The 241,176-nt window shown below is 38.1% G+C and overlaps 9 protein-coding genes and 3 non-coding genes across 21 annotated transcripts; 7 read left to right on the top strand and 5 right to left on the bottom strand.

Annotated features, from left to right (window-relative positions):
• Positions 1-4,563: 4,563 nt before the first annotated feature.
• Mis12 (MIS12 kinetochore complex component) lies at positions 4,564-9,936 on the bottom strand. 3 transcript variants are annotated; one of them, XM_047545520.1, is made up of 2 exons: positions 9,655-9,936; positions 4,564-6,200 (listed from the first exon to the last, which is right to left on the bottom strand). In XM_047545520.1, the coding sequence occupies exon 2, from the start codon at positions 6,163-6,165 to the stop codon at positions 5,545-5,547; it is 621 nt and encodes a 206-aa protein (XP_047401476.1). In that variant the 5' UTR covers positions 6,166-6,200; positions 9,655-9,936; the 3' UTR covers positions 4,564-5,544. The 3 variants fall into 3 exon arrangements, with proteins under 3 accessions (XP_047401476.1, XP_047401475.1, XP_047401477.1); XM_047545519.1 differs by having other exon boundaries at positions 9,664-9,935; XM_047545521.1 differs by lacking the exon at positions 9,655-9,936 and adding an exon at positions 9,258-9,563.
• Positions 8,718-8,846, bottom strand: LOC124981547 (small nucleolar RNA SNORA30/SNORA37 family). Its single transcript, XR_007108057.1, has one exon. It is a non-coding gene; the product is annotated as a small nucleolar RNA SNORA30/SNORA37 family (small nucleolar RNA).
• A 194-nt stretch (positions 9,937-10,130) lies between the features above and the next one.
• Positions 10,131-22,342, top strand: Derl2 (derlin 2). Of its 3 annotated transcripts, none has more exons than XM_047547025.1 (7): positions 10,131-10,263; positions 11,095-11,160; positions 13,615-13,688; positions 14,780-14,873; positions 15,624-15,819; positions 16,074-16,164; positions 21,839-22,342. In XM_047547025.1, the coding sequence occupies exons 1-7, from the start codon at positions 10,171-10,173 to the stop codon at positions 21,942-21,944; spliced, it is 720 nt and encodes a 239-aa protein (XP_047402981.1). In that variant the 5' UTR covers positions 10,131-10,170; the 3' UTR covers positions 21,945-22,342. The 3 variants fall into 3 exon arrangements, with proteins under 3 accessions (XP_047402981.1, XP_047402983.1, XP_047402982.1); XM_047547026.1 differs by lacking the exon at positions 10,131-10,263 and adding an exon at positions 10,388-10,468; XM_047547027.1 differs by lacking the exons at positions 13,615-13,688; positions 14,780-14,873; positions 15,624-15,819.
• A 5,477-nt stretch (positions 22,343-27,819) lies between these two features.
• On the top strand, positions 27,820-49,577 carry Dhx33 (DEAH-box helicase 33). Of its 2 annotated transcripts, XM_047547299.1 has the most exons (12): positions 27,823-28,314; positions 30,746-30,906; positions 31,791-32,018; positions 32,208-32,378; positions 35,966-36,151; positions 36,857-36,968; positions 38,686-38,845; positions 39,016-39,104; positions 41,046-41,173; positions 41,567-41,770; positions 44,160-44,246; positions 46,125-49,577. In XM_047547299.1, the coding sequence occupies exons 1-12, from the start codon at positions 28,011-28,013 to the stop codon at positions 46,431-46,433; spliced, it is 2,139 nt and encodes a 712-aa protein (XP_047403255.1). In that variant the 5' UTR covers positions 27,823-28,010; the 3' UTR covers positions 46,434-49,577. The 2 variants fall into 2 exon arrangements, with proteins under 2 accessions (XP_047403256.1, XP_047403255.1); XM_047547300.1 differs by lacking the exon at positions 44,160-44,246 and having other exon boundaries at positions 27,820-28,314.
• A 2,580-nt stretch (positions 49,578-52,157) lies between these two features.
• C1qbp (complement C1q binding protein) lies at positions 52,158-57,739 on the top strand. The gene is made up of 6 exons (XM_047544087.1): positions 52,158-52,491; positions 53,286-53,436; positions 55,530-55,623; positions 56,746-56,841; positions 57,076-57,198; positions 57,338-57,739. The coding sequence occupies exons 1-6, from the start codon at positions 52,266-52,268 to the stop codon at positions 57,485-57,487; spliced, it is 840 nt and encodes a 279-aa protein (XP_047400043.1). The 5' UTR covers positions 52,158-52,265; the 3' UTR covers positions 57,488-57,739.
• On the bottom strand, positions 57,564-66,434 carry Rpain (RPA interacting protein). Of its 5 annotated transcripts, XR_007107655.1 has the most exons (8): positions 66,052-66,408; positions 64,803-64,973; positions 63,426-63,486; positions 61,360-61,471; positions 61,135-61,198; positions 59,924-60,064; positions 57,865-57,945; positions 57,564-57,771 (listed from the first exon to the last, which is right to left on the bottom strand). XR_007107655.1 is itself a non-coding variant. In XM_047544088.1 (7 exons), the coding sequence occupies exons 1-7, from the start codon at positions 66,130-66,132 to the stop codon at positions 57,916-57,918; spliced, it is 660 nt and encodes a 219-aa protein (XP_047400044.1). In that variant the 5' UTR covers positions 66,133-66,409; the 3' UTR covers positions 57,793-57,915. The 5 variants fall into 5 exon arrangements, 2 of the variants coding, with proteins under 2 accessions (XP_047400044.1, XP_047400045.1); XM_047544088.1 differs by lacking the exon at positions 57,564-57,771 and having other exon boundaries at positions 57,793-57,945; positions 66,052-66,409; XR_007107656.1 differs by lacking the exons at positions 57,564-57,771; positions 57,865-57,945 and having other exon boundaries at positions 59,988-60,064; positions 61,307-61,471; positions 66,052-66,421.
• Nup88 (nucleoporin 88) lies at positions 66,336-96,963 on the top strand. The gene is given in 19 exon segments (XM_047544086.1): positions 66,336-67,024; positions 69,614-69,783; positions 70,487-70,612; positions 74,927-74,943; positions 74,946-75,012; positions 78,342-78,518; positions 81,899-81,938; positions 81,940-82,086; positions 82,558-82,705; positions 84,472-84,570; positions 90,551-90,641; positions 92,578-92,679; positions 94,475-94,633; positions 95,037-95,162; positions 95,269-95,334; positions 95,466-95,546; positions 95,812-95,938; positions 96,097-96,215; positions 96,731-96,963. Coding segments are annotated over 19 exon segments (2,229 nt in total). The 5' UTR covers positions 66,336-66,721; the 3' UTR covers positions 96,795-96,963.
• A 186-nt stretch (positions 96,964-97,149) lies between these two features.
• Rabep1 (rabaptin, RAB GTPase binding effector protein 1) lies at positions 97,150-229,374 on the bottom strand. The gene is made up of 18 exons (XM_047544085.1): positions 229,144-229,374; positions 190,506-190,634; positions 155,328-155,531; positions 152,909-153,069; positions 149,508-149,627; positions 141,842-141,977; positions 136,405-136,583; positions 132,729-132,860; positions 126,166-126,633; positions 124,812-124,916; positions 122,577-122,693; positions 115,542-115,640; positions 108,090-108,230; positions 105,369-105,558; positions 104,529-104,584; positions 101,594-101,692; positions 100,512-100,628; positions 97,150-99,801 (listed from the first exon to the last, which is right to left on the bottom strand). Exons 1-18 carry the CDS (start codon positions 229,175-229,177, stop codon positions 99,700-99,702), a joined length of 2,589 nt encoding a protein of 862 aa, XP_047400041.1. The 5' UTR covers positions 229,178-229,374; the 3' UTR covers positions 97,150-99,699.
• LOC124979627 (low molecular weight phosphotyrosine protein phosphatase-like) lies at positions 109,539-110,077 on the top strand. The gene has a single exon (XM_047544091.1). It carries the CDS (start codon positions 109,539-109,541, stop codon positions 110,013-110,015), a length of 477 nt encoding a protein of 158 aa, XP_047400047.1. The 3' UTR covers positions 110,016-110,077.
• Positions 113,185-113,457, top strand: LOC124979628 (non-histone chromosomal protein HMG-17-like). The gene has a single exon (XM_047544092.1). It carries the CDS (start codon positions 113,185-113,187, stop codon positions 113,455-113,457), a length of 273 nt encoding a protein of 90 aa, XP_047400048.1.
• LOC124981472 (U6 spliceosomal RNA) lies at positions 164,078-164,185 on the top strand. Its single transcript, XR_007107996.1, has one exon. It is a non-coding gene; the product is annotated as a U6 spliceosomal RNA (small nuclear RNA).
• Positions 229,375-231,302: 1,928 nt separating the features above from the next.
• Positions 231,303-231,492, bottom strand: LOC124981590 (U2 spliceosomal RNA). Its single transcript, XR_007108092.1, has one exon. It is a non-coding gene; the product is annotated as a U2 spliceosomal RNA (small nuclear RNA).
• Positions 231,493-241,176: the final 9,684 nt, after the last annotated feature.

Here is a 241,176-nt window from a genome sequence, read left to right as displayed (position 1 = left end):
GGGCGGGGCGGGGGTGGGGTAGTTTTCCCAGCTAGCTACTTGCGCCTCCTCCCCCGCTTGTCGCCTGTCTGGTTGCCAGGGAGACAAAATCAGGCTTCGCAGAAACTTGGGAGCCTCAGGCCCCGGGGCTGGAACTGGGAGAGCCAACCTCTGCAACAGGCTGGGGGCGGAAGGAGGAGTCTGGGGAAGAGGCGCCTCTTCTGAGAGGCCCTGCATACCCTGCAGAGGCCCCCAGCCCCGCTGGCTCCGCCCCTTGTGCCCCCCCCCTCCGGGTAGTAGGAATACTGCTGCAGTCCCAGCCACCGCCCACTGCATTCGACCGGGTTCGGACTTGACTATCGGGTTGGGATTTGATTGCCTGGATCCAGCAGACCCCCCACCTGCCGGCTCCTAGTGCCAATGGCTGACGGTCTCTTTCAGCGCAAACCCTGGGGCACCGAACAGATGCGCACCGACTCCGACCCTGAATCCGAAGGCCTGTTTGATAAGCCTCCCCCAGAAGAACCTTCAGCTGCCCGCGCGCCCAAGTCGGCATCTGCCTGGGGCAAGAAGTCTGGTCGGCGGGCGGGCGGGAAGGCGCAGGGGACCCGCGCCGGGCAGCCCCCAAAGGCCTCAGCTCGCCCCCAGCCCAAGGAGGAGGCGCCGCCACTGGATGAAGGCTGCTATCTCGATCATTTCCCGCACCTCTCCATCTTTATTTACGCGGCTATCGCTTTCTCCATCACCTCCTGCATCTTTACCTATATCCATTTACAGCTTGCCTAAGTGGCCGGGGTGGGACGGGGTGGGCACAGAGCCGAAGGGTGGGGGGCGGGGAGAAGGGCTCAGTAATTCGTTGTGGAGGCTAACTGCACTCCCTTCTTCTGGCTTTCGATGCGTGTTTCTTTTCTTCTCTGTTGTCTCTCTCTTTGTCTAACTGTCCATCAGTAGAAAGGTCCAAAGTAGCCATTGGCAATGAAATAGAGGTGCCATTTGCACCCGCAGACAGGGGGTAGGGGCACAGCCCGCCCCTAATGTTTAGAATGCTGGGGTGCAATTGAACCCCATTTACAATTAGGACAAAGTTGCTGTAACGTACCACTTTGTGTCGTGGGGGCATGCGCAGCGAGCCCAGTATTTTGTTTGGTGAGCGCAGAGCGAGCCCAACCTTCTGTTCTTCAAGAAATGAACCAGACCCGCGTCTCGTGGGAAGGATTGGCGCCCTGACCCGGACTGGGCCGGAGCCCTGTGATCCTGCCTCGCCCCCAGAAGGAGCCAGCTGTGCCTTGGAGCTGGCGCAGTCAGTACTCAGAGCACGGCGAGTTGGCGGACCTGGCTGAGCAGCGGGCACAGCTGGAACCCTGGACAAGGTGAGGGGCATTTGTCCAGGTATGGTGTCACACCCCCGGGGGTTCCGACTGACTCGGACTGTGCGCTTTTCCTGCCTTAGGCTTTGTTGTCGCTACCAGGCGGAGCCAAGACCTGTAGCCAGAGAGCTGTCCTACCAGAAAGCCACGCTTAGGACGTATCCGGAACTGCGTGGGACTGCGGCTGCACACTTCCCAGGACGCAGGCCGATTTCGCGCGCTCCACTGTATGAGACTCTGGAGGCCCTAGCTGGAGTTCACCAGAGATCTGTACTCGGGGACTCTGGGGTGGCTTCACTCTATTCAGTAACCATTCCAGAACCGCGGGACCCAAGATGAAGGGGTTGAGGGATGTTCATAAGAAGAAATCCTGCGGAGGGTTTGTCATCTCAGACCCAAAAGCCTAATACAGAACTCACCTTGGCAGGTTATTCACCCACTTGCTTTCTTTGTTTGCTTATGAATGTCAAATATCCAAACGCAGCACTCTAACACTGCCTATATATATGTCTCATAGAATTATCTGTAATTGTGGCACCTCTGATGGAATAAATGTTTTTCAGTCTTGTCTTTATTTAGTTCTCCATTAATTTCCAACTGCCAGACTTCCTAGTTTTCTCCAACATGCCAGGATCCAATCCTGCTATCTCCTAACAGCAGGTCTACTACTCCTCAGGATTTGGTCCCCACTTGCTTCCATATCAAGACACTTCTGGTCCTTTAGTCCCCCAACTAAGTTCTGGAATTTGTCCCAGATCATCCAGTATTAGGACCTTGTCATTGCCCAATTATGATTTCCCCTAATCCCATACCACTGCATACCTTAGTATCTTACCCCTTTACATCTTATTTCAGTGCCACAAGTGACATCCTCTGTTCCCCAACATCAGCCTGTACTTTATTGCCACAGTTTACAATAATTTCCTCCCAAAATCAGTGACACCACTCCCTCAAGTCACATCTTTCAGGTACTACAATATGTACGTTTCCAGTTTTTAATCTTGGATATTGGATCTTCTATTATCCCTTAGTATTGATCCACTAAATCCCAAGATATGGCTTAATGCTTTTCAAACATTTGATTGTATTTTTTCTCATTCACACAACCCCTATTATCTTTCATTTTACTATCCTTCAGTGACTTCAGGATATGAACCCCAAATATCCTTTGGTCACCTAATCACCTGATAGCAGACTCCTTTCCCATCCCAAAACCAAAGTTCTCTGTTCCTCAACCTTTGTTATTGTACCACAATATCATGACCCCTTCTGTGCCAACAAATCTGGGCCTCCATTTTCTACCCCAAATTCAAATACGTTTGCTTTGCTGATACTGATTAGATGGTATTGCCTCTACAATCTTAAAATGTCTTCAATATTCTCCTAAATATCCAGTCCCCATTGAATCTCCTTATTTCAGAATGCACTGCATTCTTCCCCACTCAGTTGGCCTAAAACTGCACTCTGATCTTCCTCTTATCTGCTGTCCTCAAATTAAGCTTATCCCCAGCCCCAAGATTCAATCATTCTGTTCTCATAGCCCCATATTCTCTTCTAGTTGTCCACTACTTTTCTCCATGACTGTTTACTCTCCTCAAAATTTCTGGTTCCATTGAACTCCTACATTTGGCACATATATGTATATATACATATATTTTTCACATATATAGATAACATATTTGGGGGGATATTGGGGATTGAACCCACTTTACCACTGAGGTACATTCCTAGCTCTTTTTTGACATTTGAGACAGGATCTCATTAAATTACCTGCTGAGGCTGGCCTTGAACTTGCAATCCTCCTGCCTCAGCCTTACAAGTTATTGAGATTATAGGTGTGTGCCACTATGCCCAGCTGTATTTTCATACCAATATTAAATTTCCACTACTTTCATGCCATCTACATTTGCCTTTAGCATCATATCTAACCTGGCCAATTTTCCTCTTACATAGTTTAAGTATCCCAGGATATTTGGTCACATATCCCACCCCACACCATTGCCCACCTATTTCATGGTGACTGCTTCCCCATATTGAATTTTCTCAACCATCCCTCAATTTCTGGGCTTCCAGTAAGAGGTTCCTTTACTCAAAATATCAAGCCTTTTTCTATTAATAGTCTTTTTGGAATTTGACCATAAAAATGATTCTACCCATTTTTTGGGTAGAATCCTTGTGCTATGTTGCTCAAGAAATCAAATTCTAGGGGGTCCAGGGGTGTAACTCAGTAGTATGGTAAAAGTCTACCATGTGCAAGGTTTAGATTTAATCCCAGCACCAGGGGCGGGGGGAAATTCTAGGTAACATACCTTTTGGTCAAAAGGAAGACAAGGCACCTTAAGAGGCAATCCCATGAAAATGGTGCGTAATAGGAAAGAAATCCTTTCCCGAAGAAAACTCAAGTGCCATGGATGTTAGGCAGGTAAAAATAACAGACTTCCAGCAGATCACAAATGATGCAGAACTTATTGTTTGGGAAAAGTGGTCTATTGTGTATTTTCAAGAGAGCAGAGATATATATACACATAGTAAATTGAGCAGTGGTTTCCAAATAGTATGGGATATTAAATTTAAATTGAGGCAGATAGTTGGAATATATTTGGGACACTATACATAACGAGGCTAATAAGGTCTCAGCTGTTGTTTCCTTAATAAACATTCTATGGCCTTATGAATATCTTAATATTCTGACTTCATTAGGCCTCTAGTTGCTTAAACAAATTTGGTGATTTAAAACACCAGAAATGCAGTCACAATTGTGGAAGTCAGAAATCTAAAATAAGGTCAGCAGGGCCACATCCCTTCTGCAGGTTCTAAGGGAGAATCTGTTCTTTGCCTCTTCCAGTTTGCGGTGGCTAGTGGCATTCCTGACTTGTACCTGCATTACTCCAAAGTGCATTTGTGTCTCCTACTCTTTTGTTTTAAAGTCCCCCTCTCCCTATCTTATCATTTTTCACTGGATTCAAGGCCCATATTTCAAGAAAATCTCATTATCTCTAGATCCTTAAGTCAATTGTATCTGCAAAGACCCTTTTTCTAAATAAGGCGACATTCAAAGGTTCCAGGAATTAGAACATGGTCTTATATTTTAAGGGATTACCATTCAACCTACTATACTAGGTGATTTTGAATAAGCTACAAATGTGAAACGTAAGTTTTTGTTTGAGTAAAAAGAGAAAAAAAAATAGATCATGAAATGGACAACAGAAAATCAAAACCCAAAGTTTTTAGAACATATATATTTAATGTACAGGATTAGAAATAAGACTTCTAGATAATAAGCACAAATATTCCAAATCTATGAATATTTAGTTGCAAATATTAACACTCTAACTCCTTCTATAAAGGAAAAACTCCAAATCCTGTTCTTTAGGAAGACATGAAGAGCAAATAACACATTAAGGTCAATCGTTAACATTTCTCCCTTCCCGTGGGTGAGAACATTTGATGCTTAGTTCCCTCAGTGTGAATAAATAGGCTAATTAAATATTAGTTATAAGGCAGATTCCAAAACTAACTTTATTATATAAAAATACTGGTATAAAACCTTAGTCAATAAATACAAATTTCATTACTGGATATACCCCATGCTTCCTTTTCTATTCCAGTGGGTTCCACTTCTTTTTTGTACAAAGTTATCTTCTGCAGGACTCCAAGATACTAAATTGCTAACATCGCTGGGCCTCGCATATAAAAAAGGTTTATTTTAGAAATGAAAACAAATTTCTTCTTTAGTAAAGATCAAAGATGTCTTTTTTGTTTTTTCTTTTTTGCTGCTTGCTTCTTTCAACCAGTTATAAACCACAAAGGAAAGTTACTGGGCAAGAGAAGCATTCTATATTAGCTATCCTGTAGTATAATGGCTAGTTAATAAAGAAGCTATCTGTTTAACCCTTTTCTCACCTGGTATTTTCCAAAGAATAAGCCAAAAGTTTCAGGATCACAAAGGACTCATAACCAAGGTAAACTCTATAAATATTTTTGGCTGTAGTTTTATTTCTTCAATCATGACCCCAAATGAGTCATTATTGTATCAAGAATCCGTTCCCACTTATTAGAGGACTCTAATGAACAGATACTTCAAAGACTAGTTCAGGGTAGTTGAGAAGAGTGGACCAAAAAAGATGGGGAAACACAAGAAAGGGTGAATAAAGAAAACCTACTTTTTTACAGGTTCTTTGTTTTTACTACTGAGAAATTAAGATATTTTCAGTCTTTTGCTTTCCTTTTCTACTTTGTCTCTAATGTTCTGGAGTTTCCGAGAGTTCTGGACCAGGGATACCAAACTCTCCCTAAAATCACTAGTGCCATGATCTCTGCCAGCATTTTCAAGCTCATCAAACAAAGTCAAAGTCTGTTTGAGTTTGGCTTGAACAATTTTTTGCTCTTCTAATTCTGCAAGAAGGGCCTGCTTAGTACATAATTCAGTCTTATACTTTTCCCGTAACTCTTCAATTTCTTTTTGGAGAAGCTGGAATTCTTTTTCACTGTAAGGATGTGTCTCCTGACATTTATCTTCAGGAAGCAAGATGTTTGGGGGAATACGCAAAATCAACTGCAAAAACAGCTGCTCCATTTTGCCAAAAAGGTTATCAAAACGTCCTTTCAGGAAGCAAAGAAACTTCTCTGTACATTTACGAATCTGAACTGGGCTAATCTCACAGTCTGGGAGTCCCTCCAGCTTCTTCAGAATAACCTGTTCAACAGCCTGCATCACTTCAAATAAGTAGTCTTGAAATGCAATGTAGATCCTAAGCATGCAAGTTTGTGGTGTGAAGCCAAAGAACTGTGCCTCATAGGTCATTGGATCCACTGACATCTTGGTTTACTTTGCTATCTTCAATTATGAAAAATCTAAAAAAGAAAATAAAAATTCATTTGGATAAAAAAAAAAATTTGAAGAAAGTAAAAAAATCACATTAAAGATAGTAAATAAACAAGGACCCAAAGGAAAAATGTTTTTGTTCCTTAAAATATCTGATGTTATTTCTACCCTTGACTGTCCATAAAAGGATACAAACCTTGCCTCTCTGAGCCTCTTTCCTCAGTCCCCTCTCCTCATTGTTCATTTCCCCCCAGCTCTCATTTGCAGACTTTGGCATACACCTCAATCTTCTGAATTCTGTTATCATCCTGGATAATTTTAAAATTTATGTAGATGACCTATGAGATTGCCCTAGAGACATGAATTTCAATATCTACATCTCCATTCTTTCAGCCACCTGGCTCTTGATATTTATAACTTCTCTCAATAGCTCCTACTTTTTGATCACAACCTTCTATGTTATTCTTCCAACTATCATTCACACTCTCTAATTGTACTTTAATCTAATGACCTTCTCTCTCTTGCTCTTAGTTTCTTCCACTTCAGTTCCTTCCCCAGTCCTTTTGGGTCTCATGATCTATAAATACCCTATTGCAAATGTTCTTAATTCCAACCAGGTGTCCTTAATTCCAACCCAGTCATCTGAAAAAAACCCCTATCAGAAGATGAGCAAGCCTCTTGTTGGCTTTACAACACTGACTTGTTTTTTCAGGGTGTCTGTATGGAGGGGATCATTCCTTTCAAATACATGTATCTAGGAAAATATCACATATCTCCCTGTCACAATGTAGGAGCTCAACCAAGGTACCATTGCCCTAGTTGTAACCACATGCTTGTCATAGAAATAAGAGAAGTTTTGTTACTCCTTTAGATAAAAGTACATAGGCAATATTAAACTACCATTTCAACTGCCCAGTTAATTTAGTATGGACTTCATGATAATGTGCAGGAAATGGTGCAGTCAAATCTTATGGAAGACAGATACCACTAATCTTGAAAATTTTTGCATATAATGGTTTACAGTAGTTGTAACTACGTGACTGTATAAACAAGTTAGAATTTCTTTGTTCAGAGATTATCTACAAAGTATTCTAATCTGGATGTTAATTCAATAACAAAACTGCTTTCTTTTCTTTTTTGTGGAGGATTCTCTGAATTTTTATTTTCTCAATACTTCCCTATGCCTCCAGGATCAATTCAAACCCTTTCAATGCGGTTTACAACGGCCTTCATCATCTGACTCTTATTAACCACACTCTAAGTGTCCCATATGTGTATAATTTGAATTAAAACTTCTATTTTTGTCCTCTATTACTTATTTTTCTACTCTTCACCTCCCATCCTTAGTAGGAATCTAATTATAGTGTTTGTAATGTGTGTCTTTTCAATTCATCTTTACCTGTGGATAGATATTTTATATATATATATATATACATATATATGTATATATATTTCTTTAAATGTTTTGTACATGTATGTTTACATTTTTATGTTTTTGATCACTTCGTATTATTAGTTAAGTTTACTTCATTGGTTCTGACTAAAGTATTACATCAACTCTATCACATGCATATACCATATTTAATGAGATGTGACAAACATCTCATTTGTTCCTAGCATCTTGCTCCCAGAAATGTAATGAACATTTTCCTATGATGTCTCCCTAGGGACTTGCCACGTTTTTCATAGGCAAGTCATTGCTGGGTCACAGTTTACTCATACATAACATCACCAAATATTGCCAAAATGTTTCCATAACATCTGGGCTGATTTACACTCACACTTGTACTAGATGAGAATTTCTTCCTCATATCTTTGCCAACACTTAATACTCTTCCTTCTACCAATTTAGTAGATGAAAAACTGTTTCACGCTGTTGTTTTTAGAAACCAAACCACATACCCTCACACACTAACTGAACACTGAGAAGTGAAACTATCTATACCCCGCCACCTCATGTTCACATTAGCATGACTTTACTATTCTACAAGACTAGAATATTTCCATTGTTCAAGTGACTTGGTTGTTCCTTACAAACTCCGAAAAAGATGGGTCAACTCTTAGTGGAAAGTACCAACAACTTGCACACTATCATTCTCTAAAATTTTGTCTCAAAGTTTCCACTAATCTTGGGTTGTTATATTGGGATATGTAGCACATTGTAATCAAGCCCCATACACTGGGAAATGTACTTCAAACCAAACTTAAGATTCTCACAAAATTCCAATCTTGCCCTTCTCCCCTAAGAGACACTATCAATGCTCTACTGCGGTGGTGGTCTCACAGTAATAAACCAGTATTGTTTTAATCAACAGGCTGTGAAGATTTCTCTTTTTGTGAATTACCCATTCATATCCCTTTTTGTTGTAGTATTTGTTTTGCAAGGGGATCTAGACAAGTTGCCTAGGCTAACCTCCAACTCTAGGGCTAAAGTGATCCTCCTGCCTCAGTCTCCCTAGCAGCTGGGACTACAAATCAGTGCCACTGCACCCGGTCTTTTTGTTGCTGTTGAACCACTTTCTCCAACCTTTTGGTTTTTTTTTCTTCTCTGTTCCATTGAGTGACAGTTGCCACTGTTATACAGTCAGGGCAAGGATGCAATCAAGGGTTTTCTCTCAGCACCAGCTACCAAATCCTGACCCCACTGCCTAGGGGAGGACCTGTGAAAGTGCTAGTCAACCTTTTTTTTTTTTTTTTTTTTTTTCCATCCTTACATACTGCACCAGACTTAATGCTCCTTTCCTAGTTTCGAAAAAAAATTTTTTTTCCTTTTGGTACCAGGGATTGAAGCCAGCGGTGCTTAACCACTGAACCAAATTCCCAGTCCTTTTTGAGACAGGTGTCGCTAAGTTGCTGAGGCTGGCCTTGAACGTGGGATCCTCCTACTTCATTGTTCAGGAGGTCTTTAGCGTTTTCTAACTTTATTCGTAGCCCACAGAGTAAAGTATGATGTTCTTAACCTCTCCTGCTATGATTAGGCAAGTCTTTGCTGCAACAAAAACGAGCTATTTTCTTTCCCTCAAGAGGCATGCCTTGAGTAAATATCCTTTAACGGCCAGTTCAAGCACACTTCCCTGATGACCCACCAGACGTTCCTCTGAATTCCCACCAGTTGCTCTCTTTGGCATTGACTGATCTAGTTCTACGGTCTCGTCTTCTCTGCTAGACTTTGAGTTCCTGAGAGGAAGATGAGACTCAGTGCCGGAGGTGCCCAGGCCATCTCGGCGGGTTTAGTTGCTTTAAGAGCCCGCGAACACCCTGGACGAGACCCAGAAGCCACAGAGCTGGAGCAGCTTCCGGGCAGCTCCCAGCTCCCATCCGGCCCTGCGACCCCGCTGCATGCCGGGACCTTGAGGTCGGCACCCACGGAGGGGCGGCGAAGTCCACCTAAGAGGCCGCTCCAGTCCCCCCAAGAGAATGCCTAATCCAGTTCCCGCCTCTTCCCGTTTCTCCTCAGCGAAAACGCAACCCCGCAGCATTTACCGCAGTTACCATAGAGGTGATGAAGTCGACCACGCACAGTCTTCCCGCTACCTCCTTTAAGCCACCACAAACTGCCAAATATGGGCGGCACTGCTAGGTCCTCAAAATTCCGACTAATACGTGCCTCCACGAACGAAAGCAAAGGCGGGATGCTATCGCCCTCCCGATTGGCTGACTGTCGGGTCAGAGTGGGCACTTCGATTGGTGACGGAAAGGGGCCAGAAGGGAATGCTAGCTGTGGCCGGCGGGGATTGGCGGAAGGAATCGGTCTTTTTCTCTTCTTTCCTACGTTGGTGGGAGGAGAAGCTGGGCTGGGGCGCCACGGAGACGCAACTCGTGATTGGTGGGTCAGCGATTCTTAACGCTCTAGTGATTGGTGGCTGGTCGATTGTGCGGCGCTGATTGGACAGTAGCGGGTAAGCTAAAGGCAGGGGCTCTCTGAGTCCGCCCTGCCGCTTGGGCATACTGGCGGAAGGGGAAGTTGGGGGGTGGGGTGGGCAGGCGGCGGTGGGAAAGATGGCGTACCAGAGCCTCCGGCTGGAGTACCTGCAAATCCCACCGGTTAGCCGCGCCTACACCACCGCCTGCGTCCTCACCACCGCCGCTGTGGTGAGCAGCTGCAGCGCCTCCTTCTCATTTTCCGGGCTGGATATGACTGGTTCTTCAGGAAACTGGGGTTGGGCCTCGAGGAAGCCCAAAGGGTCTGGTCCCAGGGGTGGGTAGAGGCATACAGGGCACACTCCAGGGTTTGGGGTGGTCCCAGGAGTGCTAATTCAATGACCTGAGAAGGGAGTGCTGCTCCATGTGGGATCAGGTCAGTCTCTGAGAGATGAAACCGGACCTATAGGTAGTGAGGGCTGCGGGAGCCGCCCACCCAAAATGTGTCTGAGAGCTATAGTGATTTCTAGGTGATAACGTAGTGATTTGTGGGAGGAAGGTCCTTTATATGAAGAGACATAGGTGTTGAGGATAGAAAGCTGTCGAGAGGGAAACATCCTAAGGGTCTGTAGCCGTAGGGGGCTGACTGGTAGCACCCAGTCCTAATGATGGTAGGGTCTCCAGTCTCAGTTATTTCAAGTAAGTTGTATTTACCACCCAGCTGTTTTCGGTGGTGCCCACGTGATGGGCAGATTAATAATAGCTGCTCTTAGACTATATCTAAAATACCATCACCTGCCTGCCTCCCCTGCCTTCATGTGGACCCTCTAGTATTGTAACATAATTTTTAAAAATGTTGTGTTTTTGAGGATTCAAAGAATTGTGCCAATTCAAAACAGTTCTTTACCAACTACTTTCTCTGACCTAAGAAAGGCTTAAAGTAATTCATCCTAAGTGAATTGAGAATTGGAACTTGCTAGACCTATTAATCCTTTGATGTAAGTGATGAAAGTTTGGTTTTGTGATTGATTTGTTATAAGAAACGCTTTTTTTCTATTTCAGCAGCTGGAATTGATCACACCTTTTCAGCTGTACTTCAATCCTGAATTAATTTTTAAACATTTTCAAGTAAGTGGCCCATCAAAACCATAGTTAATGTTTCTGTTTATTCTGTTTTGTGCTGTTAAGTAGCAAATTCTGCCATATGGCATCTTTAAAAAAGGATCCACTGGGGACCTCTGATTATAAGTCATATTGTTGAGGTGTAAACCAGTGATTCTGCAGGCTGGTTGGGCTTCAGAGTCACTTAGGAAACTTTTAGGAGATTCAAAAGCTTTTCTTCATATACTAAATGAAAATGACCAAGGTTAGGAATTAACATTTTGTATGTTAATTTTAAGGTTCCTTGCATGGTTTTCATGTGTTCAATTCCTCTATTGGGTGTCACTGGCTTATGGTTTATTGTAGTTTTAAGAGGAGACTGACCAGCAAGGTGCCCAGGAAGTTTCATAAGATGGCCTTATTTTGTCCATTCACCACCTGGTCACACCACTTCATTGTTATCATCATGGTTCAGTTCATAAGTTCAATTCTTTTTTTTTTTTTTTTTTTCTATTTAAGTCTGTAGATATACCTGATAGAGTGTATTTTGACAAACATGGAGTATAACATTCTAATTAGGATCCCATTCTTGTGGTTGTATATGATTGGAGTTTCACTGGGCATGTATTCCTATATGAACAGGAAAGTTATGATCGATTCATTCTACTGTTTTTCATAAATTCAATTCTGATAGCACTTTTAAGTCAGTTCATCTTGCCCTGTGCAGTGGCTCGTGCCTGTTATCCCGAAGCCTCCAGAGGATCACAAGTTTGAGGCCAGCCAGATTAGGTAGAACTTGCCTCAAAAGTAAGAAAGGAAAAAGGGTTGGGAATATAGCTCAATGGTAGAGCACCCCTGAGTTTGAGCCCCAATACCAAAATAACTAAATATATCTTCCAGGGATCAGTCCATAGTAACAACTCTAAAAACCAATATCTAAAATGGTATTCTGGTTTATTAGATTGCAAGGAGATGGTCTTTCTCCAGCAATCAGAATACTAAGATGCCTTTTTCTGCTCCAGGATGATTATACAGATTATCATTGGAGAGGAGGAAAAACCCAAAAGCCAGTAATTCTGCCCCAAACATAGTATTCTTTCTGTCTCAAATATGTTTCATTTATACTGGGCATGGTGGCGCATGCCAGTATTCCCAGTGACTCCAGATTCTGAGGCAGGAGGATTGCAAGTTTTAAAAAAAGTTAACCAAGATGACAATATTACATAGGTGATAGCACTCTTCTGCTATGTGAATTAACCTGTTTTTTTGTTTTGTTTTGTTTTTTTCCTAGTGGTACTGGGGTTTGGTGAGCAGGAGACAAGCTCCACCAGTAAACTACATCCCCTGCCCCTTTATATTTATTTATTTTTGAGAGAAAGGAAAAGGAAAGTTTATTACTTTGCTAGCAAAGGGGAAACACAGGGAACTCTTGTCCCAAAGGCTGTAATTCTGCCTTTCAGCAGGAACAGGGGGCTTTTAAAGAGATGATTCAAAGGCTACATTCCATGTGTTCTCTGTTGGAGTTGTAATTCCCTTGTTAATTTGGGAGATAACCATTTCTGAGATCTTCTGGAACCATCCCCAAAGTACTTCGTTTCTATGGTGGGTGTGTACTTAGGGACAAATAAATCTACCTAGGGTGGGGAAGAAAGATAGTCCAGTTTCCCCTCAGATTAGGGAGAGGGAGAGAGGAAGAGAAAGAAACATGTCCATTTAAAAAATAAGTTGCAGGGGCTGGGGATGTGGTTCAGTGGTAGATCACTCACCTGGCATGTGTGAGGCCCTGCATTCCATTCTCAGTGCTGCGGATAGATAGATAGATAGATAGATGCAGATAGATAAATAAATAAATAAAAATTTTTTAAAGAAAGTTGCAGGCTGGAGTTGTGACTCAGTGGTAGAGCACTTGCGTAGCATACATGAGGCACTGGGTTCACATATAAATAAATAAAATGTCCATTGACAACTATAAAAATACTTTTAACATTTTTTTAAAAATAGAAATAAAAAATAAGTTGCAGTGGACCCTACCCCTTTTTAAACTTTAATTTTATTTTGAGATAGGGTCTCTATAAGTTGCTTGGGATTCCCCCAAACTTGGAATCCTGCCTCAGCCTCCCAAGTTGCTGGGATTACAGGCATGTGCCACTGTGCCTGGCTTAACCTAGTCTTAACTTTAAACTTTTTCCATAATTTACCTGATATCATATATGTGGCTTGTTTTAAGGACAATCACAATTTCAAATATTTTGCTTTCTTAGCTTTATAAATTTTACCATCCATACAGCATCTTTCAGACTTTAAAATAGAAGCAGCACAAACATTGTCAGATTGTGTCCCAAATTTTGGGTCCATAATAAAATATCATCCTTTTCAACCATTGTAATCATGAGACCTCTTTTTTGTCATAGTATGGAAATGTTTCCTGCTAATAAGTTTTACCTAATCTTTCGGTTTGTTTGTTTTTTTCTTCTTCTACAGATATGGAGGTTAATCACCAATTTCTTATTTTTTGGGCCAGTTGGATTCAATTTTTTATTTAACATGATTTTTCTGTATCCTTTATTAAGTGAAGTCAGCATCAAAACTTTAGGTTTATTTAGGAAATATAGTAAATTAAGACTTAATTCTGATACTCTCTTAGCTATGAATTGAGTCAATTGTATCTAGAGTAGATGTCAGCAACATTTTGAAGGAGTTGTAGCTCACTCTTTTACATCAGGTTCTAATCATGAGAGATCATTGCTTAAGTTGTTTACAAATCTAATCAAGGGTGAGATATGATTTAATTGAGGCATACTTGTAAAATGACATCAGTGGTACAAGTAATACATAATCTGAATATAGTCAATATAAGTAGCTAGAGTTTGCCATGGGTTCATGAGAAATGGGGAACTTGAGAGCTTGGGTCTTTATTGCTGGTTCTCCTAGCAAAAAGTACAGGTACCATAATGTCTGCTGAGTTTGCCATGTTCCAGTTTGTTAAAAGACAGGGAAAGCCATGCTCTGGTCAAATGGTAATTGGCATCTCTAAGCAGGGCATTCCACCTCCTACCTCCACTTCTGGATTAAGAGGGTAGTTACAACTCAGTTCATCAGCAGTGGACAAGAGGGCCTTATAGGGGTGACAAGATTCTTGTCCTAGGATGAATTCCTGTGTCTTCTATGTAGTACTTTATTCTGGTAAGTTTTTGATAGTTTTTTCATCATAATGCATCTTTATTGACTAAGGTAAACAGAAATGCTTTACCTGCCTGACCTGGAAAAGCACTTTATCATAGAAGTTTTCTTTATGGAGATTTCTTCATGGAAAAGTAAGAATGGTGCAGATCAAGGTTAGGTTGAGCATGGGAAAGATAATACTATAAGTTTCAAAAGGTATAAAGGTGACTGGAAGCATATTTCTGTAGCATCTGGATTAGTTCCCCAGCCAGGGACATTCTTAGTAAAATATGGTGCTAGCCTTGACCTTGTTTAAAATGCCTGATTAAAAAAAATTGTAACCACGTTACCATTCAAACATTCTTATAAAAATGAAACCTGAGTGCTTACATATAATGTGGAGTCCAGGTGTACTTAAGTGATTCATTAAACTTTACTTTCTTCCTATTAGTATGATTGACATTTTCTTAACTTGAAACTTAAGATATCGTTACTGTCGAATGCTAGAAGAAGGCTCTTTCCGAGGTCGGACAGCAGACTTTGTATTTATGTTCCTTTTTGGTGGATTCTTAATGACTGTATCCTTCAAAAACAATAGAACAAATATAGGAAAATATTAAAGAATAGCCTGTCTCTTCCTAAAACATGTCATCTATCTCCCATGATTCATTAAATATTCTGAACAGATTAAAGTAGACTTCCAGATTTTAGCTTTAGGGTATGACCATTTATTTTACAGCACACTCTCTGTAACAGCTTTCCAAGCATAGAGGTTGGACATGATGCTTTTCTACTGTGAGCAAGGCAGAGGAACTTTTAACCCAGGTGGGTTATTATGAAACATCTCAAGTTATACAATTGACAAGTGTATTTTATTTTTAAACTAAGTTGGTGAGACATGCATTTAGTCACCATCAAAAATGATGCATTTGGGGAAAAAAAAAAGAATTTTGTTCTGTATAACAGACTTGGATGTAGTACTGTCTGAAGAGATGGTTTTGTTCCTGCTGATATTCATCGGTAAAGGTGCTTATGGTGAGTGAGCTTTATTGTAACCATTAACTGAGGAATTAATAATTTCTGAAGAGGCAAGAACTTTACAGAAGTAGAATATTAATTTGACGTAGCTATAATCCAGAAGATTTCACCTAAGTCAGTTTTGTTCTGATTGCTCTGGGTAATTGTTTTCAGACTTTTTTCCTTCTTTTCTAAAGATGTAACTTCTCAACTTCATTCATTCAAGCTTTCTTTACAACACAATCTTTAATTCTCCTAGTCATCCTTGTTATGCTTTTAATGTTGATATTTTCCTTAATGCCATCTGGTAGCTTTTCGGTTTGTTTGTGAGCTTAGTTTTCTTGGGACAGGCCTTTACAATAATGCTCGTCTATGTATGGAGCCGAAGGAACCCATATGTCCGCATGAACTTCTTTGGCCTTCTCAACTTCCAGGCCCCTTTTCTGCCCTGGGTGCTCATGGGGTTTTCCTTGTTGTTGGGGAACTCAATCATTGTGGACCTCTTGGGTAAGAGTCTTAGCACTACTTTTTCTACCATTTTAACCTGTAAGTTTATTTTTGTCACTGTTTTTAATATTTATTCTGTCTGGCTTTCATGTATAGGTATTACAGAATTATTTGATAGGTACATCTCAAAGAGTATAATATTAGTTCATTAAGTTTTACTTGTTATTCTAAAAATAAGCAATTTATGTTGGTAATTCTACCTGCAGTTGAAATTTTAATACTCTTCCTCATCTTTTATTTCTGGTTGACTCTAGGTATTGCAGTTGGACACATATATTTTTTCTTGGAAGATGTATTTCCCAATCAGCCTGGAGGAATAAGAATTCTGAAAACACCATCTATTTTGTGAGTATTTAACCCTGTGTTTTGTGTCCTTGCAGACAAACCAGCACACGACCCATGTTCTGGATTTTTTTTGGGCTCCTAGAGCTCCTAGTACACATAGTTCAGGTCAGTGTCAGTAAATATTTGTAGGTTGAGGAATCTAGCTACAGTTTAGGAGCAGTTGGATTGGGTGGTAACCGGCAGTGCCAGGGGTTGTGGCAAGAGTAAGATTAACAGGCTCAGGATGTCATGGGATGACATGGTAATTATTGTTTCAGGTGACCCCTAAAACTTCCTGTCCCAGGGAGGAGTCTGCTGGTTTTATGAGGCTGCAGTTCAGTTTAGAGAGATGAGGTAGCAAAATGGGCAATAATGTTTCTAATGATAGGATTTCTGACCTACACAGCAGGTGGGAGAGATAAGCCCTGTGGTAGAAATAGCTCTGGACCAGAAACCAGTTGTAGTTGTTCTATTGAGCAGTGATGATTTTAAGCAAATAAGACCTCTTCCACTCCAGAATTTTGTGTCTTTGGGAAATACTTATTAAAAAGGACTCAGTTGAAGGAAAATTTTTGAGTTTTTGTTGTAAAATGTTTGCTGTAGACAGTTAAGTAAAAAGAAAATAAAATCATCCATAATCTCACCTTGGACATAACATTGGCTAACATTGTTAACTTTTTTATAAATATTCTTTAGTTTTTTTACTCTGTATATTCTCCCCCCTCCCCCTTATACAAGGGCCTTATACAAGTGCTGTCCACTGAGCTACATTTCCAAGTTTTTTGTTTTTTGTTTTTTGTTTTTTTTTTTTGAGACAGGATCTTGCTAAATTGCCCAGGCTGACCTTGAGCTTGTGATCCTCTTGCCTCAGCCTCCTAAGTGACTGAAATTACAAGTGTGTGCCACTGTTTCTGGCTTGTTTGTATACTTTTTAAAAATGCTATTTTATAGCTTTTTAACTTAATATGTCATGATCATTTATCCATCATAACTGTCCTAAAAATTGTAAGTTACATGATATTCCATGATATGGATTTAGCATAAATATTAATCTTATATTGATGTACATTGATGTTAGCTTTTGCTTTTCCCTTCTCTAATTGGGATGGTGATAAATCTCTGAATATATCCACGATTGTTTTCAAAGGAAAAGTCCATAGAGGTGGAATTGCTGCATTTTTTTAATTGCCAAACCTTTCCAGGGTGGGTGTTCAAGTTTACATTTCTACCAGTAATGTATGTTATTTATTTCCCTACAAAACTCATCAAACACCCTTTTTTACCCTTTTCTACTTAATAGCTATAAGATGATGTCTCATTTTCTATAATTTAAAAAGTTTTAAAATTCATTTCAGAATTATAGAAGATAACAAATACAGTACGAAAGACATTTTCCTTTAGTATTTTAAAGTAAATTGTCAATTTAATGCCCTGTCATCCCCTTTCGTGTCTATTTTCTATAAACAAGAATTTGTACATCATAAGAATTAGGAAATAAACATTAAATCTCAGACCCAGTTCCAGTTTGGGTATTTCTCCTAATATTCTAAGGAACATTACATAATATAAACATAATTTTGATATAAATAGCAAAGAATCCAGCTCAGATTTAGATGTGTATTTAATTGTCATGTTTCTTTAGTGTCCTTACATTTGGAACAGCTCCTCAGTCTCTCTTTGGCTTTCATGACATGAATTTGTTTGAATATTTGGACCCATTGTATAGAATGTCTCTCAGTTTGGGTTCGTCTGATGTTCCTCATATTTTTTGATTCAAGTTTTTCACCTCTGGCAGGAATATCAGAGAAGTGACACTGTTCTGATTGCAGCCTGTTAGCACAGGATTTTGACTTGTATTTGTCAAGGTGGTGATAATCACTATGGTTGCTTTAGTTGTTTATCTTTTCCACTGTAAAATTACTGTTTTCCTTTTGTAGTTTCATTTTTTGTTTTTATTTTGTTTTGTTTTGTTTTGGGGGGTACTAGGGATTGAACTTGGGGGCACACGACCACTGAGCCACATCCCCAGACCTTTTTTGTATTGCGTAGTGCCTCACTTTTGCTGAGCCTGGCTTTGAACTCTTGATCCTCCTGCCTCAGCGTCCCAAGCCACTGGGATTACAGGCGTGCACCACCATGCTCAGCTATAGTTCAGGGTTTTGTGGGAAAGTACTTACTTTGAGACTCTAAATATCAGTTCATTTATTCATATCTGCGTGGATTCATGATTCCATATTTTAGTCATGGATTATAACCCCTTATTATCTGTGTTTATTTTCATGGTCATGTTGTCTCAGATTTGGCCAATGGGACCTCCTTCAGACTGTCTTTAAGTCTTTTCAGCCTACCCCCATCATCTTCTTTATCACCATTTTAAGTAACTCACTACTTTTTGGCCCAGTAAGATAGACCAGGCTCTTCTTGGCCCAGTTCCAGCATCAGCTGTTTCTTTAGGAGCTGGTTTCTTTTTAGTGAAGAGTGGTGTTTAGAAACCAAAATCAGGAGCTGAAGAATTAGCTCCTTTTAGCGCTCGCCTAGCATGCGCAAGAACCACGGTTCGAATCCCCAGCCTCTCCCTGGGGCGGGGGCGTGGAGGGGGAAGCAATAGAAACCAAGATCTGTATCCTAGGTGTGCTTATTGCTATTAAAGTGTTGCTATTCCTAGATTCTCTCAGTGAACAGCACAGTGGAATTATATGTATGTGTAGAAGTGTATATACATCTCTATTTTTGGATCTATGTACTTATACTGATAGTCCTTGTTCTAGTATGGCCTCTTATTTTTCATGCTAGTTTTTATCCTTTCTATAATTTTCCTTCAATATTTTATTATAAAAATTTCCACTTAGAGAAAATTTTTAAAAATTGCACAATATCAATTTACCCACTACATAGATTCTATAATTACTCTTTGACTATTCTTTTTGTATTTCTGTCTATCCAGCTTTCCAATACAGTATGCTTATTTCCCTGAATATTTTAGGATGCTTATCATTAACTGGAGTTCAATATTCATATACAACAAAATATACAAACCTTAACAGTGAGGGGTTTGTTTGTTTTGTTTTTGGATGAGTTTGTTTGTTTGGTACCGGGAGTTGAACCCAGGGACACTTTACCACTGAGCTATATCCCCAGCCATTTTTATTTTGAGACAGAGTCTTGCTAAGTTGCTCAGGGCCTCACTTATTTGCTGAGGGTGGCCTCAAACTTGTGATCCTCCTGCCTCAACCTTCCAAGTCACTGGAATTACAGGTAGGGACCACTGTGCCTTACCAGCAAGTTTTCTTATTTAAACAGTGAGTTTTCATAAATGGACACACCTGTGTAACCCAAACTATAAAGACAAAATTACCACCAGACAGAAAGTTCCTTATGTTCGCTCAATCACTGCCTCTGCCCCACAAGAAACTATCAATATTCTGTTTTTGTTCCGTCATAGATTAGTTTTGCATGTTCTACAAGTTTGTGAGAAGTATTAGGCAGTGTGCATGTAAACTTGTGTGAGTCTTTTACTCAGCATGTGTTTGAAATTCATCTATATTGTATGTATAATTTGATCCTTTTTATTGCTGAGTAGTGTTCCATTGTATGAATATACTACCCCTTTTCCATATATTCTCACTGACAGCAAGAAATCTGATTTCCTGTTATCATTAATATATTTATTTAATTACCCCTATATGTTACCAATCTTTGTCTCTGCTCTCCTCCAAGAAGATGCCTGTTCATCTCATTGGTTCATAGATTCCCCAGACTAGCCCTTTTTCATTCTTTCTTTTTTTTTTTTTTTTTTTTTTTTGGTACCAGGGATTGAACCCAGGGGCACTTAACCACTGAGCCCCATCCCCAGTCCAGGGTCTAAGTTTCCAAGGCTGACTTTGAACTTGGAACTATCTTGCTTCAGCTTCCCAAAACACTGGGCCTAGGCATATAGGAAGTATGCCACCACTCCTAACTCCAGGCTGTATTCTTATGGGTTTTCCCTCTTCATCCTATCAGGCCACCTTCATGTGGGCATAACCCAGTTGGGCTCTTGACCCCTTATATTAACACACATTCCCCACCACCATCCTAGGTCTGGACAACTGATTCCACTGCCTTACATGGCCACCTACTTTGTTCTGTCCCACCTAATGTTTGGGCAGTAGAAGGGATCTTAGTTATTAATATGCTTTCTTTTGATTATTGTGAGAGCAGACATTTTCACGTTCAATAACAATTTGGATTTTTTTTTTTATTCCCTGTTCAGCCCTTTTCCCATTTTCCTATTGGTGTGCTCATTTTTGTTGTTAATTTTTAAGAATCAAAGCTCCTTTTGAAATGTAAATACTTATTTCTGACTCCAATATAAGATTAAAGTTTTTGAATACATTTATAATTTTACCAACTGATAGCAAGTAGAATTAGAAATATGAGTGCTAATAGAGGATACTGCTTTAATGGTCCATACTTTAATGAAATTTAGAATCATTATATAAGAGTATTTAAAAAGTCTTCTGAAAGCCAGGCATGGTGGTGCACACCTGTAATCCCAGCTCTTTGGAGACTAAGATAGAAGGATCTCAAGTTCAAGGTCAGCCTGGGTAACTTGGCGAGACCCTGTCTGAAAAGAATATAAAGGGCTGAGGATGTAGCTTTGATAAAGTGCCTCTGGGTTCTATCCCCAGTACCACAAAAAAAAAAAAAAAAAAAGAAAGAAACTTGGACATTTATTATCCGTACCTAAGTTCTGCAGTAATTTTTCTTGGGATACCTTGTTAATTAATTTTTAAAATTTAATTTGTAATATCTAACAAAATTTCCCATTTTAATCATTTTTAAATATACAGTTCAGTGGTGTTAAATATATTCACATCATAGTGCTGCCATCACCATTCATAGAATTCTTTTCATCTTGTAGAACTGAAACTCAGTGCCCATTAGAAACTCCCTGTTCTCCCTTCCCTCTAGCCCCTGACAGTCACCATTCTATTTTTCTCTCTCAGAATCTGACTACTTTAGGAACCTCATAGAAGTATATAAGTAGAAATATGCAGTATTTTTGAGTGACTTATTTAACTTAGCATAAAACCCTCAAGGTTTATCCATATTACAGCATATGTCAGAATATCCTTCCTTCTTTATTTTTTTATGTTTTTGTTGTTGTTGCCAGGGATTGAACCCAGGACCTCACACATACTAAGTATGTTCACTACCACAGTGCAATACCCCCAGCCAATTCCTCCCTTTGTAAGGCTAATATTCTACCATATGTATACACCATATATTGTTTATTCATTTAATCTGTTGATCACTTGGCCTTTGTTATGATGAGACATTCTTACCAAGTTAAATGAAAGCCAGGTTAAAAAACAGAGGTGTGATCTACCTTTTTAAAATTACAGTTATTCTAGAAAAATAATTAAGGTGTCAGTGAAATCATCTGGGAACTTAGGATATTTTACTCATGTGCATTTCCTTTTTTTCTTTATAATTAACATGTACTGCTTTTGTAATAAAATTAGTAAGGGAGGTAAAAGTTTATGTAAATGCTAAATAATTATGGAGACTTTAAAATGATAACAGTTTAATTGACAGGCAGACCCAGTGCTTGTTCAATAGTGGAAACCCCTCTGGGAGTGAACTGCCCTTAACAGTACTTCAGATCTAAGATGACTCTGGGACTGAATTATATCTGGCATGTGTCTTTTAGGAGGACTATTTTTGATACACCAGATGAAGATCCAAATTACAATCCACTACCTGAAGAACGGCCAGGAGGCTTTGCCTGGGGTGAGGGCCAGCGTCTCGGAGGTTAAAGCAGCTGTGCCAATAATGAAACCCAGCTGGGAAGGACTCGGTGAAATACCCATTGGGATTCTTTTATCCTTTGTTGCAAAAGTGTGGACACTTTTGACAGCTTGACAGATTTTAACTCCAGAAGCACTTTATGAAATGGTACACTGACTAATCCAGAAGACATTTCCAGCAGTTTGCCAGTGGTTCCTCACTACACTGGTACTGAAAGTGTAATTTCTTGGAGCCAAAAAACTGGAGAAACAGATATCCTGCTGCCTCTAACAAGTACATCAGTACTTGAATTCTATGGCATAAGGCAGGGCTTTTTCTTCCTCTTCTTTGATAGATGAGGCTATGGTGTAAATGAAAGTTTCAGAGAGGACAAAATAAAACTGAGTTCCATCTCTCTTTCACTGTATTAAAGCTTTTGTGTGTGATCTTTTAAATTATGATAGTGTATGGTAGTTTTCCTAAGTAGGTCTGGACTCTGAGCAGTTTACATACCTGCTCTTCCTGTTTCTTCACAGCTTTCAACTGGATTTAATTTCAAGATTGGAAATGTGGCTGTTGTGCTATAGCTGTGTACATCTTACTAATTCAGAGTGCTAGCTTCAGTAGAAAGATTTATTTCTGTCATTCAGATAGCTTTTTTTCCATCTGGGAATTGCAAAACTTCAAGTCATCAGAACACAAGAAAGAGAAGGGAGGGGGTTCATGTAGCAGAAATTCAGCTGTAGAAAAGTTAGCTGAAAGTAAAAGGCTCATGTGGTATCTTATTTCTTCTGCTTACTTTTCTCATTAAGAAATATCCAGGGAAAGACTGGTAGTGGCCACATTTTTTGAAAACTATGGGAAGATGAATGAGTAGCAGCTAGGCATACTTTCCTCTTGGGTCATTGACTGGTTAACGTTTGTCTTTTACTTCATGAAAAGTTGGACCTTTTCAGAGCCACATATATGGTTCACCTTCCCAATTAGGCAGAACCTAGGGTTCACAGAAGCAGGCCTTTTTATCGTGCCTGTAGTTCAATAATTACTTGTCCAAAATAATAAGTTCTCCCTGAATCCCAGCAGGTTTGTGTTCGTACTGCTTAATCAGAACTCAGGAAAGTAAAGAGTGCACCCCCAGGAAAGAGATGATCTCAGTTTTTATAAACAACATTTAGGCACAAGATCCTGTCCCCAAACTGGATTGTCTTCAGTCTTTCTATCTTGGTTAAGGATAGCTTTTCAGAGATTTCCTCAGACTGACCAAGGCTTAGATCAAACAAAAACATCTTAAGTGGGAATTTTCAGATTGTTTTTAAAGTGAAAAGCATTTTAATGTCTTTCTAATTGGAATATGCATAAGTATGGAATTTTGTACACATTTTACATGTTGCTAGTAAGTAACTTTGGATATGATTGTTGCAGTTTTATGGAACTTGGGACTGCTTTTTCTTCAAAGCGGTTTAAAAAGTGTTTTTAAAGTTTAAATGCCATTCTTTGTATAATCCTTATGGGATTCTTAAATTTGATCATAATTTTGTCTTTGTTCAAGAAAGTTTTACCAGTGACTTTTAGTAATTTTTTATTTTTTAATTGTTTTGGGGCTGGAAATGGATTTCTCTAGTTTTATTTGTTCTTGAGTTAATTTTGGGTTATCCAATTAATGGAATTTTTGTGGTAAAATTTTAATCCGAAAACCTATTCCCTGGTTGTTCATTTAATTAGCGAATATCTGTACACATTAATGACTGGGTAAAACAGGAAACCCATTTTGAATGTATAGCCTAAAGGCAGTCATTTATAGGATTTTTGTTTCTCTGATATTGTAGGATATAAATTCCTAGTGGCAGGATGCCCTGCTGTCCTTGGCAGTGGTGATTTTAATCACTGACCTCTTATCAGTTTGACCAGTTCCACTACCACCATCCCCAGTCCTGTGTTGCTTGACAGGATCCCTAGGCTTACCTGAAGCTAAGGAAAAGTCCTTACTTCTTCTCCAGCTTACCTCTTGATCTTGAGTCTTCCAGAACATTTCCTTTTCATAATGCAAGTAAACTGAAAAGTGAGATTTAATATATGGAATTTTGTGACCTATTAACCTTACATTCATATAATTTGAAAGATTCCTGAATTCTACTAGTAATACTGAAAAGCACACACCTGACTAAAACATAGGTTGTTTTGTTATGGAAATACAATATATGTTCATTTAAAAATAAATGGACGTGCAAATTGCATCTCCCTAGGAGATAACATTTTATACACATTTTGGTGTGTTTTTTCACTATGGATTTCTATTCGTTTCTCTCTTTCACTTGTTCTTTTTTTCTGTGTCACTATTGTATGTCCTGATATATTTCATACTTCTTCTGTATTCTCTCAAAGCAAAGCACCCATATCCTGGATCTTGTTAATGAAAGTCTCACATAGTCTCTCCAGATTTCTGAAAATTAGGAAATACTGGAGCTATGCTGTGTTGAGTAACTGGCTTCCTAGAATTGTCATCTCTCCTGCCAGTGTTTTAAGTGGTGGCTGTTTTCCTTTGACAGGTGAGTTTCATCTTTGGTGTTAGCCAATATCCTGTCATCATTTTCAGTGCTTTGCAGGATGACCCTAAAGTACTTACATATTTTATGAGTTTTCATTAAAGCTGTTGAACCTTATATGGCAAGTTACTTACCTGCTCAAAAATCAAGTGACTTCTTATCCCCTATATTAAATGCATACTTTTTGTCTTCTGAACCTTATTCCCACTTCTACCTAATAGGGACCTCAATTTAAGCCTCTTTAGTCCTTCAAGGCCTGGACTTGTTCCTGACACCTCATGAAATCTTGATTCTAAGGCCTATTTCATTGTCTCCTTTGAATCTCTATAAAGCTTCAAATCTGTATGACATTCTTACACCAAATTATATATTGTCTTGTACTGTTCCTAGCTGGTACATGTATATTAGTCTTGTCTCCCTCATGAGAATGTAAGCTCCTTAAGGGCAGGGACCATGTCTTAATTTTTGTATCCACCACAGTGCCTAGCACAGTGCTTGGCACATAGGTGCTGAATAAATACTTTGTTTATTGATCAGCAAACTATTATCTGTTATTTTTAATTACAAAGAGATTAATGTGTATGCATGCAAGCTTGTGCCTAGTTGCTGAGGCTTATGATTGTCTTCTGGAAGTGGGATGGAGCAGAACTGAACATGATCAAGGGCCATGGTTTGGTGGTCAGATGACTTAGCTGTCCATCGCTGTGACCAAAATACCTGACAAGAACAATTCAGATGAGGGAAAGTTTATTTTGGCTTATGGTTTCAGAAGTTTCAGTTCATAGTTAGCCAACTCCTTTGCTCTGGGTCTAAGGTAAGGCAGAACATCATGGCAGAGGGCCTGGTGGAGGAAAGCTGCTCAGAAACTTGGAAGCAGAGGGAGAGGGAGGGAGAAGGCAAAGAAAGCATCAGGGACAAAATACAAACCCCAAAGGCACACACCCCAAGTGACCTACTTCCTCTAGCCATATCCCACCAGCCTAATGTTACCACCCAGTTAGTCCATTCAAATTATTAGTTCATTAAACGGATTAATTCATTAATTGGGTCACAGCCTTCGTAATCTAATCACTTCACCTCTGAACATTCCTAGATTAATAGGAGCTTTTGGGAGACATCTTATATCCAAACCTTAATGACCACCAGTTGGTATGGTCATGGTCAGACCAGATAAGTCCACTATCCCAGACAAGTTAAGAATGAAATGTGTCTGACACATGACCTTTTGGAGGAAGAGCCAGAATATACTTTGCATAGTATTACTAGTATGTCAGCATCTGTAAAAGAAAACTGCTGGGACTGTGGAGGTAGCTCAGTTGGTAGAGTGCTTGCCTTGCAAGCACAAGGCCCTGGGTTCAATCCCCAGCACCGCAAAAAACAAAAAACAAAACAAAAACTGCTGAACCACAAGAGACTTTGCAGGGGCAGCAGATTTCAGACTACTAATGGGGGAAATGTGGGCAACATAACTTCATGCTTGTATAGGATTTAATTTTTCAACTGACCTGAGCTTTGAGGCTGCAGAATAGGGTTAATAGGCCAGAGTTTATGGAAGAATTATGTAAAGAAGTGCTATGTTATTAGCTTGTTTGGTACTGGGGATGGAACCCAGGGGCGCTTTACACACTGAGCTACATTTCCAGTCCTTTTTTATTTTTTCATTTTAAGACAGGGTCTAACTAAATTGCTGGACTGGCCTTGAACTTGGAATATTCCTGCCTTCCCCATAGTTCCCTGGGATTACAAGCATTTACCACCATGCCCAGCTTAAATGTGCCATGGTTTGCATTTCAGAATTTTTTGGAGTCAATATTTTAATGAATAGATGTCACATGAAAATCTTCATTTTTTTTTTCCTGCTTTTCTTGAAAAAATAGGGGGGGAGGGGAATGGCCTGCATGACAGCTGTTTCCTAGAAGTGATGAGTGACTGCTTCTAGAGACAGAGCATGTGCCCTACCAATAAATTATTTTACTCATTCATATTACCTACATGGATTCTTGTAATCATTTGCAACATATAACATTAGGTTAATTTGGAAAGTACATGGGGAAAAGGAATGGGATCTTTTACTTTTTTTGTTCTGTTTTTGTATTTTTTGTGATTTTTATTTACAGTCCGTGACTTAACATTTATTTTCCCTTGTAGATTTAGATCACCTTTCTAAATTAATATTTAAGGATAAAAAAGCAAAAAAGTGTCAATTTATTCTGAAACACGGTATCTGTTGTTGGTTCAACATGTACATTATCAATAACCCCTGATCATTACACTGACAAAAACTAAAGAAAAACGATCTCTTGACCTGGAGGAAAGGGAAAGGAGGATTTTTTTTTTTCACATACTGAATTTTATAGAAATGAACTCCTGATGTCCTTCACCTAAGTTGGAGCTTATACTTTATTCTCTGAAGGTCATATTCCCTGTATACAAAGCAAACAACTTGTCAATCTTCCCAGAGTGAATTAGCAAGTCATATAATAGCTTTTAATTTAGGAGGGAACAGAGGAACTAGTTAGATTTTCTCTCCTGGAATTCTGAATGTTTTCATTGGCTCAAGTATCATGACAGGGCTGGAGAGTTGTGTAAGGAATTTGAGAATCTGGCAGCAATGATGGAGAGAAAGGAAGCTTAAAGACCATTTTAGTTCCATTCAACTCCCTCTTTCTCTTCTTGTATTACTGAAGCGCACCCCATTCATCCGGATGATCACTTTCTGAGAAAAAGATGATTATCAGAGTAATGGGGGTCTTTCTCTTCCGTTAATGAAGATGATCACATTGTCCTTTTCAAAATTAAGATTTTGTGACATCTGAATGATTTCACAAAACTCAATTTCTTCACTTGTAAGTTGAGAATGTCAGGATCTATCACTTAACTTTATAAGGTTAATGTAAATGTTTGTATTATTGATTTTAAAGACGGAATTCCTTTGAAGAGCTACGACTATTGTGGACAGAGATGGGCAAACGCATATGGGAAGGGGTACCGGGGACCAAACTCGGGGGCACTGGAACAGTGAGCCACATCCCCAGCCCTATTTTTTTATTTTATTTAGAGACAGCGTCTCACTGAGTTGCCTAGGGCCTAGCTTTTGCTAAGGCTGGTTTTAAACTCTTGATCTTCCTGCCTCAGCCTCCGGAGCCGCTGGTTTTACAGGCGTGCGCCACCGCACGCGGCAGGAAACGCATTTTTGCTAGAAGTAAACGGTATTACTAAAACTAAACGTCACCGAGAACACAGCTATTCTAGACCAACGTCCCACGGAACCGTTATATCCTATCTTTCTCTGTTGTAGTTCCGGGCTTTTTTGCGGTTGTACATCAGCCTTTACTCTTGCCGCCCCCAAGAACTGAAAGCCTTCCCAAACCCCCAGTGCATTCTGGGAATTGTGGTTTCTTCCTTAAAGACTAGGGCCGGCCGTGAGGTTATCGGTGGTCGCCAGGAACCGGCAGCACATGGCAAGAAAGGGGCGGTGCTTGATTGGTGCCGGCAAGTGAAACGGGCAGGAGCTGCCCGCTCTGGCGCCTCCTGCCGCGGCGCCTTCCCGAAATGCCGGAGGAGGCGGGCTTCCCGCCGGCCAAGAGATTCCGGCCAGGCTCTGGGCCTCCCAGCCGCGCCCGGTCCTACCCTCCCGGGAGGCGAGTGGTGATGCTGCTGACTGCGGGCGGCGGCGGCGGCGGCGGCGGCGGCGATAGAGGTGGAGGAGGCCGGCGGCAGCAGCCGCCCCTGGCCCAGCCCTCCGCCAGTCCCTACCGTGAGGCCCTGGAGTTGCAGCGCCGGAGTCTGCCCATCTTCCAGGCGCGGGGACAGCTGTTGGCCCAGCTCCGAAACCTGGACAGCGCGGTCTTCATTGGTGAGTGGCCGCGCCAGCTGGTTCCTCTTTACTTTGTTCCTGCTTTGCCAAAACAGTTTCTTAGGTGCTTCTCCCTTTCATTTGCTTCTTTAACAAACTCGAACGCCTTTTCTGTGCCAGACCTGGAGAGAGGGACCTCGGAAAAGAGTGGAAGTGACTGACGGTGAAGAGACTCACCTTCGCTGAAAGGGTAGAGGAGCATATCGGGGGCCTTGGAAGCTTAGACGAGTGGATCCGATCTAGTCTGCGAGGAGATAACTGGGGAGATGAACATGGTAGGAGTGCGTTCTATGCAGAAGAGAGCCTGTCTGAGAGACTAGAGACTGGAAACAGTCCGTTGGGACAGGAAGAAGTAATTCTGATGCATGTAAGGAGCTGAGCAGAGTTGTAAGGCAGGGACCGATTTCAAGGGGTTTTGGTCCCCCACATTTAGTAAGAGGAACTCCCGAAAGACCTCAAGATGAGCTACCAAAGAAGGAAAGGAGACCCAGGAGTGCTGATTATCAGAGGAATATAGCTATAAGAAGGCAGTGAGTAGATGGAACTGTGAGCTTCTGTAATACGTTAAACCCTCAAAAAATTGCCCACTGGATTTGATTGGGACGTATTTCAACAGAACCATGGCGGTAAAAGCTAATTTGGCATTGGACTGAGTAGGCAGAAGGTGAAGGAATGAAATTAGAGGGAGCAGTTTTCTGTTTGGAGAAAAAGGAGAGGCTGAGAGGAACTTACAGATGCTCTTAAGTTAAGGGGAAGAACAGAGAGAGAGGCTGAAGACAGAATAGAACTAACAGCAAAGGTCAGGGGTGCACTTGTCAACAAGGACTAGAGGAGAGCTGACCTGGATAGGAGGAAGTCAGTCTCAGAGGAATGGCCCTGGAGAAAGGAGGCAGGAATGGTATGATTGCAGATGGACTTGTAGAGAGAGGTAGAGGGAGATCACATCAGGGAATTGTTTTTTTCTTGAAAGAGTTGTGCTGATAACAGGAGTCTCAGGGCCTCAAGTAGGTCCTTGGGGAGTATAGAGACAGAAGACAGGCTGCAAAAACAGGAGCAAGATCCACATGTCTCTTAGGCCAACATCTGCACCGTTTGGTTATTTTACTTTAGCAATGCTCAGTTGCCCTGATATAGAAACAGGAAGGATGCATTAGGAGACATGGATTCAACTTGTTAGGGTTATGCCTAGTAGATTCAACATGAAGATTGCAAAATAATCAAACTCTTAGTCTGTGATTCTTGGCTGGGTCAGGAAGGATGAGCAGTTAAAGGGGTCTGATGGCTGAGAGAAATGGGACTGTGTAAGGCTTTGAAGTTAGAGAGGATGCCCAGGTTTCCTGAGTTCTCGTTCTATTCTAAACTGTGGAGGAGCTAGGACATGAAACTTGCTTCTATATAAATGTCTTTTGAGCTCCCCCTGAGTTCTTTAACCTAATTAAGCACTGTTAATGGGACCCACAGAGGGTAGAAAATAACACTTATTGGGCGCTTACTGTGTGCAGGGTACTCAAGTCCATGGAGAGTCAGAGACCAACTGTTTTCCAGGACCTTCTGGTGTTGGAAGAGGACAGAAACATTTAAATATTTCTCTACAAACTAGTCTGTTCAGTATTAGAAGAGGGATGAACACAGCACAAAGAAACCACCAATGCAGCCCTAAGGCCCCTAAGGGCCTACTTCATCTTGTAGCTTTCTAGGTAGCAGCATGAGGGCAAGTATCAAATTCTGTAATAGTGTGGGCAAAGGCAGAGGGCATGAAAGAAAATGGCAGGTCAGGGAATGGCCAGGAGTTTGTTATAGTTGCATGTGTGAATGACATCTTTTTATGCTAATACATACCAATCTATATGACAGTTGTATGTTCGTTTTATCTTATAACTCTACCAGCTACCTATTGTTGAACACTTTATATTGTTTCCAATTTTTAAATGTCAAGAACCAAAATTTTTTATTTAATTTTTGTTGATGCATTATAATTAAACATAATAGTAGGATTCATTGTGACATGTTTATACATGCACATAACACGATTTAGTTAATTTCATTCTCTAGTACCTCCCTATTTCCCCCCACTCTCCCTTCCTCTGGTCCCCTTCTTATATGTTACTGATCTCCCTTCTAATTTTTATGAGCCAAGTTGAAGAAGGCAACTTTAATCATTTTCTTAGGGTCAATTCCTGCAAGTGGAATTGTGGGTCAAGTGGCACAAACATTTCAAAGATTTTTTTAAAAAATATAATTTAACTTCCCCAAAAACAATACCAGTGAACACTCTCAGCCGTAAACAAGAGTGCACATTCTTCTGAGACTTTTAACCAACTCAGAGTATTTTCTTATATCTTTTTCTTCTGACTTTAAGCTATTTGTTTGGAGAATTTTGTGTCAATTTACATTTATGTGAGACTCTTTTTGTTGTTTTTTTCATTCCTAGGGGAAACTGGCTCTGGGAAGACAACTCAGATCCCTCAGTACCTCTACGAAGGGGGAATCAGCCGCCAGGGCATCATTGCTGTGACCCAGCCGCGCAGAGTAGCTGCCATCTCTCTTGCTACTAGAGTGTCAGATGAGAAGAGAACAGAACTTGGGAAACTGGTACCTCATTTCCTTGTTTAATATCAGTACTATTTACTGAACAGCGCTCTCGCTGTGCCTCCTGCCTTTTATTTTTCTGAACAAGATTTCTTATACATTGCAAACTTCTTTTTTGCCACCACTGTTTAGGCCAGTCTCAGAGTTCTTTCCCAGTTCTGGAGAGATCAGAGGCTCTAATAGGACAGTTTCATTTGCTTTGCTTTCGAAAGCTGTTGGAGCTGGGCACAATAGTGCAGGCCTGTGACCCAGCAATTCAGGAGGCTGAAGCAGGGGGATCACAAATTTGAAAGCATCCTCAGCAACTTAGTAAGACCCTGTCTCAAAATAAAAAATTAAAAGGACTTGGGATGTGGCTTAGTGGTTAAGTACCCCTGGGTTCAATTCCTAATATCAAAAATAAATAAATAAATAAAAGCTGTTGGAAAGTTACATAAATTGTTTTCCTTGAGCATTTTGAGACTTTAGTAACCTCTGATAAAATATTTTTATATCTTTCTAGGAAAACTGTAAGCATCACTCTAGCATATATGTAGGTATTTAGAATGAGTCTCAGAACTGTATAGAAGACAGATTTATATTTGTGTTTGTATGCATGTATACCAACTTCACTTAAAAACATCTTGGACATCTTCATATCTGTATACAACTTCATGTGAAACTTATTTATTAACTGGTAGGAGATTAGTTTAAAATTCTTTGTAATGCTCAACATAATTGCAGTTAAAGGCACATGTCCACTGTCCCCCTTTGTAGACCATGTGATCCCCAAGGGAGCAGGCCAGGTTAGTGTTGGTCTTGTACACTGTGATAGGTGCTTAGGACAGTGCTGGATACAAAGGGATGCTCAATAAATGTTTCATGCACCAAGTTGTTTCTCCATACAGGTTGGCTATACAGTGCGCTTTGAGGATGTCACCTCAGAAGACACCAGGATCAAGTTCCTAACTGATGGCATGCTACTGCGTGAAGCAATTTCAGACTCCCTACTTCGGAAGTATAGCTGTATCATTTTGGATGAAGCCCATGAACGGACTATCCACACAGATGTGCTCTTTGGAGTGGTGAAAGCTGCTCAGAAAAGGAGAAAGGAACTGGGGAAACTGCCTCTCAAAGTATGTGCAGCCCATATAAGGAACCAGGCCTGTTTCTTCCCCGTGTGTTTTCTTGCTTCAGACCCACAGAAGAAAGATAACCATGATGGGAGTGGCACAGGCCTTGACCATCTGCTTTAGGTCTTGGGAGGGGCTTAGAAAGGCTGCCCAATGCCTACTTGCCATCCTCCTTCTTGTTCTCTTATGAAGGTGATTGTGATGTCAGCTACAATGGATGTGGACCTGTTTTCTCAGTATTTCAATGGAGCCCCTGTCCTCTACCTGGAAGGTCGGCAGCATCCAATACAGATTTTTTACACCAAACAGCCTCAGCATGATTATCTACATGCAGCTCTTGTCTCAGTCTTCCAGATCCACCAGGTATGGCATGGGATGCAAATTCCTGACAAATTGTTTTCTGTACAGTTGGTAGTGAGAGCATTCAGTCCCAGAGAGAAAAGCCACTGCCAGGTACAGTGGCACATGCTTGTAATCCCAACAACTTAGGAGGCTGAGACAGGAGGATGACAACTTCATTGTCAACCTCAGCAACTTAGTGAGGCTCTAAGCAATTAACAAGACCTTGTCTCAAAATAAAAAACAAAAGAGGCTGGGAATGTAGGTCAGTGGTAAAGCACCCCTAGGCTCAATACCCAGTTCCAAAGGGGAAAAGAAAAGAAAAGCCAGTGAATACAACCACTTTGTGAGCATATCATCAAAATAAATATGAAGGATTGGGGGCATAGCTCAGTGGTAGAGCACTTGCCTAACATGTACCACCCCCCCCCCCCATGCCCACACACACACACATAGTCAAATAAGGAGTTCAATTTTCATTTTTACAGTATCTCTTATTTTCTCTGGGGGAAAAAAAAAAAAATTTAACTCTGACCAGCAACTTTCTTCCACTGAGCCAGAAAACCATCATATATTGAAGCACTGGCCTACTTGGCTTCTTTTTTTTTTTTCACTGTCATAACCCCCAGTTAAGAAGTACATTTTATGTTGTAGTAACCCACCTGCTCCATACATACATACAGTTTACTACTTGGGATGTACTCTGATATTTTCTACCTCAATAAAAAAGTCAATATTGACCTAATAAAGAGTTGCAACTAAGAATTGTTTTTTTTTTTAACTCTATTAAAAGAACTATTTCAAAATACCTTCTCATTTTATTAAACATTTACTTTAAAAAAATGAGTTATTAAATCATCTCATTTTTGTTTAATTTGCATAAAATTTTTTTTAATTTTCCCATTAATTTTCTGAGGAAATCTAGAGGCAAAGAATTAATTTTTACTAGGTCTGTGCAACTGTCATATTGACATCCTCTTGCTGCTTTCCCACAGTGATGCCCAGTACTGCTTCCTGTGGCTTCCCAGTCTGGCTGCACTGGGTAGGGGAGGGAACCTGTGAGTTAAACTGAACTGTACTTAAGACTTTGAGTCAAATCCTAGATTTCACTCTCCTGCAACTTAACTCCACCTTGCTTACACAAATCCTGAACCTTTCTGGCTTCTCCAGGGAAATCACCTCATCTTTTGTCACTAGTTCCCTTAGGAAGCACCCAGGTCACAACTTTCCATGCCTAGCCAAATCTTTCAGCCACCCTCCCCATCTGTTTTATCTTTCAAAACTGAGTTGAACCCTCTCATCTCATTGTTTTGTCATTTTGGGACAGTGACCCTGACAGTCAATTTGATAGTATTTGGGGAAGAAAAAAAGTCAGTCTGACTTGTTTAACTGCTAAAGCAATCTTGAAATGATGGATTTTTCATGAATGGTGGTTGCTGGTACATTCAGGATATATGGTGGCTTTGATGAATTCTGCTACTAATGAAGTTTTGACCATTTTACATTTTATCCTGTTTGTATATACCTCTGCACATTTGTCCTGTTGATAGTAGGCTCAAAAAAATACACATAGGAACTGGTCATGGTGGTGCATGCCTATAATCTCAGTGACTCAGAAGGCTGAGGCAGGAGAATGGCAAGTTTGAGGGCTGTGGTAAAGCACCCCTGGGTTTAATCCCTAGTACCCAAAAAATAAAAAAATAAAAAATACACACATGTATAAATATACAAATGTACTTAAATATGCAATCACCCCTCAGCATCCAAAGTGTGGGTTGGTTCCAGGACCATCCTTAGATACCAAAATTTGAGAATGCTCAAGTTCTTACTAAAATGTCATGGCATTTGCATATAATCTACACACATCCTCCTGTATATTTTAAACCATCTCTAGATTACTTACAATACTTAGTACTATGTAAATGCTATGCAAATAATTGTTATATTTTTTAGAGAATAATGACAAGAAAAGAAGTCTCTGTATTCAATACAGACTTAGTTTTTTTTTAATGTTTTTGATCTATAGTTGTTTTTAAATTTTTTTATTTGTTCTGTTTTAGAGACACATGACAGTAGAGAGTATCTTGACATATTATACATACACGGAGTAAAACTTACCACCCTCCCTTCTCTTCATTCCCCTTTTTCTAGCCTGCTGAACTTCTATTCTCCCTGCTACCACCCTTAAGGTGTGTTAACATCCACGTATCAGAGACAACATTTGGCCTTTGTTTTTTTTTTTTTTGGCGGGGTTGGGGACTGACTTATTTCACTTAGTAAGATAGTCTCTGGTTCCATTTTTTTTATCAGCCAATCCCATAATTTCATTCTTCTTTATGGCTGAGTAATATTCCATTTATGTGTATATACCACATATTCTTTTTTTGGCACAGGAGAATGAACACAAGGGTTCTTAACAACTGAGCCACATCCCCAGCCCCCTTTTTAATATTTTATTTAGAAACAAAGTCTCACTGAGTTGCTTAGAGCCTCGCTGAATTGCTGGGGCTGACTTTGAACTCACAACTTCATGCCTCAGCCTCCCAAGCCACTGGGTTTATAGGCATGCACCAGCATACCACATTTTCTTTATCCATTCATCTGTCGAAGGGCACCTAGGTTTGTTCCATAGATTCTATAGAATTGAGCTTCTTTATACATTGATGTGACTGTTTCACTGTAGTATGCTAATTTTACGTCCTTTGGGTATAAACCAAGGAGTGGGATAGCTGGGTCAGATCTATAGTTGTTTGAATCTGTGAATGTGAATCCTGAGGATATGGAGGGCCAACTGTATACACATGCATACACACATAATTATTACTAAACATTTTTCAATTATTTTGCCATCAAGCAGTATATATAATCTGTCCGACTGAACAGATGTCATTCTCTTTGAAGGTGAAGAATCCAGTTAACCTCAGTGTGTCAAGCAGTTATATAGTGTACTTTTCTTTTTTTTCTTTTATTCTGGCACTGGGAATTAGACCCAGGGGTGCTTTGCCATGGTGCTGTATCCCTAGCCCTTTCTTTCAGTGGTGGGGGAGAGGGGGTAGCAGGGATGGGTCTTGCTAAGTTGCTTAGGGTGTAGCTAAGTTGCTTAGGGTGTAGCTAAGTTGCTGGGGCTGCCCTTGAACTTATGATTCTCCTGCCTCAGCCTCCTGAGTCACTGGGCCATGTACCACCATACCCAGCTGTGGTGTACTTTTTGGGTGCATGATGGCATCAGTGACTAAGTTCTCCTTTTCCAGCATGATTGCTTCTGGAGACTTCCATAGATGAGGATTTCCTCAAGTTGCTTTAGGTTTATTTTATCAGTTTCATCTTTCAAGATGCTTGGGAAAGGAAGGAAGCTTTATATAGATTTTATTTCCTTGCCTGATTGTGCTTTCCATGGTATTATCCCTACAAAAAAGCAATCTGGTAATTTTCCTTCAAAATGGCCTTGACTAGTTTCTAAACATAGCTGACTAACTCACACATGTTATGGTTCTGTGCATTGCTGGTAAAAATTTTCTCCCAGGGAGCTATCAACATTTAGGCTTCTTATGTCTCCACACTCTGTGAAACATCATCAATAAACATTTTTTTTTTTTCTACCTTTTTTAAAGGAAGCCCCTTCTTCTCAGGACATCCTAGTGTTTCTCACTGGTCAGGAGGAGATCGAAGCAATGAGCAAGACCTGCCGAGACATTGCAAAACATCTCCCTGATGGCTGCCCTGGGATGCTGGTCCTTCCTCTGTATGCCTCCTTGCCCTATGCACAGCAGCTCCGAGTCTTCCAAGGGGCCCCTAAGGTGAGTTCCCTGCTGCTTCTGTCCAGCTCCATCCCTGGGCACCCAGTCAGATCCACCAGTAGGGTCCATGTGCTTTTGCTGGACTCCAGATAAGGTATGTGGGAGGGGTTGTCCAGGCCTCACTCAGTTAGTTGAGGAAGTGCAGATATATAATACACAACTACAGGTAGAACTGTCCTCTGAGAAGAATAGGGAAACAGTTTTCAGGGGATGAAGGAAAGTACAAAGGTCAAGATGAAAGATAAGTGAGTGACTCTTCTAAGGGCCAGTATAAACCACATTTTGTTCATACTACTATTAATGTGTACCTCTGCTGTGCCAGGCACTGTGCTAATGCTCACATACATTGTCTCTCATAGTTTGGGCTCTTCTAGGGGTACCAAGGCCCCGAGAGGGCAATGTTCAGTGGGCACAGTGAGAAATTGGCAGGGCCAGGATTCCAACTCTCATCTACTTGCTTTTGAATCTTGTGCTTGTCCCACTACATCTCATCACCTCAAATTAATCTTTAGGACTGCCGTGTCATTTTCTCCCTCCCATCCCTCTCCAGTTTATGACCAACTATTAATACTAATGACCACCATTAATAAAAAAGTCATCTTTTCTTGGTCGTGAGTGATGGTGGAAATTAATGGTGAGAATATGTTTTGAACTTCTGAATCATATATGTGTCATGTGGCTTTTTGGTTTTCTTCCTCCTTTTAGGGCTATCGCAAAGTGATCATTTCAACCAACATCGCTGAAACCTCCATAACCATTACAGGAATAAAATATGTAGTTGACACGGGCATGGTAAAAGCAAAGAAGTATAACCCTGGTGAGAATTTGTAGCTCATGAATGTCTCTCCTGTGTATAGTGAGCAACCATTGAAACCAGTCCCACATTGTTCCCCAATTAAGCATTTCATGTTTGTAAGTAACTGATATTGAATGGCAGGGACCATAAGTGAGATAGTCTAGAAATCAAGTCCAAAAAGGAGGCCTAAGGCAGGTATATGAGACAAGAAGTCAAGACAGGAAAGAAGAGCCCAGGTTTAGCAAATTTGAGAACATGGTTAGGGACCTGGCAGAAGATTTGAAAACCCACTGGAAGTTGGGCTAGAATGATCGCTAGAAGGCCACAGACAACCTGGTAGCAATCAGAGGCTCTTATGAGAAATATTTTGTGTGTGCCTGGTTTGTGCTCCCAGGTTTCCGAGAAAGGAGAAGGATCCTTTAGCCTGGGGTAAAGGGCGGCAGATGGAGCACCATCATCTCCTACAAATATGCAGTGGGAGACTTGCTTGAAGTTGTTTTTGCTCATTTCTGTTTTAGACCTTGCTTTATTCTACAGAAGATTTGAAGCAACTGAAATAACCATTCCCCAATATTTAATTAAAGTGCTCTGTAGGCACTGGAGAGGCTGACTTTCACAGGTAGATTTCCTAGAGACAGTGTATATGAAAGGATGTGGGTCTCCATGCCTGGCACGGAGTATACCTTTGCCTAGAACACTGATGTTAGCCAGGCAGCTGGTCCATGCCAGTAATCTGAGCAATAAAAGGGTTAGGAATGTATTTAATGGTAAAGCACCCCTGGGTTCAATCCCTACTATCCAAAAAAAAAAAAAGTCATTTACTCCTAGGAAACCAACTTCATATGACTTGTTTTCTCATAGACCTGGGAGAGAGGATAAAGCACACTAGTGACTTAGAGGCATTCACTCTCTGAGTCATTGATCAATAGTATGACCAACCTTCCTAGCTTGCTAGAAACTGTCTGTTAGCATCAAAATCCTCATATCCACTGGGTACAGTGATGCACACCTGTAATCCCAGCAGCTCAGGAGACTGAGGCAGGAGGATTGCCAAGTTTGAAGCAAGCCTCAGCAATTTAACAAGGCCCTATGCAACTTAGTGAGACCCTGTTTTATAATAAAAAATTGAAAGGGCTGCAGATGTGGCTCAGTGGTGATGCATCCCTGGGTTCAGTCTCCAGTACCAAAAAAAAAAAAAAAGCCTCATATCCTAGAAACCCTCAGTCTCAAGGATACTAGGGTGGTTGACCATCCTATAATCTAAGCCAAGACTTCTGAAACAACTCTTCAGGCCCTTTGCTATGAACATGAGACTTTTCTGATGTTTTGTTTGTTTTTGTTTTTTTGGGTTTTTTTTTTTGTTTTTTGTTTTTTTTTTTTTTAGTTGTCAATGGATCTTTTATTTTATTTATTTATGTGCAGTGCTGAGTATCAAACCCAGGGCCTCACACATGTCAGGCAAGGCCTCTACCACTGAGCCACAACTCCAGCCCCATTTTCCGATATTTTCATAACAGATTCATGTAGGACTCATTGCAAGCCCTTTTTTACTCTGGGACCAAAACACTGTGGAGCAACCTGGTTTTGTGCTTTCACACTTAGCCTTGAGTTTTTCTAGACCCCCTGTATTACAGAAAGACTCACTGGTGTTCTGAAGACTGTTACATTTTGTCATCACTGTAGAAACAGTTTTTTTATGTGATTAGCAAAGCTCTGATGAGTCCCATTCTCCCTCTAGACAGTGGCCTCGAGGTGTTAGCTGTGCAGCGAGTGTCAAAGACCCAGGCCTGGCAGCGCACAGGGAGGGCTGGCAGAGAAGACAGTGGCATCTGTTACCGGCTATACACTGAGGACGAGTTTGAGAAGTTTGAGAAGATGACCATGCCAGAGATCCAAAGGTTGGTTCAAATCATGCTTGCACACTTGCTGTCTGCCCCTGTGTCATTCCTGTTGGCTTGTGTTTTCCCAGGGCTGTGGTTTTTGTTAATGTGCCTCAGTTAACCATTCTGACTCTCTGGGAACGGGTGGTCAGGGATGAATAACAATCCTGGTCTACCACTCTTCACAGGTGTAACCTGGCGAGTGTGATGCTTCAGCTCCTAGCTATGAAAGTCCCAAATGTGCTCACCTTTGACTTCATGTCCAAACCATCTCCAGGTAAGTGGGGTCCTCAGTATGACAGAAGGCAAATGAGTAGATAACAAGTGTACTCTTCCCCAAAAAAAGTATTTGGGAAGAAAAATAAGTATTTCCATCATCTGCTTTTGCTTATTTAACTTGTTGAATAACAACACTATCGTTTAGAGAAGAGTCTCAAAATCATGAAATGACAGACTCTGGGCTGCCAGACCCATCATGCAGGGACTTATAGTCAGGGGACTTGACCTCTGGAACCAGTGAAGGTCATCAAGGGAATTCGTGGGATACTACAGAAATTAATTGTGGGAGTTGAGATTGTGGCTCAGTGGTAGAGTGCTTGCCTAGCACATGTGAGGCACTGGGTTTGATCCTCAGCACCACATATAAAAATAAATAAATGAAATAAAGGTATTGTGTCCATCCATAACTATAAAATATTTTTTAAAAAAGAAATGAATTGTGCTTTCATATGCAAAAGGATAGCAAAGATCAAATTTCTTGACTTTAAATTAGAAATTGATTATTCCCTGCCCTTTATAGGTAATCTCTCCATGGTAGAAGAAAGTAACAACTAGACTCCTAATGATGGTAGCTTGTGGCACCTGACATCACATCAATACTCTGTTGTCCTTTTATTCAGTTTTTATTTTGGTACTTGGGATTGAACCCAAGGCTGCTTTATCACTGAGTTATATCCCCACCCCCTTTTTTTTTTTTTTTTTTTTTGGCGGTGCTGGGGATCGAACTCAGGGCCTTGTGCTTATGAGGCAGGCACTCTACCAACTGAGCTATCTCCCCAGTCCCCCACACCCCTTTTTATTTATTTATTTTTTTTGAGACAGGGCTTCACTAAGTTGCTGAGGCTGACCTGGAACTTGTGATCCTTCTGCTTCTGCCTGCTAGGTCACTGGGATTACTGGTGTATACCACTGTGCCTGTCTTGATTTTGTTTTTTTTAAAGTAAAAAAATGCAGTTGTAGGAAGGAAGGAAGGAGAAGAAAAGTGAACAATTGATGCTTATGCAAGATGGTTATTCACTCTAATCCTTACGTTCTTAGTTTTCCTTTTCTCCAGCAGCTGCTCTGGTCATTTTCTAGTTGTTTTCTACAGAAAATGTATGCATATGCAGGAACGCATAGTCTCTTTAAAAATACCTATATCCCTGCCAGGCAGGGTGGACACACATATAATCCCATCTACTTGGGAGGCTGAGACAAGTTCAAAGCCAGTCTGGGCAACTTATTGAGACCCTGTCTCAAAAATAAAAGGACTAGCTGGGTATAGTGGCATAATGCCTGTAATCCCAGCAGCTCAGGAGGCTGAGGCAGGGGAATCACAAGTTTTAGGCCAGCCTTAGCAACTTAGTGAGGCTCTAAGCAATTCAGGGAAACCCTGTCTCAACATAAAAAGATACAAAGAGCTGGGGATGCAACTCACTGGTTAAGTGCCCCTGGGTTCAATCCCTAGTATCGTAGATAGATAGGCCAAGGATGTAATTCATTGGCACTTGCTTAGTGTGTGAGGTCCTGAGTTCTAACCCCAGCACTATTAAAAAAAAAAAAAAAAAAAAAAAAGCCACAGAAATAAAGACACACATAGCAACACATATCATGTACTATTCTAAATTTGGGTTTTTATTTTTATTGCTAAGTTTCTACAGAGGAATGATATATATAAGGTGTAAGGAATAAGAAATGCCAGTATCTGTGTTGCTCTTACTGGTGCCATTGAACCCCCGGGGACCCTGCTTGGCTGCTCCTGCATCCTTCCCACTGCCTCAGAACAACTTTTATTTGTAATTCTTTGGCTTTTTAGTGGTGTCATTAACAGCTGTGAACAATGTGCTGCGGCATGGTCGGGTATGTTTTGCTCTTATTTGGTGTGAAATTATCAAAAGCTCCCAGAAGTACTGAATTCTTTTTGGAATTTTGGTCCTTTTTTTTGTCTCTGTTTCTTTAGATCACATTCAGGCGGCCATTGCCCAACTGGACCTCTTAGGTGCTCTTGAACATAAGGATGACCAGCTTACACTGACTCCAATTGGAAGAAAGATGGCAGCATTTCCTTTAGAGCCCAGATTTGCCAAAGTAAATGATACCTTCTCCTCAGTCCCTTTTCTGTACGTTACAGGTTAGCTATCCTAAAGTTAACAGCTGAGCTCCGTGCTTCTAGACTTACCTCACTCGATCTCTTACATGGTTATCAACCCCTACTTTTTTATAATGCTGGTTTATTTTGTGTGTGGGATTCAAAGACATAAGTCATGAGCCCTGCCCACAGGGATTTGGAATCAGTCAGGGAAGGCAATCATCCCTTTTACAAAAATGTAAAAGGACATGACTTTGACATATAAAGTCATGGTTTTAGAGACACCTGCCCTTTAATTCCTTTGAACAAAAGCTAGAAAGAGTATACAGAAATACTCAATTCAGAAGCTAGGAAAATACTTGGCTTATACATTTTTAAATTTTGATTTTCAGACCATCCTTCTGTCCCCCAAATTCCACTGTACAGAAGAAATTCTGACCATCGTTTCCCTGCTGTCTGTGGATAGTGTTCTCTACAATCCTCCTGCCCGGCGGGATGAAGTGCAGGGTGTCCGGAAGAAGTTCATATCCAGCGAGGGGGATCACATTACCCTGCTCAATATCTATCGGACCTTCAAAAACATAGGTGGAAATAAGGTGAGCCTGGTTTTGTTCCTTTTCTCAAATACTCCTTTTTTAGGCATGTGTTTTTTGTTTCTTTTTCAGTGCTGGGGATTGAACAGGGCGGGAGGGATGTGGGGGCTCTACCACTGAGCTACACACCTGGCCTTTTATTTTTCATTTTGAGAAAGATCTCACTGAATTACCAAGCATGGCCTCGAACTGCCGATTCCCTTTCTCAGCTTCCCAAGTTACTGGGGTTATAGGCATGCACCACTGCACCCAACTCAGGCATGCACCTTCCCTTTTTGTCTGAATCATCTGAAGAGCCACACAAAGAATGCCAGATGTTATTTCAGAAATGTCTGAGCAGTGGGATATCACCTGGAAAGAAATTTAATTATGGAATTTGTTTTGCTTGTGTTTAATTTGTACTTGATGTGGACAAGTTAGTTAAGTGTTTGGTGTTTTAATTTTGTAGCTACTGTATTAGTTTGTTTTTTGTTACTATAACATAATACCTGAGACAGACTAATTTATTTGTAAAGAAAAGAGTCTTATTTGGGCTCACAGTTCTGAAAGTACAAAATCGATGGGCCTCATCTTGTGATGGTCTTCTTGCAGAACCCTGAGGAGGCACAGAGCATCACATAGAAGAGAGAGGGCAGAGAGAAGGGGCGGGAGAGAAGGGATTCAATGATGAGGGGTTCACTCTAGTGGCTGTGTCTAAACCTAGCCACTTTTCAGAGGCCCCACTTGTAAACATCATGATGGGGATTAAATTTCTTTTTATTTATTTTTGTTTTGATACTAGAGGTTGAACCTATGGGAGCTTTACCACTGAGCTATATTCCCACGCCTTTTACTTTTTATTTTTAAGACAGGATCTTGCTAAGTTGCTTAGGCTGTCCTCCAACTTGTGATGTTCCTGCCTAAGCCTCCTGAGTTGAATGAAGCTTTAGGGAACATTCATACTATATCCAGACCATAGCAACCCCAAAATGTTTTTGTACCTCACCTACCCCTAACTTTCTTCACAATAGTTTTTGCTGGTATGATATTTCAGTTCCTTATACCAAGATAGAAAATGACAATATGTTCTCTTGTATATTAATAAAATCAATAATTGTGCCATAGTGTGTATACTTTTGCTTTAAAAAAATGTCACCCCTCAGCTCTAATATTTGTGTACTTTTTGTCATGTGTACCTTACTTTTATTTATTTTTGTACCAGGGATAAAACCTAGAGATCCTTAACCTCTGAGCTATATCCCCAGCCCTTTTTATTTTTTATTTTGAGACAGGGTTCTTACTAAGTTACTTACAGCCTCACTAAGTTGATGAGGTTACTTGTGATCGTCTGCCTCAAATCTCCTGAGCCACTGCAATTACAGGTGTGCAACCACCACACCTGGCTCCTTGATTTGTTTCTAAAGGAATAAAACATTATTGATCACTGTCCTATAGTTGGTGTACATTTTTTATATGTGCGACTATATTTCATATTCATCCACATTATATACTCTAAACAAATATTTTCTTACACTATCTTTTGGCAGCTTCTTTCTTACAGCACTGCAATGACCATTCAGTTCAGGTGTCCCTGTACACATGAGGGAGAATTTCTCTGGGGTTGACACCTAAGAGTGTATCTCCTGGGCCTTAGGATAGCTGTAGTTCAGTTTTACCAGGCTGGAAGGTGGCTCTCTCAAATTGTCTACTGTCCCTCTTACAGTATAAGAGTTTCCATTTCTACCATCCTTTCCAACTCTAAGTTGAAATAAATTTTAGTCTGGTTGATGGATGCAAAATTGTATCTCAGTTACTCTGAACTGCATTGCCACGATTCCCTAAGAGACTGAACTTTCCTTACATAAGTTTATTGGGCATTTATACTCCTTCTGCGAGTTCTATCAGTTCATATCCTCTGCCCCTTTTCCTCTTGCCTTTTTTTTTTTTTAAATATATTCTGGAGGTACTAATACTTTATTGGTATGTGCAAATATATCAGTCTATAAGCTTTTCTCATGGTGAATTGAAATAAGGAATATTTTAGTTTCTCTTTAAATTATTAATTTTTGTTTGATAGTGGTACTGGGGATTTATCCCAGGGGCACGTTACCTCTGAACTATATCCCCAGCCCTTTTTATTATTTATTTTGAGATAGGGTCTTACTGAGTTGCAAGGCTGGCCTTGAACTTGTGATTGTCCTTGCCTCGGCCTCCCAAGTTGCTGAGATTACAGGCATTTGCCACTGCACCTGGCAAGATATTTTTTGTTACTTCTTTTTGGCATTGGAAATTTTCCCTCTGAATTCAGCTGTGTTCTCAAAGTTTTGTTTACACACACACACACACACACACACACACACATTTTTCAGTGTAGAAACAAGAGAATTGCGATATTTCTTTTTCTCCTATTCAGGACTGGTGCAAAGAGAATTTTGTGAACAGCAAGAATATGATGCTAGTAGCTGAAGTCAGAGCACAGCTGAGGGAAATCTGCCTAAAGGTATTATCTCTTCCTTATGTTCTTTGGGGAACTAAGCTCTCACTCTTTTCTAGGGTAATATTTTAAGTTGCCTGTTGCAAGTGATTATAAAAGGAATTCTCATTGTAAAAAAATTTAAAACTAAGCAAGAAAGTAAAAAGTACCCATAATTCTACCTTTTACTATTTTGGTTTATTTCATAATAGCACTATTTTTTAAATTATTTCATTTTTTACACAGTTACAGTGTGTGTATGTGTGTGTGTGTCATATGTATGTATATATAGTTTATGTTCAGTTTTATAAACTTTTTGTTTTTTGTCATGCTTGGGATGGAACCCAGGGCCTCATGCATGGTAGGCAAGTGTTCTACCATTAAGCTACACCTTGAGTTACATCTTGACAAATGAGATAAAGGCAAGAAATAAGCTGGCCAGCACATACCTGTAATCCCAGCTACTCAGGAGGCCAAGACAGGAGAATTGCAAGTTCAAGGCCAATTTAGTGAGACCCTATTGCAAAATAAAATTTAAAAAATAGGGCTGGAATATAGCTTAGTGGTAGACCACTTACTTAGCATGTTTGAGGCCCTGGGTTTGATCCCAGGACGACAGGAGGGGGGAAAAAAGCAAGGAATAACTGATTGACAAAAATAAAAGTTCTTGAGCCATCATAAGGAAAAATGGGATTTTTCAAAGGATAAAGAGAGCCGGGTGCACTGGCACACACCTATAATCCTAGCGGCTCGGGAGGCTGAGGCAGGAGGGTCATGAGTTCAAAGCCATCCTCAGCAAAAACGAGATGCTAAGCAACTCAGTGAGACCCTGTCCCTAAATAAAATGCAAAACAGGTCTGGGGATGTGGCTCAGTCACTGAGTGCCCCTGAATTCAATCCGTGGTACCCTCCCAAAAAAAGGATAAAGAGGACAAGAAGTAGTCATACCTGACAAGAGATTGGTACAAGCAACTGGAACAAGCAAGCCATCAGGAGTTGCTCAAGGTCCTCTTGTTCTGGCTACTGTCTGCTTACCTCCTTTCCCCTTTTCATTTCTACCTCCACGTGTACACGGTGGCTTTACATGGCCTGTCCACATGGAGTCCTGTGAGCAGGAGTCTGACAGAGATTGATTAGATTTCCTATTTTAGACTTAAATGCCTGGAGGAGAGCAGCTTGCCAGCCTAGGTCTGTGGGCCACAACCAGTGGTGCAAGGTTCCATCATCCACTTAGAAAGGGCATAGAGCAAGGACATTGACTGAGGATGACATCCTCACTGCCCAGATGAGGGCAGCCTTTCCACTAGGAGCAGCATATGCAGAGGCCATGGATCTAGAGAAGAAAAGGCAGTTGATTATGGAGAATGCCTGCAGAAGAGGGGTGGGGGAAAACAGATGGGGTGACCTGGCAGTGGCTCATCCTCAGCTTTATCATAGGAACTTTTCTGTTTTTTTGCCAAGAGCAATAGAGACACCAAGGGTTTTGAGTGAATAAAGAGTGACTGGAATTATGCTTCAGGAAGATTTCTTTGGCAGCAGTACATGAAATAACTTGGAGTGAGGAGTTGATGATGTAGTGAAAATGAAAGGGAAAGTCTTTTCCTTTCAGGGAAATCCTGATGGACCTGCCTGTGGTGTGGTTACATGTATGAATGTTCTCTTTCCTGTCCAAACTCTCCCAGGCAGATGTTTTTGTTTTCAGTTTTCTCTCCTTGGACTGTGCCTTCATCCCCTGCCTGTGCTGATGCCTAAGGCAGTTGAGCTAACCACCTTTGAATGTCAAAATCTACTTTGACACACTTGGCAGTGGGCTGCATTTTAGGTCCAATTGTTCCTGTGCACTAGGTAGTGTTGAGTAGTATTTATGATTGGGGTCTTTCCATCTCTACATATCTCTTGGAACAGATGTCAATGCCAGTCATGTCATCACGAGGAGACATGGAGAGCATCCGCCGCTGCTTGGCTCACAGCCTCTTTATGAGCACTGCTGAACTCCAGCCTGACGGTACCTATGCCACCACGGACACCCACCAGCCAGTAGCCATCCATCCCTCATCTGTCCTCTTCCACTGCAAGCCAGCCTGCGTCGTGTACACAGAGCTGCTCTACACTAACAAGTGCTACATGCGAGACCTCTGCGTCGTGGATGCTGAGTGGCTGTATGAGGCTGCACCTGAGTACTTCAGGAGGAAGCTGAGAACCGCCAGAAACTGAGCTGCCCCAGGATGTGGCACTGTGGCTTTTGCTTGGAGCTTGAACCACAGCTGCCTCCCGGCAGATTCCCAGGTTGGCACCTAGAGAAGCTGTGAGTTTCAGCACAAAATGCGCCCAGTTTCTAGGAGCTTGAAATCATCTTTGCTGAAACTCCTCAGACTGAACTGTGTGGACATGTATATATCATTTCAACCTTCGATACTTCAGAATTATGCTTTTGATCCTTGCTGGGTGACTTTGGGTAACTTGTGAACCTCAATTTCCCATCTGCCAGTTGGAGATAATAATCATACTAACTTATAGGATTAGTGTCATTATGTTGAGAGAAAATGAATGGAAAATTACCTAGAGTTTTGCCTGATGCAAGAGACACATGTACAGTGAATTGTGAGCCATCATGCATAATGTTGCATAATGCATAATATTAATTCACCTGATGTGAATTAAGAACAAGACACCCTGAGTTCTTGAGACTGACAGGTCACAGAGCTTAGATTGTCCTTGATTCTACTTTTAATGTCTATCTGTATGCAGTTTTAAAAAAGAAACATAAGAAATTGACTTCTGTAGAAGTTTCAAGAGGGAGGTGCTGTTGTCTTTTATCCCCTGAGATGGCCATCCCTACTGAGCCTCATGTCTCAGGGTGCAGACCAGTCTTTGTCTATCTCCAACCAAATCAGTGAAGGAGTCTTTTGGCCCTTGGTACATGTTCCCATCAGTAATTTCAGGAGACATGTAGGTTACCTCGGTGAAAGTTGATTTGTACCTTCTGAATCATGTCAAGTGTATACACAGGAAACCAATCTGTTAGTGTAATAGCCCCCCAACATACCCAGTTGTCATTTTTCTCTTTACCTAAGCACCTATGAATGTGTGCACATGAGGGGTAATTCCATGCTCCCTTTCAGCCATTTCTCTGTGGCAGGGCCCCTGATCAGAGCTGCTAGGGGTAAGAGGGAGGGAAGAGGTGCATGGTCAGTGAGAACCCAGAGGGCATCTGCTTCTCCCATTCACCACATCTGGCTGTTACATTCTTGCATCTTGTTGATTTTGTAGGTTTTTGTTTTTTTACCTTCTTTAAAAAAATAAAAAAGGGCTGGGGATGTGGCTCAGTGGTTAAGCACCTGGGTTCAATTTCTGTTGCTAGTACCACACCTGGAGGTATGGGTTAGCGCTTCCTCTAGAAAACTTCAAGTTTTTCCCTTCAAAATGGAATTGAGGCTGGGCACAGTGACGCATCCCTTCCAAGCCGGTGGGATAACAGGTGTACTCTGCTGTGCCTGACTCCATTTTCTCTTGGAAAGTTCTCAGAAACGTTCACATCAAAGGGAAGAAAGACACATTTGACAAGCAATATTCTTTCTGAGCCTAAATGTTAAATACTGGAATTAATACCAGTTTCTCTTGTTCCATTGCCTTTTAAAGTTTACTTTTCATGCATACAAAGATAAACATATATATCCTGGAAAATCTTTCTCCCTCATGATATTTCTCTTCTCTTTTTTTGGTACCAGCGATTGAACCCAGGAGCACTAAACTATTAAACCACATCCTCAGCCCTTTTTTATATTTTATTTAGAGACAGGAGGTCACTAAGTTGCTTAGAGCCTCTCTAAGTTGCTAAGGCTGGCTTTGAACTCTGAGAGATCCTCCTACCTCAGCCTCCTGAGTCACTTGGATTATGCGCGTGTGCCACCATGCCTGGCTCCTCATGATATTTCCAAACACTTCCATAGCACATACACCGTCTGCCTGCCTCTCTCTTTAACCATGGAGTTTTCTACTTTATTCAGGGATTTTGAATTTAATTTTCTGGCTTTCACATACATAGACACAATGCCCAGTGTCCTTGGTGAATATTTTGATGGGAGTACTCTTTGGATAGTCCTTTGCTTTTTTCTAGATTGATATAGGACTGAGAGCCATTTGTCCTTTTGCTCTGGAGGACTAAAAGTGACCACATAGTTCACTGTGGGCCAGCCCAAGACAACAGATGTTACGGAATTGATGCTGCCTTCTTCCGTTTCATCCATACAGCTTGCTGTCCACCTATCAGTTAGTTTTATTTTGTTTTTTACCTTTTAAGTTATTATGATTGATTTTTCACTAAAAGAGATACCACTTCTGCCTCTGCAGGCCCCTTTTGAGTTCTATCCATCTATCAATCAGCACAGTCCTACTGGTATTGGGCTGTTTTTGTAGGACTTATTTGTGATAAAAGATGGATTACTCCTCTTTCTTTCTACTCGTGATTTCATTTTCATAGAATTTATCATGAATTTGCACCACACAGGATTTTGCAATTCCTTTCATTTCTTGTTGAAATCCTCCTTTGTGACTTGTTAGCCTCACTTAATTCCTACCATGAGGGCACATTCCAAATTTCTCTTACTCCTTTGCATTTCGATAACACTTGTTTCCAAACATTTCATGTAACTTATTATATTAAATATTTTCTGTGTCTCCTGAGACATGTAAGCTTCCAGACAGCAGGAATCTTTTGTCCATTTTTGTTCTCTGTTAAATCCAAAGTACCTAAAGAAGTACCTGGGAACTTTCTAGAAAGCAAGCACTTTCTTGCTGGATAATTAAGAAAGGCTTCTGAGAAGCTGTGGCAAAGACTGTCCTCAGACTTCACGGACAAACGGGTTTTCTTCCTGCTGAACATGTTCTCAAGTCAGACCCTTCCTGGCTCCTCCCTGAGTTCCTGGAACTGGCTGCTCTTTAAATCAACTGATGAAAAGATTATAATTGCTCTTTAACTGATTGGTTGTATAAGAATACAACCATGTCTTCCTTTTGACTGTCAGCATCACTGTTGTCAGGTAAGGTTCTATTTTCTGGTTTCCTAGTGTCATTTTTTTGCTTCATCCTTCCTGTATTGATTAGAAGCTTCACGTAATTCTTTTGGGACATTCTTGATACGACATTGAAGTTGACCTCATTCAATGTAAGGCAGGGATTGCCAGAATCAGTTTTATTAGGAAATCTTGTTTAAAGGATCATCTTTAGAACTTCCATCAAGGTTTCAGAGGTTTTAGTGACTGCTCTATTCCTTGGGACTCAAGGTGAGGCTGAACATCATGGCAGAAGAATGTGACATAGGGAAGTAGCTCACTTGATGAACAGGAAGCAGAGAGCAAAAATCTGGTTTTTTGATTTTTGGTTTTTTTTTTTTTTTTTTTTGGTATCAGATATTGAACTCAGGGGCACTTAACTACTGAGCCATATCCTCAGCCCTTTTTTTGTATTTTATTTAGAGACCAGGTTGCCCTGATTTGCTTAGAGCCTCACTAAGTTGGTGAGGCTGGCTTTGAACTCTTGATCCTCCTGCCTAAGCCTCTCAAGCCACCAGGATTATAGGCGTGTGCCACTGCACCCAGCTAAAAATATATTGTATTTTTAAGTAAAACATTCATCAAGCTGGTAATTGATGGGGAGAGGAGCAACAAATTATCTCTATATAGAGGAGTTTTGGGGGTCAAGTAAAACTTGAAGTAGTTTATGTCCAGCTTAAATACCTGAATAGTTTCTGGTGTATTCTCTGAGGGGTAAAGAATGTAAAGAGCTTCTAAGTAGTTTAATGTTTCTGTATAGATATACATTTAGCACTGTAACATTATGGTAGGGTTTTAATACAGTAGCTTTTTTATTGGGCTTTTTTAAAAGCTGATTTTTAACATAGCTGCTCAGGGATTAAATCAGATGGTAAATCCATTCTGACTCCACATATTACTACAAAGAAATAAATGGTTATTTATATTGAGCTGCAGGGGTCAGTGCACTTTAAACTTTCTTAAGAAAGGTGAATGTTTCACAATGATAATGGAGTATAATCTTGAGCTACTCTTTTTCAATTGGTAAAATCTCTGATAGTGTGATGCCTCTTTTCCAACCTGTGCAATCCATATCTGGACAATCACTAGTTCCCATGAGCAGCTTCATGTAAATAGATGCATTCCAAGCAGCTCTGCTTGCCTCAGGTGTTTGTCTTCTATTTCCAGTAATCATGGATTATGAAACACCCAGGTAACACATTCTGTTACAAGGGGAAGGACTGCAAACACAGGTCCTTGGTGAAATTCCAGAGATGCCAAAATGGGAGCAAGTTTTGCACTGTGCATAAAACTAAATATTTACTATGATACATAAATCCAAGTAATCCAGCCACCAGGAACTGCTTAGAACCATGGCCATGCATCTGAGATGCCATTCCTTGAGCATATAAGGAATTTATAAACAAAACAAGAATTTTTATATATTGTCTTTGATTAGATTGTGATAACTTGCAGACAAAGCTAGTGGGGGTGGAAATCAAGTTGATCCCAGCTTATGCTGAATTTTGAGTCTGATCTTGGCCAACACAACTATAGAAACATCAGCTCTTGTATATAATGCTCAATTTGCATTTGACTATCAAATCAATAAAAATGAAACTTGTATATTTTACATGTGGCTTCCTTGTTGGGTTTTCCTTTTCTAGTTTACAGAGCATTGTTTAGGAACTATTAAGTCTTATTGGCACTAATTTGGTAGCAATATGTCTTAGTACAGTATATATCCCATGTATCCTGGGAAGTTAGATCACTGTGATTTTCTCTCTCTCTCTCTCTCTCTCTCTCTCTCTCTCTTTTTTTTTTCCAGTAGTGGAACCCTGTACCACTGAACTACATCCCCAACCTTTTAAAAAAAGTTTTATTTTGAGATAGTGTCATGCTATATTATCCAGCTGGTCTGGAACTTGAGATCCTTCTACCTTAGCCTCCCAAATAGCTGGGATTAAGGTGTGTGCCACCATGCCCAACTTCCACAACTTTTAAAATACTATTATATATATTGCTTCAAAATCTCATTAGGGAATGAACCATTACAAGCATTACAACCATCCTCTACTAGTACTCATATTTCTAATCATACTTGCCCTCATTTGGTAAATTTAAAAATGTATTTGAAAACTATGCGGAATCAGAAAAAGTACATTACAAAAGGAGTTTTTGTGACAGTAGTGAGGACAGAACCCAGAAGTGCTCTACCAGTGAGATACATTCCCAGTCCTTTTTAATAATTTATTTTGAGACAGGGTCTTGTTGAATTGCCCACACTGACCTCCAATTTGTGAGCCTCCTGCATCAGCCTCAACCTAGCTGAGATTACAGACGTGGCCATATGCCCGCTGATCACTGGTTCTTAACCCAAATCTGACTTAAGCCACGGGCTTCTTGCCCCCAGAAAAATGTTCCATTAGAATTAAGATGCAAAGTTGGAGGGTGCGGAGAATGGCGACTGAAATTAATCATGGATCCTGCCCTAACAGGATGTCATACTCTGGGGTGAGGGGGAGCTGTCAGGTGCACCAGTACTGCCAAAAGGATTGTGTTGGAAGGAGAAGCAGCAAAAGTGTTGAGTTAGCAAGTCTGAACAAAAACCTGGTGATAAGGAGAAAGTTCCAGGAAGGCCTCTTAAGGGAGGTGACCTTGGAGACCGGTGTGGTGGAGTTGAAGCGACAAGAGCGTATTCCACGAAGTCAGAAAGTCGGACATGGCTTGAGAAAAGTTCCGTGGAAAGTTGGAGAGTAGGCAGCCTCTGGAGAGAGCATCAGGGACTCAGGACAACTCAGTTGATAGCAACTGCTCCGAAGTGAGGACTCCCCGGGGGCTGCACCGGAGGTCCCCAGCAGAGGGCGCGATCCCGTCCGGTTGCCTGAGGTCTTTACGGAGCAGATGTCGGAAACACTCCCGGTAGAGGGAAGGGCTTCCGGCGGCGCGTTAGGTCACGGTGCGCCTTGGCCGAGCTTGTCCTTTGCATTCGCACGTGTCTCCCGCCTCTTTCGCGATGCTGCCTCTCCTGCGCTGCGTTCCCCGAGGCCTGGGTGCCGCCGTCGCCGGCCTCCGCACTGTCGCGCCCGCCCCTCCGCTCCGGCAACTGCTGCAGCCGGCGCCGCGGCCGTGCGTCCGGCCCTTCGGGCTGCTCTGCGTGCGAGCCGGGTCGGAGCGGCGGCCCGGCCTCTTGCAGCCTCTGGGGCCCTGCGGCTGCGGCTGCGGCGCGCTGCACACGGAAGGTGAGGTTCGCGTACCCGGGCCTGGTCTTGGGGGTCTGGGAGGGAGAGCGTAGGCCAGGAGAGACTGCCCGGAAGATACACGGGGTCCGAAACACTTTCCCATTGATTGACGACCAACGGGTTGAACCGTGGTGATCGTAACTTCCTCCCCCATTCACCAAGGGTCTCGTGGCTTTTGTTTTGAAATGGAAATAACATTAAATACTGGAGGGTGCCTTTACCCTTAGTTTCTCTTAGTCCCTTTTTTTTGGGGGGGGGGGGGCTACAAACCCAGGGGCGCTTTACCACTGTGTTACATCCTCATTACATCCTCGGTTCTTTTCATTTTTTGTTTTGAGACAGGGTCTTGCAGAGTTGCTGAGGCTGATCTCAAATTTGCGGTCCTCCCGCTTCAGCAGCCCCAGTCGCTGGGATACAGGCACATGCCACCCGCCCAGTTATCCCTAAAGTCTCTTGAAAATGGAACTTTGCGAAGGCCCAAAATCGTGGTTGAAAATATAATTATGTCCGTTGGCAAGTGGAAGAGGGTATTCTTTTATAGAGAAAGAGGGTAATGAGTTAGTTATTGCAAATAAGTTCCAGAAGCAAGCTTAGCTTCCCACTAATATATCATGGTACTTTTACAGAGAAGGAAACTCAGGCTTTGTGGTGTGAACTGGAATAAGGTCCAAGAACAACCATAGTAGAAGAGAGATTAGAAACAGTTCAAGTCCACGTTTCTCACTGCAGTTAAGTTGGGTATTTGTTTTAGACTAATTGACTTGTCTTTTGAATCATCTATATTTTCTTTCTAGGAGACAAAGCTTTTGTTGAATTTCTGACGGATGAAATTAAGGAAGAAAAGAAAATCCAGAAGCATAAGTCCCTTCCCAAGATGTCTGGTGGTTGGGAACTGGAAGTGAATGGGACAGAAGCTAAATTAGTGCGGAAAGTTGCTGGGGAAAAGTAAGTACTGGTCCAGGAACTCCAAGTGATCAGATCCATGACCTTGGTGGGCACGGTGGCACATGACTGTAATCCCAGCAACTTGGGAGGCTGAGGCAGGAGGATGAATAGTTCAACACTAGCCTCAGCAACTACCAAGGCCGTAAGCAACTCAGCGAGACCCTGTCTCCAATAAATATAAAAAAGACCTGGGGATGTGACTTGGTGGTTAAGCATCCCAGGGTTCAATCTCTGGTATCCACACCCCCCCCCCCCAAAAAAAAAAAAAAAGTCCATGACCTTGCAGGACCTGTCCGGAACAATCCCCAGGATGGCTTTGGATTAGGCCCAGCACTTTGTTAACATGGTTTTCAAGAGAGAGGACTCATTGGACAACCTCATGAGGTTCAGGTTGCTTATTCACTGAATACAAATTTGCTGTGGGCTAGTTATTAGTGAGGGATGCTGAATGTTGCCTAAATTTATTTTTGGTTTCTGTCCCCCTTTATTTTTGTGGTGCTGGGGGATTAAATATAGGACCTCACATATGCTAAGCACTTGTTCTACCACCAGGACGCCCCACCCCCAAAGTTTTAAATTTTCTTCGTCTTTATTTCCCCTCCAGTAGTGGAAATTGAACTCAGGGCCTTGTGCATGCTGTGCAAGTGTTCTAACACTGAGCTACACCTCCAGCCAAAAAGGGTTTCTTTTCTTTTGTCACTTATAGTATTTGTGGTACCTTTAAAAAATCATTGCCTAACCCAAAGTTGTAGAGACTTATGCTTATGTTTTCTCTTAATTAGTTCTTCTGTTTAGGTCTATAATCCATTTTGCAACTTTTCTGTGTAGTGTGAAGTAGGAATCTGATTCGTTTTTTGCCTATGGTATAGTGTGTTTTTTCTCTACATAAATCAGTTGTATATTCTATAACTTCACCTAATACCCCTCACTCCTGTTTGTTGTTGTTTTGCAGTATTGGAGATTATACCTGGGGCACTCAACCACTGAGCTTCCAGTTCCGAATCTCTTGTCACATCCCTATCCCCAGCCCTTTTTGTTTAAGACGGGGCCTTGCTAAGTTGCTCAAACTTAAGATCCTCCAGCCTCAGCCTCCTGAGTTGGCTGGGATTATAAGTGTGTTCCACTGTGCCTGGTACCTAAGTAATTTTAGTAGGGTTTTCATGACCATTTTGGGGCCATTATAAATAACGCTCTGATGAACATCATAGCATTTCTGTGCCCAGGAACTCAGCTTGATCAGCAGTGTTGCAGATCAGACATTTGTGGCTGAACCTCAAAACTGCCATTCTAATAGGAAAGTGGCTTCATGGTAAGGCAGCCAGTTAGTACAGTTAGTACAGCTCCGACTCAGGGAGCAGCATTTAGTGTATTCTTGTGTGGGGTGGGACCTGCTGGAGTAGCACACTTCTAGTTCCAGCACTTCCAGTTCCGAATCTCTTGTCACAGGAATTTTGACCCAGACTTTGAAACATGATTTGTCAGGTGAGGATTCTTAACCCTTAAAGCTGTTATTAGTTGATGTTTCTGGCCTGTTTTGTGATTGTGAAGAATGAGTCTATACTGCAGCATTTATTGTGATGCCACCTTCTCAGGGGCAGATTTTGTGATGGAGAAAGTTCGTAAAAGGACTTCTATTCCATCCCATCAGCTTCTCAGCTGCTCACCTCCAGTGGAGGATTACCTGGGAAGACAAGGATGGGCAGTATCAGCTGGCTGTAGCATGAGATAGCTAGTGGACATCCCATTGGGCACTGGGATGCTTGCCTGATGGAAGTAGCCCAGGTACGACTGGGTTTGGTTGAGATAACAGGGCCTGTTAATTCCATCACCCAATTCCTGATGTTTGGGACAGAACCCAGGGCTTCATATATAGTAGGCAAGTTTCTACCACTGAGCCACACCCCCAGCCAGGGCCTAGTAATTTAACTTTGAGCTGTTGACACATGTAGGCAACCACCCTGTTCTACAGATATTCAAGATGTACAGCCAGCTAGGGTAGAGACATTGTTTTAACAAACCTCCATACTTACCTGTTACATTACTCAATCAAAAATACACCTTCCTATTTATTGTGTTTTCATCTGCTTTTCTAGGATTACTGTCACTTTCAACATTAATAATAGCATCCCACCAACATTTGATGGTGAGGAGGAGCCTTCACAAGGGCAGAAGGTTGAAGAACAGGAGGTAAGCTTGTGCTGTTAACCAGACTTTCTGTCAGTTCTGATAGGCAAGAGATACTGGTTCTTTTTTCTTTTTAATTTTTCTAACACTTGAAGAAGAGAGAAGACAAGGGGCACATCCTTGGACTTACAGAACAGCTGAATCAGTGTTAGCCCCAGGGCTTGTGACCCCTCCTTTCCCTGGGGTTGAATACATTGCCAGGAGCAAGCTCAGGCTTTATAGTTAGGCCTGAATTCTATTAATGGAAAGAACTGAAACTTTCACTCCTTTCTGTGATGGGGACATGTTTAGAAAGTTTATTACTAGGAATATGTTCAAGATAAGGAATGTTCCTAACATGTCATAAGCTGGTAATAAACACTGCCCATTTAACCGACATAGGAAAGCCAGGGGCCTCAGAGATTTTAACACTTGGCTAGGTGAGATCATTCCTTAGGTTGCTGGCTTTCTTGGTTGGATCTGCATGGTGCTCTGTCTTCAGACATTTTAGGAAGTGGTATGCCTAACCAGGAATCCATCCAGTGAGAGGGCCATGGGGTCCCCAGACTCACTGGGCAGGTATCAGTACTGACTTATTACCTATGAGAGCAGGCTCTCTGGTGTGCTTGTCTTAGCTATCCTGACTGGATTTTCTCTGATCTTGGACTTGATCTGTTCCCAGGGTCACCATCAGAGGAAAAGCTGCTGCCATTACTTACCCAGTAGGATGGCCATTTGACCAGAACCAGTGTGCCAGGCTTTGATCCTGGTCCATAATTAAGGAAAGATTCCTGTAACAACTAAACTGGAAAGAATGTCTTAGAGTTTTGGGCCATGGGTGGAGAAAAAACAGGCCTGGGACAGTTAAGGGACTGATGTGCATCTCAGTTAACTGGTACCATTAACTAGAATTCAAATTTCTTATTAAACTGTGTTCTTTTACAAAGTAGGGTGCTAACAAGTAAAGCTCTTTGTAATACTGTGTTAAAGATTCTGGGCTCCTTATCTGAACACCGTACCATAAGACTATAAAAAATGGTTAGATGTTCTAATAGTGGTGGCTATCACTGAACTACCTGACACCTTTGGTCCAGAGATGGACCCCTTTCAACAATGACTTCTACTGACTTTTTTTTTTTTCCCCAGCCTGAACTGACATCCACTCCCAATTTCGTGGTTGAAGTTACAAAGAGTGATGGAAAGAAGTCCCTTGTATTGGACTGTCACTATCCAGAAGATGAGGTATGTGACAGTCCCTTGGCACCCCCAGGCAAGGAGTGTGTCCTGGGACCTTTCTGGTCCTTTTAGCAGGTACTCGTGAGACTTTCTAGACTAGCAAAGCAGGGAAAGATGTGTGAGTGAGGAGAGAAGGTGGTTAGAACCAGGGGGGTTTCAAGCTGCAAAAAGCCTTTCTTTGCTTGATTCTGGCCTTTCTTGGAGAACCCTTCAGTTTCCCTAAATACTGTTTCTTCTCAGATTGGACAAGAAGAGGAAGCTGAAAGCGACATTTTCTCTATTAAGGAAGTTAGTTTTCAGGCCACTGGCGAGTCTGAATGGAAGGACACTAATTACACACTGAACACAGATTCCCTGGACTGGGTGAGTTCTGGGTAGGATGGCGAGTGATCAGGCCTTGCAGGGGAAGTTCCCAGTTCAAGGACAAGAAGAAGCATCTTAATTAGTAAGTATTACTGATTGTCTTTTACTTTTTTAAACTAGTAAATGTTTTTCTTTATAGGCCTTGTATGACCACCTGATGGACTTCCTTGCAGACCGAGGGGTGGACAACACTTTTGCAGATGAGTTGGTGGAACTCAGCACAGCTCTGGAGCACCAGGAGTACATTACTTTTCTTGAAGATCTCAAAAGTTTTGTCAAGAGCCAGTAGAGCAATCAGAGACACTGAAAGCCTTAATTTTATGGTGAGCTTTGACCAGTGAACAAAAACTACCCAGACACCAGACTGTGTGCTTTGAAATGGTTATAATCCTAACATCATGGGGAAAAAATAAGCAAATTTAAATTATTGCTATTATGCTCTCATTTACTATTCATTTGGAAGGTTTCCTGTACAAATCTATTATTTCTAGATTTTTGTATAACATAATGATGGATAATAAAATTCTTTTATCTCCTCCAAGGAAGGTTGTCTTTTCTATTTCTTCATTCAGCCTGCATCAAAACACCAAAATAGACATGTTTGAAAAGTTTTAATACAAAATAAATTATAAGTAAAATATTTGTATACACAGGGAACTCTCTTACAGGGAGTGAGTTGTTTTCAAAGCAGAAGAATGACATGAGTCCAGCTTGGCTCTAAAGGATCACAGCCCATGTATCACAAACCTTAATTTAAACAGAAAACAACTTAGCATAAATTGAATTTTAGTCACAAAAAGTTACCTTAAGATACGGTTAAAAGTTGTGATCAATACTGACATTTAGTTGATATAATTAAAATTACTATACATTAGATGGTGCTGCCTGAGTTCAGTTACAACTATGAATTAGGTTGATGGAATACTTTATCAAGGAGGGCACTGACAAGCCCAGCTCTTGGGCTTTGTTGGACCTCTGTCCTATAGCCTTCAAAGCCATTAGCAGTAATGTCTTCAAACAAAGATAAAATCTTGGAGATAAACCATAAAATATCCTCACTCTTAAACCAGCAACCAGAGAGATTAAAACTCTTGATAGGTTGGAGCTTGTACATCCCTACACAAATGTAGGACTCCAACACAAGATGGAAAATGGTAAGGGGAGGTAAACATACATGTTCACATGGGCAGAAACAACTTGGAGGTGTACTAATCTCATATGCCTTCCCCTGATATCCTGTAATAGGATCAGTAAACAATCCTTGCTGACTTGGCCCCACCACTATGCTAAGAAATCATGTCTGTCCTTTACCTGACTCTACCTCCAGGGTGATATATTTATTGGCTTTCTCTGAAAGATACCATAACCCTAACAGGTAGCTTAGTACATTCCGTCCCCTGGCCAGTTTCACACTATCATATTTCAAGCAGTTCAAACCCTTGTCATAGATTACCACCTTTTGTACCCACACCTACTTTCTACCCCATCTTCATCTGTGCCAAATGGCCCTACAGCCTGATCTCACTAGATCTACAAATGTAGGGAGAACCACAGGTGTATACTCAGTAATTAGGCAATCTTTTGATGCTGTTTTTTTGTTTTGTTTTGTTTTTTCTTTTTGGAGACAGTCTCAGTAAGTGGCCCAGGTTGGTCTTGAACTCCCAGGCTCAAGTGGTCTTGCCTCAGCCTCCTGAGTAGCTGGGAATCTAGGGACATGCCACTGCTCCTGGCAGCTTCCCCTTTTTAACTATCATTCTCATCCTCTTCAGTACTTGGTCTGAGACTCACACTCAAGGGGCACCCACTACCCTGCTACTAACATCATCTGTACAGGAGACTCACTAGTTCAAAATTCTAAGAAGGCAGAAGCTGAAGCCATGTGACCTGTGCCTCTTCAGCTCTCCTTCCTCTATTTTAAGTTATTTATATAAATACTAAACACCTATTTTGGTGTCAAGGCCTGAGAGTAAAATAATACGATCCTTGCCCTAAAGGTCAAAGATATATCAATAGGTAACTGCAACGGTGTTAAGAGGAGGAGTTATAGTATCAGGTAGAGCAGGAGCCCATAAAAGACTGGTCAGTTTTGTGTGAAGGGTTGGGTTTTACTGAGTATCTGGCATGTTGCAGTGCTCGCTAACACCAATGTTCCCCTTGCCTAGAGCCTAGAGCCTATAATAACATATGTCATAGTGATTCCTACATCATTACTTGGATTACTGTAAGAGATACTAGTTCCCATATCAAGCTTAAGGTTTCTAGATAAGTGGCTCCCATACCTACTGTGCTACTGTCCCTCACACCTGAGTTGCCACTCAACGACCTACAGCCTGACCTGCACCTCTGTGAAGATTCTTGCTGAGAGACAAGCCTGATGTTGCTGTGCTGTGCTTCCTGTCCTGTATCCATTTGCAGAGGTGGTGCCAGGATGACTACCTGGGTCTTACGACCATCACCATCAGGTGATCTGAGGAGTCCAAGACCACTACAGCAGATCTAACAAGAGCAGGCAGTGCAGCTGGACGCCAGATCCTAGGCTGCCTCTTTGCTTTTCAGGGAATAATTGATCTTTTAGGTGAGGTGACTTCACTTTCTATGAAGTAAATGCCTCAAAACATAAACCATTAAACATTTACGTGTCTCTAAGGATTATTTCCACCAAGATGGGAATAAAACAAACTGCTGACCTGCTCTTACTACTGCCTAGGTCCCATGGGAGACTTACCAGACAGCTCATGAGAAGACTGGGCTTTTCTTCTGTTCCATCAGTGACTGAAAACTCAGGGGTATGGGGACAGTGTGTACTGTGGTCATTTACACTATCTTCTAAACAGGCACGAAGCTTCTGTTCTGACAATTCTGGAGACTGAAAAAGTTTAACCGTAACTAAGTTTCTTGATTTTCAACAGGTTGAAAATAATGATTCCTCACGCCAACCAATGTAACTCTAGCTCACTTGCTGTGACTGGCTTGAGTCCTTAGAGCTTTAAAGACAGTCTTAGACCTAAGACTGCCAAGATATCTTAACCAATCTCCCCACATTTAACCACCTCCCCAGTGCCATCTCCTTCAAAACACTGACTGCCATTCAAAGCAGGAGCATTCAGCGCTAGTAGGTTACTTTCTAACCTTTTGCTTCTGCAGCTACTGTCTCAGTGTATCCTTACCATGAATCAGCAGTGTCTGCTCCCAGATATGTTTGTGCTAACTGAACTTGCTACTGTATCTTCAGTGATTTTATTACAGGTTATATAAACCAATGATATTGTATAGGGAAATGAAAATAAAGTTTCATTTTTATGATAACAGAGTTTAGGAAACATTTAAAGGATGAGTTGCTCAAAAAAAAAAAAAGCTTTTAAATTTAAATTTAATTTAAAGCTTTTAAACTAAGTAAAAGAAAAATCCTAAAGTTCCATATCCAGCTTCTTGATCAACTTCAGAGAGATGAAACTGGACAACTCCAGAATGTGCATTACAGGAGTTGTTTTCAAAGCAGTTTGAAACTCACTATAAAATGTGTCATTTTTATAATTTGCCACTTTAACCAACTGCTCAATGAACTGGCAAACTTGCTGTCCCCAGCATTTCAGAAAAGAGGGTTCTTTCTGCATTTTAAGGTTACTGAGGTCTACATTCTGAATACTGGTGTGTCTCTATGTACAGAAACTTTCTATGGAAGATCAGAGTCAAGTGTTTCCAGACCTAAACTGTGATAACTCTATAGATTGGAAGTGGTGGTGGTACTTTGTAATGTTAGCCAATTCCCATGCTGCATATGTTCTTGGCATGACTGATGTGACACTACCAATGTGATGTCACTGAACACAAAATTTGGAAGAGATGTGCACATCAGTTCCAGCCCATGACTGGAGGTTCTTCAAAACAGATATATTTGGGAAGAGGTGACACAAAACCTTTATGTGGAATACTTACGTGAGATGGGATGTGCAGGCCACATTGACACACAACCACACCACTTGTTATTCTCAGGTTGTACCTAGAATCAGAATTAGGATCTTCAATCATCATGGTGCATAGACTTGACTCCCAAAGACCTTTTCACACAAGAATTTTTTTTTTTTTTTTGATGGGGGATCCTACTCACCTTAAAGTGGGGGATGGGAACCAATAATGCCAAAAAGGTTTGAAAACTCTTACTTTGTACAAACAGGACAGATGATAGGCTTCGCTTCCCACTCAGCCAGCATGATGCTGAGATACTGTTCATCAAACTGCAAGCTCTTCTCATATTCCCTGATGATGCACTGTTCTGCAAGGCAAACGGCAGCAGAAGTGCCTCACCATGTTTTCCTGGGGATGCCCTGTACTTAATGCCAAGCTTCACCTTCAAGAGTTTCTTCTACCTAACGTAAAGATTCAGGCAAAACTCAGGCTAATATCTTGTTGAATCTCCCCTGCCCACATCTACCACCTCCTTGTGAGCACAGGAGGTGAAGTAGGCTAAGTGACAAAAAGATGACTTTCACACATCTCTGTAGGCTATAGGAGTAGAGATGTGAAATGTCAGAGTCTCAGGGGCAATTGGAGAAAGATGATACTTATAGAGCATTTATTTCAAACTCTAGGCTCACTGTTGAGCCTCAAGTGATCAGTTCCTCAATGCCTGTGCACTCAGAACATGTGCAGGATTGTGAGCTGAAAGCCAGTATCAGCAATTTAGCAAGGAGCTAAGCAACTCAGTGAGACTCTGTCTCTAAACAAAATACAAAAAAGGGCTGGGGAAGTGGCTCAGTAGTTAAGTGCTCCTAAGTTCAACTCCCGGTACCAAAAAAATAAAAAGAAGCAACCAACTACAGCTGCACTTATTTGTTTACATACTGTCAATAACTGCTTTTCCATCACAACAGTAGAGCATAGTCGGGATATCTAGCCCTTTAAAGAAAGGTTGCTGCTGATCTCTGCTTTAGAAGGTTCCTTCTGGTTGAGTGCATAAATCCTTATCATTTTAGAATTTTTAATTAAATATACTCCCAAATAAAGATTTAGTGGGTTATATGTTTCACTATTTAGACAAGTTTTGTAGGCAGGGGGAAGAGATAATCAATTATAAAAGAAGATGACAACTAGACTTAAGAACTTCACAGTCTAATCGGAGTCAATAGTAACAATTATCATTGGTAGAGCACTTACTATGCTTTAAATGTTGTTTAGATCCTTTATATATATTAGCTTCTTCACTATAATTAACCTTATCTCAAAGATGAAGGAACTGAGACAGAGGAAAATTAACTCTTTGCTCAGTTGCACACAATTTAAAAGTAGTAAAGCTGAGAAATGACTCTTTAAGGTCTGGTTCAAGAATATGTGCTCATGAATTACCAGAATAATAGCTATTGATTACTGAAAGCTTTCTACATGCCAGACACTGCTCTAAGTCTTCTCTACACATATTATTTAAGCCTTATGACAAACTTACAGGGCAGGCCTATCATCTCTATTTTACAGATGACAAAGATGAAACCTAGTCAAGATAAGGCTATAAGGGATAAAAGACAATTATATAAGGTGTTAAATTATGTATTCTATATAGTGCTATGACATCTCAAGGAATGATGCTCACATGATCCTAGAGAATCAATAAAGAATGGATGAGAGAGATGGCACTGAAATTGGGTAAAGCAAGGGATATGACCATGTACCACCCCACTGCATCCTGTAAAGTAATGTGTTTCCTAGTACCCATTTTTTCTTTGTTTTCCTTTGTTTTGTTTTTTAAATGAGAAGTCTCATTTAAAAATTCTGGGTTCTTAAACCAGAATTGCCCAAGCTGGCCTCAAACTCCTGGGTCCAAGCAATCCTCCCATCTCAGCCTTCTGAGTAGCAGGAACCACAGGATCAGGACACTGCACCTGGCTTAACCTGTTAGTAGAGAGCAGGACAGAATAAACATGGAACTGGATTCACAAAATTTTGCTTCCCAGTTCCACCACTTAACTAGTTGTGCAACCTGTGTGAACATCACTTTCTATTCTAATATGGTCTTCTAGGGTAGTCAGAAAGGAAAGCAATATCATGGAAGGAAAAGTTATTGGCACAAAACCTCGCAAAGTCCAGCATCCCAGAGACTCTTATTATTGCAAAGATAGATAGTCAAAAATTCATAGTAAAACCAAAGACTTCCAGACACTTTGACTGAAGATGGTGGTAGAAAAGGTCAGTATTAAGAGTGGCTAAATATAGGAAAGACCACTCCCCAGGGTTACCTTGATCAATCAGCTCCTGTTGGATTTCCTTTAGCACAGCCAAGTCCATTGGCAAGCTCAACTACAAGAGAAAGTGGAATCACCTTACATTTGAATTATTAATCTGCCACTAAGTCCAACAGTGATTCATGCTTATAGGCTAGCTTAAGAACCCATAATTGCTGAGCATGGCAGCACATGTCTACAATCCCAGAAATTCAGAAGGCTGAGGCAGGATGATCACAAGTTCAAGGATAGTCTCAGCAACCTAGAGAAGTCCTAAGCAAGACCTTAACTTAAATTAAATAGACTTAGGATGTAGCTCAGTGGTTAAGTGCCCCTGGTTTCAATCTGCAGTACCCAAAACAAAACAAAACAAAAAACAGATTTACCTGAAAAATCAGTCTAGTCCTCCTACAGACTATGCTAACAATGGGGTAATGTGGTCATGATGAGAAGTCATTGGCAGATGATTAAACTACCCAGTGATAAAATAATGTCATCAAATTTGGGATAGACAGTATAGGGTAAAAATTAAGTATATATTCTTCCAAGGTCCTGTAACCACAGGAAAGTTCTTAGTCTTTGTAAGCCTCAGTTTTGGCCTTTGTAAAATGGGAACAAAACCTACCCAAGAGGATTATCATGAATATTAACTGTGGTGATGTAAGGCAAACACTTAGCATACTGTAGGACACATAGATGTCACTGAACAATGCCTCATCACAGAGTTTTGTCATATAATCCCCACAATATTGACATTATTTTATCCTTTTGTATTTGGTTTCTCTTTTTTTTTTTTTTTTGTGGTGCTGGGGATTGAACCCAGGGCCCTGTGCTTATAAGGCATGCACTCTACCAACTGAGCTATCTCCCCAGCTATTTTATCCTTTTGTAAATGTGAAAGCTAAAACTCAAAGACTGAAGTTAAGAGTCAGTAACAAAACCAGAATTAGGATTCCAGAACTCCCAACCTCCAATCCAGTATTCTTCCTTATACACCATAAATGATTTCCTATTCATATTCAGTTCCCAACTCTGGCTGAGACTGTAATCAGAATGTTCCTAGAAACTTTTATAAAGCCAAATTCCTAGTTCATGCCTAATGAATCAAAATTTCCAGGAGTGGAGACAAAAAGAAATTTCTTCATAGTTTCATAGTGATTATGTTGTAAGTTTATAGCAGTCTAGTATTTAAGAGCCACTGACCTGTAAGAATTTAATGTTAAAGGCAGAAGAGCCTGGATCAAAGGCTGTTAGAATTCAAATTGGGGGGGTTGGAGGTCAGGGGGGTTGGAGGTCAACGGGTTTGGAGGAAATGGATAAACAGGTACAAAGAAGACACTAAAATTTCTTCCTAGTGCAACCCCTCCCTGAAAACACATATCAAAGCCTGACCTGAGTCAAAGCCTCTGGATAGCACTCTCTTGACTGCAAAGACTTCCACTCTTCTTCCATCACCTCTTGCACTAGAAAGGCATTCTGACCTCTCCCTGGCATATTGCTTCCAATCTGGCGGTACTTGTTCAGGAGCCTGTCACGGCTCTTTCTCATTCTCTCCAGGCATCCCTTGGAAAAAGCAGCAAGATGGGGGAAAATCAATTTCATTAAAAACAATTATAACAACAAAACCTCAGATTACTTGATAAAACATTAAAGAAAATTTATAGACACAAAATTTCCGTTATACTCCTATCTAGTTATTTTTGCATATCCTTGTCAAGTCCTTAGTCACATGTAGATAAGTAAAATTATAATTCTTTGTTCACGTATTCCCAGTCTACCATATTTCATATTCTCTTTAATGCCAGCTTCCTTAATGGTTGGGATCATAATATCTTATCCACTATCCTACTAAAGGACATTTATATTGCTTTCAATTTCTTGCTACTTTAGAGATGGCTGTGGTAACAATGTTTCTCAATTCAGGGGGTTTTTGTTTCCCAGGGTACATGTGGCAAGGCCTGGGTGACATTTTTGGTAGTCATAACTCTTGTGGTAAGACCATATTAAAATCTAGTGGGCTAGAAGTCAGGAATATTTTTTGTTGTGGAACACTCCTCCACAACAAAAAATTATCTCCCTCTAAATGTCAATAGCCACGGTTGAGAAACTCTGCCATTATCTTTCTAACTTCAAATAATTTTCCTGGAATATACCCATCTAGAAAGAGGCTGTACCTTACTAGGAACTATACAGATACTGAAAAGGTGAGGTACAATTCAAACTTAGTAACTCAGGCTCTTCTGACAACTCTCCGGAATAAAAACAATTTCTACCTCACGTGACCAAACTATACGAAGTGCTTCTCTTCGTGTCCACTTAACAGTAGAGGGTGGTGTTATTGTAGAGGTGTGGAGAGTATGATCACGACCACACTTCAAGTTTGAAACTAACCCAAATTCAAAAAGTTTACAGAGATTGAGCCCACACAGGGTAATCCCACACCCAGGGGGCCAAAAACCCGGGAGTGGGCAGGGCGGAGATCAAGACTCAGGAGGCGCAGGAGGTTTGGGTTCCGGGTCCACCTCCACTGGCCAGAAGCTCCAGGCACCTGCTTTTTAAAGCAGGGCAGAGATGAAGGCACGGAGGACACGGCCTTTGGGATGAATTAAGGGAGTGACCATGGCCCAAACCCCACACTCACCTGCCTGAAAGCCTCTTTCCATGACGCCGAGCCCACCTGTTTGTACAGCGAGCGGCGCTGAGACCCAGTGGCTTCTGCCATCACTTCTCAGGAGTCGCGGCCAAGAACCCCGCCCCTGGGAGCGCGCATAGACCTCTGGGAGTTATAGTTTCTGGTGAAGATCACAAGTAGCTAGCAAGGAATTCTGGGAAGCGTCTTTCAGGCCAGCCCCACACGGAGACAAATTTGGGCCAACCAAGGGCAGGAGGATGAAGTAGTGACATTTATGAAGTCAACCCAATCTGGACTGAGAGCGCTGCCTTGATGGAAAGTCCTGGATGCCTGGGTTTACCCAGATGGAGGTGTTCAAGAGGCAATTAGATAAGCAGATCTCAGATACCTCAGGTACTAGATTTCAAGCACTAGCAAATCAGTCTCTAAATAGGCACTGTTCTGTTAACCTTGTCCCGCCCACTTTGATTTCTTAATGAATGCCAACCTGGCAATTGGCTTTCCCCTGAAAATGCCCTTGCTTGATAGGCTAGTTCTTCTTAGCCCCTCCCCGAGCGCCGATGTCCTGTTTCTGGGCTTCCTGCTCGATGATTGGCTGCAGCAGTGGATGTCTAGCCGAGGGTAGGCTGCGCTCAGCAGCGGGTCGAGCAACTGGAGCGAGGAAAGCAGTTGGGACAACATGGCGGCTGCCGAGGGGCAAGTGGGCGACGGTGATCTGTGGCAGACCTGGCTTCCTAACCACGTAGTTTTCTTGCGTCTCCGGGAGGGACTGAAAAACCAGAGCTTAGCAGACCCTGAGAAACCGGCTTCTTCATCATCATCCTCATCGCCGGCTTTGCCGTCGCAATTGCTGACGAGAAACCTGATCTTCGGCCTCGGCAGAGAGCTCTTTCTGTGGGACGGAGAAGGCAGCTCCTTCTTAGTGGTTCGCCTTCGAGGCCTCGGCGGCGGTGGTGAGGAGCCTTCGCACTCCCAGTACCAGGTATGGCCTGGCCATCGTGAACGCGACCCTCGTCTGGGATATGAACTTGTTTTTCTGTTTCGTTCTCACTTAATCTTTTTCATCTTCTGGTGGGTGTGCTATTCCGGGAAAACCCACTTCAAGCAGAAAAGCGCTCCAATCCAGCATGTTTACTGACTTCAACCCTGCCCGACGCTTGCAAGCTGTTCAGGTGCTTGTGTTCGGAGGGTCTGGGAGGAAGACGAGAACGGTGGGATACTTACTAAAATGTCGGTGATGGTTAAGTACTCTGAAGAAAACCAGCAGTGTAAAGGGATAGAGAACGTGTGGAGGAGTTGCTGTTTTTAGCGGGTTGGTCCAGAGAAACCTATTTTATGACTTGCCACTCAAATAGGTATAATCATAACTTTGTCTTGGGTTGTTTTGAGCATTGTCATAGAGTAGATTTGAAAGCAAGTTTCAAGCCTGACATTGAGGAACTCATTTTTAATGATTTCTCCCTTTTAGTAAATTAGGTCATCTCCAAAGATGGAAATTTTTGATAAACCAGTAGTATGTGAAAGTGGGTGTGATCAGGAAGTATGCTAGATTTGTAGTGATCAAAAACATTGCTTTGTGTAGATGTTTATTTGTAGAAAATTGATCCTCCTCTTACATTTTAAAAGTAAATGTGGCGACCATTTTAATGAATAACATCTGTTATGTGTCATGGATTAATTCTTTTTGAGAAGTGATTTTAACAAGCTACTACCAATGCTTCTGCAGTTCTCAAACAAGGTCAAGAGTCTATAATGTACTTACTGTAAAATTTCAGTTAAGAATAATTATTAGATGTTCAGCACCCAGTGTTTCCCTTCTTTTTTCTTTTTCTTCTTTTTTAAGAGATAGGGGACTTGGCATGTTGCACAGGCTAGCCCTAAATTCCTGTCTCAAATGATCCTCTCTCAGCTTCCCAAGTAGCTGGGACTATAGGTGCATACCATTGTACCTGATTCCAGCACACAGTATTCTGGTAGCATTCTATATTGCTATGCAGCGTTTTGAACAGTAAACTATTTTAAATTATTTATTTATTGTTTGTCTTCTTTCTAGACTGTAAGCACCAAATTGGGGTGGGGTGCCTTACTCATTTTTGTATGCCCAGCACTTGACAGTACCTGTAATATGTAAGCTCTCAGTAAATACTGGTGACCATCTTCAAAACCTTCAGTCCTCTAGAATCTCAAATACTCAAGAGGTTAGAAAGAAAGCAGCTATCATGCATTATAACATTGAATATTAATAAAAGCATGAGTAGTGACTTTAAAAACAATAACAAAAACCTACATTCTGTGATTGTTACAAATAAACTATTGTGATTGGATATGTAGCAGAAGCAAGGTTTCAGGAGAAGCCTCTGGTTTGAGTTACTGTCAAAATCAAGTAGAAAGGTGGGAGTTGAATATAGGGAATAGAAGGAAAGAACCTCTGATGAGAAAAAAAAAGTCAATATGTTTAGAATCAGCAAAGGCAGCTAAAAGACACAGGCTTACAGACATCCATAACAATTAATAGAAATATCATTGTATTTTGGAACAATCTGATCTAAAAAGATTTTGATGTAGAGTGCTTCTCTATACATAAGGAAGACAACACATTGGTAGTCTCATCATTTATAACTGAAAGTGAAAAGAAAATAAAATGGGGAACTAGAACTTATCAGAACCCCCTTAAAAATATCAGTTTCATATTTTCTATAAAGCAGCATTCTTGAAACCATTTATTGTATTACTTATGATATTTATTAATTCTTCTGAGTTCATTTTTCTATTCATTAAGCATACGTATGTGTGTGTGTGTGTGTGTGTGTGTGTGTGTGTGTATACATACTAGGGGTTGAACCCAGGGGATGCTTAATTACTGAGTCCTATCCTGAGCCCATTTTTTATTTTGAGACATGATCTCATAAGTTGCACTAAGTATATGAGAGTCCGTGATGTACCACATGTTAAGCTAGAAATACAGAGAATCAAGTAATCCACAGTTAGTTATGTGAATTGAGCAAGTAAAAAAGTCAGAATGCAGAATAGTGGAATTATCCAGAATGAACTATGGAACTACAGAGAAGATACATTTATTCCTGCTCACAATATCAGAAATATTTTCTTGCATGGGGAAAAGGTATAGCCCAGTCTCTGAGAATATTTTAAGTCTTGTTATCTGACTAAAAAAGAAAAATGTTGCTGCAGCAAGAGGAATAGCTGTACAAAGACAAAAAGGCATAATCACAAAGACACATCAAGATTTCCCAGAAATGCAGGTTAATCTGATTGGTATAAATAACAAGTAGGGAATGATAGAAATTTGAGATTGGAGTTGTAGGTGTAGGTTGGTTTTGAAAAATTAGGTGTAATGGTCTTTAATTATCAAAGTTGGAAAAGCTGATGCATTTGTATATCATTTCAGTCTAAATGGCTGAAAATATTTCATCAACCCAAGTGTTGGTACTTACCCAGAATGTGTCGTTATCCTGTAATTATAGAAAACTAGAGTATTATGGTGGTTTTAGATATCTACCACATATATCTACATTAAAATTAACTATGTTGACCAGTTTGCTTTAATTTTCAGAGATTGCTTTGCATAAATCCACCTCTGTTTGAAATTTATCAAGTCTTGTTAAGTCCAACTCAACATCATGTAGCACTTATTGGAGTAAAAGGACTTATGGTATTAGAATTACCTAAAAGATGGGGGAAGAATTCTGAATTTGAAGGTGGAAAAGCAACAGTGAATTGTAGGTAAGTTGTATGTCCACTTAGTGTTTTTCTACATAATTTGTAATATGTACAGAAAATTGTCCAAGATCAGGGATTTTTAAAAGTGTGGTTATGGTCTGCAGACTGGCTTTCTATGATATGAATGCCTTTAGTATATGTGTGGGTATACTTTCATTCTGCTTGAATTATCACATTGTTGTCTTATTCAAAGTTCGGCTACTCTTTGAATTTGTTAGAAATAAGATTTTTAAAAAGCAGATTTTTGTCTAGGAGCCAGAAGTTTGCTCAGATGTTTAGGTTTTATTAACATTTTTTTTCAGAAAATTCAGAAAAGTGAGAATCTGAATGATCTACTGAAAAGAATATAAGGTAGAAACCTATTATTAGCTCTACAAAATATAAGGGAAATCCATTTGAACTGTATATTTTCAAAATCTGTTTCCTAAATTTCAAAATAATGATAGTATCTGTCCTTGCAGTTTCCTTACAAGTTTTAGTAAAAAGATCAGGTACTGTGTTGAAAAATGTAAAGCACTGATAAAATATGCTATAACTGAGAAAATATTTTCATTTAAATTCTGCGATATTGATTGAATAAGTACTTTGAATGCTCTCTGCAAGATTTAACAAAAATTTGAAGAAAAGAAAAGCAGTGAATGTTAAAATAGATTTTTGTTTCATCCAAGTTCTATGAAATTTTTTGGAAAATTGTTCTTTATTTTAGTACCACTCCAATTGCTGAGAGATTTTTCACCAGTTCTACCTCTCTGACTCTAAAGCATGCTGCCTGGTATCCAAGTGAAATGCTGGATCCCCACATAGTGCTGTTAACATCAGACAATTTAATAAGGTAAATTTTCTTTTTACCTCTCTTGTCTTTGCAAATGTGAAGGCTCTGTTCCACTTTGCTCCTTCACAGCTCAGGTTCACACCAAACGAGTCATTGGATGTTGGAATGCTTTTATTTGATGGCTGTTGTGACCCATTCTCTTTCATAAGATTTGCCAAACTGCCTACCCTGAGTTACATGCTTTAATTTTTGCTGTTCCTTCTCAACTAGTCTTTCTGCCTCCAGTATGTCTTTTCCTAGTCCCTCCTATTAGTACTGTTCCCCAAACTTTTCATTATGTCACTCTATGGTGATAATGTAGCATAGGGGAAAAAGAATATAAGTAGAGATGAGAAATTTGAATCCTTCCTCCACAGTCACTTCTGTCATCTGTCATCTGAGATCTTGAATTTCTTTGGGGGGCAAAGGGGCTTAGTTTCTAATTTGTAAAAAGAGCAGATTTGATAATTTCTAAAGCCCTTTCCAAACTTTACATTCTGTGATTAAATGCTCTGTCCCCACTCAGTTAACTTTCTGGATCTGCCTTTTGTAAAAAGTTTATCAGGAGCACTCAACTAACCAGAGGTATTATTTTTTCCTAATCACTGCTTTTACCTGTGCTCTACCAAATCTTGCTTCCCTGCTGAATGGTTGATCCCCTTAATAGCATTTTATACAGATTCCTTAGCCTTCTGGTTACTTATAATTATTAAAACTTAGTATGTCCCATTTAAAGCTCTGCTGTCAAGTCAGTTTTCAAAACCATCATCCTGGCCCTTTATAGGTCAGGCCTATATCTTGAGGGACCTCAAAAGAATGGATAGGATGTGTGCTCCTCTTTTCATAATTTCTTTTGATCCCAGCACTTTGTGCTACATAGTGAAGTGTAGGGATTGAGGCTGCCTCCTCTTTCTTCTGACTCTTAACTTCTTCAGAGTATGGATAGAGAGGGTGAATAGGTGAGACAGAGATCTTACCTAACTGTTTGCCTGTCAGGGAAGGGGAGGTATTCTGATCTTGGTTTAATCTATTACATCTGCTGCTTATTAGCTCTGTTGATGTGGTAATCTCTGCACAGATGGTGTGTGCGTGTGTTTGTGTGTGTTTGGGACCCAGTGTTTAAGTGTTAGCTCCTTCCATTACTGAGGAACTCTTTCTCCCGTTGACTCCTGTCAGCTATTCATGCCCTAAACCCTCTCTAAAGATGGAGAGAGGAGATGGAGTGTTTGCAAACTTGATGTCTCCTGTGCCTTTTTACTTGTGTGATCTTTCATATGGAGCCAAGTTCTCTTCTCTGCCTTCCAAGAGCTGCAGAAAACTGGATGCACTATACCATTGTCCTTTCTTAGGCTATTCTAACATATCTTCTTTAGAAATTTCCAGATAAGGGGTTGGGGTTGTGACTCAGTGGTCAAGACTTGCCTAGCACTGAGTTCGATTCCCAGCACCACATATAAAAATGAAGGTTCTTCAACAATTTAAAAAAATATTAAAAAAAAAGAAATTTCCAGATAAATAGATACTTAAAGTATATGCATACTTTTAGACCCTTGGGTATGACAAGATTCATCCAAGAATTTCCTTGGTGGCTTAAAGATTTCTGCAACACACCTTGCATTCAGGTAGGAATAGAGGTACCATTCTCCCTTATTACAGGTACCTCCAAATCTGCCTGGTTCTTCTCCAAGAGTCTTCCCTGCTCACCCATTTGGCTTTGGAGTTGAGTAAAGAAAGAGGGGAAGGTAAACTGCCCTATTACAGCATCATTCTGTATCCCAAGGACTCTTAGACACCCTCTCCTCTTAATCTTCTTTTTGTATGCTGGAAAAACAAATGGTAGTGAGATAGTATAGGTCAAGTCCTTACTTCCTCATGTTAAGCTCTGAAAGAGGTACCTGGTCACATTTCTTTTTCTTTTTTAGATACTAGGGAATTGAACCCAGCCAAAGGTGCTTTACACTGAGCTACATCCCCATCCCTTTTATTTTTGACTTTTTTTTTTTTTTCTGTGGTGCTGGGGTTCGAACCCAGGGCTTTGTGCTTGCACGGCAAGCACTCTACCGACTGAGCTATCTCCCCAGCCCTCCCTTTTTATTTTTTAAGTCAGGGTCTCAGTCAGGGTCAACTTGCTTAGTTGCTGAGGCCGACTTTGAACTTATGATCCTCCTGCCTCAGCCTCCCAGCATTACAGGCCTGTACCACCACACCCAGTCCTATATATATTTTTTTTTTCTTTCTTTCTTTCTTTCTTTCTTCTTTTCTTTCTCTTTCTTTTTTTTTTTTTTTTTTTTCCCCCAGGGATGCTTTACCACATCCACAGCCCTTTTTATTTTTAGAACGAGGACCTTGTTAAGTTGTTGCAGTTAATCTTGAACTTGGAATCCTCTTCCCTCAGCCTCCGGAGTGTCTGGGACTACCCAACCTGGTTGGCCCTAAATATTGAAGATTCTTTTTAAAATATGGGTTATTTAGTAGTTCTCATTCCCTAAACTTTGGACAGAAAAAACTTTGAGGACAAAAGGAAATTCCCACTCATTGCTCATGAGAAACAACAAGTATTGCTGTCTAGTATTACTATGTCTTTTGAAGTCAGTGATGCCTGTAGGAATCTAGGAAGACCATAGTGAATGTGCATTCATTTAGATCAATTTGTCATTACAGGTATTAAGTACTTATGACATTTATTGATAATGGAGGTAAACCAAGTTTAAAAATTCTTGGTGGAAAAAGATAAGTGACCAATTTGGTGCAGACTTTATGGGGACTTTTTAAAAATAGTTTCCCCTTTAACAATAGCCATATATGCTGTGAAGTATGTTACCTATTTTTATTTGGTTGGTTTTTGTACTGGGGATTTAATCCAGGGGCACCGCTGAGTTATACCCCAGCACTTTTTTATTTTTATTTCAAGATAGGGTCTCACTAAGTTGCTGAGATTGACCTTGAACTTGCTATCCTCCTGCCTTATCCTCCTGAGTTGCTGGAGTTACAGGCATGTGCCACCCCACTGGTTAAATTACTTTCATTAAAATGATTTTGGGGGAAAATTTTTTTTTTACTTTTTTATACTTTTCCTTTGAGAAAATAGGGATGACATGATATGGTGCCTTCATATAACAAAACACATATAGATTACAGGCTAAATGTTATTCACTTTGCTGGGCATTTGGGATGTAAGAAGAGTAAGATATATTTCCTTTAGGTATCTAATAGAGACAGATAATTATAACTGAAGAGAAGCTAGTAGGCTTAGGGGAAATAATGAGATGATTAAGCAAAGAGTACAGCTGCGGGCTTAGGATAGAAAACATGAAGTACAATGGTATAGGCTTCTAAAGAATTTTGACTCAGCCTGGACACTTGTAATCTAACTGACTTGGGAGGCTAAGGCAGGAGAATTGCAAGTTTGAGGCCAGCCTGGGCAACTTAGCAAGACCCTGTCTCAAAAAAATAAAAGGGCTGGGAATATAGCTTAGTGGTAGATACCACTGAGTTCAATCCCCATTGCCAGGAAAAAACTTTTTTTTTTTTTTGGATAAGGGAGCAGGGGACACAGCTCATGGTGGAGCATTTGCTTAGCATCATACTCAAGGTACCAGCACTGAAAATAAAAAAGAAGAAATTTTGATACAAATAGAGAACATTACTTCAGATCCTAAGGCAACTTCCCTCTCATATAAAGAACAAAGGAAGCAGGGTTCTTTGGCAAAGAAATGGTTAACCAATGATGTCCCATCATCCTATATATAGAACACCCATAAAACTTAAAGCAAAAAATATACCACTTATGGTTACCTTGAAATACTATGTTTTTGGAGTTCTATTCTTTTGAGAAAAGTAATAGGGGAATAATTAGAATATTTGAAAATACATGTATTTCACACATATAAGAAAAATATATTCCTTACATATATGAAAAAATATATAAAGGATATATGAGCTCTGGATCATGATTTCCAACCCATTTTAATGCACTTTTGTCAATTTCACTGAACTATTTGGAGAACTGAAAACTTGGGATTTATGGGTTTTAATAATTGGTAGGAAAATTCTCAAGTAAAAACGGATTGGTGGAGAGGAAAATACAATTTTAGGAAATGAATTTGGGGGGGTACTTGGGAGTGACCTCAGGGTCACTCAACCACTGAGCCATGTCCCCAACCCTATTTTATTTAGAGACAGGGTCTCACTGAGTTGCTTATTGCTGAGGCTGGCTTTGAACTCGAGGTCCTCCCGCATCAGCCTCCCAAACTGCTGGAATTACAGGTGTGCACTACGACGCCTGGCAGAAATGAAGAATTTTAAGTGCTTGTTTTCTTCTCTTTTGATTGTTAGAATTTATTCTCTACGTGAGCACAGACACCTATTAAGGTGATTATACTTTCAGAAGCAGAAGAGGAGAGTCTAATACTCAATAAAGGGTATGTTTTTATTTGTGTCATGAAATGTTTGTTCAGTTGTTTACTGAGATTATAAATGCAGTTTTAAGAAATTTCAAGATTTTCCAGATGTGACTTTGCATGCTTTTGATAATGTGAGAAGTAATCAAAGGTAGGCAATGTAAATAGGTAACAAGAAGTTGTCTGGAAGCGGGCGATTAGCTCGGCCGATAGAGCGCTTGCCGAGCATGTGCGTGGGCCCAGGTTCGAATCCCCAGCACCTCGAAGAAAGCAAAAAATGAAAAGAAGTTGCCAATCTGAATGTCATTGTAACATTATTTTCTTTTTAATAAACTTCCAAATGAGTGCAGAAACATATTTTCCTGTTGCAAATTGAAAAGAGAATACATTATAAAATAATGACTAAATTATGAAAAGTGAGTAGGCTGGAGACATACTTAAAACTCTTTGATTCTTCCATGATCTTGGCTTCTTTTCATGTTTTCTTACCAACTACTGAATCAAGTTCCTTTCTACTTTGACCACTTACAGAATGACTGAACTCATAAACCTCTGGCCTCCTGATCATTTTTCTGTGATCACCATACATGATCACACAATAGCAATATTTCTGAAATTCCATGTCTCTGTGATGGTCATATCTAATAGTTTTATTTTGTTTTTGTTATTCTTTTATTCCTTGAACATTCTATATATAGTTACTGTATATTTGACAGTTTTGGTATCTGAAGTCCTTGTTGGGTAGAGGAAATACTGTAATCTGTTCTTTCCTCAATTGCAGTCATGTTGCTTTTCTTATTGCCTATCACTGTGAACTTATATATACTTGGTTCTAATATTTGGGAATATTGAGAGTCTAAATTGGGGATATGTTCCTCCCAAAAAGATTTACAACTGTTTCTGCTAGGAGCCAGGGGTTGCTACTAACCTGAGACCATTTTTAATTCTCTTTGATGGTCTCAGAACTGAAAATTTCAGTTACATGATTGAATGTTTTATAGTACTAGCTTAAATTCCAGTGCATCCATCTCCACATTGGCAAATACCTGCTTCTGGGGTTGATTCTGTTCCTGTATCAGGACATTGTCTTCTGCAACATGCTTCCATGCTGACCAACTTTCTTTTGGGAGACACATGATCTAGATAAAAAGCAGTAGAGTACATGCAATGTTGTCAAGAGATTTGGCCCTGGTATCAACCCACCAACCCTCACCAGCTGTGACTTCTGGGCAAGTATTCCAATTGCCTCAAGCCTCATTTTCATGACTATATTCCATGAGTATAAAAAATATTACTGGTGGTTTTTTAGGTTATTGTACAGAATAAATGAGATGCATAAAGAATTGCTTAGCTCCTGGGTATGTACCTGAAGGAAATAAAGTCAGCATATGAAAGAGATACCTACATACTTATCTTTATTCATCATTATTCACAATATCAAAGCTATGGAATCAGCCTAGGTGCTTGTCAGCAGATGAATGGGTAAAGAAAATACGATATGTGCACATATATGCACAATAAAATATTATTTTGCCACAAAGGAGGAGAAATCCTGTCATTTGTAGAAAAACAGTTGGAACTGAGGTCATTGTGTTAAGCAAAATAAGCCAGACACAGAAAGATAAGTATTGCATGTTTCCTCTCATATATGGAAACAAACAAAAAATGATCTCCTTAATATAGAAGAGAAACCATTAGGCAAAGGGTAAGGAAGAAAGAAGAGAGCTGGCATCATGGAGCACACCAATAATCCCAGTGACTTGGGAGGCTGAGACTGATTATGAGTTTAAAGCCAGCCTCAGCAATGGCAAGGCGGTAAGCAGCTCAGTGAGACCCTGTCTCTAAATAAAATACAAAATAAGGCTGGAGATGTGACTCAGTAGTTGAGTGCCCCTGAGTTCAAACACTGGTACCAAAAAAAGAGAGACAGAAGGGAGAGTTACTGAGGGAAAAAGGGAGGATGGCTACAATGAAAGCACAATATTGTGTAAGTGGGGAAGTGTCACCATGAAACCCATGAATTTGTATAATTAATATGAGTTAATACTTATAATAAAAAAATACTTGGCATGGGGCTTGCACAGACTACTCATTCATTGGTACCTATATCATTAGATATATTACAGTATTTATTAAGCATCAATTAAGTTTCAATGGCTTGGGATTCATTTGAGTATCATTAAATTAACTTCTCTGTTTGTTCCCATTCCTTATCTTGATTTTTTAGTTTAACTCTGCTTTTATTCTATGTTTTGGAGAGATGTTACTTATAATACCTTCCAATGATGTTGATTCTCTAAACTTTGTGAAATTGTGATTTTTATTTTAACCATATTTATTAACTTTTTATAGATTTATAATCTTTGCATAACTATTCTACTATACTATAAAATATAAAAGCAGCATAATTTTTGTCCTTCCAGATTATACAGGTAACACATCTATTGTAGAAAATTGGGGAAAACAGAGAAAAGTATTAGGAAGAAAATGGAAATCTTTGTAATCTCCTATTGCCTACCTTCATATAGCTGCCAAAATGATGGTTTTGCTTTAATACAGTTACTTCACTTCCTTGCTCTCCACACCTCATTGATTTCCCAGAATCTACCAAGACTTGTAAGCCTGTCACCTGACTCCCTCTTCAGCTTCATTCCTCCCACTGTGCCCTAGCTTTCAGAGCTCCAGCCACCTTGTCCTCCTTGACATTCCTCAGATACCAGCACCTTCCACCTAAGACCTTTGGCATTTATTCTTCCTCCACCTTAATTGTTCCTTCTCCAGATAACCACAGATCCTTCAGATCTTTGCTCAAATATCACCTTATCAGAGTCCTTCCCACTACCTAGCCTAATGTTGCACCTCCATCAGTATCCCTTTTGCCCTACTTTATTTTCATTCATAACATTTTCTGAATTTATATTATGTTTATTTCTTTCCTGTTTATTATACATCTCTCACCAGATGGCAGGACCTTAATTTTGCTGGTGTATTCCCGAACCTAGAACAGTGTCTGGCACAGAGCAGGTGGTTAGTAAGCATTTGTGGAATTAATAAATCCTGCTTCTTGGAGACAGTTATCCATGTTTTTATGTGTATTTGTACATGTGTGTATGAGTACGTTTTGTTATTCATATATCTGTATTTAAACCATCTAAATTAAAGCAGCACCAAATACTTTACGACCTTTTTTCACTTAATTTTATGAAAATTTTCCAGTGTTAATAACATTCTTCATAATCATAATTTTTGTGTTTTTACTCCATTAAGTCTAAATTCCATACATACCTACCTCCTGTTAGTGAAATTTTTGTTTTTGTTTTCAACAAGTTGGCTTTCAAATTTCTTTGCAGAAGGGCATATACCGCATCTCTAGGTGAAACAGCAGTTGCATTTGACTTTGGACCACTGGCAGCAGTTCCAAAGAATATAGTTGGACAAAAAGGCAAAGATGAAGTAGTGGCATACCCACTGTACATCTTATATGAGAATGGGGAGACTTTCCTTACATATGTCAGTCTGTTACATGGGTAAGTTGGGGTGGTAACCCACATGAAATGAAAACTCAAACTTGATTGTCATGATTAGACCTGGGAATCCACATTTCTGAGTTTGTGGAAGTGAACTGCTTTTAGATGCTTGCTTTGCACTTTTTGGAGAAAGAGTTGGTACAGATCATTTGACCTTTCATTTCCTCATTATTTGAATAAGCTCTGTAGTTTAAGATAGGACACAATTTGCTTGTGTTTCAAAGGCTATTTAACTGAAAAGATATTATGGTTTATTTTATATGAACAAGGCACTATGGAAATGATTAGATATAATCTGGTGTCTTTTTTGCCTTTCGTGGAGAAAAAGATATACATATACATGAAGAGGTAATTACCCATACCACATTACTGGGACACAGTAAGAACCCAGAGCAAGGAGAGATCATTCTGACTGGAGAAATTAAGAAATTTTTCATAGAGAAAGACTGATGTCATGTGGGACTTTGTCTCATGCAGAATTAAATGAAGCATCAAGGAAGAGTAAAACTATTTCCATCATAAGGGCAGTATAAAGTAGAATGTGAAAACAAGTTACATGTTTCATTCAAGGGTCAATGATTAGACATCTTGGTCTAGAGCAAAAGATTCATAGAAAGAATGAAACTGTTGCAAAATTGAGTTTGTGTTCTAGGAAAAAAGAGTTTGAACTATGGTGGTGGTAGAGTAAAGGGTGATATGGAGCATAGTAGATACTACAGAGGAATGATCAATAAGTATTAGTTACTGTTTGGATAAGGAAACGAGCCATTAACAGAAATACTGAGGTCAGGAAAGGCAACTATTTTCAGGGGAAGATCTCTTATTATAAATGTGAGATAGCATTGAATTAATAAAGTGAAAATATTCTATACAGCATTGAATTAATAAAGTGAAATATTCTATGTGTTTTCTAAACACAGGATGTTGATAGACAATTGAGAGGATGTGAAAATCATCTGTCAGGTTGAGAGAGTAATGGGATAAGATTTGGGGAATGTTTGTAACCAGAGGCAAATGGGCAAGGGCTGACCATTTATTTATCAGTCAACTTGACATATTTATCAGGGTGCACCTTATGGCAGAAGATGGAAATACAAGTTTGAAGGCAAGGTCCCTGCTGTATGATTCCTTGTCAACAAAAGGGCATTCAATTAAACCAATAACTGTAGTACAGTGTAATGTGCTTAGGTCATCATGGGTTGTTACAAGCATCTAATGAAGTAATACTAAGGCCTATTATTTTAGGCCTATTACTTTAGGAAATAGTAATACAAAAGCTTGAACTTGGAGGATTTAATTGACAGAAATGGAAGCTGAAGTAATTCCAGGAGAGAGAAGAGGGAGTACCAAATGATTAGAAAGACAAGAGTTTGATGTTGCAGAATGGTGGAGATTTACTCTGGAGTACAATCCCTTGGCAGAAATGTTCTCTACCTTTCACATGTTTTACTTGGGAGGGTTTTTGTGGTGTTTTTGTTTTTTTGCAGAGTCTTATGCGTGCTAGGCAAGCACTCTACCACTAAGCTACACCTCCACCCCATCTTGGGAGGATTTTGTGGTAACACCATCATCCTTACCCTTTCCTCCCCTTACTGTTTGGCCCTCATTTGTCCCCATCATGATCTACCTAGTAGTATTAGTCCCAAACTGATGGCCGTCTACATCCTCTTGCATCTAATTGTCCCAAAGTTTTATTGATTTTATAGAAGTTTCTGAAATGTGTACATCCTTATCACCATTCTTTTGTTCCTGCTCCAGATGTTCACCTTCTGCCTAGATCATTTTCTCTTAAATAGTTTCCTTTAATCCAATTTTGAACCCTTTTTGTCCTCCTCAGTGCTACAGATGATCTTTATAAAATGAAGCTCTGTCACTCCTGACTTACACCTCTGGTGATACACTCACCTAGGAGATAAACTCTGAATAATTTAACATGGCATGCTTGTTAAATCATACTCTCTGCTTCATAAACCAATTCTGGATATCTGTCTAGCTACTTTTTCTGTTGCTTTAGACCTTGTACGTTCCTTCCTATCATAGTAAGCTAAGGTTCCTTCCTATTAGTTCCTTGTCTTTTGTGCTTCCAGAACTTTGTATAAACTGCTCCCCAGCTTGGAACCCCCACCCCCCAAAATAATTTGCTTCCCATTTTTTATACCTTTTTTTTACCTGCCTCATGTCTTTATATCTTTTGTTATTCTGTTGTACCCAATATATCCTTTTTTTGTTACAATTATTACATGGTGAAGTAATTGTGGTTAATTGTCTGCTTTCCCCAACTCAATTATCAGTTCATTGGGTGTATCATCTAGGACTCTAATTAAATAAAACATGTGCATCCAAAGCCCTGAAGAGAAGCTGCATCTCAGAAGAAAAGATGTGAAGTCATTAGAATACAGGGGTAGTTAAAATAATATGCTACCATGTAAATGTGTATTTTGAAAATAGACCACTGGAGTGCACCAATATTAAGAGACAGAAATTAAAAAGGACATTAGAGAGCCAGGAATGTAGCTTTTTGGTAGAGAGCTTACCTAGCATGCACAAGGCCCTGCAAAAAAAAACCAAACCAAACAAAACAAAACAAAAAAACAAGAAGAAATTGTTAGAGGGTCTTAAGATATCAAGCAGCAATACTTGTTAACCAAAATTAATGTAGCAGAACATCACATTAAGCCTTTTGGATTAGAGAATCCAAAAGGATGAGAATCATATGGATGATCTTTGCCAGAGTAGTTCAATGGACTAGTAAAAGGGTACCATAGAAATTCAGGGCAAAACCTTTCAACCTCTGCATTATTGGCATTTTGTTCTGAATAATTCTTGGTTGTGGGATATGGGTGGTGAACAGCAATAATTCCAACTACTTAGAAGGCTGAACAGGACAGCAAGTTTGACCTAGCCTGGACAACTTAGCAAGTACCAGTCTCAAAAAAAAGAAAAAGAAAAAGAAAAAAAAAAAGGCCTGGAGATGTAGCTCTGGTAGAATGCCCCCTGGGTTCAATTCCAAGTACCAAGGGAAAAGAAAAAAGTGAATAGTCCTTTTTTTGGGGGGTGGGGGGAGGCAGGCTTTCCTGTCTAGCACCATCTCTGGCTTCTACCTACTAGATACTAGTTTCACACACACAGACAGACCCCTGTTGTGACAACCCAGAATGCTTTCAGATATTAACAGTGTCCCCTCAAGGGCAAAATCAGCTGTGGTTGAAAACCACCACCAAAATGTTGGAAGGAAAGTGAAAAAGTGGAGACATTAGGAATACATTATATTGGTAATGAGAGTTAATACCTAGAGGAAGACTAAGTCAAGAATGCTTTAGGGTATGGACATGGCTATCTTGTGTCAAAATTTCATAAATATGTTTTTATTCTTTCTTTAGCCCTGGGAATATTGGAAAGCTGTTGGGTCCACTGCCCATAGCATCCTGCAGCTGAAGATAACTATGGTTATGATGCTTGTGCTATACTTTGCTTACCCTGTGTGCCCAACATCTTAGTGATTGCTACTGAATCAGGAATGCTATATCACTGTGTTGTGCTAGAGGGGGAAGAAGAAGATGACCAAACAGTAAGTGCAGGCTAGTATTGGTCTGTTTCAGATTTTTAACATCAGGTATAGTTCTTGGTCCAATATGAATATTTAATGAAGAATTTTAGCTTATATCTGATATTTCTGGCACTTTGGAAATTAAACACAAGTAATTGAAGCACACTGAAAAATCTAGATGGCTAGAAGTTAGGTTGCACCAAGTTGATCCACCAGTTTGCCTATTTCTTTTTCTGACCTCTGTATTGTAGCCCCTGGTAGCAAATAAAGGAACCTTTCAATCACTCAACTGGCTTTTCTATAGACTTATTAACATAATCTTCCTAAGGAGGAAACTTCTTTCACTCAAGAACAACAACACACTGTTAAGATAGGGGATGGAATTAAGAAGAATTTGAAAGCATTGTTTGATCTAGCTTTTTCCTCCTGTTTTTAATTGTGTGTATTTTCAAATGAACATACAGTTTCAAAATTATAATACTTCTTTTACAGTCGGAAAAGTCCTGGGATTCCAGGGCTGACTTCATTCCTTCTCTATATGTGTTTGAATGTGTTGAACTGGAACTTGCCCTAAAACTGGCATCTGGAGAGGATGATCCCTTTGATTCTGACTTTTCATGTCCAATTAAACTTCACAGAGGTAAGTTATTCATTAAATGTAGCTCTTTTATTCCATTTTTTTTATACTAAAACAGTCACTGGCTGTTACCATATAATTTGTTTGTGGTTCCAGTCTTTAACAAAGTTAACTGGGTTCTTTTTTACCTTTTAGTTACTACATAGTACACTTTCTGTCTAGTGATATCAAACAAATTTCTCAAGTTTTAAGATAGTGGTCTTCAAGCTGGATTCACTCGGATGTATAATAGTGACTTTTTCCTACACCTATAAAAAGTAGATTTCATGGTCAATGTAGGATGCAGGGGAATGATACTGGCCATATAACATTGTTAGAGTGTGTGCATGTACAAATATGTAACAACAATCCCATCCTTATGCACAAACTATAATGCACCAATTAAAAAAATGTGGAAAAAAAAATGTGGAAAGAGAAAAAAAAGTGTTACGCAGAACTCCAGTATATAAACAAAAACAATGTAACATTACTGTAATTCAACATTAAGGAAGTAAAGCTATTAATAGGAAATTTTAATTTAGAATGCTTATGGATTATTGTTGCCATCTCATCAAATTACTATGTACATTATTTGTATATTTTGTTTTATTTCATATTTTAAAATTCTTAACCATAGAGATAAATAGCTATAAATGATAACATATTCAGGAGCTCATCTTTTAGTCTCAGGATTGTCTTTTTTTTAGTATTATTTAGTTGTAGATGGACACAATACCTTTATTTTTTATTTATTTATCTTATCTGGTGCTGAGGATCCACCCTAGGGCCTCACACTCTAGGCAAGTGCTCTACCACTGACCTACAATCCAGCCCTCAGGATTGTCTTAACTGATATCTAGGCTCAAAGCAAGTTCAGAAATTTTTGTTTCAAAGCCAGTTAATTATAAAATTATGTAACGGGGCTGGGGATATAGCTCAGTTGGTAGAGTGCTTGCCCTGCATGCATAAGGCCCTGGGTTCAATCGCCAGCACCGCCAAAAAAAAAAGAAAGAAAATTATGTAACAACTGCTCTCATTTCGTAGTGTAATATAAATAATTATCAAAAAGAATCCAAAACTGAAAATAAACTTTGGACTTATCTATAAATCAACATGATAATCAACATTATGAAGATACATAAAACTTGGCTTCTTGTTTGTTGCCTAACTTACTACATGACAGAACGACTATTCACCTGAGTGTTATGCTGAAGTCTTTTCAGTATCTGTGCTGTAGGAGAGCACTTACTTCAGGTTCATGTAAGTAGGTGGTGTGCAAGCATAAGTTTTCTACTTATGCTACCATTCTTAATCACCATTTTATCTTGAAGAACTTGAAATAAATGTATAAGTAACCAAAACATAAATGAGTTATCTGACAACAACTGTTTCATGCTTTGGTGAATTCCATTTTGTTATTTTCTAAAAATAACATTTGGATTTTATTATAATTTTTACTTAAAATATATTTGAAAATTAAATTTAAAAATTTTAGGGGCTGTGGTTGTGACTCAGTGATAGAGCACTTGCCTGGCATGTGTGAGGCACTGGGTTCAATTCTCAGCACCACATAGTAATAAATAAATAAAAATAAAGGTTCATCCACAACCCCCCTCCCCCAAAAAATATATATATATAGATATAAAGTTAAATTTCAAAATTCCTTGATATAGTTCCACAGTATGAAATTCATATAGACTTCCATCAACAAATGTATTTGTAGAATACTAGGGTAAATTATTTCAGTTTTCTAATGGCTACCTTTATGTCATTAATGAGTCTATTTACAGACCCCAAGTGTCCGTCAAGATATCACTGTACTCATGAAGCTGGTGTACACAGTGTTGGGTTAACCTGGATTCATAAACTCCATAAGTTTCTTGGATCAGGTAAGTTTACCAACTTTCTGTGTTTTTCAGTAGGTTTCAGATATTCTGTCAAACAAGTGGTTTGGTATAAGAAAACAATAGAGGAAATTGGTAAAAAAAAATTTGTTCTCTGGAAAGTTCCAGAGAAATTGACAGACTTTGCTGGGCATGGTAATACATACCTGTAACCTGGCATCTCTGGAAGCTGAGGCAGGAGGATCACAAGTTTAAAGCCAGCCTCAGCAATTTAGCGAGGCCCTACACAACTTAGTGAGACCCTGTCTCAAAAAATAAAAGGGCTGGGGATGTGCCTCAATGGTTAAGCACCCCTGGGTTCAATCCCCAATACCAAAAAAAAAAAAAAAAAAAAAGACCTTTAGTTAGAGTACCAAAAACTAGAACAGAAAACTCAAAATTATAACAATCGGGTACAAAAAAGGGAATATTACTTCCAACCTTACAGAAATCAAAGAGAATAAAGGGAGGGGCTACTATAAAAAACTGTACACCAGGGCTGGGGAGATAGCTCAGCTGGTAGAGTGCTTGCCTTGCAAGCACAAGGCCCTGAGTTCGGTACCGCAAAAAAAACAAACAACAAACAAAAAAACTGTACACCAGTTAGATAACCTAGGTGGAATGGACACATGTCAATAAAAAAAGAAACGACCAAAACTGACTTGAGACAAAATAAAAAAATTGAATCTATCTATCAAGTAAGAAATTGATGAGGGGAGAAATTAAGAAACAAAAAACACTACCCAAAAAGAAAGCCCAGGACCAGGTGGCTTCAAATTTAAAGAAATCTTTGAAAGCTTCTCCAAAAAAGTAGATGAGAAGGGAACACTTCTTAACTCGTTCTGTGAGGTCAGTATGACATTTGTAACTAAAACCAAACAAATACATCCAAGGAACAAACTATAGACAGGTATCTTATGAATGCAGATGCAAAAAAATCGTCAGCAAAATACTAGCAAACCAAAATCCAGCAACATGAAAAAAGGATTATGTGCCCCAACCAAGAGGGATTTATCCCTGATTTTCAGGTTAACATCTGAAAATCATTTAATGTACATATGAATAGAATAAGGGTCAAAAACCATATCATCATCTCTATAGACACAGAAAAAACATTTAAGAAAATCCAACAGCTTTCATGTTAAAAAAGTCCACAAACTAGTAATAGAAAGGAATTTAGACTGATAAAGAGCATCTCTGAAGAACCCAGAGTTGACACCATGCTAATGAAGACAGAATAAATGCTTTCTATATAGCTTTCTATTGCTTTTGTAATAACTCACACAAACTTATTGATTTACACACCACAAGTTTATTACAGTTGTATAGGTAAGAAGTTCTGCATGAGTTTACAGGGCTCAAATTGGCAGAACAATTTTCCTTGGAGCTTAGTAGAAAATCTATTTCCTACCCTTTTCTAGATTATACCATATTCCTTGGTTAGTAGCCCCCTTCCTCTGTCTTTATATAAGCAATATATCCTCCATCTTCAGAGCCAGCATTAGTGGAATGGGTTGAGTTATTACATTGTATCACTCTGACCTTTTCTGATTCTTTCACTTTCAAAGAAACTTGTGATAACATTGGGTCCACCCAGATAATCCAGGATCATTTTCCTAATTTAGTCATCTGATGAACACTTTTAATGAATTGTTTGTGACCTTAATTCCCCTTTACTATGTAGGCTAACATTTTCAGTTTCTAGTGGGATGTGGGCACCTTTGAGAATCCATTATTCTGCCTACTGTAGTCCACTCCTTGTCTACCCCCACCTCCGCAAAATTCACATCTGACCCAAATGCAAATACATCCACCTTATCTTAATATTCTCAAAAATCTCAAACCACATAGCAGCAACACTAGTTCAACATCTCATCCAAATCTCATGAGCTCAAAAATATCCCATATCTCATCATTTAAATCAAATATGGGTAAATTTTTTCTGTTTATGGACCTATGAAACAAAACAAAATACTAGTTCCCAGAACACAGTGTCAGGACAGGCATAGGATACCATTTATAGACATTTCAATTCAAAAGTGGAGAAAATGAAATTGTTACAGGACCAAGTAGTTTCCTGATCGCAATACCCATAGATTTGAAGGCCTGGGAATAATTCTCAAGTTGACTTGTCCTGCATTTTTAGGGATGGTAGCATTTGTTTTAGTCCTGTATTTTCATCAACTTGTTTTTACATGTAGAATTTCTGACCTTTTTAGTCCAAACCAACACTGTTCCAGCTGTTATAAAATTTTCGAGAAACTTTTGGGTTTCCTGTGTATATCATAGATTCATTTCAGTAGGTAAGTGGTTTATCCACCACAGGTCCTTGCTAGATAATCCTAACTCTACTTTTGAATTTCTGTTGGGAGGGCTAAATGAGTCACACTTAAAATCTCTTTATTCTGTGTCACTAAATATTCTGACTTTAATGAGGTATTAACAGAAATTAGGATAAAGTTAATCAGAAGGGATAAAGAAGGACATTTCATACTGCTTAAGGGAACCATAAATCAGGAAGACATAACGATAGAAAATATTTATGCTCCAAACAATGGTGCATCCCTGTACATCACACAAATCCTTCTCAATTTCAGGAATCAAATAGACCACAACACAATAATTCTGGGTGACTTTAACGCACTACTGTCACCACTAGATAGATCTTTCTAACAAAAACCAACCAAAGAAACCATAGAACTCAATAACACAATCAATAACCTAGACTTAATAGACATATATAGAATATTCCATCCATCAACGAGCAGATTCACTTTCTTCTCAGCAGCACATGGAACCTTCTCCAAAATAGACCGTATGTTATGCCACAAAGCAGCCCTTCGTAAATGCAAAAAAATAGAGATACTGCCTTGTGTTCTGTCAGATCATAATGGACTGAGAGTAGAAATCAATGACAAAAAACAGAAATTACTCCAACACCTGGAGACTAAATATGCTATTGAATGAAACATGGATAACAGAAAACATCAGGGAGGAGATAAAAAATTCTTAGAGGTCAGTAAGAACGACGATCAAAATCTCTGGGATACTATGAAAGTAGTACTAAGAGGAAAATTCATTGCATGGAGCTCATTCCAGAAAAGAATGAAAAGTCAACAACGAAATGACCTAACATTATAGCTCAGAGCCCTAGAAAAAGAAGAACAGAATAACAGCAAAAGTAGTAGAAGAAAGGAAATAATTAAAACAGAAATTAGTATAGCCACGTTCATGGCCTTTTCTCTATAGCATGTTTTTTCTGACTGAATCTCTTTATCATCTTCTGCCATCCAGATAGACTGAGAATTTCTCAAGTCATCAGGTCCTTGTTTGTTTTTGTTAATAGTTCTTCCCTCAATTTTATCTTTCCTTGTATTATACTATAGTTAGCAAGAAGAAACCACCAGCCTAAATGTACTTCAAGGCTTTGCTAGGTAATCACCTCAAGTCAGTGTCCAACTTAATTGTACACGTTCTCCTTTCCCCTTAAGGAACAAAACAAAGCTATCTCTTCATGCTACTTGAGCATTGTAATGGGGGTCTTAGGAAGTTAGCCAAGAAAAGGAAATAAAAGATATCCAGATTGGAAAGAAGTTAAACTCTCTTCTTAGATGACATGACCTTTTATATAGAAAAATCCTAGGGTACCTGCCAAAAACTACTTGAACTAGTAAATATATTCAAGTTTATAGGATGTAAGATCAATATGTAAATAGCAGTTTCATTTCTGTGTACTATCAATGAACAAAATGAATAAAATATGAATTTAACAAAGAAGTGAATATACACTTTTTCCCCCTCCTTTTTGGTGCTGGGGAATGAACCCAGGGATTTTTTACATTTTTTATTTTGAGATAGGGTCTTGTTAACTTGCTTAGGGCCTTACTAAGTTGCTGAGGCTGGCTTCGAACTTTTGATCCTCCTGCTTCAGCCTCCCAAGCCGCTGGATTACAGGTGTGCATCACTGTGCCTGACGCAGGATATACTCTTACTACCACCAGACAATGAAAGAAAATAAAACCTAAATGAATGAAAAACATCCCATATTCATGGATCAGAGAATTTAATGTTGTTAAATGGTAGTACTCCCTAAGTTGATCTAATGATTCAGTGCAGTTCTTACCAAAGTTGAAATTGACTTCTTTGCAGATGTTGACAAGATTACCCTAAAATTCATATGGAAATTACAGCAAACTAGAAATGCAAAACAGTCTTGAAAAACAAAAAGAGGGAGAACCCACACTTTGCAATTTCAAAACTTCACACAGAACCATAGTAATGAAAACAATGTGATGTTGGCATAAGGATACAAATACAGATCAATGAAGTAGAAATTGGGAGTGTAGGACTAAACCTTACGTAGTCATTTGGTTTCATCAGTGGTGCCAAAACAATTCAGTGGAGGAAGAATAATCTTTTCAACAAATGATCCTGGCACAAATGAGTACCTATATACAAAAAAAATGACCTTGGACTCCTGTTTTACACCAGTTACGGAAATGAACTCAAATTGGATCAGATCCAAATGAAAGACTTAAAACTATAAAATTTTTAGAAGAGGCATGAATCTTTGTCAACTTGACTTAGTTTCTTAGGTATATTATCAAAAGCACAATAAGTAAGAGTAAAAAATAGATAACTTGGTTATCATCAAAATTAAAAACTTTTATTCTTAAAGGACACTGTCACAAAAGTGAAAATCCACAGAAGGGGAAAAAATATTTGTAAATCTTGTATCTGGTAATGAACTTATATTTAGAACAAAAAACTCTTAGAATTCAATAATAATAAAATAAATTGCCCAACCTAATAATGGGCAAAGTAGAGCTGGGCATGTAGCTCAGTGGTAGAGTGTTTAGTGTGCATGAGATCCCAGGTTCCATCTCCAGAACCACAAAAGGATGAAGGAGGGTGGGGAGGGCAGAAGATTTGCATAGACATTGTTCCATCATTGATACATAAATAACACAAAATTTTTTTCAACATCCTTAGTCATTATAGAAATGAAATATTACAAAACCAAAATGAAATATCATTTAGTATCTACTGAGATGGCCAAAAGGAAAGAATGGACAATTACAAGTATTGATGAGGATGTGGACCCTCATAGATTGCTTACTAGAATGTAAAATGGTATAGTGGTTGAAAAACAGCTTGGCAGTTCTGTAAAAGATTAAACATAATTACAATATATCTAGCAGTTCCTCTGTGTATATACTCAAGAGAAATGAAAACATGTCCATACAAATACTTACATACAAGTGGTCATAGCAACATTGTTCATAGTTGCTCAAAAACCAAATAAGTATGCATCAACTTATGAATAGATTATTTAAAAAGGGGTCAATCTGTCCATAAAATGAAATATTATTCAAACATAAGAAGGAATGAAGTACTAATAAAATGTTTCAATATTGATGAACCTGAAAACATGCTAAGTGAAAGAAGTCAGTTAAACTACATATTTTATGATTCCATTTATATGAAAAATCCAGAATAGACCAATCCAGAAGCAGAAAGTAGATGAGTGGTTGCCTTGCTCTGAGAAGGTTGGTAGAAGCTGGAGAGTGACCATTAATAGGCCTGGGGGTTTCTTTTTGAGAAATGAAAATATTATAAGCTCTTTGTGGTGATAGCTATCCAGTTCTATTAATACACTAAAACCCACTGAATTGTACACTTCAGAATGGGAGAGTTTGGTGGCCCAAAAGTATTATTATTAAAAAGAAAAAAAATCAGTGTTGGTAAGGAAGACAGTAGAAGGGAATTATTTGAGATTATTCTCAGTGAAACGTTTCTACATTTAAAACCTGATCAAGGAAAACCTTACTTTCCTTTCCAAAGCAGAAATCTAGACCCCTGAGGTAAGGATATTTCTGTCTGAAGGGCATAACCCTTGGGAAGCAATGGTTTGAGTACTTAGTTGCAATTTAATTTGGAGCCTTGTCTACGCATCAGTTAATTTATATAATGCCTTCCTTTATAGATGAAGAAGATAAGGATAGTTTACAAGAACTTGCTACAGAACAGAAATGCTTTGTAGAACATATCCTTTGTACAAAGCCATTGCCATGCAGGTAAGGTGCAACTCTCCCACGTATACAAAGATAGTAGTAGTTTATTTCAGTAATTCAAGTACATACAGATATAATAATACTTAACCCAAGAGTACCATGTTCATCAGAAGTTCATCAAAACCTTTCTCCTGCTTTGGAGTCATGCCACATGTTATTTCCTCTATCCCAGTCCTGATCCCAGCTTACTGTCCTCTTGATTAACTCTTAAATCTTGTTTTTGAGACAGGATCTTGCTATATCGTAGGACTGGCCTCAAATGCCTGGGCTCAAATGAGCCTCTCACGTTAGCCTCCCAAGTTCCTGGGACTAAAGGTTGTACCACCACACCTGACTCCTACTCTCCTTTCTGATCCCAGTCATTTCTTCAGAATGGACTATCTTGATTCCTCAATCTAATTTAGGGTGTTCCTGTTCTTTTTATCATATATTATTTTATATTTTATATATTTTATCATATATTATTTTAACTTGTGTTTTGTGTTTCTTTAATGTCTGCAATCACTTCTGCAATCTGTGTTTCAAGAATGCAGTTTTTTATTCTTAGTATATACTGTTGATCTTTTTTCTGTCTATTCAGTGTCTAACAGAGTGCCTTTTGGATACTCAGTGAATATCTGATGAATAGGAAAAAAGGAGGCGCCTAGAATGACTCCAGGGTTTCTTCTTAGGATAAAGGGTAGATGTGATACCTTTCAGACAAATGGGGACATAATGAGTGGATTTGGGAAGATAAGAGATGAATTAATGTAGACTGGAGTTTTATGTTCTCTATAGGAAATCCAAGTGGAGGAAGCCTACTAGCAGTTAGATGTATAGATCTGAAGATTGGAGAGATCTTGGATAGGACTCTAGGGACATGGGAATTGTCAGCATTGGAGTGATGATTCTGGCTCCATTGTAAGGTTACACAGTAAAGGGCTTGGGACAAGTAGAGGAGAGCTGAGAAGAGAAGTGAGCTTAAAGTATGAACAGTGAGTAGAGACAGAAGCCCAGCCCCGGAAGGCAATAAGAGCTACCAGAGACACTGAGGGAGAACCTGGAGGGAAGGATGTCAAGGATACCAACGAGGAACTGTTTCTAAGAGAAAGCAGCAAGCAACATCACATAAGCACAGCAAGATACTGGTGAGCAGTGGAGCCTAGACTTAGCAATACAAAGAACCATAGGACTGAGGCTGCTGCAGCATTCTAATTTTTGACCTGGGTACAGGTTACATACTATATATGTACTCTCTCAGTGTGTGCTTCACACTGATAGTAAAATTCTAGAACTTCCCAGATTCCCTCCCTTTCAAACAGAGGAAGGGAAATAAGTGTTGTTTACTACTGTCTACAGACTATTCTAAAGCAGAATTGGTTAAAGGGAGCAATTTTCAGATGTGAGAGGATGTGGAGTCACTGTTCAGGGACAAAAATGTGCTATGGGATTTCATGGGGGTGGGGCAGTTCTCATTCGAGAGCCAGAGTTTGCAGTTTCTTCAGGTGAAGTAGGAAGGAAACTGGAGATGTATGCTAGGCACACTAAATGAAGTCCTAAGACAGATATTGGGCTTCATTGAATGTGTGAGATACATTCTAAAGTTTACTGAAGTTTCTGAACGCTGAATCTCTTAGGCACTAGATGAGACATATATAGCTGGTGTTTACATGTGAGTTGAGAAGATGCATAGAGTGAACTTGCAAGGACTGTTATCACCAAGATTATTATAAGCCCCATGAGCCTGTAGGTTCCTGAGTGATTTGGTAAATGACCTCTAGACTGACAAATGGCATCTTGGTTCAAACCAATCAGAGGTTTATTACAGGTTTCCACATCTGATAGCATATCCCAGGTAACTGTCAGGCCTGAAAAGGCCACAGACTGGTTACATCTTTGTTCTTGGTATCATTGTCATATCTGCTGCTTTATAACTTAACTGTAACTTTTTTTCCTCCAGGCAGCCTGCTCCAATTCGGGGATTCTGGATAGTCCCTGATATTCTTGGGCCCATAATGATCTGCATCACCAGTACCTACGAGTGCCTCACAAGGCCTTTACTGTATGTCCTATTTTATATTCTCTACATAGTATCTGATTCAAACCTACACATACATGGTTTTTTATTTTTGGCACTAGGAATTGAACCCAGAGATACTTTTTACCACTAAGTCACATCCCCAGCCCTTTTTTAATTTTTGAGACAAGATCTTAGTAAGTTGCTTAGGGCCTCACTGAGTTGCTGAGGCTGGCCTTGAATTTGCAATCCTCCTGCCTCAGCCTCCCAAGTTACAGGAGTTCGCCAAACTAAATTTATTAGTTTGTTTTGGTTTCTGGCTTGAGGGTTAAAAAGGAGATGACCATTGTCCCTGCCATGTCTGGAAGTTTTCATTTTTAGGCATGGTTTCTAGTATCTCCATCAAATAGCTGAAAAGTGAGAGCTTTTCCTTAAAGTATGGGGAAAAAAATACTAAAATCTATATTGAATTCCATTATTAATTTCAGTTAGATTTAATGATTATCAAGCTATATGTGCCAGGCTCAGAAGGTAAGCCATGTTCCTGCATTACCTCCTGCAATTATCAGATCAACCTTCAAAGAGAACACTGTTTCCCTGTCTTACAGAGAAGGAAACAGAAGCGTGAGAGTTTAAGCAAATGCAGAAGTCACAAGTAAAAGACATCTAGGATTCAGGTCTGACTGATTCCAAAGTCCAATTATTCACACTCTTAATTTCTTCCTCTCTGCTAGCCTCAGAGGAACATCAGGGAGTGTTTGTAAACTCTAGAAGAAAGACAGTATAAAGCCAAACTCACAGTCCTTGTTCCTTTTAAGAAACTCAGATATTAAGCTATAATCACCATTTTCCTTTTCCAACAGCCTTGGAAGGTCATTCTGAATTTTATAAATGCAGGAATAGGAGTATCAAAACCAAAATTTGGTTCTGCATGTCAAACGCTGGACCCCCTAGTCTTTTGGTGTCAGTGTGGACCATGCGCTTCTATATACTGATTTATGTGGAAAATACAGGCATTCATTTACTGTCTTTAAAAGGTCTTCCATGGTTTTTAAAAATTAATACTAATACTACTTGGGTGGGGAAAAAAAGATTCAAATATAAATTTTGTGTTGCTTCTACTGAGACTGAAAACTAGCAAGCTTAACAAAATAAAATCACTGGAAAATATTTGCTCTTTGCCTCAGCATATTTTTCAAAAGCCCACACTACCCTTAGTAAAATAAAACCTAGTCATACTAGTTTGAGAATAAAGATATGAATCCCAAATGGTGGAAAAACTGAATTATCTGGATACCTTCAAATCAGAGTATCTATGTTACTGTTTAACAAATTTGAATTGCTACTTTCAAAGTAAGCTACTTACCATGCTGCCAAAGTTTATAGTCTTTCAAGTACTTTCTGAATTTGCCTTTGCAAATATTTATGGTTGAGTTGATGTAATTTTTAGGAATCGAGTTCTCTACAACCAAATATGGCATATAGTAGTTACCTTAAAACTATTGTTGATTAAGTCTATACCTAAGAAAGGAGTGACTTGTTTGTGGCTCTAGCTTATAAAGCAGGTTCTTTGCAGAAAGGATCTGTGATGAATTCATATTTTTGTGCTGCCTTCAAATTTCAAAAAATTTGGCATAAGAGTCCAAAATGTTTTCACAAGTGGCAGCATAAGGGGACAGCTTCCCAAGGTGTCTCTTCAAGGCAGAAAACGTACGTTCTTGTGCTTCTGAGTAACAACTTTTTGTTTATGTTCTCAAAATTCTGAATAAATGTGGTTTTTGCTTTCATTTAATAGAGTAAATAAACTCCATTGGTAGATGTTGATTTATTTGTTTTGTAGAAGTACCGTCCATCCAGCTTCTCCTCCCCTGCTGTGTACCCGAGATGATGTTGAAGTGACAGAGTCTCCTCTCCGTATTCTGGCTGAGACCCCAGACTCCTTTGAAAAGCATATAAGAAGCATTTTGCAACGTAGTGTTGCCAATCCAGCATTTCTCAAGTATGTGATCTTGGGCATGTAGATTTTAAGAAGGGGTTCTCTTCTCTGCAAAATTACTATTCATCCTTTCTGTCCTCAGCTGTTTCATACCTGCTTTATTGTGGTGGAGTTAGAAGAGGCACAGGGCATATCTCATCAGCTAGTGAGTAGAGAGAAAAAAGTGACACCTGAAAGTGATAAAGCACTGAAAAGGAAGCTGGGCATGGTGGTGCATGCCTGTAATCCCAGTGACTTGGGAAGCTAAGGCAGGAGGATCACAAGTTTGAGGCCAGCCTCAGCTACTTATTAGCAAGACCCTGTTTTAAAATAAAAAATAAATGCTAAAAAGGAAAAAGCAGCTATGACTCAAGTCTGTTTCAAGTATCTTACTTGGCTAAGGAAAATGATAAAAACTTGTTTTAAGATCATCTGAAAAGGATTTAGCACCTCCTCCTGAGGAATGTCTTCAGCTCATCAGCAGAGCCACGCAGGTGTTCAGAGAACAGTACATTCTTAAGCAGGACCTGGCAAAGGAGGAGATTCAACGGAGGTAGGATGTCCTGTGTTCACAACCATTAGTCCCTGGCTGGTAGCTGGTGCTGTATTAATAGCCCAGACCTGGCTTCTGGCTAAACTTTTTATTTTTCTTCTTGAAGGGTTAAATTATTATGTGACCAAAAAAAGAAACAGCTGGAAGATCTCAATTATTGTCGAGAGGAGAGGTAAGTGTCAAAACTAGGGAGAAAAAAACAATAAGGGTAGGGGACTGATCTCACCTCAAGATGCTGTGCACATCAGCTGGCTTCAACAGCCAAGGGAAACAAACCCAAGAGTATTGTTTCTTATGCCATAGGAAGAGTCTACGGGAAATGGCTGAGCGCTTAGCTGACAAATATGAGGAAGCCAAGGAGAAACAAGAAGATATCATGAACAGGTCAGTGGGTGTAATATTCAGTACTAATAGTGTTATGAAGAAAACAGACTTCATACTTAGGTGCTCACATACCTAGAGAATTGAATGGATCCCCTATTTCTTCTCTAAAGTATATGTTAGGAAAGACATGACATTTTCTCCTAATCTATCCTGTGGAGACCTCCTTCCCAGATATCAGAGTCATGAATTACAAGCTTTATTATGACTATATTTCTCCTGATTAGCAGAAATCTTAAGCTGAGATGTTTGCTTACCTTATCTAAAGGATGAAAAAAGTACTTCACAGTTTTCACTCTCAGCTCCCAGTTCTCTCTGATAGTGAGAGAGACATGAAGAAAGAATTACAGCTGATACCGGATCAACTTCGACATTTGGGCAATGCCATCAAACAGGTAGGAATGGATGCAAGGTGGCTAAATTCAGTCTTTTTTTTTTTGAAGCATTATTCTATAGAAAATAATTTCATAAAATGTAATAAGAACAGATTAAAACATGTGAAAACATGTGGCAAAGCATACCAAAATATCTACATTCTGTTTGACTACTTAAGGTTACTATGAAGAAAGACTATCAACAGCGAAAGATGGAAAAGGTGCCAAGTCCTCAAAAACCGAGCATCACCCTCAGTGCCTACCAGCGGAAGTGCATCCAGTCCATTTTGAAGGAGGAGTAAGTAAATACTTACAAATCAGCTATTATTGTGAAAATAGTTTTTTCTTTGAAGTGTGCCTAAATCAACCTCTCTTCTCTCTGCCTAGGTAAAGACTCCCAAGTCTTAGTTTCTGCACATCAGTAATTACTAGGATCAGTAATTACTCATTAAAAAATGAGTATGGTGGGAGGGTGGAAAATGATGACTTTTCTGTAATGTGATTTTTGTTGTGTGGTCAAAGTATTTCCCAGAGACTATGTTAAAAAATATTTCCTGGGGGTGGAGGTATATAGCTCAGTCGTAGAGCAATCAAGTAGCATATCCCCAGTACCTTGCCACAAAAAATAAATTCCAGTAGTTGAACCAGTTTGCTGCCTTAAATGAGTAAATATCTGCTATCCATCTGAAACCTTAAGTTGTTAATTTAAGCAAAAAAGTTCTTAGATAATTCAGCATTACTAGTTTCAGTTCTTAAGATTCTGTTCTAATGACTTATTCTTCTCCAAAAGTGATTGACTTTATGATTTTACAGGGGTGAACACATAAGGGAAATGGTGAAGCAAATCAATGATATCCGAAATCATGTAAACTTCTGACACCAGGAACACATTCACAACTGAAGTTAACAAAACTGAAGGCTCAAACCCATATTGTAAAACAAACAGCACTAATTTATAAAGAAGCATTTTTGGATGAATTTAGTGTGGTTTATCATTTTTAATATTTGTTTTATAATTACTGAATAAATATATTTAAAAATTGAAATGTGCTTTATTACTGAAGTCGATTGTATGCAACAAGGGCCAAGTATCATTTTAAAAAACAAAGCAACCCCAAGACACAGGCTTTCAGCTGCACACTACCAGATCTCATTGACCCTATTGAGCTTTCTCCATATTGAAGCAAGAATAAGAGCTCTATTTGAAAGTAGCAACACCAGAAATGTGACTCTGAAGCGGGTCAGAACCCTAAAATTCAAAGGAAAAGGCCACACAGTCTACTGGGCAGCAGCTTTTTTTTTTAATTCGAACACTTTCTTCTTAAGGACACGCCTTCAGTACAGTTAGCAAACAGTTACACCTGCAATCTGCTCAGAGCAGAGCTAAAGATCCACAATTGCCAAGACCACCTCTGCTCACTTCTTGCAGGCACTATTACCTTTCAGAGCTGAGTTTGGCTGTGCTGTGTGTCTACTGAGTAGGTGCAAGTGTTAGCACCTTAAAGGGAGGAAGAAAGAAATAGCTTGGTAGGCAGTATATAGTTTTGTCTCAGTTTTACATCTTTTTATACCTGCCAATAGGAGTTCTGAAAGGTAATACCATGCCTGCCTAGAAATGGCCAAGTAACTGCCAATTATAAACCACATGGTAAGGTACATTACAAGTAAGAAGTAAATCGGGTTAGACATGCGAGAGAACAGGTGTACACAGACTGAATACAAGCACAGGAACAACTGTGAAACCCAACTGATCTTTTCTCTAGAAGGGATAAGTTCCACCTTCTAAATCAGATCTCATCTTATGTAGAAAACCCCATTTAAAGAATTGTTTCCTACCTGGATACAAGCAGTTTGTTTCATACCAGAAATAGACTGTTAAAATGTAGTCTTGGTTTGGGTTTTTCTAGGATATTTTTCTTAATTGAGTGGATTACAACAGTTGGCATCTGCCACAATTCCCTAATCACAATTTTATTGCTCCAGTACCCATCTTCTGGAGAAAAAAATCTATAAGGTGCTTCAGCAGTTAACTGGGAACAATGGTTCAGAAAGGTAACAAAATTACCCCTCATGATTTATAGTGCTAATTTTAATAATATGGATCAAATTGGCTTGGGGTCTATGAAAGGAACTAGTCTTAAACATGTAAATCATATTCTGTAACTAATAATATTCCCTGTAACTCAAAGAGGACATGTTTCCTTTAAACCAAGTAGCACTTTATACAAAAGACTTTTAACCAATTAAAATGTTTCATGCATGACAAGCCTCTAGCACTACTTCATAATTAGTATGTACTTTTAAATTCATAATCATGAATGCAAGACCACAAAAATAATCCATGGGATGATGTAATGTAGTCCTTATTTATCCTGTGGAAGAAAGATCTTTAGAACAAGTCCATACTGACTTCATTTATAACATAGTTCACTACTTCCTATAAGGTTCCTTCAGGTATCCCACTGCTATTCAACACCAATCATAAAAAAGTACTTAAAACATTTTTACTTTTGAATGTTATACAGAGTGAATTAAACAGTAGAGCCTTTCACTAGCTGCTCTTGGGGCAGTACTACAGCAGGTGAACAGTGAGCATGACACAAATCTACTGTTTTTGCAACACTTCATGAAGCTATGGCAAAGACAACCTGTTCCACTGAGGCTTTCTTCACACAAGAATCTCACCTCTTGGAAAATGACAAAGCAAATTTCCAAACTGATCGATATACTAACTGGCTTTCCCCCCAACTTCACTGTGAGCATTGTCACTTATGCTCTAGGTCAGAATTATAAAAGAAAATACAAAGTAAATATCTGCTAAACCTCATTACTTTTTTGTATTTAATGCTTTTAAAACAAACAGTATTCAAGCCCACTGATTCAAGTTGAAAATAAGTAGCTTTATAAATATATAGTAGATGATGTCAGATATAGCTTGTTTATTATTTTTTCACTGATCCAATAACTAGACTAAAACACTTCAAAAGAGTAGATGGTGCCAGTTCAGTTTTACCCTGGTACCGGTGGGGCCCATGAAGATCTTCCAGATATGCAGAAAAAGTGCTTCCAAACAGTTTCTTGTGCTTTTCCTTTAAATTCAACTTCCAATAATACATATATATATTTATAGCCTTATCCAAGTTTTCAAATCCTAATTCTGTACTTGAATTGGTTTGGTTTGCCACAGTCTTAACAGTTCTTAGGCAAGTTTCAGTAGCATTTAAAGTCCTCCAGTATAAGATAAAATGGTAAAAAGAAAATGCACTGAGCAAGGGAAATACAGTCAGTAGCCAATGGCCTGCTCTCAAACTTCATATTTTAATATAAAATATTCATACAGCATACTACACCTCTGTCTGCTATCTGAATACTGTTACTGATGAGCTGTAGACAACAGAAAAAGAAATTCTCCCACTATGAACAGAAAATGTAATTCCAAACACTACTGGGAAGTTGCTTTAGGGTAAGGAAATGTGTTTGAAAATGTTGGAGAAATCAGGCAAAGAAACAGCACTTTTTCTATCACCAAATCTGATTCCACACCTGTTGGAATCAAGCCCGGAGTCTGGTTAGTGTTCATTGGAAAGGTCTGTTGGCTGCAAATCACCCTGGCTGCTGGCTGTCCCTGTGCTGCAGTCTTCTCTCACAGAAATAAGCATTTCTCCAATCTTCCTTTTGTTGTGACTTCTGCTTCTTCAGTTAAGAGTTAAATAATAATTAATGTTGCTCTAAAGATGAGTTAAAAACCCCAAAGTGCAGGCTGGAATCCTGCTGTCAGGGTGTCATGTCTCAGGGAGCTGGTTAATGTCTGTCAGTTTGGTATCATTCAGAATTGCCCGGATTCTCTCCAAGGAGTCTGCTTGTCGGATCCTCTCTAACTGCACCTGGAGAAACAATGGTGAGATAAGTGCAGGTGGTCCCTTGCCTAGATTTTCTTAGCCTTTGATTTAGCTGAGATGTAGCAGATTAACTCACCAGAGTAGTCACTTCAAAGAATGGAGGAAGCAAGAACAATTAATTGTTAAAATTCCCCAAAGCTACTAGGTAACACTCTGGAATTAAATGTAAATGCTGGGATTATGGAGACTTGACTCTTAATCCCCAAGAAGCCACAGTTCAGCTGGAAAGAAAACAAGCTGACAATCTACTAAATGTCACAAGACATTGACAGAGTACCAAGGGAGCATGGTGGAGGAAGGAGGCACTTCAGACCCAGCTCAGGGACCTAGAAGTTTCCACTGAGAGGACAAACATAAGCTGGGCCTTCAAGAAAAGGAGTCAGGGGGAGAAAAGGAAGTTTACCAGAGGGAACACCAGGCTCTGGGCAGGAAACTATAAGTAGGTTTTTTTTTTTTTTTTTTTTTTTTTTAAGTTTGGACATAAAATACAAGTTTATACTCTTAAGGTGGTAGAATTATCAAGGTATAGAGGAAAGGGATCAAGTCTGCAGATTCTGGCTTGACTGTCTAGGTGGATATTTGGGGTAGACATAAAAGCAGCTGCAATTACTACATTGCTAGCTACTCCAGTACTCAAGTGAGGGATAGCAAGATTCTCTCCACAGAGTGTCACAGTGGTTCCCCAAATGCCTCACCTGAAGGGTTTGAGAAAGCTTTACAAAATCTCTCTGGACTTGTTCACTGACATCTAATTCTGTCTGTAATCTCTGAGCTTTGTTCTTCTCTTCAAACATTAGTTGCTCAACAGCAGCCTAAAAAATAAAAGTTCTGAATGTTAATGCCAAAGAGGGAGAGGTAAGAAGTATTTAAAAACTTAAACTTGTTACCTACTACTGGGGCAGAAATCTCCCACATACCAATAATCTCTCTTTATCTACAGGGCAAGGGTAGAGCTACTTGCTCTAAGTTCTAAAATGAACTGGATACAAAAGCCAGAATAAAAAAAATGGATTAAAGTACTGCACCAGCTACCACCAGCAACTGGTAACAGTGATTAACATAAAAACAGGTAATTAAGACCAGTAGCTGTCACAGCAACAGGGACAGAAACCTCAGGAATTTCCTCTGACAATCACAACAAACATCCACCAGGAAAATTCTCAGAAAATATGTCCCAGAGAGCCCCTGCTACCTCCAGTCTTCCTTACACCACAAAACTTCAGCAGGATGTGAAGTGTTGCCTTTCTAAAGACAAGTGGCTATTGAACAACACCAACAGAGCATTTCTGCACTTAAATGTCTGACCACACAGCTCACTAAGATGGTTTCTAGGCAACTTCCCCCACAATTAGTCACATGCCCTTCTAACTGGACCAATCAAAATTCAGGCAGTAAATATGGAATGAGACAGACATCATTAACCTGTGCACACATGAATGGTATGAATCTACATTGTGTACAACCACAGAAACGAAAAGTTGTATCCCATTTGTGTACAATGAATCAAAATGCAGTTTTTAAAAATAAAAAATAAAAAAATAGCCCTGATGGCCAGTATGGCCTACTAAAGCTTATGACAAGAACTCCAGTGCCTGTGGAGTGAAGATTTACTCCAACTCTAACCAATTTAATTCATTTTCTTTTTGCAAGTGGTAAGTCTTCCCTACTTTTAGAAGGTGACATTCCATAGAGGCAATATTGGTTTGGTTTGGTTTTGTAAACAAGATGTGATCCTATATTCTTAGATTTTTAAGTTAAATGACCACAAAAATATCACCTTAGCAGCAGTCTCTTTCTTTAACTGGTCTTCCAAATTGATCTTTATCTCTTGAAGACTCTCAAGCTGTTGTGACTTCTCTCTGAATGTGGACTCCAACTGTAAAATTAAAAAGGAAAAAGCTGAACCTCACAAACTCCGTGTAGGCCACAGCATGCTGCCTAGAGAAGCCTGCAGGCTATGTTTGGAATGTACTTCTCACCTTTTAATGTCTAGATTCTGTTTTAATTCCAGTACTATTCTTTCTTTAACTATTTATTGGGTACCTACCATATTCTAAGGCTTAGAGATGGAGAAATTAGGAGACACAGACATGTATATAATTGTGGCATGTGAACACAGAAGGAAGAAGTATTTAATTCTGCCACAAAACTTGAGAAGTGTTTCCTAGAAGAAAAGCTGCTTCACTCTTAAAAAATGAAAATTTTTATAGGGCGGAGAAGAAAGAAAGATATACTCAAAAAAAGGGCAACGGGTGGCATTCATAAAAATGCCTTCAGGAATGGTGGTGGGTTCTTAACCACAGCAGTGTTGGGGATGTGGAGGCTGAGGCTGGAGAAGCATGTGAGGCAAGAAGAGATCTCTGGCTGGCTAAGGAATACCAACTTGGTCCTGTGGATAAAGGGAGCCACTGGAGGGTTTTCAACCAGAGAAGTCATAGTCAAGTTTGTAATTTTTTGAAGATCACCTGGTTTTTAATATAGAGATGAACTTCAAGATGCTAAATTTTGGAGACAGGAAACGAGCTCTTTTTCTTTTTTTTTTTTGGTACTGAGGATTGAACCCAGGGGCACTTAACCACTGAGCCACATCCCCAGCCCCACTCCCCCTTTTTGTATTTTATTTAGAGACAGGGTCTCACTGAGTTGCTTAGGGCCTCCCTAAGTTGCTGAGGCTTGCTTTGAACTTGCAATCCTCCTGTCCAGCTTTCCAGGCCCCTGGAATTACAGGCATGTGTTACCACGCCCAGCTAGGAAACAAGCTCTTAAAATAGGTAAGATAAGGGCTGGGGAGATAGCTCAGTAGGTAGAGTGCTTGCCTTGCAAGCACAAGGCCCTGGGTTCCATCCCCAGCACGGCCAAAAAAAAAAAAGGTAAGAAGTGAGTGAACCCACACAGGTGACAGTGGAGTAAAATGATGAGGTGATAGGACTGTTCATTTCCCCCTCCTACCCCTTCCTACTCCCAACCCCTGTTCCCTGGCACTAGGGACTGAGCCCAGGGCTTCACACACACTACCAGCCCTGAAAGCCGGTCATCTCTATAGTGCAGTCATAGTAGCCAAGGGGAGGTGGAGGTAGAGGCAGAGGCAGGCTGCATGCAACAGGTAAGGACTGCCTATGAGGTCCCTCATCAAGAACATCAGCAAGCCAGGAACAGTGGCACACACTTATAATTCCAGCAAGGTAGGAGGATCACAAGTTCAAGGCCAATCTGGGCAACTTAGTGAGACCCTGCCTTAAAAAAAAATAAAAAAATAATAAGAAGGGCTGGAGGTATAGCTCAGTGGTGGAGTACTTGCCTAGCACGTGTGAGGCCCTAGGTTCAATTCCCAATACCTTTAAAAAAAAAAAAAAAAAGATGTTGCACAAAAGCCAGGTAAGCATATAGTCCCAGCTACTTGTAAGGCTGAGGCAGGACAGTTTAAGATCCAGAGTTCAAGGTCAGCCTGGGCAACTGAGTGGATCCTGCCTCAAAATAAAATTAAACAAGGGCTGGGGATATAGCTCAGTGGTTGCCTAGCATATGTGAGGACGAGGATGCAATCCCAAGCATTAAAAAGAAAAATTGTGGCAGTCAAGAGAAGAAAGGTAGCTTGAGAGACTGCAATCCAAAGATAAACTTTTTCCCTTTTAATGGGAGACATCTGAACATGTTTGTGAGTAATAGGAAAGATTAATAAAAAGCCCAAGACTGGAAAACATGAGAGGGATTCAATCAAAGCACCTATGCAGTGACATACTATGGTGAGAAACAGGTCATCATTTTCTCAAGAAACAAGAAGGCTGGGAATCAGAGTAGAAGAATAAGTGACTGAGGAGCCTAAAGATGGCCCCGCCTTATGACTGGGGAGTAAGCTCAGCCTCTGCTGAGCATGAAGGATTTGAGGTGATGAAGACCGAAATAGCCCCCACAGGTAATGGAAGAGGCACACCTTAGGACAAATGAAAGGTTGACGGGGAGCACCACAGACCCATCTAACAGCATGAGTAGAATTGATGGCATCAATAGCCAGGGACACCAGGTCTAAGCCAGAGTTGGTCAGTAGTTAAACGAAGGCAGCAGAAGGACAAGGAGAATGGAGAGTGTGCATGGGAGACTAGCTGAAGAGGTAAGTTGTTTAAGTTGCAGCTTGAAAGGAAAGAAAGCAAAGCCATGAAGGAGTTACTTAATCCAAGAGAAAGGAAAAGTTAAAAGTTAAGGGAAGTGAAGGGCAGGAGGAAGTAAGCAGCAGGGCCTGCAGGAGTAAGACTAGGAAGATGAGAACTGGCTAAGCAGGACAGAGTGGAGGTCAATAAAGAAATAAAGGAGTAAAGCAATGAGAAAGCCAGGAATTGAATGGGGTCATCTGACATAGGTGTTGCTGCTGTCTAGAATAGGACTCTAAGCCAGCTAGAAAGTATGCCCTATTTAGAAAAGTTTTCTACATTCCTACTGTAGCTTTACGCACACATCATGTCAGGACCACCATGTCAGCCTGTTTCCCATGACACTGGAAACTCCAGGCTACAGTCAAGTCTTCCTCTCCCCGATACCTCCTCCAGTCAACACAGCCTGACACACAAGAGGCTCTCAATGAATGTTCTTTATGATCGTCCCAATGTAGTCCACCTTAAAGGCAAGTACTGTGCTCAACTATTTTTTATTCCTTGGCTCTAAGACAGATTAAATAACAACTGGTTGTTGACAGAATTAATTTTAAACTTATGACTCACCTGTCCTTTTTCTACTTTTATTCTTTCTAATTCAGCTTTTAGACTAGAAATGGAAGCTGTAGGGGAAAAGGGGAGAAATATTAGCAATCATCTATTATTGTGCATTAATTTTTTTTCTTAAACTACACCAAAGGACTCAAATATAAACTAAACATGGGGAGGAAGTTCCTTTCTCAAAATTATCCCCAACAAAGCAGCCTCATAATCAAGCTCAGGTAAAAGCAGAGGCCACATGAAAGGGCACTGTTATAAACTACCTCTCCATCAAGTATCCACATGTAACTGTCAGGGGGAAAAGATACTCCTAGCAGTTAACACATCAAAGTTCTGCATAGAAATACCACCCATCTAATCACATTCCCAGTGGTGTGGGTTCCAGTGTTGTTTGCTGTTAGTAACTGACAAAGGAAGGTCATTAGAGTTCCTAAAAAACACAAGTTGTTTTTTTTAAATTTTATTTTCTTTGTTTTCAGTTTTTTAGTTGCCATTACTAAATATATCAGAACATCTGGAAAAATGGGTTGAGTCCTTACTTTTTTCCTATACTTTCCTATTTTCTACATTCCATACTTCTCACAATCAGAAAAGTTTTATTTAATCCCAGTGACTCAGGAGGCTAGGGCATGAAGATCCCAAGTTCTAGGCCAGCCTCAGCAACTTAGTGAGACCCTATCTCAAAATAAAAATAATGAAGGGCTGGGTGGGGAATAGCTCAGTGGTAGAGCACCCCTGGGTTAAATCTCCAGTACCACTACCCCCAACAAAAAAAAAAAAAAAGGAAAAAGAAAGGAAAAGTTATATTTAGTAACCAATTCTACACATCATTGCTTTAATCTTCACCTATTTCCTCCTTGCAGTTTTCTATTTCTAGTTGCAGAGTTTCTTCAAGGTTTTCTTTTAAACACTGTTCTGCTTGAATCTGCTCTTTTAGAAAAAGTATTTCAGCCTTCAGCTTTTCTTCCATGTGGTCTGCTGCTGTCCGCACATGAATGATGTTCTCACGGTATTTTAATACCAATTCCCGGAGTACCTGGATTCAAGAAACAAGTGGTTACTGGATTTGTTAGAGAGTGAAAGGAAATAAAGAAAAGAAACAAAAGATCTTCTAAAACCAGAATTTCAGATATTGTTTTACATGATTTAAAAATTAAAGCTTGATCTTTAACCCACATAGGGCTTCAAAGGCACATGTCATGTTAACATGCAATATGTTTCAGAAGTAAGACAATTCCAGTCAAAAATGTGTTGTGAAGTACATGTTTCCCTCAATCTATTTCATAAGTAAAATAATTAAAATGTTAAGTGACTTACAATATGAGGTTCACTAGAAATAATAGCTTAAGTGAAGGGGAAAAAAAAAACCCTCAGGAGTAAGTGCGAACTCTAAGAGAATAAAATTTACTTACTTACCTATTTATTCATTTAAAATGAACATCTACCATAGGCAAAATACTACATCAGGTCAGAGCTAAGTAGCAAAGGACGCTTTCTAAGGTGATCAGTTGTTTTTCTATAATAAATTCAGTTTAAATCTTATTTTCCCCTAAATTTTAGTTCTGTCTTCTTCTAGAAATATTTCCAATTATATCCTAAAGTAACTGTAAAGTAAAAAATGGTATTCTTACTTTCTAAACCTAGGAATAAAAAGTTTCTAGAGAACAGAGAAATCTTTCCTGACAAAAGAGAAAAGTGTAACAACAGAGGCAGAAGGTGATAGTACAGTGATTTTAAGCCGAGAGCAAAGCAGTTTCCCAATATCTTCTTCTGATGAGCAGTGCCCAGTTGAGCAAGGAGGAAGGCTCTGAACTAAAGAACAAGCTGGGGGAAGGGGCTGCATGGGGTTAAAGGCAACATAAACAACTGAATCTTTATAAACCATCAAATAAAAGTAAAAAATAACAATAATGTTAACATGAACATAAGAAAAAAGAATGAGATCCAAACTATAGAGGTTGAATCTACAGAGCAGGATTAAGGGAAACTTACCCAAACCATAAATTTATATACTGTTTAATTTTAAAATACTTTTTAACAATTATAATTTAAGAAACAAAAGAAAAAAATTACAAACAACATTTTTCTATTTCATTTTGAAAACTGCTCTAAGAAATCTCATCTTTGCCTGTATTGCTTATAGGGTTTAATAGGTTTAGTCCAAGAAGATATTTTTTATGTGTTCAAATATCTAGAAATAAAAGTAAAAATAAATAAAGAAAAGGGTATAAAAGTAGGATCAAGTTAAAGGGACAAATTTCTGAAGGACACTGGTTTTGTAACCCATATTCATCCAACCACAGAAGAATATAAGTGACCCAAAGACTCTTCCTTATAAACAGAAAGATGGTGATGTATTATGACGTATTAAGAACTAGACAAAAAAACAAATATAAGGAGCCTACAAACATTTAATTTCTGGCATTCTCTCCATCTGGTTCTGAATAACTACACAGATCTTGAATTTGGCAAAGCATTCTTACATGACACCAAAAGCACAAGGAACAGTAGAAAATAACAGATCAAATGAACTTTATTAAAATTAAAATCTTTTGTGCTTCAAAGGATACCACCAAAAAAGTGAAAAAAGACAACCCCCCAAATGGAAGAAAATATTTGCAAATTATATCTCATACAGGACATATAGCTATATAATATAAATAATTCTTATGACTCAGTAAGAAAAAAGACAATCTAATTTTAAAATTAGCAAAGGACCTAAATAAACATTTCTCTAGGGAAGATATACAAATGGCTAATAAGAACATGAAGTGATGTTTAATACCACTGGTCATTAGGGAAATGCAAATGAAAACCACAATGAGTTACCATCTCAAACTCAACAGGATGTTATAATCAAAAAGTGAAATAACAAGTTCTGGCAAGGATGTGGAGAAATCAAAACCCTTACACACTGCTGATGGGAAGACAAGATGGATCTGTATCACTGCTTTAGAAAACAGTTCAATGATTCCAATGACTTGAACAGAGTTTCCACATAACCCAGAAATTCCACTACAAGGTATATGCCCCAGAAAGATGAAAACGTGTCCATACTAAAATCTGTATGTGGATGTTATACAGCATTGATTTCCTCCCAATGAAAACAACCCAAATGTCCATCAACAGATAAACAAAACATCTATACAATGGAGTATTATTCAGTCATTAAAGAAAGTGCTGCCCAGTGAAAGAAATCAGACTCAAAATACTATGGAATATGGTATGATTGCATTCACATGAAAGGCCAGAATAGGGAAATCTATAGAGATAAAAGGTAGATTAGTAGTTGGTTAATGGGAGGGAGGGGGAAGAGGAGTGATAGCTGAAGGGTAAGGGTTTTTTTTTTTTTTTTTTTTTTTTAAGGTGATGAAAATGTTCTAAAAGTGACTGTCATAGTGACTACACTTATTTGTGACTATACTAGAAAACATTGAATTATACACTTTAAAAGACTGAACTGTTTGGTGAATGAATTATACCTCATTAAAGTTGTTTTAAGAAAGAATTTAGTCATTTCAAAAAACCTACTTGTTTACATTTTGGATCACATAGGAAATACATTACCTCTATCGTGTCTGGGAGGATGAAGTCTTCTGCTTGCTGTAAGGATACGTGCAAGGTATGCTTTCCCTGGAGGCTGTCATTGTCTTTCTGTAACCTTAGCAGCTCTTCTGAAACCTGTTCCCGTGACTGCATCAGCACTGCCTGAAATAGAAATAGATACAAATCATAGCCAGAAAGGTAACTCCAGTCTGGTGATAGCCAGACCACAGGAAAAAATAAAGGCCAAACCCAATGAGGTTTGAGGATGAAGGGGTATGTAATAAAACTTGGCAAGACTTATAAAGAGCAGCTCGGAATTTTTTTCTGATTTGCAGCTTTTGTATTCAACAAGGAGATAGGCAACAAGGCAAGCACCTAAGCTCATTTTCCCGTATTTCTATTAATAAGCTAAAAAATAATGAGTTTTTGTACTGGCATTATAGCCCATCACGTAAAAAAAAAAAAAAAAAAAAAAAATGAGTTTTTCCCCCTACCCTCATCTCCCTGGACTACAGAAAGACCAGGATCTCCAGCTCAGTGGAAGTGACCAATAGAATCAAGGCCTATATGGAGGAGTGTGGCAGAAAAGGCTATAATCCCATCTACTTGGGAGGCTGAGGCAAGAGGATCACAAGTTCAAGATTGGTTAACTTAGCAAGACTCTGATTCAAAGAATAAAAAGGGCTGAGAGCTGGACACAGTGGCATACACCTGAAATTCCAGCAGCTTGGGAGGCTAAGGCAGGAGGCTCAAGACCAGCCTCAGCAACTTAGCAAGGCCGTAAGAAACTTAGTAAGAAACCTGTCTCAAATATTAAAAATTTGAAAAAGACTGGGGATATGGCTCAGTGGTTAAGCACCTCTGGGTTGAATCCCCAGTACAAAAAAAAAAAAAAAGCTAAGGATGTAGCTCAGTGGTAGAGCACCCCTGGGTTCAATCTCCAGGGAAAGGAAGAGAAGGAAGGAAAGAAAAGGACCTTACAAAATGAAGTATGTCCTCGAAGACAACTCCTATGTCCCTATGGCATGTGTTGAACAGAAGTATGGAGAAATAAAAAGCAATGTCTTCCTCTTCCATTACATACATGTCTGCTCAAAATCAGAATCATTGTGAATGGCCCAGCAGTCCCAATGCTGCAAGTCATCAAGAGGATCTAAGTTCAGTTAACATGGTCCTTGAGAAGCTCATTTTTAAAATAGAATATGCTTATATTTCTTCCGCTTGCTCATGTGTAAAATAATTTTAGATATTTCATATTAATTTCTATCAATATAAAAGTTATTCTAGGGGCTGCTGTTGTAGCTCAGGGGTAGAGCACTTGCCTAGCATGTGTGAGGCAAAGGATTCAATCCTTAGCACCACATAAAAATAAATAAATAAAATAAAGGTATTGGTCCATCAACAACTTTAAAAAAATTTTTTTTAAAGTTATTGTAGACAGTGGCTGGGTGCAAGTGTCTGCGTTTGAAGATGGCGGAGAATGGTCCCAAGTCCATATTGTTTGTGTGTCTGGGTAACATTTGCCAGTCATCCATCACAGAAGCAGTCTTCAGAAAACTTGTAACTGATCAAAACAATTTAGATAACTGGACCATTGACAGCGGTGTTGTTTCCAACTGGAACGTGGGCCATGCCCCGGACCCAAGAGCTGTGAACTACCTAGGAAATTATGGCATGAGCACAGCCCATAAGGCAAGACAGCTGACCAAAGAAGATTTGACCACATTCAACTATATGTTGTGTATGGATGAAAGCAATCTGAGAGATTTGAATAGAAAAATTAATCAAGTTAAAAACTGCAAAGCTAAAATTGAACTACTTGGAAGCTATGATCCACAGAAACAACTCATTATTAAAGATCCCTATTATGGGAACGATGCTGACTTTGGAGTGGTGTACCAGCAGTGTCTCAGGTGCTGCAAAGCCTTCCTGGAGAAGGCCTACTAGGACCACAGTGACCGCCACCAGCTGGGGACTCGCCTTATCCATGTTCTGCATCCTCATCCTGTGCTCTGGTATGCTGCTACTCCTGTGCCCGAGGACCCACCTGCCCCTTCAGCTGACCTGTTGTCTCTGACTTGACAGATCACTACAGCTGGAAGCCAGCTGCGTCTGCAGAAGAATCAATAAAAATGTTGGACTCGACAGTTTGTGGGGTGTAGTGAGAGTTCTTATACTAGTGGGGCCTCCACTTTGCCCTGATTACAGGGTAGTGGAGCAAGCAAGGAGACAGCAACAGTACCACACTGCAAAGTACATACACACAACCTGAAAGCCCAGGTCAGCCTCTGAGCCCAGCAAGGTTGGATGGCCTGGTCTTCCTGCAGTGCTTGTATGTGGCTGGTCAGTGCAGGCAGGGCACCTGTGTACAGAGTCACAGTGACTCCCTCCATCCATAGCAGCTCTCCATGGCTACAGTGAGTCTTTAGCTCCCACACACACAGTGCACATGATAGGAGACAGACCGGTAGGATTAATCTTTAGCACCTTTAGTACTTGTTGGATTTTGTCTGGTTTATTTCATGAGGTCAGCTTATTTGCTCCCATTTGAGCCACTTTGTGTCCAAAAATTTAATTATATCTGGAAAGGACACTTGTCTGCAGTATATCCTATGGTTGGTTGAGGGGCGTGTTTGTTTTATATGCACAGGTAACCCAGATGTCAAATGTAAATTGGCTTAGGTGTGAAAAAAATAAGCAGTTATGTTGTGTCCTTAAGTACTGATATGTTAAGTGTTTCATGAGTGTTAAATAAAGCTATAGGTAAATACAGGTAATTTCAATACAATCTCAAATTCACATGGATATATGTCAGAAAAGATTGTTTTCAAAATAAATTGGGGAGTTATAAAAATGCAAATAAAGAGTTATTCTAGCTAATTTGAGTAGAAGCTACTGTTCTATAAAAATATTTAATTTCTGCTAATTTTTAATCCTAAATCATTTTCGATGAGGGTATACATAATGCAGATTACTCATTCACCTAACATTTATTCAGCAGCTACTACTCTGTGATAGGTGTTTTTCTGCCCATGGGGAATATAAAGGAAAAAAAGAGAGAGGGACTTTGCCCTGGAAAAGCTAAAGGTCAAGTAGATAAAGTATACCAAAGAAAGTGCTATAACAAAAATTGTACTGAGCAATAAAAAGACAAAGGGGTACCTAATTAGGAGGAGGAAGAGGAGGTGAGAATGAGCTGCATTCTGAAGGACAAACAGGCTGCAAGTAGGCAGTCAAGATCATGTGCAGACTTTGGTCGAGCTCCACTGGCTCTTATTTTCTTTAGGCTACAAACAGCTGTGTTTTATGATCACTTTCCATTCATTTATAACTAAATATTAGTATCCTAGTACCTTTTGGATATGAAAAAAGAAAAAGAAGAAGATGAGTGTTTCTTTTTTCTTCCTCTTTCTCTTCCTAGTATTTTAAAAAAAACAAAAACAGCTGCGCACAATTACAGGCACGGTTGAGGCAGGAGAATCACAAGTTCAAAGCCAGCCTCAGCAACTTAGCAAGACCCTAAGTAACTCTGTCTCAAAATTTTAAAAAATATAAAAAAGGGTTGGGGATGTTTATCTATGGTTAAGTACCCCTGGGTTCAATCCCTGATACCAAAAAATAAAAAATTTTAAAAAACAGAAAAAAGCCCAAAACAAATGACATGATTATATATGGAGTGGATGGAAATTGAGTGAAAGGAATAGGGAAGAGAAGAGAGACCTGAGTATACACATTTAGTTTTATGAACAAGGCCACGTTTTTTTTTTTTTTTTGTTTTTTTTTTGGTGATGCTGGGGATTTGAACCCAGGGCCTTATGCTTGCGAGGCAAGCACTCTACCAACTGAGCTATATCCCCAGCCCTAAGGCCACATATTTTTTTTAAAAAGTAATCAAGAAAGAAAGTACAAATATGAAAAAGTAATACAAATAGGAACAACTATGTATCAAATTGATAATACAACCAAAAAGAAAATTCAACTCAGTAACTTTGAACACAGTACCCAAACTGTAATCCTTTACCTTGGATACATTCTAAGTGGAGAAACAACTGTAAAGAAATGTTAAATTTTACTTGGTAAATTAACTGTTAATAGCAATACTGATGTAGCCTAAAACTATTTTATCTCCACTTTAACCAAATCATAATTAACATCATCAATAATGGACACAATAATGTGCCTCATAATGCTATATACTTCCCCCTGAATCATTTCATCTAGGTAATAGTCTTGCCAAATGTCTGACTTGAACTTAATCATGAGGAAAGAATCAGACAAATACATTCTGCAAGACAATTAGCTTAAAACATTCTACAAGGTAACTGTATTGGATTCCTCAAAAACATCTTAATGTCATTAAAAGGGTCTGTTCTAGATTAAAGGAGACTAAAGTAACACAACAAAATGCAATATGTGATCTTTGATTGGTTCCTGAATCAAAAAACTAAAAAGAAAGGAAAAAAAAAGTCACAACCACTACACCAAAAAAAGAAGAAGAAAAGAAATCCAGGAAATTAAGGACAATTAGCTAAAATTTAAGAATATAATGTGTATTGTGGTCATGTAGAACATCTTTGTTCTTAGGAGATACATACTGAGATATTTAGGAGTATCACAATGTCTACTACTTAATTCCAAATAGTTCAGCAGAAACACAAACCACAACATACATAAGCACATATGATACAAATGTATGCAGCAAGTGCCCTGAGGTAGCAAAATATTAGCAACTGGTGTACTGACGTGAAGGTCTTTTAAGAGTTGATGCCATAAACTTCCCTGTAAGTTTGAAATTTTTCAAAATAAAATATTAGGGGAAAATATTCAGATTCCCAAGTACTATTATAGTCACTCTGCAGGGGTCTGAGAGATTGAGCGTCTCTCTCAGCAAAAGAACCACTCATGCTAATTTTGAGAAAATGATAAAAGATTATAGAGTTAACAAGACCTCAACCTTAATTCCAACAATTCTCCAATGTCACATGCAACACATTTGTTTAAAGTGGAATCAGGAGCAGTGTGAAGAAGAAGAGGCGAGAACAACCCCCGGACCAACCAAAGCCATGCGCCGCTGCATCCCCGCATCCAGCGCCTGCGTCCCACTGCCGTCGCCACCATGCCCAAGAGAAAGGCTGAAGGGGATGCTAAAGGAGATAAAGCCAAGATGAAGGACGAACCACAGAGAATATCAGCAAGGTTGTCTGCTAAACCTGCTCCTCCAAAGCCAGAGACCAAGCCTAAAAAGGTCCCTGCAAAAAAGGGAGAGAAGGTACCCAAAGGGAAAAAGGGAAAAGCCGATGCTGGCAAGGATGGGAATAACCCTGCAGAAAATGGAGATGCCAAAACAGACCAGGCACAGAAAGCTGAAGGTGCTGGAGATGCCAAGTGAAGTGTGTGCATTTTTGACAACTGTGTACTTCTGGTGACTGTATGGTTTGAAATACTATTTTTTTTATCAAGTTTTATAAAAATGCAGAATTTTGTTTTACTTTTTTAAAATTTTTATTTATTTATTTTTTTAAGCTATGTTGTTAGCACACAGAACACTTTATTATTGTTTTCGGGGGAAGGAGCATACGTCACTAGTAGAATGTCTCCAAAGCTGGATTGCTGTTGGGGAAAACACCTTCCCCTGCTAGTTTTGAGAGACTTCCTCTTGGCTCCCAAGAGGAAGGATTCCCTGATGTTGGCACACATAGCCACCTTGGCACAAACGCCTTGTGGTATGGAAAAACTCAAATTCATCTTATGTCCTCCTCTCCCTCTCTGCCATCGGCATAGACTTAACTCCCCTAAACTCAGACCTGTTGGGACCTGTCTTCCAACAATTGGTTTTATCAGTGTGTTGGCAATTTGGACTTCCCAGTGACATCATTGAGATATTGTCCCTCAGAAGAGCAACAGTTCCTTTTCTAGATTGTGGATCTTCAGATTAATAATTTTTGCCATTTTCATTTCATTTCCTGAAAGTCAGGGTCGGCTTGTGAAAAGTTGTTTAACAACATGCTAAATGTGAAATGTCAACCCTCACTCTAAACTTTCCTTATTCAGAGAATCAAATGAAGATTTCATTGGGTTTTATAGTGGCTTTCTGATTTTGGTAGTCCATCGAAGAAGGGAGTTTGAAAGTTGTTGTATACTGTTAACAATTGTCTGCCCATGTCCTGCCTGAAATACCATGATTGTTTATGAAAAGTATCTTTAATAAAGCTGGATACGGGTTTGGTCTGGAAAAAAATAAACAAATAAATAAAGTGGAATCAATTTGAAAAGTGTTTTCAAAGGAAGAGGGGCTCCAAAAGACAAAAAGGAAGAAGATGCAAGGGAACCTTGTCAGCATTTAACAGTTGTGATATTGTGTTCTCTGATTACAGAAACAATTTGAACTCTTCAGTCAATGATTAGGATGAGGTCAGAATTCAGGGATTTGTCAAAGGTCATTCCAAACACTGGCTGAATGCCAATCAAAAACAAATCATTACCATTCCACCTACAGCTTTTCTTTTCTTTTATTTATTTATTTATTTTTCAGTCAGTCATCCCTAAAACTAGAGAGGAAAAGGAATAGAAAGTTGGGGGGCAAGGGGGTCTCATGAAAATCAAAGGGAGACCAGTAGAGTAAAAGAAAGGAGTGGGGTGAGGGGTAGGAGGAGAGGAAATGGGGAAATACTGACCAAATTTTATTGTTATATCATATGCTTGTATGAATAAGTAACTATCAATCCCACTATTAAGTATAATTATACACCAATAAATATGTGAAAAAATTTAAAAAAATAAACTGTCAGGTCTAGAAGAGTTGAGTAAGAAGCAGCTTTGTATGGTCATGCCAATAGGACCAACTCTGCCATAATTTACCCAGGCTACCAGATGCAGGGTTTCAACTTTGAGAAAAAGGATGAATGATGCAAATATAGCCAAGTTGGTAAGGAAGGAGGCCTGAACCTGAGAACATCTCTGTAAAGGTTCCAGTCAACCCTGCTCTTGAAGCTCTCTGCTTTCATCCCTTTCAGAATTGATGGCCTTCAGAAAGTTCCCCTAATCCACAACAGGTACAATATATATTTTTTCACATCCCCACAAAATTACTGAAGTTATTCCAAGTAAATTAGCTGTCTAGGAAAAGCACATGACTGTTCAAAAAGCTGAACCAGCTAAAACTCATGAGAGATTTCAATTTTTTAGCTTGTATTTGGAATTGAAAATTAAACACTGGTCCACACTTTTATTGTGTTTAAGTTTCCAAAATCAGAAAAATAAATTACATTAAATATAGAGAGATTGAGGAGGGCGAGACTGGTTAAAAAAAAGAAAGATGTCTTCAAAGTATTTTATCTACTACTTACATTCCATAGGCTCTGCAGAAGTAACAGTAACCACTTTGAGCAGGGTAATAAAGTCATATCAAATGATTTCAAGATAGAAAAGAAATAAATACAACATATATAACATGTATTTAAAATGTTGACTTACCATCTGTTCTTGAACATCTCTCTTTGCCTGGGAAAAGCCCTGCTGCAACTCTTCAAGTAAGATCTCTGAGGCTTGGGCTCTCAGGACAAGTGCAGAGATCTTAAACAAAATGCATAAATGGAAAATAAACAGCAAATTGGTTATTCTGAAACTAACCCTGCCATCTTCTGATTATTCTGGGTCCAGAATTGATATTTTACTGGTCCATGGTAACCATTTCTCTCTCCTTTTAACAGATACATGCTCATGTGCTGTATGCAAAGCATCAACCTTTCAGATAATCCAAGGCAGCAATGACTCATGTGCTGCCATGAACAAACAGTATTGTATGGCTCTCTAGACAGATGTGAACCCATATGAACTAGTTACAGATAATACTTTTTAAAAGGTTAAAAAAAAATTTTTAAAAAAATCAATAAAAATTGGAGCCACCTTCACACCCAAAATGTACACATTTCAAGGAAAAAAATTAATCTTTTCTGAACTGGCTATGATCTTCTAAGATGGAATACTGAAGGGCAGTACATACACAATTAACATCACTGAACTCTAAACACCTTTGAATTAGAATTAGTTTTAATGTTCCTAAGGAGGTGATTACTTGAAAATTGATGACTCCTTCATAAAAAGTATAATATAAATGGAAATAATTTGTCTACATGTTTTTAAAATGATTACTGTCTGAATTCTAACAGTGGCAGATTAGAAAATGTGAACCAACCTACTTAAGAATCAGAAAACCCGTATAAGAGTATAAAATATATTACTTGAAGGCACTAGAAAACTAACAAAGAAAAAAAAAAAAATCCCAGAGCCAAGGACCAGGCTGGGGACATGTGGGGAGTATAGTATCTGATATAGTTCTCTAGAAGCATGTGCCAACTCAGAAGAAACAGATAACAACACTCAAAAGCAGAGCAGGATGTCTAAGAATCCCAGGATAGGGTAGCAAAAGTGAAGAGCCTAGGACCTATCAAGCAAAGGGATCCCTAGTAAACATCCCACACTTGGGTTGGGTCCCCCAAGGGCCAAACCATAGGGAAAGGGAAAAATTTTAAATAATCGAACCTTCCTAACTACATATAATGCCAATTCCTGTAACTAGATTAAAATGCTTTAGCACTGTGAGTACCACTAGGTCTCCTCTCATAAGAAAAATGACATCATCCTAGGTTTTATAATTATTTCAACAACTTTTTTATATACAGTGTGCAGCACTCAAATATAAGTACAGAAATACTTAAAAACAGACAAAAGAAACAGTTCTACAATACCAGATGTGTAAGTTATTAGATACTTGACTTATTTAAAGATTTAAAAGACAAAATTCAGAATTGCCAGAGAACTAATGAAGAAAAACCAAATGGAAAATAATACACTGAAAAAAATCAATTATCCTAATTAAGAATTCAATGGATGGGTTTACAGAAAAGATCCATTTGAAGAAAAAACTGGTGCAATAAAAACAACAGATTTGAAGAAAATAAACAAAGACAATGAAAATACAGACATAAAAGGTGCACAGATGAAATGAGAAAGTCTAATATGCATATAAACATTTGAAGAAATACAGCTAGTGGAAATATTTGGTAGAGCTAAAAAATAAGCCCATGCAACAACCTTGTAATTTTACTCCTAAGTTCTAGATGTACTCACAGGAAATGAGCCTACATGTGTACCAAAAAACATGTACAAGAATATTCATGTAAAACTTATGACAACCAAAAATCAGAAACAACCTAAATGTCCCTCAATTTTATCAATGTAAGAGAATATTCAAAGCATTAAAAATAACTGCCAACACAGAGAATAATATGGATGAAGAGACATGATGAAGATCAAAGAAATAAGACACTAAAGGCTATACACTCTACAATTCCAATTATATGAAGCTCAAGAACAAGCAATAACCGAAACAGTGTCAAAATGCATAATACTGGTCACCTCTATATGCATGCAAGTGGGGTATTTACTGACTAGAAAAGGGCATGAGGTATATGAGAAATGATCTGAATCTTGATCTGGATGATGATCCTGGTAATATCTTTCATATGTTAAAATTCATCAAAACAATACACTTGAGATTTGTGAACTTCACTTTGTGTACTGTTCAACAAAAAACAAGCTCTTAAAGAGATGTAATGGCTGGGAATTTTCCAATTATGATATAAGACATCAATTCAGAGATTCAGAAAACACTGTGAATCCCAAACAGGAAAAATATAAAGAAAAATATACCTAGGTGTAGCTTAGTAAAATAAAGAAAAACAAAGGACAAAAAGAAAATCTTTAAACTAGCTAGAAAAAATATGACATTTTAGCTTCAAAGAAGACACAATAAGACCAATAGCTGACTTCTCACCAGAAACATGGGAGCCAGAAGCAATGGAATAATAACTTCCAAGTGCTGAAAGAAAATAGCGTAAGTGCTGAGAATTTTAATACTGGCAAAAGTCTATCTTGAATGAAAGTGGAAAGAAAAAGATATCTCTGAGAAATTAAATGTGAGAGAATGAAGACTTCAGGTGCTGTCTGAGATGGACTCTGCTACTATGACCTTTCTCTGACTGATGAGAACTAAAAACTCTGGATAAAAATACAAAAAGCAATTACTGGGAACCATGAAAAATAGATGAAAGCAGACAGACTGGGAAGAAAAATCAAAAACAGAAAAAGCAATTTATACAGGAAAGAGTTTCCTGTTTATTTGTTCCACCCACCCCCCACTTTCTCACTGTATCAATCTGAGGGCAGTCTTAGTTGTGAAGCTGCAGCAGGATAGAAGGTAATACTTTCTGTCTACAATGCCAAGAACAGGCTCTCTGTGTGCCAGATAGGATGGGGGTCATCTGAGAGAGATGAGAGCTAGAAAAAGGATCCATTATGAATATGAGCCAGCAAAAGTCCTATACTTACCCATGAATTGGCATAAAGGACCAGATCCAAAGCAGCATAAGAGAGTCTTTGGAAACTGAACAGGCATTAGAGAAACTACCAATTCAAAAATTAAAAGAGAAATTGGAATTAAAACTACCTGAGATTTCATCTCACTTCAGTCAGAATGGCAATTATCAAGAACACAAATAACAATAAATGTTGGCAAGGATGTGGGGAGAAAGGAACACTCATACATTGTTGGTGGCACTGCAAACTGGTGTCAGCCACTATGGAGAGCAATATGCAAATTCCTCAGAAAACTTGGAATGGAACCACCATTTGATCCAGTTATTCCACTCCTTGGCATATACCCAAAGGACTTAAAATCAGCATACTACAGTTATGTGGCTACATCAATGTTTATAGCAGCTCAGTTCACAATAGCTAAGCTATGGAACCAACCCAGGTGCCCTTAAATAGAAGAACGGATAAAGAAAATGTGGTATATTTACACAATGGAATATTAAAAAGCCATAAGAAAGAATAAAATTATGGCATTTGCTGGTAAATGGATGGAACTGGAGACTATCATGCTAAATGAAATAAGCCAATCCCCAAAAAACCAAAGGCCAAATGCTTTCTCTGATGTGTGGATGCTGACTCAAAATAAGTGGAGGTGGTGGTGGTGGTGGTGGGAGACAGAAATTCAATGGAATAGACAAAGGGGAATAAAGGGAAGAAAGCGGAGATGGGAATGGGAGAGACAGTAGAATGAACTGAACATAACTTTCCTATGTTCACATATGAATACATGACCAGTGTTAACTCCACAACATGTACAACCACAAAAATGGGAAGTTATATTCCATGTATGTATGGCAAAATACCTTCTACTGTCATATGTAACTAAAAAAAACAAATAAGAAATTAAAATAAATAAATAAGAGAGAACTTGGGCACTGAATCCAATCATGTTGAATGCCTCCTAAAACAAAACAACACAAAACCATCAACATTCTCCAGAAAATTTTAACAGAACCCAGAGTCTCATGATAAAATACTCCTAATTCCCAAGACACTGTAAATATACTTGACACAGAAAGAACAAGGAAAACGTGACCAATTCTCAAGAGGAAAGAAAATCAACAGATGCCAAACCATAATGATCCAAGTTAGATTATCAAAGACATTGAAGTAGCTATTATAACTAAGCTTCATCAGGTAAAGGTAAATGCTTTGAAATAAATGAAAAGATGGCTCTCAGTAGAGAAGAAAGAACAAAAAAGAACTAAGTAGAAATTTTGTTGTAAATCAGTATAGAATCTGGCACAAAAACAGACAGATAGACTAATGGAACACAAAGTCCTGAAATTAACCCACACATATATACACTTGATAAATGATAAAGATGACCTTGCAGGGCAATGGAAACAAAGTGATCTTTTCACTAGCCAGTAAACAAACTGTCTAAATTATTTTTAATTTTTACTTATTTACCTGTGGGATTGAACCCAAAGCTTTGTACAAGCTACTAAGTACATACTACACCCCCGTCCCTTTGGTTATATATGTGAAAACATAAAATTTTACCATTACCTACAGTGGACAGATAGTGGCATGTATGTATAAACCAATTCCACATAAATTTTTGATATAAACATGAACAACTTCATTCAATGAAATTTCTATAAGCTAAAATATGAAAATATCTTCATAATTACAGTACAAGGGAAGATTCTTTTAAAAATCAGGACAGGGTTGGGGTTGTGGCTAAGTGGTAGAGTGCCTGCCTAGCATGTGTGAGGCACTGGGTTCAATTCTCAGCACCACATATAAATAAATAAGATAAAGGTATATCAATGACTTAAAAAAAGGACAAAAATTAATAACCATAAAGATCAATAAATTTGACATTAAAATTAAGAACTTCTACTCATCAAGGTACTATTTAAAATATAAGCTACTGAATAAAAAATGTATGCAACACATATAACCAAAAGGCTCTATCTAATGAGATCATATAAGGAACACCAAGCAAATCAAGAACTACGAAAAAGGATAAAATAAAACTGACAATTGTAGAAAAAAGAGCATAGGACTTGAACAGGATTCTCTTTCATTCTCTCATACATACACACACAACACACACAATCCCAACAGCCAATAAATGTGAAAAATGTTAAATAACTTCGGTGGTCATCAAAGAAATGCAAACTAAGCCACAGTGAAATATCTTTCATTACACACCCAACAAAATGACTATAATTAAAGCAACAAAATGAAGGTTTTCAAGACCTTGGATTCTTCTCATACATCGCAGGTGGGAGTATAAACTGGCATAACTACTTTATTTAGATGGGTATTATCATCTACTAAAGCTGAAAATACATATTTTGACCTTTTTTATTTGCAGTACTAGAGATTGAGCCCAGGGGTACTTTACCACTGAGCTATATCACCTCTCCCCCCCCCCCCTTTTTTTTTTCCTTTTTTGAGATTTTGAGACAGGGTTTGGCTAAGTTGCCAAAGTTGGCCTTAAACTTTCAATCCTCCCTCTTCAGCCCCCTGAATAGCTGGGATTACAGGCATATGCCACTGTGTCTGGCTATTTTGAGCATTTTGACCCAGATATTCTACTCCTAGATATATACCTAAAAGAAAGATGTTCACCAAATCTTATGCAGAAATTTCAAAGTAACATTATTCATAATATCCCAGAACTGGAAACAACTAAAATGTTCAACATTAGTATAGATAAACTATGGTATAGCCATACAACAGCACAACCACATGACATTAAAAATGAACCAATAGCCAGGCACAGTGGCGCATGTCTATAATCCCAGCAGCTCAGGAGGCTGAGACAGGGGGATTTCGAGTTCAAAGCCAGCCATAGCAACTTAGTGAAGCCCTACGTAACTCAGAAAGACCCTCTCTCTAAATAATAAAATATTCTAAAAAAAGGCCTGGGGATGTGGCTCAGTAGTTAAGTGCCCTGGGTGCAATCCCTGGTACCAAAAAAAGAAAAAGAAAAAAAAAAAAAAAAAACCACCACATGCATCGAGACAGGACTTTCATACCCTACCAAGTGAAGGAAGACAAATACAAAACAATACCTACTGTATATCCCTTTTGAAAATTAGAACATGGACAAAACTAATTTAAAACTAAGATGTTAGGACAATGATTACTTCTGAGGAGGAGGTTGTGAGTGGTGAGGGCTTAAGTGAAGACTTCTGGGATATTGGTTAATTGTTTAACTTGATAAAAATGGTGGTTACACACGTTAGTTGAATGTGTTAAGTGAAATGATACTTGTACTTCCCCTGCCCCTTTGTCAACTGCTGTGAATGCGTATGGTGTGTGTTCTCCTCTGTCACTGATATGTAAGTGTGGTAGCGTGAACTGAAGCTGATGGGTTGAGAACATGGACTGAGCTTGTGGTGTGCTTTGCAGGAGTACTTGGAAGCAGAGTTCACCAGTGAGCTCAGGTGTCTCAAAGAAGGGTGGAAGTTCTAATGCCTGTTAGCTACCCATAAGAATGCTGTTTGCTGCAGTTCTGTGTCCTGTGCTTGGATGCTTTTTCTAAGAGTTGTCAATGTTGGAAATTCTTAAATAAAACTGATTTAAATTAAAAAAAAAAAAATGGTGGTTACACAGATGTTACTTGTGATATGCTTGATATAGCTGTGTATATTTGATTATTTATATGTATGTGATAATGCAAATCATAGTAATAAAAAGCTGGGCAGAGTGCTGCAAGCTTTTAATTCCAGCTATTCAAAGGCAGAGGCAGGGAGATCAAAAGTTTGAGGTCAGCCTTGGCAAATCAGTGAGACCTCCTCTCTAAATTTGAAAAAAAGGGGGAGGGGGCTGGGGATGTAGCTCAGTGGGAGAGAATCCCTAGGTTCAATCCCCCAAATAAACAAATAATAACTAATAAAGGGGAGAAGGAGAATTACCGCCCTGACACTAACCAAATATTAATTAAAAAAAAAAAAAAAAAAAAAAAGAAACTTATAAAACAGATACCATGAAAAGACCAGAAACAGATTTTTATCTGTGAGAAAATAAAACTGCCAAATCTTCAGGGCAAAAGAAACATGACTATATTTTTACCCTGTTATCCCTATGGTCACATTCTAAAACCCCATTTACCTGATGGCTTGAGTCCTCAGTGCTCTGCTTAATGAAGTCTTCCAGCTCCTGTTTATCTTTCATTGTCTTCTCCAGCTGGTCATTAGCTTGTCTTAGCATCACCTGCAGTTTTTTCACCTATGTAATTTAAAAGTCAATTAAAAGGGAGAACCAGCTTTTTTGGGGGGTGTGGTAATAAGCATCAAATCCAGGGCCTCACACACTCACATTGGCAAGTGCTCTAATACTAAGCTATATCACAAGTCCAGAATTATTTTGTAAATTTAAAAAACAAAAAGATAAAAACTAACTCTTTTTGAATCTTTTTTTTTTCTGAGAAACACCATAGATTTGTCAATTTGGAAAGAAATGAGACAAATGACCTCAAGAGACAACTGTGCTGTGCTTTATAGTTAACAAGTCATTTTTCACATATATGATCTCATTTGAAAATTGATTTTCCTCTGTGTCCTCTCAGACCGAACAATGAATTCTCTTGTTCTCCTCTATCCTCTGCCTCTGATCTATAAGCCACACAAACACTATAAAGTTTAAAAAACTAAAATATAATAATTTCCCTACTTAAAAGCACATGAATGCCTCCCAAGGCCATCAGGGTCAATTTAAAATCCTCCCATCATCGGCCCTCAGTGATGTCATTCTGGCCTAGGGTTACTTTTAAACACTCCAACGCTCAGTCACAGAACCACTCACACTTTTCTTTGATAACTCTTTCCTCTTCCTGAACTCCCTTTCTCTCCTTCACCACTTCTTTTCCCAACTATTTTTTTGCCCAGGCTCTAAAAAAAATTTAGCTTTGTTGCCTTTCCTGAACCCATGGTTAAGGTGGATGTCCTCCTCTACTTCTATGTGTACATACATATCTAGGAACAAACTATACTCAACTACTGTTTTGGTTCACAACACTAATAGCTCCACAGGGGTTACAATTGTCTTCTAGCTGCATCTGAATCGCCAGGACTCAGCATAATCCCAGGTGCGGATGAGGTATCAGTAAATGTTTATGGAAATGACTAAGGAATTCAAGATAGCCCATTCCCATGCTACACTACCAAAGACCAACTATATTAGTTGGGCAAATAATTTTAGAAATTTACTTTTGAACTATCTATGAAAAAAAGCCATATGGAAGAACTCAATGCCAACGATATTTGAAATATATGTATATTTTTGCTTGTTTGTTTGTTTGGTACTAAGAATTGAATCTTGGGCACTCTACCACTGAGCTACATCCCCAGGTCATTTTTATTTTTGATTTTGAGACAGGGTCTCACTAAGTTGCTGAGGCTAGCTTTGAACTTGTGATTCTCCTGTCTTCGCCTCCAGAGCAGAGCTACCAGGATTATAGGCATGCACCACTATGCCTGGCTGACATTTGAAAATATTAAACCAGCATTCTAATTTGCTTAAAGTTCTTTTTTTTTTTTTTTTTGGTTGATGGACCTTTATTTTATTCATTTATTTATATGCAATGCTGAGAATCAAATCCAGTGCCTCACACATGCTAGGCAAGCATTCTACCACTGAGCTACAACCCCAGCTCTGCTTAAAGTTCTTTTGAAGACTAAGAATAATCTTCATAACAACCAAAGAACAGTTAGGAAATAGGAGAAAAAATAATCCTTTCCTTACATAGACTTTCAACAAGTCTACGCTCATGAAATTCTACATTATTTCCTAAGTGTTACTAAGTGTTATACTGTAGTTGAACTAGTACTTAACTATCAATTTCAGCATGCCAAATCTACCAAACTTAATCTCTGTGACCCTGTAAATTTTTAATCTTAATCAGTTCAACAAATTTATGGCAAGTAGGTATTAAGCAATGAAGATTCCAAATTCTGGCTAATCACATTTAATTAAGCTTTTGTTTTATCAGAGGCCACATTCATCCTCTTCTGTCCCTAATCTCCATGTCATGAAGTATTTCCTGTGTGTAGAAGATCAGTGCCAACATCATGTGTAGACACTGGGTGGAAAGGGCAGGTTGGGAGAGGAGATGAGTGTGCTCCTCTAAGAGCTGAGCTGACCCATGTGGTATTGGCATATTAATGAAGCACAGACACACCAAGGGGACTCCCACTGGAAATATAACTGCCACTGCATGTGCCAGATTACTTCATAATTTAACAAGACAGATATGCTTCATAAAGCAAATGGGGGTGGGGGTTAATTCTGCACCTCCTATGAAAACTACAACAGCTCACCTATTTGGCATATCCAAATGAAACTCACCTGGTCTCTTGTTTCAGCCTCCTGAATTTGAATTCCTTGTAACTGTTTTTCATAATTGGAACACATATCACAACGTCTACCAAGTTTATTTCCAGCATTATGTACCTGAGGGACACCAAAATTACCTCTTATCAGGCAGAGCAAAATAATCCTACATCACATACTTGAGGAATACAAGCATAGTGTTCACTGATGTTACTCAGAGTATAATATGGAGTAAACAATTTCTCCAGGGACTTTCAAGAAGAGTTTCAATACAGGGTCAAATTCTAAAAAGTCATAATCTCCAGTACAAATATGAGAGGAAAAGGAGGGAAACAACATATCACCAAGAGACAGAGGGCCACTAAATACCATATTTGAGGAAAACACAAAGCAAGCAAAAGGTGCTACACCGCAGCACTCACAATTTAAATGAATACAACCCAACCAATGGGAAAGGCAGAAAACACACACAAACAGTGCCAATTCCCCAATTTCACCAGCTCCACTTATGAAATAAGTGTGAAACTATTAACTAGCACCTTCTCATACATGCTTTGAAGGAGGCCAGGGAGAATAGTTTCTTTCAGGCTTAACAGGCTGCTCCACTTACTGATCAAGCACTTCTTTAAAGAGAAGTAGCCCTGAGCAAAGGAAAGCCCTGGAATTCAGAAAACCTGGATTCCAACCCAGGTTTTGCTACCAGGTCAAGAGGAACACTTAAGCAATGCTTCATCTCTCATCGACAGTTTGCTCATCTGGAAATTGAGGACAATCATGCCCTGATTGCCTCATTCTGATCATAAAATTCAAAGAGATGAGGTATGTGAAAGGGCTTTATAATCTGTATTATGTCATATTTAAATTCCTATCTCCTAATTTTCTGAGTTTGCAAATATCCTGAGGAGGAAAATTAACCTTATTAAAGTTTGCCTTCTTTTCTCTCCCATATTTTTCACCTGCTCCTTAAACCACAACTCTGCATCAATCACTGATAAGCATTTGCATTTCAGACCTAAAGGAAAGACGGACTGAATCCTGAAATAAAGTTTTTAAGAAAACTGCAAAGTAAATTCAGCTATTCTAACTTAATGATGTTAGTCAGGTAGGTTGCTCCAACTTCTGCAGTATGACCTCAGAGGGAGAAGTTCACACTCAACACCATTTGCTGGTTAGCTCCCTTCTCTCTCACAATCAGCAGGAAGAACAAAAGCAGACTTTGACAGGCAGCTGACACTCTGAATTAACACCTACTTGCTGGAATCACAGGCCTGCATTGACTCTAGGGACTATCTACTCAATGACCAATAAATCCCAGAGTCACCTTATGTCCCTCACACTGAGCAAGAGGAACAGATCATGAATAACTCACCTCTTTCTGCAGGAGATTCCACTCGGTCTCACTGACTAATCGGTAACCACTCGGGGACACGTAAGCACTCTCCATACCCTGGGTAACACTGGAGAGGAGGGATGCAGTCTCTTCCTGTTCTGGTGTCATAGCTTTGATTGCTCTTTCCTGATCTTTGGTTAACATAAACCCACTTGGCATCTGCAGCGACCCAAGGGATGCAGTATCAAAGTTCTCAGACACTGAATCTGCTCCTACCAGAGGTCCAAAATCAGACTCGTCCAGGTTTCCAGCAGATTTTGCTTTGTAATTGTAGCCTAAAGCTTTGGATTGCAATGAGCCAGAGGTTCCCAAGCTGTCTGTAGACTGTGCTCTCCTGAGTCCATCTTTAAACATGTCATTGTCCGATTTACTAAATGGATCTCCAGATGGTAACAGTAAGTCTGCATCTAAGGAATGAACTGAACCATGGGTGCTGTCTAAATGCTCCTGAAATGTAAAAAGAGATATTGCCAAATTAGACAATTTTCTATATCTTCAAAATAAACCATACATTAAATATATTTTACTATAGTATATGTGATAATCATTAACACACAGCCTTCATTTAATTACTGAACACTTTTTTCAGTATCGTCTGTTCTGTTGGGCACTATGCAAGGTACACAGGCTAGACACAGTGGCACAGTCCCATAATCCCAATGACTTAGGAGGCTAAGGCAGGAGGAGCACAAGTTCAAGACCAGACTTAGCAACTTAGCAAGACCCTAAGCAACTCAGCATAATCCTGTCTCAAAATAAAAAATAAAAAGGGCTGGGGATGTAGTTCCCTGGTACAAAAAAAAAAACAAAACAAAAACAAAAACTAATTAAGGTACTCAGAATATATGAGCAATATACAAACTCCGACCTCAAGATATGTAGTTTCACGAAAAAGTAAACAGGTTATTACAGTGCTATATTTAATAAAATGTTAGGCTAGAGCCAGGAACTGCTCACTCAGGGAGCCCAAGGAGAGAAATTTAGCCCAAACTTGAGTTGGAAAAGGTTACCTGCAATGCAGTGTTGGGGATGTCGAGTATGAGATACCAGTGTACATCCAAGTGGAGATATCCACCTGATAGGGGGTCATGGAAGTCTTCAGATACAGATTTGAGAGTAACTACTGTATAATGACAACTAAAGGAAAACGTGAACACCTAATATGAGTATGTAGGATAAGAGATCCAAGAGCAGAACCCTGAGAACATCAAGATTTGGAGAATGGGCAGAGGAAGGAGTAGCCTGAGCATATAAGGGAAAGGAGGAGAATGTGGTTTTCTGAAACCAAGTTTCATTGTTTTTTGCTTGTTTGTTTGTTTTGTTTTTTGTACTGGGATAAGAACCTAGGGGTGCTTTACTCCTGAGCTTCCCATCCCTTTTTTTTTTGAATCAGGGTCTCACTACGTTGCTGAGGCTCACCTCAAACTCACAATCCTCCTGTTTTGGCCTCCTTCATTGGGATTACAAACATGTGCCACCATGCCCAGTCATCAAATTTCAAGGAAGGTCTAATCAACACATTAAATGTGGTACACTCAATGAAAGAAGCTAGACACAGATTACATATTATATAATTCCATCTACAGGAAATGTCCAGAAAAGGTCAATCCACAGAGACACGAAGCAGACAGTGATTACCAGAGGCTAGGGGGAAGTGGAAATGGGGAGCAATTCTTTAATTGGGAATAGGGTCTCCTTTGGGGGTGATAAAAATGTATACAAACTACACAGAAGTGATGGTTGCATAATTGTGTACATACTAAATGTCAGGGAATGGTATACTTTAAAAGACTAATTTTAGATTTTGTGACTATCATCTCAAAAAAAATATTTTTTTGGTACTAGGGATTTAATACAGGGACACTTAACCACTAAGTCACATCCCCAGCCCTTTTTATTTTTTTATTTTGAGTCAGTCAAATAAATTTTGAATCTTGCTAAGTTGCTGAGGCTGGCCTCATATTTGTGATCCTTCCACCTCAGCCTCCAGAGTCACTGGGATTACAGACATGTACCACTGCATCTGGCTCAATTTTTAATATACACGTAGTACAAGATATTCACATTCTCAAAGTCAAAAAGTGGACAACTGCCATTACACACAGCAATTGTGTATTTACTGGAAAAATAAGAAAATAAGGAAAATATAAAAGTTTTTTCTTAAAACTGAATTTATTCAATTTAAATGACTGCTCTCTTGTTTTAAGGTATCTTTCCTACTTTTTGTTGTTGAATGTCCTTTCTTTTATGGACCAACTAGAGGAGACTATGGAATACAATTACTGGATTTGTTAAGTGTTTTTAAAATATTCTAACTAGCCGGGCAGTAGTGCACACCTATAATCCCAGCAACTTGGGAGGCTGAGGCAAGAGGATTTCAAGTTCAAAGCCAGACTCAGCGATTTAGCAAGGTCCTAAGCAACTTAGCAAGACTCTGTAGCACAACAAAAAATTTTAAAAGGGCTGGGGATGTGGCTCAGTGGTAAAGCACCCCTGGGTTTAATCCCCAGTACAAAAACAAACAAACAAATAAATAAGTAAATATTCTTACTTGATACAATAAAAACTTGACAGTTTTTATGTTAATTCCTCTCTCTTTTCAAAGATTTTTACTTCTCTGAAACAGATGCCTGAAAACACAAACCTAAGCTATATAAGGGTAATGATGGACAAAGTCCCAAATTATGTAACCTAATAAAAACTGTAACAGGAACCAATTCTGTTAGCTTACAAAAAAATTTTTTTCTAGTCAGGCGTGGTGGTGCATGCCTGTAATCCCAGCTACTCAGGAGGCTGAGGCAGGAGGATCACAAACTCAAAGCCAGCTGGAGCAACAATGAGACCCTTTCTCAAAATAAAATTTAAAAAGGGATGAAATGTAGCTCAGTGGTACAGCACTTGCCTAGCATGTATGAGGCACTGGGTTCAAGAGCCAGTACAGAGGGTGGAAAAATATTAGGAATATAATCAGATACATCCATACTGATTTTTGCATAAGGAAAAATTATATATAATAGCATTATTTAATGAAAACTTTATAGTAGTAAAAAACAGAACCAACTGGACAATCTTTGTGTTTATCCCATTTTTTATTTCCTATATTTCATGATGTTTTAGTGTCTTGGAGGCTCTGATGGTTAGAGAGAGATCATGCCTTCCAGAGCTAGTCATGCCTAAAGATAATAAACAACTCACTTACCTGTAAACAGGTGTTTCATACGTAAACCAATCAATCCCAAACCCATACTCTAATCGCCATCTTTATCTGACTCTCACAACAAGTCACTACTTTCCCTGCCCTAAATCATTCCAGGAACAGATAGGGAACAACAATTAAGAGATCCTATAAACTCCAAAGTCTGTGGGAATCATTCAAACTAACCAGTACAATACTGTTTGCCCTGCCCTGCCTTGTTTTTCCCACAGAAACCCCAATGACCATGGTCCATGTTGTATCTTTAGAGGCCCTGCAAGTCATGCTGTGCCTCTCATTTCTAGGGGAATTTTGGACTCAGAGATGAGATGCTTGCCCAGAATGCACAAACCCTGGGTTCAATCTCCACCTCTGGGGTAGGGGGTGGCGGGCAGTTAACATTAAACTTCTTCCAATGACCTCTCCATGTTAACATGTTATAAATTAAAACCTGGGCATAAATTAGTAGGACAGTGACTAAAGGAATTTTGGTGCATTTACATTGTTAAAATTCTGTCAGCCATCAAATGTTGTTTTTGGGAAAAACATTTAATGATGTGCCAAAACCTTAGAGTACATTTAAGTGAGGGGAAAATGTATCTAAACTATTATGTAGTTGCAATATAGAATATGTTTTAAAATTACAAATGGAAACATTTATGTTATCTTTAGAAAAGAAAATACAGGGAGAGGAGAGACATACCAAAAACGTTAGAGGTAAGGTTAACTCTGGGTGACAGGACTTTTATGACTTTTTCCCGTACTTTCCAAATTTTCCATAGTATTTCCATATTACTTCTATACTGAGAAAAGCATATTCTAAGCATCACATTAAAGAAGATACGAGGTCCTATAAATATCAAATGTCTTTAGCAATAAATCTAAGTCTCCATAGCATTCCATATTAATTTTAAACGACTGACTAAAGTAAAATTGTCATGAATTTCAAGACCAAACAATTATACTCAAAATTCACACTGATCTGAAATTTTAAAAGGAATTTTAAATGTTAGGAAGTAATGTTATACACAATGTCCTACAGATCTGTTAAGACATAATAAAAAATAAGAAAAATACTTTATCACCAATCATAACAAATTTCCCTTTCCTGTTTTTCTGATTTTCAAACATTCCTGGATAGATGACCACGAGGCAAAAACCACGTAATATTTGGCTGTACCCAAAAATTGAGACATTCTCCTGGGAGTTAACTATTTACAAAATGCACAGCAGAATTGGGCCAAGTAGTTCTCAGTGTATGTTCCAAAATGAAGACTGTACAAAAACAACTACATTGTAATTTCCAGTGTCTTATGAGGATATTTTTAAAAGTATTAACATTAAACTATCCACAAACATGAAAATATAAGCCACCAAGATACAGATCATACATGAATCAGAATAAATCTTCAAACTAAAAAGAAATGTAATGGCTCTCACAGTGAAGGAAAAAAACCCTTTATCTCCCACCCCACCCCTTTTTTGTACCAAGGATTAAACCCAGGAACACTTAACAACTGAGCCACATGCCCAGCCCTTTCTACTTTATTTTTGAGATGGGGTCTTGTTAAGTTGCTCAGAGTCTTGCTAAGTTGCTGAGGCTGGCTTTCAACTTGTGATCCTCCTGCATCAGCCTCCCAAGCTGCAGTGGGATTATAGGCGTGTACCACTGTGCCCAGCCCTTTATCCCAATTTAACTAATACTTGTTCACCAGACTGGGAAAGGAGATGGAGGTTAAGAAAGTGTGTATGGAATTCTTTTTCATTTTGTTGGTTTGGTAGTGGGGATGAAATCTGGGGCCTTGCACTCAGAAGAGTTAGAGTGTTCTACCACTGAGCTACATCTCCAGCCCTTGTAAGTAGCGGGGAAAGTAAAAAACAAGGCATATAAACATAAACAGCAAGCAGACAGATCTGGCTGCAGGGAAATGAGAGGAGGGGATAAGGGCTAAAGGGTTGTTCAGCTGAGAAAGCCCTTATATGCCCAAACTAGGAACTTACTTTTTATCCTAAAGGCAATAAGGGAAGCATTTTTCTTGATTAAGGAGAAGAAATCAGTGTGAGTTTTGAAGGATGAGTAAAAGGATTTCAATATTCTGAACAACAGAGGGAAGGGCTAGAGATGTAGCTCAGTGGTAGAGTGCTTGCTTAGCATGTGCAAGGCCCTGGGTTCAATCCCTAATGGCAGGGAGGCAGGGGAAGCAGGAAAGAAAGAAAGACAGAGAGAGACAAAATTCCACATGAAGGAAATGTAATGAAGAGTGTGGCATAGTACAAAGACCAACATGGCCAAAATGGAATGAATCCTTATTATGAAGAACCTCAATCCTCTTACTGAGGGATTTGAATTCAGTGACATAGGTAATGGAAGTTAGTGGTGGTTTTTAAGTAAAGGAATGGCCTGAATGCAGCTGCACTTAAGAAAATTAATTTGACAGTGATGCAAGGGTACAATGGCGTGGGAAAGGCTAAAGGTAAGAAACCCAATGAGGAGGTCCTCGTGACACTGAAGGTGAGAGGTGATAAGACTACAGGAACACCACCTTATACTTTCCACTTCTGAGACTCTCTACTATATCCATTCCCAATACCTGCAATGTTCTATCAGACTTCACCACAATCTGCCAAACTTCACCATCTGTTCTCAGAGCTTAAGACCTAGTTCTGCCAATGTGGCGGCACACTCCTGTAATCCCAGTGATTTGGGAGGCTGAGGCAGGAGGATTCCAAGTTTGAGGCCAGCCTCAGCAACTTGGCAAGACCCTGTCTCAAAATAAAATTTAGAAAGGTCTTGGGATATAGCTCAGAGGTAAAGCGTCCTTGGTTCTATCCCCAGTGCTACAAGAAAAAAAAAAAAAAAATCCTAATGCTAGTTAAAACTCACACATGTGCTACTGGGAGCTAAATGTTTCCATACTTTAATCTCTTTTAAACAAACTCAAAGTATTAAAAATACTTACCATTTACTTCAAAAAAGATTGTATATATTCTAAAGTGTCAAATTTTGAAATTACTGGTAAAAACATCTAATTATTTCAGAGGGTGAATGAAATTCCAACATGTTCCAGATAGTGCTACCTATAATGCTTTCTAAACAACTGACAATAAATACTATTATTTTATCTAATTTCCAGCTATTACTTACAATATGGAAAATGTAATTGACTGATGTTTGAGTAACCTAACTGTATGTGACATTGCACATATACTATTTTTGTTTTTTGAGATGCCTTCAACTCCTGGGCTCAAGTGATCCTCCCACCTCAGCCTCCCGAGTTCAGGGACTCCAGGAGCGTACATACCTCTGTGCCTGGCTAATGAAATAATTTTAATTATAGATTCACTATACCTCTTCATTTGATAACTGGGCTGAAGATTCCTCTTGAGGTAAAGCACATACTACTGGTATTTTTACTTCTTCCTCAGTATCTGTTTTTTTGTGATCCTTTCTTTTATTAAGTCTTTGTTGTTCATCGTCCTCCTAAAAGGAAGAAAAAACATTTATCAAAGGTAATCTTAACGAGTCATAGTTCTTTTTTTAAATTGTAGAATGACCTTTATTTAATTAATTTATTTATATGTGTCGCTGAGAATCGAACCCAGTGCCCCACACATGCTAGGCAAGCGCTCTACCACTGAGCCACAACCCCAGCCCCAAGTCATAGTTCTTTAATCACACTAAATAAATAAGAAAGAACAGAGAGCTTTATGACAACAGAAAATTGGACACTTAAGCTTATTCGTTTTGCAATAATATCTAGGGGCCTTTGGTCATGACAAAATATTTTAATACTGCAAGCACAAAGTAAGAACTCTGCAATAAAGAAAAATATCAGGAAGCAGCTTTCAAGAAAAGCATACTACATGAAAGTAAGGTAAAAGAAAACTAACTTCTCCTTTCAAATGATCCAAAAAAATTTTTTTTTAATATTTTGGGTTTTTTAGTTTTACATAGAACATTCTGTCATGGTTTGGATGTGAGGTGTTCCCCAAAATCTCACATGTGAGACAATCTAAGAAGGTTCGGAGGAGAAATGATTGGGTTTTAAGAGTCTTAACCCATCCCCTGATAAGGATTAACTGAGTGGTAACCGAAGTGGTAGGGTATGGCTGGAGGAGACTGGAATTGGGGTGTGGTTTGGGGTATATTTGTATCTGGAGAGTTGAGACTCTCTCTCTCTGCTTCCTGATGATGTGAGCTGCTTCCCTCTGCCACATTCTTCCGCCAGGATGTTCAGTCTCACCTTGAGCCCTGAGGAATGCAGTAAGCCTTCTATGGACTAAGACCTATGAAACCATGAGCCCTCAAATAAACTTTTCCTCTTTTATACATTTTCTGGTCAGATCACTTAGTCACAGCAGCGAAAAGCTGACTAAAACACATTTTTTCTGATTATTGTAGAAAATAGGAAAAAAGTTATTTTGACACTAGACATGTAAAACTGTCTAATGACTTTGACATTAGATATGTAAAATTTTATATAAAATACCAAAGGAGGGTTGGAATTGTGGTTCAGTGGCAGAGCGTTTGCCTAACAGGTGTGAGGCACTGGGTTCAAACCTAAGCACCACATAAAAATAGATAAATAAAGGCATTATCTCCAGCTACAACTACAAAAAAATTTTTAAAAAACCAAAAGGAATTATCAAAGTTGATATAGAAATTCTTTCAATAAAGATGAATATGATATACTTCTATGCTCCCCCAAAGACTGTTTACTAAGGAGGTGCAAACACACAATTACAATACAAGTAGGTACAAAGTTCTGCAGGAGAAACACAAGACTGATTTCATTCCAGGGAGCGAGCAAAGGAGTCTCAAAGGAGGCAACACTTCAGATGGATCTTGGAAGATCAGTAGGATGAGTTTGCCACTTGCCTGAGAGAAGACAAGCAAGGGTTCCAGGGAGAAAGGAAGCATGTACAAAAGAAAGATACCTGGAAGGCAGGCTTATGGTGGAATGCTGAATAATTCAATATGTCTGAAAAGTGGACAGGCACATGAAAGGTGAAGGACCCAGAAAAAGGGCAATGATTAAGTGCTTAGACTCTGGAATCAAAGACTGGCTCAAACCTCAGACTGCCATTTCCTCTTGCAGTCTGCTTCCTTGTTTATAACATAAGGATAGTTCTGTAATGCCTACCTCATAGGGAGTTTTGCTGTTTTCTGACAACCATTTGAGATAAAGCTTTACATATGAAGCCTTAGCACAATGCTAGCACACATAGTCTAAGAGTTCAATAAATGTTAATAATGGCATTAAACAACCACCTTAGTAAGCTTAGACTGTTTCAAAGGGCAACAAGAGAGGCATGACAAGATCTGTACTTTAGAATCTAAACCCTTAGGCTGATTGTGTCTACACATAAGATAAATTAGCCTGAATTAAGAGATAAAAAAGAAATTTATTTATTTATGACTGAACCCAGGGGCATTTTATCACTGAACTAAGTCCCCAGCTCTCTTTATTTGTTATTTTGAGAAAAGGTCTTGCTAAGTTGCTAAGGGTCTCACTAAGTTGCTGAGGCTAGCCTCAAACTTGTGATCCTCCTGCCTTGGCCCCTAGGTTGCTGGGATTATAGACAAGCAACATCGTGCCCGGTGAAAAACAAGAAATTTAAAAGAGAAACTTATGCAAAACAAAATTTAGCTGGGCACAGTGGGACATGCTTGTAATCCTAGCTGCTTGAGAGGCAAAGGCAGGAGGATCACAAGTTTGAGGCTAACCTGGGCAGCTTAGTGAGACCCTGTCACAGAACAAATACTAAAAGGGGGTGGGGATGAAGCTCAGTAGCAGAACACTCCAGGATTCAGTCCCCAATACCTAAATAAATAAATAAAATTAATCCAACCTAAGTCACATAAGGCAATTTAAATATTTCTTAAAATACCTAAAAAAGCAATGCAGACTTTTATATATCTACCTAGGGAAATATTTGTGCACATACACAACATGGTATAGGATATCAGTTACGACATTACTTTAGATGACAAAAGAAGGAGGGTGGAAATCTAGATGTCCACGAGAAGAAATACTAAATTATGATATATACATGCTACCAGTTAATAAGAATGAAATAGGGGCTGGGGAGATAGTTCAATTGGTAGAGTGCTTGCCTTGTAAGCACAAGGCCCTGGGTTTGATCCCTAGCACCAAAAAAAAAAAAATATATCCAGGATAATGCTTATGAAAAAATAAGTTATAGAATAAATATTTATATGATCCAACTTATTTGGGGTAGAGGAAGGAACCATCCCAATTATATGCTAACAAACACACAGAAATGTTCTGGAAAACTATCAAACTGGTAATGCAGCTACTTCTGGAAAAGATGTGTCACAAAGAGGGATTGTCCCTTGATCACTTTTAATTACTTTATTATTTCATTTTGTATTTAAAACAAGCAACTTTTAACATGAAAATGCATTTGTGTATTATTCATTTAAATATTTTTAAATGATGAGAGACTTTGCAGTACTCTGGACAACTATCTTTTCATATCACTCAGTTTCTCTATCTCCACCTTGTCACCTTCTAATCAGGCTCTTAGAACAAAGCCACCAAAAATGTAGCCTAGACTGACACAACTCAGGACAACTGGACAGCACTGGAGACAAACATTTCTCAGAAACATGTACTGCCACATCCTGCAGTCTCAAAGAGGATCATTTATAAATCAGTATCCCCTTCCCAGATAAGGTCATATGTAAAGCTAAAATATAATACAAACACAGCTACTATGTTTTTTTTTTTTTTTTTTAATGGCATTCAAAGAAGAAAAAAGCAACAAAACAAACAACTATGGGCAGTACATGCAGTTCGGTGATAGAACCTAACATGGGCAATGTCCTGGATTCCATCCCCAGCACTACAATAATAATAATGATGATAATAATAAAATGGCTCACATTACCCTGTTCCAACTTAGGTCAACACACACAAGGTAACATACAATAATGCAAACACAGGGAGGGGGATGCTGTTATTAACAATATAAGCAAGTCCTACAAAACTGCTATTCACCTGATCTTTCTTCTTCAGTTCTTCAACTTGTCGGAGCTGTTCTGAAGTCAGCACAATTTCCATTCGTTGCATGTCTCTCATTAGCAAACGCTGAGACTCCAGAAACTGGTCATTTGCCTTCTGCCATGTATGTTTTAACTGGTTGTGTTGTTGTCGCTCTTGCTCCAACAGATGGCAAACTATTAGGAACCCCCAATCAAAAACACTGAATTTTAATGGAAGGCAATTTCTTTAGCACGGGGCTACTACACCAGGACAAGTGGTCCACTTTATCTAAATGTCTGCTCTTGACTGGCCCCAAAGGGCAAACCATAGTTGAACATGGCAGGGTATCTCCACACCATCTCTCTAATGCAGAGTCTCCCAAAGTATGTACCCAAGAACATATAAAGAAAGGGCTTCTGTGTCCATTTAAGTTTTAGAAATTCTAGGTTAAGTAAATTGTTAAAGACTACTGCAGGATTTTGAGCTGAGGGTCTTCATTATGTCTGTTTTCTCTTAGAAGGTGATATATGCTGGGCACGAGGGCACATACCTATAATCCCAGGGGTTTGGGAGGTTGAGGCTGGAGGATCACAAGTTCAAGGCCAGCCTCAGCAACTTAACCAGGTCCTAAGCAACTTAGTGAGACCCTGTCTCAAAATAAAACACAAAGAGCTAGGAATGTAGCTTAAGGGCCCATAGGTTCAATCTACAGTACCAAAAAAAAAAAAAAAAAAAAAAAAGTGATGATATGTAATATAGCATTTCCCAAATTTATTAGGCAAATTAAAACAAGGACCGGGGATGTGGTTGAGTGGTAGAGCACTTGCCTAGCATAAGTGAGGGACTGGGTTCAATCACAAGTACCACAAAAACATAAACAAATAAAATAAAAACAATATTTATAGTTCGAATAAATGTAGGAAATATACTTTGTCAAAAGTTGTTCTACAGGTCCAAGTGTAGTAACCACTCCTAAATATGTTTAATACATTTTAAAAATATTTTTTAGATGTTAGCAGACCTTTATTTTATTCATTAATTTATATGTAGTGCTAAGAATTGAACCCAGTGCCTCATATATGCTAGGCAAGTGCTCTACCACTGAGCCACAAACCCAGCCCCTGTTTAATACATTTTGATAAAACTGTCATTCCTGAGCCCATTAGTTCTGCCTCCTTAGAATAAGTCAAGAAATCTTTGTAAAACATAAGCACTATGATACCATCAGCTCAGCCATCTTTCTTAGAAGACATAGTAGCACCACCTATCTGCCTATCTACCCTGCCACCCAAGCCAGAAACTTGAGAGAGAACCACATTTCTGACTTCTTATCCCAAACCATTCACACCAGACAGAGACCTACTGGTTCTGTCTCCTTTGCAATATAGCACATCTACCTTCCAACTTCTGGCTTCTGCCTTAGATCAGTCCTTAAGATTTAAGACAAATGGTAGTCCCATTTTCATTCTTCCTGCCATGGCCTTTACAGAGTCTTGTGCTCTCTTTCCTATCCTTCATGGTGCTATTAAACCAAACCTTTTTTTTTTTTTTTTTTAAGTGCCAGTGATTGAACCCAGACATACTCAACCACTGAGCCACATCCCCAGCCCCACCTCTTTTTTTTTTGAGGCAGGGCTAAAGCTGACTTTGAACTTGGGATCCTCCTGCCTCAGCCTCCCAAGCTATGGAATTACCACTGTGCCCAGCTTAAACTGAACATTTTAAATCTCAAAAATGGTATTACTCCCCAGCTTAAAATTCTTCAGAGAAGCCAGACACAAAAGGGCACATATCATATGTTTAATTGTTACAAATTCCATTCAGATGAAAGTCAGAAGAGGAAAATCCAGAGACAGAAAGTAGATTTGTGACTGCTACAGGCATGGGAAAAGAGAATTAGTGAGTGACTACAAATTGATAAGGAATTTTTTCTGAGGTAATGAAATGTTTTGGAACTAGATAGTGGTTGATGACATAAAATTCTAAATTAAAAACCATTGAGCCAGAGACAGTGGCACACACCTGTAATCCCAGTGACTCAGGAGGCTGAGGCAGAAGGATATGAGTTCAAAGCCAGCCTCAGCAAAAGTGAGGGGCTAAGCAGCTCAGTGAGACCTTGTCTCTAAATAAAATACAAAATAAGGCTGGGGATGTGGCTTAGGGGTTGAGTGCCCTGAGTTCAATCCCTGGTACCAAAAAAGAAAAAAAACCAAAAAAACAAAACAAAACAAAGTAAAAACACATTGGGCAAGTTCTCTTGGAACCTCCCTAATGTGTGCTCTACTTTCTGTGTCAAAAATAAATTGCTACTTCGCTCTCAAAAAAAAAAAAAAAAACTTCAATTGTAGACATTAAAAGGCTGAATAAGAATTGCTTCTCAATAAAGCTGTTATTTAAAAATCAAATGAGACAGGAAAATCACAAGTTTGAAGCAGCCTTAGCAACTTAGTGAAGCCCTAAGCAACTTAGTGAGATCCTGTCTCAAAAAATAAAGAGCTAGGGATGAAGCTCAATGGTAAACAGCCACTAGGGTAAATGCCCAGTACCAAAAAAAGAAAAAAAAAAAAAAAAAAAAACAACCAAAAAACAAAACCCTCAGAGGCTCCTTAAAGCCCATTGGATAAAGTTTAACATCCTTAGCATAAGGCCTCCATGATCTAGTCCATGTCCACTATTCTAATATTATATTTTGCCCATTTTCTCTTGCATTCTAATCTTGCTGAAGCTTCTTGTACTTTGTTAACTAGCTGCACCAAATGGAAATGGCCTTGCATGCCACACTCCTCTCAGACTATTGACAAGTACTTACCCTTCTCTCAAAATTCCACTTGAAGAAAAAAAAAAAAAAAAAAGAATAAAAGAATAATAAGTTTATAAGAATAAACTATACTAAGAATAACTTTTTTAGCCAGGCACAATGGGACAGTAGTCCCAACTATCTAGGAAGTTGAAGCAGGAATTTCACCTAAGACCAGATGTTCAAGATCAGTTTAGAAAACACAGTGAGACTCCCATCTCCAAAAAAAAAAAAAATTTTTTTTTAAAAGAAGAATTTATTTTAAAAAATCCATCTATTCCTAGGACAAAAAGAATTGACCACTCTGTTGGTGGCAATGCTATATCCTAACATACTTCTTGACACAGCACCTATAATAGGCACTTACAATAATTTGATTGCATATCTAATTCCCCCAGTTTAGGCAGCAAATTACACTTCTGGTCAACTTTTTTATCCCTCTCTCTCTCACTTAAAAACACTATTTTTAGGTATAACCATTTTAGTGCAGAATTACTTCTCATATCCCCTTCTTCATTTTCATTAAACTTCTCAAATACTTGTCTTGGATATATTAGAAGTTTTGGTAATATCAACAACTTATTCTAGAAAGCTGGGATACAAAGTTTAAACCAAGATTGTATTCTTTCAGACATCCTTTAAAGTATGGTTATCTGTTTGACTGTAACAGTATATTTGAAAAGTATTTCCTGAAGGCCAAAGACCTACTCAAGTTGGGGTTATTTTCATGATGTTTTCTGAAATAACTCTGTAGGCTTATATCATTTTAGCTTTCCACTATTTGGAAAAAAAATAACTCATATATAAGACTAAGTTGTTCATAACTCTAACATTGAATGTATTTAGAAGTATTCACTTTAGAATTCTATCACCACAATCCAAATCCTGCATATTAAAATACTACTAGTATAAGCTGCCACAAGTCTAGGATTTCAAGGGATCCATATATTGGGATAAGAAAAGAAAAAAAATCTCTATTTTCAATATTCTCTAACTGGAATTCACCATTTCCTTCACTATAAAATGTAGGCAACATTTTATAACTATAACTTCATCACTAATAGAAATTATAGATATTTTCATCTGTATTACAGTTGTTATAGATATCTTTTTTTTTTTTTGCAGATAACTTAATATATCATTTAGGCTCAACACTATCTCAAAATTACAGTAGTTAAACCCAGCATGATGGAGCACACCAATAATCCTAGCAACTCAGGAGGCGGAGGCAAGAGGATCAAATTTCAAGACCAGCTTCAGCAACTTATCGAGATCTTGTTTCTAAACAAAAATAAAAAGGATTGGGGATATAGCTCTATGTCCCCAGGTTCAATTCCCAATACAAAAAGAAAAACAAAAAGTAGTTATTAAACTTGCTGCTAGACCTTGTTATTTAATGTATTAAATTAGCCCATTCCTAAATTTTAAGGCTGGGCACAGTGGTGGCACATGCCTGTAATCCCAGCAGCTCAAGAGGAAGAGGTAGGAGGAGCTAGAGTTCAAAGTCAGCCCCAGCAACTTAGCTAGGCACTTAGCAACTTAGCAAGACCCTGTCTCTAATAAAATTTTTAAAAAGGGCTGGAGATGTGGCTCAGTGGTTGAGCACCCCTGGGTTCAACCCCCAGTACCAAATAAAAAAATAATTTAGTTTTAGGGTTTTTTATTTTCGATATCTGTTTTAGAGAATACAGAGTAAATGAATATATCACTCTCCTACAAGACTAGTAAAATCCAAAATAGTCCCTTAAAAACAGGGATGTTAACTGAGAGTGGTAGTGGACATCTGTACTCTCAACTACAATTGAGGCTGATGCAAGAAGATCACAAGTCTGAAGCCAATGTGGGCAACTTACTGAGATACTGTCTCAAAGTTTAAAAAGGGTTAGGGGTATAGCTCAATAGTGGAGTGCCCCTGGGTTCAATCCCTAGGACAGTAGAAAACAAATAAATAAACAAAAATAAAACAAAAAAGGCTGGGAGTGCAGCTTGCCTAGAAAGCAGGAGGTCCTGGGTTCAATACCCAGAATCAGGAATAAAGAAAAGGATGCTAAACTGGATGCATGGTACAAACATATAACCCAGCAACTCCGGGAGCAGAGGCAAGAGGATCACAAATTCAAGGCCAGCATGAGTAACTTAGTGAGACCCTGTCTCAAAATAAAAAACAAAAATGGCTATGGATATAGTTTAGTGAAAGACTGCTTGCTTAGCAAATGTAAGGCTCTGGGTTCAAGTCCTGGTACTGTTTAAAAAAAAAAAAAAAAAGGAATGTTAATAAGGCCCACAGAATACATTGTCTATCCTCCCAATCCCATTCTCACGTTTGCTAATTCACATCCATCAAAAAGGGTACACAAACAAAAGCAGTTTAAGCAGACATTTCCAGCCTTATCTTTCTGCTGAGAGCTCACACCTTGTGCAGTTATTGCTGGAGTCACGGAGGAATACAGAAGCACTAACAATCCAAGTACCCTCAGTCGTTCTCACAGCTTCAGTTTTGCATAAGAACATTCAAATTAACCACGAAGCTTAAAATGAATCACTAACATTTTGAATTGATATTTCAGAATTTGTTATTATTATTAGTCAATATCAAATTTGCTAACATAGTTGTCATAGAAGACTGAAATAAAAATATTTAGAACATACATTTACCTTCATGTAATTCTTTCCGCAGTTTCTCAGCATCTTCCTGTAGAACAGATTTCTGAGTATTCAAAACAGCTACATACATCTCTAGATCAGTCCTACAAGATTTCTCAGCTTCCAAATAATGATTCAGTTCTTTAACCTGAAAGATGATGCATGTATCAAACTGAAATTTTGTAACAGTTTCTATCTTAGGTATGTCCAGTAACCAAAAAAAAAAAAAAAAAAAAAAGGTAAGTTCTTGAAAAAATTTAATTTTACATAAATTTACATCTATATAAAATTAACATTGATAATTTTAATTATAAAAGACACATACTTTTGAAAGAAAACTTAGAAAATAACATAATAGATGTTATCCATAATCCCATCACCTGAGTAAATATATAATTGAGATTACAAATAATAATTCTGTAGACTGTTTTTTCAAAAAAGTTCCAATTTGAATTTCAGAGCAATGCAGGTGCTTATTTTATTCCATACTTAGTAACACCAGGTATGATTTGTGTTTTTTAAACAGCAGCTAATTTCTAAGGATAAAAATGATAACCATATCCTTGCAACTTTGATTTTCTTCAATTTCTGGTAATTCCAAATATCTTAAATTTATAAAAAGGAGACAATTTTCACCAACACTTATTCATATAAATTAAAGGAGAGGAAGTCATGGTGGGAAGAATAACTGGTTTGCCACTAATCACATAACCTTGAAGCCAAGGGCAGAATACTTTTTAAAATCACATCTTTCTATAAAATGCTTTATTTCTGTTAAACAATTAACTGTAATACTTAGAATAGTAACAATACAGTCTAATATTTGAAATAAACATAACCGAAATACATATAGGCAGAAAATGCAGAATTATAAATCACTTGTTTGCACTTTCACGCAAATTGCTCATTCTAAATTCTAACCATGTAGTTAACTTTTAGCTTTTTTCACATGGTTATACCTAATTTCATACTCAAGGTCATTTTTATGCCTTTTCCTATTTCTTCAAACTTAAAATAGCTGGCTTATCTATATTCAGTTATCTTTACTCCTAGACATTACATGGTACTAAAATGATTACTGAAGCTGCGTTTTGATGGTGGAGGTTGTCAGTCAACCACAAGGCACTAATCAAAGTGCTGTTATGAGGCACCTTCCCTGACACCTGTTATCACCAAAGGATAACAAAGAGACAAAAGAGTCATTATAAATAATGGTATATAACTCTTAATTCTACCAGTTATTACTTCTTAGAATAAAGATTCAACTGAATTAAAAATCGGTGAATTTCTAATATTTGAAAGCTATTGAGAAGCTGGGAAGATGATAAAAGCAGCAGCATAATATTTTAATCTTCTTGAATTCCACAATCCCTAACAACTCATATCAAAAACCTATGAACATGTACAAAAATCCAGGTGATGGAGTGGCTGAGGACAAACCACTGAAAGAGAAACCCCAAAATAGTGAACTGGGGATCTGATGTGATGACAGTAGCTGAAACACTCCAACAGTAAATTGAATGTAAAAAATTTATTCTGTAAGATTTATAATCTGGCTAAAATGGTACCCCATTTTTATTTTCATTTTTCTGATTTCTAGTGTAGCCAAATTTTTTGTTTACATTCCTTGACTATCTAGTTTCCTCTTTTTTTTAAATTTATTTTTATTGTAAACAAATGGGGTACATCTTGTTTCTCTGTTTGTACATGAAGTAGAGGCACACCATTTGTGTAATCATAAATTTACATAGGGTAATGGTGTTTGATTCATTCTCTTATTTTTTTCCTTCCCCCCACCCCTACCACCCCTCTCTTCCCTCTATATAGTCCCTCCCTCCTCCATTCTTGCCACCCTCCCACCCCCCATTATGTGTCATCATCCACTTATCAGTGAGATCATTCGTCCTTTGGTTTTTTGAGATTGGCTTATCTCACTTAGCATGATATTCTGTAATTTCATCCATTTGCCTGCAAATGCCATAATTTTATTCTTCTTTAAGGCTGAGTAATATTCCATTGTTTATATATACCACAGTTTCTTTATCCATTCATCAACTGAAGGGCATCTAGGTTGGTTCCACAATCTGGCTATTGTGAACTGAGCAGCTATGAACATTGATGTGGCTGCATCACTATATTATGCTGATTTTAAGTCCTTTGGGTATACTCATTCATTACTTTACCTGTTTTGTCACTGGGCTTTTGGTCATGTACAGACTTGGCAATCTTTGTTAATTTGAGCTATCAATTATCAGGAATTGGAGCTACAGATATTTTCTCACAGACTATAGTTTCTCTCTTTCAACTTCTTGTAGACCTTTTAACAAGGAACTTTATATTCTAAGGTAGCCAAATTTGACAGTTTCATCTATAGTCAATATATTTTTTGGTGGTGGTGGTTGGGGTGGGTAACAGGGATTGAACTGAGGGCACTCAACCACTGAGCCACATCCCCAGAACTATTTACATTTTATTTAGAGACAGGGTCTCACTGAGTTGCTTAGCGCCTCACTTTTACTGAGGCTGGCTTTGAATTCGTGATCCTCCTGCCTCAGCCTCTGAGCTACTAGGATTATAGGCACGTGTGCCACTGCGCCAACTAATATTATCTTTTTAACCCCAACAACTTTTGTGTGCACATATGTGTGAACTCCAGGGCCTTGCACATGAGAGGCAAGTGCTCTACCACTGAGCCACACCCCAGATCTATAGTTTTTTAACATCTGAAAGTTTTAAAGATTTACTTTTCACTTTTAGATTTTTTTAAACTTATCTTTTATATATTTTTAGTTGTAGATGGACATCTTTTTTTTTTTTTTCCTTTAATGTGGTGTTGAGGATCGAACCCAGTGCCTCACATGTGCTAAAAGCAAGTGCTATACCACGGAGCCACAACCCCAGCTCAGACTGAAATTAATTTCCATAGGTATGAGGTATAAAGTTAATCTCACTTTATTCTGAACTTATAACTATTTGAAAATATTCCTACCTCCACCCCCCCAATACTGAGGATTGAACAAGGGGTGCTCTACCACTGAAATATAACCCCAGCCCTTTTTATTTTGAAACAGGGTCTCATTAAGCAGCCCAGGCTGAACTCCAACTTGAAATTCTCCTGCCTCTACTTCCTGAATCACTGGGATTACAGGAATGCATCACAGTGCCCAGCAAAAAGCATATTTTTAAAATCCATTCCTTCTCCATTAATTTGTAATGTCACCTGCCATGTACAAATTTCCAGAAACATACGGGTCTGTCTCTGGGCTCTCTATTCTATTTCACTGGTCCACTTGTTTATCCAGAAATAAGAAACAAATCGTCTTAGTATCTGGAAGATAGAGCAAGTCTCCTGCCATGTCTTCTTTAAAATTTTGCTGGGTGTATTCCTGATCTGTTACCTCTCTGTAATAATTCTATAATCTAATTGTCAAGTTCCTTATTAAACTCTTCTGGATTCTGAATTTACACTAATTGATCTTTTTATCAGGAACATACACAAAGGTCTTTGTTTATAATATATTATATAAAAATCTTAGCCATTTTTGTTTATTCTTAGGTAAGTAAGAGGTTTTTCTGCTGTTGTGAATGGGATCTTTCTTCCCATTACATTCTTTTAATTGGATATTACTGGACTATAGAAACACTTCTTTTTTTTATGCTGACCTTGTTGGAACAGCTTTCAACTGGTTGATTCTTACTTGGTCTACAATCTGGTGTGAATTTTCTGGTTTTTCTATATAGACAATCAAATCAATTTCATCAGATTCTTTCCAGTTTTTCTGACTAATTTCTTTATGTTGCCTTGCTATATCATCTAGGACCACAAAATACCTCAACAAAATTCCTGAGCACAGGTCTCCACATAATGTTCCCAACACTGCTAAACATTTGTTAACTGTTTGCTGAAGGTTTGATAAACAGTCCTTTATTTAGTGTTTAAATTTATCAAAGGTCTTTTTGAATCCAAGAGAAATATATTGCTCTTCAGTCTTTTCATGTGGTACATCACAATAATAGGTTGTCTGATGATATGCCATCCTTAAATTGCTGGGAATACTCCCTGCTTGGGTGTGATGTATATTTTTCCCTTTTCTTTTCTTCAGTACTGGGGATTGAACTCATTGCCTCACACAGGCTAGGCAAGTGCTCTACCACTGAACTACTTCCCCAATTTTTTGTTTTATTTTGTTTGCTTTTGTTTTTGAGACTGGGACTTGTGAGATTGTCCAGGGGGCCCTTGAGTTTGCAATCCTTTTGCCTCCCTAATCCCTGGGATTACAGATGTGCGCAACTATGCCTGGCTGTTTTCCACCCCCACCACCCACAAATGTTAAAAATTTCACTTTCAGATTCCTAAGTGAGACAAATCTATGATTTTTTTTTCTTATACTACCTTTCTACATGTTGGTTCTTTATAGTGAGGATCTACTAGTCTCATAAAATGAGCTATAGAACTTTTTTCTCTTCTATTCTCTGGCACAGTTTATAAAATATAAGGATTATCTCTTTCCAGAAGATTCTGAAAAATTTGCCTGTAAAACTGAATTTAATGTCTTGGAAAGAGGAGGCAGGAAGAAGAAAGATTTTGATTCTAGACTCACTTTCTTCAATAATTACTACTTTAGCTTTCCTATGTCATCTTGGGATAATTTTGACTATATTTCATAAGAATTTTTTTAATTTCATCTTTTTTCAAGTTTATTATGTAGGACACTGTTTGTAGTATTTATTATTTTTAATTCACTAAGGATTTGTAATTATGTCCCATTTTATTTCTGATTAGAAACTTTTTTCATTTTTCCTGATTAGTCTTTAATATTAGAGATTTGTCTTATTACAGTTTCTCATTATGTTGATTATTCTCTTTGTTCTTTTGCTTTTCTATCTCACTAATTTCTGCTTTTATTTGTACTGTTTCCTTCCACTTACTTTCAGTTTTCACCATGTACTTTTTTCCTCTACTTTTTTTTTGCGAGAGGCGGGGAATCAGGGATTGAACTCAGGGGCACTGGCCCACTGAACCACATCCCCAGTCCTATTTTATGTTTTATTTAAAGACAGGGTCTCACTGAATTGCTTATTGCTGAGGCTGGCTTTGAACTTCCGATCCTCCTGTTTCAGCCTTTATAATGCTCTTTTTATCGGAACATACACACAGGTCTTCATTTATAATGTATTCTATAAAGATCTTACCCATTTTTGTTTATTCTTAGGTAACTAAGAGGTTTTCCCAGACACTGGGATTATAGGTGCGCATCACCATACCCGGCTCTATTTTCCTTTACATTCCTTTTTTTTTTTTTTTTTTTTTTTAGATGTTGATAGATCTCTACTTTACTCATTCATTTATATGTGGTGCTAAGGATCAAACCCAGTGCCTCACACATGCTAGACAAGTGCTCTACCACTGAGCCACAACCCCAGCCCCTCCTTTACATTCTTGAGTTAAATATCACCATAGATTTAAATATTTTGTGGTTGGTTTTTCCATGATTTCCCCCCTATTTCCAGGCATTTTATTTTGACTGTCTTTGTGTTGTAAATAACTGAATAATCTGGGATTGGCAAACTAGATCTGTAGAACATCAATTCTTTGAAATTTGTTAACACTTTCTGATCTTATGAAAAAATATATTATAAAATACAGTATAAAAACAATGTATCATAATGCTAACATATATCATGAAAAGGATAATGTATCTAAAAATAATAATAATCCTATCCCTCATACTATCCTAAGGGCTCATATCTATTAATGCAAACGAACCTTAGGGGTATTATAAAATGTCCCCATTTTACAGCTGAGAAAAGCACAGTAAGATTAAGTAATTTTCCCAAGATTGCCTATACTACTAAATTCTGTGATTTTTAACTATTATGCTCTACTACAATATAAAATATTATCTTTCTTTTGGGTACAAGGCTTGATATGTCTATTAAATCTAAATTATGATCCAAATTTTTCAAAATTCCTGTAGCCCTACTAATATTTTTTTCTCCTTGCCCTCTCTAAAGGTCAGTTCAAATTTCCTACTGTAATTGTTTCAATTTCTTCTTATAGTTGTCACTTTTTAATTCACATGTTTCAAGACTACACAAGGCACATTCAAGTTCATAATTATCTTACTGATGAATTATTAAGTAGGTTCCATCTTTATTAGTTTTTTGCCCCCTTATCCTATCCATTTGATAATACACTTACTCTATCAGTTTTCTTTTGGTTGGAATTTACACAGGATGTTTTTCTATTTTGTTTTTTCTTTGTTTCTGGTTCTGCGGATTGAACCCAGGGTACTTCTGCTGATCTACACCCCATTCATTTTTGAGATGGAGTCTAAGTTATATTTATTTCAATCTTACTTTGGGGTTTTATTATAGGTAAATCTCTTATAAGCAATATAAATTTATGTTTATCAGTTAAACCGATAATCTTTTAGTAGGTCTCACAGGTCAAAATTCACATTAACTAGGATTATTGATACATTCCCATTTGTTTCTATATTCCTGTTTTGTGCTGTTGTTTATCTTTTTTGTTTCTTTCCCACTTTTAATATTTGCCTATTTTTTTTCTTTTGGTGGTCCTAGAGATGCAACCCAGGGCTTCATACATGCTAAGCAAGCACTCTACCACTAAGCTATACCTCTACTTCCTTTTAGTTTTTGGTACTGGGATTAAACCCAGGGGTACTTTACCATTGAGCTATGTCCCCAGCCCTTTTTATTTTTTATTATGAGACGGAATCTCAAATAGTTGCTTAGGGCTCACTAAGTTGTTGAGTTAGCCTCAAACCTGTGATCCTTCTGCCTCAGTCTCCCAAATCTCTTGGATTAGAAGCATGCACTACCACACCTAGAACAAATAAAATTTCCAACAATCCATTTGTATTTTCTTGGGTGTGTCTTTATGGACATCAGTCATTATTATAGCTATAGTGTCTCTAAAAGATCAAGTCTGGGGATGCCATCAAAAAACAAAGTCAACACTGAATAGTTTATTTTCCTAGATAAGAAAATTATTGAGATTGAGTCATTTTGATAAGAAAATAAACACTAGATCTGAAATAAGGTAGCAATTTATAATAAGACATTATTATAATTATTTAAAATATCCATAAGGGAGAAACCATCTCAATGCTTTTACTTATTTATTTATTTATTTTAGTGGTGATGGGGTGGTACTAAGGATTCAACCCAGGACCTCACATGTGCCAGGCAGGTACTTAAGCACTGAGTTACATCACACCCAACCCCCATCTCCTCCACAATTTATTTATTTATTTAGTACCAGGGATCAAACCCAGGGACCATATCCCCACTCTTTTTTATTTTTTATTTTGAGTCCGAGTCTCACTATGTTGCTGAGGCTGGCTTTGAATTTGCAATCCTCTTGCCTCAGACTCCCAAGCAACAGGATTACAGGTTTGCATGATATGCCCGGCTCCTTTTTTCATTTTCTGACAGGGTCTCCCTAAATTGCCCATGCTGGCCTCAGTTTACAATCCTTCCTCAGTTTCCAGAGTAGCTGGAATTACAGGTGTGCACCACCACACTGTGCAGTTTTTTGTATTATAAACAAGAGCAAGATTCTTAAGATTCAGAGTCTAAATTAGTTTTTCCCCCTTAGTGATTCTAATTTTGCTCATGGCATTAGGGCAGATGGATTTCAATGGTTTACAACCTTTGAGGCCTCCAGCTCTTTAATCTTGTCTTCAGCCTCTGTCAGTTTATCTTTCAGAGCTGCAATTTCCTTCTCCATCGGCATCACAACAGACCGAAGTTTTTCAGCATCTTCTTGGGCCTACAGTTAACAAGAATTAAATGGTACAACTAACTCATTTATTGTTTTTCTAAGAAACCCTGACCCATCTATAAACTAGTATTACAAACAATTATACCAAGCGCTTTGTTAACAGTCACAAAATTAAACTGAATCTATTTGAAATAGAAAAAATGGATTCACTGTGACAAATTTGACTTTTTAGTTGAGTAACTGAGTTAGTAAATATCTCAAATAGAAAAGGAAATACACACAACAATTGTTTTCAACTCCTGGTTACTAAGTTAATAAGACCATAATTTTTTTTTTTTTTTTTTTTTTTAACCTCAGGGGTGCTCTTAACCACTGAGTCACACCCCCAGCCCTTTTTTATTTTGAGATAGCATTTCACTAAGTTGTTTAGGGCCTTGCTAAGTTGCTGAGGCTGGCTCAGCCTCCTGAGCCACTTGGACTACAGGCATGCTATTTTCTTTTTAATTTTGAGACAGGGTCTCACTGAGTTCCTGAGGGACTTGCTAAATTGTTGAAGACTGATCTTGAATTTGAGATCCTCCTGTTTCAGCCTCCCAAGTTGCTGGGATTATAGACAGAGACCATAATTTCCTAAGAATACTGAAAAAACTGATATTTTAAACACAAAATAGAATAATGTATTTTCTAAAAGGTTAGAAAATCGTGTTGCTGTAAAAAGGCCTCCATCCATGTTTGTAAAAAGAGTACTTTACATATTCTTTTACTTTTTAATTCTAAATGAGACAAACCCAAAGAACAACTCATAAAACTATGTCATTATTTTCTGAATTCCATTCTCAAAACCATGTAGTAAAAGGAAAAAACCCTATAAACTTGTAAACTGATGGAGAAACTAAATTTTCATTTTTTAATATATACAAAGACAGAGAAACAAAGACAGACTTAAAAAGTAGAAGTTCTTCCTCCTAGCAAAAAAGAAAATTAACCTTAGGCACTGAATGTAAATGAGCAAAAATTTATCCCAAATTGTTCAGGACAAGGAAACATATATGCCAAAATATGAACAGGATTTTCCAAAAAAAAAAAAAAAAAAAACCCCTGGAAAAAAGGGATTCAGATTCACTTTGTTTTCAAATCCTTACAATTTTCATTTATTTTATTTTGAACTAAGTACTGTTTGGAAAAGACATGTTAGTTATAAACATCTTCACAGTCAAGATTAGTTTGGGATGCTTACAGAGGTCACTTGACAAAGATCATCAGGAAATAAAAATGAGAGAAAGTAAAAAATGTAACAGTTATTTATTTATTTATTTATTTTTGCGGTGCTGGGGATCAAACCCAGGGCATTGTGCTTGCAAGGCAAGCACTCTACCAACTGAGCTATCTCCCCAGCCCTGTATCAGTTGTTTAAAAAAAATTTTTTTAGTTGTAGTTGTCAACAGACTTTTATTTTATTTATTTATTTTTACGTGGTGCTGAGGATCGAACCCAGTGCCTCACACATGCTAGGCAAGTGCTCTACCACTGAGATACATTCCCAGTCTCTGTAGTTATTTATAAATACAAATATAACCTCACAATTCCAAGTGTTAAATGTCATTGTAAACGAGCTTTTAAAGAGCATCTTTAGAGAGAAATGAGAGGAAGAGGGGTACGAAAAATGGTGGAATGAGACAGATGTCATTACCCTATGTACATGTACGATTACATGAATGGTATGAATCTACATTGTGTACAATCAAAGAAACGAAATGATGTACCCCATTTGTGTACAATAAATCAAAATGCAGTCTATAAATTTTTTTTTTTTTTTAAATGAAAGAAAGGTCATTAAAGACAAGGAAAATCTGAGAAATTGTTAAGTCCAAGAAGACCCAGGAGGACATGACTAAACTCAATGTGGTATCCTGGAAAAGATAGTGAACAGAAAAAAATGGACATTAGGTGAAAACTAATGCAATCTGAATATAAAGAACATACCTTAGTAATAATGAATGGATATAAGTTCATTAACTCTAACAAATATATTAATATAAGATTAATAAGAAAAACTGGGCACGGAGCATATAGGAACTGTCTATTACCTTATAAATTTTCTGCTAATCAGAAATGGTTCTAGTAAAGTTTATTTTAAAAATTAAAAAATTTTAAATAACAAAGTGGCATACTGTGGAAATAACAAATACATTATTTGGATTAGTAATAAAAGATCATAATCCTATTGAAAAAATTATTTTGAAAATTTTAAGATACTGTGATTTTAAAAATACGTTTGTAGGCTGGGGTTGTGGCTCAGGGGTAGAGCACTTGTCTAGCATGTGTGAGACACTGGGTTTGATTCTCAGCACCACATAAAAATAAATAAATAAAATAAAGGTTCATCAACAACTAAAATATATAGTAAAAATGTTTGTATATAAATCAAAAATACTTAGCTTACATAATCAAATTGGGTAAAAGGTTTTTTTATATTCTCAATGATAAAATGTCTCATATTTAGTAGTTCCGTATTCAGGCATTATATGGTAATATGCTCAAGCATTCTTTCACACAGGAACCAAGGTAAACTGAGAAAGAAGGAAAACTGACATCTGTTCTATAACTTTGGTTTAAACACAATTATTGAGCAACAAGCCTTACTAAAAAAATATTTATTGAACACCTATGTGGTAGATACTAATCTAGGCAAATAAAGATTTCTACTCTCATGGAACTTACATTCTAACAAAGAAAGTTTGCAAACAATAAACACAAAAAATGAACTCTGTTTTATAAAGAAATATGTGCTTATGAAAACACATGCAGTGCTTTATAAAGAAATACGTGGTTTTTTATGGTTCCCAAGACAAATATAACATGTCACACTATCCGCCTACCTGAAAGTGGGAAAAAAGGGTTTATTTCTATATTTTACTATAACCCAGGATTTTAAATTGAGACAATTCTAAGGAAGTGTTCATAAAGATGACGTTAATATAATTTTAAAACATTATTGACAGACAAGGAAAAAGAAAAACTAGAGTAGGATATGGGAAATCACGAGTTGTGGTAGGTGGGAGAGGGAGGTTGCAAGGTGAAATAGGGAGGTTGCAAGGTGAAATAGGGAGGACAGAACGGTCTCATGAGGTGGTGGCATCTAATCAAAGATTTAAAGATGGTAGGGGAGTGAGTCACACACATTGTCTCAGGGAAGGACATCACATTATCTAGTACTATCTCTGTCCCAATAATTCCTCTGGCAGAAAACATAAAAGTACTTCCAGTACTACAACAACATTCTGCATCTAGATTCAAATATTTCTACAGATAAACATATTCTTTCATACCTTTTTCATTTCGTTTTCTAAATTTTCTTCCTCTTGACCTTCAGACAGCCTTCTTCTTAAATCAGCTATTTCCCTTTCTGCAGTTTCTCGATACTGTGCCCACTGTGTTCGCTCCTGTTCCAGCCTAAGGTGAAACTGGTGCTCATAGTCACGAACTGTTTCTACAAAACATTACCACGTATTTCATGTCTAAGCATTGTGGGGGAAAATGTCTGGTACACTGAAATTTTTTAAGTCATAAAAAGATCTTATGCTTAATTTCTTAAAAACTATTAACTCACAAAAAAATTAAATGAAGCTAACATTCCTAGTTCTTAATAAACAAAGCCTGAACTCAAAGCCAACTCCAAAATCTATGTTCTACCACTATGGATCCCAAGACAAATATAACATGTCCAAACACCTGGAAGTGGAGGAAAATGGATTTACTTCTTAAATATTATGCTATAACTAAAAATTCTAATTTGAAATAAATTCTATGAAGTAAAGTAATCTTAAAACTTTATGTGATAGACACATTAATTAATTATTCATTTCCACTCTGTCTTCTTTGCTAATAAAATCAAAGTTTTAGTTAGGAAGTCAATGTGCCCAATTTAAAATCTACATTTTCAAGCTGGGTGTGGTGGCACACCCTATAATTCCAGTGATGCTGGAGGCTGAGTGAGGAGGATCTCAAATTTGAGGCTATCCTCAGCAACTTAGCAAGGTCTTAAGTAACTTAGCAAGATCCTGTCTCAAAAAAAAAAAAAGTACTGGGATGTGGTTCAGTGGTTAAGTGACCCTGGGGTTCAATCCCCAGCACCCACACAAAAAAATAAACATTTTCATGCTAAGGGCTTTCATGTTCAGTGCTTGTTTCACATGCATGAGGCCCTGGGTTGGATTTCCATACCACAAAAAATAAAAACAGAAACTATACTATACAGTTTCCTTGTAATTATGGGTGACTATATCAAAAAAAGTATTAGGGGAGTACATGTTGGTGGTTTCTTGAAAACTTGCTCTTCTGATATAGACTGGAGGAGAAGCAACCATTTGTGAGCTATGAGGCAAAGACAAAGTTGAAAACCACAGGCAAGGATGAAGCAACAGATGGACTGCAGAAGCTACGGACAGTGGTGACATCATAGGACGATTTTAACCAGCCCTAGATTACCTGCAGCTGAACTTCTGTGAGAAAAATGAACTCCTCTTTGGGGAAATCACTATACCAGATTTGCTAATGGATGCCTACAGTAATCCTTACTTGATAATATAGATTCAGAAGGGCTTGTCTTCTCACAAAGAACACTGAGGGAAAAATGACATATAAATGTGAAGATGCTGCAGGAATCACACTTATCATGTTAACTAATTCTATAATCCCAAAGATTCGGGGGGAAGTTATTTCATTTTATCATTATCTTCTTGGAAATGTGGGAAGCAATTAAATATTAGTGCCAAAAGGAGATAGAGACCAAACTACAATACCTCCTTCAGACAAATGTCACAGGCTGGAAGCCCATAAAGTATTAACCCTAAGATCATTCTATCCCTGACTGTAAAGATTTCACATGTAAATACAAATTTTTCTTAAAAATCTAAACAACATGGCAACACTCGACCAGAAAAGCAATAATTAGTTACAGCTATTAAATGTAAATAATCACTTTGCCTTTTGCATGGCAGCTCTCTCCAGTTCATCACATTCCCTGTGCCCACACAGCTTTATTCAATGACATTATATGCCTAACTCTTATAAAATCCACATTTAAGCCCTGCTTTAAACCTAACAATTAACTATAGTCTTCATTTAATGCAATATCTCTATAACACTCTCATTGTAACTCTTTATTATTAAATCTGTTAAAGACAGAATGATACACCATTTACACTATCATTAACTTCCTTTTTTTTAAGTAGTGCTGGGGACAGAGCTCACGGACTTATATATGCTAAGCAAGCACTTTACCAGAGAGCCACATCCCCGGTCTTTCTTTTTTTTTTTTTTTGGTAACAGAGATTGTACCCAGGGGCACCTAACCACTGAGCTACATCCCTGGCCCTTTTTATTTTGAGACAGGGTCTTGCTAAGTTGCTGAGGCTGGCTTTGAACTTGCAATCTTTCTGCCTCAGCTTCCCAAGTCACTGGGATTACAGGTGTGCACCACCATACCTTTCTTTTTAATTTCATTTTGAGAGAGGGTCTTGCTAAATCACCCAGGCTTAAACTTTCAATCCTCCCGTCTCAGCCTCCTAATTGGCTGGGATTATAGGTATAAGCCACCACACCTGTCCTACTTCCCTTTTAGCTGATAGTACATCTTTAAAGATGACAGTACAAAAAGTCAGAATTGAACTCAGACCATGTGAAAATGTTCTTAATTACAAACATTTAGTTATCTTATAAAGCCATAGAACTAATCTTTGTCTTTACCTTTCATAACTGCCTGAAGTGAAGCAACTTCTTCCCTCCACTGCCTTTTCACTTCATCTATAGCTTCTTGCTTGGTATTTTCAGAGACTGTCGCAATAGCCTTAATATTCTCCATCTCTGCTTGAGCTTCCCACAGCTGTGTCCGAAGGTGTCCCAAATCATCCTGTGCAGCTTGTAACACTGCATTTTGCCTCTTCAGATCCTCTGGAAAAAAGTAAAAGACATTCTATTAATGAGGCAGTCACTTTATCAGACTGGTAATCTAGTGAAGTTGAATTTAGATTTTAAAATGTTGACATAGAAAGTGACACACCATTTGTGAGATAAAATTTAAACTATGCTGGGTACCACATAAATTATTAACTATCTAATGATACAGTGGTTAAGGTCATAGTTTTAAAGCTATATTTAGGCTCTTCCACCACTGACTAAATGAAACCTGGTCAAGTTATTTAAACTCTCTGGTCTAAATGTCCACATGTACAAAACGGGGATTAAAAATTATCAGTACAACAACCTGTAAGTTCTCATTATTCCATAACCACTGTCCCAGTCTTTTCCCAATTTGATATTGTCATCTTTGTCATGGATCAAATCTCCACATACAAGAGTCTGATTTGGGGAACTCCATTCTAAAATATGATCTATTTGTCTATTCTCATGCCAATACTGTCTAACACTGCATTACTTAAACTACTTTGTCTACTCTTGTGTACTTGTTTTATTTTGTATTAGAGATTGAACACAGGGGTGCTTTACCATTGAGCCATATCCACAGCCCTTTTTATTTATTTATTTATTTTTGAGACAGGGCCTCACTATGTTGCTGAGGCTGATCCTGAACCTGTGATCCTTCTGTCTCAGCCTTCTGAGTTGCTGCAATTACAGGTGTGTGCCACCTCACCTAGCTACACTGAAATTTTTACATAATAAAAGTTTAAAAACAAAGGTCATGATAGTTTCAAATAATGTAGGGGAATCTGCCCTACCAAATATCCAAAGTTATAAACCTCGTGAATCTACCAGCCAGCTCTATCAACCAAACACCATGACAAATCTTGCCTGATCCATCCATATGCACTCCACATACACTGAGACAACTCTCAGACTTATTAATAAACTTTTTCTGAGTGGCTTTAGATTTACAGCAAAATTGAGCAATAAATATAAAGATTTCCCACACACCCGATATTCCAATATACACACCACTTTATCCCCTCTAGATATACTGCACCACAGTAGTATAATAGTACACCTAATGAACCTACATTGGCAATTATCTCCCATGGTCCATCATTTACATTTAAGGTTCACTCCTGGTGTACATTCTACAGGTTTTGACAAGTGTATAATGATATGTATCATCATTATAGTATCTATTGTCTGAATAGTTTCACTGCCCTAAAAATCCTGGGCTTTGCCTATTCATTCCTCCCTTTTTCCCACTCCTAGCAATCACTGGTCTTTTTCAAATATGTATCTTTTTCAAATAGCTTCTCCCAGTCTGTGGCTTGTCTCAATCTCTTCCTAGAGTCACAGAGTAGAAATTTTTAATTTTAATTATGTCCACCTTACAATTTCCTTCATGAATTGTGCCTCTGGCTTCACATCCAAGGTCATCAAGATTTTCTTTCATGTTAATTCCTAAGAGATTTATAGTTTTAAACTTTACATTTAGGTCTATGATTCATTTTGAGTTGACTTTTGTCAAGGGCTTAAGGGTTAAATCTATATTCACTGTTTTGTATGTGGATGTCCAGCACCCTTTGAAAAGACCATTTTTTGCCAAATACTATCTTTACTCCTTTGTCAAGGATCAGTTGAACTATGTTTACAAGTATATATTTCTAGGCTGTCTACTCTTTCTGTTATATTGAGTTATTTGTCTATTCTCTCACTAATAATACTGTAGCTTTATGTATAGTACTAAAGACAGGTAGTATCAATCTTTAGTCTTTGTTATTCACCTCCAATACTGAGTTGGCTATACTAGGTCTTTTGACTTGGTATATATAACTTTTGAATCAATTTGTCAGTGTCTATAAGATAATATGCTGGGATTCTGATTGGGATTTTGCTGAATCTATATACAGAGCAGGTTGTGAAGAACTCACGCTTGACCCTATTGAGTATTCCTAGCCACGAACATAGGACATTATTCCATTTACTTAGTTCTTTTTTTTTTGACCACCTTGCAGTACTGGAATCCAAGATCACTGTACCACTGAGTCATAACTCCAGCCCTTTTTGAGACAAGGTCTTGCTAAATAGTCAAGGCTGCCCTCAAACTTGAGATCTTCCTGTCTCAATTTCCCATGTAACTGGGATTACAGACATGTGCCACCATGACTAGTTCTTTGATTTCTTTCATCATGGTTTTAGAGTTTCACTCATATAGATCTTATACATATTGCTAAGATTATACATGAGCATTTTGATTTTGCAAGTTAATGTAAATGGTAATGTTTTTAATTTCAAATTCTATTTGTTCACACGGGTATGCAGGAAAGCAACTGACTTTTCCTAATTAACTTTATATCAAGAAACCTTTGCTATACTTGCTTATTAGTTCCTGAACTCCCAACCATCACACCCAGTTCTTTTGCATTTTCTACATAGACAATCATGTCATTTATGAACAAGTACAGTTTTATTATTCTTTCCCAATCCATATACCTTTCATTTCCTTTTCTCATCTGACTGCATTAGCTAGGACTATGTTAAAAATCAATGGTGAGATCCAAGATGGCGGACTAGAGGGTGACTGCACCACCCGTAGCTCCAGAACTCAGGATTCAAGAAGGGGAGGTATTCAGAGACTCTGACCAACACAGAGCCGCTGGGTGAGTCTCTCCCACGGAGCGAAGCTCGGCCCAGGCGGCAGGCCAGGATAGTGGGCAGCTTCTTGGAGCAGGGCAGCGAGTGATTTCCCTGAGCAGCCCGGCTCCCTCAGGCGGCAGACCCGGTCCACAGCCAGCTTCTCGGAGCAGGCCCGCCCAGTGAGAGGTTTTCCACACAAAGTCAGCCCCCAGCCCTGGACCCAGCAGCGGGCTAGGGGCAGCTTTCTTCGGAAGCACTGCATTATCAAGTTCGTCCAAGACTTCAGGCTACTGAAGGCTAAGAGGTGAGTTATTGGAAATCTACAGGGACACTATAAGCCAAAAGAGGAAATCTGCAATATCTCAGAGTCCCACTGATATCTGGCCAATATGAGAAAACAAGGGAAGAAAATGTCCCAAACAAACCTAGATGCTATATCAATAAAACCCAATGACAGCATGGCAGAAGAAATGTCAGAAAGGGAGTTCAGAATGTACATAATTAAAATGATCAGGGAAGCAAATGAGGAGATGAAAGAGCAAATGCAGGCATTGAAGGAGGAGATGAAAGAGCAAATGCAGGCATTAAATAATCACACCAATAGACAGTTAAAATAGGAAATACAGGAAGCAAAAGATTATTTCAATAAGAGTTAGAGATACTGAAAAAAAAAACAAAACAAAACAGAAATCCTTGAAATAAAGGAAACAATAAACCAAATTAAAAACTCCATAGAAAGCATAACCAATAGGATAGAACACCTGGAAGACAGAACCTCAGACATTGAAGACAAAATATTTAATCTTGAAAACAAAGTTGAACAAACAGAGAAGATGGTAAGAAATCATGAACAGAATCTACAAGAATTAAGGGATATCATGAAAAGGCCAAATTTAAGAATTATTGGGATTGAGGAAGGCTTAGAGAAACAAACCAAAGGAATGAACAATCATTCAATGAAATAATATCAGAAAATTTCCCAAATCTGAAGAATGAAATGGAAAACCAGGTACAAGAGGCTTATAGGACTCCAAATATACAAAATTACAACAGACCTACACCAAGGCACATTATTATGAAAATACCTAACATACAAAATAAAGACAGAATTTTAAAGGCTGCGAGAGAAAAGAATCAAATTACATTCAGGGGGAAACCAATAAGAATATCAGCAAATTTTTCAATCCAGATCCTAAAAGCTAGAAGGGCCTGGAACAACATATACCAAGCCCTGAAAGAAAACAGATGCCAACCAAGAATCTTATACCCAGTAAAACTTACCTTCAGACTTGATGACGAAATAAAATCCTTCCATGATAAACAAAAGCTCAAAGAATTTACAAAAAGAAAGCCGGCATTACAGAACATTCTCAGCAAAATATTCCATGAGAAAGAGATGAAAAACAAAGATGCAAATCAGCAAACGGAGGAACTAGCTTAAAGGAACAGCCAAATAAAGGAGAAACCAAGTCATGTCAAAAAACAAAAATGAGTCAAATGACTGGGAATACAAATCATATCACAATAATAACCTGAATGTTAATGGCCTGAACTCATCAATCAAAAGACATAGACTAGCAGATTGGATTAAAAAGAAAAATCCAACAATATGCTGCCTGCAAGAGACTCATCTCATAGAAAGAGATACCCACAGACTAAAGGTGAAAGGATGGGAAAAAACATACCATGCACATGGACACAGCAAAAAAAGCTGTGGAGTAACCATCCTCATTTCAGATAATGTGGAATTCAAGCCAAAACTAGTCAGAAGGGATAAAGAAGGACATTTCATACTGCTTAAGGGAAGCATAAATCAGCAAGTCATGACAATCATAAATATCTATGCCCCAAACACTGGCTCATCCATGTACATCAAACAAATCCTTCTCAGTTCCAGAAATCAAATAGACCACAACAAAATAATACTAGGTGATTTTAACACATCTCTCTCACCACTGGACAGATCTTCCAAACAAAAACTAAACAAAGAAACCATAGATTTCAATAACACAACCAATAATTTAGACTTAACGGACATTTATAGAATATACCATCCAACAAAGAGCGAATACACTTTCTTCTCAGCAGCACATGGAGCCTTCTCTAAAATAGACCAAATTTTATGCCACAAAGCTAATGTTAGCAAATACAAGAAGATACAGATACTACCTTGTATTCGATCAGATCATAATGGATTGAAATTAGAAATAAATGACAGAATAAAAACAGAAACTTCTCCAACACCTGGATATTAAATAATACACTATTATATGATGAATGGACAACAGAAGACATCAGGAGAGAAATAAAAAAAAAATTCTTAGAAGTAAACAAGAACAAAGACACATCATATCAAAATCTCTGGGACACTATGAAAGCAGTACTTAGAGGAAGATTTATTTCACGGAGCACATTCAACGAAAGAAGAAAAAAACAAACGACTTAACACTACAGCTCAAAGCCCTAGAAAAAGAAGAACAGATCAACACCAAAAGTAGTAGAAGACAGGAAATAGTTAAAATCAGAACTGAAATCAATAAAATTGAAACAAAAGAAACAATAGAAAAAAAATCAACAAAATAAATAGTTGGTTCTTTGAAAAAATAAACAAAATTGATAAAACCTTAGCCACACTAACAAAGAGAAAGAGAAAAAACTCAAATTACTAAAATTCGGAATGAACAAGGAAATATCACAAGAGACACAAGTGAAATACAAAACATAATTAGAAGCTATTTTGAAAATCTATATTCCAACAAAACAGAAAATCTTGAAGACATCAACAGGTTTCTAGAGACATATGAATTACCTAAACTGAACCAGGAGGACCTATACAACTTAAATAAATCAATTTCAAGTAATCAAATAGAAGAAGTAATCAAAAGCCTACCAACAAAGAAAAGTCCGGGACCAGATGGGTTCTCAGTTGAGTTCTACAAAACCTTTAAAGAAGAGCTCATTCTAATACTTTTCAAAGTATTCCGTGAAATAGAAGAGGAGGGAACCCTCCCAAACTCATTCTATGAAGCCAATATCACCCTGATACCTAAACTAGACAGAGACACATCGAGGAATAAAATTTCAGACCAACATCCTTAATGAACATCAACGCAAAAATTCTCAACAAAATTTTAGCAAATCGCATATAAAAATATATTAAAAAGATAGTGCATCACGATCAAGTGGGTTTCATCCCAGGGATGCAAGGTTGGTTCAACATCAGAAATCCATACATGTCATTCACCATATCAACAGACTTAAAGTCAAGAATCACATGATTATTTCAATAGATGCAGAAAAAGCATTTGATAAAATACAGCACCATCCCTTCATGCTCAAAACACCAGAAAAAATAGGGATAGTGAGAACATTCCTTAACACTGTAAGGGCCATCTATGCTAAGCCCATGGCCAATATCATTCTAAATGGTAAAAAACTGAAAGCATTCCCCCTAAAAACTGGAACAAGACAGGGATGCCCTCTTTCACCACTTCTATTCAACATTGTCCTCGAAACTCTAGCCAGAGCAATTAGACAGATCAAGGAAATTAAAGGGATACGAATAGGAAAAGAAGAACTCAAACTATCACTGTTTGCTGATGACATGATTATAGATTTAGAGAAACTGGGAAATTCCACCAGAAAACTTTTAGAACTCATAAGTGAATTCAGTAAAGTAGCAGGTTACAAGATCAATCCTCATAAATCTAATGCATTTTTATACATAAGTGATGAATCTTTGGAAAGAGAAGTTAGGAAAACTACCCCATTCACAATAGCCTCAAAAAAAATAAAATAAAATACTTGGGAATCAATCTAACAAAAGAGGTGAAAGACCTCTACAATGAGAACTACAGAACACTAAAGAAAGAAATTAAAGAAAACCTTAGAAGATGGAAAGATCTCCTATGTTCTTGGATAGGCAGAATTAATATTGTCAAAATGGCCATACTACCAAAAGTACTATACAGATTTAATGCAATTCCAATTAAAATCCCAATGACGTACCTTACAGAAATAGAGCGAGCAATCATGAAATTGATTTGGAAAAATAAAAGACCCAGAATAGCTAAAGCAATCCTTAGCAGGAAGAGTGAGCAGGGGGTATCGCAATACCAGAACTTCAACTATACTACAAAGCAATAGTAACAAAAACGGCATGGAATTGGTACCAAAAGAGAAAGGTAGATCAATGGTACAGAATAGAGGACATGGACACAAACCCAAATAAATACAATTTTCTCATACTAGACAAAGGGGCCAAAAATATGCAATGGAGAAAAGATAGCCTCTTCAACAAATGGTGCTGGGAAAACTGGAAAACCATATGCAACAGAACAAAACTAAATCCCTATCTCTCACCCTGCACAAAACTCAACTCAAAATGGATCAAGGACCTCGGAATCAGACCAGAGACCCTTCATCTTATAGAAGAAAAAGTAGGTCCTAGTCTTTAACATGTCGGCCTAGGATCAGACTTCCTTAACAGAACTCCCATAGCACAAGAAATAAAAGTAAGAATCAACAACTGGGATAGATTCAAACTAAAAAGCTTTCTGTGAGCAAAGGAAACTATCAGCAATGTGAAGAGAGAACCTACAGAGTGGGAGAAAAATCTTTGCCACTCATATTTTAGATAGAGCACGGATTTCCAGAATATATAAAGAACTCAAAAAACTACACCAAGAATACAAATAATCCAATCAACAAATGAGCTAAGGATATGAACAGAAGAAGAAGATCGTCACAGAAGAAGATCTACAAGCAATCAATAGATATTTGAAAAAATGTTCAACATCTCTAGTAATAAAGAGAAATGCAAATCAAAACTACCCTAAGATTCCATCTCGCCCCAATTAGAATACAAGCAACAATAGGTGTTGGCAAGGATATGGGGATAAAGGTACTCTCATACATTGCTGGTGGGGTTGCAAATTAGTGCAGCCACTCTGGAAAGCAGTGTGGAGATTCCTTAGAAAGCTTGGAATGGAACCACCATTTGACCCAGCTATCCCACTTCTTGGTTTATACCCAAAGAACTTAAAATCAGCATACTACAGAGATGCAGCCACATCAATGTTCATAGCTGCTCAATTCACAATAGCCAGATTGTGGAACCAACCTAGATGTCCTTCAATTGATGAATGGATAAAGAAACTGTGATATATATATATATATACACACATATATATATATATATATTATATACACACACACACAGAATGGAATATTACTCAGCCATAAAGAATAAAATTATGGCATTTGCAGGCAAATGGATGAAATTACAGAATATCATGCTAAGTGAGATAAGCCAATCTCAAAAAACCAAAGGACAAATGATCTCACTGATAAGCAGATGGTGACACATAATGGGGGGTGAGGGGAGGCAAGAATGGAGGAAGGAAGGACTATATAGAGGGAAAAGAGGGGTGGGAGGGGTGGGGGAAAGGGACAAAAATAAGAGAATGAATCAAACACCATTACCCTATGTAAATTTTTGATTACACAAATGGTATGCCTTTACTCCATGCACAAACAGAGAAAACAACATGTATCCCATTTGTTTAAAATAAAATAAAAAAAAGAAACCAGGATATAAAACAGTATTTAAAGTTGTTTTATTATTATTGAAATGCATATTTGATCAACTTTTGTGTATTTACAGATGTTTTCTATAATACGTCAATTTATAAATTTTATGCGAAAATACATAAAGGTATTATCTTCATGTTAAGAAAAAATTAATGGTGAGATTCTTGCTCCTGATCTTGGTGGGAAAGTTTCAAGTTTCTCATCATAAAGAATTATGTTATTACTGGGAAGTGATGTTAACCAAATTATACCGTTATACTGTGTGCATGTATGAATATGTAGCAATGAATTGCAGTTATGTATAATCATAATGCACCAATTTAAAAAATAGAAAATAAGTTCTCACTCTGGTAGAATACATACTAAAGTTGGAACAATATAGAGAAGATTAGCGTGGCCCCTGCACAAGGATGACAGGCAAATTTAATGAAGCATTCCATGAAAAAAAAATCTAATGTTAGGAGCCGGGCACAATGGCACGTGTCTGTAATTCTAGCTACTCAGAGGGCGAGGCAGAAGGATCCAAACTTCCAGGCCATGTTGGTAACTGAGTGGAACTCTGTTTGAAAACAAAATTTTAAGAGGGCAGGGATGTGGCTCACTTGACTAGGATGCACAAGGCTCTAAGTTCAATCCCACTACAACATTTTTTGTTGTTTTTCCCCCCTCTGCTATACTCTTAAGCACTAAGTCACAATTCCAGTCCTTTTTTTTTTTTTTTTTTTTTTTTAAAAGACAAGGTCTCACTAAATTATGGAGGCTGGCTTCAAACTTACAGTTCTCCTGCCTTAGCCTCACAAATTGCTCGCATGCACCACTGCACCTGTCTGTAAATATTTTCCCCAGAACTGGTGGTTAGTGTCAGGGGTACACCACCACTGAGTTACAATCGCAGTAACCTGCCCCCACCCCTTTTTTAAATATTAAGACAGGGTCTGGCTAATTGCTGAGGCTGTTCTTGAAATTGCAATCCTGCCTCAGTATTCTGAGTCACTGGGATTACAGGAATGAGCCACCATGTCTGGCTCTCGTAATTTTTGTGTTTTTCTGATGACTTTTGAGTACCTTACCATATGTCTACTGGCCATTTGTCCATTTTCTTTTCACTTTCTTAATGGTGTCCTTGAAAGCACAAGAGGGTTGGTTTGTTTGTTTTTAATTTGGATGAATTCTGATTTATTCTGATTTTTCTTTGGTTGTTCCCACTTCTAGTCAAAATATAATTGCCTAATCTAAGATCACAAAGATTTACCTCTATGTTTTCTTCTAAGAGTTGATAGTTCAATTTTTACATGTGTCTTTATGCATTTTGCATTAATTACTGTTAATTATTAATTATTTGTTAATTATTGTAGATGATAGAAGTTCAACTTCATTCTTTTGCATGTAGGTATCCAAATGTAAGCACAAAGACAAATCTTTGTCTCACTAAATTGTTTTGCATCTGGCAGAAAAGCAACTGATATATAGATAAGGATTTATTTCTGGATTCTCAATTCTATTCCACGGATTTATGTCTCTCCTTATACCAGTGCCACATTTTCTTGATTATTGTTGCTTTGTAGTAAGTCTTGAAGTCATAAAACATGAAAATTCACAGTTTGTTCTTTTTTAAAAGATTGTTGTGACTATTCTATATCTCTAGAATTTCCACAAAGATTTTAGGATCAGTTTGTCAGTTTCTACAAAGACACCACGTGGGATATTGAAAGACACTGCACTGAATCTGTAGATCAATTTGGGGAATAATGCCTCATAATAATATTAAGTCCTCTGATCCATGAACATGGGATGTCTTTCCATTTATGCAAATTTCCTTTAACTTAACAATGTTTTAAAGTTTTTGGAGTATAAGTTTTGAACTTATTTTGCTACATTTATTAAGTACATTATTTGTGTTGATACTTTTGAAAACAAAAAAACAGAAAAAGACAATCAATAAAATTTAACATTCCTTAGTAGTAGAAACTCTAAAATAGTAACTGAAGGGGGATTGTCTTACCCTGTGACAATGTTTGTATTAGAAACCTATAACATATATATCATATCTCTGGGTGAAACAAGAAAGCCTGTTATCAGTTCTTTAATTCATTATTTTATCAGAAGCCTTCCTAACCAGTGCACTAAAATAAAAAAATTAATCATAAAATTAGAAAGTTAAAGAGAGTTTTTTTTTTCCCAAGAGGAGATCATAACAGTTTTAAAGAATTATTCAGCATTATTAGTGTATAATGACATATTATTTAATATAACTTATATTACTGAATATGAAGGCAGAACTAACACCATTACTTTCTAAAACTATGGTAAAAATATAGATTGGGGGAACATTTTGTGAGGTTAGTATTATCCTACCAAAACCAAAAAAAGACTTTAGAACAAAGACACCTAGAACAATATTTCTTAGGAAAATGGATGCAGAAATCCTCAACAAAGTACCAAGAAATCAAATTCAGCAATGCATAAAAAGAATGACAGCATAACCAAATGAGATATATCCCAGGAATGCAAGGATGTTTCAGCACTTAAAAATCAATGTGATAAACCACATCAATAGGATAAAAAAAACTAAAACTACATAATCATTCCAATAGACAAAGTATTTTACAAGATTCAACAACCTTTCATTATAAAAATACTAAATCAGGAATAGTAGGAAACTGTCAACCTGATAATGACTATCTACAAAAACTCACTGCTAATATCACCCATAATGTTTATAGTCTGAATGCTTTCCTCCTAAAATCTGGAACAGAACAGTGATGTTCACTCTTACCACTTCTTTCAGCACTGGATTGAGGTTCTGTTCAGGACCATTAGACCAATGTGGGGAAAGGAAAAAGAAATAAATAAAAGGAATCCAGACTGGAAAAGAAGTCATAAGAAGTGAAACTATTTACTATTCTCAAATAGTCTTTTGTCCTTGAAATCCAAGGGAATCCACAAATCAGTTAATGTAGTGAGTTATACCAACAGATGTTCAATGGTAAATTATTTTTGCATTCATAGTAAGCACTTCTAGTGGTATACTGTTTTTTAACACTCTACTAACATTAATTTTATTTAAGATTTTAAGCTCTATGATCATAAGTGACATTGGTCTGTTACAGTAGTTATTAGTGCTTCTTGTTTAGGCATTGAGGTCATAGTAATCCCACAAAATAAACTGTATAGCTCCTCTCTCTTTTTCTTTTTTCTTTTTTTCTTTTTTTTATTTTTTTGGTACTGGGGATTAAACTCAGGGGCACTCAACCATTGGGCAACACCCCCAGCCCTATTTTGTATTTTTTCAGAGACAGGGTCTCAATGCTTAGCACCTCACTTATGTTGAGGCTGGCTTTGAACTCACAATCCTTCTGCCTTAGCCTGCCAAATCACTGTATTACAGGTGTGCTCTTTCTTTTCTATGTCTGACCCAGTGTATAAAAGACTGAGACACAAAATCTTCCTACAAAAGTTCATAAGCCCATGGCATCTTTCATAAAAGAGAATTCTATCTTATTGATTCAGTTTCTTCTAAGGTTATTGGTTTATTCAAGTTTTCTAACTGTGGTAATCTGGGTAACTCAACTTTCCTGGGAAATTATTCATTTTATCTAAATTTCCAAATTTTGGAGTATAGATACAAACAATACACTTTTTCTTTTATATCTCTACTATACCAATAATTATGTCTTTTTATTAATTCCTTCTAAAAGACAGGCTTTTCATTTTATTGAGCATCTTAGCTGTCACTTTCTATTTCATTTATTTCTATAGTTACTTTCCACTTTTGGGGGTTTCATTCTAGGTTCTGGAGTTGAATGCTTAGATCATTTATTTTTCAATCTCTTATATGTCTTTTTTTTTTTTTTTTTTTTTTTTTTTTGATACTGGGGATTGAACCCAGGGGCACTCAACCACTAATCCACATCCCAACACTTTTTATTTTTTATTTTGAGACAGAATCTTGCCAAGCTGCTAGGGCCTTGCTAAATTGCTGAGGCTGGCTTTGAATTTGTGATCCTCCTGCCTTAGCCTCCCAAGCCACTGGGATTACAGGTATGGGTTACCATGCCCAGCACCTTATTTGATCTTGATCTAACAACTGACTGTTAAATATCTTCCATGTGTGCATTAATCTATTTTTCTTGTAATTTTATCACCTTTTGTTTCCTATGAAGCGTCAAAACTTTTTGTTAGGAGCTTAAAATTTCATAAATATTACAGTGCTTTGGTAGATTATTTCTTTTATTATGAAGTAGCCTCCCTTATTCCTTCAATGATTTTTTATTTTTGTATTACACTGCTGGAGACTGAACCCAGGGTTTCACACATTCTAAACAGGCACTCTACCACTGAGATATACCCATAAGAATTTTTTGGTAAACCATTAATCTTATTATTGCCTGCTTTTACATTTCCCTTTAAGAAAAAAGAGAATCAGAACTTTTTTTGGTGTTGTTTAGTAGTTGCATTTACCAATTTCTGTGTTTTGTATTGTTTCCTATATCCTACACATTCCCTCAGTGTGTGTTTCTCTTCTCAAAAACATGTATCTACTATTTCTGTAGGCAATAAAGGCCCTTAGCTTTTATATGCCTGAAATATGTATTTGCCCTCACTCTTGAATAATTCAGTTGAATACAAAATTTTGGTTGACAATGTTTTTCCATGCACTTTGAAAGTCTTATTTCATTGTCTTCTGGTAACTATTGTGTTTATATGGTATCTCCTATCAGTATGTTTCTTCTTTCTTTTCTTTTTTTTTTTTTTTAATACTGGGGATTGAACCCAGGGATGCTTTGACACTGAGTGATATCCCAAGCTCTTTTTATTTTTATTTTGAGACATGATCTCACTAAGTTACTTAGGGTCTCACTAAATTGAGAGGCTGGCCTCAAATTTACAATCTTCCGGCCTCGGCTTTCCCAGTTGCTGGGATTACAGGCGTGCACCCACATGCTCAGATCTATTTTTTCATTCTTTTTTTAATTCTTTTTATTTTTTAGCGGTAAATGGACACAATACCTTTATTTTATTTATTCATTTTTATGTGGTGCTAAGAATCAAACCCTGTGCCTCACACATGCTAGGCAAGCAAGCATTCTACCACTGAGCCACAATCCCAGTCCCTTTATTTTTCATTCTTGACATAGTTTTAGATGTGTCAAGGTACAAATTTATTGTAACTTACCTTGCATAACATTAGGTATTTAAGCTGAGGACTCCTATTTCTTTAACATTTGTAAAATTTCAGCTATATCTCTAAAATACTCTCTACTATGCCTTCCATTCTCTTCTCCTAGAATTCTTCAGACTTCAGAGTTTAGGGGCTAAGGGTGGAGTACAGTGGTTTAGCACTTGCTAACATGCATAAGGTCCTGAGTTCAACCAACAGCATCACAAAAAGGAAGGAAGAAAGAAAATATAGTTTAAATGTGTTTTGGAGGGGCTGGGGTTGTAGCTCAGTGATGTAGCGCTTGCCTAGCACACGCAGCCACTGGGTTTAATACTCAGCATAACATAAAAGTAAATAAATGAAATAAAGGTATATGTCCATCTACAAACTAAAAAAAATTTTTTTAAATGTGTGTTGTAGACTCAATTCATCTTCTACATCTTTAATACTTTCTTTGATATTTCCATCTTTTTGTCTCACTAGAAAGGATAACTCCTCACTACTGTTTTCTTTCTTTTGGTAATGAGGATTGAACCCAAGGGCACTTTACCACTGAGCTACATCCCCCACCCTTTCTATTTATTTATTTTGAAACAGAGTTCTCACTAAATTGCCCAGGCTGGCCTCCAGTTTGTGATACTCCTGCTTCAGCCTCCAGAGTTGCTAGGATTACAGATGTACACCACTACACTCAACTTCCTTAATACTATTTTTTAATTCACTAAAAAAGTGTCTTGCCTGCAATTTAAGCCATTTATTAACCTAATTTTCAATTTCTACATTTTGTTTCTACTATTTCTAAACATTGGAGGTTTTTAAATTTACCTCTTTTTCTCAGATGGTTTTTATTACGTTTTATATGCTAATTTCATTTCCATATCTAAGTGCATTTACTGCATGTGTACCATAAATAGCTTCTTGGTTTCGTTTGTTTGTATTTTCCATAAGGGCAGAGTGCTGGGGACTCGAACCCGGGCCTCCAGCATGAGAGGCAGGCACTCTACGAGATGGGCTATATGGCCTGCCATAAATAGCTTCTTAAACTTGGCTTTTCACTATTAAAATTCTGGTTAGCTAGTTTCAGAATTCTATATAAATTATAACCATGAATAAAGTCCTTTTGAATACCACTAGTAAACTTCAATGTCTTCTGATGACTGACAAGAGCTTCATTTCTACTATTTTCTTTCAAACTTAGAACTGTATGGCCTTTCATTTTGTTTGGTGTTTCATATAAGAGCCTCTTACTCAAAGCTCAATACTAAGGATTTCGAAAGCACAAACATTGCTGCAGTGCCAAGCTTTGTATTTCTTAAAGGAACAAAGTCAAAATAGAAAAGTTTTTTTTTTCAAATTCAACAGAAAACCAACAAAATTTTCGCAAAATGTGTAACATTCCTAGTTGAAGTCAGTTAGGGGGAAAAAAAAGAGTTTAAGACAAAGACAGGCAGGAAGAGAAGTCAAAAGTAGTAATTTCTTTCACTAGCATTCCTCATTGCTGTTTGTATTTATATCTCAGCTACTCAAATAAATGCATGTGCATTACAAAAAAATGCAAGCTATTACAAAACTGAAGCAAAAGTTGTCCCTACGGAGAAAAAATGATGTTTGAACTTTCAAGGTTACCTTGACCTGGTCTGCTGAAAGGTAAAACAAAGACTGCTGAGTATATCAAAACTGTGGCTTATACAGTTAACACCTGTGACAATCACAAGACTGAGTTCAGACTTCATAATAATATAATAATATAAGCTGCTGTTTTAGACAAAAGCTTTAAATTTTATTTTTTATTATGAAATAGGAAAGCAGCCAAGAAGGAAACTAAATCAGAAATGACCTCTTACATACTGTTCACTGCCTTTAGAAATGTCATCAAAAACTTCCAAAAAGGATCACAGTTTTCTTTTGAATTCTTGTATGAAGTTACTTTATTCTCTATGGCCAGCTTAAAATTTATCAGAACTTCACAGAGTAAAAATACAAAAGTATACCAAAGATTACATGTTAGGTCTAAATGTCAAAGTAATATTAACATACCAACTATGTTTTGTAGCTAACCCTCATTATAAGCTGTTTTAATTCAGAAATATAAAACTGTAATTGATAATTCTCCTGAGAAACAAGAGGTTCTTAGTCATTTTCATTTCTTCAGAATTTCACAGAAAAGTCAATTTTATAATTTCAAGGAAAATAATAAAACAAGGGAAGACCTAATAGATTTGAAAACAGAGGAAAACAAAAAACAAATCAAACAAACTGTGGGCAAGTTTAACTGCAAATTAATGAATAGAGAAAAACCGAAAGAAAAAGCTATAGAGAGAATAACCAAGCTATAAAGTTAATGGTGTGAGAGGTTAAGGAAAAATGGAACTACATTAGCCAGTATAATATTGAATTTAAACCCGTCATCAGAATAAACACTACCATGACTACACACACACACACACACACACACACACACACACACACACACGTTAAATATATTACACATCATCTTAAAAAGAACATGCCACTGCACACTATTTAAGGTGGTGCCTTGCCAACTCAGGGTGTAAACAAATACAAAAAGGGAGGAAGAACTGGGGTATAGCTCAAGGTAGAGCACTTGCCTAACACTTGAGAGTTCTGGGGTCTGATTTCCTGTACCACAAAAACAAAAGGAGAAAGGGGATAACAAAGTTACATGCGCATATGAAAGAACCAGAGAGAAATTATTTCCCATGACACTTAACATGTATTCAAACAATTATGATATAATTTTGTGCAAATGTATGATCTATCCTAGTAGACTACTTTCTTAACAGAAACCATATCTCATTCACCTCAACCTCCAGTATCTTGCAGAGTACTATCATGCCTATGTGTCTAAACATGAACATCAGCTTTCCCATGTCATAATCAGCCTATGAAGGAACCATATAAAATAGGAAATAACCCTACTGCAAGTAATGAGAAGATGGAACCCCACCCCATAACACAGCCAGTAAAGTCTTTCCAAGTCTGGGCTAAATCTTTGGGGTCTAAAAACCTCCCATTCTACAACACAATGGCTTTCCAACTCCCTAAACACAATTTGCAGCAAGAAATTTATTTTACTTATATTTTCTATCATAACCTCATACATACATATATGTAACTAAAACAAAAAAACTTTGTGTGGCTATAATTAACCTTACCAAGTATAACGTACTGTTATTTTTCATTTTATTCCTCATTTAAAATTTCAAATTCATTCAATTTTGTTATCCATCAGGGTGTCCTAGTAATACCAATGGAAAGCAGTGGTCTTCAGAGTGAGGTACTGTACCCCTTGGGTATGCAGAGGTTTTCAATGGATTCATAGGCAAATGCTTTAAAGGAATAAACTTCTAGAGCTTCAACTTTCATAAATGTTCTTTCCTAAAACAAAGGTGTGTTTATGTACAGATTCTCTTTCATTGCCCTCCCTTTCAATATCACTTTTCTCCTACTTAGTAAAAGAAAGGCTTTTCGCCCATTCTGAATTTTAACTATGGTTCACTGTCCTGCTGTATAAAAACTCCTCTGTGATATTACACCAGAGAGACAACAGGGTTGAGAATTTAGCTCCCTAGTAGAGCACTTGTTGCCTATCGTGCATAAAGCCCTGAGTTTGATCCCTAGCACCACAAAAATAACTAACTACTAACTAACAATAAATAAATAGATAAATAAATAGGCTGGGGGTGATAAAGTGGCCCTTGGTTCAATCCCCAGTATCAACAAATAAATAAATAAATAAAATTTTTCTCCTTCTTTATTCTTTTTGGGGTTTTTTGTTTGTATTAGTATCAGGAATTGAACCCAGTGGTGCCTAACCAATGAGTTAGATCCCCAGTTTTTTTACTTTTCAATTTGACAGAATCTCACAAAGTTGCTTAGGGTCTCACCACGTTGCTAAGGCTGGCTTTGAACTTGTTCTCCTCCTGCCTAGCCTCCCAAGGTGCTGGGATTCCAGGCATGCACCCCTAGCAATAAATAAATAAATTAAAAATAAATAAACTATCAGTGATGATAATTAAAAAGGGAATGACTAATAACATAATGAATCTTTTGGGTGAGGTAATTATAAAGTCTTCTTTCAACAAAAGTAAAGAAAGACCTAAATGAGTTATTAGTTGGTAGAACAAAAAATTTTGAAGAGGAGATCCAATATAGCAGACTAAAGGGAGGCTGCTTTCCTTGTTGCTCTGTAACCTGGGATTCAAGTGGAAGAAATACTGTTTCTCTGTAAGGCAGTCATCGCTGCCCACCAATCCCCCTGCTGTTTACCCCATTCGTCCACCACAATCACCCGCCATCTGCCTGCATATTGCCTACTTTTTAAGTGTGAATTGCTCACTGACTGCCGCCTATCATCCACCATTTGCCTGTTTGCCTGCCTCTTGCCTGTCCATTGCCCAATGTCCACTTGCCAACTGTCTGCTGTTGGCCTACAGACCACCCCAGACTGCCAGCGGATCACCTGCTGGGGACTCAGGCCAGGGTCTGGAGATATATTGGGGCACCTGCAGGTCTGGTGGCCCCTGAGCTCTTCGTGGTAGTGGCTGCCATCTGTCTGCCTCTTTGCAGGGTCCCTTCTTGGTGTGAGCACATGCCTGGTGGTCTCTCTTCAAGTTGAAAGGGCACTGAGATCTTGGGACTGCAGCAAGACAGGGTCTGGGGAAGCTGAAGCCTAGGTCCATCAGATTGCAGCTGGGTTTCTGTGGGTCAATCGGTCTGGCAAGCCTGTGGAAAGCCGGAGACTAGGGGCAGATCCCCCTGGGGAGCACAGGTTGAAGAAACTGGAGAAAACTGGGCTCTCTCCAGCTCAGTGAGTCCTGAAGTGTGCAGGGACAGAAGGGGCCAGCTACAATGGGTAGGAAGACTGGAAGAGGGTGTGAGGGCATCTTGCTATCAGCTCACCCACCCAACTGGTCTGACACCCAATGGAATGGAGCTAACATCAAACTTCAGATAGCCCCACCTACTAGTGGAGAAGGGAAGCGAGAAATTTTTGAAAGCCAACTGAAGCAACCATTCAATTTTCCACTGAGACATTTCTCCCTTTTTTTCTTTTTTTCACCCTCTGTATCACACCTCTCCCATCTTTGAATCTAAATATTTTTCATTCATCAATTTACTGAGGAATAAAATGTCTGAATAGTATATGACAGTTTTGTGTATATTCCTATATTTTTACTTTTTAAAAAAAAGTGTACATATTTTTCTCTCACCTACCTGTCTCCCTAGATTCTCTTTCTCTCATACTTATCGCCAACCTCTATTAATTCCTCCCTTGCTCTTACTATAAATTTTTACCTCTATATTCTCTCTCTCTCCCTCATAAACATCACATCTTCCACTACTTCTGTTCCTTCATTGTCCATAATTTGAAACGGTAAACACTTTTAGCAAACTTACTGTTTACATTGTAGACAATAATTGAACACTTCAGTTCTGTCTATTGTGACAAAACTGTAAAAACCTTAATAGGAGCCGTTTGGTTTAAGGTGGTATATCATTTGCATTGGGTGCTGTTAATATTGGTCTTCCCCTTAAAGGTGAGGTACTGGAAGCCTTCAGAGACACTAAAAGACTACAGGGTAGAATCTGTACTACCTCAGCTCCACACTACTAGATGCAAAGACACACAAACATGAAAAAACAAGGGAACAAAGTGCCTCAAACAACCAAGATGTTCCAACAGAATCCACAGACAACACAGAAGAAACATCAGAGATGGCGTTTAGAAAACACATTTTAGATTGATTTTTAAAATAAAGTATGGTATTGGAGAGAAAATACAGGAAGTCAAAGATCACTTCAAGAAAGAGGCAGAGATTATAAAAAGGAATCAAGCAGAAATCCTCAAAATGAAGGGAACAATAAACCAAATTAAAAATTCAGTGAAGGGGCTGGGGAGATAGCTCAGTCGGTAGAGTGCTTGCCTTGTAAGCACAAGGCTGTGGGTTCTATCCCCAGCACCAAAAAAATAAAAAATAAAAAAATAAAAAAATAAAAATTCAGTGGAAAATATCACCAACAGACTAGACCACATGGAAGACAGAACCTCAGAAAATGAAGACAAAATATATACTCTTCAAAACAAATTGACTGCATAGGGAAGATGGTAGGAAACTCTAAACAGAACTTCCAAGAAATACGAGATAACACGAAAAGACCAAATTCAAGATTTACTGGAATAGATGAAGGCATGGAGATACAAACCAAAGGAATGCACAATCTTTTCAATGAGATAATATCAGAAAACTTCCCAAATCTAAAGAAAGAAATGGAAAATCAACTACAAGAGGCTTACAGGACTCCAAATGTACAAAATTACAGCAGACAAGGCACATAATAATGAGGATGACTAATGTACAGAATAAGGACAGAATTTTAAAAGATTGAGACAGAAAAAAATCATTATATATATATAGAGAGAGGGCAACCAATTCAAATCTCAGCTGATTTCTCAACCCAGACCCTCAACACCAGGAGGTCCTAGAATAACATACCAATCTCTGAAAGAAAATGAATACCAACAGAGAATTTAATATCCAGCAAAATTAAGCTTCAGATTGGAAGATGAAATAAAAACCTTCCATGATAAACAAAAGTTAAAAAGAATTCACAACTAGAAAGCCTGCACTACAGAACATTTTCAGCAAAATATTCCATGGGGAAGAAATGAAGGAAAAGAAAAAAAAAAAAAAAAAACAATGAAAACCAGCAAAGGGAGGAACTACATTAAAGGAAAGGTCAATCAAAGGAGAAAATAAGTCAAGTTAAAAACTAAAAAAACCCAAATGACCAGGAATACAAATCATATCTCAATAACCCTGAATGTGAATAGCCTAAACTCATCAATCAAAAGACAGAGACTAGCAGATTGGATTTTTTAAAAAGTCCCAACAATATGCTGTCTTCAAGAGACTCACCTCATAGAAAAAGACATCCACAGAGTGAAGGTGAAAGGATGGGAAAAAAATATACCATGCACATGGACTCAGCAAAAAAGCTGGAGTATCCATCCTCATAACAGACAATGTGGACTTCAAGCCAAAGTTAGTCAGAAGGGATAAAGAAGGACATTTCATACTGCTTAAGGGAATCATACACCAATAACACATAACAATCGTAAATACATATGCCCCAAACAATGGAGCATCTACATACATCAAAAAACCCTTCTCAATTTCAAGAATCAAATAGACCACAATCCAATAATACTGGGTGACTTTAACACATCTCTCTCACCACTGGATAGATCTTCTAAACAAAGAAACTATAGAATTAAATGATACAATCAATGATTTAGACTTAACAGACATACATAGAATATTTCATCCACCACTGGGCAAATACATTCTTCTCAGCAGCACATGGATCCTTCTCTAAAAGAGACCATATGTTATGCCACAGAGCAACTCTTAACAAATTCAAAAAACAGATATACTACCCTGCATTCTATCAGATCGTGATAGAATGAAATTAGAAATCAACAATAAAATTAAAAATAAAAAAGCTACTACAACACCTAGAGACTAAACAATATACTATTAAATGATGAATGCATAGCAGAAGAAATCAGGAATGAAATTAAAAAATATTTAGAGGTAAATAAGAATACTGATACAACATACGAAAACCTCCAGGACACTACAAAGGCAGTGTTGAGAAGAAAGTTCATTGCATTGAGCTCATTCATTAAAAGAATAGAAAGTCAATGAATAAATGACCTAACATTACATTTCAAAGCCCTAGAAAAAGAAGAACAAATCAACACCAAACTAGCAGACGACAGGAAATAATTAATATCAGAGCTGAAATGAATAAAACTGAAACAAAAGAAACAATTCAAAAAATTGACAAAATTAAAAGTTGGTTCTTTGAAAAAATAAATACAATTGATAAACCTTTAGCCATACTAACACAGAGAGAGAGAAAATTCAAATTACTAAAATCCATAATGAAAAAGGAAATATCAAGATGGATACTACTGAAACACAGAAGATAATTAGGAACTATTTTAAAACATATACTCAAATAAATTAGAAAAACTTGAAGACATCAACAAATTTCTAGACATATGATCTACCCAAACTGATGTAGGAGGACATACACAATTTAAACACATCAATTTCAAGAAGATGCCATCAAAAGCCTACCAACCAAGAAAAACCTAGGACCAGATGGATTTTTAGCCGAGTTCTACAAGACCTCCAAAGAAGAATTAACACCAATACTCCTCAAATTATTCCATGAAATAGAAAAGGAGGGAAACCTTCCAAACTCATTCTATGGGGCTAGTATCATGTTGATTCCAAAACCAGACAAAGACACATCAAGGAAAGAAAAATTCAGGCCAATATTCTTCATGAACATAGACACAAAAATTCTCAATAAAATTCTGGCTAATCGCATACAAAAATATATTTAAAAGATAGTGCACCATAATCAAGTGAGGTTCATCTCTGGAATGCAAGTTTGGTTCAACACATGGAAATCAATAAACGTAATACATCACATCGATAGACTTAAAGACAAGAATCATATGACTATCTCAACAGATGCAGAGAAAGCATTTGACAAAATACAGAACCTTTTCATGTTCAAAACACTAGAAAAACTAGGGATTGTGGGAACATACCTCAACATTGTATAAGCTATCTATGCTAAGCCCATGGCCGACATCATTCTAAATGGACAAAGATTGAAAGCATTCCCTCTAAAAACTGGAACAAGACAGGGATGCCCTCTTTCACCACTTCTATTCAACATCATCACTGAAACCCTAACCAGAGCAATCAGACGAAAGGAATTAAAGGGATATGAAAAGGATAAAAAGAACTCAAACTATCACTATTTGCCAACATGATTCTGTTTTTAAAAGATCCAAAAAATTCCACCAGAAAACTTCTAGAACTCATAAATGAATTCAGAAAAGTAGCAGGATATAAAATCAATTCCCATAAATCAAATGCACTTCTATATATAAGTAACAAATCCACTGAAAGAGAAATTAGGGAAGCTACCCCATTCATAATAGCCTCAACAAAAATAAAATACTTGGGAATAAATCTAACAAAAGAGGTGAAAACAACAGAACACTAAAAAGAAAAAAATTAAAGAAGATCTTAGAAGATGGAAAAATCTTCCATGCTTTTGAATAGGCAGAATTAATATTGTCAAATGGTCATACTACCAAAAGTATTATACAGATTCAATGCAATTCCTATTAAAATTCCAATGACATTCTTCATGCAAATAGAAAAATCAATCATGAAATTCATTTGGAAAAATACGGGACCCAGAATAGTGAAGGCAATCCTTAGCAAGAAAGAAAGAAACAAGAGGCATCAAAATTCCTGACCTTAAACTATACTACAGAGCAATAGAAACACAATAGACATGTAGATCAATGGTACAAAATAGAAGACACACAGATAAACCCACATAAATATAGTTATCTCATACCAGACAAAGGTGCCAAAAATATACACTGGAGAAAAGATAGCCTATTCAACAAATGGTGCTGGGAAAACTGGAAATCCATATATAACAAAATGAAATTAAACCTCTATCTCTCACCCTGCACAAAACTCAACTCAGAGTGTATCAAAGACTTAAGCATTAGAACAGACACCCTGAGCCTAATAGAAGAAGAAGTAGGCCCAAATCTTCATCATGTCGGCTTAGGACCTGACTTCCTTAACAAGATTCCTAAAGCGCAAGAAGTAAAATTAAGAATCAATAAATGGGAATGGATTCAAACTAAAAAGCTTCTTCTCAGCAAAGGAAACAATAAATAATTTGAAGAGAGAGCCTAAGCCTATAGAATGGGAAAAAATCTTTACCATGCACACTTCAGATAGAGCACTAATCTCCAAGATATATAAAGAACTCAAAAAACTTGACACCAAAAAAACAAATAACCCATCAATAAATGGGCTAAGGAACTGAACAGACACTTCACAGAAGATATACAATCAAACAACAAACATATGAAAAAATGTTCATCATCTCTTGCAATTAGAGAAATGCAAATCAAAACTGCTCTAAGATTTCATCTCACTCTAGTCAGAATGGCAATTATCAAAAATACAAGCAATAATAAGTTTTGGCGAGGATGTAGGGGAAAAGATACATTTATACATTGTTGGTGGAACTGCAGATTGGTGCAACCACTTTGGAAAGCAGTATGGAAATTCTTCAGAAAACTTGGAATGGAACCACCATTGATCCAGTTATCCCACTCCCCAGTCTATACCCGGAGGACTTAAAATCAGCATACTACCGTGACGCAGCCACATCAATGTTTATAGCAGCTCAATTCACAATAGTAAAACTATGGAACCAACTTACGTGTCCTTCAACAGATTAATGGATAAAGAAAATGTGGTACATATACACAATGGAATATCACTAAGCCTTAAAGAATGAAATTATGGCATTTGCAGGTAAATTGGTGGAACTGGAGAACCTCATGGTAAGTGCAATAAGCCAATCCCAAAAAACCAAAGGCAGAATGTTTTCTCTGATAAGCGACTGCTGATTCATAGTGGAGAGTGGGTAGGGAAGAATGAAGAACTTTGGATTACACAGAGGGAAATGAGGAGAGAGGGGTGGGGCAGATGAGGATGGGAAGAACGGTAGAATGAAACAGATATTATTACCCTATATACAAGTATGAAAAAAATTTTTTTAAATAAAAAAAAAATTTCAAAGCTAAAAAGCACTATGAAATTTACCATATAATTCAGAAAAAGTTAAGAGAAATCAAATAATAATTTCTATCATAAAACTCCTTCTTTTTTATCTATTTATGAGGCCAAGGGTTCTCAGCACTTATATCTATCTTAAGATAAAACACTATAATAGAAGTGATACTGAAACCTACCTTATTTTTTTAAATGGTACCTACAGAGTGCTCTATCACTAAGTTATATCTCCTGCCCTTTTATTTTGACACAGGGTCTAAGTTGCTGAGAGCCTAATTTGCTAAGGTTGGCCTCAAACTTGTGACCCTCCTTCCTCAGCCTCCCCAGTTGCTGGGCTTACAGGTGTGCACAGCTTGAAACCTATATTTTTCTATCCATATATAATATTCATCTAGAGATGAATGACTTAATTGGGAAACCCAAAGTACATCCCAAGAGATGCATTTTCAATAATTTTTATAGTTTAATATTTTTAAATACATGAAATATAGTGTAATTGACTATATATTTTCAGTGATTATAATAATATTGCAAGACAGAAGAAATTTACACACACATTTTTGTTGCAGAGAATTCTAACGAAATTATTTTGAAGACTTTCAAGCACAAGATATTACTTTAGACCAGTGATTCTCAAAGTGTAGTACCAGAACCAAAAATATCAACAGCACCTGGCAACTTGATGAAAATGCAAATTTTGGGATCCCAGGGACCAAGTTATTCATAAATTCCCGTGGTGAAACACAGTCATTTTCTTCTACTTCTTCAGTACTGAGAATTGAACCCATAAGTACTTTACCATTGAGTAGGTCCCCAGCTCTTTTTTTTTTTTTTTTTTCTTTTAATTTTGAGATAGGGTCTCAGTAAACTAGCTAGGCTGTCCTCAAGTTTATCATCCTCTCACCTGTAATCCTCGCAGTCTCCCGAATTGAGAAGGCTACAGGCATGTACCCTTCCACACTCAGTTTTGTTTTAACAATGTTTTTTGTTTGTTTGTTTGTTGTTTTTAAGTACTGGGGATTGAACTCAGGGGCATTTTGCCACTGAGCTACACCCTTAGTCTTTTTTGTTTTATAGTTATTTATTTATTTATTTTTAGTATCAAAAATGAATATTCGTTCATTCATTCATTCATTCATTTTTGGTACTCGGGATTGAACTTAGGAGCACCACTGAGCCACATCCCCAGTTCTTTTTCATTTTTTATTTTGAGAGAAGGTATCTCTAACTTTCTTAGGGGCCTCACTAAATTGCTGAGGCTGGCTTGTCAAACTCCATATCCTCTTGCCTCAGCCTCCTGAGCCACTGGAATTACAGGTCACTGCACCCAGATGATTTAACAAATCTTATAGGTAATTCTAATACACACTCAAGCTTCAGAACCACCTTTAAGAATAAAATTCTAAGACAAAAAAAAAAAAAAAAACTCAAGAAAGACAATGAGCAGGGCCTTATGGCACTTGCCTATAATCCCAGCAACACAAGAACCTGAGGCAGAAGAATCACAAGTTCAAGACCAGTCTCAGAATTAGTCATGCCCTAAGCAACTTAGGGAGATTCTGTCTTAAAACTAAAAAAGGGCTAGGGTGTAGCTCAGTGGTAAAGTGTCACTGGGTTCTCACTGGTATCAAAACAATGTAAAATATTATAAAAAAAAAAAAAAAAAAAGGAAGACAGGGGCTGGGGTTGTAGCTGAGTGGCAGAGTGCTTCCCTAGCATGTATGAGGCACTGGGTTCGACTCTCAGCACCACATATAAATAAATGAATAAAATAAAGGTCTATCAACATCTAAAAAAATATTTTAAAAAAAGGAAGACAATGTAAAATTTCTGCCAATAAGGATAATCATTTTTTGTTGTTTAGATAGTGAAGGATATTAAATCAGCATGAAATTTTGATTGAACTGTTTTAAATCATGAACTTTTAAATTTTATGTACTGATAATGATAGAATGTATCCTTTATATCTTTTTTTAAAAATATGTAATGCTTCATGAATTTGCAAGTAACTCTTGTGCAGGAGTCAAACATAATTCTAATTTTAGTATATATGCTACTGTAGCAATCACACTTCATATCTTTTGAAATGTAAAAAAAACTTTTAATTTATTAACTTATTATTTTGAAAGTGCAGATTGAACTCAGCGCACTTACCACTGAACTATACCCTTAGCTCTTTTTATTCTTTTATTTTGAGATAGGATCCCACTAAATTGCCCAAGCTGGCCTTGAACTTGTAAACCTCCTGCCTCAGCCTCCCAAATAGGTAGGATTATAGGTATGCACCACAGTGCCTGGGTAAACTTAAAAAATGTTAAATATCAACTTAAGCAGGGGCTAGTGGTGCATGCTTGTAATCTCAGCAACTCAGTAAGCTGAGGCAGGAGAATCACAGGTTGGAGGCCAGCTCCAGCAATTCAGCAAGGTCCTAAACAACTTAGGGAGAACTTATCTCAAAAAATAAAAAGAGGCGATCCAAGATGGCGGCCTAGAGGGAGACTGCTCCCCCAGTCGCTCCAGAACCCAGGAGTTAAGAAGGGGAGGCATTGAGAGACTCGGACTGAAATAGAGTCACGGGTGAGTCTGCCCACTGGGTAAAGCTCGGCCCGGGTGACAGGCCCAGATAGAGGTGGCTTATCGGAGCCGGGCAGGGCAGCTAGAGTCATCCACAGGTAGCCCTGCGCACTCCGGCGGTGGGCCCCGCCCACACAGCCAGCTTCTCCAGGTTCTCCGAACGGAACTGGCCCGCTAGTGACAGCCTTTCTGACCAGAACAAGCTCCGAGTCCCGGAGCCACTGCAGCGCAGCGTACTCCGGCAACGAACCACCGGAGAGCCTCGATCCGCAGGCAGCCTCTGGGATCAGGGCAGGGCAGCCAGAGACCGCTTCAGGCAGCTCTGCCCACTCCGGCTGCAGGCTCTCTTCACGGGGCGATCCAAGATGGCGGCCTAGAGGGAGACTGCTCCCCCAGTCGCTCCAGAACCCAGGAGTTAAGAAGGGGAGGCATTGAGAGACTCGGACTGAAATAGAGCCACGGGTGAGTCTGCCCACTGGGTAAAGCTCAGCCCGGGTGGCAGGCCCAGATAGAGGCGGCTTATTGGAGCCGGGCAGGGCAGCTAGAGTCTTCCCAAGGTAGCCTTCCACACTACGGCAGTGGGCTCCTCCCACACGGCCAGCTGCACGGTGCAGGCCCACAGCGAGAGCATTTCCGCACAGAGCCAGTTCCAAACCGTGGAACCAGTAGGGGGCTAGGGGCAGTTTTCTTCCGATGAGCTGCTTTATCAGATTCCTCCAAGACATCAGGCTACTGAAGGCTGGGAGGTGATACACTGGAAATCTACCGGGACACTATAAGCCAATAGCGGAAAACTGCAATATCTCAGGGTCCCACTGACAACTGACCAATATGAGAAAACAAGGGAAGAAAATGTCCCAAACAAACCTAGATACTACATCAATAAAAACCAATGACAGCACAGCAGAAGAAATGTCAGAAAGGGAGTTCAGAGTGTACGTAATTAAAACGATCAGAGAAGCTAATGAGGAGATGAAAGAGCAAATGCAGGCATTGAAGGAGGAGATGAAAGAGCAAATGCAGGCATTAAATGATCGCACCAACCAACAGTTAAAAGAGCAAATACGGGAAGCAAGAGATCATTTCAATAAAGAGTTAGAGATACTGAAAAAAAACCAAACTGAAATCCTTGAAATGAAGGAAACAATAAACCAAGTTAAAAACTCCATAGAAAGCATAACCAATAGGATAGAACACCTGGAAGACAGAACCTCAGACATTGAAGACAAATTATTTAACCTTGAAAGCAAAGTTGGCCAAACAGAAAAGATGGTAAGAAATCATGAACAGAATCTACAAGAATTATGGGATATCATGAAAAGGCCAAATTTAAGAATTATTGGGATTGAGGAAGGCTTAGAGAAACAAACCAAAGGAATGAACAATCTATTCAATGAAATAATAACAGAAAATTTCCCACATCTGAAGAATGAAATGGAAAACCAAGTACAAGAGGCTTATAGAACTCCAAACATACAAAATTACAACAGACCCACACCAAGGCACATTATTATGAAAATACCTAACATACAAAATAAAGACAGAATTTTAAAGGCCGTGAGAGAAAAGAATCAAATTACATTCAGGGGGAAACCAATAAGAATATTAGCAGATTTTTCAATCCAGACCCTAAAAGCTAGAAGGGCCTGGAACAACATATACCAAGCCCTGAAAGAAAACGGATGCCAACCAAGAATCTTATACCCAGCAAAACTTACCTTCAAATTTGATGATGAAATAAGATCCTTCCATGATAAACAAAAGCTAAAGGAATTTACAAAAAGAAAGCCAGCATTACAGAACATTCTCAGCAAAATATTCCATGAGGAAGAGATGAAAAACAATGATGCAAATCAGCAACAGGAGGCGCTAGCCTAAAGGAATAGCCAAATAAAGGAGAAACCAAATCATGTCAAAAACAAATATGAGTCAATTGACTGAGAATACAAATCATATCACAATAATAACCCTGAATGTTAATGGCCTGAATTCATCAATCAAAAGACACAGACTGGCAGATTGGATTAAAAAGAAAAATCCAACAATATGCTGCCTGCAAGAGACTCATCTCATAGAAAGAGACACCCATAGACTAAAGGTGAAAGGATGGGGAAAAACATACCATGCACACGGACACAGCAAAAAAGCTGGAATATCCATCCTCATCTCAGATAATGTGGACTTCAAACCAAAACTAGTCAGAAGGGATAAAGAAGGACATTACATGCTGCTTAAGGGAAGCATAAATCAGCAAGACATAACAATCATAAATATCTATGCCCCGAACATTGGCTCATCCACGTACGTCAAACAAATCCTTCTCAATTCCAGAAATCAAATAGACCACAACACAATAATACTAGGCGATTTTAACACACCTCTCTCACCACTGGATAGATCGTCCAAACAAAAATTGAATAAAGAAACTATAGATCTCAACAACACAATCAGCAATTTAGACTTAACGGACATTTATAGAATATACCATCCAACAAAGAACGAATACACTTTCTTCTCAGCAGCACATGGATCCTTCTCTAAAATAGACCATATTTTATGCCACAAAGCTACTGTTAGCAAATACAAGAAGATAGAGATACTACCTTGTACTCTATCAGATCATAATGGATTGAAATTAGAAATAAATGACAGAATAAAAAACAGAAACTTCTCCAATACCTGGAGACTAAATAATACACTATTATATGATGAATGGATAACAGAAGACATCAGGAGGGAAATAAAAAAATTCTTAGAAGTAAACGAGAACAAAGACACATCATATCAAAATCTCTGGGACACTATGAAAGCAGTACTTAGAGGAAGATTTATTTCATGGGGTGCATTCAAAAAAAGAAGTAGAAATCAACAAATAAACGACTTAACACTACAGCTCAAAGCACTAGAAAAAGAAGAGCAGACCAATACCAAAAGTAGTAGAAGACAGGAAATAGTTAAAATCAGAGCCGAAATCAACGAAATCGAAACAAAAGAAACAATCGGAAAAATTAACAAAATAAATAGTTGGTTCTTTGAAAAAATAAATAAAATTGATAAACCCTTAGCCACACTAACAAAGAGAAAGAGGGAGAAAACTCAAATTACTAAAATTCGGAATGAACAAGGAAATATCACAAGAGACACAAGTGAAATACAAAACATAATTAGAAGCTATTTCGAAAATCTATACTCCAACAAAACAGAAAACCTCAAAGACATCAACAAATTTCTAGAGACATATGAACTACCTAAACTGAACGAGGAGGACATACACAACTTAAATAAACCAATTTCAAGCAATGAAATAGAAGAGGTCATCAAAAGCCTACCAACAAAGAAAAGTCCAGGACCAGATGGGTTCTCAGTCGAGTTCTACAAAATCTTTAAAGAAGAGCTCATTCCAATACTCCTCAAACTATTCCATGAAATAGAAGAGGAGGGAACCCTCCCAAACTCGTTCTATGAAGCCAATATCACCCTGATACCTAAACCAGACAGAGACACATTGAGGAAAGAAAATTTCAGACCAATATCCTTAATGAACATCGACGCAAAAATTCTCAACAAAATTTTAGCAAATCGCATACAAATATATATTAAAAAGATAGTGCACCACGATCAAGTGGGTTTTATCCCAGGGATGCAAGGTTGGTTCAACATTCGGAAATCAATAAATGTCATTCACCATATCAACAGACTTAAAGTTAAGAATCACATGATTATTTCAATAGATGCAGAAAAAGCATTTGATAAAATACAGCATCCCTTCATGCTCAAAACACTAGAAAAAATTGGGGTAGTGGGAACATTCCTAAACATTATAAAGGCAATCTACGCTAAGCCCATGGCTAATATCATTCTAAATGGTGAAAAACTGAAAGCGTTCCCCCTAAAAACTGGAACAAGGCAGGGATGCCCTCTTTCACCGCTTCTATTCAACATCGTCCTTGAGACTCTAGCCAGAGCAATTAGACAAACCAAAGAAATTAAAGGGATACGAATAGGAAAAGAAGAATTCAAACTATCCCTGTTCGCTGATGACATGATTATATATTTAGAGGAACCTGGAAATTCCACCAGAAAACTTTTAGAACTCATAAGTGAATTCAGTAAAGTAGCAGGTTACAAGATCAATGCTCATAAATCCAATGCATTTTTATACATAAGAGATGAATCTTCAGAAAGAGAAATTAGGAAAACTACCCCATTCACAATAGCATCGAAAAAAATAAAATACTTGGGAATCAATCTCACAAAAGAGGTGAAAGACCTCTACAATGAGAACTACAGAACACTAAAGAAAGAAATTAAAGAAAACCTTAGAAGATGGAAAGATCTCCCATGTTCCTGGATAGGCAGAATTAATATCGTCAAAATGGCTATACTACCTAAAGTGCTATATAGATTCAACGCAATCCCAATTAAAATCCCAATGATGTACCTTGCAGAAATAGAGCAAGCAATTATGAAATTCATCTGGAAGAATAAAAAACCTAGAATAGCTAAAGCAATCCTCAGTAGCAAGAGCGAAGCAGGGGGTATTACAATACCAGATCTTCAACTCTACTACAAAGCAATAGTAACAAAAACGGCATGGTATTGGTACCAAAATAGACAGGTAGATCAATGGTACAGAATAGAGGACACAGACACAAACCCAAATAAATACAATTTTCTCATACTAGACAAAGGGGCCGAAAATATGCAATGGAGAAAAGATAGCCTCTTCAACAAATGGTGCTGGGAAAACTGGAAAACCATATGCAATAGAATGAAATTAAACCCCTATCTCTCACCCTACACAAAACTCAACTCAAAATGGATCAAGGACCTCGGAATCAGACCAGAGACCCTGCATCTTATAGAAGAAAAAGTAGGTCCAAATCTTCACCTTGTTGGCTTAGGATCAGACTTCCTTAACAGGACTCCCATAGCACAAGAAATAAAAGCAAGAATCAACAACTGGGATAGATTCAAACTAAAAAGCTTTCTCTCAGCAAAGGAAACTATCAGAAATGTGAAGAGAGAGCCTACAGAGTGGGAGAATATCTTTGCCAACCATACCTCAGATAGAGCGCTAATTTCCAGAATCTATAAAGAACTCAAAAAACTCTACACCAAGAATACAAATAATCCAATCAACAAATGGGCTAAGGATATGAACAGACACTTCACAGAAGAAGATCTACAAGCAATCAACAAACATATGAAAAAATGTTCACCATCTTTAGTAATAAGAGAAATGCAAATCAAAACTACCCTAAGATTTCATCTCACCCCAATTAGATTGGCGATTATCAAGAATACAAGCAACAATAGGTGTTGGCGAGGATGTGGGGAAAAAGGAACACTCATACATTGCTGGTGGGGTTGCAAATTAGTGCAGCCACTCTGGAAAGCAGTGTGGAGATTCCTCAGAAAGCTTGGAATGGAAACACCATTTGACCCAGCTATCCCACTCCTTGGCCTATACCCAAAGGACTTAAAATCAGCATACTACAGAGATACAGCCACATCAATGTTCATTGCTGCTCAATTCACCATAGCCAGATTGTGGAACCAACCTAGATGCCCTTCAGTTGATGAATGGATAAAGAAACTGTGGCATATTTATACAATGGAATATTACTCCGCAATGAAGAATGATAAAATTATGGCATTTGTAGGCAAATGGTCGAAATTGGAGAATATCATGCTAAGTGAGATAAGCCAGTCTCAAAAAACTAAAGGATGAATGATCTCGCTGAAAAGCGGATGAGGACATATAATGGGGGGCGGGAGGGGCTAGCATTAGGTTTAGGGTTAGGTTTAGAGTTAGGCTAAGGAGAGCGGTAAGAATGAAGGAAAGAAGGACTGTGTAGAGGGAAAAGAGGGGTGGGAGGGGTGGGGGGGAGGGGAAAAATAAAATAAACATCATTACCCTATGTAAATGTAAAAAAAAATAAAAAAATAAAAAAAATAAAAAAATAAAAAGAATATAAACAGTGGGCTGGGATTGTGGCTCAGTGGTAGAGCGCTTGCCTAGCATGTGTGAGGCACTGGGTTCAATTCTCAGCACCACATATAAATAAATGAATAAAATAAAGGTCCATCAACAACTAATTTTTTTAAAAAAAGAAGAATATAAACAATAATAAGTTCTGGAGAGGATGTGGAGAAAAGGAACATTTTTCCAGTTAGTGGGATTGTAAATCAGTACAACCACTAAGGATATCAGTGTGGAGACTCCTCAAAAGGCTAAGAATGGAACCACCATATGACTCAGCTATACACTCGGCAGTATTTATCCTAAAATAAAGTCAGCATTCTACAGTGATATCTGCATATCCACGTTTATAACAGCACAATTCACAATAGCCAAGTTATGGAATCAGACTTGGTGTCAAACAGATGAATGGATTAAAAAATGTGGATATATCTATACAATGGAGCTTTATTCAGTCATAAAGAATAAAATGATGTCATTTGCAGGAAAATGAGAAAACTTGCTTACGTTAAGCTTATGCTAAGAGTCATGTTTTCTCTCATGCAGAAGCTGGAGAGGAAAAAAAAGAGGTGATGATGAACCTCATGAAAATAGAAGGAAGATCAGAAGAAGAGAGGAAAAGGATCAAGGGGAGAGGAGGGAAAGGAAAGGGAAATACTGGGGCATGATATGTACAAATTATAATGTTATATTGTGTCCATGTATGAATAGGTAACAATGAATCCTATTATGTACAACTATACTGCAGGAATAAAAAACATGGGAAAACCAAAAAAATAAAAATAAAAAAATAAAAAGAGCTAAGGATATAGTTCAGTAGTAAAACACCTGAAATCAATCCCTAGTACATCCCTCCCAAGAAAAAAAATATATATATTATCAGAAAATGTATGAGCAGTTTATATAAGTACTTAAATATCTTATAAAGTACAGAAATTAAAAGGCAAGTTAATCCAGCAACTCGGGAGGCTGAGGCAGGAGAATCCCAAGTTCAAAGCCAGTGTCAGCAACTTAGTGAGACCCTGTTTCAAAATAAAAAATAAAGAGGGCTAGGCATTTACCTCAGTGGTTAAGTGATCCTGGGTTCAATCTCCAGTACCAAAAAAAAAAAAAAGGTGGTGGAGAGGAGAATAATCACTAGTGTAGAGCAGGGGTTCTCAAATTGTAGTCATTGGATTAGCTGAAATTGGAATAACCTGTGAGCTTAAGAGATGCAAAATTTGGGAACCCCACCCAAATATACTGTTTTAATCATTTCTCCAGATGATTTTTATCCCAGTTAAAGTTTGAGAACCACTGTTCTAGACCAGAGCAGTTTTAAAAATTTAGCATGCACCTCTATCACTATAGAAAGGTTGTGGAAAACACCAACCAATGGATCCTAATCTCCATTCTTGACTCAGAAAATGTGAGATGGGACCCAAAAATTGAGCATTTTAAACAACTTTTCCTGGTGATGCTGCTGTTCTTCAATAGCATTTGGAGAGCCAATGATCTACAGGACAGTGGAAACTACATTCATATTGTTCTAAGTCAGTATCCCAACCCTTCAAATTAGGTCCCCTATCATGTTCTATCACATATTTACCTATACACTTTCCACACAATTAATCTCCATCTCTTTTCCTCACATAAATTCAATCCAATTAAAGAACTACATGAATTTTGCACCTTCTGCATACCCAACACCTAAGTACAATGTCTGTCTCATAGTAGATACTTAAGAAGTCACTGAAAAATAACATTTGTCATATTAATTCCATGAAATGTCAGTTTTGATATAACATGGTGAAAGTTATTAGAATGCCAATAGTCCTGAAGCTATACATCAAGTGTTAAGAGCACTGAAAGTGTCAGGTCACAGATTATATATCAACACTTAAGATCAGAAAACAAGAAAAAATCAGAATAATGTTTTTTCCACTTGTTTTTCAATTTCATTATTAATTCTAACCTTTAAATAGCTTTTTTAGGTGGGAGAGAGGATGGGTACTGGGGAGTGAACCCAGGGCACTTTACTACTGAGCCATATCCCCAGCCCTTTTTATTTTAAGACAGGGTCTCACTAAGCTGCTTAGGGCCTCACTAACTTGCTGAGACTGGCCTTGAACCTGCAATCCTCCTGCCTCAGCCTCCCGAGTAGCTGGGATCACAGGTGTGTGCCACCATATCTGGCCTTTTAAATAGTATTCTTTTGTTACACAGCATAAGTGCACATAAAATCAAGCTTTATTCAATGATAAAATTAACACAATACTGCCAAAATACAACATTTTATGGCAGTTTTAGCATAAGGGTTTAGAGGAGACTTATGAACTTACCCTCTTTAGCCAAATATAGCTCCTTAAATTTTGCTCTTTTTTGATTAAATTCTTGCTCAAGCTGCTGCTGTGCACGTAAAAATTCTGCATTAATTTTTTCCAATTCTGCTACCCGTTGCTGAAGAGAAACTGGAAAAAAAAAAAAAAAACACTAGGTTAACAAGTAATTTTGTTTCCAAATTAAGTAACAAGAATAAATTAGTATTTCAACAGCACATTGCTATACATGAAACAAGTAGTCAAGCTATTCCCAAGATCTATTATATTCTAGGAAATTCTCATTTTAAAACTTCTATTAGACTTAATAAACAAACTGTGAATGAGTCATGTACAGTAAAACAGCATATAAACAGAGAATCACTTACAGCCAAATTCCATAACCTCCAAAGTTCTTTCGTACAATTGACAGAACGTAAACTTGAGGTAAGGTAGAAGAAATAAGAACAGGTAGAAACACGGATGGAAAGGTCTATACCTTTAAATCTAAAAACTCCATAAATGTACTCTCCTTCAACCCCAGGTCTGTTTTCTTGCAGGCCTGACTTCTTAAAAGGTTTAATAATTCTTAGATTACTATAAGTCCAGTTAATGAGTGCCTCTATACCCTATTTGCTTACAGAATGCATTTTTAGACAAATTAAAAGAAGCCTAAAGAGAGATTATTAGAGACCCTTGATATGGGTACAGTCCTAGCACATATTAACTAGATAATGTTAACATGAAGATCCTGAGAAAATCCAGACTAACATGACCTGTTCTGTACTCCACAATCAAAGGACTCAAGCTCATTAGGCTGACGGCACTCACACTTCTCATGTTCAACATGTGTAAGGTTTCCTTTGAAACCTGGCCAGGATGATGGCACACACCTGTGATTCTAGTGACTAGGGAAGCTGAGACAGGAAAATCTCAATTTCAAGGCCAACCTAAGCAATTTAGTGAGATACTGTCTCAAAATAAAAAATAAAAAGGCCTGGAGATGTAGCTCAGTGATAGTGTGCCTGGGTTTAATCCCAAGTACCAAAAAAAAATAAAAGAAGCCTGAGACCACCAAAGGATATCTCACTTTGGAATACTGGCATACTTTTTCTCTTTGTGTACGTATCCTGCTCTATGGTTTGCTTTCCTGAATAAATCTCCTTGTTTTCCTTTTTTCATTTTGATTCTGGGGATCGAACCCAAGGACACTCTATCACTGAGCTATACCCCGCAACCCTTTCTAATGAGACAGGGTCTCACCAAGTTGTTGAGATTGGCCTCAAACTTGGGATCCTTCTGCCTCAACCTCCAAAGTTATAGGCAAGCACTACAACACCCAACACCTTGCTTTCCAAAATAAACCTCTACTTGTACCCTCAAATTCCATTCTGTGCTACAAATCAAGAATCTGCCAAGACTGAGCTGAGGTCCCTTTTTCTCTTCTGGGGATCTCCTCACACCTCATCTGGTAACAAGTCCACTTTCAAAATTGTTAAATATTGGATTATTTAAGGTAATTATCCCACAATGAAGTCCACAGCCAATACTGCTAGTTCCTGTTTCTCTCAAGTGTTATGAACAAAATCGAATGGTTCCCTGATTGGGGTGGTCATACCAGTCAGAACTATTCTTCCAGTTTCAAAATAATCCATTAACATAATACTGAAATCATAATCAAATAGGAAGGAAAAAGAACTGTCCATTCTGCTTGAAATCTCAAATACTAGGAAATTATGTGGTTTTCTTTTGAGGGGGTGAAATACTGGGGATTGAACTCAGGGGCACTGGACCAGTGAGACACACCCGCAGTACTATTTTGTATTTTATTTAGAGATAGGGTCTCACTGAGTTGCTAAGTGCCTCAACATTGCTGAGGCTGGCTTTGAACTTGTGATTCTCCTGCCTCAGCCTCCTAAACTGCTGGAATTATCGGCATGCACCACTGCACCTGGCTATGGTTTTCAAATCACTACTGATCATGGTGTAGAAGGGTCTGGGACACATTTTCGTCAAAGGGACTTGAAATTTGGCCACAGTTCATTAAATGACTGCCAACTCTGGCCAAGTCCAGGGACTGTCTTGGCTGAAGAACATACTCTTGACCTCCTCCTTTGCTCCAATTGGACTCAGCCTAAGGCTATGGCCATAATCCCTTCAGGAGCTATCCATCAGTACTAATTAGCCACTAATTACCTAGGTGGAAGGTCTCAGTTCCCTACTATAAACCACCCTGAGATAATGATTTACCTATAATTAAAAAAAATTTGTAGTTGTAAATGGACAGAATGCTTTTGTTTTTATTTTTATGTGAGGCTGACTCAAACCCAGTGCCTCACAAGCGCTCTGCCACTGAGCTACAGTCTCAGTCCTTGCCTGTAATTTTAACCAAGATCTGAGATAATCTTTGAAGGCATACCTACTCCCCAATCCATTGCTCCATTTAATTCAGAGCTAATTTTATAATGCACAGAAGAAAAAAAAACTAGAAAAATATACAAATGATTTACCTACATGTAATAGAATTATGGCTCATAAATTGCTTCTCCATGCTTTTTGAAGTTCTCTACAATGAGGGTATGCACTCCTCTAACAATACATAATAACTAAAATCGGTATTTGTTCATTTCCATAACATCTCCAGACTAGCCTCACTACAGATTCAACACTATTAATGCAATCCATGGCCGAACAGGGAAATGTCAACTGCTTTGAGTTATATATCATTATATTCATTTTGAGGGACAAATATCTAGAGTCTTCAGGTCAAAGCAATGACATCATTTGAAGACTTACAACAAGCTGAGAAAAAGAGGGGTGGGGAATATATCAGAAAGAGAAAATGTGTGATGATCTTATTTTTACCACTTAAAATAATGAAGGAAATTTGTTCTCTGGCTCTTTATTTCTACTGGTATTTTTACTGTTAAATTCCAACAGTTAAATAAATAACTAACTTTTCCATTGAACATTTTTGTTTGTTTATTTGTGTTGGGAATTGAACCCAGGATGTTGTTCCAGTGGGTTATATCCCCAGTCTTTTTTATTTTTTGAGACAAGGTCTCACTAAATTGCTAAGTCTGGCCCTGAACTTGCAATCCTCCCAACTCAGCCTCTTCATCACTGGGATTACAGGCATGAGCCACTGTGCCCAACTCCACTTAACACTGGTAGCCATTAATTAGTGCCAAAATGGGGAAGGGAGACTGGCCAGGTAGCACATGCTGGTAATCCCAGCAACTCCGGAGGCTAAAGCAGGAGGACTATAAGTCCAAAGACACCCTCAGCAACTTAGCAAGGCCCTAAGCAACTTAGCAAGATCTTTTCTCAAAATAAAAAATTTTCAAAAAGGGTTGGGGATGTGACTCAGTGGCTAAACACTGAGTTCACTGGGTGCAATCCTCTGTACCAAAAAAAAAAAAAAAAAAGGAAAAAAAAAAGCCAGGGAGGGGCCCTGAGGAATGAAAATAGGAAATATAAATTCCACGCTGTATGTGTACTTCAAAACATCAGGTTGGACATGGTAAAAACACACAATGTTTTCTATCAATTTAAAATAACAGCTGGGTACAGTGGGAACCACTAAAAACCCAGTGACTTGGAAGACTAAGGCAGGAGGATCACAAGTTCAAAGCCAACCTCAGCATCTTAGCAAGAACTTGTCTCAAAATAAAAAGGGCTGGGGATGTGGCTCAGTGGTTAAGTATCCCTGGGTTCAATCCTTGTTAATAAATAAATAAACAAATAACATGAAGAAAAAAACAAGATCTCTCTGTTCTTATCTTTTTCCCTAACAACTACATCCCCAGCACATTCCACCAAATCACAAACATGCATGCGCAAAATGCCTGCCATTCAACATTTTTACATTTAGGTCAAATAAGGCTAAAGAATCCACAAAAACAAAAGTACAGTCTTTAAAATTGTAGCCAGAACCAGGTGTGGTAGCAGGAGCCTGAAACCTCTGTGCCTTGGGAGGCTAGACAGGAGGATTACAAGCTGGAGGCCAGCCTTAGCAATTTATCAAGGCCCTAAGTTAGTGAGACCCTATCTCAAAACAAAAAACAAGAAAAGAGATGGGGATGTGGCTCAGTGGTAAAGTGCCCCTAGGTTCAGTACCCAGTACCCCAAAAATAATAAATTAAATTAAATTAAATTGCAGCATACTACCATAATAAAGCTGCTCATGAGATTGAAGCAGGAGAATCAAAACTTCAAGGCCTGCCTAACTTAGTAAGACCCTATCTCAATATAAAATTTTTAAAAAAGAATGAAAACAAAGAAACAATAATGGAACTTGAGAATATCATGTTAAGCAAAACAAGCTAAATTCAGGAAAAAAAAAAAGAGAGAGAGAGCAAGCAAGGGAGCGAGTGATGCACTGGGTTTGATTCTCAGCACCCCATATAAATAGGTAAAATAAAGATCAGTTGACAACTAAAACATATTAAAAAAAAAAAAAAAGAACTGAAAGTATAACTCATAGGCAGAACCCTCCTCAGTTTGGTCCCCAGTACCACCAGAAGGGGGAAAAAAAAAAAAATTGTAGCCTAAAACTAAGTATTTCTCTCCACACCACTCCCAACAGTATTCTGGCTTTTAGGATTCAGGCAGTTTTCAATTCCAGGAATGGCAATCCATTAGAGGATGTGCCAAGTAACTCCCTTATTCTCTTTTTGTTTTTGCTGTCAATTTTTAAATAATCCATCTCAAGCACTTCTAACATACAATTGTACAAATACTGACAAGCCCAAATAACTCCTTTTTATAAGAATGCCTTTACTGCCATGCCTTAAAAAAAAAAAATCAAGATTACAAATAAGCATAATACATTAGCAAGCAACCACAAAACCAACTGAAAACTGCTCTCATCATACAAAATACTGCATTATTTTTCTAATATGGTAATTAATAGTTCACAATAACTAGATAATAGTTCAAGTAAAAAGTACTTAGCATGGCATATAGAAAATGTGATAACTATTAGCATTTATTAAACTAGTGGTAATTATTTATGGTTTAATGAGAGGTTTATTTTGACTCCTGAAGGTACGAGATGAAGGATGTGTAACTTGTTGGCAGAGCCCTGAGGCAGTGCAACTTATCACCTGGTGAGAGAAAGGGACTGTGTATTATATGCCTCTTCTAGTCCCTCCACCCAGTGCTGGTAACTGAACCCTGGGCCTTGTACAAGGCCAACAATCTATTACCAAACCACATTCTCAGCCCTAGGGAGGATGAATGAATAAAGAAAAAAAGCAGAGTGATTAGGTGTCTTTGTATGTAGCCACAAAGACCAGAAGTCATTTCCAATCTCATAATTTTAACTCAGTTCCATGCTTAGACTTCCAGCTCATACTTTTCCTTTATACCTTGTATTTTGCAGCATCATGAAATTAGTGTTAATGACAGCCTCCACATAGTACTAAACCTTCTGAAATTTATCAGTTGAGAGTTTTAGTCTATCAGTCTTTTTGAATCATCCCACAAATTCCATATATTGTTACCTTCATTCGAGTAATAAGAAAAAGGGAAAACCTAATAAAATAGGTACTTTTAAGGCTTGACATCCAAAGGGAAAAATTACTGAACCACTTACTGAAAATGTGTGAATTAAGCAACAGCAATACAGAAAGAAAGGAAAAAGAAGAATCTTATAAAGGAAAGATCCAATAATTTGTTTACCCAGTATACTGCCTATATGACCTAGCTGAATTTCTACTCCACTCTGATCTTATTTATATTTGCAACAGAATGCCTGAAGCCACAAATTGCTCTTCAGATGGCCTAGCCAGAAACCACTGAATCTAGCCAGGCAAGGGGGGTGTACACCTGTAATCCCAATGATTCTATAATCCCTGGGACTCTGGAAGCTGAGGCAGGAGGATCTCAAATTCAAGGCCAGTCTCAGCAATTTGATGAGACCCTATCTCAAAATAAAAAGAGCATGGTGGCATATGCCTGTAATCCCAGGGGCTTGGGAGGCTGAGGCAGGAGGATCGCAAATTCAAAGCCAGCCTCAGCAACTTAGTGAGTCCCTAAGCAACTCAGTGAGACCCTCTCTAAATAAAATATTTAAAAGGGCTTTAGGAATTTAGGAATATTAAGAAAATTGTGCACCACGATCAAGTGGGGTTCATCCCTGGAATGCAAGGATGGTTCAACATCCATAAATCAATAAACGTAATCCATCATGTCAATAGACTTAAGGATAAGAATCATGGTTATTTCAATTGACGCAGAAAAAGTGTTCGACAAAATACAACACCCCTTCATGCTCAAAACACTAGAAAAAATAGGGATAGTAGGAACATACCTCAACATTGTAAAGGCTATTTATGCTAAGCCCATGGCCAACATCATTCTTAATGGAGAAAAACTGAAACCATTCCCTTTAAAAATGGGAACAGGACAGGGATGTCCTCTTTCACCACTTCTATTCAACATTGTCCTCGAAACTCTAGCCAGAGCAATTAGACAGATCAAGGAAATTAAAGGGATACGAATAGGAAAAGAGGAACTTAAGCTGTCACTATTTGCGGATGACATGATTCTATATTTAGAGGATCCAAAAACCTCCTCCAGAAAACTTCTAGACCTCATCAATGATTTCAGCAAAATAGCAGGCTATAAAATCAACACGCATAAATCTAAAGCATTTTTATACACAAGTGATGAAACAGTTGAAAGGGAAATGAGGAAAACAACTCCATTTGCAATAGCCTCAAAAAAAATAAAATACTTGGGAATCAATCTAACCAAAGAGGTAAAAGGTCTCTACAATGAAAACTACAAAATATTGAAGAAAGAAATTAAGGAAGATCTTAGAAGATGGAAAGATCTCCCATGTTCTTGGATAGGCAGAATTAATATTGTCAAAATGGCCATACTGGGGCTGGGGAGATAGCTCAGTCGGCAGAGTGCTTGCCTTGCAAGCACAAGGCCCTGGGTTCGATCCCCAGCACCCAAAAAAAAAAAAAAAAAAAAAATGGCCATACTACCAAAAGTGCTATACAGATTCAATGCAATTCCAATTAAAATCCCAATGACGTACCTTACAGAAATAGAGCAAGCAATCATGAAATTCATCTGGAAGAATAAGAAACCCAGAATAGCTAAAGCAATCCTTAGCAGGAAGAATGAAACAGGGGGTATCACAATACCAGAACTTCAACTATACTACAAAGCAATAGTAACAAAAACAGCATGGTATTGGCACCAAAATAGACAGGTAGATCAATGGTACAGAATAGAGGACACAGACACAAACCCAAATAAATACAATTTTCTAATACTAGACAAAGGGGCCAAAAATATGCAATGGAGAAAAGATAGCCACTTCAACAAATGGTGCTGGGAAAACTGGAAATCCATATGCAACAGAATGAAATTAAACCCCTATCTCTCACCCTGCACAAAACTCAACTCACAATGAATCAAGGACCTTGAAATCAGACCAGAGACCCTGCATCTTATAGAAGAAAAAGTAGGTCCAAATCTTCAACTTGTTGGCTTAGGATCAGACTTCCTTAACAGGACTCCCATAGCACAAGAAATAAAAGCAAGAATCAATAACTGGGATAGATTCAAACTAAAAAGCTTTCTCTCAGCAAAGGAAACTATTAGCAATGCGAAGAGAGAGCCTACAGAGTGGGAGAATATCTTTGCCACTCATACTTCAGATAGAGCACTAATTTCCAGAATATATAAAGAACCCAAAAAACTCCACACCAAGAATACAAATAACCCAATCAACAAATGGGCTAAGGATATGAACAGACACTTCACAGAAGAAGATCTACAAGCAATCAACAAACATATGAAAAAATGTTCACCATCTTTAGTAATAAGAGAAATGCAAATCAAAACTACCCTAAGATTCCATCTCACCCCAATTAGAATGGCGATTATCAAGAACACAAGCAACAATAGGTGTTGGCGAGGATGTGGGGAAAAAGATACATTCATACATTGCTGGTGGGATTGCAAATTAGTGCAGCCACTCTGGAAAGCAGTGTGGAGATTCCTCAGAAAGCTTGGAATGGACCTACCATTTGACCCAGCTATCCCACTCCTTGGCCTATACCCAAAGGACTTAAAATCAGCATACTACAGAGATACAGCCACATCAATGTTCATAGCTGCTCAATTCACAATAGCCAGACTATGGAACCAACCCAGATGTCCTTCAATTGATGAATGGATAAAGAAACTGTGGTATATATATATACAATGGAATATTACTCAGCTATAAAGAATAATAAAATTATGGCATTTGCAGGCAAATGGATGAAATTGAAGAATATCATGTTAAGTGAGATAAGCCAATCTCAAAAATCCAAAAGACGAATGATCTCACTGATAAGCGGATGATGACACGTAATGGGGGGTGGGAGTGGGGCAAGAATGGAGGAAGGAGGGACTATATAGAGGGAAAAGAGAGGTGGGAGGGGTGGGGGGAAGGAAAAAAATAATGGAATGAATCAAACATCATTACTCTATGTAAATGTATGAATATGCAAATGGTATGCTGTTACTCCATGTACCAACAGAAACAACATGTATCCCATTTGTTTACAATAAAAATAAATTTAAAAAAAATAATAATAAAAGGGCTGGGATGTATCTCAGTGGTAAAGTGCCCCCAGATTCAATCTCTCAGTGGTAATGATAATAATAATAATAAAATAAAAAGGGCTAGGGATGTAGCTCAGTGGTAAAGCACCTCCATACCCAGTAATACAAATCCCCAGTTTAAAAAAAAAAAATCTAAGATGGCTGCCAGAATGACCACCAGACAACCTCTAACTTCACTAATTCTATCAGCATACTATATCTTTCTCTCTCTCTCTCTGTCTCTCTGTTTCTCTCTCTCTCTCTCTCTCTCACACACACACACACACACCTCTCCCACCCAGTGACACGACCACTGACAACTGCCATGGTTACAACCAAAAAGAACCATAAAGCAAATTATGCTGTGATCACATAAGAATATGTAATGAATCTCACTGTTATAATTAAAAGGCATACATAATTTTTTTAACCACAAAAGGAACAAAAAGAGCATCTGAATTCCCTGAAAATCTCCACCTATTCTCAGAAAAGACATGAATATTCCTCCCCTTTATTAGCCTTTCTCACCGCATTTCTTTTACCCTATATCCATAGCCTCCTCACCTCCAAGGGTCAAGAAGCTGATTGGTGGGACTTTCTCCCAGCTTCCATTCTTTGGTCAAGAATACCCTTTTTTCACTGCTCAGTCCAGGTTTGTCTTGTTTATTCATTACCAGATTCTAAGAAGGAAAAAGAACCCAGTTTGGGGTCAAAACTGGTAACAATTTTTAGATATTTTATTTTCCCTAACTTTGGTATCAATGAGAGAGAGCATGCAACAACTTGAAATTACTTTTTAAGCCCTCACTATATCCTAATGCTACAGTCTCTAACAAGAAAAATACTGTACTTAATAAATGGGCAAATGAATTAAACAGATACTTCTTGAAGAAATACAAATGGTCAACAAATATATAAAAAAATGTTCAACATCATTAGCAATTAGGTAAAAGCAAATCAAAACTACACTGAGATTTCATCTCACACCAGTCAGAATGGCAGTCATCAAGAATACAAATAATAACAAATGCTGGAGAGAATGTGGAGAAAAAGAAACACTTTTCTACTACTGGTGTTATTGTAAATTAGTACAATCACCATGGAAATCAGTATGGACATTCCTCAAAAAACCAGGCATGAAATCACCATATGACCCCGTTATCACTTCTTGGTATTTATTCTAGCAAACTAAAGTTGTCATACTATAGTGATACATACATACCCATGTTTACAGCAGCACAATTCACAATACCAAACTATGGAACCAGCCTAGGTATCCTTCAACAGATGAATGGAGAAAGCAACTGTGGCATACATACACAGTAGAGTTTTACTCATCATAAAAAAATGAAATTATGTCATTTGCAGAAAATGGATGGAACAAGAGACAATTATGCTAAGAGACAATTATGCTAAGAGATATAAGCCAAATATCAGAAGGTCAAGGGTTGTATGTTTTCTCTCATATGTGGAAGTTGGAGAAGAAAAAAAAGAAAAAATTGGAGTGGGGGAGATATCAAGAAATTCAAAGGGAGACCAATAGAGGAATGGAACTGTGGGTACGAGGATAGAAGGGAGGAGGGAAGTGCTAGGGAGTGATACTAAGGATTGAACCCCAGGGTGTTCTACCACTCAGCTAGATCCCAGTGCCTTTTTTTTTTTGAGATGGGGGGGGTCTCACTAAATTGCCCAGGCTGCCCTTGAGCTTTCAATCCTCCTGCCTCAACCTCCCTAGTTGCTGTGATTACAGGCATGAGCCAACTTGCCCTGCCAAAATAAATGTTCAAACATTTTCACCTAGCAAGTTCTCTAAAACTTATCACCTCCAGCCTTTTATAAGAATAAAAGTGATTATTATTTATTGTAAACCCACCCACTGAATTATACTTAGCATACCTCACAGAGGAAAGGAGGGAAGGAGAAAGTACAGTGGGGATGGTAGGAATTACCAACTAACAAATACTCATGACAGACAACCCATGAGCCACATATTGTGATGGGCTGACAGATCTGACTCCATGAGAATGTTATAGGCCAGACTCTAAGGGAAATAACTAAACAGACTCCATGTTACTCTGAGACTCCATGTTATGTAGGAAATAAACTTCTTCCATGGGAACACCCCGTCTCTGTGCCCATCATCGTTTACTTAGTGTGACATGTTTAACAATACAGAATGATAATTCCTATGTAAAGAAAAATTGCTCTCTTTTGATTCTTATTGCTCCTAAATAATGTACCATGTGAACAGTGATTTTGTGGATGTTAGTAACAATTCTTTAGTTTGTACCTAGGTAAGGGTCATTTTGACCCACTTCCCCCTCTGTCGATGATCTCATGATGTTAATGTGTAATTTCAAATCACAGTAACAAACACTTATGATTAATGTGATTTTTGGTATAAGAACCCCTACAACCCTGTGGTCGGGGCTGTTCTCCCAAGAGCCATTTTTGGGGGCATTGTGTGAGACAGTCAGTGGCCAGCTTAATAAAGACTCTCAAATTTGGACTTCTCAGTGGTGATTGGTCTGTTCTTAAGTTGCGCCCTATAACAATATGAGTAATAGAGTTACATACCAAGCATTTTACAATATTAGAAAAAACAGATATGGTATTAGGTGATCAAATATCATATTCAGTTTTTCCATAGTACCAAAGATAATAATTCTTTAGTGCAAGAAAAATTGTTCCACCTCACGTAATTCCATTTCAATTCATGTAATCCCAAAGACGCCTGACTTTGACAACGTTTAGAATACGTATCCTTTTTGCCCTACCCATTTATAAAGATAAACCTGCCCTTTTTTCGGGGGCAGTTCTGGGGATTAAACCCAGGGGCATTTTACCACTAAGACACATCCCCAGTCCTTCCTATCTATCTATTTGAGGCAGTGTCTCGCTAAATTGCTTAGGGCCTTGCAAAGTTACTAAGGCTATCCTCAAACTTGCCTCAGCAAGTCCTCTTGCCTCAGTCACCTGCATAGCTGAGATTACAGGCATGTGCCACTATGCCTGACTTCTTTTTATTTATCTGAGACAGGGACCCATTAAGTTGTTTAGGTGCTCACTAAATTGCTGAGGCCAGTTTCCAAACTTGTGATCCTCCTGCCTCAGCTTCCTGAGTCCCTGGGATTACAGGTATGTACCATGCCTGACAGAAACTAAACTCTCAATAATATTCAGTAAGCTTATTCTAGTGAGATTTGTTTGTTTGTTTGTTTTGGAGCACAACTCCACATTGTTAATGTTAGCCCTTAAGATTAACATAATCTTAAACTGTTCTTAAAACCCTTTGCACTTAAATTGCTATTAAGTCAATACTCCCTCCAAACTAAATCTAGCATAGTTTTAGCAATATTGCTGATGTTATTTACAAAGTTTTAGGCTAGGATTTTGGTACATCATCTAGATCTTAGTAGAGGTTTATACTAATATATTAGAAAGATCATTCTATCCAACCATCTTTAGTACCAAAACGCACATCTTAATCATGACTAGAAAAATTAAAAACTGCCAGGCATGGTGGGCAGGCCTGTAATCCCAATGACTTGGGAAGCTAAGGCAAAAAGATCATAAATTTCAAGTCAGCTTCAGCAAGCTCCTAAGCTACTTGGTGAGAACCTATCTCAAAATAAAAAATAATAAAAGCAGGAATCAATAATTGCGATAGAGTCAACCTAAAAAGCTTTTTCTCAGCAAAGGAAACAACAATGTGAAGAGAGAACCTACAGAATGGAAGAAAATCTTTGCCACGCACACTCCAGATAGAGCACTCATCTCCAAGATACATAAAGAACTCAAAAACCTTTACACCAAGAATACAAATAACCCAATCAATAAATGAGCTAAGGAAATGAGCAGGCACTTCACAGATCTATAAGCAATCAACAGATATATGAAAAAATGTTCAACATCTCTAGTAATAAAGAGAAATGCAAATCAAAACTACCCTAAGATTTCGTCTCACCCAAATTAGAATGTCTATTATCAAGAATACAAGCAACAATAGATATTGGAGAGGACGTGGGGAAAAAGGTACACTCATACACTGCTGGTGGAGTTGCAAATTGGTGCCGTCACTCTAGAAAGCAGTATGGCGATTCCTTAGAAAACTTGGAATGAAACCACTATTTGACCCAGCTATCCCACTTCTTGGTTTATACCCAAAGGACTTAAAATTAGCATACTACACAATGACACAGCTACATCAATGTTTATAGCAGCTCAATTCACAATAGCTAGATTGTGGAACCAAATGAGATGCCCTTCAATTGATGAATGGATAAAGAAACTGTGGTGTGTGTATGTATGTATATATATATATATATATATATATATATATACAATGGAATACTATTCAGCCATAAAGAATAAAATTATGGTATGTGCAGGTAAATGGATGGCATTGGAGAATATCATGCTAAGTGAAATAAGTCAATCCAAAAAACCAAAGGCCGAATGATTTCTCTGATAAGTGGATGATGACATGTAATGGGAGATGGGGGAAAGTAAGAATGGAGGAAGGATGGATCACAGAGAGGAAAATGAGGGGTGGGGAGAGGGTGGGGGGAAGAAAAAATAATAGAATGAAATAAACATCATTACCCTATGTACATGTTATAAGTACGCAAATGGTGTGACTCTACTTCAAGTACAACCAGAGAAATGAAAGTTGTACCCCATTTGTGTAAAATGTATCAAACTTAAAAAAAAAAAAGTCCTTAACCCTCATTGGTCACAGGGCTAAGGACAGTTAGCCCTGTCCTTAAGGGCTAACTCACAGTTTGAGATTCAGGCCAAGTATCATCTACTCCTTGGAACATTCCTAGAATTTTAGAAACCTTCCCTCCCTTCCAAATTTCTTCCCCTAATGAGGTAGGCCCATCCTCCTCTGGGCCATAAAACCCCAGGGCATAAAAGCTTCTATTGTACGGGTATTGTCACACCTTTCAAAAGTCCTCACTTCAATCACTACTTTGTACTTGTTGAAAGAAATTGGCTTTACCTTGTATATCCTTGTATCCTCACTGCTTAACACAATGCCTGGCACTCATAATTAAAACTCAATAAATATTTAACAAATTAGAATTAGACTCTCTACTCAATGTAGTAATAGAGATGCACATTAATGTAAGTGTAAATGATATTAATAATAATATTAAAACAAAGTATTTGGTTTTCAAAATAAAATTAAAATATCAAACTTATAGGCATACAAGAAAATTCTGGACTTTCATGCTTTATTGTTTTAAGTGCTCAAAAATCCCATCTTAAAAAAGTATAGTGGTTATAATTTAAGAACCGGTTGACACATGCTATGTTAGTTGTTTATTTGGTCACTGTTAAGTAGAATATACTTTCTCTTAAACTACAATGAATGTAGATTATGCTATTGTTTGTTTAAATTTTTTTTCCTAAAGTAATGCCCGTATGTAGAATGAAAAGATTTTCATTATCCTTTAATGAGATGAATGTCTTATTTTGTATGATTTGGGGCAGTTTCTTACTGAGCTTCTACCTCTTATGAACATTATGACTTGCAGATGTGTCGTGTGTAAAGAACAAGAAGATATCATGAAATATTAGTGACGATTATGTACTGGACAAAGAAACTAGACAGTGTTTCCAAGGACTAAAGGATTGTGGAAAATGAATGCTACTCAAAGTAGAGTGGTGAGTTATAACCAATTTCTGTGTTCAAATTAGGACACAAATAAAAGGAAATTTAAACAAACAAACAAATACACACACAAAAATAAATAAATAAATAAAAAGGGCTGGTGATGTAGCTCTGTGGTAGAGGGCACATGGGTTCCAGAAATTGTATTCAAGCAGAATTACAAATTAAGACACACAAATTAAAAAAAAAAAAAAAAACTTTTGACAAAAATACAAAAGGGAAATAACTGGAATTTTTTTTGTAGTGTAATAGAAAATAATAATAGAAGAAATAAAATGCAAGCAGAGAAGAGTCAGTAGGCTCAGGAAAGGGAAAACAGAAAGGTCTGGGTTAATAATGAGCAGGATAGCAAAGCAGAGGGAGTTCATTTAGGGCAAGTATTTTGGGATGACTGGTTGTGAGTGAATGTTCAATAGATTACTGATGCAGAATTAATTATATTGGAGGGTTTCTTCCTTTATTATCATCATACTAAAAACTGTATTTCCACTATGTATTGCCAAATGGAACGCCTAGTGACACTCAAGAAGTCTAAAATATTTGCCAAACAGGATTCTTTTAGAATCAATTATACAGTTAAAATAAAAACCAGGTGTGATGGTGCATGTCAGTAATCCCAGCAGCTCAGGAGGCTGAGGTAGGAGAGTTACAAGCTCAAGGCCAGCCTAGGCAAGATGCCCTCCCAAAATAAAAAAAAATTAAATTAAATTTAAAAAGCTAGAAATGAGGTCAGAGACAAAGTGTCCCTAGGTTCCATCCCCAGTACCAAACACACACACATACATACATACATACACACACACACACACACACACACACACACACAGAGTATATAACTAATCTTTTTGCTGTTTAAGTGAATATTTTTAAATTTAAAAAGTTCCCCTGAAAGCTGTGGGGTTTGGGGGTTTTGTTCCCTCTCCTTCCCCCCACCCCCTCTTGGGTAGGGGTAGGTAACCTGAAACTGAACCTGGGGCATTTAACCACTGAACTACATCCCTAGTCCCTTTTATTTTTTTAGTCAGGATCTCTTTTAAGTTGCTGTGCCTTGATAAATTGCTAAGGTTGGCCTCAAACTTGTGATCTTCCTGCTTCAGACTTGCAAGCAGCTAAGATTACAGGCATGCACCACTGTGCCCAGCATAAAAATGTTTTCAAATAAAAGAAAGAAATCAGGTTAATCTTTATTTCCATCTTGTCATTTCTGTACCTGAGGGTTTAACTCTAAATTAGCTGAAAAATAATGTACCCATATAATACCATTGCTCCACCATTCCAGATAATGGGGTATTATACATATACACATATACATACAATTCACAAGAAAACTATTAACTTAAAAAATTTAATTATCAGAATGGTATGTAGCTTTGTGGTAGAGTACTTGCCCAGCATGGATGAGACCCCAAGTTGAATCCCCAGCATTACCACCAAAACACCCCTACACACATACATAAACTCCCTTTTAAATTTCTTTAATATAAAATTGTAATTGGTTTAGAATATTCTAAATATCTTTACCATTTTTAGGGGAAAATTGCTAATGCAGCAAAAATCATCTCTTAGAACCATGTTTGATTATACCAAAAAAACAAATCAAATACCTCATGTATTTACTGTTCTTTAACAGAAAATTTTAATGTAGACATAATTATTTTTTCCCTATACTTGGGTTATAAAAAGGTTACTTTATAGCTATAAATTCTACACCAGGGATTACTTATCAGAAGAAAAGTTCATCATAAATAAGTAATAAAAACATGAGGATCATTTTTTATTTACAAGGAAAGTTGGATGCATTATTTATAAGCTTTTCAGAAATATCAAGGTCATAGAGATGGATTCAAATTTTGAGAAATACCCAACCTGCCTACATGTGGATGAAGAAGATCAACTGTATGTCTAAGGAGGGGAACATGAGAACCAACAGGTCAAAGAAGATTCAAGGACAGAATGCTAATATCAATATTTAAGGGTGGGGTGCTCAAAGCCACAAAAAAATGAAATGGGTAATAACAGAATATAAAAATTAAGTATCACTTATATGCTCCATATTATATGGGAAACAGTATAGCATAATAGTTGGAAAAACAGGTTCCAGAATTAAACTAAGATTTAAATTCAGCTCTACCACTTATAAACTGATTCCTTTGCTCCATCTGCAAAAATAGGAACAGTAACAATACTACTCTGGAGGACATAAGGATTAGATAATCCAAATATAGCTCTTTACTGAGTGTCAGTTATTTTATACACTGGCTCAATAAATTTTCAAAACAATGCACAATGCAAGCATCATTACCCCCAGTTACAAATGAAGAAATATTCTCTAAGAGACTGAGTAATCTCTCTATCATTACATACCTAATAAGTGGCAGAGTCAAAACACTGACCTGTTGAACTGACCTAGTTGGATTTCCCTGTGACTACAGGTGTTTAATATAGGAAACTAATACAGGAGATTCATGTATCACATGAGCAGGAGTTACAAACTATTACAATACCATCTCTCCTAAAGGGGTTCTTTTAATATAGCCCCACTATTCATTTACATGCTGAAATACAGATTATTTAATTATAATTAGTTTCCTCTATAGTAGTAAGGGCATTATACTTTGGGCTTTGAGGGATTTTTTGTTTTGAGGATTGTTTGGGGAGTGTTTTGTTTTGCTTTTCATAGTACTGGGAACTGAACCCAGGGGTGCTCTATCAACTGAGCCACAACCCCAGCCCTTTTTATTTTGATACAGCGTCTCACTAAGTTGCCCAGGCCAGCCTCAAACTTGTGATCCTCCTGTCTCAGCCTCATATGTCACCAAAGTTCTAAAAACTTTTTTATTAATGAAGAAGAGGGCCACAAGTAAATAAATTTGATTTCTTGTTCCACATTTAACCAGGTCATTCAATAATAGTCAAACAAAAAGGTTTCTACTTTCTTATCACCAAACAAGAAACACTCTAATATGGAAATAAAAAGGCTTTATCCTCAAGTGGCTTCTATATAATCTTCAAGGATCTTCAAGAAATAAGTTCCATGGGTACCCAATGTTTGCATCAATTACACAGTCAAATCAGGTGATGAAGGGTACCAAAGCCCACATTAATCCAAAAAATAAAAAATTCTTGTTTTCCTTTGGTTATTTTGACAAACTAACTTAAATTATAGCAATAAAATCTTAGCCTCCACCCCCCCAGAAAAAAATTTGGAGTAATGCCTTGGTACAGAAAGCTCTTCATATCAATAAAGTACAGAAAATTTGCAAATTAACTTCAAATTCCAATAGAAACCAAAGAAATACAAATTTAAACAATACTTTTTGCTCATCCAAATTAGCTAACTTGCCAGAGACAGTGGTGCACACCTGTAATCCCAGGGACTCAGGAGGCTGAAACCAGAGGATCAAAAGTTTAAGAAGCAGGCATAGTGGTGCATGCCTGTAATTCCAGCAGCTTGGGAGGTTGAGGTAGGATCACGAGTTCAAAGTCAGCTTAAGCAAAAGTGAGGTGCTAAGTAACTCAGTGAGACTCTGTCTTTAAATAAAATACAAAATAGGGCTGGGAACATGGCTCAGTGGTCGAATGCCCCTGAGTTCAATCCCCAATATCCCTACCCCCAACAAAAAAAGTATCAATTCCTAGTAGCAAAAAATAAAAAGCTATTTGGGGGGCTTGGTAGGATGCTTGCCTAGCATGTCCAAGGTACTGGGTTTGATCCCCAGAACATGAAATATAAAAAAGACAAAAATAGATAATGTTTTTGTGGATCTCTTTCTAAAGATATCACTACCAGGTATTGGCATGCTCACACACTGCTGTTGAGAGCAAAAACTCTGAAAACCTTACACAAAAAAAAATTAATAAAATATTAATCATGTTTCTTATTTTCAATATAACTCTGACATGTGGAAATATTTTACAGGGAGACTGCCCCTCCAAGAATCAGCTAATATTGACAGCAAGCAATTTCCCCCACTCCATCAGAGTATACCTGTCATTTGCATACCAACCAATCCAAAATCCATAGGCCCAACCAACTTTTTTATCTAACTCGCACTCAAGTCACTTTTCCTCATGCCCTAATCACCCCAAGGTAACAACTAAAGACCACCCCTACAGTTAAGAGTCCATCAACATTATTCAAACTATCCAATCCTAAACTGGCTTAAACTTGTATATTCTACCCTGCCCTGTCCATTCCTTCCCATGGAAACCACAATAAAGGTTCTGGCCCATCCAGTCCTGTGGTCTTTCTGCTTCTCGCTTATTTGTGTAACCTAGGTGGCAAGGCACGTCCTTTCTCCTGGGAACTGTAAGTAATAAACTCTTCTTTTAAAGACAGTTGTCTCCTTACACATATGATTTTAAAAATCCAGGGTACATTTCAAGATAGATGGCTATGTGATAATCAAGAGCAAAACCCTTAACATTCTGTTTATTCTTTAAGCAATTTCATTGCCAGGAACCTATCATAAGGAAGTAATCATAGATAATATGTAAAGGTTTAATTGTAAGAATACTGACTACAGTACCAGTTAAATTTCTAAAACATTAGGAAAAAGTCAATACAACGAACTTCCTTTATCTATGGTTTCACTTTCCATGGTTTCAGTTACCAGGAGTCAGCAGTCAGAAAATACAAATTGTTTCTAGAATTCTTCAATTTAGTAAGTAATAAATTGTGCACGGTTCTGAATAGCATGATGAAATCTCATGTCATCCACTCCCATCTTCCCAGGATACAAATCAACTTTGTCCAACATATCTACAGTGTACACACCAGCCACCTGTTACTCAATAGCCATCTAGGCTATCAGATACACTGCCACAGTATCACAGAGGTTGTGTTCAAGTAACCCTTATTTTACTTACTTAATAAAGGTCTCAAAACCTAAGAGTAGTGATGCTGGCAATTCATATATGCCAAAGTGAAGCCATCAAGTGCTTCCTTTGGGCAAAAAGATGAAAGTACAATAAGATATTTAGAGAGAAAGAGAACACATTCATGTAACTTTAATTAAAAATTATACTGTCAAAAGAATTCTATTTTATAATTAATTTCATGCTGTCTAATTTATACATTACATTTTATCATAGGTATATACATAGAGGGAAAAAAACATAGTATATATAATATACGGTTTGGTACTATCCAGAGTTTCAAGCAACCACCTGGGGTCTTAGAACATACCCCCATGGATAAGGGGGGGACTATAGTGTCTCTAAAAATAAAAACACACAAATTACTAAATTTGTGTGTGTGCACAAATTTCAAGTTGAAACTTGAAAGAGAACACAAATTCTACCAAATCTATAGGAAACATGACTAATATTTTATTAATATTTTGACCTGTAAGGTTGTCAGAGTTTTTGCTCTCATAAGCAGTGTGTGAGTATGCCAATACCTGGTAGTGATATCTTTAGAAAGAGATCTACAAAAACGTTAACAGGAAAGAAGAAAATAAAAAACTTGGATCTCTGACATCTTTGAATAGTTAAACCAGCCTTAAAATGTTCTGTTTATGAATATGTTACATATAAAATATCTGAATCTTTTACTTTTTAAGCTACTGGACATTCCATTTGCTTTTAGATAAATGTATTCCTAACTCACACAAAGGAATACACAAACTGGGCACTCTGGTGCATGCCTGTAATCCCAGTGTCTCAGGAGACTGAGGCAGGAGGATCACAAGTTCAAAGTCAGCCTCAGCAATTTAGCAAGGCCCTAAGCAATTTAGCAAGACCCTGTCTCAAAAGAAAAAATAAAAAGGGCTGGAGTTGTGAGTCGTGGTTCAGTGGTTAAGGACCCCCAGGTTCTGTGCCTGGTACCAAAAAAAAAAAAAAAAAAAAAAAGGTCAAAATTTAAATATATCAAAAGTATCAAATTTTAAACATATATAACATTTGAAACAACAGATTAGATGGAAGTATTTGGACAAATAATGAAGAGAAAGACATGGCCAGTCAGCACACGCCTGTGATCCCAGAGGTTTGGGAGACTGAGGCAGAAGGACCATGAGTTTGAAATCAGTCTCAGCAACAGCAAGATGCTAAAGCAACTCTCAGTGAAACCCTGTCTGTAAAATAAAAAAAATTAAAAAAAAAAGGAGAGAGAGATACTATCCAGATGTTTATGATAGCACCATTTGAAATCAGAATAAAAAACCTTTAACTTCTGAATATTTATCAGAAGATTAAACATATTATGGATTCTATTCATTAGAATATTATTAGTTGTTCAGTACTATTTAAAATAACAGTATTTAATATGTCACAGTCATCATTTAAGGGGAGAACAACAGGTTGTAAAAGTGTTACAACAGCTGGGCTCCATGGCACATAAGTCAAATCCCAGTGACTCAGGAGGCTAAGGCAGAAGAATGACAAAGCTAGCTTCAGCAACTTAGTGAGACCATGTCTCAAAATAAAAATAAAAAGGACTGGAGATGTAGCTCAGTGGTAAACTTCTCCTGGTTCAATACCTAGTCAAAAAGAAAAAATGTTATAATGCTTTTGTTTCCTGAGTTGTTTGCAATGGGCAATAAACTTTATCTAGAATTATAACTGTTGCAGAAAAGAAAAATAAGTTAACATAAAATGTAGAAGACCCAACTTAAAAAACAGCACACAAAGAAGTAACTTTTTTTGGGGGGATTGGGGGTACTGGGGGTTGAAGCCAAAGGTACTTTACCACTGAGCCACATCCCCAACCCTTTTAGATTACTTATTTTGAGATAGGGTCTAAATTGCTTAGGGTCTCAATAAATTGCTGAGGCTAGTCTTAAATTTGCCATCCTCTTGCCTCAGTCTCCCAAGTTACTGGGATTACAGGCATGCACCAACACACATGGCAACAATAAGAAACTTAATTAAAATGATATTGAGCCAGATGCAGTGGCACACACCTGTAATCACAGCAGCTGAGGAACTTGCAATCTTCCTGCATCATTAGGATTACAGGCATGAGTCGCCGCAACTAGCCAAGACAGAATAGGTTTTTGAAATGGTCAATGCATTCCCAATAAAGTTGTTCAAATGAATCATAGATTTCCCTATACAAAAATTACCCCAAAAGATAAATTAAGACAAAGGATAGGACAGGCACAGTGGTGCATGCTTAAAATTCCAGTGACTTGGGAGGCCAAGGCAGAAGAATCATAAATCAGCCTGGTCAACTTAGTGAGATTCTGTCTCAAAATAAAAAAATAAAAAGGTCTGGGGATATAACTCAGTGGTAGAGCACCCCTAGGTTCAATCCCTGGAACCAAAATAAAGTTTATTAGGTTCCATATAGACTTTCCTTTCATATTATACACAACAAATTGTTTCCCTAAGACAACTACTTTGATGCAAAAAATTAATTTCATTAAGAAATGTATCTGTATGTGGTGGTGGATATCTGTAATCCTAGCAACTCAGGAGGCTGAGGCAGGAGGATCGCAAGTTCAAGGCCAGCCTCAGCAATTTAGCAAGGCCCTAAGCAACTTAGTGAGACCCTGTCTCAAAATAAAAAATAAAAAGTGTTGGGGATGTGTCTCCGTGATTAAGCACCTCTGGGTTCAATCCCTGGTACCAAAAATAAAAATTAAAAAACTAAGACCATAGCATGAAAGAATAAACAGATACATCAGTGGAACAGAACAGAGAGCCCAGAAATAAACCCACACAAATATAGTCAACTGATCTTTGACAAAGGAACAAATGATTGACTTTTCAGCAAATGGTGCTAGAACAACTGCATATTCACATGCAAAAAAAAAAAGAAAAAGAATCTAGACACTAATCTTACATTCTTCACAAAAAATAAACTCAAATGATATCACAGACCTAAATGTAAAATACAAACCTATAAACTCCTTAAAATATAACATGGGAGAAAATTGGTATGACCTTCGCTTTGGAGATGACTTTTCAGATTTAATACCAAAAGTATAATCCCTGAAAGAAATAACTGATAAATTGGTCTTCATTAAAATTAAAACCTTCTGCTACACCAAAGACACTGTACCCTGTCAAGAGAATGAAAAGACAAGCCAAAACTTGCAAATGACATATCTGATAAAGGACAGTTATCCAAAATATAAAAAGAACTCTTAAAATTCAACAATAGGAAAATGAACAACCTAATGAAAAAACAGATGAGATCTAAATGGACACATCACCGAAGAAAATATACAGATGGCAAGCAGACATATAAAAAGATGTTTAGTATCATATGTCAGTAGGGAACTGCTATTTTTATTATGAATATGATACAGTGGGTTGAAACAAATTGAGAGCCAGGAACAGTGGCATAAGCCTGTAATTTCAGTTACTCTGGTAGCTGAAGCAGATTATTCAAAGTTCGAGCCCCCCTGACCCCAGCAACTTAGACCCTGTCTCAAAAATAAAATTTAAAAAATTAATTAATTAAATTAAATTAAAAACACTGGGGGTAGAGTACAATTCCCCTGAATTCAATCCCCAGTATTCCCCAAATAAAACTGAGGCAAAGTTGGCCTATACTGAAGATAATTAAGGGTGCTTTCAAGAGAGAAATGTTTTTACTGTTCTTTGCACAAATCACATAGGTTCTGTCTGGAGTGCTGCCAATTTTTGGTGTATCACTTTAAGAACACTACTAGCAAACTACATGGTATTAGAACACCTGGCTAGCATAGTACAGGAGACCAATACAACACGCTGCAGATATTGCACCCTCATGTGAGGAAATGCCAACATAGAAAGGTCCTTAATATTTGAAGACCTTGTGTGTACAAGATAAATAGCCCCATTTTGATCTGCTCAAGAGCCTAGGTGAGAAGGAGAAGTAATCTGGGTCCAAGAAAATTAAGAATACTCATACTGACCAATATCACAAAAAGTGGAAATCTTCTAAAGAAACTAGATTTCCATGTGTTTGCAGAATTTTTTTTTTCAATAGAGACAGACCTAAACTGTTAATGTTCTTCCATTACACTCTACAGAGCCCTAATAGGTTCACAGTGAACTGACAGAAAGCAGCAGTTTCATAAAGATTCTGAAACTTGAGTAACTAAAAAAGCTGAGGAAATGAGATTGAGACAGGGAGGGACATCAGTTTATTATAGACAATACATGTAGCAGTAGTTAAGAGAAAGTATACATCAACCGAGGATAAAAAGAAAATAACGTGTATCTTGATCTTTGAGTGCCTTAACCAATCAATCTACATCATGGTTTACTCCACAATTCATCAAATTTATAATACAAACCCAATCATATCCTGTACTTACTATTACTCTACCAGTCTTTTTCACCCTAGTTTCCATGAAAAAATTAAGCACTAATGCCCTGGGCACTCTATGTATATAAAGAATTAACTTTTTCCCTACAAATGCAGAATGGTACTGGTTATATCATCTTCAGGACAACTGGGAAAATGACCAAATTATTGTTTTCTTTAAGATAACCCAAAGCAGGGCTGGGGTTGTGGCTCAGTGGTACAGCTTGCCTAGCATATTTGAGATATACTGGGTTCAATCCTCAACACCACATAAAAATAGTTATTTGTGTCCATCTACAACTAAAAAAAAAATAACAACCCAGGAGAGACCCAGAAGAAAATAAACAATGTACTCTGACTGGAAAGTTCTCAAAAGTATAACCTCCATGAGTACAGACATCTGATCTATCTTGTTCAGAGTAGATACTCAAATCATGTCTGAATAAATGAACAAAAAAATGGAGTTCCAGAGGCTGAGGCAGAAGGATCGAAATTTTCAGGTCAGCCTTAGCAATTTAGTAAGGCCCTAAGCAACCTAGTGAGACCCTGTCTTAATTGTAACAATAAAAAGGGCTAGGGCTGGATCACCCTTTAATTCAATGCCAGTATCAAAACAAACAACAACAAAAAAATGGAGGGTACATCTAGCCAGTTTCTTCTGAGTTTTCTCTTCCTCTCACTCATCCTTTCTTTTCTCTCTTCAGTTGTGGAGGGCAAGGCCCCTGTCTGACACACAACCTCTTGATCTATCTCATCTGCTCTCCATATTCCTGAGCTTAGCCCCACCTATCATTTCATTTTTATTTTCAGGCTCTCCCTTTCACTGGTAGTTTCCCCAGCATCCAATTATTTAAACCTCTTCTTACACACACACACAAAATCTTTCCACAACCTTTCTACTCCCTCAAGTGACTGTCCTAATTTTAATGCTTATCTCCATAACTTAAAAGTTTAGTCTACAAATGCTGCCTATTTATTCCTTCTTTACTGAAATTCTTCTTAGAGGTCTTAATAATTGCTTAATTGCTAATTTCAGTGATATCATCTGAATTCTCTGCAACATTATTGGTGATCATCCCTAACTCTCCTTAAGACATTCTCTAGTGCCGATTTCTCCTACTAATCTTCTAACCAGGTTCACTGGTTTCCCTTTCTTCATCCAAACTGTTAAGTTATCTGTGGCCTTCCTTATCATCTATACTGTTCTCCATGAGCAGTGTTCATCTTTGGTGATTTCTAAGTCATTTCACTCCCCAATCATCACTGACTTCTTCCCTGAACTCTAGGCCTATATTTGCAACTCTCTACTATATATTACTACATGTCTGCCCTACTAGTACTCCAGAGTAACCTATCTAAAACTAAATATGCCACTTCCTACTAAAGTTTGCTCTAGCTCCCTAGATTGGTAAATAGTATCTACATTCTCAGGATCTGAGTTCAATCTCCAGTACTGCCAAAAATAAATATATGAATTTTGAGGAGTGCTTAGATATATACATATCTCACCACTGGATATATATGTACACATATAGATCATATGGTCCTTAATTTTTTTATGGAACATCCATACTATTTTCCATTATGACTGTACCAATTTATATTCTCTCACTAGTGTGTAAGGGTTTTTCACCACATCCATTAATTACAACGAAATAAAATTTTAATAGCACTGGGAACTGAACTTAAGGGCGCTTTACCACTGAACTACATCCCCAGCACTTTTTTTTTTTCCCGAAGCAGGGTCTAAGTTGCTGAGGTCGGCCATAAACTTGCAATCCTCAGTTATGCACCAATGCACCCAGTGCCTGGTCTTGACAACTATCATTCTAACTGGAGTGAGGTGTTATTTCACTGTAGTTTTGATTTATATTTCCCTAATTAGCAATTGTGTACATTTTTTCATATACCTGGTGGCCATTTGCATATATTCTTTTGAGGAATGTCTATTCAGGTGTTCTGCTCATTTTTTAACTGTTTTCTTGCTATTGAGTTCCTTATATAGTGTGGATATTAACCCTTTATCAAATGTCTGGTTTCAGATCTTTTCTCCCACTCTGTTGGTGTTTCTTCACTGTTGTTTCCTTCCCTTGTGCATTAGCCTTTTAGTTTTATGTTATCTCGTTGGTCTACTTTTGCTATTGTTGCCTATGCTAGATATTTGAGGTCATATAAAAAAAAAATCACTGACCAGAACAATGTGGAGATGTCCCCATTTTCCTTCTAGTTTCACAGTTTGGGTCCTTACATTTAGGTCCTTGACAGTTTTTGTTTGTATTTATTTCTTTTGGCAACACTGGAGATTGAACTTAGGGCCTAGTGCACATGCTAGGTAAGTGGTCCATTACTGAGCTCCATCCCCATTCCTTTTATTTGGAGGCAGGGTCTTGCTAAATTGCCCAGGCTGGCCTCAAACTTGGGATCCTGCATCAGCCTCCCAAGTAGCTTGAATTATAGGCCTATGCCACTATGCCAAGCCCTTCACCAACTTTGACTTGACTTTTGTACATGGTAAAAAGGTCCAATTTCATTCTCTGCTTGTGGATATTCAGTTTTCCAACATCATTTGCCTCACTACGTACTCTTGGCATCTTTGTTGAAAATCATTTGTGTTGTATATATGTGGACTTATTTCCAGATGCTCTATTCTGCTCCATTGGTCTATATGCCAGTTTTTAAGCCAATATCACATTGTTTTGATTGCTATAGGTTCATGGTATATTTTGGTATCAAGTAGCATGATACTTCAGCATTATTCTTTTTGCTCAGGGTTGCTTTGGCTATGCAGGGGTTTTTCTGATTCTACACAAATCGCAAGTGTTTTGTATTTCTCTAATGAATATGAGAGGTATTTTGATAAGAATTTCGTTTAATCCATAAATTCCTTTTGGTACGGACATTCAAACAATAGTAATTCTTCCAATTCATGAACATGGAATATATTTCCATTTATATCATCTTTCATCAATGTTTCATGATTTTTAGTGCTAAGATCTTTTACTTCCTTGGCTAAATTTATTTGTAAATTGATGTTTTCTGTAGCTATTGTAAATGAAATTGTTTTCTTCACTTGTTTTTCAGATAATCAGTTGTTAGTTCACAGAAACACTACTGATCTTTATATGTTGTTTTGTGCCTGCAACTTTACTGAATTCTTTTATATATTCTAACAATTTGGTAGAGTTCTAGGGGTTTTTAATATAATATCACTAGCAAACTAGGACAGTTGAACTTCCTTTCAAATTGGATTCCTTTTCTTTTTTTTTCTTGCCTAATGCTCTGGGTAGGGACTTTAGTAACTCCAGCACTATGTCAAACTGAAGTGGTAAACATGACAACCACAAGAATGGGAAGTTATACTCCATGTATGTATATGTCAAAATACACTCTAATGTCATGTACATCTAAAAAAAAACAAATAAAAACAATTCATGGAACTTAGATTTAGAAAGTTAAATTTTCCTATCATCTAATGAATATGAAGAGACACAATGTGGGCACAATAATGGTATCCAAAGATGCCTATATTTTGCTACCTGTAACCTGTGAATATGTTAGGACACATGGGAAAGAATTAAAATTGCAATTAGAATGAAGGTTAATAATGTCACTATAAATGTGTGGGATTATCTTGGATAATCTGAATGTGTCCAACGTAATCCAAATTTCCTTAAATGAAGAAGAGGGAAGCAGAAGAGGCAGTCAGAGAGATTTGAAGATGCTAGCCTTCTGATTTAAAGATGGAAGAAGGAGAGCTGGGGTTGTGGCTCAGTGGTGGAGCACTTGCCTAGTGTGTGTGAGGCACTGGGTTTGATTCTCAGAACCACGAATAAATAAATAGAAATAAAGGTCCGTCAACAACTAAAAAAAATCTAAAAAAAAATATGGAAGGAGTCATGAGTCCAGAAATGCAGCAGACTCTAGAAGCTAGAAAAGGTGAGGAAATGGATTCTCTCCTACAGCCTCCAGTAGAAGTCTGCCAACAACTTAATTTTAGCTCAGTGAAGCCAACCTCAAACTTCTGGCTTCCAGAAGTAAAGGTTAATAAAGTGTGTTATTTTAAGTCATGAAGTTTGTAGTTTAAGTCATGAAGCTTGTTTATAACACAAATAGAAAAATGTTAATACATTATGCGGCTACATAAGAGTATAGCTGAGACTGAGTAATTTATAAAGAAATTTCTTTAAAAAAAAAAAAAAGTCAGGCATGGTGGTGTATACCTGTAATCCCAGCAGTTTGGGAGGCTATGACAGGACAATTGAGAGTTCTAAACCAGTCTCAGCAATTCAGTGAGACCTTATCTCTAGGAAAATATTTTTAAAAGGATTGGGGATGTGGCTCAGTGGTTGAGCACCCAGTACAGTACCAAAAAAAAAAAAAAAAAAAAAAAAAAAAAGTGGTAAACATGGGTATCCTTGTCTTGTTCCAGATGTTAGAGGAAAAGCTTTCAACTTTTCCCCATTCAACATATTTGCTGTGGTTTAAAAACACCTTTATTGCATAGAAGTTTTATTCCTTCTATACCTAATTTCTTGAGTTTTAGTCATCAAGTGATATTGAATTTTGTCAAATCTATTTTATCTGCATCTACTGAAATGATTATATGTTGGTGTGATCACTTCTATGGATTGTCTCAAGTTAAAACATCATTCAATCCTAGGATGAATCTCACTTTGTCATGATGAATAATCTTTTAAATTTATTGAATATTCTATTGAAGATTTTTGCCTCTATGGTCATCAGGGGTATTGGCCTCTGTTTTTCTTTCTTTCTTGTATTCTTGCCTGATGTAGGTAACGGTAATGTTGGCACTCCATTTTTCATAATGTCTGAGAAGAAATGGTATCAATTCTTCTTTATATCTGGTAAAATTCAGCAGTGAAGCTGAAAAGTGGGCTTTTCCTTTGGGAGACTTTTTATTACCAACTTAATCTTCTTACTTGTTATTGGACTGTTTAGATTTCTTTTTTTTTTTTTTTTTTTTGTGGGGTCAGGGGGAGTACCAGGGATTGAACCTAGGGACCTAGGGGTACTCAACCATTAAGTCACATCCCCAGCCCTTTATTTTATTTAGAGACAGGGTCTCACTGAGTTGCTTAGCATCTCACTTTTGCTGAGGCTGACTTTGAACTTGAAATTCTCCTGCCTTAGCCTCCTGAGCCGCTGGGATTACAGGTGTGTGCCACCACGCTCAGCTAGATGTCTTTTCATCATGATTCAATCTTGGTAGGTTTTGCATGTATCCAGGAAATTATCTATTTCATCTTTCAAAAATTCTACACAAGCTGGGCACATGGTACACCCCTGTAATACCAGCAAAGTGGGAGACTGAAGCAGGAGGATGGCAAGCTTGAGGCCAGCCTAGGAAACTTAGCAAGAACCCATCTCAAAATTAAAAAAAAAAAAAAAAATTTTAAAGAGGGTTAGATATGTAGTTCAGTGCTAAGTAACCCTGGGTGCAATCCCAAACAGTTAAAAAAAAAAAAATTCTACACAACACTCAAAGACTATTCATACGATGTCTCTGCTATGTTATCAAAATACTGTGACTGGAGCCAAGGGGCAGTGATGCACACCTGAGATCCCAGCTACTCAGTAGGCTGAGGCAGGTTTCCAGGTTCAAAGCCAGCCTAGGCAACTTAGCAAGACTCTATCTCAAAGGGGTGTGTGTGTGTGGGGGGGGGAATTAGGGATGTAGTGCAGTGGTACAGCACCCCTGGATTCAAGTACCCAGTACTGCAAAGAAAGACTGAGTATATTTACACTTACATAAATAGAAAGAAAGAGAAGTGAATGGGAAAGAACTACCACATAATTGTAACTGAATGCTTTTGTTTGACTTTCATTCAACAAGTATTTACTGTTTATATTTATTCTATGATGAGCACTATGCTGGAGATATCACTAGCAGGCTGTCTCTCCCTCTGGAGATAGCACACATTCTCCCTTAAATGTGTATTCCTTACTTACCCCAAAGGTGTCTCTTTTGAGATTGTCTCATTCTCCTTGACTAGGTTATCCACTTTCCTAAATAAATCACTGTCTATGCTTTTGGAAAGAGAGAGACACAGAAAGACAGACACCACTATCAGTCAAATTGTTCTTTGTGGTATTCAGCACTAGACTTTCAAGCCTCATAAGGAAAGAACCATTTCATTTTGCGATAATATCTCCAGTGCAATACCCATTATCAATAAGCATACACAATAAATTATCTTTTTAAAATGAAAGTACTGGGACTACAGGTATAGCTCAGTGATTGAATGCATGCTTTGCATGTGCAAGGCCTGGGGTCTGATCTCCAACACCAAAATAAAAATAAATAAATGTATTAAAAAACAACGATTATCAAACAGTCTTAAGTATTCTGACTGTAATCAGTCTTTAGCAATTCATGATTCTTTTCAGGCTATATCATAATGAGGGTTCTAAAGAAAGCTACATAAAAAGAAGCAGTAACCAGCAGAGAGGTGACAGTTCCTTGCTACTCCTAAATTCCAGTATTGGCTCTGCTACAATGTAAATCACTTCTATTTTAGTCCTTAGTTTCCTAATCTGTAAAATGAGAGAAAGATAGCTGAGTGTCTAGGATTCCACTCAGTTTAATGATCCCACTACTTTCTGTATAGAAATCTAGAACATCAGTACCACCAAAAGTCATTAACAACTGGAATGCATCTGAAAGAGAACCAAAAGAACATTAAGTAGATTCAAACCATACAACAGGAGAAAAAAAAAACAGAAAAAAAGCATTATCATCGAATTTATTCAGGACTAGGAGCTGGGGTTGTAGCTCAGTGGTAGAGCACTTGCCTAGCAGTGAAATGCTGTCTCAAAATAAAAAGAGAAAAAGAACTGGAGATGTAGCTCAGTGGTAAAGCAACCCTGGTTCAATCCTCAGTACCACAAAAAATAAAAAATGTTGGGGAGTGATATTGGCCCAATTTTATTGTTATATTGTGTGCATCTACAAATACATAACAAAATTCATCATGTACAACTATAATGCACCAATTAAATATGTGGAGAAAAAATAAGTACATGTGTATGTGCAGATTCTTCTTACAAAAGCAATGCACAGGTGGGGTTGCAAATTAGTGCAGCCACTCTGGAAAGCAGTGTGGAGATTCCTCAGAAAGTTTGGAATGGAAACACCATTTGACCCAGCTATCCCACTCCTTGGCCTATACCCAAAGGACTTAAAATCAGCATACTACAGAGATAAAGTCACTTCAATGTTCATAGCTGCTCAATTCACAATAGCCAGATTGTGGAACCAACCTATATGTCCTTCAATTGATGAATGGATAAAGAAACTGTGGTATATATATACACAATGGAATATTACTCAGCTATAAAGAATAATAAAATTATGGCATTTGCAGGCAAATGGATGAAATTGAAGAATATCATGCTAAGTGAGATAAGCCAATCTCAAAAAACCAAAGGGCGAATGATCTCTCTGATAAGCAGATGATGACACATAATGGGGGGTGGGAGGGGAAGGGAAAAATAACAGAATGAATCAAACACCATAACCCTATGTAGATATATGATTACACAAATGGTATGCCTTTACTTCATGTACAAACAGAAACAACGTGTATCCCATTTGTTTACAATAAAAATAAAAAAATTTAAAAAGCAATGCATATATTTACACACATAAATTTTAATATATTAAATGTTATATTTAATATATTAAATATCCCTAGAATCCCACTCCCAAAGGCACACACCCTTTATAAAGTTTGTATTTCTATTCTTTCACTATTTTCTTCTATGTTCTTTTAATAGTTATTCAATTTCCATTAAGTGATACCATGTATCAGGTACCATTCTAGATACCATTAAAAAAAAAAAAAAAAACCAGAAAACTGATTTAAAAAATAGATAAACCAGACTCAATAGCACATGCCTGTAATTCCAGCTACACAGAAGGGTATGGCAGAAGGACTGCAAGTTCAAAGACAGCGTGGTCAATTTAGCAAGACTGTCTCAAAATAAAAATAAAGTTTGGAGATATAGCTCAGTGGTAAAGCACACAGGTTCAATCCCCAGTGACCAAATACAATGATTATTTGAATAGTGTTAAAACAATTGGCTGTCCATTTGGGGGAAAAATAAGCTTATATTCCTATGTATAGCAAAAGTAAACTCCAGATGTAGGCAACTTCCCTCAGCAAGGTAGGAAGCTGTTTCCAAGCAAGTTCTGCTGTAGTAGCCCCTCAGTGAACTCTGTCCTGCAGAAAGCCACAGTTGCATCCTCTTTTCCCTAGTCAGGATCTCAGTTCTGAAAATTGCCTCTTAACAAATGCCCTCCCCTTCCTTGTTCTCTCTCAGTTCTGGAAGCAGTGGCTACTTCTATTATTACTGCGATCTTTAAGAGTTTTGCTCTTATTAGGTAATCTGTTACTGATCCTTGATATTAAACTTCCACTGTTTAAAAATAAATTCCGGATGAATTAAAAACCAGACAAAAGACAACTATAAAGGTGTTGAAAAAGAGATGGGGGGGGTGGCGAGCAAGACAGATGAGGAGGTCTTCCTCACAAAACAAGAAACTCAGACACCACAAATGAAAACAAAGATCAGATCTACATAAAAACTCCTTTCCGCAAAATAAGAGAGAGAGATCTGACAAACTGGGAGATCAAGATTTCTAAAACATACAGAAAAGTTAATATAATTTACAAAGACCTCCTCAAATTAATGTGAAAAAAACAACCCAATTGGGGGGGGGGCATTGGGCATGGTGGTGCATACCTGTAATCCCAGTGGCTCGAAGTAAACTAAGGTTAGAGTATGGTGAATTCAAAGCCAGCCTCAGCAATTTAGCTAGGCACTAAGCAACTTAGAGTAAGACACTGTCTCAAAATAAAAAAATAAAATGTGTTGGGGATATGGTTCAGTGGTTAAGCACCCCTAGGTTCACTCCCTGGTACCAAAAAGAAGAAGAAGAAGAAGAAAAAAAAGGGCAATAGACATAAACTACTAATTCATAAAAGAAATAAAGGTGGCTAAAAAGCCAAAATATGCTATAATTAACAAAAATATAATCAGCCAAGTCAGGTTGCACTCCTAATAAGTCCAGATACTTGGGGGCTGATATAGGGGGATCCCAAATTCCAGGCCAGCCTTCACAACTTAGTGAGACCCTGTCTCAAAATAAAAATTTTTTAAATGGGGTGGGGAACCATATATCAATAAAATTACTAATGATCAGCAAAGTGCAAATTAAAAGTTAACATGTCATTTACCTACTTAAAACCTACTTAGTGAATGGCTTCCTCTACAGCTCTAAGGATAAAAGGTCACCTACACTAGCCCATGCCCATTTTACACCCTCTCTCCCCATCTAGTCCAGGCACACAAACCTTTCTTCAGTTCCACTACTCAATCTGCTTCCTCCAAGAAAAGGACTCCCATTCATCCATTAGATCTCAGATCCAGGAACACTTCCTCAGAAACCTTCCCAACCTCCCCTAAATGAGTCAAATACCTCAATTACAGGCATCATAGCACTATGTACATCTCACAGTTGTTCAGACTGAAAACCTGTAGAATTCCTTGACTCCTCTTTCTATTCCGCCCCATATCCAATGTATCAGAAAACTCTATTGGCCATACTTTCAAAATGTAACTTCCATCCATACATCCTATCCAGGGCCTATCATCTTTTTCCTACATCCATGCCTCCTTTGTCTCCCTATTACCTTACTGCCAATCCAGTAACTATAGTATTTTTTTTCAAAATTTAAGTCTGATCACATCACTCCTCCATTCAAAACTTTTTCAATGGTTCCCCATAGTGAAAAGTCAATACTTAATATTGCTTCTAGAGCCCTACATCTCATTGCCTCTCTGATCTCATATCCTACTATTCTCCCCCTCCTTATCATCATTCTGGTCACACTGACTTCCAACATGGCAGACAGGCTCCTCCAAGGTTATTTGGGGGAAAAAAAAAAAAAAAGATCCCTCTGTAACACTCTTTGTCCAGATATCCCGGGTCTATCTCCTTCAAGTGTTTGCACAAGTGTCATCTTCTCAGTAAGGTTATCATTATCACTTTACTTACAGCCAGCCCCACCCCTTCACTTTACTCTGTTCTTTTTTTGTTTCCATGCACTTTTCACTTAACAATCCATATCTTTCATGTTCGTTGTTCAGTATCTTCTTGTCCCACACTAGGGCAGTGTTATTATCTGTGTTGCTCACTGAGGTATTCCAAATACCTAGAATTGTGCCTGAAAAGTAGTACACATTCATATTGATTGAATAAATAAATGATTTTATACCTGTCTATGGGATTCATTTGATTAATGACTAAATGATTCAGTACCCAGGAACAGGGACTAGGTCTGTTTTTGTTCATCCTTGTATCTCCTAGAAACTAGCAGAGGGTTTGGCATGATCTAGGTACCCAACTATTTTTTAAATGAAGAATACTACTTTTTTTTTTTTTTTTGGCAGGATGTGATCACACACACCTCTAATACCAGTGACTTGAGACTGTGGCAGAAGTATTACAAGTTCAAGGCCAGCCTAAGCAACTTAGTGAGACCCTGTCTCTAAATAAAATACAAAAAGAAAAAAAAAAAAAGGGCTGGAGATATGGCTCAGTGGCTAAGTGCCTCTGGATTCAATCTTTGGTAACCGCCCCCCCAAAAAATTTTTATTAAAGGCTGGTAGAAGACTCAAATTTAAAACAACTGACATCATCCATAGCTTGCAAGACTATAGGGAAAATTCATCTTCTCATACACTGTTGGAGGGTATGTAAATTGATACCTTTGTGAAAGTAAGCAAGAAATAGCTATTAAATTTAAATTACCCAGAACTCATCCTCTTTAATCCAACAGTCTTACAGGAGTAAAAGGAAGTATATTTGAAAAATATGCACCAGGACATCCATTACAACACTGCTTATAAAATGAAAAAAAATTTTTTAAATCTACTGGTCCATCAAAAGTGGAAAAGGTAAATGAATCAACATGGCACATACCTATAATCCCAGCTATTTGGGAGATACAGGAGGGGGATCACAAGATCAAGGCCTGCCTGAGCGAGTTAATGAGACAGTGTTTCAAAATAAAAAATAAAGGGCTGGGTTGGGTATGGTGGCACACACCTGTAATCCCAGTAACTGGGTAGGCTGAGGCAAGAGGATCACAAGGCCAGTAACTTAGTGAGGCTCTATCGTGAAACAAAACAAAAAGGGCTGGGGATGTGGTTCAGAGGTTATGCACCCTTGGGTTCAATCTCCAGTACAAAAAATAATAAAGGCCTGGGGATGTAGCTCAGTGGTAAAGTACCCCTGGGTTCCATCCCTCCTCAAGGTGGTAGGGGCTGTTAACAAGGATGAGGCAGACTTATAATACTGACATGAAAGTGGTCCATATGGTCAAGCAACTCAGTCGGAGGGTGCTGGCATCAAATAGCCTGTTTGAATTCTGGGTCCCCTATTTACTAGCTGCATGTTTCTTTAACTTCTCTGTGCTTCAATTTCCTCATCACTAAAATAGGAGCAGTAATATTATAATAGTATCACTTAACTGATGTGAAGATTTCCTAAGATATTACTTACAATGCTTGCATAACATTCCATGGTCATTACATGGTCCATGTAAAGGTATGTAATAATGATAGCTAACATTTGTTAAGTGAAATAGGCAAGTTGTAAAACTATGTATGTAAGGCATGTCTATAGTGGTTACCTCTGGAAATGAAGGAAGACATACTTCTACTTTTTAATATATACATTCTTTTCTGATACATAAAAGCATAAAAGTTACATATATTAAAAGCATACCATGTCACATTTTGATACTTGTTTATGATGTGAAATGTTTAAATCATTTTAAACATATCTTTCACTGTCATTTATGGTGAAAACATTCAAAATCCTTTCTATATACACATACTTTTTTTTTTTTTTTTTTTTCAACATCCCAGTCCTTCCTTTTTTTGAACGGGGAGTTGAATCCAGGGATGCTTTACCACTGAGCCACATCTCCAGCTTTTTTATTTTGAGACAGGGTCTCACGAAGTTATCCAGTCTGGCCTTGAACTTGATACCCTCCTACCTCAGACTCTGGAATAGCTGGGTTACAGGCCTATGCCACCACACCTGGGGGGTTTACTCTTCCCTGGTTCCTTTTTCTCCCCAAGTTCCTTCCTCTGCCTCCTATATATCCATATAAGTATTTTTTTTAATGGAGGGATTATAGAAAATAGTAAACTTAAAGTAATGAAGTAAAGTCAGAATAAATGCTTGTAAAATATAGTTTAAGTCAAATTAAATTAGATTATGAAGATTTCTACAATATCTTTGGGTTCTCAAGGGAAAACAAATCAACTGAAATCTGGCTTTTACAATTACCACTAATCTAAATGAGTAAACTAAGATACACCATCAAAAAAAGGAAAACTTTTTCAAAAATTTATAAAGGAATTAAAGAGAAATTTTAAATGACATTTCATACAGTCAATTTACACACAAATCTACTCTTTTCTAAATTTTTTAAATTTTTTTTTAGTTGCTGATGGATCTTTATTTATTTATATGTGGTGATGAGAATTGAACTCAGAGCCTTACATGTGCTAGGCAATCACTTTACCAGTGAGCTACAGCCCCAGTCTAAATCTACTCTTTTCTTAACCTACTATATCCCCATGAAAAGAAATTCAAGGTATGTCAAAAAGGAAAACATACTGTCATAAAAGACAATTGCTTCTGAAATGGGATAAAAGCAAGATAAAGTCAAAGACTAAGCAGTTTTACTGTCAGTTATGCAAAAGAATTTTGCAACATTTTTTTTAAAATCAGCACAGCTGGGAATTCAAGTGTGCTTAAAAATTAAGAGTGACCAATAAGTTCAACTGCAGAGAAAAATTAAAACCCAGGATGAACTGCTCAGCAATAACACAAAGCACTCAAACACAGGAAATTCTCTCCTTTTGTGAACAGTAGCTGTAGCTACCCATTTACTACATTAATTTATAATAAAAACTGCAATCTATGCAAGCTAAAAATCTCATCCAATAGTCATAAGATTTGCAAAATAGGAAATAAACCTGTACTAAGAATAGCAAGAATTCAAGATTTCCCAAAGCTAATGTTTTCCTAGCCTCTTTTAACTGCTTAGTCACTTCTGCCTATTTACAAGGAAGACCGTTTCACATCTTGAAAGAGGCAGGGAATTTAGATTGCAGACTGTCATGTTACCTGAGCTGCCCAAGTGGTTTGTTTCCACACAACTCAAAAGAGAAGGCAGAAGCCGTAAGGCATACCTACCACCCCAGATCAGAGACAGAAGCCACTGGGCTTTCTCTGTATTGTCTCAATCTGCAGTATCAAAGAGGGTTTGCAAAGTGCAAAGTTTTCTTCCCTGACATCAAATGCAAAAAGCGACAATCAAAATGTCACTTGAAAACATCCCAGTTTCCTCTGTTAGCTCACCAGATGTGCCTCCCTTCCCTTCTACTGGAATAGAACCAGCAAGGTGATTCTTATGTCCACTTTGAGTGCTGGACATCTTCCCTTAGGCAACTAACATAACCCACCATTTCAGGCTAAGAGGCTTTGGAGTACACTTCCCAAAGAGCAGAGAAAATCTGATAACATTGTTTCCAGTTCCCCAAAGGCAAGAAAAAACAGTAAGGTTTTCATGAAAGGTTATTTCCAGAGACTACCCTGGGCAAAGCAAAATTTTAAGTAGCTTCTATGCCTAGCACCATACCTCAACATTCTACTCACACTTAGAGATGTTAGGCACAAAGGTCTATTATAGATCAACCTAGATAAAGGAGGATCTTGACAAAAACTAAGCATATTCTTTCCAAACTTAACTCCGAGTAGTAAATTATGGAAAAATGTGGTCCATCTCTGAAACAGAGCTCAGTGCACTTTCCAGAGAGTCATAAAGGGCTCTGATAACCAACTTAGATTATTCAGGTTGAGGCTCTATTTCCTCCCAAGAAAAAGATTCTATAAGAGACACAGCTGGGCCAGGGTTGTGGCTCAATGGTAGAGCACTTGCCTTGCAGTTGTGAGGCACTGGGTTTGATCCTCAGCATCACATAAAAATAAATAAAGATATTGTGTCCATCTATCTACAACTGAAAAAAAAAATATATATATATATATATATATTTTTTTTTTTTTTTTTTTTTTTAAGGAGACACAGCTAGGTGTGCACCTGTAATCCTGCTACTCTAAGGGGTCTCCTGAACCCAAGAATTTGAGGTCAGCCTGGGTAACAGAAAACCCAATCTCTTTGAAAATAATAACTGGGATGGGGGCGTGGTTCAATGGTAGAGCACCTGCCTAGCAAGCGTGAGGCTCTGGGTTCAATTCCCACCACCACAAAAATAAATAATAATAAACACTTTCTCGATTTTAGAATTCTCATTATTCCCAATACTCTCAGAATATTACAAAGCTATTATCTTACATAAATAATGTTGCCTTCTTAGTAAATAAAACAGGCAGGAATTAACCTCTTCTGAGAATACTGACACTCTAAGAGGCTTGTATGGTCAGTTTGTTAGTGAAGGATTCCAAGCCCTAGCACTTAACCATTAAGAAACACTGTCACTGAAGGAATGCTACTAAATCCAGTTACTGATCCCAACTAGTTGTATGCCACAAAACTGGGTGCAAAGGGCGCTAGAGCGTGGACTTGGGAGACCCGGGCTGGGGTGAGAGGATACATCACCACTAACCAAGATTTTTTTTTTTTTTTTTTCTTTAACCAATACAGCACATGTTCCCGATCTCCATCCTCCCCACGGAATCCACGTGCCGGTCCCACGGCAGCTTCCTCGCCACGCTCCCTTGCTTCTCCCAGGTTCTGCAGCCTCCCCACGCCCTTCCCTCTACCCGCCTGCAGGCGATGCAGCCGGAACCTCTCGCCCCCTCCCCAGCGACGGCCGCCCAGGCCCCTGCGCCGCCCTCGCGCGCCGCCCGCGCCGGGTCCCGCGAGCTCCCGCCTCCGCCCGGCGGGGTCACCCCCGGGGCCTGCGCACGCCCTTCCCGCCGCTAGCCCCAAGGTTCCCCCGCGACGCCGGCGCCGGGCAGGCCGCGCCCGCCGCGCCTGCCATGGTGGGCGCCTCACCGTCAGGCTGGGGAGCCGGGCCCGGCTGCGCCATGGCCAGGGGCCGGCCTCGGGGAGCGGGGATGGGCGGGAAAGCGGCGTCCCGGGCTCCCGCGGGCTCAGCTGGCGGAGGAGGCGTCGACCGAGCCGCCGCCACTGCTGCCCAGGGAGGAACCGCTAAGGCTGGAGCCGCCGGCGCCGCCACAGCCGCGGGCAGAGACGGACCCGAGCGCCGACCTCCGCCTCCTCATCCTGACAGCGGGAAATAAGCAGTGCGCAGGCGCGGGGGGATGGGGCGGCACGTGACGTTGACCTGAGGGGAGGGGCGGGGCTTCTCCAGGATTGGGGTAGCGCGGGGAAGGTAGGCTTTGGAGTGGAGGGGAGGGGTCGGTAGACCCAGCTACGGAGGGAGATTTAATACCAAGGAAGAAGTGAATCTGCAACTTCGGCGGGAAAGGCTCAACCTCTGGGAGGGTCGGCTCTCAGCACAGAGACAAAAAAAAAAAAAAAAAGCAAGAAAAGAAAAGGATTAGAGAAGAGACCGAATGGTGGAGTACAAATCATTCTCCCTAGCTGTGTGACCTTGGGAGAGTCACTTAATCTCTTGGAATATTCATGCGAGTAATGGCTAAGAAAAGTTTAAATGAAGTAAAAGAAAAATTAGGAAGAACTGTTTCCGACAGAACTGTGGCTGGTCTTGTTTTGCAGAGGCTGGTTTACTTTCCATTAAGCAAATAACTCTTACTTGCCAGGCACAGAGAGAGCTTGCTGGGGATACAGCCAGACACTGCCAGTTCTTATGACAGGAGAAGACAAATTATGTACAGAAAGTACTGCCTTTATACCTGGGCCTGCCCTGGGCCCCCATACTTCACAGGCTCCTCTCTGCCGTCCTGGCTTCTGGCAACTCTCCTACGGTAGAGCGAGGACTTCATAGAATTTGGCACTTTATGACCAAGTCCTGGGAATATGTGACCCCGAGAATTCCCTCCCCAAATGACTGGAGCTGTGCCCTCTTTCCCAGGTTCATTCTTTCTAGGGCAGAATCTGAGCATTGCCCAAAGTGCCAAAGGGCACTGAGTTTTGAGGAGGTGGCCACAGCACTTGAACATTTAAGCAGTTATGTCCACAGATTCCTGGTGGTGCAAGACTAAGGTGAAAAAAGAAGGTTTGTGAGCCATGAGCCAATAGTTCAGCCAGAGTTTATGCTACCTTTATCTCCTCAATCTATTGCATAAATCTCAGAAGTCCAGCAAATGTAAATTCAGGCCTGCTCTTCAGGGTCATTGAAGATGTATATTTGTCAAAATAGAAGAATAGACTATATTGAGGTTAGCAGTTAACTTGAATGGTTTGTAATATTAAATAACTTAGGCAGACATGTGACATCCATTTGTACTTTTGCCCCAGGTATTCCTAACATTAGGGGAGAGCTTTATTCAGACTTGGATTTTTTTGAGCAGTTAATAGCCTCGTGACTGGTGTGACTGAGAAATAGTAAGGAACGCTGGGCACAGTGGCACACTCCTATAATCACAGCAACACAGGAGGCTGAAGCAGGAGGATCACAAGTTTCAAAGCCAGCCTCTGCAATTTACAAAGGCCCTAAGCAACTTGTGGAGATCCTGACTCAAAATAAAAAGGGCTGGGGATGTGGTTCAGTGTTTAAGTGCCTGTGGGTTCAATCCCCAGTATCAAGAAAGAAAGAAAGAGCAAGCAGGGGCCCTTTCCACCCCACCCCCTTACATGACTTTCCTGAATGAGCAAATCCATACTTAACACAGAGACCTTTGACCAGGATGGGCAACCCCAGTAGTTGTGATGACTAACAGGATGCAAGAGCCATAAAGATAACAGATACTGATGTCATCTGCAGGAGGGGCTTCTTTCAGTGAATGAGTGACCATTGATAATCAGGCTTGAAACCAGGCCCTCAAGATCAAGGTCACCTGAAATGGTCAGTCATCTGATTTGGACACCTAGAGTCCCCCCACCCCCACCCTGCCAAGTGTTGAAAAAGCAATTTTGAAATCACATCAGAGCATCAAGAGTTATATACATTTTTATATTTTTAGGTAAACCCTAAGACACAGCAATTCTACTCCTAGGCATTTATTCTAGAGAAGACTAGTGTGTGCTCGAAGCGTTTTTTTTTTTTTTTTTTTTTTTTAGTTCCCCTGGAGGGGTGCACCATTCCTGGATATACTGCAATACCAGATCAATGTGTGGAGTGGACAGAACAAGCCCTATTCCATCTCCCTGCTCCAAAATTCCACTTAAATTATTGTCCTTCAATAGAGGACTTATCAGATATTAAACTGATAAGAACAGATACTACACTTGATCTTAGTCAAAAGGCTAAGAAGCGATACTCAAAGCCTTTATTAAGTGTAAAAGATGTGATTCTTGGGTTCTGAAGAAAATTGAGAAGACATGAAATAAATACATGTCAATTATATTGCATGTGTGCACCAGTAACATATACAAGAAAGTTAATAGTCCAGGCTTTGTGACACATGCCAGTAATCCCACTAACTCAGAAGGCTGAGGCAAGAGGATCACAAGTCTGAGGTCTCAGCAACTTGGCGAGACCCTTTCTCAAAACAAAAAGTGAAAAGAACAAAAATGGGATCATAATTAGAATATGTTATACTCCATGCATGTACAATATGTCAAAATACACTCTACTGTCATGTATATCTAAAAAGAACAGAGAAAAAAAGTAAAAAGGACTGGGGATGGAGATCATTGGTAGGACGTCCCCAGTACCACACACACAAAGAAAAGAAGAATATTCATAGGAGCATGGTTCATAATACAATAAAAAAGTGACCCCATTCAACAATAGATTAAATTTTTTGAATTAAATATTCATAATGTTGGATGTTTAGTAGAACACTCAACAGCAATAAAATGAACAAACTACAACCACATAGTCATTGCAGATGAATCTCACAAATATAATTTTGAGAGAAATTATAAAATATATGATTATATTTAAATTATAAATGATTCCACTTACATAAAGTTCCCAAATAAGTAAATATTATGAGTAAATAGGAGATGCTCTACAAAAATAGGAAGAGAACCAATATCACAGAAAGACCACAGTCATGACTGGTTCCGGGACTAGAAAAGGAGTGGCGTGCTGTTAAGAAGGGTGCCTAAAAGCCTATTTTCTAGGATGCTGGCATCTTTTCCTGGTAATAGAGATTGAACACAGTCAAGCTCTACCACTGAGCTACATCCCCAGCCCTTTTTATTTTTTTATTTTGAAACAGGGGTCTCACTAAATTGCTAAGACTGGTCTTAACCTTTCAATCCTCCTACCTCAGCCTTCCAAGTCACTTGGATTTCAGGCGTACACCACTGTATCCAGCTCCAATGTTATATTTCTTAATCTGAGTCCATTTAATTGACTCTCCATAGCCATGGGTTCCACATTTGCAAATTCAACCACTTGCATGTTGAAGTTATTTTGGAAAATATTGCATCAAAATATTGAACATGTACAAACTTTTTCTCTTGTCATTATTCCCTAAACAATATAGTGTAACAATTTACATAGCATTTACATAGTGTTAGGTATTATGAGTAACCTAGAGATGATTTAAAGTATATGAGAGGATGTACCTATGTTATATTGCAAACACTAAGACATTGTATAGAACCGAACTCAGGCATCCATGGGGTAGGGAGAAAAGGGTGCATCCTGGAACCAATTCCATGGATACAGAGAATTGTCTGAAAATATGAGATGCACAAATTTTTATATAATTTAGGTGAAAAAAATTTAGTGATATTTGCCAGTTATAAAAAATGAGCAAGATTGATGGAACTTTTGGAAAGCACTCACTTTCTGCTTCATTAATAGAATCACACATTGTAGATTATAGGTGGTGATGCCTTTAATGCAATTTGTCCTGACGGGGTCACATCAGTAGCGTTGGTTGTGTTTGTTCTGGGCACCATTATTAACAAGGGTGATACTGACTAACTGCAGTGAATGGAACCCCAGGGAATAAGAATTTAAAAATTATTTAATGCAAAATACATGGAAATTTCAAAGAAACTGAGACTGGGAGGTGTAAAGAGATAATTTCTGGCCATGAAGAGTTTTCTCCAATCATGGAATTTGAATGAGTGTACGCAGATCCAGGCATAGTAGTGCATATCTGTAGTTCTAGTGATTTGGGAGGCTGAGGCAGGAGGATGGAAAGTTTGAGGTCAGCTTCAGCAATTACGCAAGGCCCTAAGCAACTTGGTGAGACCTGTCTCAAAAAAACAAAAAACCCCAGGCTGGGGGCATTTAGTTCAGTGATAAAGTGCCCATGGGTTCAATCCCCAGTACCAAAAGAATAATAAATAATAAAAATAATAAAGAATGCAAGTAGAGCTGGCTGGTGATTCAGACGTGCTAGACAAGGAATTCTTGCTATGATTAGGGTATTAGGCTGGATTATTTTATCATCATCTTCAGTTCCCAAGTCTCCATATTACAATATGGACAATAATTTTAAGGCAATTTTTTTTTCAAATACTGGAAATTGAACTCAGGAGCACTCTACCACTGAACTACATATCCAGCTTTTAAAATTACTATTATTTTTTATTTCAAGACAGGGTCTCACCAAGTTGCGCAGGTTGACTATGAACTTGCAACCCTCCTGCCTCAGCCTCCCAAATTGCTGGGATTACAGGCATAGACCACCAAGTGTGACTATTTACTGCATTTTTTTTTTTGCTTCATTTAAGTTTCCTAGGTGCTTTCCCATAAGTATTATGTCATTTTACTTATCACAGCAACCCAAAAGGTGGACAATAAACAAAGTAGATAGCCCAAATTCTCCTTGATAAATTCTACTTCAAAAATTCTACCCTGTGATTTGTTACATACAAAAATGGCTGTCAGACCAAGTGTTCCATCTCAGGACTCAGTTGAAAGTACTTACCATTTTTAGTGTTTCTCTCTCTCTCACACTTAAAGACTTCAGGGTAGGAAGGGACCAGAGAGTAGGACTGTGGCATCGTATTTCCCTGACTTTCAATAAGCAAATTTTTTTTTGTAGGGGGTAGTGGGGATTGAACCCTGGGTCGCTTAACCACTGAGCCACATCCCCAGTCCTTTTTAAAATATTTTTTTGTTGTTGTTGTTTTGTTTTGAGACAGGATCTTCCTAAGTCCTTAGGGACTCAGTAAATTGCTGAGGTGGGTCTTGAATTTTCAATCCTCGGGCCTCAGCCTCCCAGGCAGCTGGATGTGCACCCCTTCGCCCAGCAGTAAGGGACATTTTCAATGCAGGCTATGGGACTAGGGATAAGAATCAGACATTCTTCCCTAGAGAATTTGTCTGTTCCCAGGCATTTGGAAACTAATGAAAAGTCACAACCTGGGTTCCAGTTTCCTTACTGCTGCCTCCCAGAAAAAAAAAAAAATCAAAAGTAGACACCCATGATGGACTCAGCCAGGATGATCCCCTACCCTGGTCCCTCTTTCTCCAGTTATCACCTAATCCATTTGACCAAGAGTACTTGGCTTCTGTTCCTGGAACCTAGAGAAGAAAACATGGCAGGTGCCTATCATTGCTCCAGTTCACCCTTACCCCCATCCCTCTCCCAAGAAAAGTCTATGGGAGAGTGCCCCAAACAGAAAGTTGGCTTCTCTTACACTCTCCTAAGATGCAGGCTGCTAGCCAGGGAAGAACTCCAGGTTTTAGATCAGAAGACCTGGGGCTGGGGAGATAGCTCAACTGGCAAGCACAAGGCCCTGAGTTCGATCCCCAGTACCACAAAAAAAAAAAAAAAAAAAAAAAAAGAAGACCTGGAAATTCTGGCAAGGATTAAGTGTTGACCCAAAACACATTATTTAACCTCTTTGAGTCCTTATTCACATATCTCTAAAATAGACCAAACTTAAGGTGGTGCATCAGGAGACTGAAGACACCAAATATCCTGACACATGGTGGTTGCTCTATAAATACCTGCTTTCTCCTCTCCTACTCTCCTTTTTTTTTTGCATGTGAATTTTTTAATTAAAAAAAACCCTTCACACACATAATCCTCATGTAGGTTTAGTGATCTTTTCTCAAAAGTGCTTAACAGGTATTCGTGTCATAGTGTGAAGCTCAGTATTGTGTCCTACTCTCCTTTTTATCCTCAAAGAGTAGTTTCCATCCTGGGAAATAGGGGTCTGGACCAAAAAATTCAGTATGTGAAGGTTTTCCTGGGAATCCAGGGCAGAAATTGCCAGTATTTGCAAAAGTCTAACGGAACTGTTCCATTTATACTAGATAAGGTACTAGGGCTAAAATGTCAAGTTTCTTTGCTTTGAATAGAAATTATATCACATTTCTTATCTCACAATGATTAGAAGCTCTTGTTTCAGTTCTTTATTAGCTATCAATTAATATTGCAAAGAGGGATTCATTATTACTTATATATTTAGTTTCCTAGATAGACAAGTATTTTCAGAGCTTGTGTATGCTCCCTTCTCTTGCAATTACCCCTTTATAACATTAACCAAACAATGGCAAAAATTGTGCAGAGATAAAAACAATTGATATTTGCTAGTGTATACCATGTGCCAGGCAGTAGAAAAAGTGACTCACCCTTGACTTTTTTAATGCCCTTAACAACATTGTTATGAAGATATTGGTTGTGGGGAACCTGTTGTCAATCCTATTCTGTACATGATGAGAACAAAGAGATTAAGGGCCTGGCAGTTGCGCATGCCTTTAATCCCAGCTACTCAGGAGGCTGAGGTAGGAGGATCATGAGTTCAAGGCCAGCCCAGGAAAAAGGTTAGAGATTAACTTTGGTAGAGTGCCTACTACATATGAGGCCCTGAGTTCCATCCACAAAGAGGTTAAATAACGCATCCAAGGTCACAAAGGTAGCCAGTGAAAGACTCACGTTGTCTGGAGCCAATACCCATATGCATAACCACCATGATGTGGCCAGCCAGATAGCTATGTGTGTCTTTCTCCCACTGGGGAAAATGTCAAGTCCCAAAAAATAGGATCAGAGTCTATTTCTAACACTGTATTTCTAAGACCAACATAACAAGTGCTTAGTTAATCTTTTTGAATGAATGAATAAACAAATGACTATCAATAACAATATACAAGCAAACAATAAGGAATTCTTAATGATAAGATCTAAAATCTATAGATTAAATCTGTGTGATTCAAGTTTATTTAGTCACCATTGTATACGTCTCACTTCTTATTGGGTTATAGGCCATAATTTTTTTGTATGGGGAGGGTACTGGGGATTAAACCCAGGGGTGTTTTACCCAGGGTGAGCTACACCCCCAGCCCTTTTTATTTTGAGACAGTGTCTTGCTAAGTTACTGAGGTTGTCCTGGACTTCCAGTACTCCTTCCTCAGCCTCCCAAATTTTTGGAATTACAGAAGAGTGCCACTATGCCAATTATAACAGCCTTTTGAAGTAGACTCCATTATTGTGCCAGAGCTTAGAGAAGTTAAAGGACTTGCTTGAGACACACAGCAAATGGAAGAACCAACATTCAAATCCAAGTCTCTCTGGTTCCAAAAGGTAGCCATTTTTTCTTTTTTCCTTTGGTGCTGGCTAATCATGTCTATTAGATAACAGCAAACACCTCTAAATTCCTATATCATTGTCAGTTGAATTAATTTTTTAAATTGTCATATAGCTTCAAAAGTTTTTCTCCCTTATATTTCTTGTTTATTTGTTAAAATTACTCCAGTGAAATTCTAATTCTAAATTTTTTAAAAATACATTTCTTTTTTTTGGAAGGTCAAGGCAGGAGGATTGCAAGTTCAAGGCCAGACTGAGCAACTTGGCAAGACCTTGTCTCAAAATAAAAACCAAAAAGGGCAGGGGTGTAACTCAATAGTACAGTGCTCCTGGGTTCAATCGCACTAAAGTATATTCCCACTGATAGTGTGGGAACATTAATTTTTAATTTTTTATTTGTTCTAATTAGTTATACATGACAGTAGAATGCATTTATGCACTTTAATATATCATATATAATATATTGTACATTGTAGAATCACATCAATCATGCAGTTATATATGTACATAAGGTAATAACTGTTTCATTCTACTATTCTTCCTATTCCCATATCCCCTCCCCTCTTTTCTCTCCCCTCTACCTAAAGTAACTATTCTTCCCTAACTGCCCCCCTCATTGTGAATTAGCATCCGCATATCAGAGAAAACATTCAGTCTTTTGGGTTTTGGGGGTTGGCTTGTTTCACTTACCATGATATTCTCCAGTTCCATCCACTTACCAGCAAATGCCATAATTTCATTCTTCTTTAAAGCTGAGTAATATTCCATCAAATATATATATATATATATATATATATATATATATATCACATTTTCTTTATCCACTCATCTGTTGAAGGGCACCTAGGTTGGTTCCATTCTTTAGCTATTGTAAACTGAGCTGCTATAAACATTGATGTGGCCATATCATTGTAATATATTGATTTTAAGTTCTTTGAGTATAAACAAAGGAGTGGGATAGCTGGGTCAAATGATGGTTCCATTCCAAGTTTCCTGAGGTATCTCCATACTGCTTTCCATAGTGGTTGCACCAATTTACAGTCCCACCTGCAATGTATGAGTGTACCTTTTATCTCACATTCTTGCCAATATTTATTGTTGCCTATAGACTTAATGATTGCCATTATGACTGGATTAAGATGAAATCTTGGAGTAGTTTCAATTTACATTTCTCTAATTGCTAGAGGCGTTGAACATTTTTTCATGTATTTGTTGATCAATTGTATTTCTTCTGTGAAGTGACTGTTCAGTTCCTTAGCCCATTAATTAATTGGGTTGTTTTCTTGGTATTAAATTTTTTGAGTTCCTGGAGATTAATGCTTCATCTGAGATACATGTGGTAAAATTTTTCTCCCAGTTTGTAGACTTTCTTTACATTATTGATTGTTTCTTTTGCTGAGAAGCTTTTCAGTTTGAATCCATCCCATTTACTGATTCTTGATTTAACTTCTTGTACTTTAGGGATCTTGTTAAAGAAGTCAGATCCTAGGCTGATATGGTGAAGATCTGGGCCTATTTTTTCTTCTATTAGGCTAAGTCTTTGATTCACTTTGAGTTGAGTTTCATGCAGGTTGAGAGACAGAGGTTTAATTTCATTTTGTCAAAATGGCCAGACTACCAAAAGTGTTATACAGATTTAATGCAATTCCTATTCAAATCCTAACAACAGTCTTCATAGAACTAGAAAAAGCAATTATGAAATTCATTTGGAAAAATAAGAGATCCAGGATAGCCAAAGCAACCCTTAGCAAGAAAAGTGAAGTAGGAGGTATAACAATACCACACCTTAAACAATACTACAGCGCTATAGTAACAAAAACAGCATGGTTTTGGCACCAGAACAGACAGACCAATGGTTCAGAATAGAAGACACAGAGACAAACCCACACAAATACAATTATCTCATACTATACAAAGGTGCCAAAAACATTCACTGGAGAAAAGATAGCCTATTCAACAAATGGAAAAAATGGAAATCCACATGTAACAAAATGAACATATTCATTTCTGTAGACCTTGCCAATACTGACTTTTATCAGTCTTTACATTGCCACAGATTGTATACAGTATCAATGTGATCATTGTGGTGGTGGTTTTTCTTTCCCCAGTACTGGGGATGGAACATAGGGCTTTACCCAGCCCAGGTAAGTACTCTGCCACTGAACTATATCACCAGCCTTTTTAATTTTTTTAAAAAAAATTTAATACTTATTTGTTATTTATCTTGAGAACTGAACCCAGGGGCATTTTAGCACTGAGTTACATCCTTAGTCCTTTTTCCTTTTTTTTTTTTTTTTTTTTTTTTTGAGACGAGTTCTCACTAAATTGATAAGGGTCTCCCTATATTGCCAAATCTGGCCTCAAGCTTGTCATTCTCCTACCTCAACCTCCCAAGTCTCTGGGATTACACACCTGCAACACCACACCCAGCCATCCCTTTTTATTTTATTTTTTAGACAGGATCTTGCTAATTTGCCCAAGGTGGCTTTGAACTTGTGATCCCCCTGCCTCAGCCTCCTGAGTACCTGAGATCACAGTTATGTGCCACTATACCCAGGTTGGTTTTGAACTCCTAGACTCATGTGATCCTCCTGCCTCAGTCTTCTGAGTAGCTGGGACTACAGGAGTATGCCATGGTGTCTGGCTATCATCTTTAGTGTTGAAAGAGTTATATTTATCTATCCATATACATATATATGCATATGTGTACTCTATTTTTTATACATATATATATATACATATGTGTGTATTCCATTTTTTTTTTATGGTACTGGGGATTGAACCCAGAGGAGCTTTATACAGAGCTACATCCCCAACTCTTTTTATTTTTTGTTTTGAGACAGGGTCTCACTAAGTTGCTCAGACCATACTTGAATTTTCGATTCCCTTGCCTTATCCTCCCAAGTTGCTGACTGGTAGTTGCATGATTCAAGGCACCACCAAGCCTGTCTACCTTTCTACATTTATATTAACTAGAATTATTATTATTATTATTATTATTATTATTTTGGCGGTGCTGGGGATCGAACCCAGGGCTTTGTGCTTGCAAGGCAAGCTATCTGAGCTATCTCCCCAGCCCTAACTAGAATTATTTTTATTGCATGTTTAAAACAACAACAACAACTGGTTTGGTGGTGTACCCCTGTAATCTCAGTGATTCAAGAGGCTGAGGCAGGAGGATTCCAAGTTCAAGCCAGCCTCAGCAACTTAGCAAGACTGTGTCTCAGAATAAAAAATAAAAAGGACTGGGGTTGTGGCTCAGTGGTTAAGCACCCCTGGGTACCCAAAACACAACAAAACAATCAAACAAACAAAAAACCCTCAAACTGGCTTAAGAAAAGAAGAAAAGAAGAAGAAATATTTGCTCATATAACTGAAATGTTGCTGGTTTGGGAGAGACTTTGAATAAAATTAATTAGAAAGAAGTTGGGGGTGGGGCTGCTTCTGCTGAGACCTAAGCGGGGAGATGGCAGCAGCCATAAAAGATATAGAGGACAACATGCTTGCAAAAAAAGGAAAAATTTATATAAGTTAAGAGTAGTATAAGAAGTATGGCTTGTTCATGGAACGAAAGAAAGCTGTGGCAGATGAAGTGGATTGAATGAGGACTAGGCGATGGAACACAACCAAAGCAGGGACAAATCCTATAAGACACTAATGCCACAACAAGGAGTCGAAGCAAATTCCACTTTATTCTACCTCCCGTAGGAAGTTATGGGAAAGTCTAAGACAGAAGGGCCAAAGGATTCGATTTACACTTTGAAGACATCATCTCAGTCACTGTTTAAAAAATGGATTTTGGGGGAGAGAAGTGGTAAAGGTGGAAGTGGGCAGGTATTGGCATAGACAAGGAAGGTGGCTTGCTGCACAGAGAGACAGGAAAATGGCCAGATTGGTAGGTGTTATTTATTGAGATGAAGATGTATTAGAGGAGAAAATATAGTTCTATTTATTTATTAATTAATTTATTTTCATACTGGGGATTGAACCCAGGGGTACTTAACCACTGAGTCACATCCCCAGCCCTTTTTACATTTTATTTTGAGACAGGGTCTCACTAAATTGCACAGGGCCTTGCTAAGTTGCTGAGGCTGGCCTCGAACTTATTATCTTCCTGCCTCAACCTCCAGAGCCACTAGGATTACAGTTGTGCACCACCGCACCTGGCTAGTTCTATTTTTACAATGGTAGAAATCAGTCACCTTTTTAGCCTGTTAGTACAAATGTCATGTAGATAGTTGCATATACAAATCTTCGGTTCAGATATGGGTGGGGCTATGAATTTGGGGTTCAATAGTATTTAGATGATATTTATAGTCAATGGGTGGGAATATATAAAGAGATCTGTAAAAAAATTCTAGAGAACCAAAACTAAACACCTGATTTTTAAAAATGGGCAAAGGATGTGGAAGTCCATTTCAAGGCATGGCAGGACCCAATGGCACATGCCTGTAATCTCAGCTGCTCAGAAGGCTGATGAAGGAGGGTTGCAAGT

Source organism: Sciurus carolinensis, chromosome 3 (assembly GCF_902686445.1).
Source record: "Sciurus carolinensis chromosome 3, mSciCar1.2, whole genome shotgun sequence".
Taxonomy (NCBI): Eukaryota; Metazoa; Chordata; class Mammalia; order Rodentia; family Sciuridae; genus Sciurus; species Sciurus carolinensis.
The sequence above is the reverse complement of the archived record's forward strand: the minus strand, read 5'-3'. Positions and strand labels throughout refer to the sequence as shown.

Bases quoted from the DNA above. Each gene is read 5' to 3' on its own strand.
- Rabep1 (XM_047544085.1), bottom strand. From the start codon at position 229,177: ATGGCGCAGCCGGGCCCGGCTCCCCAGCCTGACG. The intron at 153,070-155,327 runs GTAAAGACAAAG...AATGTTTTGTAG, and splicing joins ACTTCAGGCAGTTATGAAAG to AAACAGTTCGTGACTATGAG. The intron at 104,585-105,368 runs GTGAAGATTAAA...TTTCCCCTACAG, and splicing joins AAACTGCAAGGAGGAAATAG to CTTCCATTTCTAGTCTAAAA.
- Mis12 (XM_047545520.1), bottom strand. From the start codon at position 6,165: ATGTCAGTGGATCCAATGACCTATGAGGCACAGTTCTTTGGCTTCACA.
- Derl2 (XM_047547025.1), top strand. From the start codon at position 10,171: ATGGCGTACCAGAGCCTCCGGCTGGAGTACCTGCAAATCCCACCGGTT. The intron at 11,161-13,614 runs GTAAGTGGCCCA...CTTCTTCTACAG, and splicing joins TAATTTTTAAACATTTTCAA to ATATGGAGGTTAATCACCAA. The intron at 14,874-15,623 runs GTATCCTTCAAA...GCCATCTGGTAG, and splicing joins TTGGTGGATTCTTAATGACT to CTTTTCGGTTTGTTTGTGAG.
- Rpain (XM_047544088.1), bottom strand. From the start codon at position 66,132: ATGGCAGAAGCCACTGGGTCTCAGCGCCGCTCGCTGTACAAACAGGTG. The intron at 63,487-64,802 runs GTCAGGCTTTGA...TTTCTCTTGTAG, and splicing joins ATCCAGAGGCTTTGACTCAG to TTGAGCTTGCCAATGGACTT. The intron at 57,946-59,923 runs GTAAGTCTCCCA...GTTTAAATTAAG, and splicing joins GTCTTCTCATGAGCTGTCTG to GTTTGTGATACATGGGCTGT.
- LOC124979627 (XM_047544091.1), top strand. From the start codon at position 109,539: ATGGCGGAGAATGGTCCCAAGTCCATATTGTTTGTGTGTCTGGGTAAC.
- C1qbp (XM_047544087.1), top strand. From the start codon at position 52,266: ATGCTGCCTCTCCTGCGCTGCGTTCCCCGAGGCCTGGGTGCCGCCGTC. The intron at 55,624-56,745 runs GTAAGCTTGTGC...TTTTTTCCCCAG, and splicing joins AGAAGGTTGAAGAACAGGAG to CCTGAACTGACATCCACTCC. The intron at 56,842-57,075 runs GTATGTGACAGT...GTTTCTTCTCAG, and splicing joins GTCACTATCCAGAAGATGAG to ATTGGACAAGAAGAGGAAGC.
- Dhx33 (XM_047547299.1), top strand. From the start codon at position 28,011: ATGCCGGAGGAGGCGGGCTTCCCGCCGGCCAAGAGATTCCGGCCAGGC. The intron at 36,969-38,685 runs GTGAGAATTTGT...TTCTCCCTCTAG, and splicing joins AGCAAAGAAGTATAACCCTG to ACAGTGGCCTCGAGGTGTTA. The intron at 41,174-41,566 runs GTAAATGATACC...TTTGATTTTCAG, and splicing joins TAGAGCCCAGATTTGCCAAA to ACCATCCTTCTGTCCCCCAA.
- LOC124979628 (XM_047544092.1), top strand. From the start codon at position 113,185: ATGCCCAAGAGAAAGGCTGAAGGGGATGCTAAAGGAGATAAAGCCAAG.